Source organism: Chamaea fasciata, unplaced genomic scaffold (assembly GCF_029207755.1).
Source record: "Chamaea fasciata isolate MVZ Bird 193981 ecotype frontalis unplaced genomic scaffold, bChaFas1.0.hap1 SCAF_5, whole genome shotgun sequence".
NCBI classification, from domain to species: domain Eukaryota; kingdom Metazoa; phylum Chordata; class Aves; order Passeriformes; family Sylviidae; genus Chamaea; species Chamaea fasciata.
Genome location: NW_027094090.1, coordinates 68,960,940 through 69,249,297, shown reverse-complemented (window position 1 = coordinate 69,249,297; position 288,358 = coordinate 68,960,940). Strand labels below are relative to the sequence as shown.

The window sequence follows — 288,358 nt, the reverse complement described above, 5'->3', positions numbered from 1 at the left end:
AATTACACATTCTTGGTAGTTTCAGGGGAGCAGAATCAATATCTTTCTATCTTTTAAATAGGAAAAATCACTGTGCTGTTTTGAGGGCAAACCAGCAGGAGGAATTAACTCCACACAAATATGTCACGAGAGATTCCAAGTCAGAACTACATTTTAATAGGAAAAATCACAATAAAGGCAACAGTACAGAAACACTGGTTTAAACTGACAATGTCAGCACACACCTTGGCACTCCGTTGGTCAGGGTGGTGGCAGCAGTCCAGCTGGAGTGATAGACGTGGTCCTGTTGAAGGGGTGATCCTGTAGAAAGGTCTGGTCCTTCTCTGGAGGTCCAGTGGTGGTTGTTGGGAGCTCTTGTCCTCTGGGCACCCAGCGGTGGTATTGTGGTGTCCCAAGCCCCAGATTCTATTCAGGTAGGAAGGTTCAGTGCTTGGGAGACAGGGAAAGTGGTTTTTTTGTCCTCTCCTGCTGTGAGATACTGTTCTTCTCCAGCAGTGGTAGAATATTCCAGGTTATTTCAGAATAACCCTGCGGATCCCCACCTTGAGAGTATGGAAACTCTATCACTTACAATTTGAGGCAGCAGTGAAGATGTGTATATTTGGCACAACTTGCTGTTTAAAATTGTGAGAAGAAAAAAAATCTATTTTCTTCCATTTTCTCAACTTGTGCTTTTTGTATTCAGTGACAGACTCCTAGATCTTGTTGCTTATTTTCATTTGTTAGGATGGGCCTCTTAAACAAAAATGTTGATTTGCCCATGTCACATTCCAGTCCACAGACTCTTCCCAGTGATTAGGAAATAATAAACTTTCCTAGAGCATGATACATCATCTTTTTATCATCTATAATGCAATCTTCCTTGTATTAATCTGCATCTTCTTTTTCTGAGAATCTGAGGCAATTGTCTGATCATTCTGGAGTTTGCTGTTCCAGTTCCAAATTTAGCACTAATATTTTTTGGAAAAAGTGCAAATTAACAAGCAGTGATGCTTGCTTCATATGTATTTACATCTCAAATTTGGAGTCTTGGTTTTGCCCAAGGTTATGCTTTCTCTCACTGGCTCCTTGTCATGTAATAATTCTCTGTCATCTAATTAACTAGTAACCTAAGATCAGATAAGGCCATTCAATGTGTCTATTTAATTTGGCCCAGTCTGTGAAAATAATGTATGACAGAGAGAGATGACACTGACACTGACATGGCTATTTGATTTATTTGAATTACACTGAATGGATGTGTGGTTTTGCTAACATTTTGACCAAAAATATTTTTTGATAAAGATGGTTTTTGTTCAAGACACCCTGCAAACAAATCAAGTCTTTAACTCTCTGCAGTCTCAAATGATTACAGCAGATTTTAAGTTAGAAACAACAAGTAAAAATCAAACACATAATTTTTTTTTCTATGCCATGGTGCTCAATTGTATTATTATTTTAACTACTATAGGCCTAAAAGTTCTTCACTCATGTGCACAGCTTTTATTGACAAAGCCCCAGCAATTGCTCCTAAAATATTCTGATTTTCAGCTTGTTGCTTTTCATTCTGCCTTGCATCTGTGCCGACTGGACTTACAGTACAGATGCTGTAATTGGAACATGCTCCTCGCTGTCTTGAGTAGTTTTCAGAGCAGTATTTTCCAAGTGTTTGTGACACTTACCATATGGTTTCCAACTTCAGTGCTGGCCAAAGCCTGGCTGTCACCCACAGACATGAACAGCACAGCTTCGGAAACTCACGTTCTTTATTCCTTGTGTCTTGCATCAATTCCCTTCTGCAGAAACTGCACTGAACTACTCTTCATTAAAAGTGGAGAAATTGAAATCATGTGTTCTGTACATGTAAAACTGCTTCCCACTCACAAGACAATGAACTGCATCTTCCTTACCAGCACTGTTTGTCCTTTTACACCCATTGAATTTACAGTTCCTTTGATGAATGACTTAGGGTTGATATTGATAAATGAATGAAAAGCTGAAGATGCTAAGAGGGGTTAAGCAGCCCAACTATTATTACAAACAAGACAACTTAATTCTGTGAATACTGCCATCTTTCTGTTAGCCTGTGCTCCATTTGTGTGTTTACCTCTCACTGAAGTTTTCTGTCGTAGATTTTAATCACGAGTATTTTGGCATATGTGTACTTTTGGCCTGTAAAAGGAATTCTGTTTTGAATTTTGTCCTACAAGGTGGAGTTTTAAGTGTATTTAGGTGCTAATTCATATTGAGTGCAGAAAGAATTAAATGCCTTTATAAATATGGCAACTCAATATAAATAATAATTGGAAATTTATTTAATACATTTGGAATATCATGATCCAGACAGTATTTTTTTTGCTCTTTGACTTTGCACCGTAGGGAGCTTTCATGGATGGCCCTAGGAGACTTGATGCCCTTTAGATAGTAGAAAAAGTGTATTTGTTTGGATCCTGCTTTCAGGTAACTGTGAGCCAGTGTTGCATGAAGAGGATGCAGGGTAATGTGACTGACTGTGGAACATTGGCTATGGGTATCACTTTAAAAAGGTAACTGTAATGAATAAGGTTATTTTTAAATCAAATTCTTTCATTGGGAAGGAAAATATAATTCACAGTTAAATGCTGTGTTTTTCCTTGATGGTTTTTGCAAGGACTTTTATCTGGCTAGAAAGGATTCAAATAATAATATGAGTTTTCTTCTTAGACAACTTTAGTTTTGCAGGTTTTCCTAATGAATTAATTAGTCCTTTTTCTTCTATGAATGAAAGAAAAAGAATGAATCATTTGACTTTACATCTTTGGTAAAACCTGTGATTTTGGCTTACAGAATGGTATATTCCAGTGAAAGTAAAAGCCAAGAAATCCAGTTTACCACTGATGTAAATAGAATCATTAAGGTTAGAAAAGGTCTCCAAGATCATCAAATCCAAATCAAGGCAGCTTCACAGAATCATGGAGTTGTAGAATGTTCAAGGGTTGGAATGCACTTTAAAAATCATATAATCCCGACCTCCCCTACCATGTGCAGGAATACCTCCCACTAGACCAGGTTGCTCAAGGCTTTATCCAACCTGGCTTTGAACACTTCCAGGGATGGGGCAGCCACAACCTCCCTGAGAACTGCCTTTCTTTCTTTCTTTGCCATACTGTCCCACATTTGTAAAACAGTAACTGTTCGGGTTTGGAAATACTACTTTGTTCCTATTTATAATGTGCAGTGATCTGTTCCATGGACAATTCAGTTATAAACTCATAATGAAAATTAAAATGAGGACACCTAACTCAATATGACCGATGTAAGGGAGTCAAGAGACTTTTGCCTTATGAACCTCTGGGTGGTCTTTCAGAGGATCGGTGCAGTTGTGGACCATGTTGTTTCCTGCGTTTTGACCACAATAGCCCCCTGCAATGCTCTAGGCTGGGGACAGTGTGGCTGGACAGTGCCCAGGTAGAAAGGAACTTGGGCATACTGATGACAGCCAACTGAACATGAGCTAGCAGTGTGACCTGGTGGCCAAGAAGGCCAATGGCACCTGGCCTGTATTAGGAATGGTGTGGCCAGCAGGACCAGGGAGGTCATTCCTCACTCCGCACTGGTGAGGCCACACCTTGAGGGCTGTGTCCAGCTCTGGGCCCCTCAGTTTAGGAAGGACGTTGAGACACTTGAGCGCATCCAGAGGAGGCAACGAGGCTGGTGAGGGGCTTGGAACACAAACCCTGTGAGGAACGACTGAGGGAACTGGGGTTGTTCGGCCTGGAGAAAAGGAGACTCAGAGGTGACCTTATCACGCTCTACAACTTTCTGAAAGGTGGCTGTGCTCAGGTCGGGGTTGGTCTCTTTCTCCAGGCAGCACTGACGGAACGAGGGGACACAGTCTTAAGCTGCACCAAGGGAAATATAGGCTGGATATCAGGAAAAAGTTTTTTACAGAAAGAGTGATTAAGTACTGGAATAGTCTGCCTGGGGAGGTGGTGGAATCACCATCCCTGGATGTGTTTAGGAAATGACTGGGTGTGGCACTTGGTGCCATGGTTTAGTTCAGGTGTTAGGGCTGGGTTGGACTCTATGATCTTGAAGGTCTCTTCCAAACTAGTGATTCTGTGATTCGGTGTTATTTCAGGCCATAGTTCATGTAGATATACAGTGCATTTAAAGAGGTCTGTCACTGAGAACTTTTAAGAAAATTAATCAACACAGACCAAAAAGGAAGGTCCTTGCTTAGCTAAACAGTCACCTAAAATATTGACTAAGGAGGATAAGTCTAAAATGTCATATTTGCAATTTTCAGGAGTGGTCTGTACTAGGATCTACTCTCTTCAGTGTACTCATAAATAGCCTAGAAGCAGATGTGAACATTGAGATTAAAAATTTGGAAGATACTGAGTTATTCAGAATAGAGAGAAGAAGAGAAGATGGTAAAGAAGAGCTCATAGAACTAAATGACCAGGCAATAAAATGGCAGCTGAAATTCAGAGTAAATAAATGTGAAATCAAACACATGGCAAAACCAACTCTGGAGTCACATAAAACTGAACCAGCTGTTCCCACTCAAGAGTAGGATTCTGAGGTTATGATCTTTAGTTTCATAAAACATTGATTCATTGCTCAGTGACAGTCATAAAACCAAATCAACTGCTAGGCATTTTCAGGACTGAAAACAAAACAGAGAACACCATTATGCCACCATGTACCTTTATAGTTCTTTCATGGGGTTTTGGATATTGTGCAAGTCCTGATCCCTTGATATCAAAAAGGAATGTATTAAAACTTGAAAATATTCAGAGAAGGCAAAGAAGGTAACACAAGTATGGAGTTTCTCTAGAAAGGATGGATTAATAGGCCAGGCATTTTTAACTCAGAAAAGGGTGATTTAGAGGGCTGATAAGAAATCCACAGGATCCTGGCTTTCATGGGGTTAGTTGATGCAGATCAGCTGTTCACTGTTTCTTTTCCTAGGAAACTAAGGAGCATCAAATGAAGATGACTTCAGAACAAATACAACATGGCAGTTCTTTACGCAAAGAGTAGTAGCCCCATGGAACTGCTTACCAGGAGGCATTGCAGATGCGCATATTTATGTGGATTTTAGGGGGAAGTGGGCAAACACTTAGAAGAAGAATCCACTGAAGATTACTAAACAGAAAAAAATCCAGTAAGCTTAGGAAATCGCGTGATCTGCATTTAACTGCAAACTGAGGGACTTATGAAGGAAAAGTCTGGGGTTTTTTTGTTGCTCTTCACTGAGTATCCACTTACAACTACTGGTAGAAAAAAAGATACCAGTCTAAATGGCCCCCTCTCTTGAATTCCTGTTCCTAAGAAATGCAGATAAAGTGTTTCTTTTTTAAAAAACATTGAAGACTGAAATCACACGGTTGAAGACCGAAATCACCTTTCAGGGGCATGTGGTGTGCTGTATTATTAGACTATTTAGATATCCGAGCAAGAATTTAGAGCTGATATTTTCATAAAATATTAAGGGACTTAATGACTTCCAAAATTACCAAAAGGGAATAAATGGCTTCCAAATCTGACCAAATTGCAGTCTGGTTTAGACATTTCATTGTATTTGTTGTCCTTGAAAACTGGGGCATAAAAAACTATAAAGACAATATCAGAGAGTACTGATAAGTTTAAAAATTACATTGACTTTGGCGCTTTAATTAGGGATTTATATCTTCTGTTATTTTTAAAAGTTATTGATCTGCCGCACATATTTTCAATATAGCGTGAGTAGAAACCTCATGTTTCTGTTTTAAAAGCCTAGTATGAGAAAAAGGAGTTCAAAACCAGTTGCTGTATATTGTGATTTTCCAGGAAACAGGACTGTTCCATAAATGTACTATGTTGTTCATTCAAGCAGAATAGTGCTTTCTTTATTTCCTGACTCATTGAGGCTGCTATAACACTCCAAAATGGGAAAGCCTTTGGAAGGGTTATTTCTGAAGAACCAGTTGGGGCTTGGGGTTTTTTTGTTTCAGCTAAAACTCAAAAAAAAATTATGTGGTTCCTTAAGGCATATATTTCTTAAAACTACCCAGCTTAAGATCTAGAAGAATATTTCTGTACAAGATTATAATAATGCTTTCAAATACTTCATCTGAGAATTTATGTATGAATGGGCATTCCCAAAGCATATGTGTTAGATTAACATTCAGTCCACCACAGCCACAATGCACTTCCTTTAATGGATTCCAGGGATTTAAGAAAAGTGTATTTTACATTATTAACTTCAGCTTAGTTCTATTAACAGTAATTAATCCTCTTTTTTGTTCAGCTTCATGAGATTTATGCAAGTCTAGGATTTTGAAAGGAATATTATTATATTAGCATAAAGCTACTAATGAAGGGATAAATAGGGAAATCACTCTTCACTGTCTATTCAATGAAAAATCCCTGTATAACCAGATGTTAGCCTCCTGTCCATCATTAACATACCAGCCTGATTCACAATTAAATGAGGCTTATAGCTGGCACCCTAGGGTGCTGAATTCACCTAAAGACTTCTGCTAACTGACAGTGAAATTAATGTATTTTTATATACGTACAAGTATATGTTATATCTAGCAATACAGTACAGCATTTCTGACAAAATTAGGAATTTTCTTACTACACTAATTCTTTTGCTTATGTTATTTGTTGTTTGCAGTGTATATTGACCCCAAATAACAACAACAACAACAACAACAACAACAACAACAACAACAACAATGTTCTGTAAAGATAGCAAGGCACTTTAGTTCTTAACACCAGACTAACGTGTGATGAAATAATATCATGTATTTGACAGCCTATTTCTTGGTCTGACTACCTAGTAAGTAATAAAGTGCAAGAATTCAAAATTTTTAAGTTGGAATAAGAGTATTTTTGAAGCTTTGGAGTGAAGGAGGGAATATTCATTAAGAATTTTGCTCCCAATGTCAGTGCATCCAAGACTCAAGTCTAAATTATAAGCAGCAAAGATCATAATTTTGTTATTTAAATTTTTCCTCATCTTTTAGCTATAATAAACAATGGTAGTAGCCATTTTTGAGGATGGCATTTTGAATTTTTTTTGTATTCTAGTGTATTAGTTGAATCCTCAGACAGATTGCATCACTTCCTGTGTATTGGACATGCATTCGTTCATTCATTCACACAAGTTTTCTTGTTCAGTTAAGAGCACTGTACTTTGGAGCTGCACTTGTGTTTAAATTCCTGCTGCAGTGGAGATTTGTTTGCTGAAGTAACATATGCCACTTTTGACATAACCAAACCATTTCTGTCTTGCCAACAGATGATATGTGTTTGGATTCAGGCAAATTGCCAAAGAGGCTCCACTATATTACCTTCCTTGTACTGTTTAAAAGTTGCCTTGAATACATCAGAGAGGTTGGGAAAATCTGTTTGAAATTTAGATTCTAAAGGGGCTGTAAAGGGCTGGTTTAGGAGCAATGAAAATTTTAGTCTAGAGAAGAAATTGCATTCCCTTGTTTTCTTTACCCCACAGGAGTGATTGGAGACCTGTGCCTGTGTGGATATCTTTTAATATGAACTGAATGTAGTCTGAGAATTACATTTCTGATCAGCATAGCAGATTTATTTTCCCTGTTCCTCACTGGGAAGCCAAACTGGCTGTTTACAAGGAGACAGTATTGGTACAAACAAAAACATCTCTTTTGAGATGTTTTGGTCTGTTTCTTCTTTGCTTTCAGGAAGTTTGTACTTCCTGAAAAACTTCTTTCTTTGTACTTCAGGAAGTTTGGGAGAATAGTAAGAATGTGATGATGGTTTTCATTCTTATGGTAATCTCAGTGTTAATTTCCATAATGAATTTAACGTACTAACTCATAACTACTCATAACTACTAGTAATGCTTTGAGCACTCTGGATGCCTTAAAGCCAGACATAGCACTCCTCACTAAATATTGAAGAGGAGACATTCTGAGCTTGAGAGAGCACTTGGGACACTTCCTCTGAGACCCTGAAATATCCTCCAAGAAAGCTTGGTATAAACTTGGTGTCCTTACTTGCATGTTCTGTGTAATTGTTACAAGAAGATGGCAGTTTGCTTTTCTCCATTTCACATATATTGTTAAGCCTTCTGAGCTCTTCTGTTTGGAGACTTTATATGAATCCAACACAGAAACCAGGGATTAAATGAACAGAAAAATTACAGAATAGTTTTAAAACAACACGAAGATGACTCCATGTTAGAATTCAGGTTCAGCTTTGGATTCCACTAAGTGAAAAATTTACATTGATTTTCTTTTAAGTGAAAAACCTGATTTTTTGGTGGAAGTTAATTTTAAGTGCCATCTCCTCTTCTCCTGAGCTGATGCTTCCAAAGGGATGTAAGGGGTGTACCTTCCACAAAGACCAGTGGCTGCCTGGCTCCCACAATATATCACAGTATGCCAAAGATCTCTCTAACAGGAAAGGGAGTCAGAGTCTCTGGTGTTACCTGTCAGAGTAATTATAATGAGCTGTGGATCTAGGGACAAAAAGTGATCTTGAAAGCAAAAATGGGATCTCACTATTAAAAATCTTTCTTTTCAAAACCAGTGTATTTCAACTGCGTGATTCAAAACGTGGATCTTAATATTCACACAGCCATGAAATTAAGAGTGAAAAGAACTTACATGTTAATAAATGACATATAAAATAATAATTATATGGTTAGTTAGTATATGTATACATATTAACTGCCTGCTAGTTTTCATTTGATTTGAAGGGCAGAGTGTGTCTAAAGTAATCTCCACAGCAGAAAATGTTTCACATAACTTGGATTGGATTCTATTTCCTATGAGGTAAGGAGAATTTTGCACTAGATTTCAATGGACCCAAATTCTTATTTAGTCCTTTGAGACAATGCAAAGAAAATAAAAGAAAGCTCCTACTGTTTTTCTGTCTTACTCATAATTAGCACCAGGGCTAATGATTAATATGAAGCACAGGGAAATAAGGCTCACAAAATACTGTCATTGGGAGCATGCCAGAATTTGTATGTGCAATTACATTGTTTATTGTTTTGTAGGAAAAAAGCCTCATATATTTGAAGTAAACATTTCTAATGGAGCACAAGTGTTAATATCTTAGTTAAATAATTGGCCAGCAGTGAGTGCTATCTATTTGAACCAGTTGAAATGCATTGAGAATTGTTAGTTGACTTCAGTAGTCTCTGGACTAAGCTTTCATGTAAATGTGCAGAACTGTCTCCATTATTTGTAATTTGATAATTTTTATATTTTAAAGACTAGACTTCAAATTAAGTATTTGTATTTTAACACGGTGTTTTAACCCTGTGTGCAGGAAGTATTTCTGTCTATTCATTTAGTGCAACTGCGATGTAATTAGCTCAGTATTCCTACCCTTGATATTAATGGAAATGTTGCTGCTGATTCCAGCAGCAAATAGCAAAGCTACATCATAACTAACTAAAATTCCCTTTACTCCTCCTTCCCTCACCAAATACTGTATTTATTAGAGAAAATTAATTTTGAAATGTTCTTTAGCTAGTGCTGAAAGACATTTAACTCCTTAAATTTAATTTTTAAATGTCAGACCTTAAGAAACAAAAGACACTGATTAATGTACTTGTCTTTTCAATTTGTGCTTATGCTGAATCTGTGACTAGAAGGGAGATATTTACGTGGTACTTGGTATGTTTCAAACACTAAGAGCTTTTAGAAATGCCTATATTAATGTAATTTCCCTGCTTAAACGTGTCCTCTGTGCTTTGCATGGTACCTTTTAAAGCTTATTATCATACAATGAAATGAAACAGTCCAGTGAAACAGGCTGTTGTCAGATCCCACATGATGAATTGTAACTTCAGGCATCTCTGTGTAAATCTCTCTGCTAACCTGTTCCCAATTAGTGACATCTGGGACCAGATTTTCTTGTATTTGAAGCAGAGGCTATAAGAAGTTTTTACTCTGAGAAAAAAAAAAAAGCATAAAGGAGATGGGAAATGTAATAACAGAAAGAACTTTAAATCCAAGTCCTGTATATGGTTTTACAGGCAGTGTCAAATAATTTTAAGTATTACATCTCAGTGTAGTGCATTATAGCACGAAGAGTTTAAAGTCTGACTTTACAGTGATTGGTGTTATTCCAAGTCTATTTCAAACTTTAATAGGCGCTTTTTTTTTTGTCTTTTTAATAAAGAGATTAACTACAATATCTCTGAGGACACACTAATGATCTTCCTGCCTTACAAATAGAAATTCACAGGATACTGCACCTCCTTTTTTTTCCAAGAGTTGACAATCCTCTTCTGTTGCAAATTGTCACAATTTTGATGAAAAGAATGGAGCCATGAGGATTTAAATGAGCCATGAGATTGAGAATCTTGACATATAGATATTTGTGCTTCCATTGCATTTTTGGTTATGATATCACTTTTGTTTTTCTTCATGGCATGGATGAGTTTCTCAGCTCTGTATCTGTTCAGTCTTTCCCTGAAATTATGGTTGGAATGTAGGACTCTGAAGGCAAAACCATGTAACTTGCTGAAGTGTACAAAAGGTCCTTTAAACAAGAATTTTTCATTTTGAGGGACACTGAACATTAACCTCCTGAGCTTTTCAGCTGAAACTGGGGATATGTTGAAGTAAGAACCAGGCCAGCATAACAATGTATGCATAGATATATAAATAAACAGAAAAAGTAAATGAAACACATGCTCAAACTTGGCACTTTTGTGGTGTTTCACTAGTAATTATGGGTGCATTTCATAGGCATTAGGGTCAAAAGAGAAGGTACTTGTGTTTGTCTCAGAAAACACACACCCTGTTCTTGAGATAAATAAGAATGCCTAGACAATTTAATATCTAAATGAAATTTTACATGCTATAGTGACGGTTCCAGTTCCGCGTTGCAAAGTGCAAAGCATGTATTCCTTTGCTGAGTCCTCTGAAGTAGAGAGGAACACTGTGAAAATGCTTCCAAATAAAATGCAACTTGGGTGGTACATAAGAATGCCAAAGCCAAACTAAGTACAAACACATAAAAATGGGAGCCAGACAAACCCACATGGCCTGTGCATTTCCTTATATTCTAAATAAATTTTGAAAAAATGCACGTTTTGAAGAGTGTCCTATGGGACAGACAGAGATAGAGAGGAATCATTGTGTGTGCATTCTGGTTCTCAAGTGCTCATAATATAGAACTTCAAATTGCTGCAGGCTGATGTGTATGTTGCTTATCTGTGTCTGTTAATGTGTTGGTTTTGCAGGGCCTGGTTTTTAGTAGCAGGGGGGGCACAGAGGTGGCTTCTGTGAGAAGCTGCTGGAAACTTCCACCACATCCAGCAGAGCCAATCCCTGATGGCTCTGAAGATGGACAAGTTGCTGGCCAAGGCTGGGCCAGTTGGAGATGATGGTAATGCCTCTGTGGTAACAGATTTAAGAAGAAAATCAAAACAAAGATACTGGGGCAGTTTTAATTCCAGATAGAGAAGAGGAGGAGATGAGAACATGTGAGGGAAACAACACAGAGACACCAAAGTCAGTGCAGAAGGAGGGGTAGGAGCTGCTCCAGGAGCCAGAGCTGAGATTCCTCAGCAGCCCATGGTGAGACAGTGGCGAAGCACCTGAGCCCCTGCAGCCCCTGGGGATCTACAGGGATGCAGAGATCCACCCACAGCCCCTGGGGATCCACAGGGATGCAGAGATCCACCCACAGCCCCTGGGGAGGTGCCCAGGCTGGAGCAGGTGATGCCTGGAGGAGGCTGTGATCCAGTGGGAGAGCCTGTGGAGAGAGGGGGCCCTGCTTCCAGGCTGGAGCAGCCTGTCCTTGGAGGACTGCACCTCGTGGAACAGTGACCCAAAGCAATCATCAAAATGAGTGTAAAGTGGAAAAAAGGGTAAAACTCCCAAAGAATAGCAAGTATGAAACAATGAAACATCAACCTGAGGTGGAAGAAAAGTGCAAATTGTTGTTCTTTAGCCATGTCTTAAAGCTTCATAGGTGACTGTTCATAGACAGGAGAGAAGTTTTCTCTAGGACTTACCGGTTTAAAAAAAGGTGTTAAGAAATATTTTAACATTTCTCTCTCATCATATGTCTGGATGGAAGGGCGATGTGGGACATAACACTGTAGGAAGGCCTTAGAAAATGCTGTGAATATTCACAATAAGCTTGAAAATCAATATAATGCTGAAAGCATTATAAAGGGTGATAAAATCTTTCTAGTAAATACTTTCCCACCTTGGCATGCTGTTGGTAAAATAGTGAGGACTTTTTGAAGTCGCATGCACAATTAAGTCTCATTTCTATCCTGGTGGTGCTCTTAAGAACAAACTCGTCTTTCTAGCAGGAAAGATCTCTAGTTAATTTTTCATCTCAAAAGCTGTCAATCTGAAGAGAAGCTATTAGCAACTCTGACAGCTTAAAGCTCCAGCATTTTATCTGGTGTCCAAGGTAAATATTAATTATATTGTATGAGGAGGAGCCAGGGAATGTAGGAAGAGAGAACATATTAATTCCTTAGGCTTTTATTAATATTTCATTGACCATTACTACTGCTAGTTGCTGTTTATATGAAGGCAATATCTAGGGGTCTGGTTTTACAAAAGTCACTCCACAGTGCTAGATCCTCTAGGAGTGACCAGCTAATGTCCACATAAACAAATAAAGGAGTGATTCCACTGTGTAGAACCATGACTGGAAGAGATGACTTTCAGCTAAAACACAAAGAACAACAGTCATGGGGATGTGACCATGTGTTAATGTGTTTGTAATCTCCTGACAGTCCCTACTTCTGTGTCTTCACTCATGAAGAAATTGCAGTTTCCTTGAAATGGGATACACTTGCCTGAGATAGGAACACAATCTTTGTGTTCTCCATGAAAGTAAGTTCAGAAGGAAAACTGAGTGCTAAGACTGCTAGCTCTTAAAAAAGAGCAGTCATTGCCTCCTTCACAGAATAAGTAAACTCAGAATATAAGGGGGAAATTCTCTTTTTTTCTTCTTCTTTTGAAGATCTACATATGATTGACACATGAAAGCAAGGCTGACATTACTATTTGGGTCCTCTTCCTCGAGGCTGAGTTGCAGAGAAATCTGGCAGTGAAAACTCCAGCACGAATTTTTTTACTAGAAACAGAACAGCAAACTAGAAGAGAATTCACAGACAGTTCTAGTAAGGCTGGCTTTACTAAGAAAGGAAACAGCTCACTGTGACAGGCAGTGAAGTGAAAAGAACCTCAGATTCTGGGAGCTGTCAGAAAATACAGAAGGAGGAATAAACAGCATGTGTGTGAAAAAGATTCTTTTGACCCATGATGGAGTCTGGCAAATGCTGGCTTCAGAAATCATAGTGAAAGACTACAGTTTTCAACATACATTTTGGAAAATGGAAAACATGAGTGGACATTTAAAAAAAAACCAACACTTTATATAACCCTGTTCAATAAAGAATTTAAGGGCATATATAAATTAGGGTGTGTGAGTAATCCCAGTGAAGTTAATAAGCCTGTTAAATAATGATGAAGTGTTTGGCTGTATTGAAATCAGGCTACATACCATCCCATGGGAACAAGTCCTACAGCACTCCAAGAGAAATATTACCAGTTTCTTCAGTGGCAGTTCCTTGCAATGTTAAAGCTATTCTTAGCTTTGCTGCTTCAGAGCAAACAGCCCAATTTCTTCCAGTTATGATCAGAACAGCAGTACTTGAACTTGAAAGTTTCATTTACTGTGAAACTTTACAGAGTTCAAACGAAAAGCAGCTAGAAAGACTTTGCAAGGGGACACAGAGGGTTAGTCAATGACCATTAACATGGATCTGCATTCTGTGTGTTTAGCAGAGGACTCTAAATATGGACCATCCTCAGTATAACTTATAGAGAGAACTCGCCACAGTTTTGTTGCACTATCACGATGTTGCTGAATTTTCTGTTCCACATTAAATTCAGTTCTTTGTGGTTTTTCCCTATGCACAAAGTCATCTTTGTATTTGGATGGGAACAAGGAAATGGAATGGTTTGATGTAGTAAATGGTCTGGAACAGACATATATTTAAATCATAGAATGATCTGTGTTGGAAGAGAACTTCCATCAGCCCATCCCATTTCATCCCCTGTCATAGGCAGGGATACTTTCCGGTATCCCAGGTTGCTCCAAGCCCTGTCCAACTTGGTCTTGAACACTTTCACGGGTGGGGCAGCCACGGCTTCTCTGGGGACTGTGTGCCAGGGCCTCACCACCCTCACAGCGGAGAATTTCTGTCTAATATCCAATCCAAACCTACTCTTTGTCAGTTTGAAACCATTCTCCTTTGTCTTGTCACTCCAGGCCCTTGTAAATAGTCTCTCTCCATCTTTCTTCTAGGTTTCCTTCAGGTACTGGAAGGAGCAATTATGTCATCCCAGAGCCTTCTCTTTCCAGTCTGGACAATCCCAATTCACTTAGCCTTTCCTCTCAGGCTATAAATCATCCTCAATTCTGATAGTTTCAGAAGATACAAAACCATATATTTCAACAAATTTTATACAATTTAGTGCATTTATAATGAAATGTCAAACTTGGAGGCAGAATGTTTCATCAGAGTTCATTTAATAAGCATGAGTTTGTTTTTGGAAATGATAATAAATTTTTTAATTTCTGTAAAACTGTCAGTGAAACCACTGGAATATGGAAGTCAACATAGGTGCTTTCATTTATAAAATGAGAAGGTTTGCTTTACTCCAGGGTAAAAGTTTGGGGATAATTTATTATGCTAGTTTTGTCTTGAGGATTTGGCAAATTCTCAAGAATAACAGCTTTCGTAATTGTACAAAGTCAGTCCAACGTGTAAGCAGTCTGGATTGAGGTCTTAGCAGAGGCAGGCCAGCCTCTTCGCCAATCTGGATTTTCCTTGTAGGGAAGAGTTAACAGCAGTATTGGCCCCACTGAAGTCAGTGGGAATTTTGCCAACAGGGCCAAGCTTTCACTTGTCTTTAGCAGAGCTATTAAAAACAGTGTATTGCATAAACTGAGATGAATAAAGGCAGTTCTTTTTCTGGATTCATGTTAATGATTCTGCAAATGCTTTTCATACAACCTATCTGCTGCAGGAGAGTTAAGCCACCATTAATATAGCCCCCAAACCAACCTATTTGAAAGAATTCTGTTTTCTGACTTGCAATGCAACTTTTACTGACATGCACAAGTTAGATCTTCATAATGGCAGCATGTATGTTTGTAGAATATTTCAGAAGTAGAGTACAAATTATGGAATAACTATCCAGCAAATGTCTATATCTGCTATTTGTCTGGAAATGTGTCTGCCTGTACATTTCTAAGTTTGGTGAAAATATGAGAGCTATTCTGAACACTAGTGTTACTGTAAAACAGGCAATACAGGATGCTGCTTTGAAACAGGGGAAATAGAAGTTCAGTTAAAATTGGACCAAATAACTTCATACCACAATCTTGGGAGGCTAATGGCCTAAAAGTTGCTAGTTTCTAACAACTAATTCTTGGGCACCTTGTTTAATTTTATGTAGCTCAAAACATTTTACAAATCAAGTTATCCCTATAGACAACATGAGGCATCAAGAGGTCCGGTATTTGGCAAAAAGATACCTCAGAAGCCAGAGAGAATGAGCTAGAAACAGAATGTCTGTTAAAGTCTGCTCAAACTTGCTGTTTAGCACACCACATTTCTCCTGGATAATTAATTCCTAAATATTTAGGACTTTCAAGGTGTGGGGGGTCATTTTTGGGAGCAGCTTGGGTATTTTTTTACCCCCTTTTGGTGGAAGTTGCTGCTCTCTGTCTGTATGTCGTGTCGTATTTTCATACATTCACTTGGTGGCTGTTCTTCCCTCTTGCAGGAATATCTCATTGACCCAATCCGAAACTCTATGACTGTATGACAGAACAGTTGTGACATCAAAGTCAAGTGAAATAAGAGTGTAAGGAAAGGGCAGTCTGGAAAAGAAAAGGTTAGTTGTTTCAAGTTCTTTTAGCTGGAACCTAAACCCTGTTGCTTCCTCTGCTTCCAGAGCTCACCCAGGAGCTAAGAAAGGAATGACGGAGTAGTCCCTGACAGAAGGAAAAGCTCAGTGTTATCCAAAACTTAGAGCTCTCCAAAGACTCTGAGCCAGCCTCCTCATCCACATAGGCTCTGGCTAATGATGGAGTACATACAAATGAAACTGGCTGTCCTGAGAACCACAGAGCTCACGCAGCATGGAACATCAAGTTCATTCAATATTTGCATTTTGCAGCTGTGCATAGATCCTCTGACCCATTCACCCTTCCAGTTAAAACCCGGTGTGTACAAATTTCACACATACCAGGTATCAATCAGTTTCTGTGGAATTGTGCCAGAAAATATGGTAAGCTTATAATATTTTTATTCTAAACAGTTTGCTACACTACAATAACTTTTAAATTCATGTTTATTAAGGTACCCTCTGATGGCCACCGCTCAGAATTGTGTCAGCATTTTGTAAATGCAAGCCACACTCCCAGTAAACGGTATTATTTAATAATATTTAATAACGTATAACAGAATCAGGCCACCAAGAATGGTCTTGGGTTCCTGGGACAGAGACACTCAGCTCAAGGCTGTGAAGTCTAAAAGATGTGGCAATTGAGTAAATAAAGTTTGAGAACCTCTGATAAGGGAACTGAGACTGAAGAAACAGGCTGTCTGTGAAACTGGAGGAGAAGGAGGAAATGAGTATACATGAATTTGTTGCTGAGTTTTATCAGTGTTCATACTCTTTCCCCTGAATGCCTGCTTACATTATACTGTTTTAAATCACAGTTTCTACTGGTAAGATAAAGGTTTTCTGGCAGGCTGGGACTGTTTGCAGATGGGTAGGATGGGTTCTTGTTTATTAGAACTATGCAAAAAGACTTGTAAATAATGCAGAAAATTCGTAAAACAATGAAGAAACAGCACTGAATGGTGCAGGTCTTCAGTGACCATGAGGAAACATAGAAAACTACTCCTGGTGTGAAGCTAGTAGGTACAACTGACTCTGGGATTTTATTTATTTGAATAAACAAGATTGAAATGTCTTATATTCGCTTGTGTATTTTCTGGTGTGCAAAGATCATTGGGTCACATACTCGGACATTACTTTTGTTTGACAAGGGATGGAGTTCAGATTTACCAGGGTTATCAGGAGGGGAAATGGCCTTTACCAGAATTGCCATTTACTTTATTGATGGATTTCCCCCACTTTTTAACATGAGATTTTATTTGGACTGAAGCTAAAATAGTGACTGATCCCTGCTGTTGTTGGATTTGTGGAGGCTCCAAGCAGAGTTTAAAGCAAATACCATTGTCCCCTCCTACGTGTGTGTGCATGACTCACACTGTTCTCCAGCTTATCCAAAGTATCTCAGCCTTCCTAGGGCTCAGGTCATGGAAAACACCTTGCAGATCCACACATCAGGCTAGTTCAGTGTGCAGGGACATGAGAAACTTTAGAAGGGGAAATGAAATTCATGGGAAGTGAGAGAACTGACAGACTGGGAGGATGCATCTCTAGAAGGAGAAGCCCCATGAATGTCAGATTGAGTTATTCCTGACTTCTACAAATAATGCCACAAGGGAAATGACTTGGATCATCAGAGCATTCCTTTATGTCCAGATAAACTCCTCCCTTGTCTTAGAAGCAGTCCCCATGCATATTAACGGACAACCAGTGTGTGTTCTAGTGTCCAAGAGAGCTATATCTATCTCCAAAATGGGCAAAACCTCAACATGCTTAAAAGAAATGTTGTTGTAAAGGACTCAGGGTTATGAGTCCTAGCCTGGAATATTTAACTGATCCATGCAAAGAGGGAAAAGAGGTTTTGTCTTTGACAAGGAAAGCTCTTTAAGATAACCCAAACCTCTTCGGACAGTCTTTAGGCATTTGAAGCATAGAGCCCAGGCAGATTATACAAAGGCATATATATATATATATATATATATATATATATATATTTATATTTATATTTATATTTATATTTATGCATATATAATTTGACTTATTTATGTATTTCTATGTGATACAATTTATATAAAGAACAGTCTAAATTTAAGATTGTTATGAATGACATAATAATTTTTCTAAAAGTAATTCCAGCTCTGTCTTTAGTTACAAAATGCTATAACAAGCCTGGTGGTGGTGTCTGGGTGGGCCTTCTTTGAGGTGCAGTTTTGGACTCGTAGCACAATGGAGGAGGCTCACAGTCCTCCCATTTCCTTTTGTTTACCTAGACTGGGAGCCATTTGGTATGGATATTCTGTGGTTTGGGATTTGAGGATGGGGATGTGCCTGCATCCTGATTTATTCCAAATTAAACCCTGGCAAGGATATGGAAAGTGCATATGAAGTGTCCCCAAGTGATACTACCCTAAAGGGCTTTAGTGATCAGTGGTAATGCACAAAGTGACAACTTCAACATGAATACAAGCCCAGAGAGCTATTAAAAACTAACATACATTGATTTGGACTCAAAATAAGCAAGAAATTTTTATCTGTAATGGCAGTAGCCATTTTAAAAAATAACCAGTGGTTACTGTGCATCCATCTCTGAAAACTCTCTAAGTTTCTTTTTCTTTTCCTGCTCCAGGCAGCAAAGAAGCTGATTGTCAGTTGTACCATGCTCATACTAGTGTTTGGAACTAAGCTGAGTGGTCATTTGTACTGCAATAGCCATGGATTTACCTACTGTGGAGTTTGAGGTCTTGTATTTACAGTGGGAGACAGTAAGAACCACATGAATCCTCTTAATCCTTGTGTATCTGTACCAACCAGTGATGTATTCTTCCTATTAAGTAGGAAAGAGGCCTTTTCATGGATCTTTACTGCAGCACATAACCAGAGCCAATTTGTAGCTTTATTTTTTTTGCCATAGGGCCCAAGGAGTTTCCCTTTACAGTTAGAAATCTACAGTTAGGTTTAATTTCTAGGTGAGTCTAGTAACTTTTTTGCAACATGCTTCCTGAAAACAGGAAAGACAGTGCAATTTCATTTCCCTCTATTTTGCTCAGGTTCTGGGACAGATAGGTGGAGTGGTAAAAAAAAATCAGGCTTTGGGAACTGCAGTAACAGAGATGAGCCGGGAGGCACAACAGCTGGGACTTTGGGTCAGCTTTGTTCATTAGACAGAGGTTGATGCCCTTATAGAGGCTTAATCAGGCCATCTCAAGAATTCCTAAGTAACCAAGTGGGAGCTGTGAACCTGCTGCTATAGATGGCTGGATTTGATAAAGTAATTCTAAATTCTTTGTCAATCTACTTGCGTGTATCTACGCTCAACAGCACCCTTGGAAATGACTTGTGCAATGATTTGTTACGCTGTCATTACTCATTAATCTGATCTTCTGCAAATGATTTTTATTCTTCTGAAGGAGAAACAAAACCCTCATTAAAGAATTTGTTTGTTTTAGGGCTACACAAAAGATTACAGAGCCTTTACAAACAGATATACAAAAAAAATGTGGTTATGCAAAATGTTCCTTCTCATAAGCCCTTGCTTTCCATTGACTCCCAGGACCTCTGGATTGAGCCTGAAGTGCATGGCTCAGCTCATTACAAAGCTTGGGGTCAGTAATTGGAATCACATGTACTCGAGGCCTCTCAATCTGACTGTAGGTGAGAGTGCCAATTTATAGTAGAAATGTGTATTAAGCAAAAAAAAAACCCAACCAGAAAACCATCCCAAACCAATGAAAAACCTATTGTCAGGTCTGCAGATGACCATAGCCATGATGTTTTCTGGAAATACTTCTTAAACTTTTATTTTAATTTGCCTCATTTTTGGTATAGTTTGTGGTGGCAAACTAAACGGGAACAAGGAATTCTTACTCTGGAGTAAAAACGTCCACACATGGTGTTAATCAGGGTAACTCCATGTGTGGACAGGCTATTATGTATGACTTTACACTGTTTTAGGCACGCTGGGTGAAGTTCTTTCTACCCACCTTTAATCCATTAGGGGAGGTTTTAATGTAGAGTGAAATAAGGCAATACTGAACTGAACCCAGAGTTTCTATAGAGGGGATTCCTCTGGTTCAGTAAACTGGTATGAATTTTAGGCAAGGTGTAATCTCTGTTAGGTGTCTCTCCCAGCTGTCTGATACATGAAAAATGGTAGCTTAGAGGTTGGAATGAAACACTGGCAAGGTCTCACTGTGACTGATGTAAAAACCTTTTAAACTGATTTAGGGCATTTAAAGAAGAGAGAGAACTAGACATGCTTATGAAGAAAATCCCCTGATTAAATTCCCCCTCCCCCTGTAAAATCAGCCATCCATCCTTTTTCACCTTTTCCAGCTGCCCCTTCCCAATAAAATAGCAAGGAGAAAACCAACCAGAAAAACCCAAAACCCCAAAAAAACTCCACCATAAAAAACCCACAACTCCCCCCTCCCCTGTAGCAGTTAAAAGAAGATGATGTGGGTATTTTGAGTGTGGATGGAGGTCAGTTCTTGGATAACTCTTTCTGCAGTGTATGTGGGAGGCAGCACCAGAAGGGTGTTGGAACCAGGTTCAAAAGGATCAAAGGAAATGGCCCTTCACACAGTCACTGGTAAATCCATGAAACCGGTTGCCAAAGGGTATTTTGGATGATAAACTTTTACAAGAACTCATGGGGAGAGTTCTTGTATTCTCATTTCATGGGGTAGAAATTCACTGAGGGCTACTAAGTACACATAGACCACATTTCATGGAGGAAATGCTCCAAACTCAAAGGAGCTGAAGGCTGGGAGAGTGGTTGGGAAAATTATCTCGTGTGTTTTTCTTATTCATGCTCTTCCATTACTTTACAATTATGGCTGAAGACAGGCCATTGAGATAGTTGGACTCTTGGCCTTACGGCTGTATTTATGTTCTTGTGTTAGAAAAGTACAAATAACTTGGTGCGGAAGAAAACACACATTCAACTCTTACTGCCTTGAAGACTTTTTTCCCTTAGGACATTTTGAGGAGAGATACTCAAAAGTTGCATTATTGAGTAGTTGCAAGAGGAACAGCCCAATCAGAGTCCACGTGGCACAACCTCCAAGTAAACACACAATGACTTCCAACTCTTTGTTTGTGTAAAATCGAGGTCAAAGTATACAGGGGTGTTGAACTCTCTGTGTGTTTCCATCCCCATTTGCCTGCAAATATGATCCCTCTCATTATCTTAAAGATCTCAGCAACAGCATTGCCAATGGGTCCTTTGACCACTATCAGTGTTTGTGTTCCTGTTTAAATAAGATAAGGAGGTTAAAAAAAAAAAAAGAAAAAAAAGAAAAAAAAAAGAAAAAAGAAAGAAAAAAGAAGGGAGGGGAGACAGAGGAGACAGAGCAGAGCTGCCTCATTTGAATTGAAATTCTCATCCTGACTTCTTAAGAGGAGGGGGAGGGAAGAAGGGATTTTTATTTTCCCCACTGAATTTCATTGAAAGATTCTAGAATCTGTCTCCTTTTCAAAATCTTATTTTATTGACAAAAGCCGTATTGGGGTAAAATCAACGGAAAGACCTAGAAGGGAGGTTGAATATCTCCCCTTTAGAGGTTAAACCTCTTCTAGGTGATTTCTTTTGTTTTGTTTTGCTTTGCCTTGCCTTTGTTTGTGGCTCCCTTGGAACCGAGAGAAGTCGCTGCACTTCTCCTTCGCAGAATCAGTCACGCCGGCCCGAGGTTCATGCTGAGGATCTGCAGTTTTCCGAGCTCAAGGGAGTCACTTTCAGAGCGTGTGGGGGCGGCGGGGTATCAGAAGCAACAGGGTTCGTGCCTCCGAGCTGCGGCGACGGCTCTGTTCTGCCGAGCACTTGCAGGCTGTATAATTAAGCGGGCAGGCACTGAATTAAATCTTTGTAAAGCCCACCGAGCGGGGGGTTCCTGCAAGCTCTTTTCCAACCGGTCTCAGGCGGCTGGGATAGCAGCAGCAGCAGCGAGCGAAAAGGGGGAGCCCACCGGACGCCGCAGGAGAGCCGAGACCCGCTCGGAGCGAGCGCTCCCCGCCGATGGACAACCTCGGCGGGGCCCGGCCGCTGCGGCTGCTCCTGCTCCTGGCGCTGCTGCCTCCGCTCCGGGGACAAGGTAAGTGCGGGAGCGGCTCCCAGCGCCCCGAGCCCCGGGCTCTGCCCCGGCGGGACCCGCTGCCGGGTGCGGGCTCCTGCGGACGGGGCTGCGGGGTTCCCCACGGCGTCCCCCGCGCTGCCGGGGGATGGGGCCGCCGGGCCCCCTTTGGGGGCCCCTTTCTTCCCCGTGTCCCTGCACGTTCCGGGCAGGCTTTAAAGCGCCGCTGCCACGTCCAAGTGAGCAGAAAGGCGTGGTGTGCACCGGCCCCGCCGCTGCCCCCGCCGGTCCCGCTACCCCCGGGCAGGTTCGGGACGAGGCTGTGCCGGGACGGGCTGTGCCGCGGGGAAAGGGTCAGTGCGTTCGCCCGACGGACACCCCTCCCGACCCGGGATCCAGCGCAGCTCGGTGGATATCGCAGGGATCGCGACATGCCGGGGCGGACACCGCACGGTGCCCCTCGTCCCCAGCGAGAGGCGCCCGGCGGTGGCACCGCGAAGTGATGGGTACGAAACCGGCGGGCAGCAGAGCTGTCAGCTCTGGTCTGCCGGAGACACAACTACACCCGAAAAGCCATGGGAAATTGCACCAGCAGTTGCTTGGAATCTCAGAGGAGCGGGAGGAATAGCGAAGCAAAGGATGCGTGCTTTTTGGAGACGAAATGTGGAGCATTTATGAATGATGCTGTGTGATGTGGTTGCTTTTGAAAGCAGGGATCTGGATCCGGGCCATGACTCCTTTTCTGTATTGCACACTTTTCCTGATCTCTTAGTACTGTCTGAAGGGAGGATGTGAACTTGATTTAATTCATTTGTAGCAATCTCACGCAAATCTTAATCTGTAGGAGATGACAAAGAAAGTATTTGTCCTGTGGTGACAATGAGTTTATCACAGCTAACAGGTAAGTGACTTTTCCATTAGAGTAACCCCAAGGGGTCCATTGAGGTTTTATTACACTCTGGGCAAGCACTTGGAAACACATGGTCTCTGGCCCAGGCAGACAAAAGCCAGTGAAGTAAATAATTTGTTACTATCACAGTGTCTTGAGTCTTGGATTTTCATATAGTAGAGCACTTGTCACAAGTATCTGTCAAAATACTTGCTTTTGATAAAGAGATTGTAGCATTCCTTTTAAAGAGGGACAGAATAAGATGGTCAGAAGAGTAGCATTCACCTCCAGAATCAATATATCTCCTACTTCACCTTAGACAACAGAGTGCATCAGCAAAATCTGGCTTTGATGTATCACAGTGAACAGACATAGTAATTTTAAGCATTCAACATTATTGTAGAACATGAAAAATTTCACTTTGTAACCTCTGTACGTTTAGCCTTAGTCACTAAATAACTTTTTAGAAAACCGGGAAATCATTAGATCTGTAAGTTCAGTTTTTTGAAGTCTTTTTAACACAAAAATTGGCAATAAAATGTATATCAGGTTTTTATTCCCAAATTAGAATCCATACTTTGACTGAGAATTTCTATTTCTTAAAACTTAACAGTACACTGGATAAAATTAGATTTAAATGTCTGACAGCAGGTGAGTATCATTGTTGAGGAGATCAGCATTTAACGAGTTGACTTCACTTGGGTGAAATAATTGCTGAATAATGAATAATAATCTGTGTTTTGGAGATGGATGAAGTATTTATATGGTGAGGTCATGTTGTTGAAGTCTTTGGGGCAGAGCCTGTGCTCCCCTGCAGGTCTGGAATAAGGGGCCTTGTTCTAAATTTGTTACCCTCGGTTTTCTTAATTGCTTTTCCTTACTAATGAACCATCGAATCATCAGTAGCTCTTAAAGTCTTCATTCTGTAGAAACTGAAGGGGCTACCTTCAGGGGAACTGCCCAGTGCACATGAATTTAGGTATGTACATCATTCTTTGCAAGAGTAAGGACCTTAAAACCTTAAAACATTTCATGATGCAACTTTTTTTGACTGTAAATATGGCATTATTTAACATGTGTCTACTACCATAAACTGAAGAAGATGAATTACATCACCATGGCCAGTCGGTGTATTAATAGTTCATCCTGTAGCTCTCTCTTTGGCACATCTTGGTACTACAGGCACAGTTTTAACTCACTAAACATCTGGAAACATGTCTATTCAGAGGAAGCTTACTGTTGTAATAAAAAAAAATGTTCCACTGACTGTGTGGAATGAATTTTATTTTAAGATTATGATTTTTACATGTGCTTTTATAACAGTACATTTATAAGAAGTGGATGGGTGGAGGTAGGACACATGAAAGGCTAATTCTGTGCTTTCTTGCGTGCTGTCATAGAGAAAATCTGCCCAAAAAATCACATACTACCAGTTCTAAAACATGAGTACTACCTCTAAATTAGCTTTTTGTTGCATTTTGTTTTAAGAGGCCGTTTTCAGAAATGGCATTTTATTGCAATCAGGAGAAGAGCAAGATGTTAAAGCTCTTTGTTTTTCATCTGTGTAATTGAAAGCAGACGTGTCAGTGAAATCCAAGAGAAACCCCCATAAACCAGCTTATCAAGTTACTGCAGTGTATTTATATTGTTCTGTTAGGTTTCAGGCATTATCTGAGAGTAGGTCAGTGCATTTTCAAAAGTTATTTATTTGTCATCCTACTTTAGCCCATTCTGCAAGTTTCATATCAACTTTACATGTGTTTTCAATGAATAGTTGTGTTAAGACCAACTTGTTCTACAGTACTTCTATTACTATTTTCTGAAATGAAAGATGGGTTTTAGCCCTCTGGGACTTGACTGAAATAGTTAACTGGGACCATGAAAGTTATGGATACTTCTAAAGAAGTAGGTGGTAAAATGAATTCAGTAAGCAGAGAATCTGGGTTTACTTGATGTAGTAAAATATCTGTAGAGAATAAAAGATGAAACAGAAAAGGTCAAGAAAGAGAGAGCTGAAATCCAAATAAAACAACTTCAGGGCACAGGCAAGAATTTTAATGGTAACATAGAGTGGGTTAGTAGGAAAGTGATAAATGAACAAAAGCTTTTGTGAAAATGTAGCAGAAAGTGATGGTTGACAGTTACAGGAAACAACGAAAATGAGTAAAGTTAAGAAATAACAAAGTAAGCAGGTAATTTTAGCCAAAATAGGCAGAAACTTTTGTAAGCATTCTGGAAATGTTAGGCAGTTGTGTTTTTGTGTAGGATCAATGGAAGGAGATAGGCCAGGGGTGAGATTATAGTAGATAAGTCATCGCAGTTAAATTGGGAGGTTGGATATCATTGCTCCAAGATAAGATGTAGAAGTGGAAGCAGAAGCTTGAGAAGATTGCAGGGTAAGAAAGAAAAGGAAAATTGTCTGCAAAGAAATCTGTAAAAGAGTTATCAGGAGCTAGAGAGAAAATGTAGGAAGAAACCACAAGCAAAAAGCCTAAAAAGGAGAGAAAATCAGTACAGATCAGTGAAGAATTCTAGAAAAATGGCTAGAATTACTGGCCACAGTATTTTGTGAATAAAAATTGGCTTAGAAATGCTAGAAATAGTATCAAGTAAGTGGAGAAGGAGTAGAGAAGGACCTACTAAGATGATATACTGGTCGATTTGCAGTGACAGAGTGTACAGTGAGGGGAAAATTGTGACAGTCATCTGCATGTTTATCAGACTTGGCAAAGCTACTTGTCCTCTGGTAAGAAACAGGACAGTCTAGAACAAGTTGTGTTGAAAGTCTTCTCTGATCAACAGGATGCAGCATGTCTTAAGCATCTCCCATGCTTGTACTTTCCTCAATATACCAACAAATCTTTGGCTAAGGCAGCTCATGAAGTTTCTTCTGTTCATGTTTTAAAGCAAGCAACATTTCTGCTTTCCCCCAGCACTAAGGAGTACTTGATCTCTGATTTGTACCTATTATAACCCACTTCAGACTTTAGGTTTTGAGAAATTGCCTTTTGGATTTGGAGTATGTGCTGCTGTTTCTTAAGAAGAAAATAATTTTCAAGATTCTCATGGATTTTCATTCATACTTTCTGCAGTTAATCAAATTACTGTTACGTCTTCCATTCAAAGAAAGCTGATGTATTTTCAGATACTGAATATGCAGGTATAGGAAGTACGTTGTTTTCTGGCTTATGGTAGCACCACAAATGAGTGATGCTGCACAAGGATGCAGTATGTTCCCTGATAAATGGTTCATTTTTGAGTCTAGTCAAAATCTGGATTGAGACTTGAATCTTAGTAATAAAGAAAGCCATATCAGAAAAGATCTTTTTTATCAGTGCTGAAGTGTACAGATGTAGAAATACTTTGTATGATGTATTCCAGCTTTTTAGGGTGTTTCCAAGGATTTATGAAGCTTTGGAAGGATAAAATGTGCAAATGCCACTTGCAGTACATCCTTTGGAAATACTGCCACCTTCCACCTTTGCTCTTGTCACTGACTAAATTTCAGGTACTGAGTACTTTTACTATAAATGCTTGGTCAGAGAATCTGGACGAGCTAGATATTGATTTGTGGCTCAGTACAGATAATTTCAAAATGAGGAAAGTCTCATGTAAGAGTTTTAGTAATGTTTTCTCTAAAATGAAACCTTACCTAAAGCATTGCTATATAATTATGTGCAAAAAAAAAAAAAATCTGTATTTTCTTCGTACTCTATAAAGTCTGTGGTTCCTTCCCTACTTGAACCTTGACCCATTGTGTTATAAATTTTATCCCATCTGCTTAGTGTTTCCTGACTATTCTTTAAATATGGAAATACTAGAATATCAGAATCTTTCATCGTTGTCCATTGGTTTTTTATATTCAGCAATAAACCTGCTGCCTACTGAGTAGATACATTTTTCTTCAGCTGTACATAAAAGTATAATTATTATTGTTAATTCTCTAGTTAGATTAAAATACAGAAATCCCACTGTGAAAATATTTTTCCTGTAATCATTTTACAGGAATAGCAATAGCAATAGAAATCATTTTAAGACAATAGAAATGCTTGAGCATGTATGTTTGATATTCTGAGACGTGCTGCTCTGTCACATCCTTACATCCTTCTTATTTAAGCAGCTTTATTTTGGATATTTACATGTACTTATACTCAATCCGAAGCTCTTTATAGTCTACCTAAAGACCATCATTTACTGCAGTATATTTTGAGTCATGGCCTTTATACAAATGAACAGGACAAGCAATAGGTTAATTTTAATGCCCTAAATGAAACTTTCTAATCACACAGCTTTTCATTATTTGGAATGAGAAATCAAGAGAAGATTAAGATTTGCTCTTAAATGAGAAGGTCTTATGTGGCACTTTTCCTACCAACATCCTGTGAAGTTATTTCATTATTTGCATGATTTTCTCACGGGGAGAGGAGTGGAGGGCAAAGTTTAGCATGTGTTGGTCTGGCAGAGCAGTTGCAATTCTTCCAGTTGTGAGTCTTTTTTTGTGTGTCCTTCCATGTCATCTTGGTGAGTCTGAATTCTTCAGTCCACCTGTGTCCATCAGAGCTGTGAAGGCACCATCTTTCTTTATGTTCTTGCGGGTATGTAAAGTCAGGGACAGAAACTACATGTGCTCAGCTCTTTACACAATGCTGATTCAGTGGCCTCCAGATTTCTCTCAACACTTTTGTACCTTCTAGAAATTTTTAGAATCTTTATTCTCCTAGTCTTAATGCCTTTGATCTTCAGCCTCCTCGTGGAAGCCCAAAAAATAACCTATCAGGAAAAATGAAAAATTTGATGTTAAGAAAAGGCATCCTCAGGGAGCAGCAGTCTTCAGGTACACAGAAGGTTGGGTGTATTAGAGGTAGTAACAAAAGAATGAATTGAAATGTGCTTTTGGAGTGAACAGTGAAGTAATATATTATCAAAAAATTTATTTTGTTGCAGAATGTTTGAGATCTTGTATGAGCACAAGAGCACATTGCCCAGACAAGTTTGGGAATCAGCCTCACTTGATCTTGATTTTGAACAACTACATAGAACTGTGCCCACAACTGACTGAATTTTATCAGGTCACCCTGAAAGTAATGAGTAAGACAAGATAACATCCTGAGGCCTTCTACATCATTATCTTTTCTGACATTTTGAGATACAGATATAGATAGAAATATCTAAGATGTCTTATTCCTGCAATAGATGGAGTTGTTTTTTCTAATTTTTAGTAGCCAGTTGCCTACTTTCAGAAAGATTTTTTTTAGACCTGAGACATAATAAAACCCCTGCAGTAAAGCATGTGCTTTCCCCACTAAGGACATAATGGCTGTTGCAGCATAGCCTTACCTCCATGAGGCCTGTTCCTCCTCAACAGCTATTGCCATGGAAGGTTTTAAGAACTTGTTTTATAAACTGCACACAGATATGTCATAAAATGAGGTTTGGCTGTATCTGAAAAATCCCCCTAGCTGTGTGATGGCCATTGCTGCTGCTACCAGAGTCACATTCCCTATAAATGAGTGTTCTCCAGACCTAAAAAATTTCCAGTAAAATGTTGGCCGTTTTCAAACCAACCACAAAACACACTAACATACCAGGCATTTCCTTTAGGGTGCTGCTGCTTTAGTTACTGTGCTAACTGGGTTTCTTCAGTGATTTCAGCTGTCCTGAAATAATCACCCTCAGCTGAGAATCCATCTGAAAGTAAAGGTTCAAACCCTTCCAGCATGTTTAGAGAGAGGTTATATTTTTTCACTACATATGAATTGTGAGTGATGGTCTATCAGCCCATAAAGCTCCAGTATGACCCCTCACACTTGAGGGAGAGAAGCCCAAAGTCACAGATCCTCTTTGAGGGACTAGAGCAGGACAGGAAAGGGATAGCTGGTGGGGAAAATAACCTTGCATCCTACAACATATACATTGGAGAGGTCCTCCTGGCCCCTGCTCCTGTGGGTGGTAGGAGAGAGCGTGTCCTGGCTCCAAGTTTTATGCTTTTATTATGAAGTTCAGGCTGTTGTAGTCTTTAAGGGAACCTGTAAGAACAACTGAGTGGGATGACTAAGAAAATCCTACTGTCCAAAGATGACTGGTGCCACTGTTCAGCTGTGTCTGTTCACTGTACCCCATCAGCACATTGGTGTATTTGATGAACAGTCTTGAGGTGAACCAGCACTTCTCTGCAGAAAAAGCTCCTGTTCACTTTGCTTCTTCCTTTTCCTACCAAATGGAAGAGGGCCATCTTCATTCCTACTCCATTCTGAAGAGATTCATCACATACATTGTTTCAGATAAAGAATGGTAATGGTCTCCTGCATTGCTCTTTTACTTCCACTTCAAACTATTTGTTTCAGGGAATCATGGGGCCAGATTTTCTGTTGTACATCTTTCCCTTTCATGGTTTCAGGTCTCCTTCACCCTTTCCCCTACTCTGTGTGCCCAGTCCCTAGGTTTACACACAATATGAAGACGCAGCAAAACTGTATTTGTCATGCTAGTCTGTTACCTGTTGGACCTTTGAAGTCGGCTAGCTTCCCTCTTGTCTAAACATGTCTCCAGGTCTATTCAATACCTTAAGTGGCCAGTCAGGGTGTGTTTGCATTGCCAGAGAATGCATTTCCACAGTTTGTTGTAGGAAGGGCAAAAAAATCAAGAGTACAAATCGCAGCTGCCAGCACTTAACTGCTGTCCCTGCTACAAAATCAGCTCACTTTGTCCACCTCCTAACAGCCAGGTGTCATTGCTCAGGAGGAATACATTTGGTGTGGTAGATCAGACCAAACACACTTTGTTTGCCCTGAAAGTTGAACAAAGGGGAGCCTTGATTAAAGGGGTAAGCAGTTGCTGTAGTTTTGTGAGAATGCGGATGTAAAGGGAGATTGGAAGACAAAGAATGTGACTCTGAGTATTATGGCTGGCCAGTCTGTCATTCTGAGGATCAAATTCTGTAAGTATATTTGGAGTTTTTTTCCAGCTGGCAGTTAGATGGATAAGCCTCACTAGTGAGGGAGTTTTCTGGACAGGACAAGAGAGGTTTTATCAGAAAGGTACACAGTGACTGTTAAAAGTGGTTTTCTTACTGGAAGCCTAAACCAGTGTGTGCCTGTTGTAATCACGAGTTCCAAAAATTCAGCATGACATACTGTTACTGAAACATGTTGGATTAGTTCTGAGCTCTCACAGAGTCTGTTGCCTGTACCCTCAAATGCTGGGAAGTGATGGTCGTGTTTTGTTTTCTCACATTCCACAGTGCTGAGCCTCTTACAGAGTAAATTGAGTGAAGGGCAAGATCTGCACCACGTTTTGCAAACATAATCAATTCATGTGCTTAAAGGATTATAAACATCTTAATGAGAAGTGTGATTTTACCCCTTGACCTGGACTCACTTCCAAATCCATACCCAGCTACAGCTGGTGTGTGAACCTAGGCTCAGGTGTCCCTTTGGTTTGATTTCACCGTCAGGTTGGTAACTGTTACATTGATCGGTGCCCAGTAATGAACAGCTTCCCAATCCTGGACTGTATATAGACCTTTCCATTAGAGACATCTGTGCAGAACAGCTGCTATTGTAGACTGTTACCTCAAAAATCTCCCTTTTTGATCTAGCTGGAATGCTACTGCTATGAAATTTACCCAGTTCTTTTTACTTCTGCTCATCATTTGCACAACAAACAATTCAGGGGGTTCTCATTCAAGGAATCATACTTTTGGGTAATGTTCTTCAGCTTATCTTTCTTTTGCAGAAAATATTCACTGCAGCAGCTGAATAAACAATTATTACATCATAGAAGTCTAAGGTTATGCAGATATTACCCTCATTTCTTGCTTTGAACTCCCACAAGTTATGGCAATCCTGTTAAAATTAGCAAAATACCTCTTTTTTAAAACAACTTTTGCTTGTGCGCATCTTGTCTGTACAAACATAATTCAGACCTAGCACATGAATGCATCATGTGCACATAATGTTTGAATATTTTTGACCTTAATCACGCCCTGATAGATTTTCTTCATGACATCTTTTGTAAAACTAGAGGGCTTAGTTCCAGCTGTGTTTCTGCTGTCTCCTTCCCAAGACTCCTGAAATCTCTCTCCAAATCCAACACACACCAGGTATCCGTTAGGACAGGCATCCTAGCTGTTACTGTACTAATAGAGCTCAAGTTCTTTTGGATGTCCCGCTGCACATGCTTTTTTACAGGAAAAAAGTAGTGATAAAGCTGCATTGGATTTTATCCAAAATAAACCTGGGATTTTCTGAATGAATCACTTAGCATGCAAAATTACTGGATCTGATGAAAAGGAAGTTAACATGCTCCCCTATCAAGGGAGCTCTGGTTTACCCTCTTATTTTTCCTTCTTGTGATACCAGAAAGCTGAACCAGCATCCCTCAATTTTACAAAATGGATCTGACACTGTATTCTCGCATGGTACAACTTTCCTGTAGGGTTTCTCCCGCCAAATAAAAGAGCACTTTTAATCTGAACACAGGTGATATCATCCGCATTTCCCATAAGGGCTTGTCTTTAGGATGCCTGAGGTTTCTCTGGCTGATTTGCATGAAGAATTGTGCAATTGGCAAAATTGCTGAAGGAGCACCAGGTTCAGTGGAGCAGTACTGTTATTCCTACTTGATCATCGTTGGCACTGCAGCTCTGAGGTGTGCCAGGAGCTCACCAGCTGAAGTAAAAGACATGTGGCTACAGTCGTGAAAAAACTCACATTCTTTTCAGTGAGCTTCCTTGAGGTGTCATCATCAGAGTAGTTTCCACCTTCTGCTTCCCACTCCCTGATTCTTTGCCCTCCCTGCAGTACCAACTCATAGTTAAGAGAGGCTGCAGAGAGGCCACAGCCCCTCCATGCTGCTGGTCCCCTGAAGAGGGTGTAAGAAGGCACGAATGGCCTCAGTATGAACTTTTTGCTCAGAGATTTCCAACTGGGAGCCACATGAATGTCCACGTGCGTACAGTTGAATCAGCAACAGAGCTGCAGCTGGGAGGTGGTAAGCCTGTCCTGTTTCTAAATACTCATTAACAACTCTTAATGCCCAAATAGAATCACTTCTAGTGCAATCAGAAGTAGACACCCAAAATGCGAGACGCACACTTTGAGATTTTGAGAGAGAGTAGGGATTTGCCTGTGAATTACCATTTTGAAACCAAACTGCAAAGACAAGAGAAAATGTTTTTCGCTGTTTAATTGTTACGTTTTAGAAGAATGGCCTTGAGGGTGGAGTGCTTTTTTTACTGCTTGTTTTTCACTTCCCTCTATTCTCAGGAGATGTTTGGCAGGATCTTTAGAGGATATGAATTGTGATGTCACCAAAACAATGGGCCTGGACCACAGTTCTCCTTCAACAAACTCTCCATGATCCTTCTTTGTCTGGATGCACTACTTCAGACAAGCTTGCTTAGCTTGGCCTGCTTTGAATTCCTGGGTTATTTGGTTGGAGTAGAGGTGCATTGCCAGGGCTTGGAGGGAAGAGCTGGTGTCCAGAGCCAGGGATTGTCCTTCTGGGGAGTAACTTGGCTAAAGGCTCATTTGTACAAAGCTCTGCAAAAACCTACAGCCAGCTCTGCATTTCAGTTAAATGTGTATCATTTTTCAACACATTTAAGATTGATTGCAGACAGCAGCATTAAGAAAAAGGTTATTTGTAATCCTTTGTATGAAATTTGATGCATATGATGTTTGTCAGCCGGAGGGCCCCAGACAGGGTCCCTATACCCAAAGAAGAGCTTAGACACAAATGCGTGGATTTCAGGCAGAGAGTTATTTACTTGACTGGTTTAATCTGAAGTATTATAAATTGTACTTAGCTTTCAGTCACTGGCGTAAATTCTGGACACACTGAGGGATTCAAGAGAAATATTGCCTTGACTTAGTAATGACAGAATTTTGACTGCTATTTTGGGTAAGACTAGAAGAATGACCTGGGTCATAGAGTACAGAGTATTATAAACTACCATTTAAATGTAATTCCGTTTTTAAGTATAATGATTTTCTTACAAAAACATGTTTGGTTTACTTGATGCCATAGTTTTGATTGTTGTTTACTGTAATAATACTGTGATACTTGTTGAAAGGAACCATGTCCTTTCACAGGTTTTACTTATCTATGCCTAAAATGGCCTGTTTCTCCCAGTTTCTCCTCATTTAGCAGGGCTTTGATTCCCCTGATCATCCTCCTAATCTTTCTTTACATGTTTCATTTTGATGGAATCTTTCCTAAGCAGGGAAAGACAGAATTCTGTGCAATACTACAGAGCTTTGCACTGTAGAATTGATAACTGCATTAAGAGTACCTACCTCAAAATGACTGATGCATCCTACAATCTCATTCAACTCTTTAATTTTTGCTTTGAATTATAATCACTAGTTGGGAATATAGGTTGTTCCCTGCAAAAAAAAACAAACCCTGAATTACTGGAGGGAACTACCTTCTCTGTGTGCTTTCAGCTGCTTTTGCTTTCCCCACATGTGAATACCTGCCAGCTGAGCAGATACAAACTCTATCTGATGTGTGTCAAAGTAAGAGTGATCAAGAACAGTTTAAATATTGCAGCTAATCTTAATAGCTGCAACAAGTTAGGAGATGGGTATGTAGACAATCGGAAGGTGGCTGTAATTGCCCTGCATCAGGAGCACCTGAGAATGCTGGCTTTGTAACTGGTGTAGCCAGAGGAGACAGAAGCTTGTCCTTACAAAACTCTGCAGAAAGTAATTTGTGAAGATGTAGTCCTGAATATAATGTGGCTGCCTCTTGAAACGTGTTCATTTCAGATGTGCTTGGACCAAAACTAAGGATGAGACAATCATGTGTGCTCCCTATTCTGCCACCAGCTTGATGTGTAATTTGGGCTAGTCATTTCATCCTTCTGTACTTCATATTCTCCATAAAAAACAAGTACACGAGATTTGCCTTCCTCTCTGCAACAAGCAGATGGAAGGATCTTACTTATTTTTCATTAAGTAATCCGTCACAGGATCATTTAGTTTGGAAGGGACTTGTTGAAATCCTCCAGAGTTTAGGCACTCTCTCAGCATGGGAGTGTTTTCTTGTGTTCAGATGGAACTTCATGTGGCATAATTTGTGTCAAGTGTCTCTTGTCCTGTCAGTGAACACTGTGGAGAGGAGTCTGGCTCCCTCTTAATCCCTTCCTCTCACGTATTTATGAAAACCCATCAGATCCCCCCCCTAAACCTTCTGTTCTCTGGACTGAAGAGTCCCAGCTCTTCTTGCCTCTCCTCATATGAAAGGTACTCCACTACACAGATCGTCTTGGAGGCCCTGCGCTGGACTCAGTACAGCAAGTCCATGTCTTTCTTGAGCTGGGGAGCCCAGGACTGGACACAGAACTTCAGATGTGGTTTCATCAGCCCTCTGCAGAGAGCAAGGATCACATCCCTCCGTGTGCTGCCAATGTTCTGTCTAATGCAGACTCGGATGGTGAGGGCCTGTGTTGCTGGGAAAGTGCATTGCTGGCTTTCAGTTAGCTTGGAGTCAACCAGGACACCAAGGTCCTTCTTTGCAGAGCTGTTCTACAGCTGGCAGGTCCTCGGCGTGCACTGCTGCATAGACCTTATTCCTCCCTAGAAGCAGGCCTTTACCTTTCCCTTTGCAGAGCTTCCTGAGGTTCATGTGGACCCATTTCTCCTGCCTGTTGAGGCTCCTCTGGATGGCAGCATGACCCTCTGGTCCACCCTGCCAGATTTGTGTGATCTGTGAGCTAGTGGAGGGTGGACTGCTTCCCCATGGCCACCTCACTCTCTGCTTACCTGACGTGTCCATTGTCAGCTTGTCTGTGATGATGTTATAGGAGATGGTGTTGAAAGCCTTACAGATGTCATGAGAAACATCAACTCCCTCATGTGCTAAACTAGCCACCTCCTTGTCAAAGGCTGTGAGATTGTTAACTAATCATATGCTTAATTATCATGCTTAATGCATGATATGCTCTTCATAAATCCAGGCTGACTTCTGCCAGTCACATTGTTGTCCTTCATGTGTTTGGACATTGTTTCCAGAAGGATTTACTCCATCACCTTCCCAGAGGATGAGAAGAGTGTGCCAGATGGGCAAAAAAGCCACTGGCATCCTGACCTGTACCCAAACCAGTTTGACCAATAGGGTCAAGGCAGTGATTTTCCCCCTGTACTTGGCACTGGGGTGGGGGGCACACCTCGAGTCCTTGTCCAGTTCTGGGCCCCTCACTACAAAAAAGACTTCGAGGGGTTGGAGCATGTCTAGAGAATGGAATGGGGCTAGGGAAGGTTCTGGAGCATCAGGAACACCTGAGGGAGCTGGAGGGGCTCAGCCTGCAGAAAAGGAGTCTCTGGGGCAACCTTCTCACTTTCTACAGCTTCCTGACAGGAGGGTGCAGCCAGGTGGGGGTGGGGCTCTGCTCCCAGGGAACAAGGGACAGGACAAGGCCAAATGGCTTCAAGTTGTTCCTGGGGTTGTCCAGGTTGGACATCAGGAAGAATATTTCACTGAAAAGTTGATCAGGCATTTGCAGGGATGTCCCTAGGAGGCGGTGGAGTCCCCATCCTGGAAGGTGTCCAAGGAACACCAGGATGTGGCACTCTGATCTGGGTGACAAGGTGGGGATCAGGCACAGGCTGGACCTGATGGTCTCAGAGTTCTTTTCCAACCTGAATGATTCCATGATTCTATAAGAGGTTGATCAGCTTGTAGCTGCCCAGATCTTGTCTCTTGTCCTTCTTAAAGTCCGGGAGAAACTTGTTCTCTTTCATCCTTCAGGAACTCCTCTCATTCACCATGAGCTCCAAGATCATCATATGTAGCCTGGCAATGTCATCACCCACGTCCCTCAGCACTTGTGGGTGAAACTTGTCAGGGCCATCAGTAAAAAAACTTAGGAAACAGAGAGAAATCATTAGAAAGCTGTCCTTCTGGATAACCAGATAGGGTTTTTATGAAGTTTGTGTATTTGTTACACAAGGAGCTGTTCAGACTACAAGATAATTAATAGAAAAGTGTGACTCAAGTTTTATTCCAAGTTCTGATACACCTGCTGTGCAGTGAACTTTTGCACTTGGAATATGAAGCAAAGCTGTAGTGTTTTTCAGTTCATTGACAGTATTCAGTTTTATTAAATTAGAAGCTTGCAGAAATATACTCTACACAAATAATGGTCTTCACTGTGGTTTTCCCCTCAGTTTCAGTGTTGGTATAAGTTGGTAACAGGATTAATTTTTCTTTCATTTGTTAAGTGATCAAAATACCATATACCTTTTTGTTCCTCTCTACATTACTTTTGCATTTACAGACATAGTTCTGAGTAAAAAATTGAAAACAGATTAACTGGATAATAACCTCAGGAAAAAAAAAGTAGTTCTGCAAATTTGCTTGTAATGAGATTCATCTGTTTTTCATATCAGGTATTTGATTTATCTTGTATTCTTCAGGATTTTAAAGGGTTGCTCGTTGCTACTGCTGCTTTTGATTATAAAGGAGTGCAATACCAAAGATCCTTTTATTTGGCAGGACGATCTGAACTGGTTTCTGCCAGTGTATCCGTCCCTAGGCTGCGTCTTTGTGTGGAAGGTTAGGAGAAAATGCAGTTTGCTTCACCAGGGAAGGAAAACCTCCAGCACTGAGCTTTATTGGAAGGTGCTGACAGGTGCTTTGTTTGGCCATGGCTGCTTTTTTTATGGGTGCCCTCTTCTGTGTATAAGTCAGGGAGGGGAAAAACTGACTTGCTTGTGTTTGGTTGGGTTTTTTTTTAACTGGCAGATGCAATACCATTTATTAAGGTTGTATTAAATATATTGTGTTTTCCTCTCTTTCCTCATTTCTGCAGATCTGTCAGTGGAAGAATGCTGTGACAAGGGTGTTGAATGGGCAAATGAAAACAGAATATGTGCTTCTCTGCCGTTAATATCCGAGTCTAGAGAATGCAGGTACATAGTTTCAGATTATATATTAAAACACAGTTTATACTCTAATGTGAAACCATAGGAATGGCAGGCATTAAAGCTAACTTACAAGATGAAGCACCCAACTCTCATATCCCAGCTTTTCAACTCCATACGTGGCCTTGGGGAGTACCTCCTGAGTTCTAATTTTTCATCCATCAAGTCCTTTTAATTTTTGCTGTCAGTCTAATGTGGATTCATCCAGCCCTAACCCATGTGGCATGTACTGCCTCTTACTCAGAGGTTTTCCCACTGTGCTCTGCTCACAGGGACTTGGGCTCTGCCTGCAGTCTGGACATCTCAGTGTGGCTGCACTAATGTCACCAAGCTGGGCTGTGATTGTGGCCACATTCTTGGGCAAACGTTTGTAAAGAAACACAGCAGATCCTTCACCTGACTAATCTATGGTTTGAATAAGTACATATGTGTGTGTGTACGTGAGGCAGCCTTCTGTGGTGCTACACAGGTAATTGTTCTGCAGCCCTTAGCTGACTTTAGCTTTAAGTTCCCCCACAGGGCAGTTCAAGGAGATTCCTAGTTAGTCCAGCTTAGGAAAGGAGCCTACAAGAAAGATGGAGAGAGGCTATTTACAAGGGCTTCACACGGACAGAAAGTGGGTTTAGATTAGATATTAGGAAGAAATTTTTCCCTGTGAGGGTGGGGAGGCCCTTGCACAGGGTGCCCAGAGAAGCTGTGGCTGCCCCATCCCTGGAAGTGTCCAAGGCCAGGTTGGATGGGGCTTGGAGCACCCTGGGATAATGGAAGGTGTCCCTGCCCCTGGCAGGATGGGTGGATGAGATGAACTTTAAGGTCCCCTCCAACTCAAACCCTTCTGTTTTTCTACGATTCTATGAAATGTATCTGACTGTAGAAAATAGAACCCTTCAGTTAATATACAGATTTCTTAATCCTACTGAGAACTGATAGGGTATTTCTGTTTGGCAATCTACTAAGTGAAATAATGAAGGCAAATGTTTAATTAAGATTTTGATTCTACTGCACCTCTTATATATTATTTTGGCATTTGTATTTTTTGTCAATGACAGTTTGCATTATTTTTGCTGTTACATGCACTTGTTACCTTTCGTTAGTGGAGCTAACAACTGGTAGTTTGAGAGGCAGCTTCACACAGAAATTTGTGTTTAAAACACTGCTTCCCTCTACTCAAGTGGATTGCAAAGTGATTTAACCTTGGTAATTTTAGAAGTGTTGAGTTGATCTTTATTACAGAAAGAATGTGTCTTCCAGGGAAGAATCTGTGTTTTCTGCCTTTTGCATTTATACTGGCATTGAAAGCAGTCTCTTATGCAGAAGAATTGACAGATAGGAAATAAATGCCAATTTAGGAAATACTTGAAGAGTCATAAGAATTACAGACAAAACAGAGGCAGGAAAAACAGGAAACCAAGTTTATTGAACAATCTGGGAGTGAGTATCTTGATGATTTAATCATAATTTGATTAATATGAGTTGAGATTCTGCTGTAAATAATTTATTCTTCAAAAAATTTTCATTTTAGAGATTCACTAGGACTTCATAGGAACTGGAGAAAAAAAGCTCAGTAATACTTTATCTAGCTTTTGTGCATAACTGAGATGTAGTTCAGAGAATTATTCTAGTGAAATAAGAGGCACGTATTCTGTGAGAGGTATGAGCATGTCTTGACAACACCCTAAGCTGATAAACTCAGTTTGGTTGCATTTATTCATGATTGCATGCTCTCCCTGAAGCTTGGTTTCATTCTAAAAATGACTAAGTAAAATTGGCACCTTTTTTTAACATCCAAAATTCTTTTACTCCAGTTATGATTGCAAACTGGCATATCTGTGAGAGGTACAGAAAAATCACGTTAGGATGCCATTTCAGGCACAAAGGTCAGGGCCAAATTCTGCTCCTAATTGCTGGTGTAACTGGAGCCAGAATGAGCACTGAGGGAACATGATTATTTTTGCAGGCACGTGAGGGTAGTGACACTGATGTTCTACATTTACTCCTGCTGCACAAAGACAGGAACAGACCTGGGTTTATTGCCCTTGCTGAGGTCTAGGCAGGTGAGAATAGAGGACTGAGAAACAGGATGCCTTTTTGGTCACAGATCTTCAAAAAACCTTGGTTCCTACTTAGACTCCTGCATGAAGTGGGAGCTGCTGGGGGCCACATATCAGCATTCCTGTGGTTGTTTAAGCCCCAGCTGGGATCTCCTGACCAGCTAGTGCAGGCAGTGTTGACCATCTGACTTGAGTGAGAAAAGTGGAGGGGAGAAAGCTGTATCACCTGATGCCAGGGGGAGTTGTTTGCCCTGCATATTTCAGCTTTAGTTTGCAAGTTTAGCAGTTGAACATAAGGGGAAAACACATTCTGAAGCGAGCAGGTTTTTTAAAGTTCCTGAAATAAAAGGGATTTTTTGCAGTTACTGTGCAAAGACTGTGTAACACAGAAGAGAATGGATGTGAGTCCTTTCCCCAGTATGCTTTACAAGAATTTCCATGCTGGTTTTGGATCATCTGTTTAGAATAGTAACAACTTAGTGGTGCCTCAGATTCAGACTCCCTCAGAAGAAGAGAGACTCTACTGCAGGAGACTCTACTGCTAGAGTCTCTTGTTTGTGTGAGGAGCCAACTGCCTTATTGAGTTAGAACTGCATCCCCTTGGCTGTTTCCCAACCATTTAAAATACATCCACAGCAATCATAGAATCATGGAATGGTTTGGGTTAGAAAGGGCCTTAGAAATCATCCAGATGCCATGGGCAGGGACACCTTCCACTATCCCAGGTTGCTCCAAGCCCCTTCCAACCTGGCCTTGGGCACTTCCAGGGATGGGGCAGCCACAGCTTCTCTGGGCACCCTGTGCCAGGGCCTCCCCACCCTCACAGGGAAAACGTCTTCCACAGTAAAGACAGAATTGTTTTCCAGCCTTGTCATTCTCATATCTCCCATGCATCCCAGAAACAAGGTGACAGTTCTGGGTTCCAGTGTATTTGTAGTATTCCTCTCCCAAAGTCCTTTGTGGTTCCTAAGGGACTAGTCAGCTGTGTCAGTCACACTTACTGGGTGTGGTGTGGTTCAAACTACAGACACACTTACTTTTTTGTCCTACACATGGTGAGCCAGACCCTGTGTGAAGCTCACAAGTTCCAGAGACCCCTCTGGCTGCTCTTACTCCACTGCATTTAAGCTGAAACAAGGCTCTGGGCCCAATGTCTGCCATCTCTTACTGTGGTTTCTTGCCCCAGACATGATTTTTATCTCATTGCGTTATCTCTCTGGACAATGTCAGTGTTTATCTCTGTATCTTCGTGACTCAGTAAATACAAGTGTAGAATTTTAATGAGTAATATCTCTGGCTGTCATCACTGCAAGTCTTCTCCCATTCATTCCTTTTCTTGTGGTGCGGTTAAACTCACGGCAGCTGGAAAGAGCTGCCATTTAATTTTGGAACTCAACCTGTCCAATAAGTTTTATTCCTTTTTAATTGAAGAGTTTCCCCTGCACAGAGCTCTTAGCAGGTGAGCTTAATTCTCATGCCAGAAACAGTCTATCTCCACATGGTACTTGCATGCCTTTGACAATGTGTAGCCTTTCTGGAATTACATCAGGAATAACATTATTTACTAGTGTTGCAAGAATGCAGGCTGAAGAATCCAAGGCTGGAAGACCTAGCTTGTTTTTGCAAAATCATTATTTTTAATTCAGATATTTTATCTGAGACCTTCCACTGTACATATGAATAGCACTGACATAGCTTGAAGGAAGCAGAATGAGAGAGATAGAGAGTGACAAAAGCAGACCAAAAGGACATTGTTTTCAGAAAAAAAAAAGTTAAATTTTATTGCTTTTATGAAAACAAGTGAAATAAAAAATAGGTGATTATGAAATTTTTTCTGGTTTAGGAGTGCACAATCTAGACAGGATAATAATGAATGTGAAAATATTGTGCATGTAAGTGTGTGTAGATTTTCATTTGGAAATTAACCAAAAATCAGCCACATTGGTTAAATTTTAGTAGAAAGTAAAAGCGAGAATATAAAACATGATTTCTTAACTTGATTTAATAATCAAATTATCTAGTAGTGAAGTAACTTTTAGACCAACATCTGAAACAACAAATAAGGATTTTTTAAATGTCTTGGTGATTTTTGTTCACTAGTGAGCCATGCATAATACTCATCCTTCAGAAATGCATGATTTTATCTGAAATTTCTTGAATGAATATCAGTCATGAGGCCTCATGCTCTTAAAGGTTCAATATCTAGTGTTACACAATATCTGCCGTATTGTGAATACCTGCATACTTTCAGAAAAATTTGTGCAACTTGGCTGTAGGATTTGGGCAATGAAGTGTGATTTTATTGCTGTTCTCAGAATGAACAAATGGTATTTTAATCTAGTATCCAATTAATGTTTAATTCCTTATTACAGTTGGGTTGGACCACATGACTTATGAATACAGCTGTGGGAAACATTTGAAGAAACTTTCTTGTTTTGGTTGAAATTGCATGTTTTCCAGAGATTTCAAAAGTTGGCTTGTGTTTGAAAAAACAAAGCCACACCAGGAATCAAACAGATCTACTGAAAGACTGCTGTTGTTTGTTTATCTGTTTACTTGTCTGTGGCTAACATATCTAGCTCCTCAAGAGACTCTGGAGGGGTAAAGAGGCTGGAAAGTCTCAGCTCCCACACTCTTGGGCTTGGAGTTCAGTTTTTAGAGGCTTCCAAAGCCCTGAAAGTCAGACCACCCCAGAGCTGGGCAGGGAATGGAAATTCTTCTTCAGAGGGAATTTCAGCAACAAAAAATCTACACATTCTTCCAAACTGGAACTAAATCAGAGATCAAAAACTTCAAATATACTGCCAAATAAAGTTACTGTCCTGGGCTTAACTTCTTGCTATGATTTTAGAGTCTATTTTTGAATAATTTGTTCATGAAAATATCCTGGTTTTTGTTCCTATGCATTGAAATATCATGGCTGTTTTTTGTCCAAGTGAGAACACTACGGTCAGACCATTACTAATCACGGAACTGTAGAATTCTAGAGTGATTTGGATTGGAAGTGACCCATGTACAATCTCATAAATAGAAATTGGAATCTTCAGGAATGTATCTTGACAATTTGGTCTCACCCACATGCACAGAGATGCATAATTTGAGGCCAGTATCCACATGCCCCCTGTCTTTAGTTGCCTGGCCTTAGACCTGAGGGAGTCCCTCATACTGCTTGGGAGCTGAAAGGTCATCCTATGGTCCTGGAGTGCAGGAAAGCTGCTCCAGACGGGATGCATGGTAAGTCATTTATCTCAGGTGATGGTGGGAGAAGCCTGTAGCTCAGTAGTTCCACTAACCCACTCCTCTTCCTGGTGTTATCAAAATTTCCAGCAGTGGAATAGAGGATTTTTAGGACTACAGGGTATTTTTTCTGTTTCCCAGTGTCTGTAACAGAAGGTAGTGGTGGAAGAGCTTAACCCACAAAACTACCAAGCAAAGCAGACTTACACATAAAAGTAGAGTGGAGGGAGGAGAGAGGTCTTCACTGGGCTTTGTATTCATGTGACAATAGCAACCAGACTGGAGGAGTTTGAAGCCTCCTCATGGAGATTCTTTTTTTCCCTGCAGGAATAAGTTTCCAGCTTTTTCACTGATGCTGAGATAAAATAGAATGCTTTAATGAGCAGTGTAACAAAACTAAGTTTCTGGCACAATTTTATCCTGTCTCGTCTCCACATTCTCCCTGCCCTGTAATACTCTTCTTTCCCTTGTCTTTCTTTTCCCCTTGCTTGCAACACACTCTGCTGTTTCTCACTGTGACTTCCCTTGGTATCTTCATTTCTCTCCATTATCTTCAGGTGTCCCACAGAACAATGCTCTGATCTTCCTTCCTCATGCCATACCTGCTGATTTGGGGCAGCAGGTGCAAGGGTAGACTGGGATTGCAGGCTCCCACAAGATCCAGGGCCTGACTTCTCCCTTCCATCAGATTCCCCAGCCCCAGCTTTCACAAAACATACCAAAATGCAGCCCTGAAGGCCTTGAGCCCTGAGACAGGTGTGGTTGAAGTTACCCACTGGTTTAAAAAAGTTATTAGGACAGACTGCAAGGTAGATCAGCAATGAAACTGTATTAGACGTGTCACACAGACAGTCTGCCTCCTCCCAGAGAATTTATGTTGCAACAGTGTTCCCACAGAACAGAACTGTCCCTTTCCACATAACTAATATGAGTACTAATTGTCAAACCTTGCATCCTCTGTTCTTGACCCATATGTGACATTTTTCTCCCCTTCCTTCCATGCTGCTGGCAGCATGACCCAGGTGCAGTGCTGCCGCAGCCAGCTGGAGAAGCAGTCCTGCTCCGATGGGGTTGAATTTGCCAACGTGCGCGAGGAGTGTGACTCACACGTTCCCAAAAATTCCACCTGTGAAGCCGAATACTTCAAGGTGAGACACCAGAGGTACTCCTGCTCATCTCTAAGAAGTGGAATTGAGGTTATTTAGGGTTGACCCTGATGGTCATTAGACTTGGTTTGCTGCACATGAAGAGGTTTTTCCCGCCTGCACCTCATGTCTGTGTTAAGGTCGTTCACTTTGTCCTTCTCCTTGAGGAATGGAGCCGTGTTCAGCAAAGCAGACTGTCACATTGCATTTTAGCTGAGGCACAGGGGAGAATGCAAAAGGGTGGAAAATCTTGAGTGAGTAATTGGCCAGGAAACTACTTTTGCGTGAAAAGAGGACATCAGTGCTGTAGTGACAGATGGGTGAGAAACTCAGACACATTTCAGACTTCAGTTTTCACTAAAGCATCGGGGCCTAAGGTCAGACTCACTGGTTTTCAATGATGGTGGTCTGAAGGGGTAGGACTGAAGTTAATCCTCTCAGGGTACTTATAATTCCAGCTTGGGTAAGTGTTCTAAGTTAACCTGACTTTGATTTACAACTGGATGGAGGGATCTGTAAGCCTGTGATATCAGCATTTGATAGCAGAATAAAAATGCCTGTTGTTGGCATCTGCAATTAATTTGTGCCCTGCCTTCCATCTTTATTACTGTCTTTGTCTCTCACTGCCTGGAAGGAAGCATAGTCATACCTTTCTTCAGAGTATTTTTGGGAGAAAGTTCCACCAGTAACATCATGACCTTGATCATGAACCAGTCATGAACAGATTTTAGCCTGTTATGGATTTCTTTCCATGTTGATGAGAACAGATAAGAGTGATTTTAGTTCTTCCCACTGCTTCAAGATGCTGAACTGTTCATTCAGTTAAAATTAAAAAATCTACTCTACAGAGGATGGCAGACAGTATCTGATTGACAAGTTCCGTATTCTAGAAAATGCTGGCTTGATCTGCTCCTGCCAGTGGGATGCCACTGGTTCCAGGGCTGGGAAGCAATCCATGTTCTCTCTGGGAGTAGAAGAAAGTAAACACATGGTACTGAGGCCGATATTGTTGAGTTCTCCTGAGTCTGTCTGCACGTGTGTTATTACCTTGTCCCACAGCTGACTGTGTCTCCCAGTGGGCCCATTCATCCCTTGCTGATGATGTCCAGGGAATGCCCTGGTCTTGGCACAGGAACTCCTGTGTGGAGCCTTTACTGCTGGGAAGCATGTCCCCCTCAGTCTGAACGTGGCACAAAATAATATTTCACCCTCTGTGTCAATATTTTGAAGGGCTCTGAGCAGATGGACAAGGACTGATGGTGAGGACTCAGCAGATCCAAGCGCTTGTTACCAAAGACAGGATTTTAGCAGCAGTACTATTTCAACCACATGCCATGGGACAACTCTAAAGCAGAATGCAACTGTTCAAGGAAGCCCACTTACCCACCAATTGCCTCATGTTTCCCTGTGTAGGCTTGTCAGCATGAGGAAGAAGACTTAATGGTGTTTTTGTAAAGAGCCAGACTTCTTGAAAGATGGCAGATACAGTGCAGGAGGCTCGTACTGGCCTCAGAGCACACTTCAGCCTTGTCTGATGGAGTTTTAGTTGCCATTAGAGCTTGCTGCTATTTAAACATTACAGGTGATTTTGGGGTAATGCCCTGAGCCCACATTCTGTCCCTGTTTAATTTACTGGTATAAACGTAGTCTGAGTTAATTAATCTTTGTGAGTCACAGTCTGCCCTTCCACTCCCTAACAGGAACATCCTACACTTAACAACTTTACTGAGGTAGGAGAATCTTTGAAGGTGATCTCTGATCTGTGGTGGACATACGTGACTTATGATCTAATATCAGTGAATAGTTCATCATTTCTTTCATTGACTACATTTTGAATTTGATCACCTTGAGACATGAAATGTCTGGAAGTTGTGCCTGGCTGTGGTAAACAAACTTGCATCTCATTTTGCTTAAGTTGGTCCATTTTCTTTTCTTGCTTAGGTCATGTCTTTTGGATCTTCTTTGTCTCCTTCAAGGAAGCAGGAAGAATGATTCAGTAATTCAAATAGTAGGATTAATTGCAGGCCTTTGCAGCAAATGAGGCAGCTAATCTTTCCTTTGAATCCAAAACTTGGGATCGGAAAGAAGATAAAAAGACCATATTTTGAAAACATTTGCCTTAGCTTTTACACAGAAAGGCAACAGGCATAGGAAATGATGAGCAGAATTTTGTCCTCTGGTTGTTTGGAAGCGTAGTTTTTCTAGCCTTGAGAAAAAAAAAAAAAAAGATGCAAAATAAATAATTAATCTTTAAAATCTTCATCAAAAGAAAGTAATCAATTTCCAGACATGATGCTGGTACATGAGATGTAGAAATTATTTTCTGGAAGTCTGTACCACAAAAGCCCTGCAGAAAGGAATGCAGCTTCTAGAAATTTGACCACCTTCAAGGTACTTGGACATTTTCCCCAAAATTTGTCAGGTACTTTTCAAAGGTTGAGATATGTCCTTATCTCAAAAGTTTTTTCATGAATATTTTGTTGTGTGTAATTGGTGAGCACAAAAGTTTTATTGCTTTGGACTGTTGAAAATACTTTTAATTTTTGTTTTGCTCTTTAAAAGTTCTGGAAAATTCCTCTGTGTTATTAGCGGGTTTTTGATTAGCATCTAATGAATTTCAGCAAGGGAGAGACCTCTTGTGGACAGATACCAAAAGCAGTTTTACTACAGGATTCACACCAAAACTGACGACTTAAATCCAAACATAAATAATAAGAAATATTACTTCACTATTGCATACACCTTCGCACATACACAGTGTTTCTGAGAACTTGACCCAGGTTCTCTGCTTGGCCAGATACAGAACTCATTGAACTCCACAGCAGGTTAAGAAATTCAAGCCCAAGCATACCAGGAGCTCTTAAAAAGTTTGGAGAAAATTTTCTACTGGTGCCAAGGTGGGATAAATACTGACATCATTGTCAAAGCTCATGTTGTTTTGATTTTGTTAATATTTTAATTTTCTTTTTTACAGACATGTTGTTACTGTTGTTTGCTGGGAAAGGCTGCCCAAATTCAAGGACAGAGTTGTGAACCTAACCCGAAGATAGGATATCAGTGTGGAATTGTCTTCAGAACTTGCTGTGGGAAAGGTGAAGAAGGCATTGATCTGTCCATCAGTGATTATGCTCCAAAAAAAGAACCAGGTATTTTATTGCATACTTAAAAGAGCGAGACACAAAATGATACAGGGTCCAAGGAGTGTTTTCCCTTTAAATTATTTCTGTTGGAATTCCTCAAATTTGACATCTCATCTGAGTAATTTAATGATGCATGTTTTGGAGCTCATTTTTTGGCTAGCGTTAGCTGAAAGGTTGTTGTTGAAAATAAGAGGTGGAAAGAGGTCACTTAGTTTCTGGTGTCAGAACTTAAATGTACGAGAGCTTATTTTGGCAGCTAATGATATTATCTTGGAAACTGAATATAAGCTATTAATTTTAATGGCATTTTGCCCACTGATAAATGCTTAATTAAAATGAAAATCAACAAACAATTCTTTGAATTGTGTTGAAAAGCTAGAGGGCCTTTGCCAGCTCAGCAGAATGCAAATATGTGAGAGACAAATTCTGGCAAACCAGGGGTGTTTGAAATGCCTGGACTGTCTGGGACAACTGAAGATCTCCAGGAAGTGTGGAACCTGTTTCTTTTGATACTACCAAAAAGGAGAAGTTCGTAGATGGCAGCAGCTCCTGATACCCTTCTCCATACCTAGTCCACAGAGCTGAAGAGGATGAATCTGTACAGTCTGACCCTTACAGAACTTCATTTATTTGCTTTTTTTTTTCCCTTTTTCACTTAGCAGACAGACCTGAAACTGCAGACAAGTCATGCTGTGTGGTGTTGCCCCCTTCGTGGGCTGCCAAGCACTGCAATCACCTGGCTGGCAGATCACAGGCATCAGATTTTGGGGGACGTCATCCTAATCAATCATTTAAACACAAGCCCCATCACAAAACCTTGCTCTGGTCTGCTTGAGCCAGCATCTTATCAGACTTGTTCCAGGTCTTTCAAGCCTGGCTTGTCTCAGTGTCCCCCTTATCAGGTAACAGCTGGAAATGCCCTTTTGGGCGGTTTCTCTGTGTGTGCTGATGTCTCAGGAGGGGAATTGTCCCTGTCCATTAGCGCTGGCTGAGGTGTCCGGACTAGTAGATCCCTCATACTCAGACATCTCTGCTAATAACAGAAATTTGCATACCCAGGATACCTGTATGGCATGAGAAATAAATCATCTATGAGCACTGCAAGCATGGCATAGAGTATTTCCCTGCTTGCCTTTGTGGGCAAGTGACATACGCAACAATCATTAGTAGGGTTATTGTGGCACACGTAAGAGCCACAGTGCATTGCAAAGTTGGGGCTGTGTCCATGACGGGGCAATGTTCTCATCATTCAGCTAAGAAACAAGCTTTTACATCAAATAACCCTATTGACAAAACAAAATGCCTGTAGAAAGGCAAAGCAAACAACACAAATAGACACTCTGGTTCATTGTGGAGGGGAGATGAGGCTCCATTTTGCAAGGCAGATTTTTGGACTAGAACCTTGTGTTTGTTGTGCCATAGCAGTGCTTGAAGGGCATTTTGCTGCAGGGGTAAGGCAAGCTGGCTCTCCAAGTCACAGAAAGTGTTGTCCACAGGTTGGACTAGATGGTCTTGGAAGTCTTTTCCAACCTAATTGATTTTGTGATCTCTGGTGCTATGTCCCCAGAGGCCTGTACAAAATCCAGCCAGACTTGGGCAAACTGATTTAATCAGCTCTGCACAATTGAAATGTGGCCCTATGGCTTGAGGATCCAGTGAACAACCCAGACTCATGCCATTGCACAAACATTGCTTTCACATCCTCTATGCATCCCTCGCTTGTAAGTGACTGCTGGTGGAATGGGCTCATGGACAAGTCACTGAAACAAGCATAAGTTTCCTAGTCAATAAGCAGAGTATTTGGGGATTGTGTTTTGGGATATGTATCTTGGGATACATACATGTGGCAGGAATATCGCAGATCAAAACTCTCCAATGTATGTAAGAATATTTGAAAGAATGCTGTAAGCATGTGCCCAAAAACTTAGGTGTGGAGTTCTTTTTGAAATGAAGTCTGAGTAAATAACTGAGGTTAATCTGATTTTCATTAAATCTCTGAGCACCCCAAGCTACTGTAAAGTCAGTGGAAGCCAAGCATGCCTCGACAACATGCCTTATGAAAATGAGGTTAAGCTCTGGTTGAAAGTCTGACATTAAGAACCTGCATTTGAAAATCTCAGTCCATATGTAATCTATGACCACAGTGTGACTTTCATATTGAATCAGTCAGACGGAAAATGCTCCAAGGCCATGAGCATTTGAATGTCAAATTTAAGTAAGAAGTACCTGTAAAGTAGGTAAATAAAGCTTTTTAATTTTGTTCTGGTTTGTCCAAAACCCTGGTGTGGGTTCCATCCTAAGCACACAGTGTTTTACCTTGAGAAGAAAAGTGCTTTCTCCTCTAATGCCTATCTCTCCTCTTTTTAGTTGAAATTTCAAAGGAGGAACTAGACCAAGAAGATCCTTATCTGCATGATGGCTGCAGAGGTGAGTCAGGTGACTGGTCCTGCTAGCCAGCTCTTTTCGTGATTGCTTACAATAAAGTGAAGGCAAATTAGATCTAGAGATTAGCCGAAGCCTTTTGCCTAGGATAGTTATGAGTAAAAAAAAAAACAAACATGAGGAAGAGCCTTTCCAAGGAGTAATGGGCCATTATGTGATGCCTAAATAGTTCCTAAATACAGGGGAGGCATTGTCTCTCACAGTGGATTCTATCTTATCCAACTGAAGTTGACACAATACATTTAACTTCTACTTAAATTCTAGTGGGTAATCCCTCAGAAGTGTCACCCTTGAGCCTGTGGAGTACCTTGGATTCTTCCGAACATGGTGATCCTATATTAAATATGTGCATCTTTTATTCTTCTCTTGGTGTTTGAATATCAGGGTGTCTGAATATAAAATTAAACTTGTTTCTGTTTGAGGTGCATCACATGAAAAAAAAGGAGGACGAAAGTGGCTATTGTCCTGATTAGTCATGCTGCTCTGCCTCCTTGGAAACGTGCATTTGAAATATTGCTCTGCTAAGTACTCTGATTTACTGCTTGTCACATGTGATTTACATGTCTATAAACCTAAACCCAGCAGTGATTCATTATTTTCTGCCAGCATTTCAGAACTCAGAAATGTATTTAGGATAAAATCAATTTAATAGGCTTATATTCCAGTTGAAAAATTATTTACTGCACTCCATGTTCTACAGCTGTTACACTCTGGAGAGAACGGGAATATCTACCAGGTCATTAGTGAACCAGAGTCAACAGTGCCTCTCCTCCTTGACTCCAGTTGCTAATTGCAAGAGATGACATAGAAATACATGTTACATATTTTCCTAGCATTATTTCTTCATGTAATCAGTTGTGGTATTTCTTAGTTAATCAGCTGCCTGCAGGAGATGGATCGGTATTGCTAATTGCCAGCTGGTGGTTCTGTCTACAGTATATTTTCTGATAAACTTGGCAGGCCAGAAGTAATTGTAATTTTCTGAACTTTAACAAGGGAAACTTAAACTTCCTCGGCAATGGAACTTCCAGTGATTTGTTTTGGAGCACCTTTATGCTATGTGGGGATATTAATTCTGTTCTTCTAACACTTTCACTACAGGTTTTACTGTGTCAGGATGGAGTTTACAGTATTAGCAGAGATTCAGAGAGCAGAGGCTGTTGATCTCAACCACAAAACTATGGTTCCACCTAATTTTCAGTGATGCATTAATGGCCCTGTCCTCATTAGAAATTGTTGTACTTGAAAATTATTTATAACATATTATAGCTGTAATTGCTCACATGGATTGTGCCTATTTCACACCTTTTGTTTAATATTTATCCAGCCATTCTAAGAAACAGGACATGGGTTCTGTTAGTACTAAGAATATCTGCAGCCTTACAACAAATATTTGTTGTTGGAAGTATATAACCTTTTCTCTGTTTTTCGTATATGAAACATTTAAAATATTAATTTCTATTTTACAAGGTCAGAAAAAGTTTCGACCCAAATTTTGGGTTAATTATCTGTAGTATTCTCTTTCTGTTTGTCAGAATAACCCTTGTATTAATTTTTAAAGCTTTCAGTGCTTAGCCCTTTCTTTCTTTTGTATATTTGAATATCCAACTTGTGAAATTTCTTTTCTTAATAAATCAAGTATCCTGTAAATTAATGGTTTGTTTCAGTTCCTGTAAAGAGCCTCTTAATCACATGAGACCTTTTAACATATCCATTAGGTGGAGGTCCCTGCTCTCAGCAGTGCAGAGACACAGGATCCAGTTACGTCTGCTCCTGCTTTGTTGGCTATCAGCTTCAACCAGATGGTATCACCTGTGAAGGTAAAAGAAATAATGCCATTGTATTGATTATAAACATTCTTGTTTTAAAAGGGCAAGGATAGATACAAAGGTACCCAGAAAGAAGACACCAGAATATGCTTATGTCAGCTGGGGAAAGAGGTGAAGTCATAAAAATTTGATTTGAATGGAGTGTTGAAATGAGAATTGTGGGAAGATGAAGTTAAGGAGGGTCAGTGGAAAAGGTGGAGAATTTAGAATGGAGAGGAGGCAGGGTTCGAATTTGTTGCTATGAATAAAACCAGAATAGAATGCCTAGTCTCCCTTGTAAAAATGAATTGTCATTGATAAGGCAGACAAAATAAATAGAGTAGGATTCTTCAGCTTGTTACGGACACAACTAACAGAGAGGATTAATATTCTGGATCCCATGAGTGGCATGGGAATTGTCAAGGAAGGATTGTTAGTTTCTCCCAGAAGAAAAACTGAGACATCGTCTACTGCTAGACTCAATCAGATGATGTTGACTCTTTGCTCTCACTCAGTTAACCTTCCTCTCCTTAAGTACAGTGAATCAGCAAGTCCTGGTACCAACAGGGCCCAAATGTCTTTGCTGGCCCTGGCAACAGCTGTAGTGGGATGTGAGTGTGAGGCCAAACCCACACCTTTGTATTCTGATGCTCATAGAAATGCCTGGTTGGAGGTGTGCCCATAGTTAGCCTTCGACCTCATCTCTTCATCATGCTTCTCACTTGTTTCTTTATTTCTTATTTTCTCTTATCTCTTTTTAAATAATCTCGTGTATTGTAGATATTAACGAGTGTATCACTGGGACACACAACTGCGGGATTGGCCAAACCTGTGTCAATACACTGGGATCCTTCCGCTGCCAGCGGGACACGAGCTGCGGAACAGGCTACGAGCTGACAGATGACAGTCGTTGCAAAGGTATGTCCTGTGCAGGGAAGCTAGAATCTTCCAGGCTTCAGTTCAGAACTAAGCACATCATCATGCCATGCTCTTTGGCTTTTGTGATGGGTAAAAGAATTATAAAAGAAAGGCCTCATAAAATCAGGCGTGCTCTGCTAATTTGCCAGTTAGCCTGACACTTCTTCTAAGTAATTTGCAAGTTCCCATGTGAAAACAATCTTGGTATGAGGACTGGTTAGCATAGCAACTTATTCCTGGGTTGAAAAAACAAATGCACCTGCAGTAACAAGGGATTTGTCCCATGCGAATCAGTAAAGAAAATATGTAAACAGTACTAGACTAGAGAAGACAAGTAAAGACTAGATGGACAAGTAAAATACCTTATACTAACCAATAGAGTAATTGGTAAGAAAGCTATTAACCAATTAAAGTTGCACACAAGGCCTTTAAAAACTGAATAAAATGAGTAGTGAAAATAAAGTCGGCTTTTTCTGCATGAAGATAATGGAGTCTCAGCAAACATGTTACAATATTGGTAAATACACGTGTAACTGCGACCCACACACTTCAAGGACAGCAGTTTTTCCACCTGTCACCTTGCAAATAACCAGATCATAAACCTGGGGGCTGCTGCGAAGACTTCCAGGAGATACAACTATATTTCACACTGGCAGTTTGTGTTGCATGTTAGGAGCTGCTCTGGGGACTAAAACAGGTGATTACAAAACCCAGTTCAGTGTTAACCCAACCTAAACTTCAAATGGTCTCCACACTCATGTTTTTAAGTCCCACAAAACTCTAAGGCTACTGTTGAATCAACTGCATGTATGAGAAAGCTGAGGCATCCTATTGCTGGAGAGTTTCTGTATTTTGATAGCTTTAGGAGATTTCATCCCATTGCCAGCTGGAAAACAGTAAATTTTAGTTGCATTATGTGGATGGGTCTACATTCATGAGCGAAGCCTCATTTTCCATTGTCTCCTTTATCTGCTTTACGTGAACAACAATTTATTCACAAATACTTATTGTCTATTCTGAACTGGAGTAGAATATTAAAGTAAGCAGAAGTCATATTTATGTGCATTTTAAAGCATGAAAATGCAGGGATTTTGCAAGCCTTAATATGGATGAAAATCAGGGCCAATTAATTCACTTATGAAAGAAATGAACAATATCTGCATTGGATCTAAAGTTAAAATTAAAATTGCACATGGGTAATTAAATCTTCCTGACTTCAAAGCTAAGCACACTGCTGAATTGAGGCTGAGCAGTGCTGAATGTGATGCTTTAGGTGCTCTATAATAGTTTTGAATCATTTAGTTGTGAGAACTAAACTCGTAAAGCGTAATATGCACAGACACACCCCTATATACAATATTAATAACGAAATTGCAGAAAACTCTTAACCCACCTGGTTTTACTGAGATCTTTTTTGAGCTAGTAAGTCAGATTGATCCTGGATCACAGAATTCCAGGAAGGTATGCTGAGGATTAATCTATGTGATGATTTTAACTATGTCTTATGTTTTAAATGTCATGAAAAAACCTGTCGGATTCCTGCTAACAATTTTTTTTTGTGATGTACCAGATATTGACGAATGTGAGACTGGTACTCATAACTGCCCCCCCGATTTTATCTGTCAGAATACTCCAGGATCTTTCCGTTGCCGACCCAAGCTACAGTGCATGAGTGGGTTTATACAAGATGCACTAGGCAACTGTATTGGTAAGGCATATTCTTGTCTTGGGGAACACTCAGGTGTTGCCTGGGAGAAAAGCTGTAGGTTTGCTGGGTGGGTTCTGAGCTGCTCAAGCTATTCTTCATCTCTGTGTGCATTGCTCTTTCCTTGATGCCACAGGTAAGAGTGACAGACAAAATCCATTTAAATATTAGGTGGCTGTTTTTAATGAGATTGCGTTACCCGAGGTGGTTAGCTGCTTAAGTCTTTGGGTCTTTTGTCTGAAACAAAATTTGCAAAAAAGCTGCGATGCATTTTATCTAACTTTATCCAAAAGGTTTTAGCCAAAGCTCTGTGTAGAAAGCTGACATCCTCTGCAACACCCTTTGATATTAGTCTGCTGGGTTTTACAGGTATGTAGGTCTATCCAGACCTGTCCCATGTTACAGCCCATCAAGAATCTTATTGTGTATGAGAAAGATGGGACAGTTACAGCTATATACTATATGGAACTATATACCATAGAGAGGAGTTTTACTTTAAAAACTGATGACAGTCACACCAATGCCTGGTTTCTAAGACTCCCCCAAACCAGAATTAAAACCTTCATATTAAAATTACTGGCTTACAGTGGACTCTATATGGATTTGTCTAATGTAACCTACAAATCTATCAGTTATTCCCTTGAGTATTATTTTCAAGTCTCAACTCACCTTTAATTCCCCCATTGGCATAGCAAGTCTTGGACTTGTGGAACTGGCCGAGCAGCAGCAGCTGCCAAGTTGCACTCAATTATCAGCCCCTTGTTCTCCTGTAGCGTTGAAATCTGACACTGGAAACAGACTGAAAACAAAAGTGCAGCCTTTAAAATGAGGGGGACCCAGTGCCTGTGCACAGCAAGCCCTTTGAAGGCCCACTCCTGCCACACGTAGTGCCAGGTTTTGATTAACTTGCCATCATGGACATCAGTAGAGCCACAACGATTTGCAGCAGCAATAGTTATGACCTGTAAAATGCATTTGCTCAAAATATTTAGGCAGTTTCACAGCCTAGCTTTACTCACTGGGAATCAAATCCTGCTCTGTGTGAAGTTGAGGGGATTTTGTTGTTGGATTTGTGACTCTGATCATCATGTAGAAGCTAAGAGCTCAACCAGAACTCAGTGAGGCAGAACTGGTTAAGCTGGTGAACTGAACTTGATTAGCTCTTTGTGTGTTTAGGAGAGACTTTTTAAAGGCTTTGAAACAAATATAAGTTCTACACCAAATTTTCACTGTTTCTCAGTGGTATCTATGACTTTTATACCTCCCCAGTCTTCACTCTGGAAGAATTGTATCAGTGAAATTGAATGTCATGAATAGTTGTCTTCTCCCACAGGCAGAACTTTTCTCTGAAGGGTTACATAATGAGAGCATCTTACCTTAAACCTCTTGAGACCGGAAAGAGTTACACTGACTTGTGCTCTTGTAGATATCAATGAGTGCTTGAGTACCAACATGCCATGCCCAGCTGGACAGATCTGCATTAACACTGATGGCTCCTTTACCTGCCAGAGAATCTCACCCAGCTGTGGCCGAGGTTACCATCTCAATGAAGATGGAACAAGATGCGTAGGTGAGTGACAGTTGGGAAGAAAAAGCAGTTCTAAGAAAATCAGTCGCATATATAATTTATGTTTGCCAGTTTCTTGCACTTTGCCCGGGTTTTAATCATTCCCACGGTCAATTCTTGATCCTGTTCTTTCCCTCATGGCAGTCCCAGCAAGTGAAGAATGACAAGTATCCACCCTCTGTCCTTCATAAAACTCATGAAACCCTGTATTTTGAGAAGAGGAGTAATGGTTATCAGCCCCCATAAATAGCATTGGCTGTGACTGTGTCAATGGAACAATGCTGTGTGGTCCCAAAACTCCTTAGTACAGAGTGATAACCCAAGGTCAGCCTAATGCCCCACAGAGCCATTCGAGTAACGCTGAAGGACATAGATGCCTTTGGCTGGCTTTTAACTGAGGTGGTTTTTGCAAAGAGAGACATTTTTGTATGTCTTTTCAACTTCTGTGAGTGGTTTATCAAAGCACTAGTGATAACTCTGGATCTCAGACATCTTAGACTAGATGAAGATCTGATCCACAAATATTGAGTATGAATAATAAAACAATTTTGCACCTGAGTTCCTCCAAAGATTTTCTGATTACTCCATTCCTTTCCTCCCAAGTCTATCAACATTAGGGACACCTTAGAGCTAACCTGCTTTGGTACAAATAGTTTGAATTTGTGACTGTGATCTTGTGAAAGCCGAGAGCATGATAACATCTTGTTTTCTGTTTCAAAACACTTTATAACCACCAGGAGACAAAAAAAAAAAAAAAAAAAAAAAAAAAAAAAAAAAAAAAAGTTAACATGTTGCTTTTCCCTCAACGGTTCACTCAACTAAAATCACTGTTGGTTTTAGATGTGGATGAGTGCTCATCCTCTAACCAGCCCTGTGGAGAAGGACATATTTGTATCAATGCCCCGGGCAATTACCGCTGTGAGTGCAAAGCTGGCTATACCTTTGATGTCATCAGCAGGACATGTATTGGTAAGTTGCACCATCAGCCTAAATACGTGCAGCCATGGCACTTACAACATGATCCTGTGCAAAGAATGTTACTGCTCTCTGCATACCCTCTGTCTTCAGCATGTAAAATTGACTGCTGTATTATTTGGCTGACTCTAAAACCATATTAAAGAACAGCTGATACTTCAAATGAAGCTGTATTAGTATTGTCAACATGGTGTCTGCTATCCTGTTAAAAGGTAAGTTTGCGAGAGTGTGTGTAATTGCTTTCCATGATATTTTTATAAGCACCTACAGCAAAAGATTCCTTTAGAAGATCAAAGCAACTTTCTTCTGTATAGATCTAATCCAATTATACTCTGGGGTGCTTCTAAATGAGCATTTTGAGGACTTCTTCTCTCTTCAGTATGAAATCTAAATCTGGAAAATAACAATCAAACTTTCATAACTGCATTCTTGTCCAGACTGTGACTGCAGTGAGCCAGCCAGTGCACAGACCCCTCTGTGTGTTTGTCATTGCAGATATCAATGAGTGCAGACGCTACCCAGGCCGCCTCTGTGCTCACAAGTGTGAGAATACTCCTGGTTCCTACTACTGCACTTGTACCATGGGCTTCAAACTTTCAGCTGATGGTAGATCCTGTGAAGGTACGGCTGCCAGCGCTTTGGTTTTGGACTTTGAGAAACAGCTCATTGCTCTTTCAGCTGTTTTTTATTTGAGCTTGCAAGACTGCACTGGAATGGCATGAGAAATCATCACAGTGCATGCAGTCTCTTGACTACAAGAATGCTGCTGTTCTAAGTCAAGGCCACTATAGCCCACAGCTTGAATATATCACCCTTAGACTGGATCATTTGACAGGACAAGATGACACAGCCTCAAGCTGCACCAGGGAAGGTTCAGTCTGGACATCAGGAAGAATTTCTTCACTGAAAGGGTGGTCAGGCATTGGAAGGGACTTCCCAGGGATGTGGTGGAGTCTCCCTCCTGAAGGTGTCCAAGCAATGCCTGGACGTGGCACTCAGTGCTCTGGTCTGGGTGAGGAGGTGGGGCTTGGTCACAGGCTGGACTCAGTGGTCTTGGAGGTATTTTCCATCCTTAATGGTTCTGTGATTCTGTGATGCAGAGGTGTAGGGAAGGGTCTGCATTTGCTGCACTTTGATGGGTGGTCCAACTCAGTCAGGTTCAAAACCTTCAAAATCAGCCTTGCTGATAATCCAGACACAGAAACGTAAATGTTGGCCTAAAGATTCCCTCCCAGTCTCACACCTTGAAGTACAGGAGGAAATTATAGCACAGTGCAAATTCACCTACACTGCCAGACCCTGTTAAGAGCAACACACTCAGAGCTCCCTATTTCCAGGTTACTCAGTGACGTGTGCCATCCTTTTTAATTACAAAAAAAAAAATTACCTTCCAAAACTTGGTCTAATTCCCGTATTAGGAGTGATGAATATTGCAAGAAATTTGGGGTTCAGGGGTATAACTGTGCCTTTCAGATTTGAATGAGTGTGAGAGCAACCCCTGTAGTCAAGAGTGTGCCAATGTGTACGGCTCCTACCAGTGCTACTGCCGCCGTGGATTCCAGCTCAGTGACATCGATGGCATTTCCTGTGAAGGTGAGCTTGTGGCACTGCAGGGAGAGAGAGGGTGGGTGGGCATTTCTTATTGTTGCCATGACAAACATGAGCAATTCCATGTAATTTTTGCATTTTGACGTTTGAGTCTCTTAGGGATTTTCTTGTGAAACTGTATTTACTGAAGGTCTCCCACCCATGTCCTTTTCTAGAAGCATCTCTTTGCATGTGTGGTGACATTTTTGCTGTTTACACTGAACTGTTGCTTGGCACACTTTTTTAACTTGAAAGAAATTTGTCTTTTTCCTGAGGAACTACCAGAATTTCCAGTCTTCAGCTAGTGGAGATATAAGCATATTTATATGTTATATATTTAATATATGGTATTACCAGATAGTATTGTATATATCCTCTTTTTGTGGCTGGTTCTGAGCAAATGTATTCTCAAATACAAGGAGGATGTGGGTGCGACCTCATGGACCAGATCCTGAACTTGGACTTAGGTCTCCAAGACTTACTAAACAGTGAGGCCTTGGGCAGAACATCTAATTTTGATATCCTTTTTGTAAAAACAAGGATAAAACTATTGCCCTCCCTCCCTTTTATAAAGCACTACAATAGATGTCACTGTAAAGTGCTTGCTTTCGTCCATTACTTTGTCTCTTGGGCTCTCATATAGCTTTTCATTTTCTCCAGAGTTCCATTTATTCCTGAAAATCTTTGCTATTTAAATGTTGTTGGCTAGAGCCACACCTTTCTGATGATCTTCCTTATTGCCCAGAAATTAGAATCATCACATTGTGTTTGCAGCTCACAGCAGGAGCACTGTACGTGTGCACTGGGTTGAATGCCATGAACACATAGAAAATCAGTGGTGTTCTTTTTCTTGCAGATATTGATGAATGTGCTTTGCCCACTGGAGGACACATCTGTTCCTTTCGATGCATTAATATTCCTGGGAGCTTTCAATGCACTTGTCCCTCCACAGGGTACAGGCTGGCGCCCAATGCACGCAACTGCCAAGGTGGGTTCAATAACTGCAGGGAGACCCCACTGGATTGTGGAATTCTGACAAGTTCTAGCAGTTTTGGGATTTTAAAAATGCCTTTCCTACTGCATTATAGGTAACGCAGTACACATCAGCTAGATGTCTGAAAAAATCAGTCTTTTATAATAAATATACAGGAAATTTCAGTTACAAAGTAATGCAGTAGGGACTACTCTTTTGTTTTTTAAACATTATCAAATAATTATAAAAAATTCTCACAGGGAAGATTCCAATGGTGAAATGCTATGAGTTAGTTTAGCCATTAAAAGGAAATATCCTGCTGTAAACAAATGTCAGCAAATGTTTATGTCTTGTCCACTTAGTGGCACTGCTGCTCTTCCTTTTCTTCCTCTTGCTGGTTGGTTGGGTTAGTGTTCTTTTTTGTTCTTCTGCCCTCCCCTTGCAATCCTGTAGTAATGTTTAACTGCACTCCGTGTTCTGGAGTATCCAACAGGATACTGCCATTGTTTGGCACCTGCAAGGAGAGGAAAAGCCATGTGTGTGACCCACTGCCCTGTTTCCATTTGGCAGATATCGATGAGTGTGTTGCAGAGAGCCACAACTGCTCTTTCAATGAGACCTGCTTTAACATCCAGGGCGGCTTTCGCTGCCTGTCCTTGGAGTGTCCTGAGAATTACCGCAAGTCAGGAGACACGTAAGTACCTCCTTTGGCAAGGTCAGACGGATTTCTGGTGCCATGCTCTCCTGAAGGTCATGCCACTGCTGACTGAGCACAGAGCAGTTTCTAGCAAGCGTGTATTGTGTTGGCAGGCCTGCCCTGTGTTTTGCACACACAGGTCTGGTTTCTTTCTCATGCTCCTCTTTCTAAGAAAAAGATACTCCCTTAAAAAATGCCATGTGTCAGTGGTTTGCACCATAATGATCCCAGAGCCATGAGCAGATACTCTCTGTCTGGCTCCCTTGCAGGCAGCCTGATAGGAGGGCTGCATTTGGCTTTGAAATCCTCGGCTTTTATTTCAGAATCACACATAGTCTTTCTTTACTCTCACACTTCAGCTAAAGGCTTCTTTTTAGCTCCCTCTCTGAACTCTCACTTGTACTGTTGCAAAGCATTGCAAGAATGTCTTATTTTTGGTACCATTTAATTGAATCATAGACTATTAAGGGGTTAGAAGGGACCTTAAAAATCATCTAGTCCTAACCCTCTCTGCCATGTGCAGGGACATGTCCCACTAGACCAGTTTGCTCAAGGCTATATCTAACCTGGCCTTGAGCACTGCCAGGGTTGGGGCATCCACGTCACTGGCCAACCTGTTCCAGTGTCTCACCACCCTCACAATAAAAAAATTCTTTTTAATATCTTACATAAATCTCCCCTCTTTCAATCTGGATCCAGTTTTCACTTGTATTAGAAAACCTGGGAATCCTAGCAAGGGTGGTGTGTTAGCTGCAGTGTCTATAATTCTGTCTCTAACCTAGCTCAGAGATAGTCTCTGCATTCTGGTGTAGAAAATAGGGACAGCTCTGGGAGGAGGGGCAGCTGGCAGCTCTTTTGTACCCACCAAATACTGCCAGCAGAGAGGAGAAGCTGTTGCAAGCTCTCAGTTGCATAGCTGGAGTTTATGGCTGGTGAAGGTGATGCTTTGCCTACTTCCCTTTGGCTTTCTAAGCACCCTGTACTCCAGCAATTCTTCCAAAGGCTGTTTCATGGTCCCCCTGTGTGCCTTGTACTCAGGTAAGTGTGTGCTCCACCAGCCAGGGAGGAAAGCTGACAAATCACAATTGTTATCAGCCCACTATCGCTTTTCCCACTCAGTGTTGGTATGGCCACCATCTGTTAGACAGACCTGAGTACTCTGTGCCTCCAGTGTGGAATGAAGCCAACACTGATCTTCATCTCAGGGATTTTGTGGGGATTAGTTAGTTTGCATTTAAGCCTTAGTCTTTGAAATGTCATATAAGTGGCACAGCAGATGTATTTGATCAGAATGTTGGAGAGGAAGTTGGTGTAAACCCAGCTATTTATAAAATATGCCTGTGTTCTGGGAAAGGTAATAGGAATTAAATTTTAAATTGTATTTGTCACATCAGTGACCAAGTAGTGCCTCAGAATGCAGATGTTCTCTTTATTTGCAAGACCGTGGGTTCATTGGTATCACAACTTTTAAAAAAGTACAATGTGCAATGGGCCACTAGGCAGAATTAGCAGATCTCTTCTCTTACAGACATTCCTGTGTTGCAGAGTTCAATTTATAAAATACATTTCGTACACACATTCCATTTCATTTTCTCTCTTCTCTGTATTTGACTTCACTGGGTCTTTGAGCTATATGGGATCTTTTGGGAAAGCAGTACAATGTCTGAATTGTTTTTCTGTGTCGAGGTTGTTGGGCTCTGTAATGGCTTTCTCTGCCTAACCCAGACCTACTCATAGGGCGAGATCCTCCTGATGTGCTCAGGCTATAATTAGGCTGAGTCAGACAGAAATCCTGCAGCTGCTCCGTGAAATTCTAGTTGTTTTAATTCCTTGAGTTATTATCTTGTTGGATTTATTAGGTTTCCCTCCTCTCAACAGCTACAGATAGTTACTAAATGTATTGTTGAAAACATGTTTGCATAAAGCAAAGAGAGTGTGAGTTCATTGTTATCACTGACCAAGTGCAGTGGGTTCTGCAGATGCTCTCATACTTAGCCAGGGCACAAATATTGTATCAACGTGCTGGAATCAGGACTTATGGGTGGGATTACCTGGTGCTCACAGGGGAGCAGTTTCATAAGACAGATTTTTAGCACCTTTTTTACATCCAAACTACTTCACATCTTCTTGACTGAATCAGTTTTGCATACATACCCCAGCAGGGCTGACAGCCAGCATATCTTTGTTACGTTCTGCATGATAATGACACTAAATTGCTTTTTCACCCAGGCTCTAAAATCAAAGTAGTTGGCTTCTTATCACATCTAGTACAGATATCATTTTTTCTCTCCTTTTTATTTAAAGCACATTCCAGTTTCACCAACTTGGCACACCATAAGAAAGGCAACGTATTTTTCCATTCTCATCAAGCTGGCACCTCAGGAAATTTTTTTTATCCAGTTCCCCACTATCTTCTGTGGAACAGTGATAATTTAATAGACCTCAGTCCTGTAAATCCAAGTTTCTTTATTCTTATTTTTCCTTAAAATCCTTCTTTAAAGGCAACAGCACTCAGTGATCCAGAAGCTTCTTTACCCAATACCTGTAAAGCAGGGGTTTTTGCATGGTGGCTGTTGCAATGGTCATTGCTGTCAGGTGAAGTAATTGCAGTATCGTCCCAGGCTATGGGCTGAAACCTCAGGATGCTGTTTAGGTACTCTGAGCTCCACGAGGAAACAGTCTGTGTTATCTTCCCCAAAGACACCAACATGCCTGGCCTGTTCTAAATGGTGATGATTTTATTGAAGGCCTTATCTCTTCTGCTTAAATTCTGCTTTTTGTTTTTCATTGATCAGTCTATAGGCTTGGTATTTTTCCCAGAATAGATAAGATCTGCTGCTGCTCCTCATAATGGAACTTAACCTGCTGCACTGCCTTGCCAAACCGTTTTTATTTTCAAATTGCATAACAATTAACTTCTCTTTATATGGCATTGAAGTCTAACACTTGTAATATTTAAGCCAAGAAAAATAGTAGAAAAGATAAAGAAGCATTTATGGCAACATGTCAGACGTGTGCTGCATTGAGCCAAATGGGGAACTATTTGTATTTTCTAGACATGTCTGCATATTATAAAGGTTGCCTGGTGCTTATCATTATTAGGATGTGTTTTTAACTCCTTAAAATTTTGCCAAAACGTAACCAATGGCTGAAATTTTTACATGCCAGGTGTCTGAGTCAAGCTCAAGTTTTGGCAAATTTCAGCCAGAGCAGTTCACCCATTTTCAAGAACAAGTGTAGAGAGGAACTGGTTTGTGTGTTTTAAAGACATTTTGGTGATTTAAAAAATAAAAAAAAATTAACAGTTTGCTGTTTTGGTATGGAGCAGAAATCCGAAATTTGCTAGGAAATTGCTTTTGTGCTTTTTGTCATCCTTACCAAAATCCTCTGAAACTTTTGAAATTATGAACTTTGTAAAATTGCACTCAGCCTTTTTTTTCCCCATCAATCTTAGGAAATTAAGAGCTTGATGGGTAAACTTAATCCACTCCTCTATGCCAAAATAGGCTCAGATGTACCTGGAATCTTTCTGAGAGTTCTTTATTTAACTTTTGCTTCTAGTCCTTGAATGATAAGGATTTCATAGCCTAAGTAGCAATGTGTTTGGCTACCTGCCTCACTGCAATTTAATTCTTCCTATCAGCAGAGAGGTCTTCATCTTCCAGCAACAAAGAGTTCACTCCTGATTTAGTGGTCCTGAGCTTCTTATTGCGCTTCAAAGCAGTCTGAGACATGCAGGTCTAACTCCACAGACTGTCTGAGCCTGCTCTCATGTAAAGCCACAGGAGAGGAGCCCAGTCTGTCTGTCCTGGGCCAGGTACTGCCTGCCTGGACAGCCCCAACTCCATGGATAAGCAAGCTGTTTCTAGCATGGGTGAGAGAGGAGCCAACTTGGTAAGGAAAAAAAAAGCATACTTTGAGATAAGGAGGCTGAATGTAGAGAGGGAAGGACCTGAAGGTATGTCAAGGTGAGGAGAGTGAGTCTGGGGGATGCTTCAGGGGTAGCAGGTAAAACAGGGTAAAACGAGAGAGAAAAGAGACAACCACAGGGGTCAGGACTTCATGGTCAAGGGTGATTGATTCCAGGGAACTCGTGACAGGACAAGAGGACATCAGGAAGAATTTCTGCACTGAAATGGTTGTCAGGCATTGGAAGAGGCTGCCCAGGGATGTGGTGGAGTCCCCATTCCTGGAGGTGTCCAAGGAATGCCTGGACATGGCACTCAGTGCTCTGGTCTGGGTGACGAGGTGGGCTTAGTCACGGCTAGACCCAATGGTCTTGGAGGTATTTTCCATCCTTAATGATCCTATGGTTCTGTTCCAAATTTGGATGAGGCCCATCAGAGGAAGGAATAATTTGGGTTGGCCAGAAAAGATCCTGAGGGGAAGGACTGTGCTTCGGGTCTAGGGCTGTGAGGTGGAAACTGAGAGAACTAAGTGTCAGCCAGGAGAAAATGGAGCAAGAAGAGGAGGATTGCCACTGGTTTAGTAGACAATCCTGATGCCAAATATTTGAGCAAGCAGCAAGGGCCATAGGCTAGGAAAGGGGATAGGAAAAAGAAATTAAATTAGGAAAGACAGATGAAGGAGACAAGGATAGAATGTAAAGGCTCAGTGCTGAGGACAAAGACAATATAGTTCTGTCTCCTCTACTGCTTGGAATGTCCTAGAGACTTTCCATCTTCAGACAGGAGGAGCATACAGAGTGCTTGTCCATCCTCACTACTGCTCTGCTGTATCCTGTTTTCCCTCCTGAAGCAGGGCTCCAGATTCTCCCCTGGTTAAGAATTGTCTGTGAAGACCAACCATCAGTTGGTTTCATTCCCTTAAAGTTCTGGTCTGTTTAAGACAAAAACCACCTTCCCTGCACAGTTGATCATTAGCATCAGTGTCCATGATGTGGAGGCAGCTCACTTGGACCTCATGGTGTGGTGCAACCTGCTGAAAAGAGGTGCACACACAAAAGATGATAACATGAGCAAGAGCCTTTGCAGCTGAATATATTCTAGGAGGCCTGGAAGACTGCTACAGCTCTGGAAGTCTACAGCATAGAATGTATAATGAGGGTGTAGTTCACTAATAAAACTTGGTTAGTTGTTCAGCACGTTGAGTTGGTTTCCCTGTAGGAAGTAAATCATAAAGCCATACATCTTGCTAATGAAAAGTTCATTTTCCTTCAGCATATGAGGAATTGTTGCATACCACTCAACTCCTTTGAGCACAGTGAAGTGAAAACCTGACTCAGAAATTAACATGAGGGAAGGCGCAAAATATTCTTCTCCTTGTTTTTCTGCTACAAAATGTTGTATTGATTATTTACAAATGGAATCCCTCTAGTTCTGGTAGTTTTCTTTTATCAGTGTTTGGTACATGAAATTGAAACTGGGGGCAATTCTTTGAAACCAATATTTCAGCCACATAAATAGGCATAGAACAGAGTAGAAATAGAACAGAGTAGAAAGTGAGCTAAAACTACTGGGTTCAAATTCAGGAGTAAGCATTTAGCAGCAGCATACACTTACTTTCGTAGCCCATGCACCTGATTTCAGAGTTTTGCAAAGACATACACAACTGGCCCTGGGCTCTGGGCTGGTTTTCTCTGGTAGTCTCCTCAGCACACCCCTCTCCTGCTGGGCCCCTGGGCTCTGCCCCATGGCTCACAGCGTGGTGGCAGGACACAGGAGTTCTGCAGGCAGCTCACCTGTCCCAAGGAGCCACAGAGCTGGGCAGCACCCAGGGCTTCTCCCTCCTTCAGCAGCTTGTGTTCCCCCACCATGTGATTTCCTGCTGCCCACTGAAGGTCTAGAGAGTGCACTGGGGTTGAAATGCTCTTTGCTTCTTGCCTTTGGGGTGTGTGACCCCAGAACGAACTCTGGTTCTTGAAAGCAGCAATATTTGCTATCTCTCCTTTGTGGTTATTTGATGGAACAATTACTGCACATTAACTGAACCTACAGTGCAATGTGCAGTGTATACCACGAAAACATGAGGTAAAAGATGATGAATTTTGAATAATTTTAGCTCCTAGCTGCAGGCACATCTATCTTCACAAATAACTTTCTGAATCAACAGAACGTCCTTTCTCAAGTCTTCTAAAGCTGGAAGCTTTGGGTTTCTGTTCTCTTAAAAGATTCTGGCCATAATTTAAAAATGCATTTTACTTTTATAAAATAATAAGGGAGAGCATCTTTATGAGCCTGTAAGTGCTCATAAGCCTGTACATGCTTCTAAGAAGTTGTGCTTGAAGAAAACACTTCCAACTAAGGAATTAACTGTCTCAACTTGCTCCGTGATTTCAGCAAAACCAAGTAGCCTCATGATTTCAACAACATCAATAATATTCATTAATAACTCCTTAGTGGAGTTATTAATGACGTTTCAGAAAAGAATGCAGAGCTCTCCATACCTGAAAATACTTCAAGAGTATCCACACCTAATTAGCTGGCCATCCTGTGAGGACTTGTGCGTGATCTTTAAACACATAAAATTAAGAATGCATTCAAATCTTCAAAGAATTGCTTCAAAGAACCACTTATGTTTGCAAGTAGTATTAAAAGAAAACATGCAACATATTAATTGAAGAACTGAGGGTACTTTTAATTAGTCTTCTTGAAAGTGCTGGTTTTGCATATAATGAGAAGTTCCTGGAATTCAGATCACTGTGTCTTGGCAACAAAGTGGGGCTTGCTTATGAACCACAGTTCTCTTGGTAGCAGATACTGCTGATGGGAGCTCAAACTCATGTCAAAATAAAGTAATGAGATGAACACTCAGATTTACTTGAGATAGTAAGAAACAAACCATGCTTTTATGCTGGACCATTTCTTGGTAAAGAAAGAAATTGTTTAGGTTCCAAAACTTCCTGTGGACCAAATACTGCTTGGAGTGGAGAGACTCTTGCACGTAATTTAATGGATTTTTAGTTTTGCACGAGGCAAGTTTGCAGCTAAATGCTCAACCTGATCATGATGATATTTTGCAAAGTCATCATCCAGCTGAGATCATTGTTGTCTACCTTTGCCTCCACACACCTGCTTTAAAGGATGTTTGGACACCTATGTGGTGATTCGGGCATATCTTTAATCTGAAATGCATACAAACTAATCCAGTATGCAATCCTTTACACACTTCTCAAACCCACCAGATACCATGGCATGTCGGATCTTCATTAGTGTGCTAGTAAACTGTAACACTCTTAAATGGCAGTGACTTGGATGCCCATAGCTGTCTACCATATTTTCTGGACAAAGTTCACTCCTCTCTGAAACAGAATACATGAAGATTGTGACTGCTAATTGTACAGGTTTGTTGTTCCCTGCCAGCTTGTATGGGTGATCTCATGCTAGTGCTCTGGATTTTTCACTGTGACACAGTGCAAAGGGAATGAAAGAACAGAGGGCAAAATCCTCTCTCACCAGGGTTGTTCCCATGACTTAGGGCTATGTAAGTGGGGACTGAATGTGTAGGACACATGCTGGAGACATCAGGCCATTGGATCTTGTTTTCAGGGCTTGCCTAGATGGGTGTTAGACTGACTGTGGCTCTGATAGTGCAGAGGAATAGTGTGCCACATCAGCAGGAAATGGTTCATCTTCAGCGACCAACTCTTTGGACATTCAGAAGTATTCTGAGTTTTCAGAATACTGAAAGACAGCTCCCTAACCACTTAGAATCTCTTCCTTTATTGAACATATGTTGAACCAGCAAAAGAATAAAACATGGAGGGGAAAAAAGTGCCAGCGTTCTCCCTAGGAGATCTTGGCTGACGTAGATGAAAATAAACTCTCACCCCCGCTGAGGTGCCAGACTTGATCCATCTGTGCATGCAGAGCAACACTTCTGACAATGGCAACGCTTCTCCCAAAGCTCCAACTGCAGGCAAGTTCATCCTTACTGAATTCATATCCCTTTGCAATATGAGTGAGGTGCCAGGCTGAAGAATGGATACAGGATGCAAGTCAGCCTGTCTTTTCCCACCCCCACTGCCCTTGCTCTCCCTCCCACTCGCTAAATGTGCGCTAATCTTCCTCTTGTCTTGTGTTCTCACTTTTCTTGCAGTCGCTGTGAGCGCTTGCCTTGTAATGAAAATAAGGAGTGCCAGAGCCTGCCTCTGAGAATAACCTACTATCACCTCTCTTTTCCTACCAACATCCAAGTACCCACCGACATTTTCCGCATGGGCCCTTCCAATGCTGTCCCTGGGGATAAAATTCAGCTGTCCATCATCAGCGGGAACCAGGAGGGGTTTTTCACCACAAAAAAAGTGAACAACCACAGTGGCCTTGTGGTCATGCAGCGTCAAATCACAGAGCCCAGAGACCTTCTTCTGACAATTCAAATGCGACTTTCCCGCCACGGAACTGTCAACACATTTATTGCCAAACTTTTTATCTTTGTTTCTGCACAGCTTTGATCCCTAACTTACAGTCATCATTGGCTGCTCTTTCTCTTCCAAGAGTAGCTTTTCCCCCCCCGATTTTAATAAAGTTTTAGTTCATCTGTTGCATGCTGCACTTGCATTTTATTTGCCATCATCACTACAGTTTTCCACTTTACCCTAAAATTTAACATCTTAATTCGTGGAGATTCTTCTGTGTACTCTGCATCATAGTACAAAGCAGAAGTTGATGTCTAAGAGTTCGTTACCTGAACATACTGAAGACTGAAAGCTTTTAATTTACTTCACATAGCAGGGGAGTCATCTGATCATACACAGTTCCATTTGTTTAGGTCTAAATTTTCCAAAGGAAATAGGCACATATTTTGTACTGTCTCAACTGAGACATATCTAGAAAATTTCCTCAGTTATGCAGCAAATAGTGTGCCTTTTCTGAAAAATCTGTTAAAAGGGCATCACTTGGACCCTGAGGACCCCTGAGGTGCCCCAGCACATGGGTCAGTATAAAAGTGTGCAGCCAGATTCTCAGGCTGTCCTATTTATTTTTGCTCTCCTGTATCCCGTGGGCTAATGCTGATTTCCACCAGGTACAGATCCTAGTTCTACCTTCTACGGATGGCACAAATCTAATCTCCTCTAAAGAACATTTATTTGAGAGATATCTCATCTTTCTTCCTGTGGAATTTTTGCTGAATGGAAAAACTAATGACAGCGGAACAGCAATCAACTTCGTAACAACATTCAGCTAATAGCAGAGAGCTCCTTTCTGTTTCACGAGCTATATCCTGAAACATTCCCATTTACAGGAACATTTGAAAAAGGTATTTGATTTGTCTCATAGCTTTCAGACTTTTGTCTCTAGCTTTCATATTAAAGCTGATAAATTTTGACCAGTAAAGACTTTATCCACAACTGCCATCACACTAAACCATAAGTGCCCTGAAAACTCAGTCAGAATTCCAACATCTAAATCTTTCTTCCTTTACTCTGACTTTCTCTGTTTACTTCTAGGCCATCAAGAACAATGTAGACAATACAACTGGAATTTCTTTGGAATTCTTTTGTTTTCTGAGCTGGAAGAGGATTTATTTATTACACATAGTCCTTGTGTTGATAAATATTAAAAGCTCAGTCCCAGTGATTTTATCCAAAAATTAATGTTCTACACTACCGTGGGCTCAGTTATCTCCGCTGCTCATTACACAGGAGAACAGCCATTCTACAGAAGAACAGGGAATAATCCATGTGAATGCACCCATAGAAAAAATACCTCACCATGCAAGTGCTGCCAGCACAGTCAGGGTACAAGGGTAGAAACTGGGAACCTCCTAAACCGAGATCATGCGCCTTAATCACCTGAGCACAAGGAATTACTCCATTAGCTGGGAGCTGCAAGCTCTCAGGCTCATCATCAGCCTGGATCAGTGCATGATCACAGCACTCTGCCAGAGTATTTCATGTTCCCCGAGGCAAAGTTCATCCCAGCTGGCTGACAGGAGCTTCAGTCTCATGAGGAATGCCAGTGTTTAATAAGCCTGTTGGCACTTCGTTATAAAGCTGCCAGAAGTTGCCAGTGGGGGGAGAGTCCCAGGTTTAAACACTGAGAGCAAAGCCCGTGCTGCTTGAGCTAATGGGGTTTATTACTACCACAGAAGATGCTTATCTGTAAATACCCTCTGGCTACCAGTTCCTTATGAGGCCATAATGAAGTAGGATAAATATTCAAAAATAAACTTCAGTTTTGCAAACATTAATTTTTTTTTTTTTTTTTGGCAGGAAAAGAGGGGAGTTTGAGAACTTGGCCCTCAGCGTTGTAAAATGCTGCCACATTAATTGTATTTAGCAAGGAATTCAAGAGCACAAAGCTCACGTTCCCCTGTGATGCTTGAATGCGTCAGTGTCACTGGGACTTTCAGGAGCACGTATGTAATTACATAGTGCTATTTATATTTTCCAAATGAAAATGAAATCACAGCTCCTGGTCCAACGAACTTACTGACTGAATCTAACAGACAGTACAAAAAAGAATCATACCAGGACCCTAGAAGAATGAAAAAAATTATATTCGGGAAATAATCAGAGCAGCAGAGCTGTTTCTTAACTTTCTTCTCTTTAAACTAAAATGCCCAGGGGGAAGACAATCTCCAAAGCTGTAATTTGTGCTAAAGGCAGAAAACTTGAAGGAAAGTACAAATGAAAAAGTTCTCAGCAATGAGGAAGAAACTTTTGTCAGTCACAGTGCCCACTGTAGGAGAACATGAGCAAAAAGGAAAACATCAGCTCATCAGAAGATGAAATGCAAAGACGACGTGTAAGGATAAAATTATAAAGTATTATGAGAACACAGCATATCATTTATAGCAAATATCAGAATTTGAAATAGATGTTAGTTATCAAAGAAGTTACTTCAGTTTGGAGATGTCCAAAAGATGAAGCAACGAGAGAACAAAGTGTTATCAACTGCACTTTGGATATGCTGGCATGAGGCAATTAGCAGGGATAGCAAAAGAAAGGAGATCAGAGAGCGAGTATAATGAAAGAACAAATTCCAGTTCAGCAGTGTGGAGAGAGCATGCAAATAAAAACAAAGTTAATGGGATTTGTAAAGGGGAGAGATAAAAGGTGCAAAGAAATAGAGTTGGCACAGACATTTATGTGTCACACGTGTGGTTATGAGCTGGATGGATCTAGAAACTCGGTTTAGATGAGAACTAACACAAATCATTTGTGATCATTGAGATCTTCTGATCTGTACCAAAGTCAGGTCAGAAGTTTTATTCCACAGGTGAGAATCCCAAGTGTAAGTGTTACTTAGGACTTCATCTTACACAAAATTATGGCTTTATTGGCTAAGTATTTCATCAATATTTGTATTTTCCTTTTGTTCCAGCTGAAGTTGAGAGTAAAGCTCTCTTTAATTCCCAGAAAAAACCAAAAGGAGACCACTACTGAATGCCTGAGGCACTCCCACCACAATGCTTTTTGCATACAAATTCTACTGTCTAAATACAGCTGTGTAATTTAGGATGTTACATGTGTTCGAACACTCCTTCATCAGTAATAGTGTCCCAAAATAAGTTATGCAAGCTACTGTTTTTAAGTGAGGTGCCTAGCACATGACAAGATTTCGTACACAGATAACGGTGGGAAGTAAAAGGTCTCTTCTGGCCTGTATCTCCTGGCCAGTCTCAAAGCAACAAGTGCAGGGTGTGAATACCAAGCTCAGCTGGTGTTTATTAACTCAGCTCTGTTGCCTCCCCGTGGACTGTGCCAGTTCATGTCTGTTGAAGAATGAGTTCCTTGATGTTGGTTCGTGTTTTCCCCTTATTTAACTTCATACAGTATCAGCATGTTTGGCCTAATTTTCTTGGGTGGGCAGAGGTGGGAACATGTAATAAGAAGTTACTGAAATATTGATTATAAATAGAGCCATAAAGTTCCTTTGAACATATGAGGAAAGGTGGCTTGTAGGTGTGGACTGGGAAAACGCATTTTGAAAAGAGCAAGAATCATTTGGTTTAGAGGTATCTAGCAAACTAAGTCTTCTTTTTTTTTTTTTTTTTTTTTTTTTCTGTTTCCCTTTAACTCAGTAAATTTTTCTCACTTTTAATCTTTTAATTCTCCCCCTCCTCTGACACTGCAGTATTTTCTTTTTCCACTTAGAAATATGTAGAAATGGGCAGGTCAAAGTTGAGATCGTTTGTGGGGCTTAGTCACATTTTAAGTCCCAGCACAGCCCTTTCATCTCTCATGAACACAGAGTGGGCATTGTGTGAAGTTCTTGAACTGTAAGTGACTTTAAATTCACTCTAGTGGGCAAGGGTGAGAAGTCATTTAACTTTTAATAGACTTTCAAGGCCGAATGAGCAGCTGGTTGAGATGGAATATGAAATGACCCTTACCATTTCCCCAAACTCAGAACTCAACCTTTGAGGTTTTAAATAGTGTGGTTAAGTTTTGTCCTCCCTTAGTTTCCATTCCTCTCTGTTTTCTCAGTTCTTTCAGATGGAAAGGGAGGGTATGAAAAAAAGACTTAAAAGAGGTTCTTCTGGCCCTTGCTACACCAAAACCCGTGAAAGTTGGCCCTTTACATATTTATGCCAGGTTTCTAAAATAGAAACAATTCTGTCTGCTTCATATGACTGAATAAAAAAGGCTTGTGCAAGAAAAAGTGGCTCCACTGAAATGGCTGAGACCAGGCCAGCTGAGGGTGTGGGTGTCATTGTTTCGTCCTGTTTGTCCTTGGAACGGGACATTACATGGCATCTTGGGCACTACAGTTCTTGTTTTCACATGCCTGGCTTGAAGAAATGTGTTTGAGGGGGTTTTGACTGCAACTCTGAGCCAAACCAAGTTCTTCAGGGGTCCCGAAGTTCTCATGATCTGCGTTTGTCTAAGTTTTTGAGGTGAAGAATCAACACTTACATCAACTACAGTTTCTAGCTCCCTAGATTGCAAAACACCAAGTATTTAATATTCAGTCTATATCTGAATCTCTTTTTGGTTTCTCTTAGTGTCAGACTAGAAAAGACAGATACCATCCGTTGCATTAAGTCTTGTCGACCAAATGATGTCAGCTGTCTGCTGGATCCAGTCCACACAATTTCCCACACTGTCATTTCACTGCCCACGTTCAGAGAATTTACAAGACCTGAAGGTAAGTGGTTTGTTCCTTTTTCCATTTAATAGACTACAGCATATAAAACCTCCACCAGAAATCCTTGCCTAAAGCCAGACTCGCTACCAGTGCAGTAAATGTTTGCATAGCTCCAAATTATAGTTTACTATTCATTTAATTAAAACCTTCGATATCCAGGAGTTTTAATTTTAGGGAGGAAAGAAAGTCATCCTGAGCTCTAACTCATACTGCCTCCCAGTCTAAGGAAATATTGACTCTGAATTCCCATGTACCACATTTACTCACACGATAGCCATACACCCTGTGACATTTTTTCTTCCCTTGTTTGCAGGTTTTGCTGTAGGAACCAGGTACTAAATATATTTCTCTCATCTGTCTATGACCAGTTGTTTGCTACTGACAGGTGACTTGTTCCAAGAATAAAAAGCTTATATGCAGACATTAATCACAAAATAAATATAATAAATATATGATTACTGGCTGATTTTTGACCTATGAAAAAAGTGTTGTTTGTTATAGATTAAAGGGAAGGAAATTCCAAGAACTGAGCAGAAAGTTTTTAAGACAAGAATTTCAAAAAGCACCTAACTGAGTGGCCATCCTCTTAAGTTCCTGTGAGTTCTTAAGTCCTGAAGTTTCAGACTCACTTTCCACTCACTTTCTTAGCTCACATAAAAAATAAAAACTTACAGATAAAGAGCCAGGTTTTACTCCTTGCCATTTGTTTGGATTTTCTGGCAATGCATCCATCAGTGGGATGACTGCCTGCAGCCCTGCTGCTCTCAGCATCTTACTGAGTGGCACAGAGAAAAGGGTATGGAGGTAAGAAAGGCTATTTTGGAGGGGTTTCTAAGGGCCCTAAATCCCCATTTCTGATGTACCCAAAATCTCAGCCTTGCTGTTTCAGAAAATTGTCCTAAATTAAAGCCAAAGCTGATTCTTCCTCTCTGCACCAGGCAGGAGTGGGGAAAAAACCATCCCAGTCCTTGCCCGGACAGGAACAATTTAACCACCGATGTAGAGCTCGTGTAGGTTCTGTCAGGCCTTGGCTGGCCTTGCTTCACAGGGAATGCAGGAATGCCCCATGGCCACTTTTGCTCCCATACACACCCCTTCAGCTTCACCAGGTGTACTGGCAGCAGAGCTAAGGATTTGGCCCAGGATGCTTCCCAAACCTCATTAGTCCATCCCCATGTTTTAATACAAAGAGATGAGACCTAGTGATCTGAGATTGCTACTGAAGCTCAGAAGACGTAAGCTGTAATTCAGTGCATGGCCTCAGGTGAATTCTTACAGCTCCAAGTCTAGTTTCATCATCTGTAGAGTGAGGATAAGAATGAGAGTAATAATACCTCCATCCCTCACAAGGGACTTGAAAATTGTCTCACTTTTATTTTGAAACATAAACACCTCCTCCAGTGCTCCTAAAGGACTCTTTAATTTGTAACTGCCATGGGGAATTAGAGTGGAGAAGTTTATCTGTTTGGTCCCTTCCTCAGCCCAGCCTGTAGATCCTTGGTGTTGTCCTCTTTGGGTACATGCTGGAAAACTGATTGACTTCTTAAGAGAAATCTTTCTGGATTTTAAAAGTAAGAGCGTTTTGGCTTCAAGGGTCCTTGGATGGTGGAAATAGGAGGAGAAAACAAATCTATCCAAATCCTTGCTTCCCTTAGATCTTCTGCCTTTCGTGTTTAAAGGACAAACCGGGAGTGATAAGGGAGGGGAATGTCTTCCGCCAACTTTGAGGACAAGTCATTTTGGATCAAATTCTGTTTGATTCTTCAGTGATGTTTTCAAATACTTGTCAGTGCATTCTGTGATGCTCTTTACTTGCAGAGATTATTTTTCTTCGTGCCATCACACCTACATATCCGGCCAACCAGGCAGATATCATATTTGACATTACAGAAGGAAATTTAAGAGATTCATTTGATATCATCAAGCGTTACATGGATGGTATGACAGTGGGTGAGTAGTGTTTTCTGCCTACTTTCTTCTTTCAACTGTACTGTAGGACAAGGTCAAATAAATTAATTCAAGTAATTAATTCCTCCCTTGATTTTCCAGACAGTGTTGAGTTCAAATTCGTCAGTCCAATATGTGTAATTTGAACTAATGTCACAGTCAATTTTTTATTGAAAATACCAGAGGCCTATTCTTTAATTTGAGAAGTATTGCAACATTTTTTCAGAACTGGGTCTAACTAAAAATGCAAATGGCTTAGTTTTAAAATGATGAGGGACCTAATGTAAACAGGAGCAAATGGCAAATGACTTTAAGGTGGAGGGCAGGAGCAGGTCCCAGCTGATGTGTTGCTCAGCCCAATGGGAGTTGCTCAGGCAGTGGCATTCCCATGACAGGTATTAAAAAGTAGTATCTGATTGCTCTTTATTAATGTTTATTTATGAAAATGAAGGACTACTCTTCCCAGTGAACACTTGTGCTTTGGTATGTGAACGTGCAGATTCTGCTCAGGTTCATACATGTGCTTCAGCAGGACTTGTCCCGAGGAAAAGAAAAACCACTGCAGCTTTCATATGGAGGGTTGTAAAAAGCCCTATTTCACATGGTCTGAAGGTGGCACTGGTGCATTTCTGAAGCAGGATAGCACAACGTCAGCTCTACAAAGGTTTTATGAACTGTAGATAAAAATCCTAAGTCACTAGGTTTCTATTTCTTTCTTGATCAAACAGAAGTATACATGTGAATGCTGAGAAAAAGGGAGAGCCTGTTAAAACAGGATGATAAGATTACAGATTTCAGTTATCGGGGCATTTCTTTAGCAGTGTATAAATGTTATCAGATCCCACAGGAGTTACAGTAGTTTGCTTTTCGTGCCGTGTGCTTCTTTCTGTCTGAAATAAGAAAGAAGGATGTGTTTGGAAATTCGACTGGCCAAGGCATTTGCCTGAGGGAATGGTTTCTATTTTGAAGAATGGGACTGTGTGTCAGTGGTATTTTACTTGGTAAACTGGATTATTTGCCTCACATTGTAAAGAGAGAAAGGATATTCTCACACACTGAGTTGAGAAGATATGATACCTGCCCAAGTATATTCCCAGCTCTGTGAAAGAATTGGGCAACTCTTTCTTCACCTCAGTTCCCCCTGTGCAACACGGAGATGATAAAACATGCCTATTACTGTCTTAATTAATTCTTGTGTGTAAGACTCTTAATTAATTCCTCTATGTAAATGTACTTTGAGATTAATGGGTGGAAGCTGCAAAGAAAACGGCCTGCAGCAGAATTGGAAAAGGAAAATCAAAAAAAAAAAAAAACCCAGCTGATATTACCTGGAGGGGCAGTAGTTCAGGACAGCACATTGTCTGTGTGATATTAGAATTGCAAATAATTCTGCCAGCAGCGGTTCTGCTGCTTTCATCGTAATATAATTTTTATTATTATTAATAATCAGAGTGTTAGGTGTTTCCTTAAAACATGCTGGGAAGTTTTCAAGACAGATCAGATGGGATCCTAGTCCATGAGAATTCACAAAGTCCCTCTTGTAAAGAAAGGGTTTGTAGAAGGGAGGAAAACCCCAAAGGGCACAGACAGTATCAGAAAGCTTTAGTGGTTTTCCCACTAAGTTACAAGGACATCAGAACTGTGTGGAACACAGCAGCTCTAGCAGAGCAAATGCCCAACTAGGCCAGTAACAGAAGAGTTTTCAGGATCTGTCTGCAATTACAATGTTCCAACTTGTTGCAAAAAGCAATTTATGTGCTTCCGGGAGAGCACACCTGGACCATCATGCTGGATGACCACACTTGCCACTGGGATCCATGAAACATATTTTATGATTATTATTATTTATACATACTTTTTAATGTCTTTTTGCTGCCCATATAGGAAAGAATAAATTTGATTTGATAATAAACCATAAATGCATTGGTCAAAGAAACAAGAAGCATGCTTCATTCTGTTGTGCTATTTCAGGAGAAATGACCAGAATATCAAAGTTATTTTGTCTGCTTATGAAAATTAGATCACCAAATTTTTTTTTGTTTTTTTTCTTTTTACAAGATTAATGTTCTCTACAAGAGAAAAGATTGAGCATTTCTACAGTGAGCTTTTGTTGGTTGGAGTCTTTTTTTTCTGTTAAAGAAAAAACACAGACTAGTTCAGAGCTTGATGAAATGCATAAGAGTATATGGAAAAAAGCAGGAAAATAATTACTAGAATTACTGAAAGACCTCAGTGTAATAAACCTAGACTCAGTATCAGACTAGAGGAAGCCAATGAAGGGATTCAGAGAAGCGAGGCAGCACTGGGGAAAGAGAGGAAGAAAGGACAGACCAATGAAGATGCAGTTGCAGAAAGACCCTCATGAGTAATACAGTTTTAGCTGGGCTGTCACTAACAAGGACAGAGATGATGCCCTAAGAAGGACCTGCATGTAACCTGTGCTTGTGTACATGCAAAAGAACATGCTCCCAAAAGTGCAACTGGGGGAAAAAAAAAATGTGAAAAGGTACAGATCTTTTGGGAAAGGTTTAAAGAGTGGGAGGAGATGTTAGAGATGAAGTTACAGAGGAAAAGTAGGGGTTTCAACACTGAGAATTTTGGGCTGAAAGGATTCAGGTTACCAGTTTCAGCCATTATCCCTCTAAGCTGACACTGAGACTTCAGAGAGATGTTAGAGAAGCTGAGTTATGTGTGAGATGGGATGGGGAATGGCTGATCAGGCTGGTTTGTGCTTTGTTGATGGAGAGATTGCAGCTGAGGTCATTGGAGGAGGCGAGTGTGAAGGAGCAGGTTGCGAGGAAGATAAAAGGAGAAAACAGAAGCAGAGGAAAGCACTCCCCCAGGGAATGTTACGAAAAGAAAGAACACAGTCTCCCAAAAGATACGTAGAAGAAGCAGGCCCAAAGGTAGGAGAAGCAAGAGGCAAGGACAGTATTGCAAAATCAAGGAAAGAAAACATATCAAACGGGAATCAGTGATCAGCACTATCAGACATGGAGAAGCCAAGAGAACTAAGAACAAACTCCAAAAGTAGCTCTGCTGACCTACAGAAAGTATCTTCCAGTGGAAGAGGAGGAATGAAAGCCAGATTCCTGGAGAGACGGTGTGTAGACTTCATGCAATCTGATAAAAAGGAATTGTATAAAAAGTTACTTCCAATACTTTTACCCTGTTATATTAAAAAGAGATGCAAATCCCCAGTCTTTCCTGGTTCAGGAAGTGCTGAAGACTCCTCGTTTCCTGGCGTGGTTACAGGCCAAAGTGGCAATGAGTATAAATGATATTGTTAACAACCTAACATCACTTACTAGCCTGGGTGGGAGAAAAACAGAAGTGCAAACCTATCCAGGTTTGGTGGCTTTTTAAAGCTTTTATAGACTTTTCACTGCATTCCTCCTTTAACCAGCTGTCAGTGAAAAATGAAGAATGCATTTTCAACCTGTGCAAAAATGTCCTATCAGTGCCTAAGGTATTATCAGTTGCTATAAAACACTTTCCCCTTCAGCTATGCATTCATTTTTTAAAACAGTAATCCCACCTTGTAGTCTGGTAAACTTCAGGAAGGTCTTAAAATTTCACAATACAGCCAAAAGTAGTTTTGATAGGCTGAAATCTTCCATATTGCATTTGGTAATAACCTCAGCCTATATTCTTGCCTATAAAGCAGAATGGTGCTATTCTTCTGGAAAACATCCAGAGCCAATATAGCTATAAAAAGTCACTATAGAGTTTCCATGGGGGGTTGTGCTGGTGCTTGAATGCACTTGTATCTGCACTGATATGTACTGCTGCTCTCTGTTGTTATTTGCAAGGCTTACATTGCTGTCTCTGTCCCAAATTTCCAGCCTTTTTCACGGGGGTGACAGCTCATGATGTTACCTTCGAACCATTAAAGTGTGTCAGCTACTGATAGCACTATGCTGGATTTATCGCTAGTCGAATTTCTGCTGTGGTATCATTGCTTAGTGTGTCCCAGAGTTTGAGGAAAGACTTGTCAAAAACTTTCAAGAAGGTAAACAAAACCAGGTACCACGAGCAAGCGTGTTTGTGAGACCCCACATTAGTTGGGGCAGGAGGAGGAGACTGGAGGTTTGTTTGAATTTTGTGACCCCTGTCTTTAGCACAGGGGTAGTAGTTCTGTATCTCATGAGTAGTTTGGCCATTTGCAGTGTGGCGAAGTCTTTTTACAAGAGATGTAATGTTTGTATGGTCTGACATTAAATTCAGTCACTGGTCTGCAAAAGACTTGGTTCTGAACTTTGTCCCACCTTCCACTGCCAGGCAAGTACCTTCACATTCCCCCTGCTTCTCTCTCCTCTGTTTCTCCAGACTCTATCTTTGGGCCACAGGCTGGCTGTGCATGTGTTTTGGTGTTCAGCAAAATGAGTTTCCCAGACTGATGTGGGCTTCCTGGCACAGCTGGTGCTGAAAGGAACATTTCACCTACGGCTGGGTTTCTGTGAGGCAGAGCCGGGGCATTTTACAGGGGCAAGAAGAGAGAACACTTGTTATCTCCCCATGTGGATACTCTTTCTAGAAAGTAAGCAGCAATAGGAACGTTTTGTTGTGATTATCGTGTTGTTGGCCTGAAACAACAGTGGTGTCTGGCCATACAAAACTGGTGCTGCCCAGTCATTACCAGCAAACTCATGGAGCAGGACATAATTCAGTTTTTCAACAGGCTTTTGCAGCTGTACATTAAAAAAGGCACTGTCTCTTTCAGCATCTTTGTTCTGGTTTCATCCCTAGGCTTTCTTCTCTCACAAGATGACCTCCTCAGAAAAGAATATTTTGGGAAGTTTTTCTCTGTGCCAGGTTGCCCTGTCGAAATTAGCAGCTGTCCATTTGAGATGAGGGTGCCCAGAAACCATTTGGTAAATGGGATCCTAGATTTACTGCCTAAACCTGCCCTTTCAGCGTGCTGCTGAGTGCACTGCTCAGGAGTCAAATAGCTCAACACCCTCCCTCCCCTCCAGGAAAGAAACGAGGATGGAGAGCTCTTCTGGGGCCAAAGGAGCACCTTGAGCAGGAGGCAAATTTTAATTTCATATCTGAGAAATGCTGAAGGTGTTTTTTCTGGTGAGAATGAGTCTTGATCTCAAGTGGAACAACCTTCCTAATGCCAAATTTCACTCTAGCACATTGCAAGTGTCTGGTTAATCCAACTCTTCTCCTTGATCAGTGTTCACCTCACCTTTCAGGTGGTACAGGTTATTACAAAACCATTCATACAGACCACCATTGGTTACAGTTTCCATAAGGCTCAGCAGACAGATAAATTATACTGTGGCTCTGATGAAGTTTTGTGAACTGTGGTGTGAAGTATAAAACCTGACAACTTGGGAAAGAAATGGACTGAGTTAGGGACAGCAAAGTGAACCAAAGTCCTTGGTTCAGACTGCATAGCATGCATTTTCTGGTATTGATGTTAAACAGCGGGCTGAGATACTGCATAAATGAGCAAATAAAGCCAGATTTGAAATCCAGTGCACCGAGAAGCATACTACAGCAATTCCTCTGAGAGGTGTCTGTGTGAATCCAGCTTTCTGAGGTGCTCTGTCCCAGTTCAATGTAGTCAAAGACCTGCTTTTATGATGATCTCCAAGTGTGAAATATATGTGCAATTGATCAGTGACTGGACGTGATACTCGGTGCTCTGGTTTAGTTGAGACAGTGGTGTTTGGTCAAAGGTAAGACTTAAAGGTCTTGAAAATCTTTTCCAGTCTTAATCATTCTGTGATTCAGGGGCTCCTGCTGCTGTATCCAAGTTTGTGTGTTGATAGCAACCATCTTATTCCCGCAGCAGCGCCTGCACCCCCTATAAAAATGGAAAAGGAAGAAAAGACCCAAGGCGTACCATAAATCTTTCCCAGTATGATACACAGATGCCTGGCTCACTTAAAAAACCCCCTACCTTAACTTTTGTTTTTAAAGGGGCCAAATGTGATGAAGTGAACCCTTATTTCAGCCTTTGAGAACTGGTCAGGAATTGACACACATTAAAGTTCAGGAAGCCCCCTTGTCAGAACTCTGCAAACAGGAACAGCAGAGCTGTTGCCCCCAGGTGATGACTGAGCACTCTATAGGGCCTTCTGTGTCAAAGCCTCAGGATTAGGTACTTTTCCTTCCGTGGTAAATCAAATCACAGAGGTATGTAATGCTGTGTGCCATAACAGTGGCTCTTTGCAAGAAATGCTTTTATCACAAGGGTCACAATAATCAATTGCCCAGGCGTTGTGGACCCGTTGTGTGGCTGAATCTGTGGAATAATGCAATTGTGAGACAGGCAGGGTAAACATAGCCACTCTCACGTGAAGCCCCCTGTAAATAACATATTGGGAATAAAGTAGCAGGAGGCTGATAAACGTGATTTGGCACATTTTGGACATTCATCGCTCAAGTTTTTCCACCTGTTTTTGTAATATGTAAGGCTCTTCTAATACACAGAGCATCTCATATTCTTAAAGGTGGAACAGGAAAGATTAAAAAAATATATGATGGAAACTATTTTTTAATGAGGCTACTTCAAGTACAGTTATTGCATTTTAGGCATGAGTGATTTCACAGCATTGTCAACATTGAAACCCATTGGAGGTTTGGCTGGAAGGCAAACCAGACATCTAAAAGCACTTCAAGTTTGCCAACCCAAGATAAGAACACATCTCTCTGAAGTTATTTAGTATCCTTAATAAAGATCACGGTATTTGTAAACTAGCCAAACCTCAGTAAAATCAAAGATTGTTTTTAATTCTTTCATAATACCAAGGCTCCACATGATCCAATACGACAGATAATAGCTTTGAGAAGATTCACCATTTGTTTCTGGCCAAAAAATGTCTTAATGAGACGACACCTCTTTATGGCCTCTTTATTTTATGCATTTCAGCAATCAAAGCTTTCTAGAGAAGCCTAAGTGTTAATGAAATTATACTTCATGGAGTCGTTGAATTTATATTAAATTGAATCCTAAATTTCTGACCTGTTGAATAATGCAGAAATGTCCTTTTTTCCATCCTGAAATGTAATTCCTGTACTGTAATTTCATTTTTTTTCTTTGGAGTAGAAGCAAAAGGGAAAAGAGAAGATTCAGTTTTAGCTAAACTTTAACACTTGTACCCTGGGTGGAAACTTCAAAGGATGTGAGTACCTGGAGAGTTTTAGACAATTGCTTAAGCAGACTTTTAAGGACTTTATAAGCCTTTACATGGCTTATAAATTATTCCAGTGGCCACAGATCTTCTATGCATGGGAGAGATGTGAGCCAGAGATGGTGGTTGTGGTCCCAGGCATGGCCCACCTGGTTACACTCTTTTCCTGAGGGGTGTCTCCACATGCCCCTGGTCCTCTTAGACACTTCTCAGAGAAGCATCCAGTACTGCCTTGAGCTGCACTGTTGGATAATGGTTGTTGAACTGCTCCAGGGACACACACACACACACAAATACATATTATTTTTATATCCCAGGGTAATGTGCCACTGCAGTCAGCCCTGCACCAGCGGGGCTGGGTCATTAGGAGCCCTGTTCATGCCACTAGTGCAGTACTCACTGTGACAGTACCCAAATCACTGCTGCCTTTCTATTCCCAACGGGAGGAACGAGGGGGTTGTGTTCAGTGTTGTGGAGCTTTGTTGGTGCTCCACAGGGAAATCCCCTTCTCCTGTCCACCTCTGGGCACACACTCCACCCTGCGGTCAGATGAGTGCTTGTGTGGCAAGCTGTGGTTTTGGTTCTTTCAGGTGTTCAGCCAAGGAAAGGGGTGGAGGATATAACAGCACCGCTATTTTTGATCAGCTTAAACCAACAGTGAAATTACCCTGAGTGCCATATAGCTTATAAAAGTGAATTTTATGTGGCCAAACTGACTTCTGAAGTATTTTATAAGCACTTGGTTGCTCAACAGTTGGAAAACAGGCTCTTTACCTAAATAAAGATCTGGGACATTCATGTTTGAAAAGTATGTTTTTGAAAATCTTGTCCCCAGATACTTCAGCAAAGACATGTATAGCCAGCCACATTCCTGTGAAGCAGTTCTCCATCAGCGTGGAAACCTCGTTAACATCCAACTCTAACTTGATTCTCCAAAACTTTTCTTTTGTGAAGTATTCACCATCAAACCTGAATGAAGGTCTAATTCCCAATGTTATGAGGGCAATATACTTCAAAGCAAGAGGAAATCTATTTTGGTACTTGTATTTTGATTAATGAGTTTTCTGAATCCTTTCACTGTAGTTATGTTTGTCAGGTGTGGCACCTTAAGGATTAATGATATCTTCAGAGCTATTTTTCTGTATATTATTTGATGCCTGAAGTGATGATTACCAAGAAATATTTCATTTTACATAGAGCAGCCACTTATTAATAAAACAGATTATATCAGAAACTGGAGCACCACGTAGCAGGAGCCACACTGTTATTGTGACAAATAATTGAGAGAAATACAGATAGCTTTCACACACACACACATAAACACTCCCCAAAAAAAAACAAAAAAAAGAAAATGAAAAAGACTATTCAGCTTTTGAGAGATGGAGGAATCTCAAGTATACCGTAACTTTCTGAAGTCAGCAGACAGATATCTGGTGGTCTGGGAAATGCCTGCAGTTTGACAGCTAGATTGTTCCTTTAGGCACAGTCATGAACTGGAGAAGAGGGGAGGAAAATAATGCCTGTGAGGCTGCCTGTGGTGGCAGGAATAGGGCAGGAGAACTGGTGACAAAAGACATGGAGAAAGCTGAAGCATTCAATGCCTTCTTTGCCTCATTCTTTACTGATAAGGCTGGCCTTCAGGAGTCCTGGGGCTCTCAGAGCAAGAGGAAGAGCTGGAGCAGGAAATACTCTCCCACAGTGGAAGAGGTTCAGGTTTGAACATTTGAGCAAACTGGGCACAACCAAGTCCATGGGTGCTGGTGGGGCACTGAGGGACAAGTGCTGAGGGAACTGGCCAATGTCGAGGCACTCTCAACTCTCTTTAAAAGATTGTGGTGATCAAAAGTTCCCATGGAAAAAGGCAAACATCACTGAAATCTTCAGGAAGGTCAGAAGGGATCTAGGGAAGTACAGGCTGGTCAGCCTCAGCTGAGTCCCTGGGAAGGTGATGGAGCAAATCCACCTGGAAACCATTTCCAAACATCACAAGGACAAAGAGGTCGCTGGAAGCAGTCAGCAAGGATTTATGAAAGGGAAATCATGCCTGACCTGCCTGACATCCTTCTACAAAAAGATGGCTGGATTAATGAGAAGAGAGGATGTTATTTATCTTGACTTTAGTAAGGCTTTCAACACCATCTCCCTTAGAACCCCCACAGGCAACTCAAGGAAATCTAGGCTGGAAAAGTGGACAGTGAGATAGATTGGAAAAAGGCTGAACTCCAGGCTTGTAGGGCTGGGATCAGCAGCACAGCTCACTGCCAGTCACCAGTGGTGCATCCAAGGGGTCGATTTTGGGGCCACTTTCTCCATCAAGGGCCTGGCCAATGGGCCAGAGGGCACCTGGACAGGGGTGATGAACCAGAGTTGTGCTGCGAGACTCAGGGACCTTGACATGCTGGAGCAACAGGCTGACAGGAGCCTTGGGAGGCCCAGCACAGGCAGCTCTCACTCTTCCAGGTGCAGTGTGACATTCCCTGACGTGCAACGTTTGAGCAGGGCATTTTCAACTGTAGGACACATCAGGCAATTAGGAGTTGATTCACTTCCCTGGCCTAGTATAGGTCAGTACGTACTTGAGTAACTGTGTTGGCAGAGCAATTTATGCACTGCAAATCATTACTCTGGCCTTTAATCATCACATAACCTTTTGTGTAATAAACAGAAGCCTTTAGGAAAAGAATTTAATTAAACTTTGATGCAAAGCTTTTTACAGGACAAAAAAAATTAGCTAAAATCGCCTAAAATACATCTTTTCTGTTTGTGACCAGGATGTGAATGATTTTCCAACCCACTGATGAACTTTGTATATTTGTAATGAATACTGAATAAGAAATTACAAATCTTACAATGACTTTTTTTGAGTTAAGGCCTGAAAAACCAAAAATTGGCAATGTAGTTTTAGCTTCACACTGTAGATATGTATTTGTGTGTTGTAGACTGAGAGAGCTTGGTGTTCAAGCCTAACCTGCAACTCCTATGATTTGATCCAAAGAAGCATTAATTCATGTCTGGGTTTATTTTCCTCTTGCTCATTTCTGGAATGATACTATCAATTTACCTTTTATAATAATCTCTGCCATGATCATTTCCCTAGTCCTAAATTTTCTTATTGCCTGAACATCTCTTCTGAAACTATGACAACACTCCTAAGTAACACTGATGGAGTAGAGATGTTTACTCTTAATTCTGTAAATCTTGGCCTGCAGTATAAAGCAAAAAGCTTTCAGGAGAAAAGAAAACTTGAAGTTATAGTCCAGGATCTCACATTAACATGAAGAGATTGGTCTTGTATTGCTTAAGTGAAACTCATAAACAAGCTTTTCCCCCTCAAAAAGTTGTTCACCACACATTACTACTACCAGTGTGCCAGAGTTTTGGGCTCCTTGTCTTTAACAGCAACACAGTGGCTGTAGGTTTCAGAAGCAACAACCTCCTTTGTGATCCCCAAAGATCCATTACTTAGAAAGGAGTAGTTACTGTTGTGCTGTGGTAGTTAGGACTGTTCATTTCTGACAAGGCTGTAAAAAGGACTAGAATGTTTTTGTGGGGAAACAGAGACCCAGGAACAGCCAAATGTAAGAGTTCAGAACACAGGCTGAGATTATTTGGAATTTAATATAAAGGCAAATAAATTACTTGAGTTTCAGCTGAGTTTTGGTTCCAGCTCCACAGCTCTCATCACATTTTCTTATACTTGAATTTTTCCCAATTGATCAGTTCATGTTCCAAGCATCCATTTAAAGCACAAGGAAAATAGCTGGAGGAAAGATTATATGGTGGGATTTTTTGTGTCACTGAAATCTCTCTCATCTAGGTGTCACAAGCAGCTCATCCCAAAAGTTCCATCTGAAAAGAGACAGCACTCCCCCACCATGTGATAGCACATTCTCTTGACAATCCTTCCTGTGCTTCTTTTCAAAGGGGGAAATTTTCAATGGCTCCACAATGGTTTGAAAGTGAGAGTGGGGAAATTTAGGCTGGATATCCAGAAGAAATTCTTTCCTGTGAGGCTGGTGAGGCCCTGGCACAGGTTGCTCAGAGAAGCTGTGGCTGCCCCATCCCTGGAAGTGTCCCAGGCCAGGCTGGACGGGGCTTGGAGCGACCTGGGATAGTGGGAGGTGTCCCTGCCATGGCAGGTGATGGAACTGGATGGGCTTTAAGATCCCTTCCAACCCAACCCACTCTATGGTTCTGTGATTCTATTTCATGATGGACTTAAACATTCACTTACAAACAGGCCTGTCATAACTAAAGGGTTAGGAAATTTAGGGGGGAAACCAGACATGCTTGATCTCACATGGGATTTTATTTATCTAATGAGGACTAACATTCATATATTGCTGCCAATATTAGTTTCTGATTCATGGAAGTTAATTTTAATAGTGAATGGCCACTGCAAACCCCAAAATAGCAGCATGTGCTTGTTTTGAAGGAAAAGCAAGCTATGAGCTATGGTCAGACTTCAGAGCATCACAGAATCATTAAAGCTGGAAAAGACCTTTAAGCTCATCAAGTCCAACAATCAACTCAGCTTCACCACCACATTCATCATGAAACCATGGCATTTGTTTGACTGCCTCTGGTATTTCAAATATATATCCCATTCTTATTATTTTGCATAATTTTTACCGTGTTTATTTTAAAATAGATCTTAGAATTAGTAAAAATATGTGTCTTGTTCTATTTAGGATCTCACTAACAGATTAATGATTCAGAAAAGTGGATTTTCTTCTTTTCATCACTTCATGCTTTCTCAGTACCTCCTTCCCATACATCCCACATTTATTCAGTCAATGGTCAGTTTTCAGCTGACCACAGGTCATACAACTAAACAATGATTTTTAAAAAAATAGCAAATTATCCTAAATCGATTGTTTGTTCCCAGAAAAAGTTTCTAAATTAGTACTTGCCTGTAATGTCAAGGGTGAAGTGTTGCACTAGTGAAAATGGGGTAATCCCGCTGGATTCACCCAACAGTAACCAACCACACATCTCTCTGGTAACTCGCCTCCTGAGAAGAGTCACAGAAAGGACATTTTGTGCTTGCTGTGAGCACAAAGGGAAAGAAAAAGTTGTCTTTCTGCTGTCCTTTGGTATGTGGTGACAGGAAAAAACAATATAGCTCTAAGCCCATGAGGGAGGCAATGGGATGGAGGCAAGAGGAATGAGAGCTCTGGTGCTTGTTTCTTAACACAAAGCTTGGAATGTGGTTGAGGGAATTGATCCCAATTTTGATAACTGTGTTTCTTGTGTTTCCCTGAGCATAGCCCACAGGTTATCTGGAAGAAAAACTTTTGATTTGGCAGTAGCTGGGATTGCTTATATGTACACAAACACATATGCCTGCATATGCAGGCAAGGCAAGAGGAGTTTACTGCAGCACATCCCCTCTTCCAGCAGTCACCAGATACAGCCCCACTGTCAACCTCTGATTCCTTGCCTGTTTCTCTGCTTGACTTTTTTGGGGATCCTTAAAAATTTAGGATCTCTGAAGCTCTCTTTTTGAGGAACGGGTGCAATTTATGTCTGTTCTGTGCTCCTAATGATGATATAGATTTAAATATTTGACTAGACTCAAGAATCAATCCCTGTGGAAAATCCTATGAGCTTCACCTCTGAACCATAAAACCTAACACACTCCAACCTCTCTACCAACCCAAACCAGTCATTTCTCATGGCACTATGAAAATAAGCTGCTTGGTTCTGCTTTGCTTTTTGCACACTATGGTGAGCCCTCTTAGAGGAACTTTCTCTAGAGGAAATGCAAATGCAGTGTGAGGAACACCACGACCCAGATCCCCTCAGAGTGTAATTGCAGCAGATTTTGTGGCTAGCAGTGAAAAAAGAGGAAGAAATACTCCTGTTTGTTTAAACAGGAGTATTTTAAGGAGCTTAGCATAGAAGTCAGAATTCGGAGTCTGGAGGCAAGGTGTGAGTGCATGACAAGGCAGGGATGGGTTAATGTGGTAACAAAACAGCAGCTCTTCTCCTCAGCTGAAAATGGAGCTTCTTAGCAAATCAGCTGCCTAATGCAGAAGTACAAGCAGCAACCAAACACAGAGGTGAATTGCCTGAGGGTCCCACATATTTCAAAGCAGAGAAATGTAATGATCTCTTCAAGAGGTATGGACAAGCCAAGGAATACCTGTGGCATCTAGAGAACGTGTCTTATGAGGAGCAGCTGAGGGAGCTGGGGGAGCTGAGCCTGGAGAAAAGGAGGTTTAGGGGGAAGCTTTTCACTCTCTACAACTCCCTGATGGAAGGGTGCAGCCAGGTGAGGGTCAGGCTGTGCTCCCAGGGAACAAGGGACAGGACAAAGGCAAACAGCCTCAAGTAGTGCCAGAGGAGGTTTAGATTGGATGTCAGGGAAAATTCCTTCACTGGAAGGATTGTCAAGGATTTGAACAGGCTGCTCAAGGAAGTGGTTGAGGCACCAACCCTGGAGGGATTTAACCAATGTGTGGATGTGGCACTTGGGGACATCAGTTAGTGATGGCCTTGGGAGTGCTGAATTAATGGTTGGACTCGATCTTAGAGGCCTTTTCCAATCTAAACAATTCTATGATTCTCTCTGATTAAAATACTAGAAAGGCTGCTGAAAGGCTTTGGAATACTAACAATATTATCCTTGCTGTCTTATTTATCCCATCTCTGATAAGCAAAGCTTCGGTGAATCAGTGACAGTTACTCAGATCATCATCTTCTTCTTCTTCTTCTTCTTCTTCTTCTTCTTCTTCTTCTTCTTCTTCTTCTTCTTCTTCTTCTTCTTCTTCCTCTTCCTCTTCCTCCTCTTCTTCCTCTTCTTCCTCTTCTTCTGTGCTAACCTAGCTAAAGTCTAATATTGTTGGAAAAGGATCGGGGCGAACTTGCTTAAATGAACTCACCTTCTCTGCCAACTGTAGAGCCTGTAGCTTTGGTCCCTGAGAGGACCAAGTGGTGGCATGTGAGGGGTCTCTGTTTTCAAGTGATTTCCTGAGCATCCCCACTGGTGCTCCTGCAGACAGTGACTCACAGAACAGTGGGCAGTGCTGCAGTGCCCCAGGACCGAGTTCCAGTCTGCAGTTAACCCCACGGCAAATCTGAGTGGCTCCATCCAGCTATTTTGGATTTAGATGGGTAAAAAAGACATCAAAAAGAAGCTGCTTAATTTTTTACATTTCCTGGCTTCTCAGTGCATTTAAAAATCGTAACCTTCCTGCTACTATAAGGTATGTTTTTGTACTTAGTGTTCAGCTATAGATGCTGACAGCTGCCAGACCACAAATCTGTAGCCATTAGTTTGCCAAAAGGGATAGTGAAACAGCATGTTTATGCAAATCTTGCAGTGTCTCACAAATCCATGTAACTAAAAAACACCCAGAATTATTACATGTGGCTTCTCCAAATGTGTCCTGGGCTAAATGCTTTTGAGATATTGACTGATTCGTTGAGCCATATATGTGAACGGCATGGGCCAGGCCTAGATCTCAAGATTTTTCTTTAGTCTTTTGTATGAATGAGCTCAAGGCACTGCTGGCCTTGTTTGGGTGTGGCAGAGCTGTGTGCCTCCCTCGTAGGTGATGTGAAAGGTTCGAGACAGGAGAGAATCACACACAGGAAGCATCTTGCATGGTTTCCATCTGCATTTGTCCTTGAGTTTGGTGGAGAAAAATACTCAGGTTTTCCATTTTAGCACTTGCCACAAAACAAAAATGCAAAGCTCTCAAGGAGTGAATCTGCCAAGAGCAGCAAACCTCTCATATGTTTTTTTTTGTCCAGAAGAACATTCCAAGGGTTTCTCCTAACTCTTTTTTTTTTTCTTTTCATTTTACCCATTCAGAAGGACTGCATCCTTACACATATGCTGTAGCACTAAGCCACCTGCCTGTATCATCCTGTATCATCCTCATTCATTTAATGGGAGAGAAGGGAAATGGTTCCTGCAGTGCTGATCATTTCAGCGCCATCTAGGACATGGGCACAACTAACTGTACAAATAACTATTGTCAGAGTGTTGTTTCTTTCTACATTCCCTCAATTTATTTCTTCAATATAGCTGTCAGCACGTGTGGCATTCACTTCTCAAGCCATTTCATAGGCTGGATTTTAAAACTGCAGCAGGAGAACTGCGTGAAAAGGCACTGCCACATGGACTGCCCATTGCAGTGTGTGCCCTTTGCACCTTTTTTCCTGCCTGTTAGCAGGGTGCATCTCAACAGCAATGAGAATGTTACTAAAGGCTCCGAATGCTGCATCAGTGATGTGTGAGTGTTTGCCACACTGTGGCAAAGCAGAGCAGAGAAAACACCATTTGCAATCGCACCTCTAGAGCAGGGTAAACTACCGGAGTAGCACAGAAAGTGTAGAATGCTATAATAGGATTGCTAAATGTCAACAGCAGCCTTTGCTCTCTAGGGCTTGGTGATGACTGCAGGAGCTGCTCACAGGGTTGGTTAAAGATTGCCAGCACTGAGTGATTTCAATGCTGTGCATTTCCATGTCCTCAGTTAGAGCAGTGCCTGCAATAATGTGATGTGTTGTTAGCAAAATGCTTTGAATGTACCCTAAAGGGAGGGCAATTTTAGCAAGGCTTTTCTGTTTCAATACAGCATCTGCCAAGCCCAGTCATTTTTATAACCTTCAGGAGAGTAGCCAAGAAAGCTAAAGAAAATAAAATATGAGTATATATGCATATAAATTGTAGGGGGCAGGATGCCTAAAAAGTGTATTCATCAAATATGGCAGGCAAAGTGACTGTGGTGAGAAACTTGCAGTTTCACTTCATGCTGAAGATACTAGTTAGTGTTTGAACAGGACAGAGCTGTAATGTCATCACTGCCTTAGGAAAAGGTGCTGACAGCCAGCATAAGCAAACATTTATGTCTCCTATCAGATCTCAGGCCAGTGTGTTCATAGGGAACGGCTGCAGGAGCTGGGCTGGGGCTCCATGATGGTGCTGGTGTGCTGCCTGCTTGTGAAACAGCCCCAGCATGCAGCAGGAGGACATCTCAAATCATCCCTCCTTAAACTGTGCATTTCCTACTGAATCAAACACCCTGTCAGAGCAGTCTGTTGTCAGAAGGAGGTGTCTGTGGAGGGGGGTCCCCTACCAGACTCCCTGTGCCTGCTGGCTGACCTTGGCATCACGTGATTTTGACATTTGGGGACGTCCTTTTCAGATGAGAGCAGTTTGGTAGCTGCCTACTCTGTAACACCAAGGCCTAGAAAAAAAACAAGAAGTGAGAATATGTTTAGGACCTGATCTGGAGCCTTTGGAGTCAATGGCAAAGCTTGTGTTGACTTTGTTTTGTAGGTCTGAAGCTGTATCACTGTTCTGTGTAGCCACATTTCATCAAGGCACAGATAATTCCTCGTGACCTGGATGAGCTTCTTCCTTACTGCTTCCTTCCTTATCAAACCCCAGTGCTGGCAAAGGAACGGCCACCATCACATGGGCATCACCTAGGAGCAAATGCAGAGATAGTCCCCTTTCCTCATTAAACTTTACTCCCATTGTGTCCAGGGGGGTTGTCCATCCATGATTCAGCACACTCATGATTTACAGATTGGTGTCCTCTGGTGTTCACAGGGGAAGGGTTGAAATCACTGATGCAATACAGGTAGTTTCTACAGTTCCAAATGAAATGGGATCTTCAACACGACACCAGGAATTGCATGGCATTCCCAGGTGTGCTCACGTACTCATCTGAGCAACGTGTGTTCTGGGTTACCCAGGGAAATCTCCTTCTGCCCTATGTAAAAGCAGTGTCACAGCAGGCTTATTGAATTCATGTCTCCAAATAAAAGGTTAAAAAAAAATACTGATTTCAGAATATTTCTTTTTCAGAATACATCTTTTTTTATTACAGAACAGAACAGAAAAGAAATAACTCCATGTTTCAGTTTGTAATGTTTGTTAAGATACGAGGAAATAAAGAAGGTCAGATGGCAAATACTCTGAAGTATGCCATGGTTTCTGATTCCCAGGAAAATTATACGATACAGCTTTTGTAAGCAAATTCACGTTTAGCAGGGTTTTGCCATTTGCAACATTTGAGTGCTCATTACAGATCCTCAAGCCATTTTGACTCAAAAGTTGTATTTTATCCTTCTTTCGCAAGCTTTCTCACGAGCTATTTACAGACGCAACAGATAAAATACCTTTCCCTATACCGAACACCGAGGGTGGTGTAGCTGCCCCGGATTTAGCTGGGTTCTCCTGCTAACCTATTTGTGTCCCAACAGGTGTCGTTCGCCAGGTGAGGCCCATAATTGGACCTTTCCACGCCATCCTCAAGCTGGAGATGAACTACGTCATGGGCGGGGTGGTGTCGCACCGCAACATCGTCAACGTCCACATCTTCGTGTCCGAGTACTGGTTCTGAGGGACACCCACAAGCAAGTGCTCCAGCCTCAAACATTACCATAAAAGCTATTATGTCATGTACTTGTTTTTTTTTTAAACCCAATAGTGTTCTTTTTTTGTTTGTTTGTTTTGTTTTGTTTTGTTTTTAAATATTTGGTTTATAGTTTAAGACAAATAACGAGCTATTATGTTGATTAGACATAGGGCGGAGCAAATTAAGTGAGCCTGATGTAGTTGTTTGCATAAATATGTAGTGTGTAAAACTGCTCAGCTGCCTGGTGGAATTCAAAACTTTTCTGAATGTTTGGACAGATCTCAACTATTGCTCCTTGGCCAGATAACCTGAATGACAGACTGGAAAAAAACAGATGTCAGAGTTCATTGGGATGAGTATATGGTGGCTTTGGATGGAAGAAGTTGAATAAGGATTAATAATTTCACCTCACATTAACTGCCTTGAAGAGCATTGTCAGAGAGTGATAAACAGTTAGGTTTGGGCCCCCTGAATAGGCCCCCAGAATTGCTAATTATTCCTGAAAAGTTCAGCCTGGATATTTAAGAAGTGACATTCAGCTGCAGCTACCAGAGGAAGTGAAAAAGGAATTAGAAATACTTAGAGACTAACAAGCTATTGCACATATTAAAAAATACTTTTTTTTGGTAGTTATTGTTTGATTGTAAGATTGTTTGATTCTAATTAAAGAAGTACCTCTCATTGAAATTAACCTGTTACACAAACACAGCATATTGCTTAAATTCCAAAATCATCAGTACTCAGCAATACATGGGAAACTCAGACCTTGACTCCTGTCTGTTATAAGTCTCCATGCCTTTTTAAAATTGGTAATAAAATTAGCATGTTAAACTGTACATTTCCTATGCACCAAACCAAGGCATATGTAATAATATAATGAAAATCTCACAAATAAATGAATGTTTAATGTATTTTCTGGGCATCAAAACACTGTATCTTTTTTCTATTACAGAACAGAAAAGAAATGACTCCATGTTTCAGTTTGTTATGTTTGTTAAGATATGAGGAAATAAAGAAGGTCAGATGGGAAATACTCTGAAGTATGCCATGGTTTCTGATTCCCAGGAAAGTTATATGATACAGCTTTTGTAAGCAAATTCATCATACGCATATTCCCCACTCAGACCAGACCTCCTGGGCAATTATTGGCACTAAGCATGGAACTGGCTGTGAGAAGTTGTGGATGCCCCATCCCTGGAAGTGTCCAAGGCCAGGTTGGATGGGGCTTGGAGCACCCTGGGATAGTGGAAGGCGTCCCTGCCCATGGCAGGGGCATGGACCTGGATGAACTTGAAGGTTAGTGAGACCCTGCTACCTTTAACTTTTAAATGAATGCTTGTGCTCTGGGTCTGTTTGGGAGGGTGTTGTTGATGCAGAAAATAGCAGGTGCCAGCTGTGGCAGAAAACAGGAGCATGGGCTCTGAGGGACTTTTCTGTGAGCACTAGCCTCCTGCAACCCTCTTGCAGAGTTTCAGCAGTTTGCATTTAGTATTCCAGAAATGGCTTTTGCAGGGATGCTGACACATGACTTTTCTACATTCTGTGGTGGTATTCAGCCACATTGTGTAGGAATATAGTATTTATGTTTGTTTTATTCCCATGCTGGGCAGGAATGGAGACCCTCACGCCATGCCCACATTGCCTTTTTCTTACCCTTCTGAGCTTGACAACTCATCCCCCAAGTCTCGCTCTTGATACCAGTGAGATCATTAATGCAGCAGGACAAGGAACCCTGGGGTGCTCTCATCACCTTGGATGGGCTTTCCCAGCTGGAGGGGCTTTCCCAGAGGTTAAACAAAGCATCAGTTCCCTTTGCCATTGGCTGTGTCACATACAGAGCCAGTGGTGGTTGGCCATGGTTCGTGTGGTTCATTTAACCTTTTTTTTTCGCTTGTGAACTGTGGTGATACCACTCGTAAGAACAGCAGGGAAAATATTAACACAGTGGAAAATCTGCCCTCTTATCTACTTTTCGCACAGTGATCTCAAAATAAGCAAATTATGCTAAGGACAGCAGAGTAGCTTCCTCTGGAGGGCTTCAAAATTATTCTCAGGTGATTCCAAGCAGCCACGTGAGCTGTTGGAATTTGGTAGAACCAAAATAAATAAGTGTGCTCCTTAAAATATTTTTTAATTTAAATCTGCAAATAACGGTATTCTGCAATTTCTTTCTACTGCGGGCAGATCTATTGAATTGATATTGTGTCTTCTCATCCGTTTTCTATAGGAAGGTTTGAGTTTGGGTCCACTGGCTGCCTCTTCCCTTTAGATTTTTAGTTCATTCAACATCCAGAGTCAAGGAGCATTTGGAATGCTCTCAGGAACATGAGGTGTCCTGTGCAGGGCCAGGGGCTGGACTTCAATGATCTCTCTGGGTCCCTTCCAGCTCAGGATATTCTATGATTCTGTGGTAACTAATTAAACACGTTTCTTTTGATTTGTAGAAAAGGCATCATCACTGAAAGAAACAGCAAAAGAAAATCCTTCTGTTCCCTAAACTGGCATTTTTGCTGGCTCTTCAAAAGGTATCAGCTCAGGTCTCCCAGGGATGCTCATTCCAAGGGCTTGCAGTCAAACACAGCAGTTGATTGTTCCCTCTTGGCCAAGGCTGGAGTGAGCACGGTTTTGATGAAACAGCCAGAGCCTCTCCAGGCTGGCCAGCACCTGCCCAGCCATGGGTTAAGGAATGCTGTTTTCCCTAGGGAAAGGGACAGGGACCAGAATGTGATTTATACTGTAGGGTCCCGAGTTTGGCTGAGGTTTCCAGCCTCCCCACAGGCAGACCATGCCCCAACTGCCTCAGCTGCTGTCCTCCCAGCCAGGGCTCCCTGCTGACGATGGGGAAGGATGCCTTTTCCTCCAGCTCCCCTCTGGTCTCCCCAGAGCAGGGCTCTGTGCTCTGACACAGCAAGGAATGCCAGAGCCCTTCCCACATCACTTCTGCTCTCTGAGTGCCTTTGTTCCTGCTGCCTGTGGTGAGAGCAGGAGGTGTGAGGCTGCCTGGAAATTGCTGCTCCAAGACAGACATAAAGTACAACCACCAAGTCTCCAAAACATTGGCCTGATGAAAGATCTTTTATTCCTGCTGTGGCTAAGAATGTGCTATCTGTTCTGTAATGAGTTCCTTCTTTTATTTTTTTGCTTTCACCTTATCCTATTTCATTGGGTTTTTTCCCCTCTTCCTTTTCTTTATTGAATTCTCCTCTCCCTCTCCATATTTTCATTCTCTGCATCCATCTTTTTTTTCTATCAATGAGTGCTTACTTGTAACTGAGCAATTGAAGTTAAACATGATCACCAGAGCCAGGAGAGAGATCTTGAAGAGCTGCAGAGAGAAAACCCATCCTGGGGTGACTGCAGACAGACAAAGATAGGATAGGGGCCTTGTACCCCTTGGGCTTGGAGCTCTGGAATTTATTTTGTCTCCCTGCCTAGGGAAAGGGCAGGGAAACTACTGGGAAAACCAGCTACAAATGCAATAAACTACAGAGCTCCAAAAAGGCATGTGTATATAATATGTGTAAATACCAAGAATATATAAAAGAAAAAAAGGTAAAAAACCAATAGGCAAAGGAAAGCAGCTGTGGTGTGTCACTCCACAGGTGATGAGTATCTTGGCCTGGCCATGCTCACAGAGTAACACTTGCAGGCTGATCCCCAAGGTGAAGGTGATGCTTTTTGTTTTGTCATTAGCTGATGGTTCTCACATGAGCAAGATCTGGTGCAGGTCATAAAGTGATGGGGGGGGGGGGGGAGAGCTGATAAAAGATTTTGGGTTCCTCCACTCAGGCAAAGCCAAAGCCAACTTTATCTGAGTGCAGCCCACGAGTGACCTTGGACCTGATGAGAACAGCCACCCTTGATTCTGGATGTGAGGTAAGTTAAATTACACGTTGCTGAATTGTCCTAATGCTGCCAACATTTGGAGCAGAAATTGTAATAGCGATAAAAAAACACTACTGTAATGGATACCATCATAACTCTGTAACTACAGTTTAGGTTTAGAAAATTACAAATATGTGTTCAGCTCAGGCTAGCCAGAAAGTACTAAATGGTGCTTGAACTGTGGCCAGCTGTCTAGAAGTAGAAATTAGAAAAAAAAATTGGGGTTTTTCTCTTCCAAAGTGGAAAAATTGTGTAGGTTTGTACCTATTGGGCTGGTGACCGTTTGTCCAGCTCTACCAGGAAGCACCAGATTTTATGTGGTATTGAGAGGATGAAGTAGTTTGTAAAACAGCTGCCAAAAACTTGAAGATAAATGGACTGTTTTGCCTTCAACCTATGATGCACTTTACATCTTACAGATTAAGGATCTCATTTGCAGCCACTAAATCTCATTTTTTTTTTTTTATCAGACCTCATCACTTAACAAGTCATGGTAAACTTTGCTCTCTTTAGCAACAGTGAGTTTTATTTTGTCTTGAGTTACGTGCATTGATTGATTTTAGTGATGTTTCTTCAACTCATACAAGCAACTTGGCTTTTTCCAGCTCCTTGTAGAAAAATCCCCAATGCAGAAAAATCTACATTGTAGAAAATCTCTGGCTTCTGAGCTCTCTAAATGTTTATGATTACAATTCTATTTTACCTCTCCCCTGAGTAAGATTTACACCTGACCCCTTATTCCACTTCCCTCTCCTTAAGCTTCTCAGATGGGGAAGAGCTGGGAACATGGAAAGAATATTTCAGCTGCAGATGCCTGTGTCAGTCAAAGAAAAATGAGATGTTCTGCCCCATCAGCTACTGTGCTGTGGAGCTGCTGCTTCTGTGTCAGACAGAGACCAGAGAAGGTGGCCATGGGGGTGAGATAAGCAGAAAGAGGCAGGAAAGTATCTGTGTTAGCCAACTGGGAAGGGAATATAAATGCAGTCTGAGAACATGTGGGCTTCCCCGAGCTCCTCCCAGGCAAAGGTTACACTGAAATCACCCGTGGCTGAGGCTTGTCTTTGGTTATGACCGGCCAAGCCCAGTTATCTGATAGGTGTGGCTGCCTATAAGATTGCTCCTATTGAAGGGCACTGAGAAAATGAGCTGCTTTTTTCCCCCCCTCCTAAACCCACAAGATTTCCCAGATCTGCAGATGCACTGCTTACTGGGACGGGGTTAGAAAGGTGCTAAACCAGAGTTCCATGGACATGGGCTGACCTGGGCGGGGGCACAAGGACTCTGACCAGGCAGGATCTGGAAACCCCCTCTTCAGCAGTGGTGTTGTTTTTGATGTTTGGAATAGAGGCTGCCTCTGCTGGAGCCTTTCTGTTGGGAGAGAAGTGGGAGAACAGCTGTTCCATGAGGTCAGCAGAGCCTCTCTGGTGTCTCTGCAGCAAAGCTCAGCCCCCGGCTCCCTGGACTCCCATCTCCTCTGAAACATGAAGGCAGGGCTTTGGCAAGAGGTGATGCCTTAAGTTTCAGCTTTTGTGATTTTCAGATTCTGTGCTGCCTGGGGGTGCAGTTCTGAGCCTCATATTAAATGCCAGTAAGCTCTTCACAGAGCAGGGAGACAAAACAAATCCTTTTCCTGCTGGAGACCAAGGACAACTTTTAGGCCCGAGAGCACAAACAAGGGTGGGCTGAAGGGAGGAACAAGAAGGATGGGACCTCACAACCTGAAGCTTGAACTGGACAATTAAACTCCAATATGTAAATGGACCAAAACTGATAAAAATGCAAGACCCCGTGACCAGTCAGCCATTTTTTGACCATTTTGGGTTCGCCTTGTGTGTAGCCCTGGTCAGACCCTGCCCAAGGTGTATCTTAAAGGCCTTTCAAGAAATATCTCCTTTATTCTCTAGCTCTGTCCAGTCTCTGTTTCAGGTCAGCCTTCCTAAGGCATCAGAGAGACTGGGACCCACCTGGTCCATCCTCTTTTCCATGGTGGTTGTGTATGACCTGGTGGCACTGGGCTGTGTGCTGTTTGGAGCCAGGGATGTCCAGCAGCCTGAGTGCAGCCATGGGAACCCAGAGAGGGGAGGAATGGCCTGGAAGGGCTCCTTGTCCCTCTGCTCTCACACACACGGGCTCCACACTGGGCTCAGTGTACCCAGCCTGCCCTCCCACCTGCTCGGCTGCTGAGGCAGGGCTGGGTGGTTTCTCTGATGTATGGGAAAGGAAAATCTTAGAATGGTTTGGGTTGAAAGGGACGTTAAATATCATCTTTTTCCAAGGGACATCTTCCACTCGACCAGGTTTTTTAAGTCCAGGGGAGCAGGGGGTCCAAAATGATCTAAAGCAGAATCATCCAATTACTCTCTGCAACTGCACTGAGGTCAGGACACTTTGACTTTCGTTTCATCTTCTGGCAATTACATTAAAAGCCTGAATTGGTGTCCATTGAAGTTAATGAAGAGTTTCTGATTTATCAGGCACACAGCATTTCAAAGAGACTTTGGGCAAGTGTTTTACTTCTTCATGTTTTACCCATTCCTTCTGTGTATGGAGGTTATGTAGATGGTTATCTGAAAACCCCACATTCTGACATTTTGTAAATAAAAGCCAGTTGTACTGAACCCTTGGGTAGCAGACACTTCGAGAGAATGTGGAAATGTTATTAACTGGTTTGTCCTTTATCTTTAGCTGTATAGAAATGTTAAGAGAGGTTTTGGAAGTGTTTTAAATTCATAACTCAGAAACTTGACTTGGGCCCACTGCAGGGAGGCAATAGTTACTGGAGAAGCTCACGGGGTGGCTTCCATTGGCCCTTTGTGTGGAATATCCTGAGCTGGGAAGATCCCAAAGGGTTGGTTTGATCCTACAGAGCCATTCCAAGGACTCAGTACCCTGAAGTGCTCCCACCTACAGCTCTTGGTCCCTAGGTCCTTCTTTCCTTGAACTGTCACAAGCCTTTAAAATGACAAATAACTCTTGGGGTGGGAGAAGTAGTTTTCTCCCTACGAGTGGGAGAGCAAAAATGTCATAACAAAAAAAAAGAAAAGGTAAAGCATAGCTATAACCAAATTAGCCATGACTAATTTACAGTGCTGTGTTGGGGGCTATCGGATGCATGTAAGTTCAACAAATCACTTTCAAACCACAGAGGCCTCACTCAAGGCTGTAAGTCTCACATATGTGAGATTAAAGGAAATCCAAGAATGTAATTACTTGCCGTACATGAAAGAGTTTACATCAGTTTTTTTCAAAGGAGTTTGTAAAAGCAGCCTGTTTATCTGCAGCTATGTTCTGCTTATTTCATCTCCTTTGCCATTCTAATGGTACACGTGGTTTCTGCCCTCTACAGTTGTTTGGCACCTGCCAGGCTCTTTGGTGTTTCTTTGGAATATCATTACAGCACTGGGTTGCTGTAAACTGCTCTGTTTTGTAGCTGGTAATTGGTCATGAAATTGAACTCATGCATGGATAAGGAACATTTGGGTAAGGGCAGCCTTGGGTCTGCCTCAGAAATGCACTGCACTGAAATAACTGAGCAGCATCTGTCTCTGAAGTTACACTGCATGTGTGTCTTGTCCACAAAAGTTTTTTTTTTATTCTCTGAGTTGTAGTTCATGGTCTGAATCTGCTTTTTTGAAGTCCATGGAGCTTTGCCATTAGTTTTGACCAGCGAATTTCATTAGTGACTGAACATCTTTTGCTAGCTCTCTCCCCACCCTGTTTTCTTTTTGATTCTTCTACAATGCTTGATGCATTCGATCCTCTGTAACATCAACTGTATTTTTTATTTACCAAAAATGAAACTCTTGAGAGGGGGGAACCCAAGAAATATTTAACAGGCTCTATGGATCCAAAGCTGTTTTCCACATGGCCAGATTCCTGAAGACCTGCAGATGCTGAGTGGTATTGTTATAAGAGTCAAGACAGATTAGCTATCTGTAGTATTTAGGTATGTCAATGCTTTTTATTATCTAGCCCTTAATCTCCTCAAAATTTGACTGTATAACAAATAAGAAAGTATGTGCTAAGGTATTTACAGAAAGGCATTTTTTTAAAGCCATTCTTCTGTGACTTCATCATCTAAAAAATATATATACTGAACCTGCTAGAAAGTGACATTGTGTTTTCCCACTCTCCATCCTTAAATTTAAACCAGAGATTATATGTGTAAAACTTGCAGCAAATGGAGAAAATGATATTAACCCTTCAGCTGGGACCCAGGAATAGAAATGCCAATGTTTTATAGGAGTCCAAGGCAATATGATTCAAATAAATACAACCAACCTACACAGCAGCGTAAACAACCACTTGTTAAACAGTGGAGGAAAGTCACTGATGAATGAGCTGCATCTTCTCTACCTTGAGCTTGCAGTCAATAAATCTCACTTGAAAAGTGATCCTGCCACTTATCCTGTCAGCACCAAGCTGTATTATTCCTAGCCTCACAGGATTTGTCCTGCTGACCTGTTATTAGCCAAGAGATATCAGCATCCATGGCTGGGTTTTATCTGAAGCCAGTGGGTGGAATTGTCCCTGGTCACTGTGGAGTTCATTGATGGAAACAGAAAAACTTTTCTGTGAGAAAGAAAGATGAGAGGGATAGGCCTATCTGATGGCTGGTGTCTTGTCTGACTGCAGCTGGTGGCAAGTCAGGTGTGCATCCTGATATGACTCCAAAAGTGGCCCCAGATGCTTGGCTGCAGTAGGTTATGGCTGTATGTGTAATTGTTACGTGGCTCAAAAAGCAGCACCAGTGGGCTGAGCTTTGTTGTCACACTGCCCTTGATGCCCCCCATGCCCTTGAGCAAGGTGTGTAGGCTCTGTCTACACTAACAAGCAGCAGAGCATCAAAGGATCACATCTGGAGACTGAAAAAGTTGAGGATGAGGAGCTGATGTTCACCTCCCGCAAACCCACAAGCTCTCCAGGCCTGAGGGGTTTTCCCCAAAAAAGGTCTGGTCTGATCAACAGTGCTGAGCATTCCACGTGGCTGAAGAAAAATCCAGCTGTTAGTCTGTGACCTCTTTGCAGTACAACCCAAGGAAGAGTAGCAGAAGACAGCCAGGGAGGTGAGCTTCAGGAGTGCAGTAATGGTGCAAACTGAAATGCCCACGCAGGTCACCCTGTTACTCCTGATGCCTCAGAAGGGATTGAGAGGTTCATTCATGCGTGACCTGCTCAGCACAGTGCAAACACAGTTATACTCTTTGTCCAATTCAATTCAGGACTTCTTATCGAGTAGTGGCCTGAATCTGGGTGGCACCCCAGGAAACACAGTTTCACCCCTTCTCCATAGACTGGGAAGATCTGGTGCTTTTTTCTTCTGGGGTCTGTCTGTCCCAAGCTGTAAAACTTGCTGAGGGTGATGACTAGGGTGTCCCATCTATGGAAGTGAAGGAGGTAGCACTATGTATTGCATCCTAGGGATTAAGAAGTTATAACAAAACTTTAAAACAATCGTGTCACCGTGTGAGCCTCCTAGATCATAAAGCCTGGGTAATTTTTTTAAAAAACTTGTCCCATCCATTTAGAGGAGTTCATTTCTGCAGAAAATGGAGATAGAAATGATTGGAGATGATTCAGGATGGAGATGATTAAAACCATTTTCTAAATTACCTGAAAGAACACTGTTTTGTTTCATTTTTTAGTTTGTTTTTATCAGAGGTATGTAAAGATGGAAATGGCTGCACAGATAAAAAGCACCCTGGGCTGCAAAAGAGGAAAAACGTGGTAACTGATAGCAAAAGGCAAACTCCAAGCTTGTCTTCTCTGCTTTACAGGATGAGCTGTGTGCAGCTTCTGCTCAATATGCCCTGCTACATGAGACTCATTTCAGCACTGGGATTTTGGCAAAAGTTTAAGTGTTTGGTCAGAATTTTTCTATATCTCAAGTCGGTTTTTGTTTCTTAGCCTTAACAAGGCTTATGTTCTCAAACTGAAAGTTATGGCAAATCAGAATGAGTGCTGACCTGAGCTGATGAATGGCACAAAAGGGGGATGGGTAAACATGCCTCATTCCATGGAGGAGCAGATAATGTGCTGCCTGTAGCTAAGGAAAAGTCTAAATTTGCACTGTTTCTATATTAAAGCATGCATGGATTTATTTATTTTTTGGGTTGGTTTTTTTTTGGGGGGGGTTGTTTTTGGGGTTGGTTTGTTTGTTTTTTTTTTTTTTTTCTTTTTTTTTTTTTTTTTTTTTTTTTTTTTCCCCTGACATGCTGAGTAAGTGCTCCCTAGTTCCCAGGTGGAATGGCCTTTCTGCCATGCAGGCAACTTCTTCCATCTGCAAGAAAATCCATGGGAATACAAGAACTGACAGTCTTGAAAACAAGAAGCCTGAAAATGCTTGGACAAAAGGGGATACCTTAGGCTTCAGCAGCTTCTTTTTGAGCAGGTAGACTTCAGCTGCACATGTTTTAGGTGAAACCATCAGATCTCACCAAGGCTCTTTGGTGTTGAACCATTTTAATTTTTCATTATCAAGTGCTTAATTCTATGTGAAACAGAATGCCCTGAAGTGTCGACCTGACCTTCAGAATTCCCACCTCCTGCCTTGGGTCATGAGGGATTCATGGTCAGGCATCTCTGCAGCCTCTCAGCTCCCTGGGGAACCCAGTTTGTCAGGTGTGCCAGGCCCTTTGCTTCTCAAGCACTAGGCTAGACCAATCAATTAAATGTCAACTCTAGAGTAAACCAAATATTCTGAAGGGGGCCTGGTCCTAGTTGTCATGCAAACTTTGAACAAAAAAGGTGATAAAAAGATGAGAAATCTTAGAATGGAAGATGGAGTTTGAAGGAAAAGTGTCTGCAGTCAATGGCATTCTAATGCTGGTGAAATTAACTGTTTGTGTTCCAAGAAAGAGCATTTATTTATACAAAATCTCCCAAATCCAAGGTGACTCTGTTCCACAGGTGGCCATGTAATTGTGGCGTTCAGGCTGCTCTGCTGCAAGAGTCTGCCTTCAGCAATATTGCCTGAGAGATTAAAGATATCCTACCCAGCTGAGCAGCATAGAGCTGTGACTGTGCTGACTTTGAGATTATATTTTGAAATGAGAGTAATGAATTTGGAGGAGAGCTGGAGGAGCTGTGTGACTTTACTTGTTTCTAGCTGTGTAACTGGATTAAAATGGCACTGCACAGTAGTGGACCTGTATTTGCCATCCCGATTTTTCTTCCTTAAAGAGCTTCCCATGCCTCCATCTGCCTTTTTTTTGTTTGTTTTGTTTTTACTTGTGGTAAGAGTTAGGATGCCAATTTGGATGGGTGAGATGTGTGTTTCAGCAATGTTATGATTATATTTTGTTTAGCTTTTTTAATGTTGATATATGAAACGTAAATTTTTACAAATTCAACAAAACAAATTGACTTTAAAGCCATAATACATGTTCCTTTAGCAGCAGATCTGTAAGAAAAGCAGGATGGCGTGTTTGTTGTTAAAAGATGCTGGTAAAGGGATGCACACAAAAAGCTGCTTGCAAAACATGGAAGGAAGCATGATCTGGTCTGGGAGAAATAAGTGCTATCCACTGGGAATTCATCCATCAACAACATTAACGATCCAACAATCAACATCAGCATTCGCATAGCTCCACACACAACTCCCTTCCGGGATGTGCCCATTTTCTGTGAAAATGGAGCTGTGCAGTATGGTAGAACACGGCCAGATGCTCGAAGGAGCTAGCACAAACCAGAGGAATCAATCTGGAGCAGAGCCCTGGGACTGTGGGGGGAATGATGCTGCCGTCCCACTGAGTCTGATTTTTACACTGCAGTGTATTTCCATTTTTGCAGTATTTTGCCTTGCCAGCATCTCAGAGCTGACAAATTACGAGCAGAAACAAGAGCCAGACTATCCACCCCAATTGCAGAGATAATGTTCTTGCATTTAAGGAATCTCATCCCAGGCAGGTAATGGAAACCAGGTCAAGCAGGCCAGCAGTTCTGCTCTATTGCAGCAGCTTCCCTTGGTTTCACCCTTGTTCTTGTGCTGCTCTCCCAGTCCAAGGAGACATCGGGTCTCTACTTTGTGTGTGCCCTGCTTTCCAAGGACAGCCCTTCCCCGGGCTCAGTTTATTTCAGCATTTTCTGGGTATCCGCTCACACTGTGTGCACTGTGACAGAGCACTGGTCTGTCCCACAGGTGTTTGTTGCTGTCCTTGAACTCCTGAGCTGCCCCTGACAGTGGGATGTGGATGTGAAGGAAGTGGGGCTTGACTGCAGATGTGAGGCAGCTTTAGGAATCTTGGTCCTGTTAAATTCCTCTAATGAAAATTTGTCTTGTATTGAAAGTCTAGCTAACGCTAGGGTTTTTTGCTAAACCAAGAGAGGAGAGAATCCTGAAGGCAAAACAATTCAAGGAACAAAGTTTCCTCTTTTCCTCTGAAGAGTTTAACCCACAGGCCAGTAGATTTAGTTGACAGAGGGATTGGAAAATCTGATACACGCAGACAGATGCAGACATGCATAAGACACATAAAGTAGTTACCTGTAGGCATGAGGATTAGCACACAGACATACTGAGATCTGTCCTTGCAAAGGTGGGAATACCAGTACAAACACTGGAGTGATGGTTTCTATACATCACATCATGATTTATTCTTGAACCCTGTTAATGTGTGGCCCAAACTTTGCTTCTGTGCTCATCCACAGAATAGATAATCTGTCCCTCTGATGGCACAGGGCTGCTTGGACAGGCTCAGGTACCTGAAGCTGGCTGAGATCTTGTCAAGGCTCTTTCACAGCCTGACTGGGCTCTGACTGCCCCTCTGGAAAGGTGTGTATCTTCCACAGCTCCTACACCATCTCTGCCAGGCTGGTGTGGGTGTCATGGTCAGCCCAAATCACCTCCTGCACATCTGTGCTCAGGTGACTGGATTGCTCCCTTCAGCAACCTTGCTGGAGCCTGCATTTAGAGAGAATTTTGACCATAGTGGTTTTTTGCCGTTGGGAGGACCAACACACTGTGGAAGGAAGAAAAAAATTAGAATAGATTACATAGGGATTGCCTGACTAAAATGCTACCAGCTGTGTGTTGGAGCAGGGAGGGAAGGGAGAAAAATGCCCACTTTGTTAGCTGAGAAAACCCAATTTGTAAAGTTCAAATCTGAATTCAGACCGGAGTCTAGGGTTATTTTGATCAAAGGGGTGAGTACAGCTTGCTGAGGGACAAAAACAGTAGCCAGGCCGGGCTGGCAGCGAGGGAGCCAAAGCTTTCAGCCACCAGTTTCTCATATCTTGGGAGTATTGAGCCTGGATATGGCTGTCTGGGAGGGTGTAAGTGCACAAAGCATTGTATTTGGGGGCACTGAAGCTCTGGTAGGTAGATAAGGCACTAGGAGGAGATTAGATTGCAGTGTGTTGATGGAACATGGTTTGGGGGAACAGCAGGAGAAACAGAAAGAGAAAGACAATCTAATGTGCAGAAGATAAGGTTTGGACAGTATTGTCAATTATTTGAATTTCTGGATTTCCCAGAGAGTTCTCCTTGTCTCACCATTGGTGAACTTCCTTGCTGCTCCCTGCTAGCAAGGAGCTGTGTCCTTGCAGGAGGCGCAAGGAATTTGCATGTGATGGTTGCTGCAGCAGAGAAGGGCCGGTTCAATGGCCACACGTGATTTAAGGTACTGAACCATAGCAAAGCCAGGGTTTATGATGTTGTAAAGGAAGCATCTGCATTGCTCGGGGTCGTTTAAAAACTGTCTTTACTGAATCACTGAGTCAACAACATGAACTTAACAGTAGAAACCACTCTTTCTCACTCTTTTTTCTTCTTTTTACCTCTCTGCATGTTGTGCTTTTGTTCTGAAAAAAATAAAAATAAGTGGTCCTAACAAGCCACTTGAAGAAATGAAAATGCTGAAACGATGGCATGGCTCAGCAGCAGAGAGCAATTTGGCACTTAGGGTTGCAGAGGCTACAGAGAGCTCCAAGCGCTGCATTCCCAATGAGGATAACGCTACTGATTTCTTTCATAATTTCACCTGCCTCTCACTGATAGATGCCTGCTTATTTTGATCCCTGGAAAACAGTTCTGCACAATAACATAGGTGCATTGAATGCTCCAAAGGTCAGGCAGCTTGAGCATGGGAAAATATTTGTGAATGAGGCCCCCCAAAAAAACTACTGAAAGAGGTGATTTCTGGCTCAAAGATTAGTCTTCATTTAGAGACTGAGAATTTATTGCTGCCCAAACCAGCATTATCAGCTTTCTGTCAGCAACAATCATCAGGATTTCCTTTCCCAATCAACATGAGCTGTGACCTCATCGCTGCAAAGGTGAAACCCTGACAGGGATTAAAGGCTAATAGAAAGAAATGAGGTAGCAGGGCTGAACAAAGAGGAGCTTGTTACACAGCAATGGCCAACTCAGGCAGAATGTTACAGCTGAAACACGAGCCACTGAACCAAAGGCGAAAAAGAGTATTTTTAAGAGCCTGAGTAATGCTGGGTCTCCCCATCTTTCAGTGGAGAAGGAAGGCAGACTGCCATCCTTGCCATCAGAAATTTTTGAAGTGGGATTAGCATAGCCTTGTGGTTTGTCAAGTGTTTAATTGCAATTCTGCAGGGACGCAGCCTCAAAGACACTGGAAACCAATTTAACAATCATGCCTATCATTATACACACCAAATTGCTCCTGTGCATCTGTAATGTTCAGCAGTCTGAAACAGAGAGGCTGAGTCTAGGGCAAGGTTTAGAACGTGAAAAGTGATGAAAGGCAAATACATGCCTGATATTCATCAAAGCAACTTAATCCATGGTGGAAGAGTGAAAAGAGGTAAAAAGGGGTTTATGTGGTTGATCTGTGAGTTGCTAGCTTTTTCACTCATCCCCTGGCCTCCTGGAACCAACAAGTGAGACCATTTTTTTGGGGAAGGGATTCTTTTCTCTTAAAGGTCACTCTTGGCTGCCTCAATATCTTTTCATCCTAAAACCCACCACAGACTTGGTTCAAGTCCCAGTGGAAGCCATATGTGTCATAACTTTCAGTGGGCTCTAGATCAGTCCCTTTGTCAGTCATCAACATATCCTTGCTTTTTCCAGCAGAGGTAGACTCGTACTGTAGTCCAGGTCCAAGTCTTTTGGAAGTTTATGGCACCCGGGGTGCTTTCTGCATGTTTCAGATATCTTCAGCCCACCAACACAGGATAGCATCTCCTCGTGCTGAGTGCTGGCCTCTCTCCAAAAGGGACAGGATAATTTGACCTCTCACTGGAGCATAGGAATCACCTCACAGTGCCCAGGGTACTTGACACCTCATGGCATGAAGTCTCTGGGCTGCGGTCTGTTCTGAGGCTGCAAGGTGGAGGATTAGAGACCAAATCCATCTCAAACATGCAAGAATACTATTGAATTCGATGGGGACCAGACACTGTCATATTTGACATGGCGCACTTTGAGCACCTCTCAATCCAGCACAAAGAATCTGAGTGAATCTTAAGCAGAAAGGATGAAAGGAAACATTCTTGTTGTAAGTTCATGCATAAATCAGGTTCCTTGCTGATACTAAGCAGGCTTCAGAAACTATTCAGAATAAAAATATCTCCAGCCTAACACATTATAGAGCTTTCTGTGAGGAATCACCACATCTTTAAAACTTCCAAGGTGCTTCATTCTTTATATTTTAGAGATTAACATCAGCCACAAATACAAGAAGGCTAAGTCCTTTTCTTGTAAAGAAATCACCATCTCAAGCAGTCCGGTTGATCCCCAGCTCCCAAAAGGTGGAGCTGCGGGAACAGCCTTCAGCTGCTTCTGAAATGTTTGTAAGCTTTCTCCAAATCCTGAGGCTGAGCCATGCGAATAATCCCCAGCCCAGCTTTAGGAAGCATTAGGATGCAATGTTCATAGCTGCAGAGGGTAGCCTGGCTGAAATTCAACTAATGATGAAAACCTCTGCAGCAGCTTTTGAAGGCTGGGCAAAGTCAGTGTCCTTTTTGGGATGATTTGGGTGGAGTTTGACACGGCTAAGACTTTTCACTCAAAAGCAGTAAGATATTTAATTGCATGAAAACCTTAGAAATATTAGATTTAGTGATGCTATGGCTTGAGTTCCTTTCATTTAGAACTCTCAGCCTAAAGAAACATGAAGCCCATTGGGGTAGGGGAATAATGAGTCCTGTAGCAAAACCCAGAGCTACTATCCAGCATTGAAAGGCCTGAAAGTGACAGGTTTCAGGTTTGTCAGACAGTTTTCAGAGAGGAAAATACATACATAACTCTGAACTGAGGGGGGAAATTTAAGTAGGGACAATGCAATCAGCAGGCCAGGAAACTCAGCTAGGATCCTTATTCTTTACGAAAACTGCATGGATTGATGCTTGGCCAACTAATTTCCATGAATAATTTATTCATTTATATAATCTCTTTTGTTTTCAATTTAATTTTTAGTGACTGACCACCTCTGAAGTTAATTTTTCTTTTTCATTCTTCCATCAAGTCTTCAGTGGTGGTCAAACAGAATCCATTTCAGTTGCTGCCTTTCTTGCAAAGTTCTTGTTTCGATCAATTTAATTTTGCTCATGCTATTTCTGCATGGAGCACTGACCCTCCAGGCACAACAAAACTAAAAAGAATGCAAGGCTTCAGTCTGTTTCAAGGTTGGGCTCGAACATTTTTACCAACACCTGAGAATGGAGGAGTTTTTGCAGATTTTTGCAGCATGGGAATATTTTAAAGATGAAATCAAAAATCTCATGTCTCTCATTCCCATGTCTTTGTCAGGAATGAACACTTGAGATTCCACACTGGCAGGTGGCCTGAGGCACCTGTATCTCCCTCAGCTCACCAGGCACGCTGGCAGTCCTACCAAACCTCTTATTCTACTGAATTAAGATATGTTCCTTTGAGATCTTTTCCTGGCATGTTTGAATACCTTTTTATTTGTATTATAATCAACTTGAAAGCACGCCAAGGGAAATATCTGAGCCCTCCACAACAAGACCTACTAAGGGCAGAGATCAGAATTACTCAGCTACAACCATCAGAGCCCTCCTCATTTCCTGCCTTTCTCTGCAAACACACTCTAATCTGGAGTGAGCTAGAACTAATTTTTTCCCCCCTGCACATATTGAAGACAGACTTGGTGTTTGTATTGGCACAGGGCCTGACATGGCATTTGTGAGGATGAACCACAAGCATGTGTACTTCAGCTAGGCAGAGTCAGGGAAATATGTGCTAGAATCAGGAAAAACCTTCTTCCCCTCTCCCTCTGCTTCCAAACCAGTAAGACAAGGGGGAAAACACCCTTCAGGCTTCTCCTTTGCAAACTGTGCCCACAACTTCTCTCACCTCTCTTGACATGCACACATGAGGCCCCTTCACAGGGCTGGGCACCATCGTGGCCACAAGAGAAAAATCTGAGGTGGCTTTTGCGTGCGTGCAAGGGGAGGAAGACAGAAGTGGCCGTACATGGACGGCGCTTTGGCTTTCTTTTCCTACAATTTGTGAGGAAATGCAGCTAAACTTTAATGGAAGAGAAGATAATACACCCCTAATATGGGCAGTAATTGAGCATATTCCCAACTGGAACACAGAGGAGAGATCTCTCCAAGGAGTCAGTTGTAACTCTGTACCTGAATTCCGTCTCTGCTGTGCTCCTGCAGTAGCCCTGCTCCTGGCTCCAGCCAGCAGTAACTTACACACTGCAATGAGCAAAACTCCACTGCATCATACCAAGGTGTGTTCTGTAGTAAGGTTAATGTGAAATGCACAAAAGAGGGAACGAGTTGTGGGAGCTTTTCACTCGATGGTTGTCAGTCCAGACCTCACTCAAAGCTGGTACCAGCCAGACTCCCCTAAAGAGACTCTCCTGTTCTTGGGTGTCTTTTTGCAGGGAATCGTGGCTTTCTCACCACTACTCCAACACCCAGTACAAACAATTCCCTGCTTGGCAAGTTCCCAGAGACAGACTGGTCCTGTTCCAACAGAGCCAAGAATTGATCCCTTTTCAACAGGTACCCTCTATCTTTGTCTAGGGACATCAGTGCTGGAAACTGAGTGCCAGTTGAGCAGGGTATTCCTGTCCCTTTGTATGGGAAAAGCTCCTGGGATACTGCCCTGGTGGTATTTGTGCTGTGCTCATTCTGGGGGAAAACCCAGACATTATTTTCCAGCAAATGCAGACTGGTGTAAGAGGAGATTTTTTGGGTACATGGGCATCATGTCTGTAGAGTGTAAGGGCTTTTCAAGGACCACTATGGAGCAAACTGTGTCGGGCTCAGTCCCTGTGCACTGGCAGAGATGCTCAGTACTGCAGCAGCTGGACTGAGAGGTGGGAATACTGTGCACAGAGGTCTGGGAGATGCTTGTCCTTGTTTGAGGTCAATGGCAGCCTCTTGATGCCCTAGTAGCTTTTGTTTTCAGAGTCATCTATTTTCCACCTGTGCTTAGCAGGATGTTGTTCATCTCCTGGAGGTAACTTCTACAAAGTATCTTGACTTGCAGTGTGACTGGAAAAAATGCTGTCATTTCAGCTCATTAGATCCTTTGAGCGATTAATTGTATTATTTCTGCTGCTAAATCAGCAAATTTGGTCTAGTTTTTTGTTTCTGTTTTTTTTTTTTTTTACAATGTTTCTTGAGACTGTAATGCTGGCATTTAGTATTTGCAGTATTCTGTACCTACATTGTGATTATAAAAGCAGTTGTGTGCTTCTATTCCTACCCAGTTAAGGATACACTCTATTTACTGCTGTTTTATCCAAATGCAGCAAATTTTTTAACAAACTTTTCTTTCCTCCTTCAAATTAAAATGCTCATAAACATTTTTTATCCTCCCTTCAAAACTGGGAATGTTTCAGAGAATAATCTATCCAAGAAGGAAAAAAAAATGTTACTGTTTCTGTAAAAAAATTTTGAAAAACACTTTATTTGATCTAAATTCAAGACTGTGCAAAGGTGGCATCATCCAAAATTTGGAAAGCTTTCCAAAGAACTGAGTCAGAGTTATTAACTCTGACAAACTGTATATAATGTGAGGGGGGGGGGGTGATTAAAATGGATAAAACCTCCTTAAGGTTGGGAAGAGCTAACTGAGACAGTCACCTCAGCATCTCCTCCAAGTAAATTATTAAGAATGCAAAGGTAGAAAAAATCAGGAAACTGCAGTTAATATGTTTCCCTGATAGATTCCTCAGTTATTTATACATCCTCTTTTTGTTTAATCATTAAATCAGTCAATCTTTTCTGCTTCACATGTATCTAACTTCTGTTGCTGTGTAGGGGTCTCAGACAACTTTTCTCTCAGAAACCCTGCAGGGATTAACAAGATGTTTATTATAAATCAAAGGGGAAAAAAATCAAGAAAAGAGATTTTGTTTTTCTATAAGCAGACTGGCTTTACTTCCTTTGGAATTTTTTTTCCTCTTTGCTCTCAATAAGAAAAAAATAATCTCCCTACCTGGCTTACTGTGAAGTCCTTTTTGCACATTTCCTAAATGTGAAAGACAAGTAGGATGGTGGTTTTAAGAGAGATTATTGGACAGAGTGCCTGAAGAGGTTGAAATACAACTTTAAACAGAAGATATTTTTAAGAATTTGGGCTTGAGGGGGAAAAAAAAGTTGCTGTCAGCTCAACTCTTTGTTTGCCAGAGGTCAATGAATGATGAGGAAGAGATTACACAGCAAGCAAATAATGTTGAATAACGAGTTTGAAACTCTTCTGAAACTTTAAGCTTGTGTTTACTCCTCTTGTTCCTTCTGCATTGGTCTGAATAAATTTTCTCAATCAAAAAACAAAAATCAACATCTGGAACAAATGAGGCTCAACAAATGTTCTTGCTGTTTCTGGCCTTAGCAGAGTTGAGTGTGTGGTTGTGGCTATGCTGTACCTGCTCGGAGGATGTACTCTGTAGGGTTTGGTCCATCCACCTCTTCTTGGGAATGGTTTCCCTCAGATTTAATTCTCTAGAGCTATCCATGACTGGCATCTTTCTGCCCTGTGCTCAGATAGGTGTGGACAGCCCTGTGCTGCCCTGTCCCAGGAGGGGACAGAAAGGATGCAGATGTCACTTTCTTCATGAGCTGCTTGCGGTTTCCTTGGGGTCTAGTTTGGGTACGTTCTACTTCTGAGCTGCCACAGAGCTACAGGTGCTGTGGCATCTGCCCAGCACAAACTGCAAAGTTTATCTTCCTTTCCAGCTCTGACTTGTCTTCCCAAAATCACCTGACCCAATGCTCTGTGGGAAGGTGGCAATGCCAGTTATCGCATCCTGCCCTCTCACACTCCCTTGTTCCTGCAGGCCCCCATCTCCTGCCTTGTGTTGAACCACCCCATGGTGGATCAGCATCGGGAACTCATAAAAATAATAGCAAGAATATGATGATGATGCAAAAAATGGAGCAGTTAAATCCAGTCACCAACCCGCAGGGATGTGTGGCCACAGGAACACTCACAGCAGCACAGCATGAGCTGTGGGGCACCCGCAGCTAAGAGCAGGCAGGAGCAAGGAGGGCAGAGAGTCCTGGAGTCAACTTCCAGCTTTCCTGCTGGATCAGCCCTCTCAATCAGCTTGTTCTTCTACTGGGACACTGACTGATAGACCTCAAACAATGGAGCAAGGATGGGAAGTGGCCCCTGGGGCAAAGCAGGGCTGCTGCTTTCCTAGAGCTGTCAGCTCCAACATCAGTTGATAGCCGTACCCGGCTCAGCTCCCTGAGCAATCACCACTGAAGGAGGGAAGCCAGACCACTTCAGGGCAGACTATTTAAGTCACCTTTGGCTTCAGAAAGTACAGTCTCCTACAGGATACTCCCTGTTGTTCCCCCCAGCCTTGTCTATCTGCCAGGGAATACCACACGGGTAGAAGTAGGGCCCTGAGGTGCGTTGGCAACCTCTTCTTGATGTTTGCCATTGCACTGATGGTTGAAATAAACCCCAGTTAATGACACCCCAGTAAAATACCAGTGTGCCAGAACAGAGCTACATTGCTCTTATTTAAAGGAAGATATGAGAGGACAGTCTATTGAGAATGATAGTATTCCCTGAAATAAGGAGAGGAATTCCTTAGAAAGGCTCTTTCCAGCATATTAACATGTATCGATACTGGAGTAAAGCAACCCAACTTGTTTAAGACTGGGATCTTTGATAAACTGTGAATGCAGGCTGAATGTGCTGTTGTGTTTCAATCTCAGCTGTCATTAATGGGATGGGAGAGGGGAGGAAGAAAAGAAAAAAATAACCTATTCTTGACAAAACCAGTTACTATTTCTTCCTTTACAAACAAAGGGGGGAAAAGGCGGGAAAGAGCTCTCATGAGAATCTGTATGAATTTCCTTAATAGAGTGTACTTTAGGTGGAGAATAAGTTAAATTCTGTGAGATGTTGGGGTTACCAGAGTAACAACGTTTTGAGTACAAAACCAAATAGATGTATGAGCCCAAAGTAAATCATTAATGTGCATCAGTATATTTGAGATGGGTTGGAGTGACTTATATATTGTAGTCCTTCTTTATTTAATATTTCAAAAGTGTTCTTTGATTTAAAAGCAAACACTTAATAGGCCTCTTTTCAGACAATTATGTCCCCTTTTCTACAAAGCACTCTGAAAAGAGACTCGTCATTGATGCCATCTAATAGAACAAACACACCAATTTGATGGAGTCAAACAGAACAAAGGGGCCTTGGTACATCAAGAAACTTAAACATGGGCGTTATTTTAAGGTTGGTAATCATCCCAAGACTGCTCTGTTTCTTGCAAACTTGAATTCAGCACCCTGCTGAATTCAAGCTTAGGTGGTCAATCTGCAATATACTTTTTGACTACAAGGAACATTTCTTGGTAACTATTTCTGAACTAAGTCTTTCTATAATAGACAAAAAGAGTGGCTATAGATAGGTTGGGGATGGATGTAACTGCTTTCCAAGCAATTATCTTCTCATTCATACCTATTTGCCTTGTTTAATACAATTATTTCAGTCCAGGAGACCTGTTAATAGCAGCATGATAAATAACAGCAAAAGTAAGTTAAATGGTCAATTGAAGAGATCTCTCACAGGATCCTAAATTAGCTCTGGCAAGTACTGAACCTCTACTTGTTAACTGTTGCTAGTAACTGAATGATTGCATTTTCCCCCCAACATCTGACCATTCTTCCCAATATTTCGTCCCATCCTCATTGCTATTCTGGGGACATACTCAAAGTTTGGGCTTCATAATTTAGTAGAAATAAAACACGGTCATTTAACAATGAGTTACTGTTGCTAGGGAACAAATGGAGTTACTTTGCTTATTGAAATTTGGGGAAAGCAACAGAGAATAACATCCTAGAAAAGAACAAACATACTGCATGCCTGACTTCCATTCCACGTTATGGAATGGAACTGACTTGCAGCTAGAAAATCATTGTGACCACTTTCATTAGTCCAGTAAAGAAATTCAGTTCTTCTCTGCCTGCCTTCCCTGGGAAGCTCCAGCCAGATGACAGTGCCACACCACATCACTGCTGACAGTTCCTTGAGCAGATTCCTTCCATGGGCAATTAGCCTTCACAAAGCATGAACGGACTAGTTTTCTATCAGGAGACTGAATTTTAGCTGACAAATTAGACAGGTTCCCCGAGGCCAGAGTTATATGGCTTTGCCAGTCTCACTAAAAATGTGATTTATAACAGATTCCTCAGCAGAGGCACTCCTTGCTTCAGGAATGAAGGTGCACACTGTACTCAGACTCTTCATCTAACACTATGATCTTACAAATCTTTTGTGCAGGAAAAACTTTTACCTGCTTTTGACTTATCAAGTGACTCCTCATCTGACCATGAATGGATAGCGCTGGGAAACTCCAGTGCATATTTAGAAGTCAGGCATGCATTTACAGGCGTAAATAACATTTCAGGAGGTAAGAGTATATTAATTTGGGAAGTTATGTCAGATGTAGCTGGATGGGGTTTCCAGCTGCGAAAACAATGCAACAGATTTTGTCTGAGATGTGTCTCTGGCTTTTGATGACATAAAACACGTGGCAGCAGACCTTGCATTAGACATAGAAATGAGACAAGACACACGCTCTTGTTCAACAGTGTGAAAAGGTTTATTCTTCTTCATAACTCAGCCAACAGACTCTAACTCCAGCAGACTCCCACTGCAGGCTTCCCTTGCAGGCTCTGACTGACCTCACAGCAGCAATTCTCTCCCATTTAGTCAGTCCTCCCCTGACCAGCTAACTCACTTTTTTATCATACTCATCCTTACTGGATATAGCTGTGATCTACAAAGGGCAAGGCTGTTTTTTGTAATTAGCACAGTTGTGACTGACCAGGGGCGAGGCTGCCTCTAGTCCATTCTCCTACAAAAACAGAAGCAGAGGAGCAGAGGTTGTGGTGCACAGGGCTGCACTAATTAATTGCACATGAAGAATATCCCCCTGCATGTTCCCAGCACCAGTGACTCCTGATGCCAGGTGGTTGTGATACAGCCTGGGGGCAGGATGAGCCATCAGTGCGGGGCAAGCACGGGTGAGAGACAAAAATAAGGTCTAAAAATTAGCAGACGCAAATACCATGCTGTGCTTTATTCCCTTTGGTTCTGCTTTTAAGCCAGACCATTCTGAAAGGGAGACAAAAAAAAATGTTTTCCCAAAGCTAATGGAAGACTCAGAGTTTTGTGCAGTTGCAGAGTCACAAAAATGATGGGCAAGGAGAAAAGGGAAGAGAGAAGTCAGATCCCAGACCCAATTGCTGCCAACTGAGGCTCCACCTCTGACTCCTCACAAGGTTTTCTCCTTGCTTCCCCCTCTGGTGAAACCAGTATTTGTGTTCTGTGAATATTGCTCAGATCAAAAAGCAGGCTCACCCATCCCTGACAGTGTCTTGAACATGTCTGTGTTTGCATGGAATTAGTAGTTAATATTTTAATTATTAATTTATATCACTTAATAACTGCATGTTGTGTTGCTGAGGTATGAGGCACACTCAGATTGGTAAAGTACGGGAGGGGAGGCTGACAAAGCCCACGTAGCCTAGATCTAGCAAGTGGATAACGTGTGGCACACAGATGCAGACACAGGGGGCTGATTTTATTTGGATGAGTTTTGGACTTGAGGAGAACACTGCACAGGTGAACAGATGGACAAATGCCTCCTTCAATATCTGCTTTTATCTCCATGTGAGCTGGGAAATCTATAGCTCTGAAGTATTATTACTCTCAGTCATTAAAGAGTGTGGGATTTTTGAATTTAGAAGCCTGTCATACACATACAGATAATGACTTCTGCAGAGGCCAAATCTTATAATCATCAGATGCAGAAGGAAATTATCAAATTTAACTTATATTTGTGTCTGCTTAAGAAAGATGTTAGTTTAAAAAAAATTAATAACCTATCACTTTAGTCTACTGACATGACCTCGTGGAAAAAGAGATATAAAACAGGAATGGATCAAAGCTTCTCTTCAGGTACACAATCAGACAAATGCTTTTGGACAGCCTTTACAGACTGGTTTAAAAGAAACTTAATTTTCTTTTTTTTTTCAGAAGTATCAAAGCCTTTCTTATAGCTGCAAAAACTGACAAAGATCCAAAGGAAAAAATTGTGGAAATCTGTAGTTTAACCCTCTATTTCTCAGTTCTGTCAGTCTAGCAACTCTCCCTATATAACTGGATATATTTTCTCCTCAGAGACAAATCGATAATGTATGTAGCAACTTCTAGTTACCAGTAGAATCTTCTCACATATTATTTCTTAGGATGACATTAGACTGGCTTTTATAAATTCTGTAAAAGCAAACTTTGTTGGCATTTCTCTCACCTTACAAAGCTTATCTGCTGACAAGTGTTGTACACATGGAAAACCTTCTGAAGGCCTAGGATATTGTGATTTAGAACCATAAATTATCCTGAATTGGGATGGAAATGTATCCTGTGGTTTTGGTGTACAGTAAAGATGAGCAGACGAACTCATATTTCACAGATGGAATTAACAAATTAAATGGACTCTACACCAGCAGTGAATAATATAAATTCTGCAGTCAGATGGTTTCAGGCTGAGCTCTGCTGCCCACTGTTTTACTTCCACTAGATGTCAGGCTTTTGACAGAGCTGGGGGGGTTTAATCTCCATTTCTTACTATGAAGCATGGTCGGGATCACGGCTATAATTCTCTAATTCCAAGCAGGAGATACTCTGAGTCACTATATGGGTTCTTTTTTTTCTTGTTCTTCATTCTTTTAGAGCTTGTTTTTTCCCTGCAGCAAATTTCTCAGCGTCGACAAGGTACACCAGTGCTGGTAAATGGGAGCACTGCCAAGTAATGTGGGATTCCCTGTGGGCATTTCCCTTTGCTCTTCCATTCATTGGCTTGACACATCTGTTCAGGAAGTCTATATAATGGGTGAGTTCCTCAAAAATATTCAAGCACGTGCCTCTTTACTCTCTGAGAGCAACCAGGTGGTGGGGAGCTTTTCCGTTATTTCTGCTCCTTAGTAGGGATATTTATTTCTGTTTTCTGGGAATGCGATACAATTTCAGAGTATTTCCATCTCTCCAACAGCATTTTTTTGAGACATCTGAAGGAGCTAGGCTGGCCTCCAAGCTGAGCAGATGAATTATATTTCCCAAGCCATGGAAGGCAGATAGCACTTCCAGGACTGTACAGAGGATTTTGTAAGACTTTGCTCACAGAGGCTAACCAGTGGCTGCCACAGCCCCCAAAAGGTGAGTTCCCCATGTGGAGCTCTGCAAATACAGAGCAGGCCCAGCAGGTTTAATGTGCATCTGGAGAGTGACTCTACACTGTGCAAAAGCAATGAGCCTGCTTGAACTCCTTATCCTGTGCCACAGAGTGACTCTGCAGAAGCACAAAAGCCTGATGAGCTCAGCATAGAGCACAGAGGTGATTTATGTGCACTGGGTTAACAGGAGCTTTTTGGATGCTCAGTTGTCTGGGCTGCTGAAGTCCAGAAAAGCTGTTGCTGCAATGAAAACCAGGAAAAGCCAAGATTTTCACATGAGAGATGGGATCTGATTGTATTTGTATGGGAAATCTACATCATTTGGCACAACTGTCAAATCTAGCTCCCACTCCACTGCTTGTGGGAGCACTCTCACACTGCTTTCTAGGACTTAAAGTAACACTGGATAGTAGAAAAGGTCACAAGAGCAGACTAGTAACCGCATGCTCTCAATCCTCAAGAATCCCTCTTTACCAACAAACTTTAAACAAGATCCTCAGAACTTATTTCAGATACGTTGTCTCTATGCAGCACTTCTACAAGCTCCTTGTTTGCTGCCACATTCCCCACATCCATCATTTTTCCTTCAGCCTCATGGCTGGTGCCAAGAGCAGCCTGCCTTGTGGAGAGAGATGTCCTTCCCTGCTTTGTGTAGGCCCTTGTGCATCCCTGCCCTTTCCTACAGAAATTAAACTTCGGTAATCAAATTTTTTTTTTCCTGCAGCAATGTTAAACTATATCTTACTCTTGGTCATAGAATCATGGAATGGTTTGGGTTGGAAGGGACCTTAAAGGGCATCTCATTCCACTCCCCTGTCTTGGACAGCAGGAGCACGTTCCTCTAGAACAGGTTGCTCCAAGCCCTGTCCAATCTGACCTTGAACATTTCCAGGGATGGGGCATCGCTGACACTCAAGAAGAGGAAAAATCAGTGACTTTTTAAAGGTTTAGTTTTATCCCAATTTATGTCAACTCTGTAACAGGGACATTTTCTATCCATGAGAAGCAATTTCTAAACAGAAGGAGGCCTCTCCTTGGAACCTCATAGCACGGGAAAAACTGCAGGAGGATGCAAGGACGCACAATTCTCAACATCAAATGTAACTGCTCTTTTATGGCCTTCAGACACATGTGTAACACCTCACAAGCCAAATAAACTGTTAGTTGGCTTCAGATTGCAACAGTTATTCTTGGGTTTGAGACAGTCTGCAGTATCCATTTCACATGGATTGTTTTACCTTCGGTGTTTAAAAAGATGATGCTACCTCCTCTCAGACCTGCTCTTCCTCGTCTTAATACAGGTGTTCAGAATTCCTTGGCAAGGCAAGGAATGCCTGAAATTTGTCCAGTGTAAGCAGGAAACTGAGGGCATGATGGCAGGGTGTGCTCCACAGATTTAGCAACAGAGGCTAATGAAAAGCATTTTTCCAAGCGCATCGATCAATTTCACTAGGTTCTATTAAATAACGGAACAAAAATAAAAGCTTTTGGTCTACAGCTTCAAAGCTGTGTGGGCTTAGTCATACTTAATATAACACAGGCCCAAAATAAGAGTCAGAAAACTAGTATTTACGCCGGAAATATATAAAATGTTTATGCTGCAGGATTTGATTCTTTACTGCAAAGTAAATTTTTCCAGAGCCGACATTTCATCTTCTGATGGAAGCTGCCCCCAATAAAACAGGGGCACAGTTAGAATGCATATTATGATTAGAACAAGTGGCCCTCTCACAACATTTCAGATAGGGAGGATTCAACATCTTTGACCTGTTTTGCCTTCTGCAGAGCCAGAATTTGCCGGACTGAGGCAATTGTCTTCCAGAGTCTTAGCCAAGACAGGTCCTTCTCTGTTTCCAGCTTCAAACACTGTTGCCTCAAGAGTGTAGTCTACCTCTTAATTTGATGGAGAAATCTTAAAAATAAGTTCTGCATGATTTTATTTTCAGATGTGGTTGGTTCTAGGTGGATTGTTTCACTTCTTGCAGCTCCCTAAAGCTGTGCTAGGAAAAATAAATGTTATTCAGACTGTAAACTCTCTGGGGGAAAAGCTGCATCTTTAAGGGATCTGCCGGTTGTTCTGAGAATTAGGAAGACCAGAGGAGCTTGAGATACAGCATCTGTGAGTAATCTGGGAAAAAAATACTCAATTTTATAATCTATGTAAGAACTGGCTGGATGGTTGAACTCTGAGTGTGAGGGTGGTGAGGCCCTGACACAGTTTTTCCAGAGAAGCTGTGGCTGCCCCTGGATCCCTGGAAATGCCCAAGGGCAGATTGGATGGGGATTGAAGCACCCTGGGATAGTGGAAGGTGTCCCTGCCCATGGCAGGGGGTGGCGCTGGATGGGCTTTAAAATCCCTTCCAACCCAAAGCAGTCTGTGATTTGATGATGATTGTCTGATATATAGCGTCCGGCCACAATTAGTCTTTACATCCACCGGAAGCTAATTTCCCACACGCATAGAGACTAACTTTTTATACGTGTTTAGAAAGCGCTGAACGATATTTTCAGTAAATGATTTTTTTAAAATGTAACATTTAATTTAAAAATATTTGAAAACCTTGAAGCAAAGTAGTATTTACTTCACAGCATCACAGAAGGGCTTGGACTGGGAGGGACCTTAACAATCGCCTAGTTTCACACCCCTGCCAAAGGCTGGGAGATGTTAATTAGGATATTAAGCACGAAACAATTATCCCCACAATTTATGTGTTTTCATATTCATTTAATATCTGTTTTCTTTAGAGACGGCTACCTCCAAGAGCACAGGGGGAGAGGCGTGAGGCGCGCAGCAGCAGCTGCGTGACGGGAGCCGGCGGCGCCGTGAGCTTCCAACGGGGAAAAGGAACGGGGGGGGGGGGGAGAAGGGAAAAACAAGGGAGAAAAGCAAGGGACCGGTAAGGAAAAAGACACTGAAAGCCACCGCGCATTTCAACCGCGGCAGCAGCCATTTTACCGCCGGCCCCGCCCGGGGGGGGCGGCACCGCCGCCATTTCCGTGCGGCGATGGCGGCGGAGGCGCTGCCCGCGGCCCGCCTGGAGAGCGTGCGGGCGCTGTCGGCTCTGTTCCGGGAGGCGCAGCCCAGGTAGCGGGGGGAGCAGGGAGCGGCGGTGCCGGCCGATGCTGGGCAGGGCTCGCCTCGGCTCGCAGCGCGGTCCTGCCCCTCGTGGAGTCGGCTGCGGGCCGGAAAAGGGGCTCTCGGTGTCCGGAGGGGCGTGGATGAAGTGCCTTTTGGGGAGTTGTGCGTCCCCCGCCGCCTTCCGGGGCCGGGCGTGTGGGGGCGTGATCTGTCCCTTCCCCTGGCCCGCCCCGGGTGCTCCGTGAGGAGCTGCAGCTTGCTGTCTTTGCGCTTGTAGCACGGAGGAAGGGTGTTTGTCGTTCAGTAGTGGGTGGCAGGAAATAGGGATGCAGAACGGCTTGGGGCAGGGGCACCTTCCACTATCCCAGGGTGCTCCAAGCCCCATCCAGCCTGGCCTTGGGCACCTCCAGGGATGGGGCAGCCACAGCTTCTCTGGGCAACCTGTGCTAGGACTTCGCTGCTGTCACAGAGGAAAATTTCTTCCTGACATGCAATCCCAACCTACTCTGTCAGGCTGCAGCCATTCCCCCGTGTTCTGTCGCTTCAGGCCCGTGTAAATAATCTCCATCTTCCTTGTAGGCTCCCTTCAGGTACTGGAAGGCATCACTTTGGTCAGCCCAAAGCTGCTCTTCCCCAGGCTGAGCACTCCCAAGTCTTTCTTAATAGCCTTTCCTAATAGCAATGCTCTCGCTCAGCACCCCCAAGTCCTTCTCCCAGGGCTGTTCCATCTGCTCATCCCCAGCCTGGATTGATCCCCAGGGATCATCCCGACCCGGGGGCAGCACCAGCACTTGGTGGTGTTGAACCTCATGGGATTCCCGTGGGCCACTTCTGGGGCTTTTGGTGCCTTTCTGGGCAGACACATTAGGTGGGATGGAGCTGTGGGAGTAGCTGCTCGCTTAGGCTTTGGGATTTGATTTCTGCCTGGAATGATCTGGATTGAGCAGTCTGGATTTTCTTTCATGGTGTTTATAGACGGATTTGGAGTTCTGTCTCTCCTCAATGATGTAAAAAAAAAATCAACATCTCCTTCCACATTTACAGTGGGGACCGACGCTTCCTTGTGTACCCCACACTTGCTCCATTAGGACGCACAAGGTTTTCATCTGCGTATTTTACTGGAAATGTCTGCACTCTTAGTTTTTTGGGTTTTTTTACTTTCAATCTGATTTTAAAAGAAAAATTATCACAGCAGCTCAGTATGCTTCTGATCCAATGTCTGACTAAAAAGTTCTGTTCTGCTGCATATCCTTGCCAGGAGAGTGGAGCTTTTCCAGCACAAGGCTAACTGTAAGGTGTCCTTTTACCCGTGGAGGCACAAAAATGTGCACAAAAATCCTTCTGGCTCCTCTGATTTCTCTTTTACCAATTTAAATAAGTGAATGTTGTACAGTAGTGTGTCTTGCGCTGACCGCTGGGCTTTGTGTTTTGCAATTGGGTCAGGAAACGACTGGTTTCCTGGGATAATCCAACAAAAGGCATAGGCCAATATGAAGGAAACTACAGTTTCCCATTTGGGGATAATGTCAGAATTTAAGAACTGGGAACAGCTAGTGGTTCTGCTCAATGTAGAAAGCCCTCCCTGACTGGGGGCTACCTTACCAGACTGTAGCTCTTCTGACATTTAGAAAAACTTGTCTCTGGTGCATTTCCCACGGGGACTGTGGTACGTCGGCCACTGAGCCCTCTCTTGGCACATCATGAAGTGGCAGGAGCTGCTCTGCTTCTTGTAAGCTGAAGGTTCAAGTTCCATGAATATATTTTCTTCGGTCTTGAAACCAAAACCAAATTCCAGACTTTCTTTCTGGTTATGTAAGCTCCACTGTTTTCTTTGTGACTGAGGGCCAGCTCTGCGTTTTGGTCCTTGTTTTTTGTGCCGCTTTTGGTATTTTCCCTTCAGCATTGCACCACTGTAAAATGTAGCTTCTTCCCCGTGATTCTCAGTGATGCAGTGGTGGGTTTTTTAATGTTTCAGTGTAGGTGGAGAATGTGTAAATATATTGGTCTTGATCAGCTGTGAGGTTGCAGAATAGAATACATACTTCCTGGAGATCTGAAACCTAATGTTGTGGTAATTTAGTGTATGTTGTTGTATTTCTTACAGCACTCTCCCTTCTTTGTAAATCTCCTCCACGCCCTAACAGACCTCAACATTGGAGGCACTGTACTGTCACTAAGATGCAGCCTAGCATAAAAGTGTCACTGCTAGAACAACAAATCTGATAAGGCACTTAGAAAATGTGAACTGTGAGTAAAGACTGAGAGTGTTTTGTTTAGTCTAGGAAAGAAAACATGGCAGGAGCAGAGGTGGGAAAGAATGTCTCCAGGCTTGTCTAAAGGTGTCCTTAGGGAGAAAGTGGATTGGCAGCATTTGGTTAACGTTGAACTTGATGATCTTAAGGATCTTTTCCAACCCTGGTGATTCTATGGTTTGATTTACGGATGTGATCTCTTAGGAAAGAGAGTAGAATTTCTAATTTTGCAAATGTGTAGGCATTTGAGTGAGCAGCAGAGTGCAGGCAGTACTATATCGCCCAGTAGTGTTTGATTAAGAGGTTTTTTAATTCTCCTTTAGGAAGAGTTTTCTGCATGAACATTTTATTTAATGCCACTTTACATTTCCTCTTATCTCACTTTCTTCTGTTTGATCCTGAGTACATGAGAAGTCTGTTTAAGGTTCAAGGAGGCTGCATCTGGATTTCCTTTTCCTGACCCCAGTCGGAAGTACTGGATGAGCAAATTTATTGCATTTTCCTGTAGCAATGCCATAAACACTCTCTGGTGTGGCTTCTCTCCACCAGCCCGTGGTATCAGAACTGAGTTAGCAACATTTGTCACGTGCTGCCCTCATCTCTTTTGTGGACATAAAATCAAGGCAGAGTGTAGACAAATAGCTGTAGCTTGGAAATGTTTATCTCTGTGTGACAGATCATCTGTAAATGTGTGTGTCAGTTCTGGGAGGCCGGTGAGTCCTCATGGAGCAACAGCATCAGCTGCCATCCAGGTGTATAAACCTGCCAGCTATATGTATTAGGGAGAGGTTTTTTTTTTCCCCCTTTCCATTAAAATTCCAAAGAGCTGTTGAAAAGTCACAAGGAGTACTAGGGCAACACAACTCTCCTACAGCCCCTTTTCTGAAAAGGCTGATGGAAGGATTGTGTGATGTATTTTGTTCTTTCTACTATTTAACTACTCATAGTCTACTATTGAAAGATTATGAGTGATTAAATACTCTGAATAGTTCAAGATTGCTGCAGAAACATCTTTGGGTTTACAAGAAGCGTCAGTGTCATAGGCTTTTTGGTAGGGAGTGCATTTTTATTTCTTTCTTCACCACAAATTCATGTATTTCAGAGAAACAGCAGAAGAAAGCGTGTTTCGGGATGTCCTGGAAATCCTGATGAGCACCTCCAGTGCCATTGAGCACAGCTGTAAGGATTCCTGTGGATTGGCAGATGTGGACACCTGCCTGCTGCTCACAGCAGAATGCTTCAGATGTCTGAGGAATGCCTGTGTGGAGTGTGCCAAGAACCAACATGCCATGAGGTACAGTTATGATCCCTTTTAGCCCGTGACAGAGTACCACCTTCTGATGTTTGTGTGGTGGTTTTATAAAAGAGGTTCTTATTTTTACACTGCTGTGTTAGTTGATTTATTAACTGGCATTTCCTGCTCGATGCAATCGCTTGAATTCAAATACACAAGAAACAAAAATAGCTGACCTGTTTGTAGGTCAGTCTGGGGCCCTGCTCAGTAACAGAACAAAGTGTTTGGGTCCACAGTAGGAGTTGATTACACAAATGATATAAACCTGTTGGAAGCCTGATTGTAGAACTATCCTTTTTTTCCTCTTTCTTTATTTTTTTTTAATAACATAATGAATAAGTAAATGATCTTAATAATCAGTTACAGGATTAGTATGTTTTTTTAGGTTCATTTAGATCTGTCTGGCTTTCCTAGCAAAACACACCGTATAGAACTGTGCGTATTAATCCTGATATATACAGGCAAGCTTAAAGGATATTAAGTCAATCTGGCTCCTTAAGTTATTTAGCCTCTCTATTCTTTGCCAGTGTCTATTGCAACATTGAAGGGATGCTTGTGATACAACCAGCTGTAATTAGTGAAAACGTGATAGTCTGGTTGATGTTTTTAAAAAACCCAACAAAATAGCAACAAACACCCTCCTTGCCCAGATGTCTCATGAGAACCCCAGACCAACCAACCACCAAAAAAAACCCCTGAACTTGTCGCAAATTGGTTATATCAAAGAATTATTGGGAACTACAGTCTTAAAAATTGGCTTCTTGGGACCTGTGAAATTTGATTTATTGAGCTAAATGTAATTTTGGCTTGGCACCAAGTCTTAGTATCTGTGCTGGGGCAGAATTCTGTTAATGCCACAGAAATTGCAAAAAATTCTGAGTCTACCTATGATTCCTCCTCACTGGAGAAAGGATAAATGATCACTTGGCTTTATCTGCTTCTTTATGAGAGTTGTGTATGTTTCCCTTTGAACTTGCCCTGCTGTTTTTTAGTGGCTGTCACTAGCTGCTTTGTTGGCATTGAAAATCCTCAATGAAACCATTGTTTCAACCTTCAAGTTTATTATGAAGCAAGATACATGACTCTTGTTCTGGGTGCTTGATCTCCAGACAAAGCAAAGTTTTTACACAAATAAAGCTGTTTAAATTATAGAAATAACTTGCTAATGTTTAATGTCTGATAGGAAGAATCGCATGAAGGGAGAAAAGAGTACTTAGCTCTGAAGGTTCTGTGCCCAAAATTGGCAAAATGCAGGATGATGCAATAAACCCCTTTGATTTGCTTCTGATGGTAGTAATGTGGCTACTACAAATATGTAGTAACATAGGAGAAACTGTTTTTGTTTCAGAGGTCCTTAAGATGCTAAAGATTAACTTGGGGGAAAAGCCTTTTCAATTTTTTGAGTGTATTTCATATAAAATGAATTACTATTTTTTTCCCAATTTAATAATAGGAACTTGGGTCTCATCTCTACATCTGTCCATTTGATAAAGTTGCTTCATGGAGTACAAATCAAAGAAGAATTGTTACTGACTGGTAAGGTTGGGGATTTTGTTAAATGTATAGCCTGCACTCTATTTTTTTAATATGGGTGGTATGATGTCACTTTTCTGATGTATTTATTATATAAATAAACTTCATTCTTTCTTGAATTGTAGTTAAGAATTGATTCTTTCTTAGACTACTTGAAAAAGATCTCAGCCTCAAGTCTAGTTCAGCTGTATTTTCACTGAACTGTTCCATATAGATTGCTAAAGGAAATACATGTGGAAACTCTTTAATATGAAGTAGGATATTTGGTTTTAAAAAAGGAAAAGTTCCTGTAGTACCTCCATTCAAAATACATTCTGCTGTTTTACTGTCTTTTTGTTTGCTGATCCTTAAAATTATTTATCTGATTCCAGAAACCAAATTTTGGCTGTGACTTTTTAAAAATTATTTTTAATTTTCATTTGGGTTACCATGGTCACTGGGCAGTCAGGATGGCATCTGCCAAGAACTGAGTACTGATTTGAGTAGTGTTCACATTTCCTTAACAGATGAAGTTTTTCCTTTCAGTGCAGTGAAGAGAAAATGTCATTATATTACCCTTTCTCCCTAGTGGTAGTTATTGCTACTCATTTCACTGGATATTGAGGGTTTTCAGTAATTCTCCTCACAATCTGTGTTTCCCAGTGGAGCTTTATACATTGGACTCCAGTTGTGACAGTGGTTGCAGACAGTAAAGCATGTTTGTTTCCTTGTGTCTGTCATTTCTTTCCACTCCTGTTCCTCAGGTGAGGATATTTACTGGATTTCTGCTGTTGCTTTTCTGTCATTCTGTGAAAGCAGGTGGGACAGCTGTCCTGCAGTAACTTACCCTCAAACACCTTTATGAAGCTATGAGGTAGCAGTGAAGTCCAGGAGACTGGGTTTCCTTTTGCTGCCAAGTTTGGCTCAAAATGAAGCCCTGTGGGCACCTGAGGGTGTTGTGCTTAAGCCAGGGTCACTCCTGGACCTGTTGCTGGAATCCTGCTGCCAGGGAAGGGTTGGTGATGCCAGCACAGCCCTTCAGTGTGGGAGGAGCCCAAGTGTTACCTCTGTGGGTGGCAAAAAGGGCTTGCTCAGTGGCCCTAAAGAGGAGGAACTGATGGCACACAGGGGTGGCTTTTAAGCCATGTTAAAGGAAGGACTGGGAAAGGTCATGGAGGACAAGAATGTCCTGCCCCACAGTTGTGAAATGCTTTGTGGACCAGCAAGATAAAAGAAAAAGTGATGGGAGTCAAAATGTTGCTCCTGTCCAGCCTGTCACTGTCCCTGCGGGGGCCTTGGGCAGCAGTGGGCTCAAAAAGCTATAGTAGGGAAGTGGGCTTGCCACCTTCAGCCTGTTCAAAGCATCAGGAATTGTGGTGGATCAAGAATGCCACCTGCCAGAGGAGCTGCCCGGCACCTGCAGGAGAGGCAGCAGGCTGTGCTCGTTGGATACAGGCATGGCCTGAGGTCTTCCCTTTGGTTTTATGACTGCTGGGCTGTCACATGTGTGTGCTGTTCTCTGCTCATGGGTTTGAAGAAGGAGAGCAAAAAGCAAAGGGGGTAAACCCCAGTAATTTGATTATCTACTTCAGGCTCTTTTTCCTAGCCAGAGGTTAGGTGTAAAATCTGTTTATCAACATTGGATAGGAGGGTGGCACTGACAGGGCAGTTCTTAACAGGATTTCTGTAGAAGTTGTTTTGTGACTGTTACTGTACATAGCCATTCAGTAAATACATCTGAGTTTATAACATAACTAAGATTTGCTGTATTGACTTGGGGTAGGTGGTTCATTGAAGCTGTGAGTGGCGCTGGTCTCCTTGGGGAACCTCTGTGATGAGCATGGCTTATGTATTCCACGTATGTTAAGACAACAAAAAGAAAACTGTAGACAAGCAAATGTTGCTAATTCCTTGCTTAATGATCTGATGAACTTCGTTGTAAGTGGGAATGAATGTAGTGCCTAGAGCACTGATTCCTTCTGCAGGGTTTACCTCAAAAGCTAACAGTTAAATGTGACTCTGGATTATCAGTTGTACCGAAGCGAATTGTTAAATTGGACTTGGATGGCACTGTTGAAACAAAAGAGACCCGTGAAATCAGTAAATGGTACTGTGTTTATTAACTGTAATTCTGTTTCACGATTCTCCTCGTGTTTCATGTAGGAAATCAGCTCACAGGGCTAGAGTAGTGTGTGTGTCTTGTTCTTGCAAATAATAAGTTGTTAAGTGGTGTATTTCAGGCTGTTCATTTGGGTGTGTATCGTTTGCTCCCTCAATTGGCTGCCTGGATTGGATGATCCCGCTTGGTGCCTGTGTATATTCTTAAGGTTTTTAAAATACCTTAATATTGCTTCCATAGCAACGAAGTACAGGGAGGAGGAGGAGGTCAGGCTGCACTGCAGGGTGAACAGCACTAAATAATGTTTCAAATCGTGTTCCTGTGAAAAATTCCCAGAACAAATCATTGTAGGTAGGCTCAATAAACTTGAAGTTCCAGCGTTATCATATTTACAAGGATGAGATTGAAAATTCTTTTCTGCAGACTGAAGAAGTCATTTAACCTGATCTATATCTATGGCAGGTTTGCACTCTAATCCTTTGGTAGCTGTTAAGGCTAGCAAGTGAGTGGTGTGGTAATTTTTGTAAGAAAGTTCAGGGTAGTACAATTTCAAATGGATAAAACCAGAAATGAAATAAAAGTATGTATTCTTTGGCCACTGCTGTGCCCCATGTGATGGTTAAGGGAGAGGACATGATCAAAGAAATGAAAAAGGAGGTGTTGTGCTAAGTGGTATGACTAAAAACTGTTGCTAATATTTATTCAAATATATCCAGACTCCTTTGCATTGTGGTTTCTAGGAGTGATATTTTAAAAATAGTTGCCCAGGGGTTATATACATGGTTAATTGGGCTCCTCAATTCAGTATATGTACTGAAACAACTCTACTGTGTGTTTTCACCATAACATCTTACTTTTTATTTTTTTCAATGCTTTAAAAAACGAAACAAATTCCTGGATGTTTGTAATACTTGTCCCAGCCAGCTGTGGAAGAAATTATTGTTCTGAGTACATGTTATACCACTAAAGGCAATGGGCCAGAATCCTTGAAAGTGAGTTAGAATGTCTGTCCTGAAATAGCTCTTTGAAACTTGAGGTAGGTTGAAAAATAGTTAACTCATACATACAGCATTCAGAGATTGTCCAATCCCATGTACAAGCCAGCTGTCCCTGTAATAAGAGTCTCCTTTCCTTTTAATACTTTCATTAAAAAACACAAACATTTTTAGTTCTTTCTTTTATGGTATTGCTACAGTTAGCTGTTTGTCCTCACTCTTCTTCCTTGCTTACTTCCCGTGTTACTTTCAGTTGAACTCCATAGCCTAGTTTTATTTCCTGTAATTGCTTACACAGTACATCTGTGATAATCTAAGACATTCTTAAGACTAATCTTTCTTACAACTAATCTGCCATGAGCAATGTGTATTTTGTACTACTTGGAGGAGGAAACCTACTCTGAGGATTTGCATGAAGAAGCCAACAACTGGATGACTGCTGCTGGGGGTTCACAGGATCACAGAGTCGCTGAGGTTGGCAAAGGCCTCCAAGGCCACTGTCCAGGCTGTCACCGATCCCCACCTTGTCACCCAGCTATGTCCAGCCATTCATTGGACACCTCCAGAGATGGGGACTCCACCACCTCCCTGGGCAGTCCTTGCCAATGCCTGACCACCCTTTTGGTAAAGAAATTCCTCCTGATACCCAACCTGACTCTCCCCTGGCACAGCTTGAGGCCATTTCCTCTCATCCTGTCCCTTGTTCCCTGGGAGCAGAGCCCAACCCTCCCTGGCTTCTCCCTCCTGTCAGGGAGTTGTGGAGAGTGGGACAGTCCCTCCTGAGCCTCCTTTTCTCTAGGCTGAGCCCCTCGAGCTCCCTCAGGTGTTCCTGGTGCTCCAGACCCTTCCCCAGCTCTGTTCCCTTCTCTGGGTATGCTCCAGCCCCACAGTGTCCTCCCCTGAAGTGACAGGCTCAAAACTCCCCCGAGGACTCAAGGTGTGGCCTCAGCAGTGCCAGCACAGGGAACAATCCCTGCCCTGGTCCTGCTGCGCTAGGTCCTTTCCTGCTGGGCACTTTCCAGGGCAGATGTGCAATTATGCTAAACAAGGGGTTAGCAGCTTGTAGCCCTTTTTCTGGGCAGCAGCAAGAATTACCTGTGACAGATAATCCACACCTTCTTGTAAATGTGCTCCCTGTTCTTACTGCTCCAGCACTCCTCCCTCTTCCCTTCTGCAAGGGATAGAACTTCTCAGTCAAAGAGAAAAATTTGTGTGCTGTGCTGCTTGGACAGTATCTAAAGACTGGACTTTGCTCCAGTATTCTTGAAGCTGTACATGCTAAAAGTCTAGGAGGCAGATGATTGTGGAAGGAGGTAGTTAATGCTTTAGATTACAGAGCTTGGGTGTTCCTGGTGGGAAAACAGACAAGGTGATAAATGCTGCCCCCTTTGGCCAGCTCAGAATTAATTTGGATGGGGATTGAAGATTTGTGAAGTACAACATGAGCTGTACTGCTCATGCAGAAACACTACATGCAAAAAGGTCTTTTATGTTTCTTAACTGATTTGAGACCACAGTCTTCCAACAGAAAGATAATAAGATACTCAGTTTTTTAAGTCTGAAGGAAAGAAAGGAATTCCCTGCAGGATATAGTTTTAATGAAATTTCCAAAGTACCTTCTCCACATCCCTTTTGTTTTAGTTATTTTTTTAATTAGATGAGTCGCATCATAGCAACCGTTTCTTTTTCTGCTGTGGGTACAAGGACCAAGAACACTTGCCAGAGGAGCTGCTCATGAAGCTGCCAGATGAACTTTAACTGAACTTAAAGCAGACCCAGATCTCTTAGGAGCTCGGAAGTAGTTCAGTATGTTTGGGATTGCAGCAGACATAGGAAATATCCTTGTCAGAAGCCCAAGTGGAAAATCTCCTTCACTTCACAGCATGTGTCTTGGTTTGGTTGTGGGGTTAAGTTTGTTATTTTTTTATTTTTTCTTTTTCCTATGGCAAATCTTAAACTTTCCAGTGGAACCCAGCAGACCCTTGGAAAGGTCCACTGAGGTTTGTCGAGATGATGCATCTTTAGATTCCAGAATGTGAGAGCTGGATTTAGGATCCCTCTCCAAAATCAGGAAAAAACCCAAAGGATAGCTTTGTGTCTTCTTGATAAGTTTCAAGTAAGGACATGCCTGTTCTGCAGCAAGCTCATGTTCTGTAGGCAGTGTCCCATCTGAGCCTTTCGTTGATTCCCACCCCAGCTTGGACAGAAGGAGCTTTAATGTTTTTGTTTGTAAACAGATCTTCTCAAACCTTTCACCACTTCAAAATACTGCTGAAGCTGAAGAATGCCCTTTGAATTCCAATATAATTGCTTAAAAATGATTTATCTGCCAAAATACATTTCTGTCCTCTCAGGTGAAAAGGCATTGAATGCCTCCTAGCTGCCCTGCGTGAGACAACTTGTTTTGCAGGTTCTCTGAATGAGGTGATTGTCCTCTCTGAGCAGGGCTGGGGTCTCAGCTGCAGTGCTTGCCTGAGAGGTGCTCCAGGCATCCCACCAGTATTCCTCGTGTCCAGGTTGCTGGTGACCAACTGGCACAGGTGGTGGTGTTGCTGTGCTGGTGGCAGGCCTCCAGAGTCTTTAGGGGTTTTAACCACCCAGAGAAAGCCACATAAAAATGTGTTAACCTGAGAATCACAGAACCATAGATTGATTGGGGTTGAAAAAGACCTCCAAGACCACCATGTCCAGGCTGTGACTGATCCCCACCTTGTCACCGAGACCAGAGCACTGAGTGCTACATCCAGCCTTGGACACCTCCAGGGATGGGGACTCCACCACCTCCTTGGGATGTCCCTGCCAATGCCTGACGACACTTTTTGTGAGGAAGTTCCTCCTGATTTCCAACCTGACTCTCCCCTGGCACAGCTTGAGGCCATTTCCTCTCATCCTGTCCCTTGTTCCCTGGCAGCACAGCCCAACTCTCCCCTGTCTGCCCCCTCCTGTCAGGGAGTTGTGGAGAGTGAGACGGTCTCCCCCTGAGCCTCCTTTTCTCCAGGCTGAGCCCCTCCAGCTCCCTGAGCTGCTCCTCATCAGCCTTGTCCTCCAGACCCTTCCTCAGCTCCATTCCCTTCCCTGGACATGCTCCCAGTCCTTCAGTGTATTTTATTTTTTTTTTTTTCAGGTAAAGGCCCAAAACTGGACACGGGATTGCAGGTGCCTCAGCAGTGTGCCAGCACAGGGAGCAGTCACTGCCCTGCTCCTGCTGCCACACAATTGCTGGTACAGAATGTTTTTGGTACAGAATGTTAGGAGCCTGTGTTCATGTTACAGACACTGCTGGGGATCTCGGCCAAAACCTGTGTCCAGGTGTGCTGCCTGTTAGAGCCAGGCTTGGAGTGTTCTCATAATTCTACAGAGTCCAGAAACCTTGGTTAAATTGTAGTGGATTGTAGCTTGAATCCGTGAACAGGAATTTGACCTTGCTTCCAGTTTTCTGCAAAGTGTTCAGGTGTAGTTAAACAGCTACAGATACTCTCTTCAGGACAGAACTTACAGCATTCCTTCAAAAGCAGGGATGAAAGATGACTCTATGTAAATTTTTTAATACTGTGCTTTTTATAGTAACTTGAGCATTTTCTGGTAGGATGTTCAGCAACATGAATATCATATGTCTAACACCTGTTCCTGCTTCCTTTTGTGAGGGAGGATGTGTGGGAAAATATGTGATATCTTATTTTAAACATTTTTCAAGTACTACAAATGCCATGTTCTTACAAGGGAGCTGTAAAAAGTGTTCCTTTTTTTGAATTTTTTTTTTGTTCAGTTAGTTTGAAAAACTGAGCATTAGAGGCTTATGTACTGGCATCACAGTCTAACTAATTTTTCACCTATTCTTGAAATCGTTTGAAATGCCTGGTCATTCAGCAAAGTATTTTAAATCAGCAGGAAAAAGAAACAGAGTGGTTAGTTAGGGAACCTAAATGTTCTTTAATGAATGCCAATATTGACCAAAGGAGTCACTCTCATCTTTTGTGCTTCCCTTTTTTTCCCTTGTCCAGTACTTTTCATTCTTCTGTTTTATTCTTTAAAAAAACTGCATTTTGCTTTCGCTTCTTTTTGCAGTTCTTTAATCATGTTGCACTGAATGGTTTAATTTCCAAATTCCTGCTAATGTTTTCTATATAAAAAATATTTTAAAACATGCTTGGAAAGTGTGATGGAAACACAGGTAGTAACTTTTTGCTAGACAGACATCATAGCAGAGCTCACCCACTGTATTTGGGAAACCGTTGCCAAGTTTTATTGTCTATAGAGGTCTGTAACTGTCTGAACCAGTGTCTTCATACAGGCTTGTTGATAGGGATTTGGAGAAGGTGTAATTTCTAAATTGTGTCCTGGAGACTCTCATAGACAATGACTACGAAATTTAAACCTGCTGGATTAAGGAAGGATAGTTAATCCTTACTCTCTTCCCATGTCAGTGCCCCACATATTTATCTCTGAAGGAGAAGGCGTACTGTTTGAGATCTTGGGGGTGTTTGTGACCAAATACAGTAAATTATTGTGCTGCAGATTTTTTTGTACAAGTCATGTTACTTGCTGATTTACGTGGAATGAGTGAGTGGTTATAAAGCTTGAATCATTTTACCTGTCGTACAGTCATCATGAACTCTTGATAGGTGATGTTTCCCAGTTTAGGTTCACATTAGCTTTTATTTTGAGGAAGAGACAGAAAGGAGTTCCTGAGTGGACCCCCCAGTCCATAGGATTAATTCCCAAAAAGCAGCATGAAGGAACATGCCTCAGTTGCATGGAGGAGAAGAGAATTTAAAAATCTGCACTCCCATTTATTTTTGTATTTGAGGTTTCCCTTTGCTTACAGCATAATTAAAAGTACGTGTGTATTACAGCTTGAATAAATCAGCTGCTAACTTAAACAGACTTGTTTTAGACATAGGAATAAAGGACAGCCCTGACCTTAAGAGTTGCCAGTTTCAATGTGTGATCTTTGCTTTGTCTGTTAGGATTTTTTGTATGGGGACTGGTGCCAATACTTTGCTGCTGCTGTTAAAATAAAAACTATAATTACATTGTCAAAATAATATTTATAGTATTTTCGGGGAATAATTGTGGGAGTGTGACGAATATATTATACTCATCAAACTTTTATGTAAACATAAGCATGAGTTTTTTATTTGAGTTATTGGTGTTGTTTTTGGCCTTTGTGTTTTTCCAATCTGTAAAAATAATATTGGGATTTTCTTGGTCTCTAGCATTTGCAGTGTGCCCTAACAATCAGTTGATACGCTATCTGGTAGGAGTAAACTGCTAGTTGCACTTGTATTGGGATTTTGGTTTCATGTTTCCATAGCTTAAGAAAATTCTCTGTTTTTTTGAGTTTTGCTATCCCCTAATTACTATAGCTCAGAGCATTTTACTACTTTACCAAACAGGAAAGTTTTAAGTAATTGGTTTGTTCCTTTGTACCATTTGGGTTGGTTTTTTAAAAATTATTGTTGTTCTTCCTTTGTGTTTAGCTCTTTATTTTTTTTTAAATTTTTTTTTTTAATGAGTCTGAATTCCTCTTAAAAGTGAGTGTGAACATCTCCCAGAAACATATATGGTAAGGAGCAGTTATGAGGTTTTCTAGCAATAGGCAGTTGTCCCTTGGCTGGTTAAAGGTACAGGCAGAACTTGCTGCTGGGCAGTGGGAAGTTACCAAATGCACAGATGCTTCAGTCCTGCCCTATACTGCAGATTTAACTGTACAGCTCTTCTGTCTGCTGTGTTTTGGTCAATATTGCCAGACATTTTTAATTAATTGTATTCAGAGCACCTAAAGCAAGGATTCGGGCTGTGCAACTTCATGGTTCCAAATTACGTCAACCTGAGGCAACCTCCTGTGGGAAGGACGTTCTCTTGGTTCTCTTAGTTTGGTCCAAAATTCATTGAAGGCTGTGGAAGGACTCTGATTTGGGTGGGTCTTGGCTCAGGTCGTTGTTCCAAGGCTTTGTGCTTTGGCCTTTTTGCAGAAACTCCAAAATGGAGAACCAGCCTTTACACCACTTCCAAGTGTCTGCAAAAGAAAAAGAGCCAAGTCTGGACCAAGAGCACTCAAACTAATGAGTCCTGAGTTAGCTCCCTGTGCCCTGCAGCTCTGGGGTATTTGTGTACAGCAGGAACTGGGATTTTGAGTAAATGCCAGTGTTACCAGTGTTTTCAACCTGACGTGTCTGTGTAGTGTTGCCTGTGACTTCTGGTATTAATATGGGAACTTGATGCATGCCTTAATTTCTTTTTTCCTTTTCTAACATTTGGAGTGGAGTGGGGTTTGAGAGAGTTTAGATCCACTCGAGAAGGGCTTTTTAGGGTCCATTGTAGGACTAGGGACTCTGCTTAAATGCAGCACTTTCTTATCTTAATGTTGAAAAGAAAAAAAGGAAGAGGGAGTGGGACTTCCAACTTCCAGCAGGGCTTGGATCTTCACTATTACAGGCAACTGCAGTTGTAGACTCTTGTGTCCAAATACAGTAAGCTCTATTTTGCTGTGTTCATCCCTTACTAGTCCCATGGAAGACTCTCCTCTCATTGTAAAAGGTTTTCCTAACTCTGGTCTAAACGTCCTACTGTTTGAATGCAGTGATTCATGGTAGTGGGTTTTTTTTTTCCCACTGTTGGCTTGATTGTGTCCTTGAGTCTTGCTGCTTCTGCAGTAGGAGTCTGATTTAGAATCACAGAATGGCCTGGGTTGGAAGGGGCATTAAAGATCGTTTTGTCCACACCCCCTGTCATGATTCCACTATGTCAGGGTGCTCCAAGCCCCATCCAACCTGGCCTTGGACACTTCCACAGATGGGCAGCCACAGCCTCTCTGGGCAGCCTGTGCCCAGGGTCTTACCACCTTCACAGGGAAGAACTTCTCTCTAATATCCCCTCTAACCCTGCCTTCTGGCAGTTTGAAGCCATTCCCTCTTGTCCTGTCAGACCAGGCCCTTGTAAACAGTCTCTCTCTGTTTAAGCTGTACTGAGCTGAATTGTTTTATTGATTGCGTATATGTGAGTGTAAAAGTGGTTTTTTGCAGCAACTTGAGGAGGCACAATTTGAACTGCAGACCAGATCCTGCCTAATGAGATTTGCCTGTCAGGTACTGATGAGATGCATGGCATTGGAAGCAGACTTTGAAATAGTGGTTAAGAAGCTGGTGCTTGCCACCAGCTTGATACTTGTGCTGATGGTCAAAACTGTCCTTCTCATGGAAAGATGTTTGGATTGCTGTACTGGGAGGCAGAGTGACTGTCTCAGTGGAGGCAGTGGCTGTGTCAGTGTAAATAATTTTGCTCCTTCTAGGAGAGAGAGTAACCTGAGGAAATATTCCTAAGTCAGAGCAATTAGTAGGTCAGTGGGCTGCCCTGGTCTCGTTGCTGGTACAGCTTTTAGGCAGTGTGTAGAGCTGGTTTGTTTTTTCCCTGCTCCTGCAATTTGGAGGCTTTCTAGTATAGCCTGCCAAGATGTTGCTGATTTATGCCACATGCATAGTGGTTTTATAATGTGGACTGATACCCACTTGGAGCACAAAGGAAATAGGGGTTTGCTGATGTCTATTTAATTAGAATGGTTTCTGGTTACTTTGGTTGAGGCTTGAAATGAACGGTAATGCCTATATTTCTGTGGATCTCTAAATACAGTGTTCTGTAAGTCCTTTCCTTCCTTCCTTGCTCTTTAGTGTCCCCTACCCTACCCCAGCAAATAATGTCAGCAAGATTCGTAATGAGGCAGGTTTCTGTTCTACACAAATATATGTGAATCAAACCTTGCAGAAACGTCCCTAGATTTAAGATGGTCGCCGTGTTTTTTTGCAGCAGGGACATTAGGATCTCAAGATGAAGGTGGGAAGAATGGAGCAAAGAAACCTTTTAATTGCAGAGAGCTGCTTAAAGACAAAGCATCATGAATTTAATACAGGGAGAAGCAGCTTAACTTTTCTCACATGTGCTGAGAGGAAATATCCCTTCTAAAGAGTCTCCCACAGAGGCCCCAAGGAGGGCTGTAGTTTTTCCTCCAGGGAAAGTGAAGATGGAAGGGGGATGGAAAGAAGGTAGAGGAAGATCTGGGCAGAGGGAACAGTGGGAGGCATCTGTTGCCTGTTGGCATAAAAATCCAGGCGTTTATAATTACGTAGGGGTTACACGTGTTGTTCTGTCAACCATTTGATTATCATTGCCATGGCACAATTTCCATACTCTCCACTTACAGGAGTTTTGTTCAGGTGGAGAAGAGGGAATTATCTAACCATGGCTTTCCAGAGATTTTCTACAAGATTTTATTTCCCATTTTGCAGCTCCCTTTTTTGCTAGCATCTTTGGGCTTGGAGAGAAACATGTCTCTTGCTTTTTGTTGAGGATTTTAGGGAATATTGCCAAGTTGCATGATGTGTAGGGACATCAAGTGAGTTTGTGAGGGACGTTGAGTTCTTTCCCTTTATTCCATCCTCTGGGCATATACCACATGTAGGACAAAAGGAACCAGAGCATGGCAATGAGAAGAGGTAAGCTGCCCTTACAGGTATTAAGCTAAATGATAATAGCCCAAAATAGGTTGATGCTAAACTGTTGCTGTACATTAATGTGGATATGCAAGTAAAAGCACTTAAGTGTATGTTTGCTTGTAATTCTATGTTCCAAAAGGACTGTGGTCCATTTATTAGCCAGATACACCATATAAATGGTACAAGTAAGTGGGGGGAAGTCTGATATTCTTTCCACAGACTTGCAGAAAAAGATCATTCAGCTTTTTGAGGGCAAATACAAGCACTTCAGTGGAAATTTTTGGTTAAATGAAGCAACATACACAGTGTGCTATCAAAAGTAATTGGAGAAAATTATTCATAACCTTGGTTAGTACTTTACATGTTAATATTTTTTTCTTTTTTTTTTTCCAGACCTGTACAAGGTATCATGCAGGAGGAGTGTGTCTCACAGTCAGACACCACTAATAGTGCGTAGTGGGTGGCCAGTCCTTCTTATTTTTCTTGGTTTCCTGGCATGTTTTAAGCCCAGTTTGAGACTCCCCAGTACTTCAAACTTGCTGATTTCACTGCCGCAGAACCTTTAAAGAGACATTGCATTAGATTTAGGCTCAGCTTTTGGGCTGATTCAAGAACAAGATTTTACATTCTAATGTGTGCAGGAAACTAATGAAGGCTGTTCCCGGGTTTGTAACCACTTAAGTGTTTTACTTCACACAGGACAGTAATCTCAGGCGTGTGTTTTTGCTACTTGTGGGGATGTAACAGGAGTCCCATTTCATATGCCTTTAGATTTTAATAGATAATTTATTAAAGAAATGAGCACATTTATGTTTACTTTCTAAAACTGAAATGATGCAATTAAAATAACAGGAGATAAAGAAAATGCTTCTATACTGTATTTAATAAGCCTTGTTAGAGCTGTATGAATCAGAGTTGGTTTGAACCTGATCTTAAGAGTTCTGTCAAACTGACTCTTTTCTTAGTCAATGCACAAGTAAGTTTTTTTTTTTTAATCTCCCATTATGAGACCTCACTGGAACTTAATTTGCATCAGAGGCTAATTTGATGTGTGGTCTGTTGGTTTCTTTTAGCTCCCTTCTAATTTATTTGTAACTCCTCATTTTTAATAGTGTGGCAAGAATTTTACTTGCCTTTAAGTCAAATTCTCCTTTTAAGTCAGAACAAAGTGCTGATATTTTGCCTAGACATTTATCTTCCAAGAACACAAGGTTTGTCCAATCAATGCACATAGTGTTCTGTTAAAATTAGAATTGGCATTTCTGAAAAGAAAGAGGAAAAAAAAATAAAAGTGCGACTTTGTTTTGAAGGTGGAGGAGATGGAGGGGAGGGAGAGCAGAAATTTACTAAACAGAACGTTTTTGGTATTCCACAGAAGGTAAAAAGGGGTTACTAGTCTGCACTACAGCAAGTGCAGTAACACCAAGGTGGAAATATAAAAGGTAGCTAGACAATAATTTTATTTACAGCAATAAAATACTAAGTAGTATTTTAATAACGTTAAATGACAGAGCCCATATATGTATTGTACATTCAATTTCAGTAGTCTAGACAGACTGTTTTCCAAGGAAAATACATTTTCATCAGTATTTGTGGTATGATTCATGGTGGTAAAGAGGCAAATAACTCTTTATGACTGGAAGTTGCTTTAACTTGCAGCCACAAGGAAACAAGTCAATGACCGGATGATAGTGGTGGAAACAGACATTTTATAGTAATAGAGGTCTACACCTTATGCTGAGTTGGAGGTTTTATTTTTCCAGGACAGGCAGTCTATCACAAAGTGTTCTGCCGTTGTTTACAAACAGCCAGAGCTGCTCTGTGTGACAGCTCGCAGCCCAGAGTTTAGATTTGCAGAGCTCACAGGCGACGCTAAAAGTGTGCAGGCTCTTGGGAGCCTGGGATGGTGTCCCAGGCCTTACTAGGCTTTGTGTCTGCCCCAGTGCAGAGGGGGCACTCCAGCTCTGTTTTTCCTGCATATTACTGGTTAGAGCATGACGAGAGATGCAAGTTTGTAAGCCTTATGTTTGCAGTGACAAGCAATGTTTTACAGTGTTGTATGTGCTTTGGTTGGCTCTGTTTTATATCTCTTACTTGTTTTGGAACTCCAGTAAAGGCAGAGGTTTGTGCTTAAAACTATCACTGTTTTCTGTCCCAAATAAAGAGAATGGAGGTCTCTTAGGACTGTTTTAAGCCTCTCCAGCTGTCAGGGTTTTTTGAAATGATTGCTGAGCACATTTGTGGGCACCTGTTCTAACCATGTGGGACAGAAGGAAACAAGGTATTGAACTTTAAAATCCTAATGCTTAAAGCCTTTGTTCTCAGAACTTCAGGGATTTTAATTTTCATCTAATATATAATCTCATTCTGCAAATATGTGAAATGATGTCTTTGTGTGGACTGGAGCATGGCTTACAAGGAAAGGCTGAGGGAGCTGGGGCTGTCCAGCTGAGAGGGTCCCCCATCCCTGTGTTTCCCTGTGAGCAGGGAGGGCTCAGAGCAGGGCCCAGGCTCTGCTCCGTGGGGCCCAGCAATGGCACCAGAGGAACGGGCAGGAACTGAGACCCAGGAGGTTCCACCTGGACGTGAGGCAGAACTTCTTCCCTGGGCAGTGACCAGGCACTGAACAGATTGTCCAGAGAGGGTGTGGAATCTCCTCGCTGGGGATATTCCAGAACCAACTGGGCACAATCCTGTGCTCTGGGATGGCCCTGCTGGGGGAGGGAGGTGGGACCAGATGAGCCACTGTGGTCCTTTAGACCATATAATGTAATTGTTAAATGACATAATGTCAATATAGTAATTAAATGAAAAGCATGCACTAGAGCCTGTCTCAGTTGTTCTGTGATGATAAAGGACTGAAAGGAAGAGAGGGAGCTGTGATCTTGAAGGCACTGAACTGCTGGAGTGCATTTAAACCATCCTCCTACAGGGCCGTCAAGTATCAGCTGCCTCACCTTTGTCATGGTTGGCCTGGAGTGACTAAATGTTCAGTTTACACGTAGACAAACATTTAGGTACCAGAATTCATTAGGTAAAGAGTCGGTGTTTCTGCTTGTACCCTTTGCCCTGTTGTGTGAAGAGGTTATTTTTGTAGAACCTAGAAAAGTCTCCTTAAGCTGTTGCAGACTGGCTGTGAAAGCAGCATGTAATCTGTGTATTTGCTGGAGAACACCAGCTTTTATAGGAGCTATTGAAATCTGGGTGAGGGGAAATCTCTTCAGCTCCAGCGTTCATTTGTGTATCAGAATTTACATCTTAGTATATGCAATTTCACGGCAGTTGACCATCGGGTTAAAAATACTCCTCTTGACCACACAAGGGTAACCTTTTTTTCAAGTAAAATTTAGCCATGCTGATAGCTACAGAATTGTTTAAGACAGTTGTTTTTAGCTCTGTGAAAATCTGTACGTTTTTGGGGATAAGTGAAATTGTCTTGTCTTTTTCTTTTCCTCTCTTTTTTGTTTTCCTTTTCCTCTCTCTCCTTTTGGAAAGCACATGGCTTATTGATTGGATGGAAGAATGGGAGTCTGTCTTCATCAGCATCTACGTTTCCTTGCCTTTGCTGTAAGGACATGGAGAGTCCAAGGAAGGAAATTGCCTCAAATTGTACCAGGAGAAGTTCACATTAGATACCAGGGAAAATTTCTTCATGGGAATGTTGGGCAGGCATTGGAATGGGCTCCCCAGGGAGGCAGTGGAGTTACCATCCTAAGAAGTACTGACAAAAGGTGTGGATGTGGTACTTGAGAACGTGCTTCGGTGGTAAACATGATGGTGATGGGTTGAGGTTGGACTTTACAGTCTTACCGGTCTGTGACGGCTGGACAGGGTGCGTGACCTTGGGTGCTCATTTCTGTTTGTAGAATCACATCTTCCAAATTGCTGACATTCATTGTGTGAGATTACTTGTGTGGCAAAATGTTGCATGATCAAGGCATCCTCTTTCTCTGCTTAGCTGGGAATAGATGTGATAGGTTTTGTCTCGTGGAATACTCACTTGCCCATATATTGATTTGTGTCCTCTAATTAAAAGAAAAATCTTAACTCTTACTGGTTAAGAGCAAGTACTTAGCGATGAAAATGTTTTTTTCCGTGGGTGCATCCACAGCATTGTCACCTTTTCCTGTATCTTCCTTCCTTGTTCAGGACGTCACTGCTGGATAAGGGCAGTGGTGGTTGGTTTCACAAATACTGAGAGTCCACTGTGTGATTAATGGAGAATTCATAGCTATTTGTTACTGTACTGTAAATGTGTTCATGGCATTTCCTCTGTGTTATAGTAAGAATTGTAACTTTACAAGATCTTTTTTCGTTCGTCTGTAGAACATTTTGAACAGACTAATCACTAATAACCAAGATGTAATTGAGAACTGAAAAAGGTCAAGCAAATTTCAGGGAAAGATTGGAATATAGTCAACCAACCTTATGTTTCTTTGGGAGACCTTTCTTATTGCTGTATAGGTAAGGAATTCACTTAGGGAAATGATACCCTGTTCCTAGGATTTACTGCCTAGTTATTTTTTTTCTAGCAAGGAGGTACTTCCATAAAATACCTGCATGCCCATGCTTGCTGTCCTTCAGAAACTCCATAGTCAGCAGGGTGGGAACCAGATGGGTGGGAGAAATCGAAGCACAATGATGAGCAGAAAATAATAAACCAGTGCGGATGTGCAGGGGGGAGAGAACAGAGATCTTAGGAACTAGAGGAGAATATAATTCAAGATGCATTATGGAGAATACATACATATTTCAGGCTTAAAATATTTATATATATTTATATATATTTATGTATATTTATATACATTTATATATATGTATGTAGCAAAAAAATTTACTTTTTTCTAAGCCCAAGTGACCACTTTTTAGACTTGCTTTCTTGTTCTCAAGAGGACATATGCCCAGACCTGTCTAGGCAGTCTGGCTGCCAGCTGGCACAGCAGCTCAGCACCTTTGTCAGAGACCTAATTTTAGATTTGCAGAACCTGGCAACACTAGCTGCCTCCATATGTATTAATTAGGCTGTTGTTTCTACTATCTGTTAAACTGAATATAAACATTTAATTTCAAGTTTCTTTGCCAGCTTATTAATAAGGGCCAGGCTATTGAGAGCTGTTGATAACGACAAAAAAAAGTTTTGATTTCATGAAGTCTTTGGGTTCATGCTATTGTTTTTTATGAATTTACATCTTTTGGTGGCTGTTCTCAGATATTAATTTGCATTGTGAAATATTGTTTTCTCATATTTTAAATCTCTATTGCGAGGAGGCTAAAATAAATCCTTTGGAGTAAGAGCACAAAGGTAATTATAAATTATAAATTAATATAAATAAATTAATATAAATTATAAATTGATATAATAAAATTATAAAAGATAAATTAAAGCCATATAAAATTTAGTGTCAAAAAGGGAGGCAGAGATATTTGGAGAGCTGGCTTTCATTTTTCTAGGATAGAAATTTTTGTATAGAAGGTATTGAGCACATCATAATAGTCTATAATGATTTGTCCAGCTAACCAGAATATAATGTGAGGAGCAGCAAGGACCTTTCAATTAGTTCTTGTAATCACTAGTATCCAGTGTGTAATACTCAGACAAGTCTTGGGTGTAATTCTAAAATACTTCATGAAATCATTTGCATTAGAAGAGAAAATGCAGATATTTATGTACAGTAGCAGTGAAATACTGCACCTAAAGCTTCCTGGAGATGGATTCTGAAGTGTGTATCTGGAATATTGAGGTATGTCATTTTTGTGAAATTTATTGGTGTTGCTTTGAATTCTTGTTAATATATTTTCTGGATTTCTTTCAGCTCTTCGTTGTAGTCTCCAGTTTCTTGGAAACGTTGCAGCAGGAAATGGAGATTCCCAGAATAGCATTTGGAAGTGTGCTTTCCCAGATCTCTTCTTGTAAGCATGGATGCGGGTTTTTCTCCTAGTGTCATTTCTGTGGTTGTATTCAAATCTTTTGTACATGGTAGTTGTGCCTTTGCACCATGAAACTCTGAAAAATAACTCTGGTGAGAACGGGCTGGTTGAGACCATATCCTGTAGATGTTTTTTGTTAGTCAACCGCAGGAGTCAGAACCTTTAAAAACCTGCTTATTCTGAACTAACAGTAAATTGATTTAATTTAACAAAAACTGGAAGAAAACTATTTTGAATTACGAGCTTCAAACAAAAAGCTTTATTTCAGACATGTTTTCAAGTTGTTACACTCATTTCCAAGAACACAGGATTTTCTTTTCTCATGCTGCTGCTGTGCAGATCTGTCAGTATTGGTGGATCAGATGTAATCTATGAAAGTTCCTTAATCTTCATCTCTTTTAATCCTTCCGTCCCCCTCCTAACCTCACCAGAATATCTTCCTGGGGATTTGATGACATATGTGTAAGGAAATATTACATAAACTATTTTGTGCAGACACATGACAACATTGTTGATGTGTTCAGCCGGATTTTTTGTAGCAAGCTGGTAACAAAGGCACTTTGGTTCAATTTGATAATCATTCTCTGTGGGTTTTTGGAGCCCACGGGTGTAGGAAGACCTTATGGTAAGAAAAGCAGTTCCAATTTAGCATTATTTTTATAAACTTCCTGTCAAGTTTGACCTTCGGCTGTGAGTTGGATGTTTCTCCTTGCAGCTGACTTTTATCCTTCTTAGGCAATGGCAAACTCGTGGTCCTCTAAAGGACAGCAAAGGACAACTCAAGTGAGCTCACTGCCACTGGCCTGTTTTTCCAGGGTCCATTTTAACTTGCCCTTAACTCCTTATTTTCTCTTGAAGGACATGCCTGACGTACAGTGATGAGAAAATTGTCACCTATTGCTGCATGGTCCTGTTCACCTGCCTGAATTCAGAGCGAGTGAGAGAACTGCTGGATCCCGGGAACTTGACTGTGGCTCTTCATGTCCTGAGAGCCTACAAAGAACAGTTGGATTCTGAGTGGTCGTATGTTATTGTTGAATTTTCTTTTTCCTCACCTCTTAAATTAGGTGTTTTGCTGGTGTAAATCACTGTGTTAAAATGTCTAAACTTGTGACACTGCAAAGTAGTAAATGAAGATCTAATAAGAAATTAGTAGTTTATAATAGAGATAATGTTCGTGGTAGTTTCAATGACTCTTTTGATTGTTGCTAAAATAAGACTTCTTTTTTTTTTTTTGTTGAGGACATAGGAATTTTCAAATCATAGTCTTTCTTTTTTTTTATGAAACGGGGTTCTGGAATGCAAACTAATTCATTCTTGTGAGCTGGTTTGTGGAGATTTTTTAAAGTTGGCACAGAATAGTCTCACAGACAGGTCATGCTAGGAAAACTTGTATGTCTCATGCTTATGAGTGCTACATAAAGCCTGGGGATTTTGCTTTTTTCTTTTTTTAACATAGCCATTTTCTATTGCAACATGCAGTCATTTTTATACCAAAACAGGGAAGACTTTTTTTTTGTGGATCTTCATTTTGTGCTTCAAGAGCACCTAATCAGTGGTTTTATCCCTCTGAACTTTTATATTTTTTACTAAGGGCCATTCTTGTAAATATTGTTGTCAGTTGTGCCTTTGAAAAGTATGTTTTTGTCGCATTCTTTTTAAGGTCGTGTTTAAATTCAAAATTTAATTAGGAAGAACTGTTGGTGTTTTAGAAGCGGCATGGAAAGTCTCAGCACAGACTTTAGATGAGGTACATCTACATCCCAGTAGGATTGCTGGAAGGAATTTACATGGCTGTGGCATTTGCAGAGAGCCAGTGTCCTGTTGGAAAGGTTTGGGTCTCTTGTGCCACAGCTGGCAAAAGTGCACAGCAACCAGTTTATGGTATTATATGTCTGGACTGAAACACAGATTATTCTTGGTGGTTATGCTCACTGCTTACTCTCAAGTGACTGAAATTAAGATCTTTTTACTTAAAATTAAAAGTACCACTTAATTCCTGCCTACCCTCAGAGATCTCAGTTCAGCAAGTTCTGATTCTAAGGAGTGATGGAAAGCCAAGTCATTCACTTCCTAAGCAGTTTCTGAAACAGAGAAGAGCTGTTCTGCAGATCAGCATAATGGAATTTCTAGACCAAGCACTGATGCAGTTTTAAAATATGTTTGTACGTTGACAACATAACAAAAAAGTTGCCTTAGAACTTGAAAGAAAGAGAGGTAACAGTTCTGTGATGCACATCTAAGCGTCTTTCTTGAGTGATACACATTCTGTTAAGTATTTTTCTGGCATGCTGTGAGCTAAGAAATAGCTAATAAAGGAGGAAGTCACTTTTATAGGGAATGCCCAGGTCAAATCTTGTGTTCAGTTCTTCTGTGAGCATTTCTCTGGATCAGATGGTCTGAAGGCTCATTTCATTAAGCTTGTGGTTACTTGTCAGCCTCAGAAATGCTTCTCTCTCTGAAATCTGTGACGCTGAAGAATGTAATACACACATTTAATAAATATTCTAATGATTTAAGAACTGGTGCATCCTTCTCTTTCTCTTTTAGAAGCTTGATCTTCTCAACAGCTCCAGAATTATTTACATACTGCTCTCTTTGCCATTTTTAATGTTAGGTGCTGAATGGCATATTTAAATAACAACTAACATGTATTAGACAATATATTTTTATATTGCCACTAAGCTTCTGTTCAATACAGCTCCTGAACTTGTGTCAGGCTGGCAGTCCTGTAATCTTGAATTCTGGGAGCTCATCTGAGATTGCTGCTGCAGGTCTGACTCTCAAGAGCAATAATCTGGGGAAGCAGATTGTATATCCCCAGCTGAGTTTCTTCAAAATACCTGTCTGACTGGCGGGTACTTTTTTTGTAGCTGGGCTTGTGGAGAGTGCCCAGAGCTTGCTGCTTTGGAAAGTTACAAGGTGTATGATGTTACAGAATGTACTTCAAAGAGTAAGTCTAACTAACTCTGCAGAAACAAGTTTGCTTCTTTTCTTGGATCTGATTTCTGGCATTCCCTAATTAACTGATCCTATCTCCTGGATGGTTCTTTGCTGTGCAGCTGTCTTCTAGAAAACATCCTGCTCTTCACAAAGTGAGCTACTGCCTGAGCTTTTAGCTGAGGAATTAACGCCACCCAGCTGTGGTGGGAAACGTGCTGCTCCAGCCTGGTGCATCAGGGACCATTCCTCTCCCAGCTTTAACCCTGAAATTTTGCTCTTTAACGCAGGCTTCCCCTTTCAGGGACTGGTTTCTTCTAGTTTGCTCTGCTCAAGATCACAGTTGTGGATTAGCATTCCCTTTAAAATGCTTCCTTGCACATAGGAAGTCTTTAAACCTCTCAGTTCAGTTCAGTTGTTTCCACGTTCTTGTGATCTTTTATTTCCTTTTCTTTTAGTATTACTACTTTCTTTTTGATCTGTTCCTAAACTCTTACTGCTTTTTTCTGCATCTTTTGGGTCTGCCTCTTCCATCCCTCTCTTCTATCCTGAATTTCTGTTCAAAGAGATGAGCATGGTTTTCAAGCCCTTGTTTGACAGTAATTTGTTTTCTGTGTATCTTCCATCTTTCCAAAGTATCTCTGAGGATACACAAATTTAATTCTGAAGTTTCAATGAACTGAGTTCAACATAAAGATGGTTTGGGTTGAAAGGGGCCTTAAAGCTCATCCAGTTCCAACTCCCTGCTGATAAGGACAGTAGAACAGGATTTTACTCACTTGATAAGGATAGCAGAACACAACATTTTGCTCATATCAAATAAAGGGAACCATGTGGCCTTGGCGAAGCAGACAAAACAGCATTCATGCAAAATGCAAGCAGGATGCCAGCTCTGCTCTGCAAGGCTGACAGAATGGTAGTTATGCAAAACAATGATATTGCACTTACTCAAAAGCAGGCGTCAAGGAGCAGCCACCTGAGAGGGACACTGGATGTTGAAGGAGAGACTCCCAAAGAACCATATAAGGACTTCCAATAAGGGATGTGTCTGTGTCAAATTAAGTCAAGGTTACTCATGAACATGTAATCAGTGTGTGATAAAAATTCTGTTCACCTGATGCTTGAGGCACTCAGTTGAAAGAAGGATCCCCCTGGGTGCCTAGTGCTCCCATCAAGAATTCCTGCTTTAAACTGTGTTGTAAGGTTTCTGTTGGGCCGATTTCGATATCAATGCCATGGGCAGGGACACCTTTCACTATCCCAGGTTGCTCCAAACTCTGTCCAGCCTGGCCTTGAACACTTCCAGGGATGGGGCAGCCACAGCTTCCCTGGGCAGCCTGTGCCAGGGCCTCAGCACCCTCACAGGAGGAATTTCTTCCCTATATCTAGTCTAAACCTACTTTCTGTCAGTTTATATCCATTCCTGCTTGTCTTACCACTACAGTTCCTGATGAAAACTCCTTCTCCAGCTTCCCAGTGTAACCCTTTCAGATACTGGAAAGTTCTGTGAGGTCTCCACATAACCTTCTCTAGTCCAGGCTGAACAGCCCCAACTCTCATTCTCTCTCCATAAGGGAAGTGCTTCAGTGCCTTTATCAACTTTGTGGCCTCCTCTGGACTTGCTCCAACAGTTTAAATGTGTTAATGTTTAAATATCTTAAACACATAAGCAAACCTGCTCCATAAGCTGATTCTTGTTCTGGTGCTCCTTGCTTTCAACAGCCACTTCCTACCAAAAGTTGCTGCCAGGAAATCAGACATATCCATCCTTTAGGAAACAAAGCTGAAATATAACTGAGTATAACTGTTCAATAACTGAAATGTATTTTCTACTCTGTTTCTGTGTGAATGCTACTAAGGCCTGAAGAGCTCTCTGTTAAAAACTCCCGTGCAGTTCCAAAGAAATGCTCTATCTTATTTTTTTCAGTAATAGCTTTTCCTAAACACATGCAGAGGAGCCTTTGGCTCTGGAAGATTGTGTAGCCTTTCAAAAGTTGTTTCTATGTGTTTCCACATACATCCACTCCCTCTTGGGTTTGTGTTAATCAGGAGCGAAGTATTTCACACAGTGTAGAAGGTACAGTATTTAGAAGATAAACCAACGCAGAATATCACGTGAGATCTATTTTAGAATGTGAACCTGGAAAAATATGTGTTTTTTTAAAAATAATTAGGAAAAAGTAGTACAAAAATCACATTGTAATTTATCCTAACCAAGATCACTGTGTGTTCTGAAAGCTGTTTATTTTAGAAATACCTTGGTGTCTCCATTAGAGATGAGAGTATAGCTTGTGTAATCAGTTTTTCCAAGTGTGTGCATGGGGAAATTCAGCTAATATGGACAGGGAAAGCAGGTTGTATTTTTGATTCCTGAAAAGCAAAGGACAAAAATCCTTCATTTTAAAATAAGAGACATAATGTGCCTTTTGTCTTTTAGAAAAACGATATTAGGAGTGTGGTCAGCTGTTTGGCGTTGAAGTAAGTTTTGCTGAACATCCACTTTCTCTTTTTGAAACCACAGCTAAATGATTACTGTAAAGATTAGGATGTGGGGCTACCCCTCCCCAATTTTTTGCCTTTGTGTTTTTTGTCCTGGCTTATGGAAAGATGTGTGGACAGAAACTGGTACCCCTGTGGCAAGGAGCCTTGCATATGGGCACAGATTTAAAGGCAAGGATAGAACTCTTCAGTCCTGCTCTTTTTGCTTAATTAGTGTGTGTCTGTGGTGAAGAAACTTTTTTTTTTTTCATTGGGCTGGCAACTCAATTTCTTCTGTCAGACAGTTTAGGATGTCCTCCACCCCCTTCTTCTGCTCTCCAGAAAGTAATTGTTTTTTTAATTCCAGGAAAGTTGGAGTTATGTTGCAGGTTCCAAGTTCAGCTGTGGTTTTAAATAGTACTGACACTTGGAAAAGTTTCCTTAATTTTGGAAGTCTGAGTAACTTCTACTTTCTATTTGCAGTAGCAGTGAATTGGCACAGATTTGCTCAATCTTGCAAAGCTCAGCCTCATACATTTAATTATCTCGTCACCTCTTTCTTCTTGTGTATATTGTGGAGAGAGGGGAGCAGGAAGTGCTATTAACCATTGCTAATCATCTTGCATTTTTTCTCTTGGTAGCTCTTCAGAAAAAAAATTACTTCAATTTTACCTACAAGTTAGATTTAATCTCTCTTTGGTGCCTTTCAGATGTAGCTTTCAAATTGAGTGGGAGTGTCTTCTGACTCAGAGAAATACTTCGCTTAATTTGAATTTAGTCTTCTAGACCTCAGAGTTTACTTGGTGGGGGTTAGGGAGGATGCTTTCACTGTGGGAATGCCTTTGGAAGATGGAAGGATGTTCGCTGTTGTGCTTGGTTCAGCACAGGAGAGGAGTACTGTGATGTTTGATATTAGGAATATGAAAATGTGTTCCTTTCTTCTCCTTCTGTGTGAGAAGTGCTGGTGTGGGAATGGGGTGAATTACCTCTTTTCTAGTGATTTTATGACAGCACATGTTCTATTTGTTATTAAGTAGCTTTATATTTGTAATTGTTTATTTAAATGGTTTTGGTAGGGTTCTTCTGTTGTTATGCAAGGATGAAATATACTTCTCCTTCTAAAATATGCTTTGATTCCAAACAATTCCTTATGAGGCATATTGCTTTTTAGCATCTAAAAAGGCTGGTGTTAAGAGTTTGAAAGTTGGCTGAAAGTAGCTGAATTTTCTTCTTTACTTTTCTTCAAAATGTGGATAATATATTCCACTTGTTTGTTAAATTGCAGTAAAGAGCTATTTAGTGCTTACTAAATATTTTGGATTGAGTGGCATTATTTTAGGGTGAAGAAAAATACTTTTGGTTTAGAGATTGAAAAAGAAGGTTGCTGATCAAGTAGAGAATTGGCATGTCTTGTTCTTTGTACTTGGAAAACATATGTGGGGTTATCTTCCTATTTTTCTGAGACTGAGGAAGCTGTTCCCTAAATTTGCAAATGGGATAAAATCAACTTAATATGGAGCATGACATTTGATGATAAAGTTGATTGCTTACACCCAGCTTTGATTGGAGCAAGCTTAATGACCATCTGGAATATACTGAGTGCAAATGTAGCTCATACCACTTTGTCTTGGCTGCTTCTGAGCTTCAGTTTGGTACAATGCAGCCCTTGTGCTGTTACGAAGTCTTTGAACATCTCCTCCTGTATTTATCTACTATGGAAGCGCTTGATTTTTTTAGGATTTTAGCCAAACAATTTTTAGAGTCAAGAAAATTGGCGTATTTAACACTGTTCATTTGTTACTGTGTTACAATTGCGTAACAGCTTTAATTTTCACCATTTCCTTCACTAAATTACAGTGGTCTTCAGTTTATTCCAGTGGTTCTAGTGTTGGCCCCCAAAGAGAGTTTAAGTCTCCTACCAAAGCCTTTTGTGTGTATTTGAAATGCCATGTTCAGTCAGTAACCCAAAACGGAATATCTCTTTATATTTCAGAATTGTGGATGATCTTACTTTTCCTCTTCTTTTCCTGTGCCACAAATGAAAAACAGGAGAGTTGAGAGGACTAAAGATAGTATACTGAGTGTGCTGCATCCTGGCTTAGCTACCTCCAAAATTTCTGGGCATGGTGTAGGAGTTGGAAGTGCTTTCCTTCACTATTAATTCTTCTGTTTTCTCTTGGTGATGATGCTTATTCTCTGTTCCTCATGATACAGTAGTGGAAAAAGTAGGTAAGGTAAGAGGGACACTTAAATACAGAAGCAGATACTTTATAGAATCACAGACTAGTTTGGGCTGGAATGAACCTTAAAGCCCATCTCGTCCACCCTCTGTCATGGCCAAGAGCACATTCCACAATCCGAATTCCAAAATCTCAGGTTGCTCCAAGCCCTGTCCAGCCTGGCCTTGGACACTTCCAGGGATGGGGCAGCCACAGCTTTTCGTTTCCTGAGATGTTGCATCTCACATCATGAAACCAGAAATTTTAAAATACTCCAAGCTCCTCAAGCAGTAGAGGTCTAAGTCCATAGAATGTGCAAAATGTGTGTGAGGAAATACAGGAGCACAGACCCAAGGAACAGCTGAACTATGAGCCTTCCACTTTGCAGAAATGATCAGGAGCATGAACCTAGCAGCAGCAGATCTTTTTCTGTGATAATTATCGATCACTTTTTAATTACAAGACAAATAATCAAGAAGGTTTCCTCAACATAGTCTTAAACATGAAAATTAAGCTTTAAATTAGGTAGCCCCAGTTGCAAAATAGAAGAATTGGGCTTCAGGCTGTCACTTCAGATGCCCTTTTTACTCGACTGCATTGTCAGCTGAAATTTTTACATTCTTAGGCCAAGTTCTGTGTTCTGCACAGCGCTGATCTGTGCTTTTCTTCTTCCACCGCTCCACACAAAAGTTTGTGGTTCTACTTAAATCCATGGAAAATGAAGTTGGTTGTGATGATTCTGAAGGTTTAACTGTGGATGGCTGTGAGTTGTTAGTTGAGGAGCTGTGGAAGAATTGCCCTTGACTGCCCTGCTGGTGGCTCTGCTTGGGTGTTAGAGCTGAGTCTGTGCAGCTCAGCTGGATGCACTCGTGTTGCCGACTTTGGGCCAGTCTTTGTGCTTTTTGAAATTTGTATTGAGAAACTCTTCAATCAGTGCTACACTCCTCAGCATGCCAGTTTTAACTTGGTGATTCCTTACACCTCTGCATGTTTTTTTCATGGATGAATGTGCAAATATCAGTAAAAAGAAGTCCAGTAGAAAATAGTTTTTCTTCCTCCCGCTCTTAAAAATGTCGAGTTTTCAGTAACTGAACCAGATGCTGGTTAACTCCACAGTTGTGTTTAGAAATATAACTACTATTAATCTTTTGGACCTCTTACTCTCCTATTTGCCCAATTGGCATTTGAGTATTTGTCCAAAAAATACTTTGTTGCAGCTGGAAGGCTTCGTTGTGATCTTCTTATTAGCTGTGTAATAGATTACAGCTATGCAAAATAAGGGCTGTCAGCAAAGGGAAGACTAGGGAGGAGGTGGAGGGAGTATTGAAATTACTTGGTTTTAATATTATTTTAGCTGTTCTTTCTCTGTAGCTTCATCAGCTCAGAGGATACTCTGAGACTTGACTTGTAATTATTGTAACCTAGACATGCTACTTTGAAAATGCATCCTCTAGTTTGTGTGTACCTATGCAGCATAAATATCACCACTGGTGCTCCTGGGGATGTGACTTGAAGAGCTAAATACTTTTACCTACTTTGTGTTTTCTCCCATAGTGCTGGGAGTATGAGTCTGGGTTGAAATTAAATGACTGTTATCTGCTATGGACTGCTGTGGATGGTGCTTGGGAAAGCAAACGGTGAAAATACTGGCATTGCCACCAGGCCAGGGCTGATTTTCCTGGGAGAAAGTATAAAGATGAAAGAACAAGCCATTGTCAGTTTTGGATAGATTTTTTTTAAGAGACTCTTTTTTGAGGAAGGTTGGTATCATAGATCCCTTGCAACATTTTGGTGAAGAGAAAGAGGGAACCAGTGACTGGTTTGTCAACTCTTGGTCATTTGTTGGTCTTCTTGTGTTCCAGACAGAAACCCCAAATATGGTGTGAGAGAGGGAAGGAGGTGAAAGGAAGAACAAAGCTTGATAATTTATTACAGAATATACTTCACTGGATTTTGACTGGCAAGATCCTTGTGTTAAAGTTGGGAGTGTCTTGTGCAGGGCCAGGAGTTGAACTCGATGGTCTTTGTGGGTCCCTTCTAGAATGTGAGACTCTGTGATTCTGTATCTACCTGCCATGTAAAGCAAGGACTTAGAATTAGTTCTCAGCTTAGGTCTCTGTTACGCAAGGAGGATATGTTTTTGAAGTTGCAAAAAGTACTTTGCTGAATTGCATCTGACAGAGAAGTTCTCATTTGCTTTGATACTTTGTCAGATTGTCTTTTAAAAAGAACAATCAGTATAATATTTGGGCACTTACAGACAGTGTTGGGCTTACAGTGTTGTGATGAATAGAATAATAATTTTCAAGCTTGATCTTTGGCTTTTTGCTTAGATGCGTAAACCATTGGATGAGTGTTCCATTGTTTGACTTGTGGTGTATTTAACTGGCCTAAGACCCCAGCCAGCTTTCCTTCACATATGTGAGTAAAAGTGTGCTTAACTGATGAGGACTGCAGGACAACCTGCAATTATTTTGTGCCCGTTTGTATCTATTAATGAGTAGGACCAAAAGCACAACACACGTTCATCTACAAGTAAAACTAACCAGCACCATTTGGAGTAAATGTGGATACTGCTTTTACTTCTACAGCACCAGTAAGACTTCCTTTTTCTTTTCCTCTAGGTTCCTGATTGTTACAGAACATTTGCTGAAATGTCCAGAGCTGGTAAAAGCCCTCTATGCCAAACTGAGCAATCAAGAAAGGTAACCCCAAAACCAGTGCGGCTTTTAGTATTTAGCATTCCATATAGAGTATCCTGTTCACATGATTGAAAAACTGTGTGGTTTCATAGTTGGCACAAAATCTCTAAATACATGTTTCTATGTCAGTAATGGTTTTAAATTGGTTGGTTAACATTACAGCTTAGCCACAACTGGCAGTGATTTATGTAGGGTTGCAGAATCCAGGTTGGCGCCATTACTCGGTAAAGAAATACTTCACACACAAAAAAGGACAGGATTTCATGCCTGGGTCTTGATTTCATAAGAGCACCACACCCTGCAGAGTTGTACAGCTCGATTAGAAATGTCTTCAGCTCTTCATACTTCTGTTGTTATGTCAAGAAATTAAGAGGAAGCCTTAAAGAAAGATGGAAGTGTGTCTCATACTGGTTAGCAGAACCTACAAAACATAGATGAGCAGATACCTGTGATGACTTAATCTTTAGTATTTCCACGGTTGAAAAGCTTCAACAAACCTGCACCTTGAAGAAGCATTGATAGTTTTTCTTCAGGTGTTTGAGTAAATGTGTGCTGAATTGATGGGAAATGGCCACTGCCCTACTGGAAAAATGCTCATTGCTTTAATAGAGAATTGAGGAAGATTAAAGGTATTTTGTTAAGGCAGTCCAAATTTGGGAAACACTGCTAGAATTCTACATCTCCTCCAACTGTTTGAAGATTTTATGGTTTCATCTATGTGTTTAATGCACCTACCTTGTTCCACATCCACCCAGGGAAGCTGCAAGTTCCTCTCTAGTTTTTGCAGGTGAAAGACAAAGCACTAAATAAAACAGTGATTTTCCTTTTTTTTGCTTTGTGTTATTTTCGGTGTTACCACAGATGAGGGTTCAGGCATTGATTGGAGATTGTAAGAAAACTGAAGGGATATCAGACAAAGAGAAAATATGCAATCAGTTTGAACTGTAATAAAATATTATTATATAGGGAAGGTAATGGTAAGGAGGAAATACTGTTTTCCTCCCTAATTGAGGATGACCAAGTGGGAACAAATCTGAGCTGTGTGCTTAAATGTACCAGGAGGTAGGTGTTGTGTAACTGTTTTAAGTGAATGAGCTAGATTGAATTTTTTTGGGGAATATCATGAATGGCAGTGGGCATGTTTTCATAATGCCTTTGAGGATAGCCAGGGCTGGGTTAGGGTGTTCAGCTGTACTTAAAGCAGTAGGTGTAACCAGTTTCTAGAAAGGTCACAGCATACTACAGATGGTCGTGGGATATCTCACCTCAAAAGCTTTTGGTGTAGACATGACATAGGTGATCACAGGTGGGATCACTAGTTAGAGCATATCTGCTGAATTTATTATCAATCCCAAGTGTTCTGCCAGTCAGTTCCATCAAGTTTTTCAAAAACATAATCACAGTACAGTGTGTTATGAATTGGACACTGCCTAATTTACTGACAAACATATGGAAGTGCTGTAGAAATAATCTTTTTGCATCCAAGCTATAGAAGAATTCCCTGCCTTGGCTTCGTTGTAGGTAGTGTTAGCATATTTAAGATTGCATTCTTTTGAGATACATGAAGAGACAAATCCAGTTCAGATAAAAGCATTTTGGCTGCCATGACCTGGAGAAAAACGTAGCCATGAACCCCAAAGCATAGGGAATTCATTGTTTCAAAACCAGACAAGGAGTCTTCACCTGAAGCTGGAGCTGGTGAATATATGATAGCCCTCGGTTACAGTATCCTCTGTCATGCAGGTTAAGTACAGGTGGTTTAAATGCATTTGCTGAAATGAAATTAGCTGTGCTGAGGAAGTTTGCACAGATGCCCATTGGTGGTGACTCCCTAAGCTGGCAGTTGCCTGGGATGCCCAGAGTGTCCGTGGCTATGTAACTGCAGGTTTTTGCACAATTCACAGTATTTGCACTATTCAGAGTATTTCCTTCTGGACAACTCTCTCTTTAATTTCCTAGCAAGTTTAATGTGTTGCATGTCTGAGTGTGCAAATGGCCTGAAATAAATCCTGTGTTAATATGATCAGGTTTTTAATGTTATTCTGGCCTGGAGAAGTGCATTGTGGTGTGACAATGCCTGCCGGTTCTCTGGAAGGGATTGTTGTAGAAGGATATGGCCATTGAGCTAAAAGAGTGTAGGTTCTTGAATTCTTTGCCAGATTTGAGATTTTCCTGCATTTGTGTGCGGGTGTTTGACAGAAGTATTTAGAAAAAGCCTGGTTTGCATTCACCCAAGTTAGCCTTGAGCATGGACACTGTAAGTTCATGCCTTGCTTGTCTTAATTACATTATAAAATCTTTAAAAGTGAGCACATCTGTTGTTGTCCCTTCTAAGAAGGGGTTTTGCTTTAATTAACACCATGAAAATGTGCCGCTGAATAGCTTCAGGTGTTTTTAAGATGCTCAAGTATTTGCATCTCTAGGTTTGATTTTAGTGTTGTCAGGTGAAGTGTCCTGAGTGAGGGATGCAGCCACTGATGGAATTGCCTGCCAGGAGATGGGCGCTCAAGTCCTGTAAGCAGCACCACTTCTTGCTCATGGCTCAGTTATAGGGCTGCCACTGTGCTTGGGATGGTTTTGTTCCTGGCAATGCTCACAGACACAGAGTAGCTGAAGGTAGCACTGAACTACAGTTGCTCACAAATTTATCAGTTTTCACTGAATGTGATGCTTGCATTTGAAGATGAAAGAAGTAAAAGTTTTGAGGAAAGGCCTTATTTGTATCAAGGAACGATTGCTGTCAGGGAAGTGCTTCAGGAAGAAGAAGCTTAAGCCACAGAGTAAGAATGTCCCAAGTGTCTGGCCCTTGCTAAGAGTTTATAAACAAAGCACATTTGATGCAAACATTGTTTGATGCCAAGAAAACCAATAAAATTTTGCACTGCTAGTTTTAGGCTTAGTGAGGCAGCATTTTATTGTGTAGTAATGACCTTCCAGATTTAAATTGCATTTGAATTCTGTGGTTTATTTGCAGGCTATAGGAGACAGAAATTTGTTTTACTGATGACTGCAAATACTTTATAGTGGCTGTTCTAAGTTTATGCCAATTTAGTCAGCTTCAGGAAGAGCTGGTTTAAATTCGGCTAGGGGGAAAAAAAACCTGCAAGAGATTCACCAAGGGTTTTCCTCAGTGCTGCCTAAAGAAAAATGACATGGCATGATTATTTCCAAACAGAAGTATAATTGTAAAATCTAATACACAGAATTAGATTTGAGATATTGAACTGAGTGTTAGTACTAGTAGTTGTCATATTTGTTGTATTTAGCTGCAGGCAAACAAGTAGGAAGAAACGCTGTCATTTGAATGGCTCAACAGTTGTGAGATCATTTAAAAGAAATGGGCAAATTGAATTGTCTGGAAGAACTAACTTGGAAATATTAGCGTGAGTCTTGAAAGAAAACTGAGAGACGCAATAGAAAAAAAGAGTGTAAGGAAACTTGCACCAGAACAAAGCACATTGCTCTCAGGAAACTATTGGCTAAATGGCAAGACTTGCTTGAAATTCAGGGAAAGGTGGGCATGTCCTGAATGACCATGTCTGGAAGAAAACTCGGGAAAACAGTTTGACTTGAATGCCTGAAGAGACCAGAAAACTTCAAAAGAAATTACATTCAGGAAGTATTTTAACAAAGGGCTGCAGTTGTTGAAAAGGACATCCATTCATATTGCAAGGGAAAGAGTAGTGCAAAAAAAATTCCCTATTGGCAACCATTTAGTCTATTTAATGGGGTTTATGGAAGTGTGGTGACTCTTCAGCTTGTTTACCAAGGGATTGCTTGTCAGTTTTAAACGTTTATAATTTGGATTAGTGGTTCAAGAAGTGCCAACTAGAATCCTGTCAAGCAGAAGATAGATTTTGTTTTGGGTTTGCATGTCCTGGTTTTGGTAGCAGGGGGATTAGAGGTGGCTTCTGTGAGAAGCTGCTGGATGCTGGAAGCTCCCTCCATGTCTGGCAGAGCCAATCCCTGGCAGCTCCAAAGATGGACATGCCACTGGTCAAGGCTGGGACAATTAGAAATGGTGGTGAAGCCTCTGTGGTAACATGTTTCAGAAGAAAGGAAAAAAGTTTTTGCACAGTTGTAATTGCAGCCAGAGAAGAGCAGGGTGAGAATATGTGAGGGCAACAACTGTGCAGACACGAAGGTCAGTGAGGAAGGAGGGGCAGGAGGTGCTCCAGGCACTGGAGCTGGGATTCCCCTGCAGCCCCTGGTGCAGACCATGGTGAGGCAGCTGTGCCCCTGCAGCCCGTGGAGATCCACGGGGATGCAGGGATCCACCTGCAGCCCATGGAGGAGACCCATGGCAGAGCAGGGGATGCCTGAGAGGAGGCTGTGACCCCGAGGGAGGCCTGTGGAAGAGGAGCCCGCCCTGGAGCAGCCTGTCCCTGAAGGACTGTGCCCATGGTGGGGTGACCCAGGCTGCAGCAGTTTGATGGGGACTGTAACCCGTGGGATGGACTCACAGAGCAGCACTTTGCAGGGATCTGTGGCCTGTGAGACGGACTCACGTTGGAGAAGCTCATGGAGAACTGTCTCCCGTGGGAGGGACCCCACGGTCCTTTCCCTGAGCAGTGGGAGAAACAGTGGGTGAGGAACTGACCATAACCCCCACTCCCTGTCTCCCTTCACCGCTGGGAAGGAGGGGGGTGGGAGGAAGGTGTTTTTAAGGTTTTATGTAATTTCTCATGATTCTGCTCTGACTTTGTTAGTAATAAAATTAAGTTATATCTCTAATTTTGAGCCTGTTTTGCCCCTGACAGTATTTGATGAGTGATCTCTCATGGCCCTTACCTAAACCCATGAACCCTTTGTGAAGTTTTCTCTCCCCTGTCCAGCTAATGGGGGGAGGGGATGGGAAGGAAGTGAGGGAGCAGCTTTGGTAGGTGCCTGGCATCTGGCCAGGCTCTACCCACTGCAGTACTGGAATAATTCCTTTGTTCATCAAGTCTGTGACCAGCCTGTGTTCTTAGCTGAGCATGTGCTTGAAAGACTCTAGTGAGTCTTTCACCACTTTCAAAGTGGTGAAAACTGACACGTCAAGTCTAGCCCTGTGTCGGGGGCGAATGACAGATCTGTGGGTTTGGGGTTTGTATGGGATGCCAAATGGGAAAGCCTTTGGTCCCTGTGGGGTGTTGGGGAGCTGAACCTTGGTGGTTTGGAGATGGGCAGGGTGCACCCAGCTGTAACCTGCAGAACAAAACAGAACCCCTGAGAGAGGCTGCTCCATCTTCCTGTCTGGGATTTGCACTCTACCGAATGTGCCGGCAGCACTTCTGTGCTGCCATGTTGAAAAAGCTTTTTGTCCTCCTTCAGATAATAGTTTAATGCAGCTGTATTAATGACACTGAGAATTGAGTTTAGCAAGAACTAAGTAGCTGTTTTGTGATTAATAGACATGGGGTTTTGGAGGTTAATAAAGCAGTGACCGAGCTTTTTCCACAGAAAAAGACGTTTCTCTTCCTCTTCTGACAACCTGCTTGGTAAATTTAAAAGAAAAAGCATTTGAACTATTCCATATGTTTAAATGTCAGTCCTTCCATCTGAATTTCAAATATTTCACTGAAAGAAAGGCCTGAGCTGGCTTTTGAATTAATTCAATAAGCAGTGTTCTTTCAGTCTGAGGGAATGACAGTGAGACTTCACCAGTCCCTGTGCGCTGGACTGGAGCAGGGACCTGCAGGAGGGCCTCTGCCATGTCCAAGTCCTGCTTCCACAAAGTGCTTCCAGTTTGCCCTGACAATATGAAAGGACATTGGAAATAAAATTACATTAAAGCTGTTAAAAAACCCAACCCAAGTAGATTTTATAGAGCAGCTTCATTATGTATCTACTTACTTGCCAGCTTAATACATTGAATATCTCTGACTGGGTACATGAGTGATGAACTTGGATTTGCTTAGTCCATCTAGTAACAATTATTAAATGACTGTGAAGAACAGTGTGTGCATATCAGTTTTCATTTTCCCTGTTTGGGCTCAGAATTGTTTTGGGGTTGTGGGGGAGAGTTAGTGAAGGACTGTGGGCAAGGCAGGGGCTGTGAAAACATGTATTTTTCAAACGGAAGCTGTCAAATAGTCTATGCTTATTTTGCTATGCTTAACAGCTTTTAAGAGCTGGTTTGCAGGAAAATTTAGATATAGGCAATATGCAATCTCAGTAATATTTTGTTAGAACATAAGAACCTATAAATTGAAATAGACTTGAGAAAAATGTTGACAGTCTGGCCGGATTGTATTAATTGTATGATGAATTAAGTTAATTCTGTACAGAAGAAAACCCAGGAGACAGAAACTGATTGCCAGTATTCATGAGGCTTGTTAATTTTTAAAATCCCTCTCTGTTACTAGCATGATAATTGTTTTTTATCATTAACTACTGTTTGTTCTACTCATAATTCTGTGTGGCTCAGTGAATCTGTCTAACAAACTGTTTTCTGCCTCCAGAGTTACTTTGTTAGAGCTGATGATGGTGAAAGTAAGTGACAAGAACTCAGTTAGCAGTGAAGAAATGAATGTGTTTGTGAGACATGCTGACTTCCTTGCAGTCTGTTTCCAAGAGCAGTGTGGAGCTGTGCTCAAATTAACTGCTGCAGCAGACGCAGAGGATGAGGTATGGCTGATAACCATTTTTATGTACTAGAATTTGATAAATCCTCGTTGCCACTGTTGCTCAAGGGGGGCATACATGACAGTACCTTTTCCAGTTTATGTTGGGAAAGCTGTGGCAGAGCACGCAGTAGACTCTGTAGGACAGCAGCCAACTTTTGCTTTTAATTTGAGGATGGCAAAGGATATAGTACTTTGAAATAAGTCCACCCCATTGTTAACTATTTCAAAATCTAAAAAATGTTCAAGTTGTCACATATTTGGATGTTTCATTATCTTACTGAGGATCACTTCTATAATTTATTTGAGTTGTTAATTGTAATTCATTCAAATTTAGAAGGGTGTGTAGTGACAGGACAAGGGGACGTGGCTGCACACTGACAGAGGTTTGTAAAGACAGATCAGATGTTAGGAAGAAATTCTTCCCTGTGAGGGTGGTCAGGCCCTGGCACAGGTTGCCCAGAGAAGCTGTGGCTGCCCCACCCCTGGAAGTGTCCAAGTCTAGACTGGACAGGGCTTGGAGAAATTTGGGATAGTGGAAGGTGTCCCTGCCCATGGCAGGGGGTGGGACAGGATGGGCTTTAAGGTCCCTTCCAGCTCAGACCATGACCTGAGATGAGCTCAGCTGGTCACAGCATGGTGCTGATAACACCAAAGTTGTGGGTTTGATCCCTGTCTGGCCATTCACCTAAGAGCTGGACTTCATTATCCTTTTGGCTGGCTTTCAGCTCAGAATTTTTTGTGATTCTATGATGATCCTATGATTCAAATGTGAACCAAAATGAAAATATTTGTTCTGTTCATAGCTGGGAAGCAGTAATGTACATGAGGTCAGAATTATTTTATTGTAATACAAAACTAATGTGCAATAGTTTTGCTTCAAGAAACTCTAGAGAAGAAGCATCATAAATTATTTATTATCAAAGTAAAAAAATATTTATCGTAAATGCTTTTATATGATAATGTTTAAAAGTCTTGTACTTTCTTGGAGTTTTTTGTTTAAATAGGCACAAAAATTTTAAAGGTAGGTTGAGATGTGTTGTGGAAAAAATACCATAAATCACTTTATGGGGAGGTGGTAGTTGGATGTGTTAAAAAAACAAAGCACAAACCAACAAGCGACAATCTCCTCTTATCTGCCCAAGAAAGACAGCCTCCCCCGCTGCCCCAACTGTACAGTCTAAGTCATGTCAGATAACTTAATTGACTTCTTCTGGAAAAGGTACTAACTTGGCAGTGAGAGTACATACATTGAGACAATTCCATCTGCCTTCCTTTTTTGTTTTTCTATCCTTTGTGGTTACTTTCCAAACCACTTTTGTGGTTTCAGTTCGTGGAAAAAAATCTATTTGTTTGCACCCAGCAGAAGGAGGTCTCTGTCCAACCAGAAGGTGCTGGGACAGCAGTATTGTGAATATTCCTGCATAACTTGCCCTGCTTGACACTGACTTATCTTCTCTCACATAAACAAGTGTATGATAAGTTGAGTATCACTGTTAGGTGGGAAAATGGGGCTCACTGAATGAACAGAAAATAAAAGTCCTAATAGGTGAATAAATGGAGGGCAGTATGCGTATATATATTGGATACAAATGGAGGGATATCTGTGTATACATTTGTTCACAACATATGCTTGCTGTGGGGAAAAGAGAAGTGCCAGTCTAACTTCGTAGAACTTTCTCTTTTCTTACAAGAAATTACAAAAAGTTGCACCCATTTCTCCTCATTTGTGTAAGTATTTTTAGGTTTTGTGTAGCAGTTGTATTTAACTGCAAAAAATGTAGTTGTGCATGTAGAGTCTGTCATTAAAAATGCTTCAGGCAACATCTGTGATACTCAACTTGGCTTTGCCTGGCCTTTTCTGTGGCCCACAGGCCAAGTGCCTTGCTCAGGCTGTGTCTGTAGTAATAAACTGCCTGAGACTCTAGAACTCTGAGGCCGCATTTGGAAACTTTTGCGAGCAGTCCTTGGACTGGCCTGACTCCCAGAATGTTGTCTGGGTGTCCCATGCACTGTTTAATTTGTTATATGTAGACACTGCTTTGTTTTCTTAAGGAACATCAGGTCTTGTAGCTTGCATCTTAAGCCCATGAGAAGCTAATCATATGCTTTTACAGTGCTTAAACCAATGTTTAAAATAGCTTTTCCATTCGAGGCCTGACTTGAGCATCAGTTTGCTTGCACTAACTTTCAACCATACTTGCAAAATAAAACCCTTCCCTGGACTTAGTTCATCTCTTTATAAGGAACATCTTTTCTGCATCTCGCACTAAATATGTTTATTTAAAAAGTCTTCCTTATTTACTTTTCAGATTACATCCATATCAAGATGTGTGTTAGAGTTCAAAGTATTTTGAACATCAAAAGGAAGTATTTTCCTTTACTGCCTTTCTTTTGTACAGGTGGAGGGCCAGAAAACCCCAATTTGGAAAGTCGGCAACTAACAACTTTTTTGAATTTAGCAAGTTTCAAAAATACATGAAAACTTGTGAATAACCTGTTCCTCTTAAAAATTGCAAAAAGCTGGTTACTGTCTCTGAAATACAGTTGTGGTATTATTACTTTGTAACAGTACAATGGCTAATGTATTTAGAGTATGCCTTTGTGCTGATGAAAGCGGTTTATTGAATAATTTAGGACAAGACTTGCACTTTCCTGCACCTGTATGGGTCAAGAAATGAAAATACAGCTTTAGTACCTACACCCTATAACACTTTGGGGTTTTCAAGGAGCAACAAATGAATATAATCGTACTACTTAATTACTGAACACTATTATTGATGATTTGAATAACATTGTGTTATACTATACTGTTGCTAAGTAAACCTTTTTTTTTCCTGCACCAGAAAAGGCAGGAATAGTTACTGTGACCAATGTCTGAGCCTTTTCACGGCTACTTGCAGTTTAGGTAACACACCTGGAGTGGGATCATCTTGCAGTCACAGCCAGGCTCTTGAGCAATATGTGTTGTTCCAAATTCTGTCATTTGCTCTTAAGGTATTTTCTGTAAGTTTCTGGACTGTCGTTATAAGGAGGACCAACATATTTGATGAGGAAAAAATAGTTCTCTGGCTGAATAAATAATATGCAAATGAAATTGTGTCTCGTACGTAACCGAAACGCTGCATCTCTGATGGCAATCCTGTTTACCCAAGAATAATGTAAATTCTCACAGCCAAAGTTTGTTTGACCACAGAACTTTACAGAATTCCTGTGGATAACAAATTGGTGTCTTGCAGGCGGTGTTTGTGTCTTTAAAGTGGAACGCTCCAACTGAATAAACTCAAAGAAAACATTTATACAGAAATAATTTCTCAGCTAGTAATTTTCTGTATTTCTGCTTTTGGAAGCAACTCTGTTTTTGTTAAAATTTTATCCCTTATGGCTCTGTTTTGGTTTCCCCATGATTTTTCAGGCAGATATAACACTAACTGTAGAAAAGAAATTATTGCAATCTAATACGTTATTGTTATTTTAGAAAGTCGCCCTAATTTTATATAAATTTATTCTTGGAAGACCTGCACAGAACCTGAGGAGCTGAGAGTTCCTGTCCCCTGTTTACATTTCTGGGTTTATGTTTTTATGATAGGCTTCGCGAGCCATTTTCAGAAATGCAGTTTTTGTTCCAGGAAGCACTGGTGACAATTCGTCTCCTCGATGTTCTTTGTGAAATGACCTCAAACAACGGCCAGCTGGAACATCTGCAGGCATTCCCTGGTTTGCTTGAAACAGCTGTAGGTGAGTGAACAGCCACGAGGCTTAACTGTTGGTGCTCTGTGAATGAAAACATGTTTTTCACAACCTGGTGGTGATTATAATTCTGACCTTTCAATAAGATAAATAAATAGGAGATGGAGTTAATCTGCGTTTTCAAATATTTGATTTGTTCCTGGAAAATTTTCTGCTTCTCCACTTTCTCTGTTGGTCTGTGTTGCCCAACAGAGCCTTGATTCAAGTATCAGGAATGCTCTTTCCTTAAGGAAAGTGGTGCAAGGGACAGTTGCTTCCTATGTTCTTCTACTGGCTGAATGCGTGGAGGAGTTTCTTCAAGAAGTAGAAAAAGGACTTCTACTCCATGCCTGTTCCCTTCTGTTTCCCAAATTTCTGAAATTTAAATGCAGTTTGAATGTTATTAACCAAATCCAGTGACTTTGAAAGGTCAGTTTTAAAGAAGCTAAGAAACAGCAAGGGGAGGGCTGTACACAGAGAAAATTATGCCAAAATTTTCCAGAGATGCTCAAGGGACGAAGGAGGAAACATACCATGACCTGTGCTTTCTTTACATTTTAGCACTTTGAGCTATGCTACCATTTTGTGAGAAATTTGTAAAACTTTTTGTATTTTTAAGACAAATAGGAAAAATTAAAAACTAAAAAGGCTGAAACAGGTGTTAGCAGTGACTCTTTTGAGATCTTTGGAGGGTCTTTATTGTAAAAAAAAGGCCAAACAAGCAAATAAAACCCAAATAAAGAAAATAGCTCCAGCAACAACAAAAGAGAAACTTAAAAAGTAGCCAAACTTCTATTTTTGGCGATGGGTTCTTAGATTTATACCTTACAGTAAGATTACTGACAACAGGATTTATTTTGTGCGTGAGTGTGTGTTGAGGAAACTTAAAGTTGATCAGAGGGATGGAGCAGCTCTGCTGTGAGAAGAGGCTGAGACAGTCGGGATTGTTGAGCCTGGAGAAGAGAAGCTTCAGGAGGACATAATTGTGTCCTTCCAGTACCTGAAGGGAGCCTACAGGAGAGATGAAGGGATGCTGTTGACAAAGGCCTGTTGTGACAGAACAAGGGGAACGGCTTCAAACTGCTAGAGAGTAGGGTTAGATTGTGAGGGTGGTGAGGCACAGGTTGGCTGAGAAGCTGTGACTGCCCCATCCCTGGAAGTGTCCAAGGCCAGGCTGGATGGGGCTTGGAGCAACCTGGGATAGTGGAAGGTGTCCCTGCCCATGGCAGATGAGATAAGGTGGTCTTTCAAGTCCTTTCTAACCCAAACTGTTCTGTAATTCTGTGTACTTGAAATTTCTCATCATGCTACAGTGCCAGGAACAGGCCAAAGAAGAGAGGAGAAAGTGATCCTGTAGTTAATATGTATTACTGTGACAAATTCAAACTACAGGAAGTTTTCTAAAAATCTTGGGTTTAGCAATATATTTACGGTGCCAGAATTCTCAACAGCCTACAAATTCTGACTCTTTGGGTGGAGATCGATAGCAGCCAGCCTTCAGCCTTCCTGTGTGAACTGTGGAAAGGTGTAAAAAGTACACAAAAATGCCTTCTGACGTTGGGCTGGTCTTTTATGGTTAGTTATATTAGCCCAAATCACACAATGAGGTAAACTTTCAACGTTCTTTGACATGATGTTGAACATCAGAAATTTATTGCTTAGCGTTGAACTCAACAATTAATAATAAATCTCTGTGCCAAGTGAGGCTAATTTTCTCATGGTAATGTATTAAAATGTTTTCTCTAGATACCCTGAGATTAACTCACCTTGCTGGGAAACAGGCTGTCAATATTTTCACTGCCACACACGCTGTGACAGGGCAGGAAGAAATTTCACATCCAGCCGTGGGTTTCAAATCTCATCTCATTCGTTTGATTGGAAATCTGTGTTACAGGAATAAGGAAAACCAGGACAAGGTGAGCTTACACATTTTTCTGGCAGAGCTCTGATGTGTAAACAGATGCCTGACTATAAGGTAGCTGAAATATATTGTTGGTCTAGAAATTGATTTGTAAACTGTAGAATTGGTTGTGTAAAGGAGGCTTTTTTTAGTGTTTCTGAATTGCTATCACAATTATGCTGATTTTTTAATAACATTGTAGTGTTTGCCTACCTACCTTTTGCTTCAGTGCTGTAGAATGCGAGCCAGTGCCTAATTCTTTTGTGGTTTTCAATTTGCTCTGTCTTTGAAAAGTCTCAAACTAAATTTCAACTTCACTTTGAAGGGAAATAGATGTGATTTGTTGCCTAAACTTAATTTTAAAGCTTTGGATTAGTCTAATGCTTTTTCTCCCTTTTTAATGTCACTTTTAAAACGCAGGCCTGCCTTGATCAAATCACTTGAAACCCTTTATCTGATAATTCCCATATAGAAAAGCAGTTCTATTTCCACAGTGGGCAAAAAGAGGAAACAGCAGCAAGCTTTAAATATTAAACCTTTTTTTCTTTTGTGTGATAAAAGATATGTCTTTCCTCCAGGATTTGTTAGACTATCTAAGTTCCAGCAAGAAAAAACACTTCCGAAATTTTTCACAAAGGGGGAAAAAACGAAATATGTAGTTGCCTTTGGTACTGGCACCTTCTTACCTAGGTAGAGTCACTGTAATGAGATGAACAATTTATGAGGGATAATTTTTTTCATATGCCTGTATTTATTTGAGGTGGCAGAAGTGCTTTCTCTAATGCTATAATCCTGTTTTTTATCAATGCCAAGATGAAAAAAGGAAATCTTCTGGGAGAAAAGGGAAAAGAAAAAAGCTTCTACTGTTAAAATTAATCTTAATAAAAATAGCAAGTAAAACATCTGGATACTATTTAGTGTGTTTAAATTAACTTAGATTTATATATATATATGTCTCTAAGCCAAATTGTTTTATATGAGACTAGCTTCCTAATTTGAAGACTTGTCTGCCTGAAAATATGAACAAGACTTGACTTGTTTGGAATTCAGTTTTCAATTCCTTTTTTTCACGGGGGCAAGGTGTGCAACAAATCTACTTAGTGAGCAAAAGGTGCCAACATCCGTAGATCAAACTGTGACCACCCAACTCCTCAGCTTCATCTTCTTACTGTAGTGATTATAAAACAGAAAAGCTCTATAAAATAATTATATCTTTTTTCTATAAAATAGAAAAAATATTAAAGACCCATGCTCTGGTTTTTGCAGTATGGCATAGTAGTTTGGGTTGCAAGGGACCTCAAAGACCATATTGTTTCACCCCCTGCCAGGGGCAGGAAGACCTTCTACTGTCCCAGGTTCCTCCAAACCCTGTCCAGCCTGTCTTTGGAGACTTCCAGGGATGGGGCAGCCACAGCTTCTCTGGGCATCCTGTGCCAGGGTCTCACCCCCTCACAGGGGAGAATTTCTTCATAATAGCTAATCTGAACTTACCCTCTCTCAACTTGCAGCCATTCTCCCTTGACCTTTCACTACACTGAGTAATTCAGCAAATGTGTTTTTTTCACCTAAAGTTTTTAGAAAAACTCCATGAGCTTATCCGTTCTTCTTCTTCAGGATTAATGTATTTTAAAAAATAATTACATTCTGGCATAGGAGGTTTTGAAATTACGTGCAGTGAAGATCATCCCACATTTAACTGCATTTGAGAGGTGGCTGGGGGAGAACTCAATCTCTCGAATTTCTCAAGTAGAAACTTGCATCACTGTGATTATTATATTTCCCTAATGTTAAACAGAAGCCTTAAATGGAGGAGAGATTCTTGGTTTATGGTGGAAGTGAAGAGGGAGCCTTTTGGAGCTGTATGCTCTTGAAGTGGAGCTCCTGCACACTTACCAACAATTCTGCATGGTTCCGCTGGTTAAGTGGGGCTGCTCTCATGCAGCTCTCTATGTTTTAATGCTTTGCTAGGTAAGGACAAAACATTCAGGCTGTTGCAGGACTGTTTTTGGTAAGTTTTGTCTGCGTATAGCACTGTGAAAGTCAGCAGGAAAGCTGAAAACGGACCTTCTGACAGAAGTCCTTTTAGAAGCGGGATTTTACTGTGGAGATAGGGGCTCTACCTAACTAATACAGAAATACACCAAGTAGCAAAGTGTCTGTGGCTCAAGAGTGTCTTTCAGAGTATCTGTTGGGTCACGTAAGGGAGCTGTCTGGAGTCCTGGTCCCATGTTGTTATTATGTTAGTCTTCAGCTCTGTTGCAATCTTGAATCCTTAATGAAGTGCTGAGATTTCCATCAGAGCGCAGAGACTGGTAAACAAAAGAGAATCAGGCTTTCTTTTAAGGGGCAGGACAACATGAGTAATAAAGGGTTGGTGTGAGGTTTTTGCCTTGAGGGCAGAGATGAATGAGTAGTGTGCAGTATTGTTTGTAAAGCAATGGATTATTTTTGTAACAACATGACTCATTCGTCCTTAGAGAATAATACAAAACTTTATTCTGTTGTGCTGCCCCTTCAGCAGCAACAAGTTAATGTTCCCTCTTGCCCTGCTCCTATTCCCTCCCTACCCCTCCAATTGTGACACCTGATACAGTTGATCCATTGTGTCTTGTCAGATTTGGCCAGTTTCGCTTGAAACCTTGATCATACAAAGCACAAAAAGTTAAAAAGAAAAACAGGCTAGCTCTGTATACATGTCCAAAGAGTGAGTACCAACTTGTAGCCTTCCTGGCTTCCTTTTGACTCTGGATGTTGGTGGGGGTTTTTTTGAACCTTCTTTGGTGTTGAACCTTATCATCATAGTGGTACAGCACAGGACTCCAGCCTTTTTTTCAAAGGAAAGCTCGGTACACCAATGTCAAACATCTGTTCCCAGACCTCTTTCAGCACTTACCTAAATGTTGCAACTGCATCTGTAGCATTTCTATTTAGTGTGCCTGTTGAAGGTGTAAAACACTCATTTTCCAAGACAAAAATCTAAAAATAAGATAATTGACCTTTATATAGAAGAGTTCTCAAGAGATTTCTGCAACTCCTTTCCTGGTCCAGCGGGCTGCATAGTAGTTTTCATACCTGAGGTGACTACTTCAAACGTGAATTAAGCTTGGTATTCACCAAAGGGTTTTGTGCTGTTGCTCTTTCCTTCCTTCAGCTTGATTTCAAATGATTCTGTAAGGCGTGGGTTATTAAAAATCTTGTCTCTTGAGAAATATTTAGGGATATTCAGTGATTTTTTTGTTGTTACCTGTATTGTACTCATTTAAGTGAAGAGCACCGCATCAACTAAAAGCATTTCCTGCTAGTTTACTAGGTGGTGAAGAACTGAATTTGTTTGGAGTACACCATGTTAGAAAAACTTAGTAAAATAACACCTTCTGATGTAGTTAAGATAGATCAGAAGATCTAATGTACCCTGTATTGCAGGAAGGGGTCTATCTGTGGTTCCTCGAGTTTGCCAGTGGTATAAATTGCTGGAAGCAGGAACCCCATTTGTGGAGGAGCACCCACCTTTCAGAATGCTCTTTCTCTGGCTCAGATCTGAGCTGTTAATCCAAATTCTTCTCACTTTTACTGCTATCAGATACAAGTGATATATTTTCCAGTACTACAGCAAGAAGTTTTCTATGTTGTTTTTCATTGTTCTGACCTCAACATAAACTGAATTTCTCCATCTTCTCTGAACTGCCATCCTGCGTACAGTCTCTTTAGGGTGTTTTGTTTATTGGGTTTTGGGGTTTTTTTAAAGCTGCATCAGACTTCACAATGGGCTGATGTTACAATGCAGCGAGTGTTGAATGTGATCCTTTTTGGATATACAAGTTTCTTCTCTTTCCGCTTAAAAGAGGTTGTGCTTGCTATTTTAATTACCCTGAGAGGCACAGGAATCATTAATCTTTTAGTCTGTTTCCTGAGAAGTGACTACATTTTGATTACTGTGAGATATTAAAGTTTCTCAGCTTATATTTTTATGACAATCCTTAAGTTTATAGGAACCAGCAGAAAAAGAAAAAGGTGACTTTTCTTAAGTGTTGAGATTCGGCCATCACTGCTTATAATGTAGCTCAGTTCACATTTTGGAATGAAATAGTTTTATGGAGGAAATAATGAAGCATGTCATGTGAAAGACTACATTTTATGGTGAATTTACTGCAGTAACTTGGTTTTATTGGCACACTGTGCTGCATTCAGGGTGAGGAGAGCACCGAGGACATGTGGTGAGTAAGGGGGTGGTGGAAGAGCCCTTCCCAGTGATCAGCAAGCTGGATGTTAGCACAGGCCACTGAATCCTGATACTGAAACTTTCCCACCCAAATCAGAGAAGCTCTGAGCTAGACAGAAGCTCACAGTGTGCAACCAGTTTCAGTTTCACCACAGTGAGGTTCAGTTATTGACTCCCTCCCCTGTGCCAGCCGTAATCCAGGTTCAGTAGAGGTGTGATGCTATGCAGGCTTCAGCCCAGTTTTGCCTTGTCAAAAAGCAGCTGTCAACCTTCAGTTCTCCTGCCCCTGTGCCTCTGAACCAGTCTGAATTCTCTTACCAGCCCTGAAAATTGGAATCACAGAATAGAATCTCCTGAGGTAGAAGGGACCCACACGTATCATCAGGTCCAACTCTTGGCCCTGCACAGGACACCCAGCAACCCCACCCTGTGCCTGAGAGTGTTGTTCAAATGCTCCTGGAGCTCTTGCAGCTATGGGACTGTGACTGCTGTCCTGGGGAGCCTTTTCAGTGTACATCCACCCTCTGGGGGAAAAATATTTTCCTAGTATCCAACCTGAACCTCCTCTGACACAGCTTTAGCCAATAATTAATTGTTTTCTAAAACTCCTATTGAAGGATGTGAGGCCATATCAGAGCACCTAGTCTTCAGACAGAGACCAAGCATTTGATTTTATTAGTTGTTATTTTTTTTCCCCCACATTTCTCCTTTTTTCCTTCATGTCTTTCAGAGGAGTCGGAAAGTGTAGTGACAGTCTTCTGCAGATTTGAATTTCTGCCATTGGGTGATGCTGTTTGTTCTAAATTGTAGCCCTGCAGGATTCTGCTCCTTGCTCTTCAGCATGGCAATGCTTGAGCCAGGTTTAGTCATGCCGGTGCCCAAAGGAACCAAAGCACTGGTCTCATTTTTAAAGAGGCGGGGGATGAGATTGCTCAAGTCCATGTAAGCAAAGGTTCTGCCCATTTAGCTCTTATTTGCAGAACTCCATTCAGTTCTCTTTTCTGCTTGAAATGTGGGCTCTTCAAAGAGCCTCAATTCTATAAGAGGGTTGTAATAATATAAAAACAAGTGGTGACCACTTCTGTGTGCTTTTATCAACTAATATGATCTGCCTGCTATCCTCAGCCAGTGATTGGAAGAAACCTGCTTAGCTTTTTATGTAAGCAGTGGTAAAACAGGTGATGAGAGAAGAACTTGCAGTTTTTAAGATTTTAGAAGAATATCTTCAGTTCTTGCAAGTTTAAGGACTTCATAAATATTCAGGATCTTCTGCCTGTGTTGTGAGAGAGAACAGGCTTAATATTCCTTTTACAGTCTATTGATATCTTAAGTGTGCTAATTCACATTAACTGTGCTGTTTGAAAGCCTTCTATTCTTTAACCGAAAACCTCCAGTATTTAGATCAAGAAGTGACAAAGAATTGCCTCATTCATGAGTATTTGAATGTTTAAAACTGTGAGTCTCCAAGTTTGCCTTATAATTGCAGTCAATCAGATATGTTCAGATTGTTATGGCAGAAGTGGTTTGCTGGAAGTATTTCAAAGGGACGTTGACCAAAGATCTCATGAAGAAACTGGAAAAACTATTGGGTTTAAGTTTCTTGAATGGAGCATAACCTATATTTAGATACTGTAGCAGTGGGAGCAAGATCAAAGTATGTCAAGTGATCTCTGTGCTGAAAGTCAGAGCACCAAGAAGATACTGAATTAGTCCTCTGCTGTTTGTGAAATGCAGAATGAGCTAGATTTGCAAAAGCCAAGATGATGGCTTGATTGTATGTATTAAGATTTAGTTAATTAAAGACTGCTAACAAGATTCCTTCCATCTTGCCCCGAAGCATTTCCAATGGCTAACACCAAAGGACTGATTGCTTCCATCACATATGCTGACACTAAACTCTTCTCTAACGAAAGAGAAACCTTTGCCACCAGTGTGGTTTTCCTTCTTGCTCCTAAGGGTGTCACTCAGTGGGGCAAGAGGCAGCATTTACTGATTTTCACTGTATATTCAGGTTCCCGTAGGCTTAGCCTGAGGGAGACTAAGGGAGCAGACAAGAGGTTGGCTCACCTGTTTATCCACCTTCCACGACTGGTAGAGACTCCCATGGACTCTGCTTGGAAAAAGAAAGTGGTAATACCGAAGTATGCCCAAAAAATCCCTGTCTACAAGACTGACTCCCTGAGTTTCAGATGCATCCTCACAGTTTGGAATTCCAAAATGCCTTTTGTCACTACTGATTGAGGATTGAATGAGAACAAATGTCTGTGTGTATATTGAGTCTGACTGAGGTAATTTCTCAGCCCTTCCAGTGCTGTGCCTTGCATTGGTAGCTGGAAAGGTGTAGATAACAGTGATAACAGTGTTCTGGCTACTGCTGAGCAGCGCTGTCCCTCTGACATTCCTTCCCCCTGCAAAGAGGATGGGAGTGGGCAAGGTCCTGGGAGGGGACACAGCCAGGTCAACTGACCCAAATTAGCCAAAGGGATATTCCATGCCATATGATGTCAGCTCAGGTATATAAAGCTAAGGGAGTGAAGAGGAAGGGAGGGCATTTGTGATTCCTCAGTGTTTGCCTCCTGGAGGAATCCTTACATTGTGCTGAAGCCCTGCTTTACAGGGAAGTGTCTGAACATCACTGCTAATGAGAAGTAGAGGTTGACTTTTTTTTCTTTAGCTTGTGTGCATGCAGAACCTTACTTCTTTATATTACAGTGCAATAAAATTGCCTTATCTCACCCTGCTGTTTTTCTCCATCTTATTCTCACCTGTATCCCATTGGGAAAGGGAATGATAGAGCACCTTAGTGGATACCTGGCTCCAAGCAAAGTCAGCCTGCTACTGTGTGCTAGTTTCAGATGGGTGAAGTAGGTGTAGGAACTCTTGGCAGTTGTGATACACAGATAATGAATGGTTTTGACCGAAGTAATTCTTTGCAAGATAAAGCAGGATTAAAGTTCAGTATAATAATTATTGAGGAGTCATTCTGGCTGGTTATCAGAAATGTCCTGTGAGGTGGAAAAGCAGTAATGTGAGGAGGGACAGAAGAAAGCTCTGTCTGATTTTATTTGTCTTTGCCTTTCTGTCAAAATTGTGTTCTTGTCTTATTGTTCTCATTTATGAAATGGAGTATTTCCCTTAACTGAAGAATGAGGAAATTGATAATTAATAGAAGTTAGATATTTTGAGGTTTACTTGCTTTATAATTTTATATATGTGTGTGTGTGTATATATAGGCATGTGTGTATGGTTTATATATATAGATATGCGCATCTGTGTAGATATATAATATAAAAATATATACATGAATACAAATTTATAATATATACTAGAAAGAGAAGTGTGGCTAGCAGGTTAAGAGTGTTGGTTCTTCCCTTCTACTCTGCCCTGATGAGACCCCTCCCTGCCTGAAGGGAGCTGACAAGAATGGAGAGAGGCTGTTTACCAGGGCGTGGAGTGATGGGACAAGGGGCAATGGCTTCACACTGACAGGGGACAAGGTTTGATGGGTTATTTGGAAGAAATTCTTCCCTGTGAGGGTGGTGAGATCCTGGCACAGGTTGCCCAGAGAAGCTGTGGCTGCCCCGTCCCTGGAAGTGTTCCAGACAAGGTTAGGTTGGATGGGGCTTGGAACAACCTGGGATAGTGGAAGATGTCAGGGGGTGTTTAAAAGTTACTAAACCAGTCTCTGATTCAATGTATACATACATACATACATACATATATATATATATATATATATACACATACACACACACAAAAACTCCTCGGTTACCTCAATATTCTACTCCAGGAAGGCTTCTCTGGATAAAATTGAAAAGATTGGTATTACTTTTGGTTAAAATAATTGTATTATGCTTCTTTGATTTATTTCCCTTTGATAGTCGTCCCACAAGCAGAGTTTAAATTGTATTAAATATATTGTGAAAGAGATTCTCAAATATGAGCGTGATTACTCTATTGGTTAAGAATCATAACCCTTTTCCAGTTCCTGGGAGAAAAGTTGCACTGTTGAATTTTTAAAAAAATCCCATAAATATTCTCCATGTACCTTGGTGGATCATTTTTTCATTAGTGGCAAGATGACATCTTTTGGCGTCTCTTAATGAACTTTGTTTAAAAATGAATTGTGCACAGTCTTACTGATGCAAAAAGGAAGAAAGGAAGACAACACTGATACTGGAAAATCTGACAAAATCACATGAATGCACATGGTATGAGTTTACAAAAGGGGAAGAGTCTTCCTTTGCAAGCCAGCAGTATTTTGAAAAGTAGAAGGATGCACAAGTCTTGAATGGTGTGTGTATCCCAGGATGTGATTACATCATGATACAAACCAAGTTTAACCAAGGTTGGTATATTCTGATTTTAATTTCATTATGAGCTGTGCTTGTGTAACTTAAAAAATATAATTTTGTTGCTTTAAACAAAAAATTTGGATAACTTACTCCCTCTAAAGTAAAAATAACCAGCGTGCTTCATTTCAGTCTAATGATTTTTGAGATTATATGTGCAATATTTCAGTTTGCTTTAATATTTTTACATTATTACAGTCTGACTGATATTTGGAGTGAAATATTGAATCTGGCCAGGTTGGACAGGGGTTTGAGCAATATGGTCTAGTAGAAGGTGTCCCTGCCATGGTGGGGAGTGGATTGAGATGAGCTTTTAAGTCCCTTCCAACCCAAACCATTCCATGATTTTGTGATGAGGATTAGCTTCATTTTGTAAAGATAGAATTTTTTGTGTTCTTCATCAACTAGAATAAGTATTGAATGTAAGTATCTCTCCTCTCTGTTTTTTTTGCGTGTTTTAGCCTTGCAGTCAGCTTTGGTTTGACATTAATCTTACCTATGACAAAATAAGAAGGATTTAGATTTTAGTCTAGCAATTACTGTTCTAAAGCACAATTATGGAACTTAGAGGATTCATATTGAAGCTGGAAACGCATGTTGAATTTTAATAAGGGGAAATTATAACATTTTCCTTCAAAACAATTTTTTTACTGTCTTAGAAAAGGAGGGCTGCTACCCATGGAGCTGTTCAGAGCTTGAAATTTTCCATAGGGGAATTTCCACCTTTTCTAAAAATCTCTTCTTCTATGAGTCCAGCAAATGTATGATTGTGCATTTGGCTTTGGAAATATTGAAGGGCTTCATCTGGCAATATTGAATACCTTTATTTCAGCTCCAGGCAGAAGAAGTAGAGGCAGTTTGAGAGGACACTAACCTACTGCCAGTTCTCCTGGAACCTACAATCCAAATGGAGTATTTGGTGGTTGGGAGTGTCACCTCCTACTTTCAGCTCTTGAATTATTCACAAGCACCTTACCATTCAATGCACTTTTTAAAAAGTGCTTTTAGAATGTGTAGCTGCTGAGGGGAGAAAAAAAAAACAAACAAAAAAGGAGCTTAGTTCCTCTACAATAGATCAACCTGCTGGCAGCTGATTGAGGTTCTGATTCAAGGCTGTTTCTCCTCTCACCTTCTGACCCACCATTACTGTCAGCCTGTTCCTGCAGGCAGTTCTATAAAAGTGTTGACCTGCTCCTTTGAAAATCAACCTCAAATGAAAGTGTTTGTTATTAAACTCCTATAGAAATTTTCTTTCTTTTTAAAAATTATGTAAAAGTAATGTAAATAAGTAAAAAAATAGTGACTTACAGGATTCAGAGTTTTTTTAAAAAGTTGCTAGTTTTTATGATTGCATTAATTGTACAAATTTCATCTATGGAAACGTACCCTCAAGCTCTGTTCCTATGAGATTTTTTTTTTCTTGTTAATGGGCTTGCTAGGAAGAGTTGGCTGTGCTTGGGTAGGTTACCTTTAAATAATTTTTAATAACATAGTGTAAATATACTTAATGTCAAGTAATGAAATAGTCTTGAATCAAGAACTCTTTCTGTTTTTCAGTTAAAGTGTGCAGTCTTGACTTTATAGGCTGTCATGAAATCAATGATCTGTTGCAAGAAAAGAAATAACAATATAAATAAAGCAAAACAGAAAATTCGAAATTGTATTAACAATTGGCTTAGTGCTTGAGTGTATATATATATTTATCCATGCCTTTTTTTGTGCAATAATATTTTCAGGTGAATTAACCCTATGAAAAGATACATTTATTATGGAGTTTCTAAAACCATTTGAACAACACCTTTGCAAATTTGAAAACCTAGAATTTTGTTTGTCACATATATAGGAGTTCAGCTAGAAATGGGCAATCTTACTTTCACGGTACCTGTGGTGTTCTTACCAAACTACAAGACACTGAGAGACACAAATACTCAGAAAACCCTCTGGTAGTTGTAATTTAGAGGTAAATTGAGAAACTGCCATGCAGTCTCCTTGTGTACAGCTTCATGTATCATCTCGCTCAGTAGCCTGAGGCATTAGCAAGCTTTCAGCATGAAATTTAGTGCTAGAGCATGCATTCCTGAGTTATTGTATATCATGCATACTGTATATATGGCTTTTATAGGCATATAAATCACAACATCAGGAGTCTTGTTTTCTAAATGTAAAGTTGATCTTAATCTCAACAGGGTGGCTAAATTTATCTTAATAAGAGAATCTGATCCTATGCAAAGGTTATGCTTGGTGAATCATTAAAAGAAAACGTGTATTCTTAGGATTTCACGTAAATGCAGAGAATAATTGCTCAGCTTTCTGTAAGTCTGGATTGTCAGCAAAGAAACGGTGTCAGTGGCACATGAGGGCTGGGCCAGGCCCTGGTGGGTACAGCGAGTGTGTGAGGGACAATTTCCAGCCTTGAGGGCAAGTTGCAGAGTTTGGCATGGCTCACATGCACATCCCAGCATTTTCCTCTTGCTCCCCTCAATCTTCCCCCATGGAAATGGAATCACAGAACTGCCTTGCCTTTCCTTGGGAAGAGCCCATGGCCTGCACAGTGTACTCAGCAGTTCATGAGTGTTGCCCAGAGGAGTGGAGGTTGTCAGGAGCCAGCAACCCCATGGACCATCTGAAAAATGCAGCAAGGAGCAGCACCCACAAGGCAGTGCCAAATCCCAGCATCCCAGACCTGTGTCTGCTCGTGCGCTCAGGAGCTCTGCTGAAATGAGCTCTATTGGCCCCAGTTTATTGCAGCCTTCAGACTTCACTAGTGTATTGTTTACTTCAGATGAGGTTGATTAATCTTGTCCTTCCTTCCACCCTACATCTCCTGTAATGGTCGTTGTGTTTATTTTGATCACACTGGGAGGGATTAGACCTTGGGTCCCATTGGCTTGGGCAGTGGAGATCTGCACCTCAAAATGTTCTATGTGGGTAAACCTTTGGCGGATCATTGCTAGTTTATTTTCTCACCTCTTGAATCGCCACATGTGGTTTTGAAGCTGCAATGTGCCCTGCTCCTGTACTAACCTCATGGCATTCTCTGGTTCCTAACTTAAGCAGAAGTTTGTTTTCCTTGAAAATAGTTTTCAAAATGCTAACAGCTCCCAGCCCGCGTGAGGGGTTTGTTAAGTTGTACATTTATCTGCTTGTCTGGGGGTTAGGCATTCAGAATCAGCAGTGGCATTTTAGAATGCAGCTGGGCATTCTGTAAGTCCTTTGAGGAGCTGCTGAGGGAGCTAGGGGGCTCAGCCTGGAGAAAAGAAGGCTCAGGGGGGACCTTCTGGGCTGGGTGACAACGTGGGGATCAGTCACATGTTGGATTTGGTGATCTTGGAGGTCTTTTTCGATGTTAGTGATTCTGTGGATCTGAGCTGTGTTATGGTGCAAATGGACCATGTTTTTTGATAACTGATGTCTTCAGTGGTCATGGGGGTGCAGTATAAGGTGCAAGGATTTATTCTACTTTTATTTATTGCTGTGGTTGTAGATAACTGCTGAAAGGGGACAAATACTAAACTGTTACACTGCTGTAACCTCGAGTACCATTCAGCTTGTTTTCTGAATTCTTTTCTGGTTTGGCAGCTTGGGACTTTCCAAAGCTATAATGGGAAAGATACAAAAGGTTTATGCTGCCAGAATCACACTTTGTAAAAATTGTCAGTGGAAAAACTCTCTGTCAGTCACTTTTAACTGGAGTTACATCAGCAAAAGGGGTTGCAAATGTCAAAAATTATGAGCCATCATAAAAAGATCATAATTCAGATTTCTTTTGCAGTTAAAAACGAAACGCTGCTGCTGACAAAATCCTGGAATCATTGAGGAATTAATCCTGTATGTATAAAAGGTGTGAAAAAGACCCCAAACCAAACAAAACCCCTTTTTGCTCTGCAGTGTGAGAAACATGAAATGTTTCAATAAAATGCATGCACAGGGATTTCACCCACTTCTTTTGTTAAGGTGAATAGAGTCATGGATTCCCAGAATGGTTTGGGTTGAAAAGGACCTTAAAACTTCTCTCATCCCACCTCCTGCCATGGGCAGGGGCACCTTCCACTAGACCAGAGTTCTCCAAGCCCTGTCCAACCTGGCCTTGTTAAAGAGTAACACTTGAATTCAACCATACCAGTTTACAAACCTTAATATCTTCTCTTTATAAAACAGAGAAGACTTCTTTGTTGTGCTTATATGCAGTGATATTTTCTGGATTTTATGTTTGCGTACAGTGCTGCTAGCCTATCTGTAACAAACTGGCAATCCAGAACACTTTTGTTCGTACATCTCTACTTCTCATTAAAGAAAGAGATTATAGAACACCCAACTGATGAGAAATGGAGTAAAATTTGATTTTTAAAGAATAAATTAAATATGGAAAATGACATTTGTGGAAATAATCACCTTTTTTTTTTCCCCAGGGTACCATCAAGTGAGAACAGATGTATCATATTAATGAATGTTAACTTGAATAAAGCTTCTCATTGCATTTAAACATTTTTCCTGTTGAAAAGTGTTTCTCTCATACCACAGCTCCCCTTGTTTTAATACTATCAAATCTTTTAAATACATCACTGAAAGTCTTCTGTTTTCTTTGTTTTGTTTCAGCATATGAGAGATCATTTGGGCTGTCTGGGATACTCTTTTTTCAAGGCAGTATCTTCTTCAGGAAAAGTTCTTAATCATGAGAGGGTTTTATTTGTAAAATGTGTGACTGTTGCTCAGTAAAATTGTTGAAGTAATTTTTGACATATTTCAATTATGCGGAAATAAATTCCATCTGAATTAAAAGAATAATCCTGACTTGGAAAGTAGCCACAAGGGTCATCAAGCTCAACTTCTGGATCTGGCTTGTATTCAATTAAAACTGAACCACAGATTTACTCTGTTCATTTTATAATCGCTTAATTCGGAGTAACTTCTTGTTTTTGACAGTCTTTACAATCTGTTTTACCTTGCAGTAGATGCTTTCTACAAAAGCACAATACCAAAAAAGGGGCATAGGAAATCCCAGCACCTTCAGCAGGTCTGTTATTGCTCCCTATGAAGTTAATGTGGTCGGTTGGAGGCACTCTTCTAGGTAATATGAGCAGGAACTCATAGCTGAGTGTGCAGAGCTTGAGAGAGAGAAATGAAAGGATCTTGCTGTTACCATTCCTGAATGGTAAGAGGAAATGAAAATGAACAGCCTCTTTTTGGTAATGTGCTTTTGTAGAAAGCATCTACTGCAAAGTAAAACAAATTGTAAACACTGTCAAAAACAAGAAATTACTGCGAATTAAGCGATTATAAAATGAACAGAGTAAATTTGTGGTTCAGTTTCAGTTGTTTACAAGCCAGATCCAGAAGTTGAGCTTGATGACCCAGTGAAGTTGTTGGGATTTATTCATTCATTGAAAAAATAAAAATTGTACTGAAGTTGCATGTAAAATGACACAGAGGAAGAATTGAAAGGGCTTTACAGGCTGTATTTACACCAGGATTGATGTTTTGTATGGGCTTATAAAATAAAAAGATAGCTAATGAATTACTTTTGAAAACTTATTTAAAGTGTAGTTGCTTTGCTTCTGTATATGAGAGGACGTAGCCATCAGTTCTGTTTGGGATTAAGAATACTTTGTGATTTGAAGGTATCATAAAATACTGGGAAAAAGACATGAGTCAGTCTCAGCAGAATAGTGTATATCTACAGCTTCTTCCAGCTCGAGAATTGATTTGCACTTGCATTGGCCACCTTTGAAACCATCCCCAGTAGGCTCTCCAGTAAAGTGAGACATCTGTTAGTCCCGACAGAAAACAGTTTTTGTAATTGTGAGATTTGGGGTGGACAGGCGTTTTTGGGTATTTTTTTTTCCTTTAAAAAGGACCATATTTTCATTATTTACATGTTTCTCGGTAAACATCACATTTCATATAAAATAAAGTGTGAGGTTGGCATTGCTCTCAGTGTGACATATTATTTACTACAGTATTCTGTGGTGGGGTTGTATGGCTGGCTCAGGTTTTAGGGCTTCCTTGTCGGGTCTGATTTAAAACACAAGCAACAAACACCATTAAACTGTCTGTTCACTGTAGTAGTCAGCTGGGTCCTCAGTCTCCCATTTACCATTTCTGCAGCATTCTAAAAAGGCATTTTACAGTCCTTTTCAGAAACACTTTGTTTTACTGTGCTTTAACCTAGTGAAAAATCTAATTATCATCAAGGATAGTTTTGTACTTAACGTGTAACAGAGTGTACATCCTTAACACATGTACTAGGAAATTAATGGTTTGTTCTTTGACCCGTCATTAAAATCTTGGAAGCTCTGCATAAAGGGAATGTGGAAGCAGAGATTTGTGAATGCCTTTAATAGATGTCTCTGTGTGATTTTCAATCTTCTAACCCACCAATATTCTCCTTCTCTTCTTTTGTCACCCGCCCACCTTGGCTGTGAAGTTTGGGGTGATATACTCAATAACTTGTTCTTTACAGCGCCTTAAAAAAATTTAGCGGTACTAAAGTCACTTCACAATTGCAATAGGGAGCTCTGAGGAATTACAGGAAACTGCCAACACTTTGCTTTTAGTCTTGAGTCTGTCAGTGCACTCTGAAGAGATTCAGTGTGCTGAATTCAGCTGCAGAATTTAACCATGAAACATAGAAATCACTGGCGTAAATCATTGCGTCTTTTGAAATCATCCTACATTTTTTCACACACAGTATTTTCATCATGTGAGCGTTTGCTGCAGATGGAATTGTATGTCTGACTTTGATTTTTTAAAATTTTTTTTAAAAATCCTTTTTTCGAAGTGAAACTAAGTGAGAATGTTAAGTAATGCTGGACACAACAAAAGTCATCGTTTGAGCTTGGAAGATCTGATTGGTATTTATTTTTGCTTCCTGTGCTCAGAAATTTCCAAGTAAGAGTTGTAATCCTGGATGTTGGGAGTGGAGTCAATTTCAGCATATAGTTGTGATGTGGGACAGTGATGAGAAACGTGGCCTCTGTGAGGGTGGTGCATTCATCAAAACAAGTTATGATTTTGGATTGTTTTTCCTCTTTGCAGCCAGCAGTTTTCAAGGATTTCAGTTGGACTGTGTGTCAGGGAACAGTTGAAATGTTGTGAGAAGGAAGCGGCAAGGCAGGTGTGCCAGCTGTTGGGGAGAAATGAAGTACCAAAGCTGGCCTGAGTAACAGAGCAAAGTAACAGTCACGAGGCTGTGGTGCCCATTTTTGTCTGGAGGAGTGTGTGATCACTAGTGTAGAACACTAATGAGGAAATCTCCAACAGGAGCATTCAGTGGTTATCTATTTTTATGTCAATGTCAATGATTGTCAAAATCAGGATATTTTATGGATTGTCTGGAATTCTGTACCAGAAGAAAAGGTACTCTGAGGTAATATAAAATGTGAAACTGGAGAGAACAAAACTTGAAACAAACAAACAAAAAACCAACAAAAATATCCCCCCCAAAATAACAAGCCTGTACGCACAACCCACAAAACAAAGTCTCTCATTTTAATTGAGATATTCATAAAATGCTTTCTAAAGCTTGAGATGGAAGACAGAATTACTGTAGCCACCTGAACAGTGGCAGTTTGCCAGAATGACTTGGAACTTCCTATTGCAATGGTGATTAAAAAGGCTGAAAGGAATCATTGATTTGTTGTTCAACCTTTATCTCCGTATTTTTTCAGAACTTCGAAGTGTGAAGTCTTCAGTTTTCACTTTGCTTTAGAACTAAATACAGTTTTGAGGTTCTGACAGTCTTGTAGAAGTTGTCTCTAGTCACATAACTAATTCTTACCCTTAATTTCCTTTAAGGTTCTTTTTGTTCTGATGAAAGAAAACGAGAATTAAGAATCACTTTTTTTGGCAGTGATTGGAAATCAGCAAACTCAGATAGTCTGATTACTGGGTTTTGTGGACTGAGAATAGGAGAGTGTGTGACTAGAGGTACATAAATATATACTGTGGTGTTGATGCAAATTTGTACAAATTCAGCTGATTTGAAGGGCTGTGTTGAATACTGGATGATGTTTAGCACCATTGTTCTCCTCTGCTGCTGCCAGGATAGGCAGAGGCTGCACTAGCGAGTATTGTGTATTTCAAGCAAAATGAGTCTGTGTTGGACCTTGCTTTATGCACCTCAAGTCGCAGATCTAAACCATAGCAGAGTGAACAGCCTGCTTCTCATGGCAGCATCCATTTGTGGTGGCTACTGGTTCGGGAACTGAACGTTAGAGAATGAGAAAAGCCGCATTGTTTAAAAAGCAAATGCTCCAGTTCTCTTGTGGGAACCTCTTCTGGATTTTCGAGTGTTTGTATTATCATCTCAATGGCTGGAAACTCCCATGTTTTTCTCTTGGAAAGACTAGCTGAAAAAATGATTCAGCAGCTGAATTAGCTTGTTACCCTCTCCTCATGGTTGGACATTCTGCATCTGCTTATTTTGGCTCAGGCCCGATGATGTGCTTGGAACCTTCATCTCCCCTTCATCTTCCATAAGGCCAAAACCCTCTTTTTCTAAGCTAGTTCTCTGAGGAGAGGTTTAGGACATCACAAAGGTACCCCACATTTAGATTCTAAGATTTTTTTTTTTTTTGTTATAATTTCTTTTACCTCCAAGAAAGAGGCAAGGATCTCCACTTTTGGGAGAGTTGAAATAAACCTCATGTCTCTCTGGGAAACAACGCTGAAAGAGAGCGATTGTCTTTGAAATGAACGTAGCAGGAACAAGAGGTTTTGTTGCCCTGATTTCTGAATTTCAGACATTAAAATGTTAAATACATGCTTACCTAGGTGGTATAGAGGTGAAACAGTGTTGTGGGGATGTTGCCTTGGTTGAAGTGAACAGGAGCAAAGTCGTTGACACTAGTGCAAGGGGCTCTCAAACCAGCTGAGCAAGGCTGCTGTGATGTCCTGGAGAAGGGAGCCTCTGTCCACAAGTATTTCAGTAGATCTGCAGAATGTGGTGAACTCCTATAGTAGACTTGATGGCCACAAGCCACAGCTGCCTGTATTCTAAACCAAAGTGCCTGTAGTCTGCCATAGGCCTTGGAATCCAGTAGCACTGAAGGCCTGAAGTGTTCTTTTGTCTTTTGAAGTAGAATATCCTGTGTATACCTCCCGTCACTTTTGCTGCTTGGAAAAACAAACGAAAAAGCCCAAAACCAAGACTCAGAAATGAAAAAAATGAAGTAACATTTTTCAGTATCATCGTAGGTGCAGAGGAGCCTGTTTGGGAACCTAACAGCTGCTGTGTTCCTATTATTATTAAGCTGTTAACCCACATTGAGTGCTGGATTCTGCCCAGATGTCTAATCCCTAGTTAGCTACTTGTTGAGGAGGTTTTGGAGGAAAATTGACTTTAGTCAGCCTGTTTGGTGTCAGGGTATGAAGGACATATTTCTCACTACATAAGTCGTTATGTAGTCTCATGTGGTACATTCAGAAAGAGTAAAGGTTAACAATATCTTTAATGCTGGCCAAAGAATGGCAACAAATTCCCAGTGTACATTTCATTCCTTTTCTTTGGCATAATTTTGTATTCTAGTGTGATTTTCTGTCTAAGGAAATTGTGCAGACTTAGAGACAGAAGGGATTGAGAAGGTTGGAACCATTCACCTGTCCAGAGCAGGACCAGGTAGGGTGTTCATGGCTAAAGTTTGTCAGGTCATTTGCGGAGACTTGGAGTCTGCTCCATGAGTCTGAGACTTGTGTGTCAGTGTATTGCAGTGCTTCATTGACCACTACTGGTAAAAATATTTAATGGATGTGTAATGTGAATGGTCTGTTCTTTAGGCTCACTGCTTCTTGTACTCCTGGTTGTGGATAATAAAACATACTATTTTCGTAATTAAAGGTGGTTGTGTTCACCAACAAGCTTCTGCTGTAGGTTAACCATGTTCCTTATGCTCTTCTTTAAAAACAATTTCAGCAATTGTGGTGTTTAGGCCTCACTTGGATTCCTTTTTATTTTCTTCACAGCCGGTTCAGATATTTCTTCAGTATATTGAATAGTACAAAATTATTACTTTTTACTCTAGAAAACATGAAGTTGTTTCCTTTTGTACAGTTGGGGAATCCTTTTTATTTGCTCTAAGGCATTAATTCAGAGTTATATGAGTTTATAAGAAGAAATTCATATGAATGGTCTGGCATCCAAAATACAAATTATTTTAAGATTTTTCTGTCATGTGAAGTCAGTGAATATGCAGGATTATTCCACTAATGGTTAAGAATCATATTTTTCTAGAACTGCTTCCAAATTTTACATCCTTTAGTAAATGTCTGACAACTGTTTCCAACTTTATAACCAAGAAAATGTCATATTAGAGCAGAAAGAATATGAGCTTCAATTAAATGTGAGGAAAAGAATTGACTTGTGTTTCTTTCCATGGTCTTAGCCTTTTCATTTTTGCTTGAGTGAGATGAAAATGTCTGAGACTCACACAGCCGTTCAGAAATCTCCTGTCTAAAGTTGAATTCAGAATAGGTTACTCAAGAATTTTCTAGAAAAGTCTTGAAGTCCTCCAAGATGGAAAGTCCACAGTGGCTGCTCCATATCCTCATAGTAAGGATTTTTTCTCCTTGTATCCAGCCAGAACCTTCTCAGTTGCACTTTTATATCCATATTTTCTCTATTTAAGCTACTTTGAGCCTGAGTCAGGAGGTCAGCTCTGTCTGAGTGACCGGTTTGTAGGGGTGTGGGAAGGCTGCCAGCAGGTTCTCCTGAAGCCTCCTCCTCTCCAGGCTCAAACCCCCAGTTCGCTCAGCCTCTCTGCAAGGCATAGCTTCAGCCCCTCAAGTAGGTTGTCTCATGGGTGTTAGGGAGTGGAATTGCTTCCCTGGATCTGTTGGCTCCACTCCCATGGATGGGGCTTAGGATGCCGTTGAAGCATTTGTGATGGATGTTAATATCTTGATGATTCAGCTCTTGAGAAGTACGTTGTAATTTAATCATCTCAGTAATCTAGGGCACTAAGAGAAGTGATAAAATACAGTCATCAAGTGGGTTCTGCTACCTTTAGACATTTGTTAGGATTCCTGTGGTGATGCCAGCCCAAGCTGTGTTAATCTTCCCTTTCTCTCTGACTTCACCTCCTCCAGGTTTTAATTACATTAGCCAGTCTAGTTTGTCAGAGAAATATAGGAGTCAGATTTCCTGTTACGCTCCTACTTTTAGCCATGTGAGAATCAGCAAATAGGGTAGATGAGAAACCCAAGGATGTGTTCCAGAGAGGGGAAGTCAGGTTGTGGCTGCTGAAGCCCTGATGCACTGCAGACCAGAGCTGGCATTAGGCAGCCGACCAGCACAGCCCTACCTAAGCACCAGGCTCTGCTACTTGAGTGGGTTTGGGCACTTACAGCTGTGTGACCAAACTGAAAGCATTACAAAGAGTGAAGGGAAGGAGCCAAGTTCATAAAAACGTGAAGTTTGCCAGTTTGATTGCTCCCAGAAACTTTTTAAGTTCCGTACTGGGAGTTAAAATTTCATACTGTGGAGCTAAACATGATTGAAGACAGACTTTTTGTCTGGTAGGAAACTGGTGATCTGTAATGAATGTTGTCTCTAGAGGTTTTCCTTGTAAATGGTTCCTGCTTGTTCCTGTTTTTTGACTCATTTCTAGAATATGTTTCCCACCCCCAACCGGTTTTTAACCTAGAAATTTGTCTTTCTGTTTTTCAGTGTGATTATAAATAACGTGTAAAAAGAAGAGTAAGCGTCAGCATTACTCAGACTGTTACCAGTCCGCTTCTGTTTGAGAGAGCACACTCTTTTTGCTCACCTATGGTTTGGCAAAACACAGCTTCTAAGAAACAGAAGTTTTTCTGTGACTGAAGGAAGCACCTTTGTCATTCTGCATTGACTGAAGGCTGAAAATTGGTCCCATTCTGATGGAAGAGTAGTTTATGTTCAGTTGTTGTTACAGAAAGACATGAATGTTCTTTTCTTTATGATAGTACTCTTAGTTGATTAGGTGATGTTTCTAATGCCAAAGATGTTAATGATTCTTTGAAGAGATTGTTTTTGCTGGACTGCTTTTTATTTTTTCCATTTTTGTCTGTATAGTTGCTGGACCTGGAGATTGTAGTTGTGTTTTACTAGGTGCAGGTAGATTTAGCAACAAGCACTGTCATGCTCAGTGAATTTGCATTCTTACCCCTGAGCTTGGCTCCACTGCTGCTAGAGGGAAAGGTTCCATAAGTAGTCTCAATTAAATTATACTCTTTCTGGGCTCTGCTGTAAATGATTGTGTTAATGGTAATTATTTCTGTGTACTTTCTTTGTAAGAAAGTCCTGGGAGATTGTCAGGAGCAGTTCTGTTTAGGCACAAATCCTTCACTATGCTGCTGACATTGTTTATATATTGGTCAATAAATGTGACTTCTGTAAGATAACATAAAGATGTCAATTTTATCCCTATTTTTTTCATTGGTTATCAAGAGGAAAAAGCATAGCTTTTTCCTTGGGACTGACGTGTTCCACATCATCTGAATTAAAGACTGTATCATTCCTTGGCCATGGAAGCAGCAGGCTAATAGAGCCTTGGGCTAGTTCTTCCCATAAACTTTTATATTTGTGTAGCACCTTTGCTTACGAGAGCTTCTTCTTGGAGCCTGGTTTAAATAATTAAGATGGATTATTAAATTCCAGATATAGAGAAAGAGAAAAAAACCTAGCAGTCACTGTCACTGGGACAGGCATTTTCTCTTCAGTGTAATGCATTTAAATTTCTCTTACTGGCATGATACACATCATTATGTTTCAGAAGCAAGTGCAGTAAATAAATGGCAGCAATATAAAGCTGTCTTGTGAAAGTAGGCTTTTTAACTGGCAGGGATGGAAAGCTGCCTCGAATGCTGGATATTCTATGTTTCTGCTATTTTAGAATACTATTTCAGAAACTGATATCATAACATATGATGTCATAATGAGCATAACATAATGAGCAAGATACTCATTACTGACTTGACTGAAGCACTAGAGATTATTAGCACAGAGCTGGATTGTTGAAATTCTAAACTTGTCTTAAGTAACCTTGCAGCTTCATTTTCTGTTTCAGTGTAGTTCAGAATACAGTATTGTTCCAAACTACACTGCTCATAATAATAAAATAACCTTGTGGCTTCATTACAGTCCAGTGCAGTTCCCAGTTATTGTCAACTATGCTGTCAGTAATGTAAATGGAGAATAGATTCAGTGATCTTTTGTAACACAGGCCAACGTGAGCAGCTCCGTTCACCAGACACCACAAAGGTCCTATTCTTTAGTTTCTGTCTATAATTTCTTCCAAAATCTGGACAGATTACAGCCAGTTTCACACCAGCCACAAATGTTCTCTTCACAGGGTACTTTCACACCATATTTGAAGTAAGATCTGGGTTTTGTGCAATATTGACTCCTTCCCCAAGCCCTGCAGAAGATCCCTGCAAAAGCTCCTCTCCCTTGATCGACGCGGGGCATTTCAAAACAAAAACTCTGGCACTAATAATTAGTTGGAAAAGTTCCCAGAACACTTTCTGTTGGGCAGTGTAGTTCCAGTGGATCTGTGTAAGATGTTGAGATGTAGGATGATTTCTCAGTGTTTGCCAGATGTGCTGGTTTGGGAGGTTATGAGGAGATGAAAGCTACAGGATTTGAGAGACTCTCAGCAGTGCAGGTGGGACACTGGGTGGGACAGTGGTTCTCCCTCTGACTGCCTGTGGCACTTCTGTTGCCCAGGTGGCTCTGCTATGTGCAGAGCTGTTGCTGTACTGGCTCACATTACAGAACACGGATTGTAGGTTGCCATAAAATGCTTTTCAGTGGACCACTGGAGGTTCAGGAGCAGCTGGCATGGACTGGGACTTTTCTTATAGTGCTTGCTCAGGATTTGACCTCTCCATCTCATGAGTCTATAGATTTGTCTTGGGTAGGTGCATTGTAAGGTTTTTCTTCTTGCTCCATTTCCCTGTGTAGTTAAGTCACAGGTGACATTCTAAAGCTGGCATCGGTGGTGACAAAAGCTGTGCCTAACTCATGCAAATTGTATGTACAGTTGAATTGTACAATGTTAAAGAAACTCCAGGGGGGACGGTGTAAGGCAGTGGTAGTTAGCAACTTGTTTTTTCATGAAGGAACCTCTAAGGCTGTGGTTTGCTGCTGCTGTTTCTCCATAACTTTGATGGAATCTTACGTACTTGCAGTAACTTTTTGAAGCATTAGTGGATCCTAATTAAAATTGTACTTTCCCAAAATGCTTACTCTGTTAACCAGACATCTCCTTTGTATCAAACTGGAGCACATTATTGCATGGTTTGTTTCTGTTGACAACACTTGATCCCGATTAATTTCTACTGTTCAGCATTTCACTGGTGGGAAATAAGAGGTAGCATTGTAGGCACATCAGAGTTTGGCTACAGCCTGTACATCAAAGAACCAGCATTTTCCAAGCATGTGCAAGTGCTGTGTTGCTTAAAGGTCACTGCTTGTTCAAGCTTTGAAGTATGATACTATACATGGTGCATGGCCTTTGGAGAAAACACAAACATTTCGTGGAAAGAATGGGTATTTTTAAACTTGTATTATTAACTGTACTTCATGTAGGTAAAGTTAAGCATATTAGCACAGATGTGCAGGGTGGGTTTTATGACCTAGCAGTGCTCTTTGCTTCTTACACATGTAAGCATTGCCTGTCTGTGTGTCTGTCACTGCTGCTTTCTCATGTAGCTTGAGACTCTGCAATAACGTTATCTGAAAAGAAACTTGTAAGAGGCACGTGCTCATCTTTGTCTCTGAATTCACTTTTATTGCTCCATAGGCTGTTTGAGATTTCACATCTAAATCTACTCAGCTTGCCTCTCTTATCACAAAACTTGTGTTTCAGAAAGCTGATGGTCCTGCTGTGTAAGCTTTGGATTTATTGTTTTCCTTGGCACATAAAATGCATCTTGTTTGCGACAAAAAAGATGGAAGAGAGAACGCCATCATCAAGCCACAGCCTAAACTGGCATTACGTTAAATTCCTTTAACTGGCAGTTCTTGGTTTGAAATTAAATTTTAAGAAATTAAAGGACTTAAGATATGGACAAATGTAGCTTGGCTATCAGAATGGTTGAGGTGGGAAGGGACGTGTGAAGCTACAAATATGCATGTGTGATGTTACAGTGTACCTTAGGAATCTACATCAGTTTCTTACGGAACATACTTTCCATAAGAATTATCTTATTAATTATCTTAATGCTCCATGTTTACTGTTAAGATCAGCTTGGTAAAGTGTATGTGTATGAGTCTATTAGGATTATGTGTTGTTACTTCATACACACAAATGTGGCAGTGCAATTTGTGAACTCCCATGTGTATGCACAAGGAACTAAAGACACCAGATCTCATCTTTGCTCATTTGCTAGTAACATAAGGAGCACTTTCTCAAAGGAAAAAACATCCATGGCTCTTACTTGATATAAAGAATTTGTGCTGGGGACGTACAAGTAACACTTTGCTACTGAAGGTACAGAAGATGTGGTCTCATGCAAACTTGTGTGTGTAGGTGTTTTTTTCAGCTTCTTCTTTTTCCTGTATTTTGCTCCACAGTTTTTGATGATTCTTTCTTCTAGAAGCAGGCAGGAGCGGTAAGTGAGCACAGCTAATCTGACTCAGTGTGAGAAACAGAAAGTACCTCAGTCAAACACTTGCTAAATGAAGGGAGAATGTGAAATTACTGTCCGCTTGTGTTATTGTTTTGTGATACTCATGCTGAAAACACCTGGTTTACTCTGCAATTCACGTTAGCACGTTCAATATTTTTGATGCAGCAAACATCCCTCTTACGTTTTTACTGTTTCTTGCATGAAATATTGTTAGTATTGTTGAGACATCTATTAAATTAAACTTCTGTTTTTATTTAGGTGTATGACTTGGATGGCATTTCCTTGATTCTGGACAATTGCAGCATTGATGACAACAATCCTTGTATCCTTTACAAAATAATTCCCTTTATTGAATATGACTCATGAGAGAAGGTGTGGGGGTTTCATGGATTTATGCCAGCACTGCTTTCACGAGGTATCTAAATGTAGCTGGCTTCTAGGTTTTATTTAAATGGTTCATAAGTGAGCAAGGGCACAAATAGGCTTTCATGAACTGGATTCTAAGTAAGTTAACTGTGGTTATATTCTATTTCCTAAAATAATAAATATTACTGATTTGCAAGTGCCTATTGAAAGAGCTGTGAATTCAGACAGAAATCTGAATTCAGACTCTGGGCATTGTATTAGATTTTAGAGCTTTTGCTTCCACTGAAATCTGTTCAGGAAACTGAAGTAAGTACCTCATTGGTTCTCTACGTTTGTTAAATCAGATTGGGGAGCTTATTCTAAACACAGAGACAAGGCTAGCAATCTGTTATGAAAATGTGTGTAGTTGAGAAAATCAATTATGCAAGTTACTGAAATGTTGGGGAGATTTTAATATAAATGGCATTGTGTATCATAGTAGAGATTTTCTTTCCTGGAATTTAAGAGCAGAAACTTTTAAAAATAGATTGCTATTAGAGGGAAATAATCTTATATTGAAGTTAAGCAGTTGTTAAGCAGAGTTATCCATCTCTTCAAGTAATACAAGTGTGTTCAGTGATTGAGCTGGGATTTTCTCTCATCTGATCATTAGCTCTTTGTAAGTTTCTGATAATTCCATCTGGAAATCAAGTTTCTTTCCTGTAGAGCCATGTCAGCTTTTTTATGCTGAACACATGAAATTGGTTTTCAAATTATTATATAATAAAAAGCACACTGCTTTTAGCAAGTATAACAAACAAACAGAGTAGTGAAAACGTTTCATATTCTCTCAGTTGTGTCCTGCAGAACATCATGTACATATAAATACATCCTAAAATGATGAAATAATGTAGATGATAGCACAATGTTAACAAGCTGGGTGGAGGAAAAAGGGCTGGCCAGTGTCCTCTGAGTTACTTAGTTTGGTGCTTTATATACACAAGTTTTACATCTTCAGTGTTCCTGTAGTTTGAGACCTGACAGTGTGCCTCTTGACAGTGCACTGAGTGGCAGAATTGTATTTCCATGATCCAGATCCGGTAATGGGCACTGCTGGATGTGGTGGGATGGGCAGGGAAATTTACCTTTCCCTAAGTGGAATAGCAGCCCTGAGAAAACCTAGTAAGGAGTTTTTGTCCCAAGTGACTCTTCTTTGCTGGAAAGCACAGCTGTGCAACCACTTCTAGGATTAATCCCTCATTTTAGCTGCAGTAGAAGAGGATAAAGTTTGAGACTCTCAGAGGGCAGACTTGTAATTTATGACCTCGACTGAAAGGAAAATAAAATACCATGAGAGTCTTTACTGTGCTTTGAGCAAAGTGGAACTTCTTGCACCTTTTGATACAGCCTGACATTTTATGGCTATGCCATAAACGTCTTACTAGAGGATAAAACTCGGTTTACTTGGTTTTTAAAAACATTATAACACCTCTTAATGTGAGATTTCACCAGTGATCCATATCATGCAGTATTGGGGGATGTGGAAAAGCGAGTAGCACGTGGACTCAGGAAGGACTTGCCTGCTGTGACAAAGTTTGCTGCATCAGCTTCTGGAGTGCAGCTCCTGGCTATGGTTCTGTTTATTGTTTTGACCTCTTGCTATTCCAGGTGCTCTTGTGCTACATGGATTTAATTCTCCTCTGCTTCTCTCCTGCCTCTAACATTCCTCATCTGCCGCGTTCCCAGCAGGTCATACACAAAGAAGCAGAGGAGTAGTTTGCAGTTTAGATCTGTCTCTACTTTCATCTGCTTTGCAGCATGTTCTGCTGCTTCTGGACACCACAAACCATGTCCTCAGTAGCATGTAGGGGCCTCAATCCATTGCATAATGTTTCTCTGAAGAGATCTGACTGTTTCTTTGTGCTCCCTGTGCGCTCCAGTCCTGCCTGGCACAAATCCCAGAATCACTGAGTGGGTAAGGCTGGAAGGGACCACAGTGGCTCATCTGCAGTTTTCCAAGGTGGGGTGGAAAGCTGCAAGAAAAATTTCAGCATAGCTCTTCAAACATGGCTCCTTCAGGAAGTCATGCCCAGAAAGTTCATTTTACATCCTTATTCCTACTGCCTGTGTTTGTGGTTTCAGGCTGTGTTACTTGGATTTCTCCTTGGATAAAGCTGTCCAGAAAAAGTTTCACCCAGAATTCTTTCATATAATAACTTCTTAGATGTCTTAGTAAGTCTTGGTAGATGCACATTTTTAGTTGAGTCTGTTTTGGAGTCACCCAAGCTCTACAGTTAAGATGTTATCATGTTTTCTCCATTTTGCTAGAAAAGCTCTGCCTCCAAATTACACATGCAAGATTTCTCATCAAAGAAATGTAACTTTTATGGTAAAAGCAATAGGGTATTTTTCTAGATAGAAAAAAAATAATTTCCCTAAAGTGTGTAATTTATCAGGAGAGGCTGGTCTGCCACATTAGATGTCAAAGGAGCTCTTTATTACCTTTGAGAGGGAAAAATTCTTTGATAAATCTTTTTATTTGTAGCATATGGAAGTATACTGAAAGAGGAAATGGGTCTTCTCTTATCCTAAATTAGATTCCTTTGTAAACCTGTCATTACCTTAAAATTGCATCCTTTGAGATCCTGAGCAGTTCTGTAATGTGCATAGGAGTACCAGGGAGTCTGTAGCTTATGAAGTTCAACTGACATGTTTGCATTGCTTTAATTAATTGTTTAAATTCATCTTTCATCCCCAGTTTGGGAGAGCTGTTATCTTGTCTAATTATATCTCAGACTTTTAACTTCTACACTTATACTAGCAAACAGGTTTTTTTTTCCCTTCAGGATATTTCATGAGTGAAGACAAACAAACCAGCACTCCCGTGGTTACAGGCAGGAAGATTATTATGGGCAGTTAAAAGCAGATTTACTGTACCTCTGTAATTATTTGAATTGGTATTTTAATTTTTTCGGCTACTACAACTTTGCATGTAAATTGAACAGATGCCAGATTTTCTGTGGCTCTTAGACTTTCAGCACAGGACGAAAGGTAAATAGAGTGAGACTGGGGAGATGCAGTTCATTAAAGAGTTAAGCTTGAAAGAATGTATAATACTACTTTTTCTATACCTGGTAAATCTTCCATGGATTGGCTGTGTCCTAATCATAACTGTCCTTCTGTTTCAAGGGAAAACACGGTGTTTCAAAATGCAAGCAGAGTTATTTGCTTTTAGATTAAGGAGAGAATCCTGTATGAGCTGATCTTTTAGTTTTGAAAATTCAGTTGCTTGTTCTGCTTCTGTAAAGTGGGAACACTGTGCTTTACCTTTGTAAGCTGTGCTTAAAAACAAATAAATTCAACCTGCTAAAGTGGAGTGGGTTGGAGATGCCTATCTGGGTAATGCCAGTAAAAAATTTACTCCAAATCCTGCTTTTCAGGTTACTTGTGTTGAAAAGGTGTTCTAAATTCAAATATCTTCTATTTTGCTCTCTGAGTCATCATCTTCCTCATCTCTGACTGGCTCTATCATCAGACAAGAGCCCTTCCTTTTGTTCTTGCCTTTTACCTCATCCTAAGCTCTTCCTGCTCCTTCCAGCTTCATTTCTGCCCTTTCACAGATTCCATTTCCTTAAGGTAAACATGAGGAGGGAGGTCAGCCCATTCTGATCAAAATACTTTTGACCCTAATCACTCAAAAAAAGGTGCTTATAAGAGGGTTTTAATAAACTGACCTGTTTAGTATTGAAGACTTTTCAGCTTACCTTAACTAAGCTGTTTGGTTTTTCACTGCTTCCTAACAGTCGTGCTTGTGAGTAACACACACAGATGTGCCTTTTTTTGGCTTTTCAGTGCCTATCCATAGAAATATTTATTACTGTTTTGGGAAAAAAAAATATTATCCAGAGTACTGCAATATAATAGCTGTTAGTGGTAAGACTTGAAATTCAGAAGTGAGCTGCAGTTTTGAAGATGAAATATTCTTGGTTTTTCAGGCTGCTTGCCAGTATTACCCTTTTGAGATTCTTTTAGTAAGTGTCTCAATAAATTGATTTTGTGGATGTCTGGATTTAATCAGAATGACCTTATCTATTTTATATAAACTGTTAATTAACACAGTTTTCTATTAGCCAAGAAATCCGTCGTGCATGAAGAAAATATATCCTGCTGTGAGGATATATGTTTTTATATATATATATGTATATATACATACATATATATGTTATATATGTGAGTATATAAAATATATATATATGTATATATACATACATATATATGTTATATATGTGAGTATATAAACACCTGGCAAGCTGTGTTGTAGGAGTAAGAATTTTCAGCATTTGTGAAAGGAAAAGCTGTGGTTGATATGAATATCCATACACAGATCCCTTAGTTTGAATAAGGGATGAAAATGTAGAAAGAGTAAGTTAATTTTCAGATACTCCTTCCAAAGCTGCTTCTATTATATTCAGTCATCTGAGAGGTAGATTGAAAATACTTTTGACTTCATGGCAGCAGCAAGTATAATTGTGGTTCATGAAACTGGCTAAAGCTGGAGGAAATCAAGCTGCTATGGTCTACAACAATGGCAGTTTGTTTTTGCAGGATGCCAGCAAGGACTTTTGGGGGAGCTGACAGACATTTTTATCTAAGTTACAGACTGCAGCCATAACCAGGCCACATGCTGTAAAACAGCCTTGCTGCTGAGTGGGAGCCAGTGGAAAGCAAAAATAGGAGAGTGAGTTGGTTTTTTAGAGTGAGCTGAGTGTTTTCATGCACGTGTGGCTATCCCATGTGTGTTGCCAAGAAAACACGGCACAATGTCACTTCAGCAACGGTTGCCTGTTTTTTGGAAATCTCATTTCAGGCACTGACAGTGCCTTAAGCAGTTTGATGTGACCTATTTGATCCTGTATTTTCATAAGCATATGCAATATCACATTATTATATGATCACTGTAAAGGACCCACAGTACTGCCCCATCCCTGGATGTATTCAAGGCCAGGAGCAACCTGGGATAGTGGAAGGTGTCCCTGCCCATGGAATTAGATGATTTTGGAACTAGAGTTGGACCTAATTTGGTACTCAATGAGCCTTAAGGTCCTTTCCAACCCAAACGAGTCTGTGATTCTATTCTATGATTCCACCACAGATGGAACTTGGAAACCAAGAAGTGGCTGTATTGCCATGCTCCAGTTCAGACTGATTGAGTTCCTATGTGCTGAGAATTGTTTTTAAAGAGAGTGGAGAGAGTGGTGGATTCCTGCTCTGTGACATATGTACAAACCTGAGCTCTGTCTGAATGCAATTGTAAGGTGCAGAGGACTGGTCAGGCGAGAAGCTGGAACAGGTGCAAGTGTGGTTATTCATTGAGCAAGAACAGTCTGAGAGGGGCTTATTTCTTTGAGTTTATTCAGTAGACAGAGTCCTGCCCTTTTCTGCAAGCTGCTGTGAATTCTTCGTAGCTCTATTTTGTTAGTGGCCAAGGGATACCAGGGGCCCATATGGGTTTAGAAGGGAATCCCTCAATGTTGTATCAGGGTGAGGCTTTAGCAGGCTAGTTTCTGAAGTGATTCCAAGAGGCCTCAGCCAAACAGCTATTTCCGGACACCACTTCTGGTTGTAATTGGGAAGGTCACCTGCCTACCAGTGCCTACTACTGTCACTATCTATCAAGGGTGTTTTTTTACACTCTCGAAAGAAGCATTGCCAAACTATCCAGTCTTTTCTTCCATCAGCGTTGATTGACTGAAGAGATCTCGATTCCACTCCAAGCAGATTTTTCAGTATGTGGCCTAAAGTGTCCTTTAGGGGATTATTATAAAGCTCCAGAGAGGGAGGAGCTGAGTGCTGCTCTCTGCTGGAAAGGGCACAGGAGGCACTCCTGTAACCTAATCCTGTTTTAAGTCTCACTTAACATTGGCTGCACATCCGAAGAGTTGGGATAACACTCATGTCGTAACTCTTTACCTTTTCTGGATTCTGCAAACTCTTCGGGGCAAAACTCAGTTAAAGGTGGAGAACCAAGGGAAAAACATACCGCACTGAGCGTATTCAGTAGATCTAAGTTCTGACACAAAGATTGCAATTCTCAAGTATTTATTGCCAGAAAATGTTTATTTTAGAATGAAAACAAAAATACGAAGTTTTCTTGTGAGATGTTCTACGTTTCTAATTCTGTCTTCCACAGTGTTCCCCAGGAAAAATTTCTCCTGTCAAATGCAACATTCTTCTCATATGAAAAATACTTGAGACCACAGAAAGAATGCAATGTGCAGTACAGAAAAGAATACTCAGAGAAATTGAAGCACTTAACCTTTTTTTCACTTCCAGAAATGACCACAGATCACAATTTTGTGTTTTATCATTTAACAAAGTGGCAATTTCTAATGGTATATTTCAGGTTGCTGATTGTATAATTCCTAAAATTCTTTTTTAATAGCGCCTGCAGGATAATGAAAATACTTAAAATAGTTTGAAAATATTGAACCTCAGAGTTTGGAGGCGGGTAGGGGATGGTGGTGGTGTTAGTAATTTTCTTGAGAGTTTATACAACACTAACACGGATTTGCAGAGATGTGAATATGAATCTATTCTTCAGTATCTCATTTCTACTCAGCTATCACCATTAAGAAACATGTGATGTACAGGGTCCTTCTTAAAGCTGGAAGAAATCTAACAGAGTTATCCAGAATGCAGGAAGGCTCTTTCAAATGTTACATTCTAATATTTCAAATTCCTTGTGAGGGGTAATCTCTGTAGGCACCAACTCATGCATGTAAAAGGGAGGAATTAAAGTTAATAACTCTATTTCTAAACCAAATATTGTCATGTTTGTCCTCCTCTCTAATCCTCTTGGTGGATTTAAATCCATGACAGGCTTGAATTCTTGAAAGAAAGCAGATCTTTAGTTATCAGGAGCACCCAAAAAAAAAAAAAAAAAGAAAAAAAAGAATATATATAATATTTCGCTGCTTTTATAGCTCAAACAGTTTCCTTGATTTTTCCGTAGACTTACTTTTGAAAAATTCCCCTCTGGGCTGAGACGGAGCACTAGAAATTTGAGAGCCAAAGATTTTTTGGTTTTTTTTAAGTAAAGCTAGGAGTGGTTCAGAAATATTGTTGAGAATGGAATGCCTTCTACAACCACCTTATCATATTTCAGTCTGTCTTCTTGACATTTTTTCTTGTGCGTGCCTCCAAAGAATATTTGGATGTCATCTGGCCAATGCTTTGAATAATATCTTTATTCTGCCATTTTTCCTGCCCCATTTTTGATCAGTGTAATTAGAACAGTTTTATCTTCAGCTGGCAAATGTGTTCTCCTGTGCAGCTCCTTCCTGAACTTTATTTGCTCTCACTTCTCAGATCTTTGGTTAAACTTTGTTCTTTTGATTTGCAAATGGTTTCTAAAACCAAACCTTTCCTTCCTCACTCTGGATGTATTTGCAGTCCTTTCCACTCGCCTTGTGGATTTGTTCCTTTCTCTTGGAGTGTGGAGATTTCCTCAAGGAGATGCAGCCATTCCCTGAAATTGTAGACAGAATTGTGGCTAATGGCTGTTTTGCTAAACAAATAGTTGGTTGCAATTTAGTTGCATCTTTCAAAACACCCATTTGTTTAATGGTTGTTATTTTTGGATGCACACTGGGCATCATTTGGTGTCTGTGACCATGGAACTGGAGTTCCATTTACCTTCAGTGTTTTGATTATTTGTCATAAAATGACATTTGAAATGACCATAAGCAGCAGGGAGCAAGGTATGCCACATAAGTTACTCAGAGACCCTGAATCAATAAAATACACATGTACTGTGCTGAAAGATAAGGTGGCATAAAACCCTTTATGTTGGATCTCTGTAAATGAATGAATCTCTAGCATTTCTAAACAGAGAAAGAGCTTCAGTCCAAATTGTGTCAGCTCAGCTCATCATCTGTCTTAGAGTGGTGAATTATAGTTAGCTTGACCACATCTCAGGCTTGAATTAGATTGAGTTTTGAAGTGTAGTGGCAAATTTCTGGAGGTTTTATTTGATTCCTGTAATTGCCATTTTAAACCATTTTAGAAAAGGTGTTTATCTCTATATGTATACATATATATATACATGTGAAGATATTTCTGTGTAAAGGTGGAGCCTTTTTCTTTCCATGTCCCAGGAAATTTTAAAGGTCTACAGCCAGCCTGGTGATCAGTTGGTGAACACAGTTACCATCCCCCTGTGCTTCATTGCTTCACATCTCAATGTTTGTGGTAGGTTTTAATAGTAATTTGATACATGAGTTTCAACTTAATGGAATGTTGCACTTTTTTTCTGTACTTGAGAAGAAAAGGTAGGGCATTTTTAACAGTAAGGTAACAGCAGTTGAAGCTTTTTAACATACCAGCCTGCTAACTCTGGTACCTCTGACAGATAGCTAATGGATTTAGTAATGAACTCTTAACATGGAATTATTGTAAAAGAAGGGACTGAAATACTCTAACTGTGAAGTACTAGCTTGAGATCGATCAAGAGTGTGATTCTTTCTGTTTTAAAACCAGATGATTTGTAGTTGCTCATAAATTATGGGTTTCTATTAAAAATGTAAGTCATAATTTAAAAAAAATTGGCAGCCTAAGCAGCAAAAAATGAATGTGTCATATTCTTGGTTTTAAGCTAGTATTACAAGTTTGAGTATAGGGAAGAAGGAAAACAAGCTGGAGTTTATGGCTTAATTTTTTGTGAAAGTTCTGTAAGTTTTGGCGTAAGAGACATTGTAATAAAAATAGCCTGACAGAGCTAAACATGTCCTATGGCTTTTGTAGCTCTGAAGTGCTAGACCCAAAGATGTCCTGGCATTGGGTTTTAAATCCCACAGAACATGAAAGGCTGCACATAGAATATGGATTAAATGTTCAGTTGGCAGGCATTAAAGGCTAATAGCAATCTGGATGCATAATACTGCTCAGAACTGTTAACCCAGAAATACCAGGGATCTAGAGAGAAAAATTCCCATGACTCTCAGTGAGAAGTGTCCCAATAAATTTCAAATTTCTGTAGTAGTAAACCCCATTTGGTGAACATAGGGTGCCATTTAGCTGGACATCACTGATGTGAGGATGTAGTGAAAAATGGGGAAGCCTCGGAACTCAAATGAGCCTCGTGATCTGCCCTGGCTGTCAGTATTGGACAGTACTGAAAGGGTGTGAAAATGTGAAAGGCTGGAGAGCTTGGACTCTACTTCTGGGAGCGCAGTAGATATTACATATACATAGATATTTGTAAGTATGTGTTAGATATACAGCAACTGGATATTGTGAGCTGTTGTTTTTCTCTTTCTGAACTACTCACAGCCAAAGGGCAGGAAGCTGTGCTGTACCTGTAATCAGCCAGATGGAAAATCTTGGCAGATTTTATTACTTAGTTCTGGTGCCTGTCCTTCAAAAAGGATGCTGAAAAACATAAGTTGAGGGAAAAGACACAAAAATTATGCAAACCTTGGAATATATCCGTTAGTTTCTTTTTTTAGTTCATGCAAAAAAAATACTTTACCAAATGCACATTATGATCTGGGAATTTTTTTTTTTTTTAATCTATGCTGAAAAGCCATGCTTGGAAACAATTCTAAACAAATCTAAGCCTGAAATAAAATCCCAGGTTGTAATGAGTGAGATGTTTACCTGCTAGAACAGTTTATTTAGGGACACAGTGAAATCTTTCAGTTCAACACTGAAAGTTTTTCAGAGAAAAGTCATGAAAGCATCCTGTGCATGAAACAGAATTGACTGGCTTGATTTCAAGAGGAGGTCATCTGTGATAATGCAGAAATGTTGGGCAAAAGACGTTTAATAGCCCATTCTGGTCCTTCAAGGAATATTTGTTGGCCATGGGTTCTTAAATGGATGACTTGTCACTGAAAGTCATATTTGAGGTTTAACGTGCCTGTGTGCTGGTTATACAGAAGGTTTAAGTCCCATTTTAAAGATGCCCGTGTCCCACAAGGCACACTTGAGAAATGGATCGATCATTGCAGATCTTGGGTAGACTGCTCAGAGGGTGAGATAAATGCAAGTAGCCAGAAGGATGGTGTTTGTCTGCAGGAGGAACACTGCTGGTGTGGGAGGATAGTGAGGGCTTCAGAAGTGGAAAAAGTATTTAACGTACAGTTATTTTGTGCTGTAGATGTTTCCTGTTGTCTGTAGGCTGTGAGTTACAGAGAATATTGCCCTAATATTGAAGCTCTTTTGGTGCCTTTAAACCAAATGGTTTTGCCCATTTGTCTGTTCTGAGATGATGTAGTTTAAAATCTCTGTCAAATGTTCTGCAGGGTGGAATTCGAGCAGCAAACCCCAGTTCAGGTTTTTGGGGATAAGCTTTCTGTCTTTACCGGAATATTTTGTGGAAGCAGTTTCCTTTGGAGAGGACTGCAGGTGAGGAGGGGAAGGGCTGGCTGCAAGCTCCTGGTGCCACACGTGCTGTCCAGTGAACCTTTGCTGCCACGCTGTGGTGGAGATGGAGCCTTGTTTGGTACTGGATGGTCCAACCCTCTGACTGATCCCTTGGACCAGGTGAGAGTTACCCACAGCAGAAACATCTGCTTTCACTTGCCCAGTGTTACAAATCTTATCCCTGAAAAGTGTGATCAGGAATAAATAGCTCTGCCAGCACCAAGTGGTGCCTCTGTGTTTTGGAGGCTTCTAGACTAGATGGGTTGTGCTGTGTCCGCTCTGCAAGAGCAAAGTCAAGCAGAGGGGGGAGGAGGGGACATTCCCAGCTTATATACTTCTCATTTCTAGCTTTTAAACCCAGAATGTGGTGGCTGCAATCATAGGTGATAAGCTGTGAACAAAGGTTAAGTCCACAGCTGTGGACTAAATGAAAATACAGGCAACTGAAATATTCTAGACTTTTTTTTTTTTTTTCCTACTTTCTAGGGAAAATATTTTAAGTTTGTGTAGGGTGAATTCCTGATTTTTATCCTGGGATGAAAACATCCCAGCTGTTTTCTGGTGCTGGTAATTCAATGCCAAGTATAGACAAGTCTAAGGCATTAATTCTAAAAGTATAAATTAGCTTCTTGAAAATAAGTAAATAAGATACAACATTTAATTCGTTACATTTTCTGTTATTATTTTTTTTGGTAATGTCTTAATCACAGGTAGAAGTCACATAAAAATAAAGAGGAGTTGTAAGGAATTGCTCTGATCGTTTACAGCTTTTAGAACTTCATTAAACTACTAAAGACCTCAGACAGAAAGAAACTTACGGAGCTTTCTAAGCAGTTTGGCTGATGGTGAGGGGCCAGAGTCCTGACTGTTTGCTGCCTGTGGTCCGTCACAGCCCCAAGCTATGACACAGAGCTGTGGTAGCTGTCTGGAGACCTCTTTTAGTGGTGGGAGGAATTATCTTCGAGGTGCTGTGAAACAGAAGTGCTTGAAAGAACTGAAAGACTGGAAAGAAAAATAGTTCATGCTTTTTCAGTGCAGTCCAGTCAGGTCTACAAGTGGAAGTGGTTCTAATTGATGCTTCAGTATTTCATTCCAGTCTGCAGATGTTCTAGTAATAATTGAGTTACTTGTTGAAGGCCAGAAAGAAAAATAATTATTTTACAGTACAAAAATTTTATTTTCATATACCTCTGTTTTTCAGTCCTACTGACCTGATCCAGAACACCTCTTAGAAAAATTGGGTGGCTTTAAGAAATGGATTACAAAAACAGCCCATTTGACAAGGGTTCCAGCCTGTGAGAGCTGGCTTTCTTAATGAGGTTTTGTATCTCTTCCTGTATTTGATTAGAATGTAGTGACTTTTTAAATAATAAAAAATAACAAATAAATAAATAAATAAAATAATTAAATAATTAAAAATTATTTAAATGAGGTAATGAGATTGGGCAAAGAATCCCCTCTTTTTCACACAAGACCTAATTACTTGTAAGGAAGAAAGTTCCTAAGTAATAATTTAGTTATGGGAAAACTGACTGTAGTGCAGGAAACAGTCTAATTTAAAAAAAAAAGAAAAAAGTCTCTACACTAAGTAATAAATCAAACTCACCACTAAAAATGTTATATTTGGAGATCCTTCAGTATTAATAACTATGAAGAGGACTTAGGAAAACAGATGTATGTATTTCATTCTGCTTGTCATCCCTTCAGTGTCCTGTATTAGTTAATGATAATAATTAACTTCTAAAACTTGCCTTTTTCAAGCAACATACAACGTATTTCCAAGATTACTTGTGCAGTGCCTTTTATGTACCTCATCAGCTTCCAACCTCATTAATAATTTTTTCTGTTCTCCATCATTCACGGAATCCAGATTGCTTTATAAAACAATTCATTGGGGTCCTGGTGGCTACAGTGGGCTTGTCAATAATGTTTAATGGACTAAGAATGAGAAGGTGGAACGCTGTCCCTGAGAAATGGGTCCGTATGTCCTCCTCTCCAGCAGTATTGGTTAGCGGCTCCTGGCAGGACATCGTTGTATTTTCACACCCCATTAAGCTTACAAACCAGTCACTGTGCTCTTGCATTGACTCCAGCAACCTCTTGTAGCAGAATCCAAGTGAAAAGAACTGGGAGAATTGTGAAAAGTTCCCTTCGCAGTCAGTGGCAGAACTTGCACAGGATTTAGTGGCGTGGATTTTCATGGCTTCTAGATAGTAACATTTGTCATCCTTAAGGGACAGCTTTCTCCACCTTTCTTCCTTTCTCTTTGTGTTCCACTCTCCCTGACAATCAAAGTTATGACTCAGAGGACAATTTTAAATTTTAAATTGTGAAATGAAGATGTTACTTAAGTATAGAAGACAGGGCAAGTTGATTCAGTTTTGTTATTTGCATATGTCAAAATAGCATAAGAATCCCAAAGCACTCAGTACTGAAGAGTTTTGGAAAAGTGTTGCTATAAACGCACAGAAATGTTTGTTTTCAGTCCCTTAGCCCAGATAGTCTAGCAATGACTCTTCTGCAAAATAAAATTAATTGTTTTCTTCCCTTTGTATGCCCTCTTCCCTGTGACAGAGTATCATAATCTTCACTTGCCTATAATATTAATTTGAGAGTGTAATGTGCCCAGTTGGAAAAGTCCAGAAGAGTCTGTGCAATCAGATCTGCTGTGTTGCTTCTCTTTGGTGCAGTTCCACAACAAACGGGCTCACGCTCGTATTTGTAGTAACTATGGCAACTTTAGAAGCTCTCTTTCTAAAGCTGAGCATACAATAAAGTGCCTAAAGTGTAGGTAGGATTAGAGACTCTCGAATATGTTTAATTTTCTCTCTGTGTGTCTGTCTTTGGAGAGGAGCAAGAGGGTAATGTGAGTATTAGCTGGGGACTGGCTTTAATCTCTGCAGACACTCAAGTCTGCCAGGGTCTGCTCCCAGCTGTCCAAAGGCCTCATCCTTCCCCAGCATGTGAACAAGGGGATCATGAATATTCATGGATGCGGTCACAATGGAAAACCTACACACAGAAAGGGGTTTCTGAAGGAGTGAAAATGTTATTGAAACCATTTTGCAGCTTCAGCTACAGTAGTCAGTAATGATAAATGCCACAATGGTGATAGAGTTCATAAGATAATGGGGATGTCTTAGATATTATGTAAGCATGAATGGATCTGGTAATAGGAAAAGAGCATTTGCCGTGGGGTTTAGCAGCGGGTTTGTGTTGAAGGACATAAAGACTGTAGTAGCAGGATCATTCCCAAGGCTGATACACACAAAGGTTTTGAGAGTACATCTTTGGTCTGTGTGGCACTTTTTGTGATTGAGAACTGTCAGTCTCTGAAAATTGCTGTTAATATTACAGAAAATATGCTTTTATGCAAGTGCCGTGTTTTATGCAGAAGCTGTATTTTAGGAGCGCAACCAGAGAAGTCTGCTTCTCATCCCAGGAGCTGAGCCAGGGAGGGTGGTAGGATGGTTTTTACTGTCCACTGGGAGAACTTCATGTTACTTTCTGGCACTCATGACATGCTCTAAATCAGACCTGGAAAAGACCTGCTGGGTGTCAGCCTTGGTTTATCTGCATTCATCAGCTTGCATGCTTTGCTGGCCTGAAATCTATTCTCACCATTGGTGCTAATGACTGAGAGTCTGTGCGTATATGATTTTATTACCTTGGCATCTTATTGTTTTGTATACTCAAATGTGATCTTCACTGCAAATACCAAGTTTATGTAAGTTAAATGTAGCTTGGCATTTGTCTTTTTACCTAATTCTAGTAGTGGTGCACTGACAGAAGAGAATATATTGATATTCTCTGTTGTTTTCACCTGTTAAGGCTTTGATGTGATGCATAATTTGCTTTGGTCTTAGCTTCTCTCCTCTGTCATTACCTCACACTGGGATTTTTTTGAATGAAGACAGTGTGCAGCATGCTTCCTGAAAAAGTTTAAAGAGGTCTATCGGGAAATAAAAAAGGCTTGATAGCAGTTAATGCTTTATTATTTTTGATTTTCCATTCTGGACTTCTTGAATTTTAAAATAAATGCAAACTGCTATTAAAAGGCTGTTTTACTGACACATGCCAAGGCAGGGCTGTTATCTTCTGTTTGTGTCCAAGCTACTCTTCATCCCAACCCTTCTCTCTCTGTTGAGGTTGTGTAAGATTGTTTAAGTCCAGTTCCTCTCTTCTGTTGTTTTGTCTGAAGTTTCCCCTCTGTCTGAGTTTTCCCCTCCTGTCACCCCCTGGTAAATGCCCACAAGAACATTTATCTCTGTGCTTAGATGCTCCCCAACCCAAAAGACGTCAAGGAGATGAGTAAATTATGCATATTCTTCTACTGGATGTGAAGCTACATGTAGTAAATAATTGGTGCCCTGCAGGCAAACCACTCATGATTCAGAAAGGCTTGGCTCCTGTATGGGTAACTTGGGAAAGATTATATCATAACTTTTCAGCTGCAGAATTGGGACCAACATCTCTGACACTTCATAAAATGAACACTGTAGTTCGCTTGGAAGATGCCTGGCTGATAATCCTGGGAATTTAAATCCTTTGTGTACATCCCTGACATGTGCCTCAATCCTGGCCTCGAGGGACCACCTTGGGAGGTGAATGAGTTGCAGCTTGTGCCCATTTAAACATCAGCGTGAGCTCTCTGCCAGTGATCGTAGTGTCTGGTCTCCTGGCAAGTGTGTAAAAGCACCCAGGCATAAAGGACTGAGTTTAGGTAATATTAGAAGTCAAAGAAGTTTAAGTGTCTCTGACATTATTTGTGCTATTTTTAGATATTAACGTGGATAAGTTGTCTTTTTCTACATCTCTTCAACTTTCGCAGTGAAAACGATAGTCATCTTTCCTGCACATGATGTACAGCTTATTTTGTTTGCCAGTGCTTGGAAGTGTAGTGTTGAAGTGTTCAGATCATAAACAACTGACTTATTTTTTATTTAAACTCACTAGGGAGATCATTGGAACATTTCAGTTGACTGTAATTTTGGTAAGTCTTTTTTAATTCCTGCAGTTCATTTGGTTGGGGTTTTTTGTTTGCTTGGGTTGTTTTTTTTTTTTGACTGAATATAAACCCTGATAAATTTGCCTGAAGTTTAAAGGCATACCTCTTTTAAAATTACATTGCCTCACGTGCAAGTATTTGCAGGTTCATTGTCAGCGCTTGGTACACATCTTGCTTTTTCAAACCCTTGATTTCTACTAGTTTTCTGAGTTTAAGGGACTGGGAGATGCTGGGGGAAGTGAATGCAGTAATAAATCAAAATAAACAATGTTTCAATCTTTAAATGAGTCCTTAACTCTGCCCCACAGTCGTGAGCCAGTGGGCTGTTTATGCCATCCGGAACCTGACTGAGCACAACGAGCGGAACCAGACGCTGATTGCTCAGATGGAGCAGCAGGGTCTGGCAGACAGCTCTGCCCTCGAGAGGATGGGCCTGGAGATACAGCAACGAGATGACAAGTTAATTCTGCGGTCAGCCAGGAAAAAGCCCTCCTGACCAAAAATTATTAGCAGTAATTAAATCCTTAAAAGGGTATTTCTCTTATAAAATACATTGCCTTGTTCAGTTTTAGCGCCAGTCTGTTGAAAATGTTGTGTTTGTTCTCAGAAAAACTACCAGATGATACTTCTGCCTCCCTCTGCTGTAAACAAAAGGTCACCTGTGTGTTTCTGTACCTGGGTAAATCAGCTTGTGTAAAAAGGTCCTTCTTGTCAGTTGGTTGGAATTTCATTACTTCTTTTTTCGTCAGTAGAAGAATGTCATACTTGCAGTATCGACTTGATATAATTTCCTTTGCTGAACCTAGAGATAATTATCATTAAAAAACTCTACAAAGAATGAGCTCCTTTGCAGGCTGCATGTAAAACATCTGTGCTGAGTCAGGGCTAAACAAGCAAAGTTACTAATTTTCAGTCATGGGATCTAAGTGTCTCTATATAAACATTGAGGGAATGTTGGATGTACTTAAATATTTAGTGAATTAAACACAATGTGCCTTTTGTCTATTTAAATTATTAGTAAACTGTCTTTTCTACCTTGATACCTATCAGTCTTCATGACAAGTATATTAAAACCAAAGCTGAAGCTGTTGTGGCAACAGATGCCGCATTCCTTTGCACTGGGGCATGTCTCTGTTTTGGAGACTTGGGTGTTTGTTTGAATTTTATTTGTTCCTTTGGAGGGTAAGTCAGCCCACTTTCCTTTTATTTTGCACTTCTCATGGGTTTTCTGAACTTTGGCAGACTGCTGAAGAGGTAGTTTCTCACTGTGATTAATTCTAGCAGTTTCTTTTCACCCCTCTGCCTTTCCAAAACATTGACAAAACTCATTTCCAGTTAATTAATTCAAGAGAGGCAGAAGAATAGAAGGCCCTGCCTCTTCATTTTGGGTACCCTCCTATATTGTTGTTGGACCCTGCCACTGTGGAATGTGGCATGAATGAGATGGGGGAGAAGGGGGGTGAAGCTGGGGGGCAGGGGGAGGAGGGCACAGTTAACTCTCTGTGTGCCATAGCTTTGCCTTGGAAGCCAAAAAATGTAAACCTTCCTGCACAGGCAACACAGGAATTACAGCTTAATATTGCTGGTACTTGTCTGCAGTTACTATCGTTGGATTATCTTCAGCCATGTCTAACTCAGAGGTCTCAGAAAAATCAACATGTTCATGTTCTTGTTGACGTTTAATCCCGTTCTTAAACAGAAGGGCAAGTTCATGTCCTTAAACTCCACATTGCGTGTAACCGACCTTCATCTGTGTGCATGAGCTTTTAAAAACTCCTTCAATTGAATTTTTGATTTAAAAATGGATAAAAGTACACATTGCTTTGAACTCTAAGAAACACATAGTACTGCTTAAAAGTGACGGTGAGTAGAGCTGGACTGCTAAGGTCGTTTCAAGCTAACAGAAAGATGTTGATGTCCGCCATGCCAACCTGGTGGGACTGTGGAATTGACCCAGTGGGATTTTAGACACCTGTCGGTTCTGAAGGCAAGGATACAAAACTCCTGTCTGCAGCCGTTTATTAAGTAAATGATGTCTGAAAAGGGATAATGGCAATAGGATCAAAGGCTCTAACTCTTACTTATTTTAGTGACTTTTTACTTGAAAAATAAATAGGGGAGAAAAATGTTCTTTGCTTTAGTAAAAGGTAAATATGAATATAAGCAAATTAATTTGTTTGCTTTTAAAAAAAACTTGACAGGAATATTTTGTTGGGTATTAAAAATTGTGTTGAAGTGCTGTGGTATACAGGTAGGTACCTTTTCCTGGCTGAATGGAAATGTGATTGTGGTTCTTGAGCACATGGTTTCTCAATTATTTCCTTAATTATTGTGTTTAGGCCAGAATTCATGTAGCATTTTCATTACTGTCACATAAGATTTACAGCTGGGTTTGTAGGGGGTTTTGATCTTTATCTTCATAACACAATGGAAGATTCGTACTTCTAGCACCTAAATGGGAAAAAAAAAAAAAAAGAATTCTACAAAAAAAAAAAAGAAATAAAAGGGGTTATTTGGAAGACTGCATCTTTCAACTTTAAAAGGAAAGAATTGAACTTGTGCCAACAAAGGAGCATCAAATATGACACTATCTGAAATAAAGTGAAATTGTTCTTAATTTGGCAATTGGGAAAACTCTAACACTTTTCTTTTAGTGCCGCTACTTAGGAAACTCATGTTAGATAATTTAACAAAGTGAGGAAAAAAAATTATCCTGAATAGAAAATGGACTTGCTGTGCTTTCTGTGTAAGGAAAAAAATGCGAAGAATTTCCTTTTATTTAGGGTGATAAAGAGTTAAAATCCTGTTCACAAAGCAAATCCAGAGAGAACTTTGGTTGTGGAAAAAGCAGTGGGAGTCCATTTTTCTTTTTAAGCAATGGGGAATAGGCAGGGAGGGGTTCTTTTTTAAACTTGGTGGTTGTATACCCACCAATGGGATACACATGAACCCATAAATACAAGCCAAATAATAACAACAACAACAACAAAATGAAGAGTTTTGTGTGTTTCAGTACATAATGGAGTAATAGTTGTGTTTTCTAAAAGGGAAACGTACGGCTTTCATAGTGGAGAACATGCTGATTACTGTATTGTGAGTGGCTGGCTTTTGATTTTCCAGGATGGATTAATTCTCGGAAGACAACAGCTTCCCTGTCCTCCCCCAGTGGAGTCCTGGTCTCCAATAGACTCGTTTTATATGCTTGGGGATTAATACAGCACAGCAATCAGTCATAAAAAGCAAGCTTTAGTGAGTTTGTAAAGGGGCAGAACAGGCAAATCAAGTCTTGTGACCATCTTATTGCTTTCGAGTGCTTTCGAACAATAGTGATCAGATTTTTTTTTTTTAAGGTCCATTTGTTATTAAAAGAGAATAGGGAGTTGGTTTTTCATCATAAGGGGAGAGGTTCTGGAAGAGCTTTCTCGCAAATTGTGAGAAATAACCTGAAATGTTTGCAGAGCTCTGAATATGCTTCTAATAATTCAAGTTACTTTTGCCTAGAGTGCTTGTAAAATATGTTTTTAAATACAACCCCGTCCCAAAAAAAGAAGTCAGAGGCAGTTTTTGCCATTGTCACAACTTTTATTTAACAGTCAGTTTGTATTTTGAGGTTGGTGCGAGTGTTTGTGTAGTGAGAATCAAAAAAAGTCCACTTGATTTGCAAATGAGAAAGTACTAAAAATGTGAGGCTCTACCCAAGATTACCCTCCGGTTTTTTACCAAGGCTGAGCTGTCTTTGGGTTGTATTGACTTCGAAGTCCCTGTCTTCTTAGTGTAGACTTTTTTGTATTAAATGGGGGGAATTTAGGAAGCAATGCAGGAGAACGCATTTTAGGAAGAAATTCTTCCCTGTGAGGGTGGTGAGGTGCCGGCACAGGGTGCCCAGAGAAGCTGTGGCTGCCCCATCCCTGGAAGTGTCCAAGGCCAGGCTGGATGGGGCTTGGAGCACCCTGGGATAGTGGGAAGTGTCCCTGCCCATGGCAGAGGGGACTTGGAACTGGATGATCCTTAAGATCCCTTACAGCGCAAACCGTTCTGTGATTCTGATTCCTTGGACTTCCCACTTCCTTCCTGAAATCCCTGTGTCCCCCTTCGGCGGTGTGCACCGCCGGCTCCCTGCGGTGCTGTCCAGGGTCCTGACGAGCTGCCCCCTGCTTCCCGTGTCGAGAGCCGCTTCCAGGCTCTTGCAGCTTGGCCAAGGCATTACCATCCCACTGCGGGGGTTTCATGCTGCTTTAGGCTTAATGGGTTTCTCTGAAGGAACTTTCTCCTCTAGTAGAGTCTGATAACATCCTGCAATTTATGAGGATAAGAAACTGGCATTGATTTTTGAGAAGGTCTTTAGTATCCCTAAAACAACTTTTTTTTTTTTTTTTTTTTTTTTTTTTTTTTTTTTTAAGCTTTAGCTATTCCCGTTATAAACGAGGGTAGTGAATTTTGCGCTGGCATAATCCAGTCTGAACTTGGCTACATTGTAAGCTCTGGAACACTTTAGTTTATGCACTGGAATTAGAGACATGGGGGCTGAGCTACTAAATTTACTGAACTGTTGTTTCAGTCATGGATTCAGTGTCTGTACAGGACATTTCCCACGGCAGTTGCCCCTCACTAGGATGGTGCTGGCAAAAGAAGGCAAGAACTGAGAGACCCTCAGCGTTTCTCTCAGACCTGCCTGGTGGTATCCATCTAACACGGATTTAGGAACTGCCTAGACTGGAGAAGGCAGGAGCAAATAAAAGTGGATCCTGGGGTGAGAGAGGGAGGAGCTCAGGTCCCAGGGAGAACTCTTGGGAGATGGAAAACACGTTTTCAGTCAAATGGGAGAGTGTTGTTAGTTTGCATCTTCCCTCCTGCTGTGTGCACACTAGCAGCAATTTGCTGTCCAAAAAGTATCTTTCTAGGAAGAGCCTCTCCTTTCTAGACTAAGATAAAAGAGTTGTCTTCTTTCACCCCAAATTTCTTTTTGGAGAGGATTGGCACTGTATTGCTTTTAATTGCCTTCCAGAATTATGAAATAATTAAGGTTGGAAAAGAGCTCCAAGATTATCAAGTCCATGTTGGAATCAAGGTTACTTTGCGATTTTGCTCAGCATTTTCTGCAGCCTTACAGCTTACCCTAAATATTGCATATAATTCTGAGAATACCTAAATAGTTAAAATATTTAAATAATAAAGAGAAAATATACAAACAAATCAGAGAATTCTAGTTTTGCGTGGATTTTCCAGGGGAAGGAAAGCACAGCTGGAGGTAAAGACCAAGGGAAACCCAGAGCATTTAGAATTAACCTCCTGGGTTTTGCTGCATGGCATCTCATCTCAGTTCTAAAGTGGAGCTGATGCCACACGGATGAAAATGTGGAGATGTCGCAGAAGTTCCTGAGCAAGACACCCTGTAAGTTGCACTCGGTTTTGTTTAAATTTAAGATGGCTTCCATAACGTGTTTATGCTAAACTTTGAAGCTTCCTTTCATTTTTTAGTACAAGTAAATATTACTGTAGAAACATAATTGCACAAAAGGGTTTTGTGTTTGATTTTTTTTTCCATTTTGTCATTCAGGAAGTGTTTCAACCTGTTTGTCCACTTGCAGAATTGTTACACAATGCCTTTAGTTCTCTAATAATTTAAGAGTTCTGAAAATCTCCATGCTTTAGCATATATTCATAGTCAATATTTGTTATAAGACAAACAGTCCAGTCGGTAATGTGGTTGTTCTTAAAACATTTTCTTCTTCTGGAGTGTTGAAAATTTGATTGAAGTAAGCACAAAAGCTGTGTTGCCTAAGGGAAAAAGTCTCAGTAAAGCTCTGAAGTGGTAATGCATTAGTAGTCATTGAGAGGTACCTCACCGTGGTAGTGTTAACTCTGAAACATAAGCAGAACAAATGGTGGTGATGATCACTCTTCTACTGCAGACCTTGTTTTCAGAAATACATGTTTATGTAGTATCCATTGCACAGTAATAAGGAAAAAAAAATAAGATAAAATAAATAATCCATACCAAGTCTTCAATCTGTGTGGAGAGAGCATTTTCAGCTGTTGTCTTGGGCAGTTTTGGTTTTGAAATTCTGTTTACTGGAAGTTATTATAATCATAAAATGGTTTGGATTGGAAAAGATCTCTTAAGACCATTGAGTCCATCCATTCCCCCAGCACTGCCAAGGCCACCACTAATCCATGTCTGCTAGTGCCACATCTAGATGGGTGCTGAGCCCCTCCAGGGATGGTGTAGCGAACAAGTCAAAAGTAAGGAATGTTTCTCCATTACCTCTCTGTATTAAGTTTGGAAAGTTAGTTTTGAACTGCCTCTTACAAAAAATTCAGAAACTGCTTCATTTTAGAGAATGAGACGCGGTGTTTGAAGGCCATTAAAACAGCTTGTAATAAACTGTTGATACATCAGGCGAACGAGCAATGAAGTTTTGATATATGGGAAAAGCAAGCAATAAAGATTTTGATACATCAGGGGACCTTTGCTTGGATACCAGTGAGCAGCCAGTGAACTTTAAGGGAGCAAAGATGGAGTTCTCCACAGATATGCTGTTGCTCTAAGGTAGGTATGAGGTTGCCACTCTATAAGCAAGTTCCCAACCTGCCACAGGTTGCAAAATCTACACAGTGTTGGAGTCTTTGTCTGTGCTGTTCTTTGCTGTCTTGGCTGCTCCTGTGAGGCTGCTTGTGCCCCACCCTGCTGGTCCTGCTGCTGTGGCTCTGCTCTGCTGCTGACTCGCTGGAAGCTCTTGGAGGGACTTCACTGGGGATGATTTTCCCCACTGCACTCTGTGAGCCATCACTGGACTCACAGAGGTGGTAATCCCGTTCCTGTGCTTCTCGTAATTGTTCCTGGCATTTTCCTGTTTTGCTATTTTATCTCTTTCTTCTTCATGAAAAAAAAAGAAAGAAGATAAGCTGAATGATCACTTTGGGTTCCAACGTTTAAGCTCGTTTGGGTTTTAATCTTGTTTTCTACTATACTGAGAACCTACTTCCTTTCTGCAGTTTTAGACTGGGGCAAGACTCACCTCTTGTCACCTTAAGCGGATCAGAACACGTGGGGATTCCACCTCTGGAAGCCAGGGCTGGATAGCCCTTTCCAGGAGGAATTTTCCTAAATAGCCACCCTAAACCTCCCTGGTGCAGCTTGAGGTCATTTCCCCATGTCCTGTCTCTGAGAACAGACCAATCCCAATCTGGCCGCACCCTCCCTGGCAGGGAGTTGTTGAGACCTCTCCTTCAGGGAGAAGCATCAGTTTGCTGCTTCAGATTACCTCTGTCTTAATTGTGGAGGAAGTAATCTACATTTGCTACAGAACTATTCAGCTGTTGAAGTTAATTGTAAGGATTAAAGTGAAGGAAGGGAAGAGCATGCTGGAAGAATATATAAGATAGGCTGAGTAAAAACGATAATCCCTAGAAAAAGAGATCCAAACAGTTACAGAATCACAGAATGGTTTGGGTTGGAAGGGACCTTAAAGTTCATCTCATTCCACCCTCATGCCATGGGCAGGGACACTGTCCACTAGACCAGATTGCTCCAAGCCCTGCCCAGCTTGGCATTGGACGTTTCCAGGCATGGGGCAGCCACAGCTTCTTTGGGCACCCTGTGCCAGGACCTCCCCACCCTCACAGGGAAGGATTTCCTCCTAATATCTAATCTAAGCCTACCCTCTTTCAGTTTGAAGCCATTCCCCCTTGTCCTGTCACACCATGTTCTTGTAAATAGTTTCTCTCCATGCAAGTCCAAGCTGATTTTAAGTGTCTTTAAGATAAAAAGTTGAAGCAAACCTTGCAGATCAAGGCACTGTGTGGCAGGGGAGAAGTAGGTCTTTACTTCAGCAGTGATTTTAAAAGAGGAAAAAAAGCGAAGTCTGAAATTTTTGATAAACCATTTACAAATTTTTTTTGTTTTCCCAGACATGGAATGTAGAGTGGCTGGTATTTTCCTTACCCCCTTTAGCCTGCACCATGCATTTCTTTTCTTATACACATCACAGGCTGTGCCTATTTTGATTAGAAATGAGGCTGATTTACATAAACAAGGTGGGGGGGAAGTGTTGCATGTGCAATAAATAGGAATACAGTGATAAGGAAATAATGAATGAAAATTCCCAGGTATTTTCTTAGGGTAAAAAGCATCCTTAGAGACTAATACCTATGAGGAGCCTCACCCTTAATGTTAAATCTTCTAAACTGTGCCAACAGCCTTGAACACATAATTTCTCCCCCTCACCAAGGGTAAAGCAAGTCCATAACACTGCAACAAATCATCAAGGGGTTTTCCTAATAGTGTCATTAAAATTGCAGCACGTGCCTCGTCACTGTAGATGTTTGTGTGTCATCTAACTGTTGGCTTCACTCTCTTCTTGCCTCGTAAACTCTTCCTGTGTGGAATTGTTTATTACTACATTTAGGCAGACCTTGGCACCACCCATCAACTGTTCTCTAGGCTGACATTAAATTTTGTCTTAGAAGCAGGTTTTTTTAGCCACATATTTTATAAAGCGGTGCAGTTCCAGTCTTTGCCCCAAGCCCATGTTTGATGATACCAAGATGTGTCTGGAAGAGTTTTCTCCTCAGTTCTGTGTATTTCTCATTGCCAGGGCTTTTTTCTAAATTGCAGCCATCTGTTGTGAGTCTGCACTCCATGGGTTAAAGTTTATTTTTATATTAAGACAAGCTTTCATTATGTTTTCCCTCTTTTTCCATTTCTCCCATCCCCCCAATGCGGAACTTTAGGCTTTCTAGTTAAGCTTTTATGGTGGCCACAAACAGGTGCGTGCTTTACAGAGGGTCTCATTCTGCAGCTCCCACTGGCATCCCTGGCCTCCTGAACTCCCTTTTGCTACCTCCTTCCCCCTCAATAATTTTTTATGAATGATAGCTTTTCAGCACCCTGGGAACAGCTTGTTGGGAAAAACACTCTTTGTGGGGTGCAGTCAAATCCTACACATTTCTCCAAGGGTTTTTCTATGAAAGGACTGGTTCTGTGTTGCAGGTATGACGTACGTGTGGACTCCCCCTCCCTGCTGGCTCCACCACCTCCTGCTTCTGTGATTCACTGTGATAAATTTGCTTTTTAATAATGCTGGTAGACTCTCGCCACAGGTGCTTCTCAATTAAAATCCACTTTGTTTAAAAACTGAAGGCTTGTTTAACCGAGCCCCTGGGGAGAGTTGTCAGATCCCAGGATAGGTGACACAAATGGATTGGTGACCCTCTGGGGCTGCATTGAAAATACCATATCCTGGGGTACCAGAGGGCAGCGTCACTCTGAAAACAAATCCGCACGTTTGAGAAGCCCTGGGTGGAATCCCTGGGACTTGTTGTTTTCAGTGTGGGGCCTTTTTAATCCATCTTTTAGCATTTTGTTTTGTTTCTGCCACCCTTCTCACACCCCCTACCCCCCCTCCCCCAAGTACTTTCACCTTCTTTCTAGTACTGATTTAGCGATTTAGAAAATACAAAGGTAAAAGGAACATTTTTTTTTCCCCAAGAACAGTCTCTCTTTTGTATCCTAAAGATATTTGCACGAAATTAATTGGAATGGCAAAGCAGAGTGTGGAAAAAAAAAATTTGGAAAAAAAAAGGAAAAGCAGCTTGAAAGTGAATGAATTTTTTTCGTTTTGTCTTTTATTTTTTAAAGAGAAAGGAAAATGTACTTTTGAGTGATCTGATCTTTTTCCTGCCTTCTTAGACGTGTATTTTTAGCATTTTGAACACATGTAATGTTCTCAGATACTGCTTACCAGAGCACTTTGAAATAACTATAGAGGGTGGATGGGATGACTCAGGGGACTGGTAATTGAATGCGGAGCCTTTTCACCTCCAAGTCCCCAGTTTGAATCGAACCCAAGTTGAGAGCGACCTCGTGGTTTCCCTCAGATGGGTGTTTAGTGGCCTGTCTGAAGTGAGTTGGTGGTCTCAGTCCAGCTCTTGGCAAACAGCTGCCACATCACAGCAACCACGGCCGCAGTTAGTGCCAATTATCAGCCGGGCTGGCAGTGCCGGCAGTGAGGGGAAGGATGGAATTAGCCTGTGCTGCTCCTGCTGTCAGAGGTGGTCCCTGCTGCTCTTGGAGCCCTGCAGCAGCAGCAGCAGCAGCAGCTGGGTTTGGTGCTGCTGGCTTGTGGGACGTGTGTTCCTGCACTCTGGGGAGATGGCAGCTTGTCCTGTCCCCAAGGGCTGAGAAGGGTCCCCATGTGGGTTTGGTTTTGTTTTGTCCTCGGCAGGTTATCAAGTCCTTCGGTTCAAGGGCAGCTCCATGCATGGGGATTAGACTTCACCACACACCCTTTGTCAGTCGGATTTTTCTCCTGACGTATCTGCTAAGCGTGCCAAAAATGAGATTCTTCACATTTGTGAGTCCAGAGAAGGGAATGGAACTGGGGAAAGGGTCTGGAGTACCAGGAACAGCTGAGGGAACTGGGGTGCCTCAGCCTGGAAAAAAGAAGTCTTAGGGGGAGCTTCTGGCTCTCCACTACTCCCTGACAGGAGGGGGCAGCCAGGGGGGTTGGGATCTGCTCCCAGGAAAGCAGGGACAGGACAAAAGGGAATGGCCCCAACCTGTGCCAGGGGAGGTTCAGGTTGGACAGCAGGAGGTATTTCTTCACTGAAACAGTGGTCAGGCATTGGCAAGGATGGCCCAGGGTGGTGGTGGAGTCCCCATCCTGGGAGGTGTTCAAGGAACAACTGGATGTGGCACTCAGTGCTCTGGGCTGGGTGACAAAGTGGGGATCACTCACAGCCTGGACTCAAAAGACCTTGGAGGTCTTTTCCAACCTAAATGGTTCTGTGAGTCCGTGATTTCAGTCCATTTCTCTGATAACAGTAGTCACACTTTTGGTAAATGTCAGCTCCCAAAGTTTCCATACCTCCCCATTATTTTGCAGTCCTCTTTCTGAAGTGGTTTTACATCTTATCTCTGAAGAAGATTGTTATTTTTCTGAAGCTAAACTAAAGTGTAGTAATTTTGAAAGTGTGAGGCCAAAGTAGACAATTCTTACCCTTTAAAATCTCTTATAGCTGAAAAAAAAATGTCTTGCATAAATATCTTGTATTTGGGGGGTTTTAGAGTATAACCCTCACAGAGATTCTGAGTGGTGTTTTAATGAATTTCAAAGCCCACAGAGGATCCCTCTGCTGACAGTGAGATTTTGGGTTGATGCACAAATCTTATCTGTGGCAATCTCTCTGCAAAATCATGACAAATTTCATGTGTAAAAGAAAAGTTGAAGCAAATATAATTTACAACATTTTAAGCTGTAAGACAGTTCTTTCCAAAAATGGGGAGTTCATTTTTCGCACTCTAAATTTCATTCAAGGGAACAATAGTAAGACAATTCTAATCAAAATACAGTGGGTTTTCCCCCAAGTACTAAACTGAGTCCCTTAGAAACCCATCTTTGATTTTTTTTGCCCCTAACTCTTAATGTTAACTGTGGTTTCTGTAAAAATAAACATTTCCTCAAGGTATTAGATAGAATGCTGAAACTGAATGTAACAAGAGTGACCTTATGAGGATTTTTTACCTCTGATTTGAGACAAATGACTGAACTGAATAGCACAAATAGAAACAATGAAGGTTTTTAAGGTTTTGATAAAAATTCCTGGTATTGGTAAAACAGTAAGGATGATTTTGTATAATAGGACATCTAAGTAGTGCCTGTTGGGGAGGGCAGGGTTGCAACTTTTGAAATCTGTAGTTTATGTTGGGGCAACATCCTCCTGCACATATCCATTCCTTATTTCTGGTCACTCACTGATAGATGATTTGGCCAGGTTTCACTGGGAGGGAGTGGTTTTGGTCTGTCTTTTCAGAATATGGTTTCTTTTTATCCAGCAGGAGGATATAAGGAAGCAGGTGGGAGAAAGGCTTTCTGGTTGGGAACAGCACTGCTGGAGATGAGGGGAAGCCTGGCTCAGGGCTTCCACTTGTCTTTTGGACAAGCTCAGGAAATGAACTCCTGGAAGGGTCTACAAGGATAATCCCATGCTTGGTGTCTTGAACAGTCCAGAAAAGAGGCAAATATATTTGCTGTTTTCAAGTTGAGATCAGTGGGTAAAGCCAAGAAGATGTAAGTGATTTGCCTCAGTTGTGAAAAAGACGTGTCCCTCACCGGGAGCTGACAGTGGCAGAGTGTTCCCTCTTCAAAGCTCAGGCAGGAGGGAGGACTGTGCCTAACACTGCCCTGAAAACTTGTCTTGGAGCACGTGTTCATAGTCGAAGTGCCTTAAGTCTGTAGGAGATGAAGTCTTCCAGATAATGATGGTTTTATGGAGGAGGCGCCACTTGCTTCTCACAAAGGAAGGGCGTGGAAAAAACTGAAGTGGAAACAGTTGGCAAGGTCAGCCTGTCTGGTTGTCTCAAGAATGTCAGGAAGGAGGCCTCCAAACAAACCAAAGCCCTGGGAGTGCAGCTATCACCGTTTCTTCCTGCTCAAATCGAATTCTTGTTCAAGGCATTTCCAAATAAGGGTGAAGAACTGAGCGCTGCAACCGCAAGATGACAGTGCAAGGCTGTTAAAACCAAGACTCCTTTTTCTTTCCACTTAAAATAATCCATGTCCAGCCATGAATCAAAGTGTAACCTGCCGTGCTCCAAAATAGGCTGACAGAAACATATACAAATCCTCCTGGAAAAATAAATGACGAGAAAAGCTTTAGCTGGAAATCCCAGAGTAAGAATGATTAGCAAGTTGCACCGTTGACTTAACGTGATTTTAATCATGGGCTGGTTGTTCATCTCAAGGCTAAAAATGCCACAATGTGTCTCTTGTGCGAGCACAAGGCACATAGAAATCACATGGCAAAAGTAGCATTTGCATAATGGTAACAGTAGAAACAAACAAACAAAAAAGAGAACAAGGGGCAGAATTTCCTGGCTAGTATGAATTAGCCTGAAATCGATGGAGCTTTACTAATCCATACTTTTGAAACCCTCCCTTTCAGCTTCCCAGTGTTACAGCAGCAATGAGCCATGGAATAGTTGTTGAGATGCCTCACTGAAGTAAAAATCAAACCACTGTGCTACTGAGGGAAAGAAGGAAAGAACAATTTTAGAATGTAAGATTAGGGCAGTGCTGTCAGGGCGGGACCAGCCCGGAGTTTGCCAGTACTTGAGCCCACTTACACTTTGTATAAACTTCTAAATATTCGGGAAACCTTTCAGTGATGTTTTGATTTCAAAAGCTATCTGGCGGCCTAAGTGTCCATACCCAACAATTAAACCAATAAATTCAGAGGCCAGTCTTTAAAGTTCAGAGCTTCAAATGCTCCCACTGGTGCATTATTCATGGGCTTGGTTTTTCTCTTTGATATCTCTCTATGGTGTGATCTATATAGCAGAAAAGAACCCACATCTGTCTGTTTACACCACCCTGGAAATTCCTGTGGGCAACCAAAAAAGTCGACCACAAATAACTGCTGGGCTACCAACAAACATAGTATCTGGAGTGCCTCCACCCACCTGCCATCAGGCAGACTTCTAAGTCTCATATGAAATGGGAAAAGTCATATCAGGGTGGGAGGGAGAAGTAGAGGGAGGGCTGGGGGAAAAAACTAGATTGAAAGACTAACCTGAAATTAGCAGAACTAGGACTTTCTTTTTTTTTTCACATAGAGTAGGTCACGTATGGGCCCTGAGTTGAGCAGCATTGCATGGCACAGGGGATGTCCTTCATTCAGATCCTTTGACTCATTGTGGGGTTGGGGTCTGAACCTATTTGTGCTAAAAGGGGACAGGTTCTTCTGAGCTGTGTCTCGAGGAGAGGTGAACAGAAAACATCATGTAAACCATTCGGAAAATTCAAGAAACGTTCTCCAACAGGATGCTGGGAAAGGCTGTAAATTCCTGTTTTGCCTGAGTCACTGGGGACTCTGGTCATTCTCACTTTAGCTGCAGGTTCTCTTTACATTGTTGTGGGTCTAATTGGAGAGAGCTACAATTTCCATTGGCTTGAAAAGATTCCGAAATCTTCCTTACCAAGGCCTTTGCTCACTCAGATATTTTCATGTACCTGAACTAAAACATTTGGGTAGTGTTCTCAAAATCAATGGTAGTAGTTACATGCTTAAAAGTAGGCATCCACGTAGTTGGATCTCATCCCGTGACCCTTTAATACTTGAGAAGTATGGAAAAGACTCTGATTTATTAAGCTGATCCTACCTGATGCTACATGATTTGCAGTGTTCAGAGAGCTTTAATTGTTATTTACCTCGCACTAATATTCAATCACTTGGATGTTTCACTTAATTTATGACTAAAATAATAAAGCCATGGTGGAGATGGTACGAGGATTTCATTGTTCATAAGTAGCTTTTCAGTCAGGTGTTAAATATATTTCTGAGGCTTTAATTCTTGGTGAGGTAATTTCTCCCCAATGCAGATCATCTCATGTGCTGGAGTGTACCACACTGGTGTTGACCCACCTGCTTAGAAGTTTGTTAGTCTTACAGCTTTTATTTCCTGAATCTGGGGAACAGTTTTTCCCCTTCCAGTTGTGTTCAGTTTTCTGAGAAAGGGGCGCCTTTTTGACTCGTCCCAACTTTCTCCCTTATTCTGTTTATCCTTCCTGCAGAAGATGGCCACGACTCCTCCATTTCGTGCAGATTAGAGGTAGTGCTAGGGTCCCTGGCAAGTTCCCAATACAGGTCTCAGATGACTTAAATGCTTCCCATGGGTACATTGACACATTATTGAGCAATTACATTCTCTTGTGGCAGTCATCTGTGGAGTAAGTAAACTGCCTGTGTGAGCCCCACGGTGATATCATGCGCCATAAATGCATGCTTGGCCTCCATTGTGTCAACAACCCCTCACCTTCTCAAAGGCAGAAACGCGAGTACAATTCTCAAACTACACTGACTAGTAAACAGGTTGGTTTTATTACTTCTTTCTACCTTGAAAGGCAATATTAAATTTCATTTATAAGGCTACCATAAAAGAAAGCATATGGGTAAGCATAAAGTGATTATTTGTTTATTCACTGTGAATTTATTAATTTGGGATTTGGGGAGCAAAAAAGGAGGCCAGCAGAAGAGAGTGACTTACATTTAGATCTTATTTTTTTCTTCTGGCTAGGGGAAGGTTGGTCATGAAGATCATTTTCTCATCAATAACTGTGGCAAGACTATGACATACATTATTGATCATTCCCACATCTGCCTCCACAAGCAGAGTATTTATGCAACAAGATGTCAAGTAACGCTCTCCTGAAAATTAGGAGATTTTTGATTACACAGCGTAGTGTAAAGTTAATGGTGTAATGAGTCTTTATTTTCCTTCCCTTTAAAAAACTTGTGTCTAAATGTTTTGTAAAACTTTGAAAACTCCCAAGGACAGAGTATAACTAAAAAGGTGACATAACTGCTTTTGTAGTCATTAACAGCACACACTAGCTGTCATTAATGAGATAGCCTGTGCTTTGGTGCTTTCTTCAGCCTTTGTGTGTCGTTCAGTGATGTGTGGTTGAGGCTGATCACTCCCAGCCCAGCACACACAGCTGGGGCATGTCCAGCTCTCACCCACTAACACCCCCAAGTCCTTCACCAAGGGCTACTCTGAATGACAAGTGTCCTCAGACAAATTTTGTGGCCACCAGGTGTGTTGAGACCTCTGAAAGAGAGAAGTCCATCACTCCTGCCTGAATCACCCTGAAGGTGGATGTGGCAGCCCAGGGTGTCCTACACATGAGGCCAGTCGGGTTTTTTCCTGTGGATCTTTGTTGTGGCTGGGGACAGAGCACAGATCCCAGTGTGCTTTTCAGGGTTGTACAGTATTATTCAGTCTGGTTGAATGACTACCCTCTGCTTTGTCATCAGAGAATATTTATGACCGTCGAAGGAAGGCTGAGTTCCTGGAGACGGGATAACGCATGGCTTTCTGCTGCCAGACAGAGAGTTCCTTTCCGTGGTCACACCAATGTTTTTTCATACTCCCACGGACACCACAACTTTTTTGGATAAGGAAGAAGATGATGGAACACAGATGAGGGAAAGAAATGGCCTCAGAGAACTTGGATACGTGGGGGTATTTTTACCCTTTGGGGTTTTTTCTTCCTGAATTTCAATGAGTGACTTATTGGAAACTTCTTTGGGTTTGAAGTGTTTTTTTTCTTGTTCCACACACACGAAACTGTTTTGGGTTGTTTTGTTTGTCTTTGTTTATAATGCAGCTGAGATAGGGTGACTTGATATTTTTAAAATAGAAAGCTGATGCCTTCTGAGGGAATAAGGGGAAGAGAGGAGGACTTTACTAGCTGAAAACACGGGTCATACAAGGGCAACTTTTTACTGTGAAGGTCGTGCTGGATATGGGGGGAAGGATTTGGTGAAAGCTGGTATGGAGGCAAGAATAATGCTGCTTCTCCTTTAGTGTCAAATCCACTGCTGGTTCTCCAAATGCCAGATCCCAAGGGTCCCTGCAGCACAACCACAAATCTCTTTTTATTTATTAATTGGTTTTCCCCCCTCTTTCTTTTAAAGTGAATTCTAAATTAAACTTTTCCAACCCATAGTGTTAGAAACTACCAGGCATGGAATGCCAGGCAGGTGCCTTCAATTTCACCCACTGACATCCTGCCATCCCCTATCACTCCATGAATATAAACCTAAAATAACAAAAAAAACCCCTTGTCTTATTGGTGAGCTAGATGAATGGGATTACAGATCCAGTTTTTGAGTTGCTAAGAACCCTCACAGAAAACGCTCAGCATCTTGTCCCTTGTTTTGATCATTACCAAAGCCTACAAGGCACTGGGAGTTTAGGAGCATCTTCTGGAGCCTGTTACCTGCTGGAGGCTGCCCAGCACACCCTGAGGAGACAGCAGGTTTTCAGAGAAAGAAATTGTCAGCGAGGTGTCCAGTGTGTTGTGGAACAGGAGTATAATGTGTCAATGACAGAGTGTCTTCCAGGGATTTCCAATCAAATGAACAGCACGAGTCTCCACAAGAGGCCTCTCCACTTGATGCCTGTTGAGAAAAGCGCAGTGCTATTTTCCATGTTGTGCAATTAAATTAATGAATATTATAAGGTATTCGACTTTTTTAAAACCATCACCCTTGGGATAACTTACTGTTTGAAAGGAATATTTCCTCGTCATTTCTATGTGTATATTAAAGATATTATGCATATGCTAATACTGGCTAGCTATCACTTTAGGCTAAGTCTCTTTGATGGTAATCCTCTTTCCCTTCTCTGCTGTCACTGCCATTCCAAAGCTTCCAGAGTTTGCTATGGGAACTATTCCAACTGGAGACAGGGATTAGAAATTAATGCAATAAATTCTGTTGTTCTGGGATTTCTGAATGACATGTTTGCACTGTTGCTGGTAGGTTTAAACACAAATTTGGATATGCTTTGTTGGCTCCTGCAAGTGGACTGAGATAGAGAGAGGAGGTGGCTTTGGTTTTAAATATCCATAACCTCTTAATTTTGATTTTGTTGTACTGAAATAGTTAAGGTTTCATATGTTTTGAGAAGTTTAGCAAAGGTACGCTTTGTGCAGATGCACTTCAAACACCAGCAGATGAGCTTCAGGAAATAATTTTGGACAGGGCACTGTTACAGTCATCCATTCTACCACTTCCTCTCACACTGATATAAACAGATGCATGTTTTTATGTTCTTTCCCTTGGGAAAGGGAGAACTCTGAGCTCAAGTGATCAATATGTGGCTTTTCCGTGGTTACTTGGGAAACTTCATCCCTGAAATCCTTTTTAATCACAAGTTATCTCGCATCCTTTGACAGGATCCAGCTTTTTGTTTTTCATCCACTGTAAGTTATAGAATCTGGCTAAAAGGAACAAATCTGGATGAGCTGTTTTATGCAACAATAAAAAACAGGTATGTGTGTTTGTGAAAACTGAGGGGTTTTAAAAAGGGAAATAATTGCTGTTTTTAAAATAAAGTGGTTAATTTTAGATTTTAGATATGCTGTAGACTTCCGTATTAATTTACTGCTCCTTGCAAACATTTTTCATGTTTTATTTTTTTCCTTCAGCATTTTTAGCAGATTTATGGAGACTGGATTTTATGGCTTCTGGTGTAGCACGATTTCTCTTCACTTAAGAAGGCCCTGAGTGAGGCAGTCCTGTGTGAACAGGAGGTGCAGTGGCTGTTTTGTGGTGATCAGTGCCAAGACACGCTGGTGTGCAATTCCTGGATTGTATTTTTGATTGTATTGCAGCTCTGGACGAATCACATCTGGGAGGTTTTGGAGGGCACGCGTCTGGTGTTTATTTCCCACTGACAATCAGTAACGTGAGTGGTTAACAGCCAGTTGTATTTTTCTGAATCCCTCCCATACGGTCTTTCAGTTTCCATGCTCTCAGTTATCCAGATAAAAGGTGAAGGCTTTGGGTTTATCTTCTCTGGAACTGAAGCTCTGCAAAAATGCACTTGCAAAGGTCCCTCCAGGAGCAGCAGCAACTTGCTCTTACAGCTGGAGCTGCTGGGCACCAGGTGAGCATGGGCCTCCTAGATATGAAAGGGGTTCCTGAGCCACAGCCTCCTTCTAGACACCAGTGGATGGGTGAGACTGTGCATACCATGCTGCCAAATTTACAGGTTTGGCAAATAAATTGTGAGGCAGATTGTTCAGAGGGCCGGGGGGAGGTGGGAGGTCTATGGGGTTGTGTTCGTAGGACGGGAGAGAGATGGGATGTCAGTGCTGTGTGTCTGGCAGCTGTGCTGGGAGGTGCTCCTGGACCTTCTCCCAGCTTTGGGGGGTGTTTAGGACTTTTAAAGCCAAACATGGGGTTCGTTGGAGATGAGAGCTGGTGTTTCCTAATGGTATTGAGAGCAATTTTAACAAAGCCGGATGAGGGCAAACACTATTACAGGTACAAAATAATAGCGCTAATCAAAAGGCACAATAGCCCTGTGGTGCACACAATGGAGAGGAATGGAGAGTTCTTGGATCAGTTTTTGACTTTGCCACAGACCTCCTGTGTTACTTTCAGGCAGTCACTTAATCTCTGCAGCCACCATCTGTGAAGCAGCCAGGCTTGGAACAGTTTGTGTCTCTGGAAGCATGTATCTAATTCAGCTGTTATTATCAAAGTTAAATATTAAAGAACTGTTGTGTTATCACAGGATAAAACCATGCCACACCAATTTCACTGTGAACTTTGTTCTTTTGCTATTACATTGTTTTTCAGGGAAAACAATGTTTTCACTGCATAAAAGTAAGGCAGGAATTCATCATGCGTGTTGTGCGAGCTGGACTTGTAGGTTTGGTGTCCGACACTAAAATAAGAGATGCTTGTTAAATGCCACTAGGAAAACTTCAGGGCTGATTGTTCAATAAAATGAACCACAAGTCTGGGCACTGAAAATAAACAAATAATATAAGACATTGTAGAGATCAGCCTTCCAAAGCTCTTTGGAAAGTTTGTAACAGGCACATAACTTGTGTCACTGCTGCTCTGAATTTGTTGTTCAAACTTCCATTAATGTTCTGTGTCAGACAAGGAAATAACTTAGATAAGATCAATTTTCAAACATGTTTCTTCAGGAAGGAACTAAAGGGCAATCCTGAGAAATATCTACTGGAATGGAAAAATTCTGGTCTTTGGGAAAATAAAAGAACTGCTATGTGAGAGGAAAAGTGTCAATACATTTGGAGGACAGGTGAGTTTGTTTGCCCAACTATGCAGCCTTCAATTCTGTCTTTAAAAGTGCATGGTCAGTTTATGAGGAGGTGCTTTCAGTTTTAGGAAGCACTGGTAAATGTCAAAACTCTTTACATTTTTCACATAATGGAACATGGAGGTTTCCTGTGACAATTGGCAATTTGTCCATGTAGGGGAGAGGATGAATGGAGATTTTGAGAAGTTCAGTTTGGGCTTAATTGTGTTTTTTCAGTGTTCATTGATACTCTGTGAGGTGATAATTACCTAGTTGAAGTCTGGTGTAGTGTAACTCCCCAGTAGACATCTACTGCACTCCCACATACCCAAACTGGCAGGGATTTGGGCAACGTGGGGCCATCCACGTGCTGTTCAAAACCAGCAGTTCCCCCAGTCCCACCCTGCCGTGTCTTTGTTCTAGCTGATGGGAAGTTTTGCAGCATAAAGGGCAGCTTCTGAGGGATAGAACCCTGAGAGCAGCATCTTTTCTCAGCACTGATGTGTCATCCCTGAAACATTTCTACTGTCCTGTTAACCACCTTGTCTCAGCTATCTCATTTTGCCCTCTAGAATTTTTCTGGGATGAAATATTCATTAGGAAAAGGAATCACCTTTTTTTTTTTTTTTTTTTTTTTTTTTTTTTTTTTTTTTTTTTTCCCCACTGAGTATTTAAAATGATCCACAGACTGGTTCAAATCGGTTTTGAACAACTCCAGAACAATGTTTTGAGCAACTTTTGCTCCAATGTCTATAAAGTAGGCCACATTCCAGAAGCTCCCTAAAGCAGGTCTGGAGCCTCCAAATCAGGGAAATATTCAGCTGGAAAACCTTTCACCTTTAGTGGAGAAAAGAAAAAATCACCCATATTCTTTGGATGGCCTTTTGTAATGCAGTGACCGTTACAAATCTCAAAACCAGAGAGCTCCTCCAGCTTCTAAATCTCTGCCTGGTTGTGCTCTTGGTTGGTTTGGTACAGCTGTTGCAAAGCAGAGCCTTGCTCTGAGGAACCTCCCTGTCCCTGCCTTGTCTGCTGGCACTGATGGGGCTGAATTAGTTGTATTCTTTACTGCAGTAGCATCTTCAACAACATCTGCTGTGTTCCTTCTGCTGGCAGAGGTTGTATTTTGTGTTACTGGGCTTAAATCAGCGGATCTGGCTATGGTTTGTATTGTTCTGTGTAAACTTGAGCCTTTGGAGTCTAAAATGCTTGGGATGTCTTTCCTTTCTTTCTGTGAAACTGTCAAGAAGGAAATACTGTTAAAAAGGAGGCATGATTTAAATGTAAGGCTTCAGCTGAGGTCTGCTGCACTGCAGGTTTTCATGTGGAGTTGCGCAGCCTTAGACTTTCAGCCGTACAGAGCCCTGCAGCAAGTTAGACAAGGGGCACTGAGGCTTCTCCTGCAGGAATCCCATTCCAGGAGAAGCTTGATTTGTGCAGAAACCTCCCAAAGGAGTAGCAAAGTCACTGCTTGTAAGGGCTGCTAGACTTTATATATGATGGTAGTGTAATAGGCTTTGGAAATGTGTATTATATTGGATCATGTGTGATCTAGTAGGTCCTTTCTACCTGTTTTCCCTTATACATGTGCTGAACCTTAAACACCACATGAAACTTAATCCACACTATCAGGCAGAAGGCTTCATTTTAAATTACTCATTTGAAGATCAAACAAATTTTGTGCTTGATAGTGTCTCTGGCAGTGAAAGGTCACAGAATAATTAATTAAAAAGCTAAAGCAAAGCACTAATAATATGTGATATCTCACCAAACCCACAGTCCTCTCCCCTGCAGCTGTTGGATTTGTAAAAAAATTAAAAAGCCATAGAATAATGGATTAAGGATGCTTTCCAGCCTGAAAGCTTTAGGTAATACACTACCAAAAATAGGATTCTTAATAGGAATATCGTGAGGAGCATCATAATTTAGAAACCTAGCCATAAAGCATTGGATTAATCTATTTTTGTTGTTATCGTTGCAGGCTGGCAGTACTTCTCTCCAGATGTACCATTTGGCACATTAAGCAATTCTTTTCTTAGAAGGGGAACCTATGGTTTTGCCATGTAATGCAAAACACCAATGGAATCACTACATAAGCAAAATGCCAGTAATGGTACAGTGGTCCAGCCACAAACATTGGTATGTTAATTTTGTTTTATTTTTCCTGGTGTGTCATCTGTAGTACTGTATTTTGTATCAGGACTATGGCTGGACTGTTTAGTATCAGATTTTAAAGTGTGTTTTCAGCAAGAGATTTAAGCTAGGAAACTAATGGTTGGGGCTTTTTTTTTCTACTTAATATGGATGTAACTGTAATTTTAGCTTGATTTTTGAGACCAGGCCAAATTTTCCCCTCAATTATGTCTCCTCTATCATTCAGCTGTATGCATCCACTTTTGATAGCGGTACCCGAATATACAGGAAAGCAAGTCATTTACACTAAAGCTGTGGCTTATGTACGCCATTGCTTCCTCAGACTAACTAAGACTAGGCCTTAAAATTTTTTTCAGTTAATTTGTAAGAAGATTAATTAAATTACAGCACGTGCAGCTTCTTTGTGGAAAGCAGTGCCTGGCCTTTCCATGTGTGCTGCCTTAGTTCTCTAGTGGATCATCCTCAGTCCTTGTGCAGGCAGCAGCAGTCCCCTCTCAGCTGTGTCTCCTCTGGAGGCTGCACAGCCCCAGCTCCCTCAGCCTTTCCAGCAGGAAAAGATTTGATTCAAAAAAAGATTTGGTTCCAGACCACTCATCATCTCCCTTACTCTCCACTGGACCTGCTCCAGGAGCTCCAGGTCTTTCCTGTCCTGAGGAGCCCTGAACTCTCCTGGGTGTGCATGAGGTAATGAGTTCCCCAGCTGCTCCTTGTAAGGACCAGAGACCTGGTCATTGGGAATGATGATCATTTCTCCAGACGACCATTTAGAGACTCTGGATGGTGAGAAAGGATGATTCACCTTGCACAAATGGTAACAACGTTGTTGTCATTTCCTTGTCTTGCAGGTGAAGGATAGAAAAGGAGAAAGGACGTTCCTCACGTCCCTCTGCCGCTGTCCACTGACTCTTCATGTGTTTTACAGAGTTTCTTCCCATCAACAGGCTTACCCTTTCCCCTGTCTGAAGCTTCCTATGGGATGAGCAACAGAACAGCTGCCTTCCTCCTAGCCTTGTGTCCAAGGGAGGAAAAGGGGACTGGCCAGGCAAATCCCATGTGTTTCCTTGGCAGGGCTGGTCTTTGTACCAGGGAGAGCCTGTCAGCTTGGGGAGAGAGCTGTGACACACTGCCCTGCCTGACCCCTGGGTAGGGTTCTCTGGGATTTTTCTGTTTCTAACAACAAATATCCTGTAATTCAAGCCTTGTGTAAGTGGGGTCATACCCTGCTCAGTAGAGTTTCAGTAGATAGCAGGTTTCTTTCTAGTTAATATGGCAGGTGTTTAGTTTTTTCCTGCCATTCACCAGAATTCTCACCTTTATTCCTCCCATGTCAAATAAGTCACTTCTGGCTTTTGCCTGTCCATGCGGTCAAAAAATGACACTTTCTAATACTGAGAATACTCACCTTGCCTAAAAGCAATGGAAAAGCAACAGAGGAAAAAAAAAAAGAGTGATTTCTCTCCAAGTTTCTAATTAAATAAGGTTGTATGGCCTTTCCACTCTGATAAACTCTGTAATAATGACCAGGTGAGGCAGGGAAGTTATTTTTCTTTGGGTATTTTCTGTCCTGTGAATGCTGAGAAAGAATACAAGGAAGGCAGTTGTGAGAACACTTTCCCTCTCCTGTTGGTACAGCTCCTAAAATCTGGCCAGGTTTTAAACCCCTGTGAAGAGCAAAATTTCATTATTTCTCCTCTAGAGGAGTTCTGCAAGGAAGCTAATCCTTGGTCCTGCTTAGCCACAGGAGGGAAAATACAGTGTTAATGCTGCACCCTGTTTCATTTTTTCTTATTTCTGTGGGTTTTGGTTTTTTTTATTTCTCTTTGAAGCAAACAACCCAGAGCAAAACATGGTTGTGAAGGTTTGCAGCTACCCTTGGAGCTGAACTGGAGGGAGCCACTGCAGTAGTGCTGTGAGCTCGGCCACGTGGGCCCAGCATTGAGGGGAAAAGGGATGCACCTTCAAGGTAAACTACATTTTTAAAAGTTACTGGCTAAATGTTTCAATGTGTATTTAGTCTTTTCCCACTCCTATTTGTGTTGCAGGAAGTGGTCCTCTGCTACCTGTGGGGGGTTTGAGGTAGAACTATGAGATTACCAGGGGACTGCTTCTTCTTTAAGGCAAATCTGTTGAAGTTTGAATTGGTGTGTGAATGTCAGTCACAGCAGTGGCACTGCTTTACTCACCAGTGTGTTATGATTAGGAGTCCATGAAAGAAATGTGGATTAGGCAATCAACCTGTGTAAGACTTCTCCCTGTGGCACACCAGCTGCTCTTCACGTTTGCTGTATTTTCATAACAACTGAACCTAACATATTCTCCATTCCAAAGTTCATTCCATTTCTTAGTACTTTTCAGTCAGAGGTGGCTTTTCACACCTGGCTGTCATCCAAACTGCATGTTGAAGGCATTTTTGAGGAAACTTGAAGTTTAAGAGTGTTAATAAAGTGCTGCCTGCTAAAATAAAGTCAGATTGGTTCAATGTGAAAGAGTAGGTAAATAGTAAATACTGAAATGTCAAAACAAATATAGATAATTTAAAAGTATCAGCCTGTGCTCAAGGTAAGTCGGTGACACTTCATGACCTATTTTACTATTTTTCACTTAAAAATTGTGCACTTCCATATGCTGAGTATGTCAAGCTTCCCTTCTACTGCTGCTGTTCATATATTAGAGGATTCTTCTATAGTTGTACAAAATCATACTGTGTTCTTTTCCTTCAAAATCTTCCTTGAACCTGCACCTCAAGAATGCCTACAAATACAGTTTTGTCTACAGCTCGTTGCAGGTACTTTTACAAAGCTGCTCTTCGTCCCTGTGTGCCTTTTGTCTTTCCACCGCCTGCCTGAATCTATCTTCTCTCTTGACCTCTTTATTTGGGAGTTCTCATACAAGAGCCTCATACAGCACCTCGATAATGCTCACAATAGTGCTCCCTCTCAAAACATCCAACAGCACATGGTTTTTCCTGAGAAGAATGAGTGCTTTCCTTAAGAGAGGACATAGGTTGGTGTTCTATGAAATTGATTAGTCTTTTAGCTCAGTTATTGACTACTGATGAGCTCTGGCATCAAACCAGTGCTCCATTTACATGAGTTTTCCCCTAGAAAGGGGTATCAAGCTCATTGGTAGGACACACCTGAAGACTCTCCCCTTCGCCTCACTCCTGTCCATGTCTTTGTCCAAAAACCCCGAGGCTGTTGCACCATGTCCAAAATGTGGTTGTTTCGGGCTTGTTCTCCTGAGTTCTGTGGTATTATGGTTGGCCATGTAGTGGAGATTGAGGGGAGAATCATTCTGGTGCTGATTCCTGACCCACTGAGATGCAGCGGGTACATTTTCATTTGATTTACATGATCCACTGACTCGTGTTATGCTGATATGTTGTTGCTTTCCAGGAAACAGGAAGAAGGAGAAGAGAAAGACTGGCAGAAGTGGTTGGACTCAAGGGTCATAAGGGGTTTTTTTCCAACCTAAATGGTTCTCTTTAGTGAAGTCTTGAAAAGCTTCTCATGTATTAGCAAAAAAACTGGGTTCCAATACCACCAAGACAACCTTTACTGGTTTTTTCAGGGTGTCTTGAAGCACATGTAAAGTTCAGCTTCATGTCAGTTTTAATACGCTTTCATACTACTAGACTCCACTTTAAGTCAAAAGCTACTCTTGGGTGAAGTTGGATTTGATGTAAAGAATGGCATTATGTCATCACATAGGAAAGTGCTGCTTAACCACCAAAATATATTTAAAATACTTCTCTGAGTAGATTTGTTGCTAATTATACTATATAAATTTAAGAGTGGAAACTTGGTCTCTCCATCATCATGGCTTGCATGTCTAGTATTTTGCGCTGAGCTTTGGAGTGCAGCTGAAGTACAGCTCTCACTGGAAATCTGTTTTTGATCTAACCCCCCATTTGCTAGTTAAACATTCCAAATGAAATATACTGAGCAAGAAGAAGAGGACTACTTTGTTTGGGGTATTCTATAGGCAGAAGATTGCCTGAGGACTTCCTTATTGGCTGTACTTTATCTTGCTGTGTATCCAGTAACAGATTGAGTTGGAGTGTAGGTACCTCAAGCTCTGTTTAATTTTCTTTTTCTTTTTCTTTTTTTTTTTTTTTTTTCATCTCCAACTACATGGATTAGAGCTATAAAGATGTTGGTCTAAGCCCACAAGAGTTTTGGAGACCGGAAATACTTGATTTCAGTAGTTGAATTTAAAGTTATCTGAAGGTAAATATCTCTTATCTAGAAGGTGTGTAAATTGTGTATTCATCTGATTTCCTTTCCTTACTGGTTATCAATTTCCTTTGGTGAGTGGTTCATTTGGCTTCCTAAGCAGAACTAGACAAACTCCTAAATCACTCCATGCTTTCAGTGAGCTGTGTCACCTTTCTTTTTTATTTTCTTTAATCATTCTTTTCATGCTTCCGGAACAATTGAGCTGAAGTATTGTGAAAGATTTCCTATCATCTTCTGCGTGCCTGTCTCAAACTTCATACCTTAAAATTCGGTGTGTTTGATATTCAGCTGCCATCTCTCTAATATTGCATGCACAGGGAGTTGGGATTTCTGACTTGACTGCAAACGTTACCTTTCCAATGATACTTTGTCTTGGATTAAAAGGTGCAAACACCGGAATTGTGAATACTGGAGTTACGTGCCCATACCAGTCTGGGCACCTGTGACCTGCTGCTGGAAGTTCTTATTCAGGTTTCCCAAAGATAATACCTTGCTGGAATTCTCTGATAAATGGCTATTGTGTGTGGCTAGACAGTTTTTGTAGAGTCCAAAGCTGACTTAAGTTCCAGTGATAGTCCCAGTTTTCAAAAAGGATGTGTGTGGTGGATACTGTAGTTGTATGGGCTATTTTGCAAGTACCATATGTGGGTATTTGTCCTAATACCAAGTAATTACAGCAATAAATGCCATTAATTTATTAGTTAATTCAATGCTTTCTACTCTGAGGAGCCATTCTGAAAAAATTTCACCTTTCCTCCATACCATTATCACTCCATAACACGCCATTATCAGCAAATACCTGATAATATATCCCTACTTACTGCTTACTGTTGTGAAAGAAATTGATATTTATACTTTTATTGCTGCAAGCATTGCCAGAGTGTGAGGCTCTCTCAGTTTTCAAATATGTCTTGGCGTTTTTAACTATTTTGCTACTGTGGATGCAAATCCTGCCTTTAACAGCATTGCTCTGCCTTATGGGAAACAGGGAGTTGAAAGCAGAGTTTGACTCCTGGAATTTCTGTTCCCAGAAGTGCCGTGTAGGGAAAATGAAAACCAGCTAGACTCCTGTCAGTGTCCAGGTGAACTTTTCTCAGCTCAGTAACACATAAGTACTGTCTTGCCCAACAGATTGGTATGAGGAAAGATTGATGCACTAATGTCTCTGGGTTGACTGTATGCTTTATGATCACACAATTAAAAATGTTTTTTAAAAAAAGGGGGTTTTTTAATTTTTTTTTTTTAAAGTCCCAGAAGGACTACCTGGTTCTTCTTACAATCCCTACCTGGTCTCTGCATGTGCAAACCTGATGGTTCTACATTTATCCGAGCAAGTCTTGTGTGGAGACACTTGTTTTCATCACAGCTCTTGATGTCCTTCCAGAGCTATTAAATTAAGAAGCTGGCATGCCCTCCTTTGAATACCCAAGTGAGAGATGGAGGAAGGAGGTGGAAGTTTGGTACCATCCACATGCATCTCAAATCATTTAAAAGCAAATTTGGAGGGATTATAGCAGCAAAGAATGTAGGTGCACTCTTGAAGTCACATGAAAATACCACTGCTTCATAGATCTCTCTTAAAACCCTGACCATGCTGATGTATTCATTTACTTGCTGAGAAGCTTTGAAAAACCTCAATTTCCATGTCAGCTAAATGCAAAAATGGGGTCTGTCCTCTGGTTCTGTGGCCTTCAGTATTTTTTTTTTTTCTACATGATGTTAGGGATGGTCTCCACTGCTGCATGACCTTCCTGAGTAGGAATATTGATACACTTCCAGTTAGGCTGAGGTAGTGATTCACTTTTTGGTGGCATTTGTGCAGTCTCCCCTGCCAAAGTTGTGCAGCTGCTTTGTATTTCATCTCGGGAGTAGCATTTCCTTGAAACCAGTCTTTAGGAATCCAGTGTATAACTTGGAGAGGGGGAGGGCATCCTCAATTTCATTAAAATTATATGCGGGATTTCTGTGGAGGAAAAGGCTTGGAGAAAGGGAAGAAGCCAGCGTGCTATTAATGAAAACATTCGATTCCTTGCAGAACACCACTTTCCTTTGCAAGGCAAACCCCAAAAAGAGGAAGAAGTCATTCTTGGGTTTCTGATTTCTGTGGTCCTTTGAGCTGATTTGCAGCAGTGAGAAAAGGTGCCAATATCTTTGTATGGTTTGGCAGAGAAAAGATTACCTTGTAACTCATCTTGTCTGGCTATGGCCTGGCACTGGATCATGACCAGGTTGATGGCAGCCTGACAGTTTTAAAAGAATATGTTGGCATTTTATGAAAAGGGAAGTTATTACACTTGAAAGGAAGTAAAAACAAAACCAGAAAACCTAGGCTTGTCAGTTTTATGGCAGAGAGGCTGTAAAAATTCTGGCATGTTACTTCAGCCAATCCCTGCAACAAATTAGTGAACTAAATTGATTACAAAATCAAAGATGGATTTACATAAGCATTTGTGTTTCAGTTACCCTGCTCTTAGACTGTGTCAGACACTCAAAAGAGTCAACCCCATGCCCCTTACAGTTAAAATTAGTTTACAGCCTAAATTTAGATGTGTAGCAGCAAGAAGGGAGCATGGAAAGAAAAGAAGAGCATGGGAAGGGATGGGACCTCCTGGGTCACTGGCTCCAGTCCCTCCCAGTCTCAGGAAACCACATTGTCTTACCCTCTTTCAGACTGTGTTATGGCCTTCTGACATGCTGTTAAGATGGTACAAAAGATGGGGAGTTAAATTTACAGATTTGTCCCAGTTCAGTATAGTTTTTGTCTGTCTCTATTAACTGCAGGGTTGGACCCACGCTGAGGCTTATCACAAGCTGGTGGGCTCTGTTTTACAGCCAGGGAGCTGGGGACTGAGGAGACAAAGGCAGCAGCATTAGTGAGCAAAGTATGAAGAAAAAGGAGAAGACTCAGGGTAGCTCTTCCGGCAACCAGGAGAAGCGTGAATTTGGAAAATAACGTCTCCAAACGTTATCATTTCTCTTTCTGTTCCCAAGCTGCTGTCAGAGGAGTGAAGCAGATCACTTGTCCCTGGGAAAGCCTAATCTGCAGTGCAGCCTAGGGTAAGCCAGGGAGGTTTGGGTGCTGTGGACAGGCTGAACTGATGCCTGAGGAGCCATGTGCTGTGCCAGCTGGGTGGCATTCCGTTCCCCTGCTAGCTCAAGTATTCCTATGCTGTGTACTACAGGTCCCTGGAAACTCTCTCTCATGCCATCCTTCAAAACCCTTCATCAAGTATCTTCGTCTTCATGCTCGTGGGGCAGTTCAGTGTATAAGTGAGGGCTACCAAGAAGGCTTGCTTGGCGAGTGCCATGGCCTCAAAAGCAGTTTTGAATTATTTTGCTTTGTCAGTCAGAACTGTAAACTGCAACTGTATGACTTTAGCTCCAGAGAGGGCTGCGTGGAGTTCCTAGCATTATAGCATGTTTTTAGTCAGGCAGCATAGCCAAAGAAAACGATGAAACCAGACTTCTTCTTGTGGTCAGAAAGAAACAATTTGTTTTGATTGAAGGCTCGGTGCTGTGGAGAGGCCTAGAGTTCTGAGCAGCTGCACAGGAATTACAATGATTCGGGGCTGGTGATTGCCAACACAACTTACCTCTGTGACAACTGAACCTACGGCGCAACGAGGGGCTGGAGAGCTGAGAGCAAGGCTTGGAGCTGAGAGACACAGAGAGGGTTGTCACTGAGCTGGAGAGCTGAGAGACACAGAGAGGGTTGTCACTGAGCTGGAGAGCTGAGAGCAAGGCTTGGAGCTGAGAGATGCAGAAAGGGTTGTCACTTGTGGCAAGAGGGAGGTCCTGGTTGAAGTGATCTGCCTTTCTTACTGCCCATCAAGATTTTTATGTACTGAATGCAATTGCCTGAGTAGATGCAAATAATCTGGGAGTAATTTTCTACAGCAGTTCTGGCTCCTGTCTTGGGAAGGAGCATCCCGATGGCAGGAGCTTAGAGACAGTAACACGTGCTGTTACACCTGCCTGAGGGCAGAGAATCTATCATTTCTGGCTCCATCCCTGCAGTGCCTGTATCTTCTGGGCAGTGCAGCCTTGTGTTCTGAGGCTGGCAGCTTTTTCCTCTTCAGGTCAGTGCAATTCTTGCCTCATCACAGTTGTTCAACCCAAGTAGGTCCAATGTCTCCTGTTCAGATAAAACTGAACAAATTTGAAATTTGAAAACATTTTCTTTAGATGCTGAAAACAAAGTCAGTTGGGTTTGGGATTGAACTCAATATAGGAAGCATGTTTTTGGTATGCTCAGATTCCATGAAGGATTTTAGACCTAAAGACTTCTCCTAATACATAACTCCCAAAGAGGTTTCTCCATGAGATAAGAATAAAAACCTCCCTTTTCTGAGGTTTCCAAAAGGTTTCAGTCTTGTGCAAGTATAGTGGGAAAACCTAAATGTTACTTAATTATTATTACTTATGCTTACTTACTTATTACTTATATTACTTACTTACTGGTTTTACTTATATTACTTATTTATTGTTTTTTTACTGAAAAATGTTTTGTCTAGACAGTGTGTTTGAGAAGGATGTGCTCAGATTTAGAGTCCAAGTTTCACCTTGAGGACATTAGATGCTAATGTTCAGAATTCACCTTTTATTGTGGATTTGTTGGGGAAGGGTCCCTAATTCCTGTTTTACAGATGGGAAATTCAAAACACTTCTTAACCACTCAGGGGTATTGTTAAGATAAATATTTGAGCAAAAAAAAAAAAATAGCATGGTAATGTAGAGTCACAGCTGATGTACGGTGAGCACCCCGATGTCAATTGTCAAAATGTCTAGTTGCCATATGAAAGCAAAAGTGAGTAGAAGGATCAGCTGCCATTTCAAAATGAGATTTGCATGAATCTGTGTTGAAAGTGCATCTTGGCAATTTGTGCAAAAGGAATTTCTGCAGAGCTTGTTGTTAAGGAAATCTTGTGAGAAAATGTGCTAATTTTTGCTTTGAAGCCCTCGAGAAGAACTAAACCACGAACAAATGAAGTTTAGGGTCTGAGTTCACTTTCAGAGCTCTACTATCTACCAGCTATGTCTGTAAGTCAGTGAGGCAGCTGTCTGTCTGTCCCTGTAAATCTGTGTGACAAAATATGGCCAAGACCGGCAAGAGCTGTGGGCGAGGATGGGAATTGCCTGGCAGGGCCACCTTGCTGCTCCAGAACACCACCAAGCTGTTCAAATAAAGACGAGCCGGGACATTGTCACAGCTGGCCGAGATGAGCATGGGAAAGAAAAATATGGTGACAGGAGATGCAGAAGTGGCTCGGTGTGCTGGCATTCCTTTCTTTTCAGGGCAAAGACATGTGAAAGGGCTTGTCACTGACAGAAAGACCCTCTCACATTCTATTGTGGTGAAACTTTCGTCCTCCAAATAATACCACGAGTTGTATGTTTCAGGATGTAGTTTGTGTACACATATTCTCACACCATGGGAATTCGGCATTGTCTCCTCATCCCACAGCCTTGGCAACTCAGAAATCTGCTGGTTTATTTGGGCAAAGGGTTGGGGGTTTGCTTTTTTTCTTTTGATTTTTAATGCCTGTGTCCAGTAAATTGCTTTTCCTTCTAGTGTTAAATTATATGCAGGCTGAGATCCTTCTATTGTGCTTGATTAACTGAAACTCATTGATAAATCTTTAAAAGGAGAAGGTTTTCTAATTTGCATAGAGTGACTGCACTAGGGGATTAGGAATCTCATCTTGCACCTCTAAGCATCTAAGCTCAAACTTGCAGGTTAGTGTAAGCGAAGCTAATTCCCAGGAAAAAATGAAACAGAGGAAGAAAGTAATAGTATTTCTAAGGAAAAAAAAATTGCAATGTTCAATGGGGGAGTTTATCCATCTGTATTCATCATGAAACCCTGTGTTGATTAGGGGCTTTGTGAAAAGTTGATTTTCCAGTTCAGCAAAACTTATAGAGAAAACATTTGCTTCAGGTCAACTGCAGCTAGTTGCCCTCCCTCTCACTCATTAGAATGAAAAGCAAGCGTTCTCACTTCATTCAGCCTTGAGTGACCTTTTTGATCTAAAGCACAGCTTCTCCCAGAGCTTGGCCCTGGTCACTGGACTCAGGAGCGTTCTTAATTTCTGTGGTTACGATGGCTCCAAAACAAGGAACACAATCCAGGGTCCCAGCCCCTGCTGGATGTCTAACCCATGGAATGTCATGGCTTGCAGAATAAGTTTTCATCAGTCCCTTGAGAGGAGCAGTTTCACTTTGTATGAGGTGGGCCACAGACCAGAGGATCTGTTGATCTGTAGCTGACAGAAAGGGAAAGAGTCCCTGTGCTGGCACTGCTGAGACACTGCAAATCCCCTGGGCAGTTCTGGGCCCCCCACAGCAAGAAAGACCTTGAGGGGCTGGAGCATGTCCAGAGAAGGGAACGGAGCTGGGAAAGGGTCTGGAGTACCAGCAGTGACTGAGGGAGCTGGGGTGGCTCATCCTGAAGAAAAGGAGGCTCAAGGGGAACCTTCTCACTCGCTGCAATTCCCTCCCAGGAGGGTGCAGCCAGATTGGGATTGGTCTGTTCTCCCAAATAACAGGAGACAGGACAAGGGGAAATGGCCTCAAGCTGTGCCAGGGGAGGTTCAGTTGGCCATTAAGGAAATCTTTTTCGTAGAAAGGATTTTCAAGCGTTGGAAAAGGCCGGCCAGAGAATGGTCAAGTCGTTATCCCTGGACATATTTAAAAGTCATGGATATGGCACTTGGGGTCATGGTTTAGTGGTGGCCTTGGCAGTGTTAGGTTAACAATCGGTCTTGATGTTTTTAGAGGTCTTCTCCAGCCTAAATGATTTTGTGATTTATAGAAGAGAACATTGCCAAGTAGAACTGAGATGCTACATTTGCTTCTGAATTGGTAGGAAGCATCAGTAGACTGGATTGACTGTTGGTGGAATAACTTTTCCAGATGGCCATAAATTGACGGTTTAATCACAGCGTTAAGGTGGGTTTATTTTTTCAGTAATAACTTTGGTTAATTTTATTATGTGTTTCACTTTTCAGTCCAGCGATCTTCAATGCCTGAAGAGTGGCTTCAAAAATAGAAGGGAGAATGGGCACTGTATAAAGGAGTGTGTCAAGCCTTAGGAATAGTGTCCTGCAGCGTCAGATCTTACAGAGCAGGCCAACCAACATTTTTACAGTCTTTTTTAAAAAACCTGCCTTCTGCAAGCTTGGAAAAGAGATCTCTGCTCATCTTCATGGTGAAGCAGTGGTGCTGAGGTGGTCTTGTCATATGCAGATCCTTTGCTCTAGATGCTTTGGGGTTTGATATTGTGCCTGAGAAGGTATGAGATCATACCCTGATCTCATACCATCTGTTTAACAGATGGGTGTGTATGGCAAGGCTCACAGTTAAAATCCTGGCTCCACTTAGGTCAGTGGTATCAAGATTTTACCCACGATTGGAGGGGGAGGAGGAAAAAAGTGTCCAAAGATAGGTCTCCTAAATCACTGCTGGGAAAGCCTGTAGGCTTTAGAGCCTTGTTTATTTACCCTTCTGTCGTTGGGCTGATAGTTATTTGTGCTTGGCCCTTGGAGTATTTGATCTTTATGTCTATGTCTGTGTTTGTTGGTGCAGACTATTAATACATGTAACTGTTGAAAGGTATGGAAGAAGTGCAGATCTTATTTCTAATGAAACTGTGAAAATTATAAACTTAGCTGGTATTGATCAGAATGCTCTTTGTCCACACTGTTCTGTAATAACTTTAGCACAAGTATCAATCTTGTTTATTGGTAAGTGTAGGTGTTCTGTTTGCTGCACCAGACTAGATGATTAGGTTGTTTTTTTGTTAGCTGAATTGCCTCTTTTTTTTTTCCCTCTCTCTCTCTCCTCTTTAAACACCCAAAAACACATAGATCATCCCTGGGTTTCTTTAACCCACAGAATACAATTGTTCTACCCTCACTGAAATGTTCAAAGTTTGTGGACTGGGACATGGCTGGGTGGGGCACTATTCAGTTTCCAGCCTGAAATCCGGCAATGACTCCTAAAATACAGTCCTTGACAGATTGAACCCAGCTGTTGCACAGGTGCACTGAGGCTGTGCAGCAAGGAAGTTTGCCCACTTATAAACTTCTGCCTGTGTGCGTCATTAAACCGAGATATTTCTGGATCTCAACTATATACTTTTTGTTTTTTTGATTAGGCAAGACAAGTGGTCTTCATTAAAGCCACAGACAGCAGAATGGTTTCATCTAAATTCTCCCCTGTAATTGCAGAAAGAAAAACACAAGTCTCATAATGCTCCCATTCTTCCCCATCCCGCTCATTCAGCCGTTCTTATCACTGGGAGTAAAGCCTACAAAATCTTAATTGTTTGTCTAATCTGACACTTCAGCATCCAGTCTGCACTGACATAGTATGTGTGGAGTTAGATTTTATAGATTTTTCTCACTGACCCTGAGAAAGTTATGATATCCCGTCAGGAATATGGTAAGTGGTGTAGAGAGTCAGTCCTGTGTGGAGCAGCTGAGGGAGCTGGGGAGGCTCAGCCTGGAGAAAAGGAGTCTCAAGGGCACATTGTTGCTCTCCACAGCTCCCTGACAGGAGGGGACAGCCAGGGCTGTCAGGCTCTTTTCTCAGGGTTCAAGGGACAGGACAAAAGGAAACAGCTTCAAGCTGTGCCAGAGAAGGTTCAGGTTGGACATCAGGAGGAATTTCTTCACTGAAAGGTGGGCAGGCATTGGCAGGGACTGCCCAGGGTGGTGGTGGAGTCCCCATCCTGGGAGGTGTCCAAGGAGCAACTGGATTTGGCACTCAGTGCTCTGGGTTGGGTGACCAGGTGGGGATCAGCCACAGCCTGGACTCGGTGACCTTGGAGGTCTTTTCCAACCTGAATGGATCTGTGCTGCTATGGAATGGCCCAGGGAGTCAATTTTGTAGAAAAGTTGCTTTAAAGAGGTAGGGTGGTGTATTTACCTGAGCAAATTGAGGTGCAGATGCAGACGTCTCTTGCCTTTACAGAATTCTGTTGTGAAACTAATGTGCAATAAACAATTGCCCTGCAGGCAGGAAATTGTGACTACTGTGTATAACTCACCCATGCTGGCTACTGGGGGAGCCCCAGGTAGTGACAGTCCCATCTGTTCTTACTGATTCCAGCTGCAGGTGTGACTGATAGGCAGGGAGAAAACAAAACAAATTAATTCCCACTTTTTTTTTTGTTTTGTTTTGTTTGTTTGTTTGTTTTATTAAGACAATTCTAATGTGTGCAGCCAGTAATGATGGGGCTAATTGGAATCTTTGCCATAACCCTTCCTGGCTCAAAGACAAAGCTTGTCACTTGCAGTAACCCTTCCCCAGCCATGGTCTGGAGGCAAACCTTAGCACTTCCATAGTGACTAAGAAAGGAGGGAGGTTACAATTTTATGCAGCTGTTTCCATACCACTATGTGCTGCCTTTCTGATTGTTGACTTGCTCCTGAACAGGACAGAAGATAAAAAAGAACATGTCTCTGCACAGGGATCCCCTTGAAATTTTGTGTTTTACTTTAAATATCTCTCTCTTGGTGCTTCTCCCAGCCAGAGTTTCAGTCTGCACTCCTGTTTTTTATAGCTACTGACATATGCATTGTCATTGTATTTCTCTGATGGTTTGTTTTTTTTTTTTTTTTATCTCAGTCCCAATGCCTCCTGTATCAGTGAGGTCTGCAATTTAATTATGTGTTTTGGAAGAAAGCGCTTCCTCTGTTATTTGACCTTATTATCTGATCATTGCATTAGGTTTTAATTTGTACTGTATTTGGAAGCAGGCTGTTCTTGTAAGTTTGTCTTTAATGGGCTTTAATTAAACAGAAGTTTACTGTGCTGATTCAATTACTACATGCGACAGATTGTTGCAGGTCCTGAATGCTCAAGAACACTTTACAGTTGCTGAAATGTATCTACTTCGAAGCTGAAAATGGCAGCAGAGCAAGGCATTGGAAATAGCATTTCAACCCAAAAGTGCACGTAAGTCTTCATCAAGCTGCTGTTGTCTGAAGTGGAATTTGGTGCAGAAATCCAGTCTGGTAATTTATATTCTTGCAGGAAAAAGTCACCATGAGGAGCTGAAGTCTTCAGAAGAATTGAGGCTTCTATTACTTTTCATTCAAAATTAAATGCTTTAAATGGTGTTTTGAAGCAGGATCTCACTACTGGGGTCAATCCTCTCCTTGAAGGCTTGAGGCCTGATTGGGTTCAGGCTCCTAAATTGTGCACACAGCTGATGGAGCAGTTAATGGGATTGTGGCTTCAAATGCATCAAGCTGATCCCTGATGATCCTGAGGTGGACATTAGCAAACATGGAACTTGAACTGTGTGGAACCTTCACTTTTGCTGTGAAGAGGCTTTCAAGAGCCTTTTGTTTTAAGGACATTTCATTTGTTTACCAAGGTCTGCTTTCTTGTGTTTCCACTTTAAAATAGACTAATGCATGTTTCCCTAACTCTTGTTACGTTTATGTTAATTTTTATTTCACTGCTTCCATAAATCCATCAGTCTTGTTGCTGAGAATACAAACTCCTTTACCTCTCCTCAGCTGATATGTAGTTCAGTATCTATTGTCTCATTCATAAGGGACTGAAGAATTGGATTTTGACCCAGTCCCACAGCTGGCATTCTGCTATGGGCTGTGGATGTCAATAATGTGAAGTTAAAAAGTAGGTGAAAGCTATTGTAAGAACATGCTAGGGTTACTGTATTACACAGTAGATTTCACTGTATGAGAAAGCTGTTATCGAGGTGGAATGTATTTTGAGCTTGAATTCTTCAGAAAATAACCTATAGATAAAGCTGTGATAGCATCAGAAAAATAGATATTTTAAATTCATATTTGCAAATGAATGATGAAAATCAGTGCCATAGTTCTCAGGGGGTTGTTTCCATGTTTTCAGTAAATTTTATTGAAAGATAACGTGGGTCACTCTAGGTTCCCTCTTCGTGCCTGATGTTCTGCTGAGATGCCTGTGACTTTTCACACGACTCCAGTCTCACTTAGGGCACACCACAAACTCAGAAAAGCAATTTTTTTACTTACTTACGTTGTCCTCTAAATCACAGAATCACAGACTGGTTAGACCTTAAAGACTTTAGAGATCATATAGTTCCAACCCCATGCCATGGGGGTGGTACAAGCTTCTAGTGCAACTGTGGTAGGAAAAAAAAAAAAAAAAGGGAAAAAAAAAAAGCCCAATTGTTCTGGTTTTGTTTAATAAAAGCTGCAAAGTCCAACAGAGGTGATTGAATTCCCACCTTTCTGCCAGTACTTGAAGTGATATCCATGCTCACAGCGATAAACTGCTCATTTCTGTTTGGTTTTTTCGCAGGTACTCCTATGGAGGGAAAAAAAAAAAAAAAACTTTTCATCTCTAGTCCAAAAGCACTTGTGAACTTTTTTTGAAAGTTGATGGGAAATCCTCCCCATCCTTTGGGTCACAGGACATTGAGCTCTTTCACTTGGCACCTGCAGCTTTCTGAGAAGCCTGTGTTTTGCATCTGCCTATAAACAAGACTGCTTCTACTTCTTTTTGTGTCTATATATTTGCAGAGCAGCTGAGGAGGACACTTGTTTTTGTCTGTGTGTGTGGCAGAAGGAGAAAAGGGCAACTGGAGTAAAAGGTGAGGAAGGCATTATTTGCATTTTTTTTTTCTATTTTACTTTAGGCTTATTTTTTTAGCACGGCAAATGTAAACTCCATACTCTGGTCTGCAACTCACCATTTTCTATGATTTCCTTTATTTTTTGTACTTCCCTTGAGATCACAGTATCAAACTTTTTAATATACCTTCATACAGAATTTTTTTGTACAACTAATCATTTCTCTAACAGCTTTTTTTCTGTGGGGGTGATGGTAAAGCATATTCCAAACCATTTAATTTAAAGTGCAGGGGCTGAGATTGCTTTCCTTGTCACCATTGCTCAGTGTGAGGTTCTCATCAGATTTTTTTTGAACAATAGGTGAAGTTATTGTTTCAAAATGAGTTTGACAAACCCATTGAGTTTGGACAAACAATAAATATGTCCCAGTTGAAGCCAGCAGCTAATTTATAGTGCTTGTCCCTGGACTTCTTTGTGTCAGGTGCTGTTCCCAATTCCCCATGCAGCTGTGGCATTACCCTTCTGTCCTGTCTTGTAATGACCTCTGGTATTCCAGTCCAGGCTTTCTCTTAAGCAGAGCTTTCCAGTTGTGCAGGATTGTATGGTGGTTTTTCACTGTTGACAGAAGTCCACTAGGATGCAAACCACCAAACTCATTCTCACTGTGACCTAAACCAGGATTTAAACTGAAGTCTCTGGAGGTGAAAAACCAGACTACTAACAAGTGATGGGAGAGCCTCACATAGCTCGGTTCAGATAAAAATCTAAATGTTTAGCTTTTCTGAAACCATTCTGGTCCAGAAACCAGCATTTCAGTCCCATGAGAGTAGTTTGCCTTTTCTGATTTATTGCATAATCAGATTGGGACTCCATTTCTGAAACACCAACAAAACCAGCCTTTTTTTTTTTTTCATAGTGATTTTGACTAAAACCAGTGAGAAAAGACACGCATGAAAACATTAAAACAAAGAAGAAACCATTTAAAAGGCCTCATGTTTTGCAATCTCAAACCCTGGGTTTGTTTTCCAGAAAACAATCTGGAAATGAATAGAAATGTTTCTTACTTGAAATTTTGTTTTCCATAGTAGTAAGTTACAGTGAGAGAAGAAAACTCTGGTCTTTATGCCAGTGGGGTCTAGAAGAAGGACTGGGTTTAAACAGAAATTAGAAAAAGAAACTAATAATAAGAATCTGAATCACTGGGACCAGACTGCCTATGAAATGGGTGTCAATTCTATCACTGAACATGAGAGCGGCTAGATAAAGGTTTTGGAGAACTGAAAAATTTAGGGCTGGTACTTAGAAAGGAGTGTGCATTATAAATTGCATTCAGATGGCTTTCAGGTTTATGATTCTGTAATTACTTGTCTGACACAACAAAATTCTCAACTATTAATCTTCATGTGAAGATGTCATACTGAAAAAAAAACCCCAACTATCTCTTAAAGATCACTCATAATTTACTTTATTTGTCATATCTTAGCAAAGACTTCTCTGTTAAAATCACGGCAGCCTTTGCTTGCTGGGGCTTAGTTTTGGTCTTCCAGAAAACCTTTGCACAAAGCACTTGGCAGATGCTAATTAACTGGTAACTACATCCTGAAATTGCTGCTCTGATTTTTGACCCCAAAAGAGTGGTTTCTTTTGCATACTGAAATGAATAGGGTGTTTCCACTTCCCTTGTTCTTGATCCTTGAAAGTTTAAATATGTGTGGGAGAGACATGCAGAGGGAGGACTGATGATGTGAGAAGTACTAGATACGACTACTGGAAACAGTGGTTCCAGTAGATGAGACCCACTCAGATATTAAAAATGTGAGTCAGCTCTCACTCATGTGCTAACAGAGAAGTCAAATTTTCTCTAACCAACTGTTTTTAAATTTTCTGCATAAACACAATGATGCATCAGGATATGTCTAAAAATAGTTCCTCCTCCCGTGGCGGATATATCCACAAACCCTGCACAAAACCACTTGTGCTTCTCAAACACAACTGCTGGGCTGTGAAGCTGTGGGTGAGTGAATGGGCTTGCTTAGAATGAGTTTCAATCAAACTTTAGTTAAAGATAAGAAAAAAAATAATTTATAGAATGCCTGTTCTGAAGGGAAGCAATGAGCTGGATGTGCTGCCGTGGTTGCTCCGTTTAACACGGGCTTGTCAAGTCTCACCCTGCTCATTGGTGTGATGTGCTTCTCTGAGTTTCTTCTATTTTTGCTAGTTTCTGGAAATGCTGTATCCTTCTTAGCACAGCTGTTTGCCATCCCAAGAGCTATTAAAAGTGCCTCTCATCTGAGCTGGTTGGTTTCAGACAAAAAAATTAATTCAGCCGAACTGACATATGGCAAAAAAAGGTCACTAGAGCTGTTAGTTTTGCTGTGGTCAGCTCGAGTGGGAGCTGGCTGAAAGGGCAAGATAATATTTGAATGTGATGCAGGAAAAGTGGTGTTACACTGGAAAGCAGAAAGCAAGTTCATTTTTTCATTCCTGCTTTTGCTTTTTGGAAATCAGCTCAGAAACCTGTATTGATCTGCTAGGGCTCTATTATACCGCCCTACTGCTGTGTGTCTTGGTGAGAGAAGAGACTTTCTGACTGTACTGTCTCTCTGTTTCAGTGTTAGCTGGGAGTGGTTGAAGTGCACACAGGTGGTGATGCGCTATTGGGGACTGTGTGGCCAGGAGTTTTAGGGTTGGCTGTGGAGCTGGAAACACACATGGGGGAAACAAGGGTGGAGAGGATGTGAGAGGGCAGTGTTGAGGTTTGTCATTGTGTGGAAACCCTGCTTTCTGTGAATCACTGGAGTCAGTGACAGGCTTTGTGCTGTCCTCTATTGGAGTTCCTTCTGAGGACTGTCAGGATGTCAAATCACAGAATGGTTTGGCTTGGAAGAGACCTTAAAGCTCATCCCATCCCACCCCCTGCCATGGGCAGGGACATCTTTCACTGTCTCAGATTGCTCCAAGCCCCATCCTACCTGACTTTGGACACTTCCAGGGATGGGGCAACCACAGCTTCTCCAGGAAACCTGTGCCAGGGACTCAGCAACCTCACAGGGAAGATTTTCTTCCTAAAAGCCAATCAAAGCCTACTCTCTGTCAGTGTGAGGCCATTCCCCTTGCCCTGTCATTCCAGGCCCTTGTCAACAGTTTCTCTTCATCTTTGTTCCAGGTTCCCTTCAGGTACTGGAAGGCCACAGTGATGTCACCCCTCAGCTTCTCTTCTCTAGGCTGCAAAAACCGAATTCCCTCAGCCTTTCCTCGCAGCAGAGCTGCTCCATCCCTCTGGTAATCTCGGTGCCTCCTCTGAACTCTCTCCAACAGCTCCACGTCCTTCCTGTGCTGAGACCCCAGGGCTGGAGGCAGCTCTGCAGGTGGGGTCTCACCTGAGGGTCCCAACTGCCCCCGAGTACCATAAACCACTCAGTAAATGATAGAGGTTGTTTTAAGCCTGACACAAGGAGCTCAGCTGCCATAGTTTCACTGAAAATTATGTTTCAGAAGAGCTGGGTGTTTTTTACACCTGCTCAAAACCTGCCTTGTGAGCTCCCCAGCACTGGGAATTGGTCCTGCAGCTGGTCTCTCACACAGACCTGGGTGAAAGCCCAGTATTTCTGAGCTTTTATCAATTCAGATGTCAAAGTTCCATCTTAGATTCCACTTGAGCCATGGAAAACTGTGTTCTTAAGAGCGTTAGTTCAGTACCCTGCAGCAATGAGTTATTGTGGTCTAAATGAAGTAATAATGGGCATCAATTTTGGATTATCAAAAGTCTTCTGAAATGACATAATCCTGCTCCCATTTAAGCCACTATTGGGATTGAGGTGGGCTAGAGTTAAATGCAAAAAAAAAAAAGTGTTTTCAGAAATCCCATCCCAAATACAGAAGAAGAGTTAGGGGTGTCAGTGTGGTGCATTCTCAAAAAGAAATAAAAAACAAAGAAGCCCATTTGAAGTATGACTTCAACAAATCCTGTCATTTTATGCAGAGGTGTTTCACAGATATGGACAGTTCCTAAAAAGGTTACTTGACCATTAAAACTTGAAAGATTACCAGTAATCTTTCCCAAGTTAAAAATAGAAAAAATCTGCCTGACTTTTTCAAAGCAGCTCCAAATTTTAAATACAAAATAGTAAGTGTTGCATGGGTTGTATTTTGCCTTAATCCTCAAGTACATAATCCTGAAATAAATGTTGAGCTACGTCCCCTGTGGCCAGAAATATTCCTTTAAACTCTAGGGACTGAGCCAGCTATAGTTTCATTTTATGCCAACTAGCCAGATGTATTTTAAAGAAATAAAATTCTATTCTAAGAAAAATAAATTAAAACTCTTTACCATAAAGTCTAAAAAATAAAGCTAAAAACCAGCATAGACTTTATTTCCACAACAGCACAGAATAAATATGAAAAAAGTCAGTGTCACATGGGATCAGAACTGATGTTTGTGCATTGCAGGGCTTTGCCTGAGCAAGGACCGGGGCAATTGCCTGGACACACACAGGAAAGAAATTGCTGCAGGGGGTTTCTATTTGGTAGTGGCATCTCCTTACTTATATATGGCACTGAAACCTTTTTGACAAAAAACCCCCTAAATTTTTGCAACTCCCATTGCTTGGCTGAGTTTCAAGAAGCTTTGCTTTGACTGAGAATTTCTAAATAATGAAAGAGAAGCACAGGGTCTGACTCTGAGTGCAGGGAGGCTCCCCTGGCCTGGCACGTGGGTATTAGAATAACGCACAACTGACTCCTAGCAGTGATTTCCAAACAGAGGCTTAGAATTGTTCTGAAGTTACACCCTCAAATGCATGCTGGTGCCTTGGTTTTCTCTCATTCTCCTCCACCGTTCTTCCCTTGCATTCCTTTTTCAGCACTCCTCTGTTGCGAATATTATTCCTCCATTCACGACCCCTGCTGCCTTTTTTTTCCCCCTACTTGCTGCCATTTAGTATTAAACCGGCAGAAAGTTACTGCAGGAGTGACTTTCCATAAAGCAGCTAGTAGACTTAAAATCAAGGAGCAGTTTCAAAGATGGGTTTGTTGTGTTCCTGTGAATATATCATAACTATAATGAGGGTTTGGAATACTTCAACATACGCCATAGGGGTAACCTCATCGTTACCCACCCACAGTGACTCTGATCTTGAGTGATCTCATTCCATATCCTCAGCATAGTTCTGGCATGTTCCCTCTGTGTGGAGGGGGCAATAGAGAATGACCTTCCTTTGAAATCCTAGATGTATTTACATGAGACCATGCCAAATGCATTAACGAGTGGTGGAGTGGAAACCCTGAGTGAGTAAACACGGTCAGTCCAAACACATGTAAATATAACTAAAATTTTGTAGTTTATCATGCTTCGATTTGCACCACAAACTATAGGAGGAAACGCCAGGCCAGTGAGAATCTGCTGTATTCATTTATTTTTAATTGGTATTTTCTCACGTTGTGGCATGTCACGCTCTCAGGGAACTTTTAAATCTCCTCTTTGCAGAGTGGATTTGGTTCAGGTGACAACCCTGTTTCGTTGTGACTGGTGTGGCACTCCCTCACACACAGCAGCAGCTCCTGGTGGTGGTGATTTGTGATGTTGCACTCTCCTGTATCCCTCCTTATCTGCTGCACCCCTGCTCAGAGAAAAAGAGAGGGCTGCTGCTACTGAGCTTGAAGTAGATATCTGGCCAAGTGCTTCCCTGGTTTTGGGCGGGCGTTCCTCCTTGGAGCAGCGTGCCCAGGCTTTGAGAGGCACGTTATGATGAGTGAACAGCTATATGAGGAACTTTCAAACTTTAAATCCTACCCAAGGAACCTCCAGTAATAAGGGCTTCAGCTTCTACCCACAAGTGGTCCTGCGGGAAAACTGTTCTTTGGCTTTTTATTTCCTGAAAGGAAGGATTGTATGGCAGTGCTGGGGCTTCGGGGTCTGTGTAATCAAGGCTCGGCATGATGAATTTGATGTACTGGCATCTGTTCTGTGTGCTTTGTAAGGCTTCCAATAAAATATGAATTAAAAAGAAATATGCTTCATATGCCTGTATAGGACATGTGGCAGTTAAAGCTTTAGATATGGCATTTTTGTTGAGTTAAGAAGGATGTGTTAGGACACACATCAGTTGCACAGTTCTTAAGAAAACAGAAAGGCAGGGAAAGTTTAGGAAGCCAGTCAATGTAGATCTGACCTTCAGCGGGGGGATTTTCTGGGGTGTCAGGGTTTGCTTCCAGCTTAATGCACCTTTGAAAACCGAAGCTCCAGACTGCATCATGTTACTGCATGTAATCCTTCAAAGAGGGCAAGGTGTGAAAACAAGCTAATAAATGTGTAAGGGCTAAAGGAAGAATTTTACAGATCAGAGTCAAGGTTGCCAGCCTTTTCCCCACCACAAAACCCCAACATCCCTCTCCAGGAACTCAACCCAGAATATTAGTTTTGGATGACTGCCTCTGCGAGTCAGTACGGTGCAGATGAGGACCCTCCCCCATTATCAACTTCCAGCCCTTCTAGGAGTGCAGAAAAGGCAAAAAATAAAAGATGAAGCTGCAGTTTGGGTGATTTTGGTCTGCGATGGATTATTCAGCACTGTCAATGTGCCCTGTCTTTCCATTGTGGTAATTAGAAACACGATTAGGTAAATCAGTCGCTTGTGCTCTGCCCCAAAGCAAAACCAGTCACTTTTTCTTCCTTGAGCTTTTTCTTCAGCTCCTTCCCCTGGCTCCTCCTCAGGGCTCGCCCGCCAGAGCTGCAGCCCAGCCCTGATGTGGGACAGACCAGGGAAGGAGCCCTGGGAGTTTTGCCAGGAGCCTCCCCATGCTGCTCAAGGGTAACATCTCAGCCCAGCCCTCACCCCTGGTCCCACAGCTGTGGGCACTGTTGTGATCCCTCTCTGGGAACAGAGAAAATTTTGGCAACCCCTCTGAGAAGCCCTTTGAAATTTTGGGGTTTCATGCGTAAAGCAAAAGCTTGTTAGAGCTTTCTGCATGTGAACTCCTCCAGATGCCGTTTGTAGGTTTCTGAAGGAGCTACAGACAGAACTGGAAAAGAGAGTGCTCTTCCCCTGGAGGTGATCCAAGGGAATATTTGTGGAAGAGACTTCACAAGCAATGGGTAGCTTATGAATCCCCTGCCTCAAATTTATGAGATGAATTGAACAGAAGATGAAATGCTTTGTAACATGATTTGGTTTCAGTCATTCAAGCTGATCATGAGATACCCACTGTTCAGACTGGCTGCTTGCAAGGGCAAGATATCCCCCTTGAAAGTTTTTAAGTTCAGTGCACTGGACTGACAGAAAACAGTTTATCATCATCCTGTGCCATCCCCTTGGAGAGCTTTCTCTGGTCCCAGGACCATGTGGACTCTGCCACATGGTGCCTGTGTTTCTGCTTTTCCTGAATACCCCCAAGACTGTGAAACGTCGGTGTTTGTCCTGCTTTTCTCCTGGCCCAGACATGTCTTTTCCTGCATCTCACCCGGGACATAACTCACCACAGCAGCACTAACCCACGTTCCACAATTGGAAACAGTCTCCTGGGGACAAAGACCAAAGGCTGCTCCTACTTTTCAGTCTTCTTCAGCATATGGGTGGGCTGGAGCCAGAGCCCTTTGAGGGAAAACCTCCAAGGGGGGAAAATGTTGGAGAAGCACTTGAGGCACCTGCTGGGCAGAAGTGCCCTGGAGGACAAGAAGGCCGGTGGAACCCTGGGGTGGATCAGGAAGAGCAGTGCCAGCAGCTCAGGGAGTGATCCTGCCCCTCTGCTCAGCCCTGTGGGGCACATCTGGAGAGCCGTGTCCAGGTCTGGGATCATCAGCACAGGAGGGACACGGAGCTCCTGGAGCGGGGCCAGTGGAGGCGATGGAGATGAGGAAGGGCCTGGAGCATCTCCCTGGCGAGGAAAGACACAGGGAGCTGGGGCTGTCCAGCTGAGAGGGTCCCCCATCCCTGTGTGTCCCTGTGAGCAGGGAGGGCTCAGAGCAGGGCCCAGGCTCTGCTCCGTGGGGCCCAGCAATGGCACCAGAGGAACGGGCAGGAACTGAGACCCAGGAGGTTCCACCTGGACATGAGGCAGAACTTCTTCCCTGGGCAGTGACCAGGCACTGAGCAGATTGTCCAGAGAGGGTGTGGAGTCTCCTCGCTGGGGATATTCCAGAACCAACTGGGCACAATCCTGTGCTCTGGGATGGCCCTGCTGGGGGAGGGAGGTGGGACCAGATGAGATCCCTTCCAACATGACCCAGTCTGATTCTGTGTAAAAATACTAAAAATTTCATTTCTCTTTCAGAGTAAACAAAGAAAGCGCAGCTAATTTCTCATCGTGCAGGTCTAATTCATGGCAATGCAATTTCTCCCAGCTCTAAGAGCTTTTTATGATGGAAACAGACAAGTGAAAAGCTGTGTGGGTTGAACATGAACTCCATATGAATGAGATTGGGAGAAAAATAGAAAATATTTCAGGTTGTTTTATATGGAGGCAGAAACCACCTACCTGCAGTGTGCTGGGGTAATGTGTTCAGAGTACATGGTCAGAGGCATCTGGATGCCGTCACAGTGCACACACATTTGCTACCTGTTCCTTTCTCTGGGACAGCTCTCCTCCCTGCAGCCTTCTTGCTAGAGGATTTGGGAGTAGTCACTCCAGGCCTTGCTGGGCACAGCTCAGTATTGCATACATATGACCCCATGAAACCAAAACATACTCTCAAAGAGCTCTTGTACTCCAGACCTTCCACTTCAGGAAGGATATTCAATTTCAAAGTATATTTACATATTTACTATAGCACTTCCAAAAGCAGGGGGTTTTTTTTAAAGGTTATAGCAACATCTGTTTGCCTTTGATGAAGACAATTGCTTTTGCTTATGTTCCCTATGCTGCTGAACTTCTGAATCTTACAGAAATCTTCAGCATTTTAAAGGTTTGATCACTTTTGGAGTAAGTGGTTGGAAACTAGGTGGTTGCAGAGCGTTCATGGATGAAACTAATAGTACAGCAGTGCACATAAGGCTCTGTGCTTCTTAAGTGTTGTATTTGCTAAACTTAAAGAAAAAAAGCGAAGTCTGACTATATCTGTGGCTCATACCATGTTGTGTGTGATATGTGGCAACACAAAAGTGAGTTTTCTGGTTGCTCCATAGCAATGAAGTGGGCAAAAAGTGGGGAAGAAATTCAGCGGTTAAGTAGCTTTGTGAATCCTTTGTGGAATCTTCAGTGTTCAGGACTCATGAGTCTAAGAATAATAAGATGATTAGATTAAAAATGTGAAATGCAAAATATGAAACTGGAAGGGTTGAACCTTGGCCATAAACATTGCTAATTTTTGTAGCTGTCTGGTTTGGCAATACCTTTTTCTCCAAAGAGTAGAGGTCTGAATTCCTAGTGGCTGTAAAATGTATCAATATCAAATACTGTGAGATGTGTCATAGCAACTCCATAGAAACAGGTTAATGCAAATTAATTGTGACTGTCAGCTATGCAGTTGGTGTTCCCCTGAATAGAGGAAAGTGCTTCATAATAATTTATTGGAGTATGCTAAAATGAGAGACAGTATTTCTATGTGATTAAAGAGTTACAGTAATAAAACCCTCACGAAATATGAGCTGGTTTGAAACCTGTTAATGGAAAGTGAATGCAACACTCTTACCTTCTTCTCAGCTGCTGTTTGTTCTGTTGATAGTTAAGCATGAACTTTGGGAGAGCTCCTGTTATCCTTGCTCCCACACTTTTCTGTTTTGTATTTGCCCTGGAAACTCTGCCTTTCAACTGGAAGTAGATATGGCACGAGAATGGGATATTCTTTTGAGAATTACAGAAGAATAGAGTAGAAAAGCTGGACAAGTTGGGTCCAGCAGTCAAAGGAGAAAAATAGCTCGGGGTAACTCTTTTGGGGTTTCACCAGCATTCATAAAACGGCACTTTTTTCCAGGTTGGCTTGAGTTTTCCAAGTTGAGGAGTCTATCAGGTGAAGAGAGACAGGATTGCAGGGTCCATGAGTTTGAGAATGTGATTGGTCTGACAGCAAATGCACAACTCTAAGATTTCTTGTGCTTTGATATAGAGGAGCAGGAAGGGACTAGAGGAATATGAATCCTAGTCCCAGTTCTGACTCTTAACTGCAGGTGGATCTGCTCTTCACTTTGAATGAGAATACCTTGGTATAAAAGTATAATCTAGACTCATGATTCCTCAAGCTGTCCCAGCTTTAAAAAACATGTGGTTACCAGACCTCATGACTTCTCCTAGTTTGTTTCTTCAGGGAAGTGTAAAAAGACCTAAATATTTTGTTTATTTGTTTGACAAATTCTTTCAGTGAACATGGAAGAATGTAGAAATTACAAAAATACAGAGAATTAAGCTAAGTCCTCTCAAATATTAACCCATAAGTGAAATGGCAAGTGTGGTATGTGCTGGAGTGAAAGCATAGCAAGAAGTGGGGAGAAGAACCATGATTGTAGGTTTATTCCTAAAATACTTGTATTTTCAAGAGGCAGTCTAGAGCCAAGGGTTACGTTTACTCTAAGATATATGTTGGAGGATAACACCTACCACACAAAGAGCATCTTCCTGGGTTGGATGGCATAGCTGGGGAGTTGGAACATTAGTTATCAGTACAAAACACACCTGTTCCCAGACAGCAGCTCACTCAGAGCTAGTAACACACTTGTCTGAGGAGGAGGAGGATTTTCTCCTCTTACTTTTTCAAGGCATCTCTTTTTGATCCTTCCTGTACCCTTGGAGGGAGTATAGGTGATCCTAAGAGCTGTAATAGTCTGAAACTAAGATTTGCAGGACTTCTTTTTCTTTATAATCACCTCTCTCCTCTTAAAGAAATGAAGAGGAGAAGCAATTTCTGGTTATATCCAAGTGAAGATCATTTGGTACAGTGAAAGTTCTTCATCCCACAGCTCCAATTATCTTAAATAAACAAAACCTTGTGGGTTTGTCCCATAAAAAGGATTTCTCTGATTTTCTGTGTGCTAAACCATCTCATTTGAATTATACCAGGGATTAGCCTGGGAAATGTAACGCAAATGACTGATTTTTTTTTTTTAATAGATCAAAACGCCTTTTCAGTTTATGAAAGCCTTTTTCCCATAATTGATATTATTCCTTCTATTTCTTCTAAGTCCTTAGAGGATTATGAATGTCAGTATTAGAATAAAAGAAAGATTGCTTTAGATAATTTTATGTGCAGGGCTCTGTTCCAAAGGAACCAAACTCACATGGGGATCTTTGAGAACACGATTAAAGGGACATGATGAAAATAAGGTGGGGGTGAAGAAGACCAAAGTGGGGGGGTAAGAAGAAAAATCTACAAGTCAGACTCAGCACAGGTTTTCAGTTCAGCTGACAGACAGTACAGCTTCACTCTTGGTCGTTACAATCCATCTGGAACATCCTGATGCTGTAGCACAATGTTGATTCAAGATTGTTTTCACTTAACACTGGCGATTCTTTTCCTGACTTCTGTGAAGGTTTCCAGCAATTGAAGTGACATGATCTTGTCCTAGATTCACACAGGACATGGCTGCAGGGGACCAAAGGCATGGAGACCGTGTCCCTCTGGCTGCAATGTGTAACACCACGGTTGTTTTCGGACTCAGGAGCAGAAGATGCAGCTCTGAAGGACAATTCTTAGTGTATAAAGTCATATTATTTCAGTTCCTATGGGAGAAGGTGTTATCCCATATCACAGAGATGGTAGCAAACCTCTCACCTACAGCTTGGACAGAAGAGAGCTGTGGCTCTTTTAAAAGCAAAGAGTTTTCTTCTTTTCCATGATGTAAATGTTAATTAATGCTTTTGAGATTAAATGCAATATGGTTTGAAATCACACCTCCCATCAAAAAACTACAGTGAATATGCTTGTAGAAGATCTTTTGCCATTAATTTTAGTAGACGTATGGGAAATGTCCTAAACTCGTACCAGTCAGCCTACAAGTTTTTGTTGGCAGGCAGAGATCAAGATTAACATTTCCACCAGATTTTTTTTTTGTGCATTGGCTCTGGCTACCTTAGATTAACAAGGAGAAAGGTAGGGATGTGAAGGAAATCTAATCAGCCTAATGCAGCTTCCTAACGCCTTAAAGCCTCTATCATAGATGATGGCAAATTTACCCCTAAAGCGTAAACTTTTGGGGATGTTTACAAAGTTTCCACTTTTCATGGGGAAAGTTGTCAGGTTGTTATGTCTACTCCACCCAACCCAGTTGGGGTCTGAATGACAACAGTAGCAGAAAAAAAGCACAAGTTTTGAGGTTGTTGACATTAATTTAGGCTTTGGCTGCAGGAGTGCCTTGCACACCCACCAGTGTTACAGAGCCTGATGCAGAGGAGCCCAGTTTGTTTCGTGGGAATGTTGCTGTCCTGTTGTCATCTCCGCTCCCTGGAGGCCTCAGGATGGTCGAGGTGCAGCCAGTGCCAGGTGATGTCACTGAACCATCCAGTCCCTGTGCAGTGCAGTCCCTTGGGGGAGGAGTGGACCAGGCACACAGTGGTTGCTGGACTCCAGAGGAATGCTCCTTTTCCTGCTTTGTGCTGCCCAGTAGGACCATTGGGAGGGCAAGCCTCTGTCTGGGGTCCAGTTGGAAACTGAGAGTGTTGGAGCATCTCAGCTGCCCTCCTTGTCAAGGTTCTGCTGGCTGCTCAGTAACCCTGAAGGTGCAGTTTTGGGCAGCAGGAAGTGGTGCTGTGCAGGAGTAGTTTTGAGGAAGGATAGGTCAGAAAGGAAGACACCGGTTAAGAAGTGAAATAGGTGGTCTCCAAACTTGTCTTCGTTACGAATTTATTCTGTAATCACAGAAGTGCTTATCAAGGTAGAGTAGTCAAGTTGGCCCAGGAAATTGACTCTTAAATTAACATAGTCCAGTAGGAGCATTTCCACAGCAAAGCTTTTGCCTGCTGCTACTCTATGAGTACTGGGGCATGTTTTATTTTCTCTTGCGCTGAAGTGCTTTTCCCTAAATATCCACAGAGCAAATTGTGCCTCGATAATGTTCAGATGATTCAGCCACTTCAAGTGTTGATACCATTAAATCTGCAGAATGCCATTGGGTTTAGAAGCTGGAGAACTGTCAATCCAGAAAAGCAATGAGCTTTACCCCACAGCCAGGTTAACAATCCAGGCTAGCCCTAAAAGTTAGCGTTTCACAGAGTTAATGGTAAATATATGAAATATTTTAAAATAGATCTTATGGTGGTGGGGTATGCATATAATAGATGAATGAAAGTTTGGTATCCCACTCTAAAGCAGTATGCTGCAGTCCAGGAATACTTGGAAACTGGATAAAGTTATGGAACTGTGATGTGGCACTCACCTACTTCTGGTATCACTTAGAGGTCTTGTAACTGTATTTATTAGACCCAGCTTTGGGCCATGTGGACACCTCCTCACGTCTTGATCCTGTGCCATCTGGTTTTACCCAGCTCCTCGCTTCCCAATGAGCAAATTGTGTGCCTGGTGGAGATTTAAAGTGCTCATGGCAACTTGAGCAATTGCTGCCAAATGATGTGGATTCATAATCCAGTGGATAGGCATTCCTGTCAAGATCTTTGAGCCCACAAATGAAAACCTGTAATTCTAATTTGCTATTTAGGAACATGAAAACAAGTTCTATGTTTTCCATAAAGCTGGGCCTGCACCTGATAGCTTCTGTCAGAAGACGCCCTATACTCCAAATCTTTGAAAACCAAAACCAGTTAACAAACTGCTTCAATAAGAGTTTAGGAAAGGAGAATTAGGCACCACTTTGGGAATTTCATCTCTGAACAGAAGGAGTTTGGCATAAAACCACGCTGACAATGACTCAGTGCAGTCTTTCCCAAAAGAAGTGAAAGATGGCATGGAAGCTGGCCAATGTGAGATCAAAGCAGCCATAGCATGGCTGCAGAGAAGTCAGCTGCTGATGAAAAGCAGAGATAAAAATCTTTGCATATTTTTGTCTGAAATCCTCTGAGCTTGCATTTATGTGGGTGAGTATCACTGATTTTATAATGAGTCACTAGAGCAGTTGAAGGAAATGATTAAATGAAGAGTAATTGTGTGTTGCAACAAAAGTCTGAAGGAAGTGGTGTGTCCCCAGTCTCCTGATGTCTTCAGACAAAGCTCCTTCTGGAAGGTGAGCACTGGCAAGACCTAAGTTACCAGCTCAGGTGGGGAGTAGTTCAGGGGTATTGGGCTGAGCATCTCTGCTGTCTGGCTGTGGGGCTGAGAGGTTGCCAAGTACCCACTCAATTGCTTATTTGGCTCTGAGGGGAGAACTTTGTCTCACTGGCCTTGTCCAAATAGCACTTTCACAAGTTTTCTGATCACAGAACAAGCTTAGATGGACTGTTACAACCACAAACTGGATGTTTTCCAAAGCTATATTGAGTTAAAATTCTACAGGACTCGCCCAGGTGGTGGATACCCTCTAAGACTTCCAACTTTACCCTAAATGAATGGGCTCTGTTGTTTCAGAGGGTTGTTTTTCTGCTCATCTGCTTTGCTGTATCACAGCGTAAGTGACTTCCCCTGCAAATGTCAAAAGCCTGACAAAATTCAGAGTATATCACAGTCTGCACTTACCTCATCCCACTGGCAAAATTTGTTCCCATTTTATTCAATCACTTTAGTTCCTTTATTTCAAAGTAGTTTTGCAGCAGTTAGACTGCTCTGTGCTTCAGCATGTGCATTTCTTCAGTAAGGAGAAATCCTGAATAATTTGCAGTTGTTTCATGATTGTACGTTTACATGCAAGGAAAACTGGATAAATCTACAGGGTTCTGAGGGAGAGGTTGTCTTCTTTTATGTGCAGCTTTCAATAAATTAGAAATACAATTCACTTGAGGGCTTCTTCATCTCTTCCTGTTGAATACTGAGATTCATTTTGGCAACTGGTAAAACTTTGATTCAATGCCACCATGTAGATTTCCAGTTGGACAAAATGATGCCATTGCCTTGTATGTTATTATAAAACGACCACATCAAACCATGCAAGTGTCCTGTAATGTCATGATTACAGTGTTAGGCTCATACCAGTTGAAAAATGTGACTAATTGAATATCAGAATATTCCTTCAATTACATGTTTGGTTATCCACATAGATATAGCCAATCTGTTAAAACACTCTGTCAATTTGTATTATGGCAAGCTTGGAAGGTTCCTGAGAAGGGAAGAGGAGGCTGGAAGTGCAGGTTTTAGTATGTGTTGTGGTATCACCTAATCCTGCCATCTCATCAGAGCCTGCTCGTGGGGAAAGCCATGGGAAAGAACATCCCGAAGAACACCCAGACTGGTGCTGGCGGTCATCAGGGGCAGGCCTGCTTTTCCAACCCAAAACCATTCTTTGCTGTGGTATGAAGAGACATCCTGTGGCAAGAGGAGCCTGTTTTGGATGATTGGAGAAACAACGGAGCTGGTCATGGCACAACTTCTGTGAGTGTCTTTTTGTGAGAACTTGTAAAATCATAGAATAATTTAGGTTGGAAAAGACCTCTAAAATAATCAAGCCCAGGTGTGAACACATCATTGCCAACTCCACCAGTAGACAATGCCTGTAAGTGTCCCATCTACACATTTACAGGGACAACGATTCCACCACTTCCCTGTTCCAGTGCTTGATAATCCTTTCAGTGGTGCAATTTTTCCTGATATCCAACACAAATATTCCTTGGCACTACTATTTCCTCTTGTCCTGTTCCTGGCTACCAACCCCTCACCTTGCTACAACCTCCTTCCAGCCTGTCTCTGCAGAGTACCCAAGACTTCCACCCAGTTTGATGTCATCTGCAAGGTGACTGAGGGTCATTGATGAAGGTGTTAAAAAGCTGTCCCCAGTTCTAAGCCTTGGGAACACCGCTGGTGCCAGGCCCCAGCTGGATGTAGCTCCGTTCCCCACCACTCTCTGGGCCCAGATGTCCAGCCCGTCTTTCACCCAGTGAACAGTGAGTGCCCCTGTCCAAGCCATGAGGAAAATGCTGTGGGAAACAGTGTCAAAGGCTTTCCTAAAGTCCAGGCAGACACATCCACCAAGGAGTCACTCTGTCCTAGGAGATCAGGTGGGTCAAGCAGGACCTGCCTGTCACAAACCCTTGCTGGCTGGGCTGATGCCCTGGTTGTTGCAGGATGGCGCTCAGGAGGATCTGCTCCAGGGCCTTCCCTGGCACTGAGGTCAGCCTGACAGGCCTGTAGCTCCCTGCATCCTCCTTCCATCCCTTCTTACAGGAGTGTCACACTGCCCAACTTCCCTTCACCCGGGACCTTCCTGGTGAGCCAGCATTGCTGGGGAGCGATGGAAAGTGGCTCCATGAGCACTGCCACCAGCTTGGGTGGATCCCATCTGGCCCCATGGACTTGAAATTCTCTTTGAAAGAACGTGATTTCTACTGCAAAATTACAGCCTCTGTGATTATATTCTGGTTGCCTCCAGTAACCTTGCTATTTCAATTGAATGCACAAATAAATAAAAAAATAAATAATGTGTGTTTAAAAATGCTAACTGGACAGAATGGCAGGAGGCACAGGGGTGTGGCCACTGGGTTTGAAAAAAAGCACACTTTACTTTTTGATGCTTTTGCCTGAAATAGCCTCCTATTTTCAGGTCAACTTATGGCCAAGAAAAACACAAGTCAAACCAAAGCCCACAGGAAGCTGTAACAACTCTAAGAAAGGCCAGCTAATGAAGGTTGTAGAAAAATCACTGTGAATGATATCATTGACCACGGGCAGTGGGAAAGTTTGAGGACTTGTAGCTGATCATGAGCAGGGATTGGGGAAATGAAATGTTAAAATATTCTGGATTTTCTGTTTATTTGTCTTCTGTTTTCTAAGAATCCTGGGAAAAACAACTTTGTTATGATTACCACCCGTTGCTTTCTGACTTTTAAGGTCCCTCGAATGCAATTTATGCCTCTGAGTTGCTATAGATACAGATATAGATATCTGTTCCTGGCCTTGCTAAAGTTGCTGGGAATTTTGCCATTCAGTAGGGGACAGATTTCACCACAGATTTTCAGTTGCCACAGTCTTAGCTTCTGACAAAGACAGAGTCAAAATGCTGCCACTTCAAAGAGCAACACTTTGCAAAGGAAAGGAGTCCCCACGTAACTGTTTGTAGAATTGCCCCTGTGACTTTGTTGGCATAGCGTGTGCTGGCACAGTCTGAAGAAAGTGCACGGGATAAGAATTTGGGTGGTTCATTGGAAACAGCTTTTCTCAGGTTTGATGTGGTCCTCTCGCTAGAAAGCGAAAGTGAGGAAGCACAGAAGCAAATTGAGAGTGCTGCCGGTGGATATCGAGCTGGACTTATTAGATAACAATCATCTTCTGATGCCACAAAAGGGCTTTGTGTTCAAGCATCTTGATGTGACTGGCCCTAATCTTTTGTTAATGCGTCTGAATGCCCTGGTTTGTGGGCTGGGGTTGTATTGCTCTCCTCCCGTGTCTTTCAGAGACTTGATTGCATTCGTGTGGTGGACTACACTTTCGCACAAAGCTTGTATGCCAGATCACCTTTCCTGCTGTTTCTGAGCACAGACTGTGCTTCTGTAGTATCTGTTGCAATGATTTTAATGGAAATGCGATACTGGGAGAGCGGGAAAGATATTGTGTGTATGGTTTCCACTGCTCGAAAGTCAAGGAGCAAATGCCACATGATGAGGCAATTCTCAGCAGATCCCAGCCTGGGGAATGTGGAATGCAGCTGCACTACCCCGATGCTTTCCCTGCAGGAGAGGTGGGAGTTGGTTTCTGAGCTGTTCCTGTGCTTTGGTGCGAGAGCACCCTGTGAGCTCATGGCACAGGAGTCTGTTTAGTGCTTTGCTGCTGCTGGGCTTCAGTGCTGTAGCTCACAGAAGCCCCAGCCTGCCCCCACACACAGTTGCAGATATTCCTACGAAAACTGTGCTGCAAGATGACCAAAGCTAAAATTGGAGCAGAAGCAAAGTGAACCAGGGCCAGGAGTGAGTGAACCCAGGACAAGTCCAGAGCTCTGTGTCCCAGTTTAATGCCTTTTCCACCAAACTCGGTGGGCTGGGGCACCTTTCCAAGCTTCAGCATCTGGCTAACACTGGGATTAACTGGCTGAATTTCAGCCCAAACAAACTGAAGGTGACACAGGCAGGTGTTGGTGTGGTTCATCTTGGTGAAGGAACTGTGTTAAATACCACAGTTTCCACAGTTTTCTTGCCATCATTGTTCCCTAGAGTCCAAAATACTTCACAATGTTAAATTGTCTGTATTAAAACAGTCTCTCCAATGCAACTGGAGACCACCCAGAACTGATCTTAGATACAACAGCATTCTCTCAAAGGAGATAGGCTGAAATTATTTGGAGTTCACTGCCCATGGGGCATATTCTGGGCTGGATTTATGCACACAGGCAGTGCTCAGGGGACTTGTCTCGGAGCACTCTGTTTCTGGCGTGCTTTGTTTCCAATTGTGTAATGGAACCATTTAAAAAATAAATAGCAGTTTAAAAATAAGTGAGTGATCTTCCTAGCTAATGTTTATCTAGGATAACTGGCATCCATGTCCATGCTAAAAAACCTTTGCTGGCTTTATGAATCTGTTTATTTAAGTATCTGTATTTGAAATGAGGCTTATAATATTTCCATGTTGAGTAGCACAGAACTTCTTTTATCAAGAAAGCTTCTTCCCTTTATAATTCTATGCTGGAAAGAGAAAGTTGTGCTTTATAACAAAGCTTACTGACATAAAAAAGCAAATGAGACCTGTCAGATTCTCAGTAGCACCAGTTGCTCCAGTTTAGTTTTGCTCTGCCTTAGTCTTTTGTCATAGAGTCCAGACATGGTATTAAATCAAATCAAGGGTCTGAACTGGAATTGTTATTTTGTTCAGTTGTACCTGAAAAAAAGTATGGGAGGCTGTCACCAGAGGACTTTAAAGAGAGTTTTCTGTGCGATTTTTAAATGAGAAACAAATGAGTTATCTCACATTGATTGTGTATTTGCAGTTTTTATGGTCGACAGCAATGTGGAATATTAGAGGAGGGTTAATCACAAATTAAGAAGATAAGAAGGTGTGAGACACTCTTAGCACCTGACTGTTTTGTGCGTCGCCGTATGGATTGTCCTTCAGTTTTACGTTAGTCGTTTGATGAATTTGCCATATTGTCCCAAATGTCCACTTCCTCAATGGAACTGCCTCCATCTAGGTCCCCTTTTGGGCTGTCAGTGTTAAATGTCCCCCTGCTGAAATGTACCTGGTGCTCGTTTCAGCTGTGTTAGCTGGTGTCCATGGTGCTAATCGGAAATACAACAACACAAGTGATGTAATTTAATTATCTAAAGCCATTTTGAAAAAGCTTGGATCTTTCTTAACCAGCCCTAGTGTAAGTTACATTGGAGTGAGCTTACTGAGGGGATTTGAAAGACAGTCGCGGGGATCAGACACCGAGAGTTCATACCCGTACCAAAGGAACAGAAGAATTACAATGCTCTGTGGAGCTTTGATTAACTGTCTCCAGAGTAAATACAACCTCTGGAAACAAAAGCTTTCTCTCACACCAGGCCCCAGAATTGGCAACTTTAGCACATTCTCTTTGTTCACCTCCAGGATGGCTGGCAGGTTCAGCCAAAGGAGAGGGACTGTAAATTACAACAAAAAGGGAATTAGAAGATGTTATTTTAATCAGACTACTGAATGACTTCACTGCCGAGCTAGTGCACTGTGTGCACAGTAATCAGACTTCTGTGGGCCCGGGCAGCAGCTTTCTCTGTGGGGTTGTGCAGGAGGAGGCTCAGAAAGAAATCTTTCAGCACACCCTTACGGTTGAGCGATCAGGCAAGTCCTGTATCCCTTCCCTTGTACTTCTATTGTATCTGCTTCAGACCACTCTTTGCATAAGCAATAAGGCTGGATTGTTTTAGCTGGCGTATCAGGCACCAATTTTGCAAAACATGATCTACTTATGTAGACCTGAGTGCCCACAAAGAGCCCAACACCATTCCAAAAGTGATTCAGGGGATCCTTGCTAGGAGCTGCTGTTGAATGATTAACTTTCACCCAAGCCTCCTTGCGTTATTTTAAACTCTACCCATGCTCTTATAGAGAAATGCAAAATATTAGGAAGTTCCTTCTGCTTTTACATTGTCAGAACTATATTACTGTGTTTAGTTTCCAGGCCTGCCATAGCTCTCCCATGCAGGCAAGCCGAATTTCCTTGCAGTATTTCAAGAGAGATATTTACTGCCAGTGCTAGCCAAAGAAAGGATTTTTGAATGCCCCCTTATCTTGAATTATTTTCCCTTTTCTTTGTGCGCTGCTTCACACTCACTTTCCCCAGGCTCCAAGGAGCTCTCAGGGAGAGCGACCTGCTTTTCCCACAGCGAAGTTCTGGAGTTGTCCCCCAGAGTCTGTTCCCGAGGGTTGGCATGCTTGAAGCAAAACCAGACTGCAGGATTGGGTATTTCAAGGGAAGATACCTGCCATTATTTAGAGGAAAAGTATGTATCCCATTGAACGTTGCCATCACATCGTTGGCAGCTGCATGAGCAAGAGGGGGCAGGACTAACAGACTGCGCCATACCGAAAAAACATAGTTGAATTTAAATTTGCAGTTGTGAATCTGTTTAACAGGGTCGTTTACAGAAGAGCATTAGTCACCTGAGTGTTTCTCTGGAGCTTAGTGGGGTGGATGACATGACTATTTGAACCTCTCCTATGGGAAGGAGCAGCTGGTGGTGCGAATTTGGGATACTCCTTACTGCAAGGCTGTGTTTTTGGGGAAAATGCGTGCACAGCCCTGATTTCCAGGTGAAGATGCACACCGCTGTCACCAGAGGAGGTCCATATTGCCTCATTCAATTTTCTAAAACTTCTCAGGGCAATCTCCATGCTTGTACCTCTGTCGCCCACTTCCTTTTCCTAAAACCACTGGCACACGTCCTTGCCCTTGAACCTCCCCAAGGTCTTTTGCCTGGTCTTTTGGGGCTGTCTAGAGAAAACTCCTGATAGTTTCAATGGGCTGTGCTTAACCCACTCACTGATGTACTCTGCACCATTGCTTACATCATGCTAGAATTAAAAAAAACCAAAACACTATAAGAAAAATAAAATACTGTTTAAAAGGAAACCCAAACCAGAATTCAAGATTGTTCCTTAAATTTGTGACTTCCTCTTCCTTGTATGAGAGAAATTAGGGACCTGGGTTTGTTCCTTACCCCTTAGCCCTGTTGCAAGTAGAGTGAGACTTCTGCTTCTAAACTACTTCAGCCTTTTGGAGTGCTGTTCGGTGTCTTTGCCATGTGTTTGTCCTCCCATCTCCTCCTTGTTGATGCTGCCAGCTCCCTGGAGCGCTGCTGCTTCTTGCTGCTGTTCCTGTGCATGTGCCTTTGGACTAATGTGGTGGGATCCTGGTCACAGCTCGTGGTGACAGCACCTCAGGACAAATAAATGCAGGATCAAACTGGAGCTCCCTGTGGAGGAATCTAAAATCTGGGCTGGAATGACCTGACCAGGGGATGTTGATATTAAATGTTCTTTTCTGTTAATCGGTTACGTGCGGTGGCCTGAGTAAATGGGTGTACACAGGGCTGGGTGCAGCAGTTTAACATTCAGGAGGTTGTGTCTGCAGGCCAGGGTCACAAACAATGAGGGTGGAGGGACCAGGAGCCTTTAGCAAGCCCACAAATTGCGGAGGAGTCCAACTCACATGGACAGGGCAGCAGCTGCTTCTCAGGGCTTGCAGATCCCACACATCCAGGTGCAAGTGATGCCCTGATCCAGCCAGGCAAAGCAACACTGCTGCAGCCGCCCCCAGTGCAAGGAAGGGGCAGCAGAGCCCTTTAGCTGCCCTTGATAGATCTGCCCAGCTGTAATGTAAAGGAAGGTGCAGAAGGTATGGGCAAGACTGCAGCCTAGCTCAGATTTTTTTATTATTATTCTCATTTTTGGTTGAGGAAACAGAAAATGCTGCTATGTAAAATATGACAAAACATTATTTATTTAAAAAAAATCAAACAATAGAAATTGATGGGGAGTTTATTCCTCCAGCATTTTCACGTACAAGTTAAGATATTTGAACCAATGTTTTAAAGAGAGGAATTTAAAGCAAGAAATCCCAAGTTTACCTGACTTAAAGCAGAAAACCCAATATATGAGTTTACCTAAATGAAGGACGAGTATGCATCAGTTCCATCAGAGGTTGCTGTGAGGTGCACAAGAGATAGATACTATTGGATAGTGGGAGTTGTTACTCAATGGGCTGTGTCTTTGCAAGTGGGAGTTTGGGGTCACAGCGTTATGGCTCTAAATCCGGTATCACATTGCTCAGTGGAAAATGTTACAATCCCTGTAAGTATTCTGTGCCACAAGCCTCAAACTTTCACCACTTGACTGTTACACCACCTGTGTGTAATTAGCAGCTTGACATCAGATGGTAACTAGAAAGCTACGTTAAAATGGAAAACCTAGGCAACCTGATTTCCTATTTTCATTTTATGCAGACAAGAACAGGCACCACAAATGTATAGTGCCTTCTGTGCACATCTTCTCTCAAACATTTCACAGGGGCTTTACTCTTTTAACCAAGGATATATCTGGCTGAATGCACACAAAATACGTTGTTATTCATCCAAGTATTTTCAAATTAGAAGCTATCTGTGGTGTATTTTACAGAAACTGTTTCAGTGTTAGCACAGCACAGCCACATGAAACCCACCTGGCCAAGCGTGAGGTTTCTGGTTTCAGAGACAGCTTCACTGAACCTGGCTCTCGTTGCAGAGTTAATTGGAAATATTTGTCCAGGGAGCTTGGCCTGGCAGATCTCGTGTGTTGTTTGATTTCCTCATTCTTGGTGTTTAATCTGTCATATCAGAACGTGTGGTTAGGTTGGGTGCAGTTGGTTGGCACTGTCTAGAGGAGGGGATGGAGCTGGCAGGCGAAGCCAGCAGCCAGGGCAGCTCCTGTTCCCGTGGATCCCCAGCAGCTGGCAAGCGTGGTGAGGAGGAGAGGGACAAGGTTGTGGCCAGGGATTTTGGAGGAGGAGGAGGAGGAGGAGGAGGGCTGATGGACGGCTGCCTGCTGATAGCAGGCACAGGTTGGATCTTGGGCATTCAGTACAATGCCCTCCTTAGGGGAGAAGTGATAGGAGTAGGGTATCTCTGTGCAGGATTGCTGGCTAAGTACCCCAGTGTAATTGCCAAGAAATCCTAATTGTGTTTGATCTTTTATCCAAAATTAATCTAAGTCGTCTGGACTCTTAAACGTAAAAGCATTTGTTTCATTGCTGCTCTAAGAACAGATAAATCTCTTCCTCCTTGCTCTTTTTAAACTTTTGAGCAATACCTTGGCTTTTTTTTAAGGCCTTTTTGCCAAGTTGTTTTTTTTTTTTTTCCTTAAACACCAGTGACAAGAGTATGAAAGGAATTAGAAAATTATTATGGTATTAAGACTCATGCACAAAAGACACGTTGATTCCTTGTCCTCCAAAGAGGGCAGTGTCTGCAATCAAACCTGGTGTCCATGAGTACAGGAGGGGTTCGTGTGCCATGATGTACGTGGTAGGTAGGAAAGTAATGCATGGAACAATCTTTGATTAAAAAACCAAACACCTCCCTCCCCCAGACAGTCTAAAACAGAATCGTCAAAAACATCTTTCAGTTTTTAAAACTGAAGAAAATGCATTCTTCACCCGTGTTTGCAAAAAATAATGTTGTCTGTCAGTGGTAAATAGCAAAGTGGGAACACTTCTGATTTTACTGATTTTGTAATGTGTTATTTCTATCTCTTTCTCATCAGCAAAGAGATGCTTTGCTGCATGGACAGATATTTCCATAATTCCATATTAAGTTCCCATATAGAGTAGCGTTAGATGGGATACAAAAATGATTTATTTGATACTTCTTTGGGAGTTGTCCTCCCCACTTGATTTTCAGCAAATGGAAATGTCACTGTCCATATCCTCTTCCTTCTAACCACAGATACGCCAACAGTTTTCATAACAATGCTGTGTACATGAGAAGGAAACCGTGTTTTTCGAGGAAATTTACATCCAGCTCTCTGGATTCCTGTTTGTTACAAAATCTGACCAAGTAATAATTGTGTTAAAACTCTACTGACTGGACTTTGGGCTCTTTGGAACTCCCAGCTAGCTGAGGGAAGGTCTTAACCCATGAACTCTAAGCTTGGTGCTTGGAAACCATAAAGGCAATATCATTGGGAATTTTGCATCAGTGAGGGCTTCAGGATGTGGCCGTGTGCATTGCTCTGTACCTTACCCCGGTTCCTGTTTTCTTCTCCCTTTGAAAGCCCTGTTTGAAGTTGCTTCTTACTCTCCTCAGCTGCTGATTTGAAAATGCAGCAGACCTCCTAAGTATGAGTCATGCCAGCCCTCAGTCATCACCATTGTCCAGAAATTCTCTATTTCCCTTCTCATCTATTCCTTACCCCTTAACCGAGGGCAGCGATGATTCATCGTGTGAAAGGACTTCATTTGCGTTTGACATGAGTCAACAACTAATTCAAGATCAAGAAACAGCATCAAACAGGCCTTGCAAAAAAAGGGAAGGAATTCTTCTTATTTAATGGGGCTGAATCAAACGTACGGGTATAGATATTGTTCCTGAAAAATCAAAAGATAAATTCTGCTGGCTTGAAAATCTCCTCATACAGATTCTGCAAATGTTTGAAGAAATCAATGTGTGTTAAAATATACTATGTTCCAAGCAAATCAAAATCTTGTTTCTCTTTTAGACATCTTTGCAAGAAAACCTTTCTGCTTTTTTTTTTTGGTTGGTTGGTTGCCTGGTCGGGTTTTTTTACAGAAATCTTTGTGCTAGGCACTTTACAGGCAAGCAGAACAAGATGAAAAAAATCTCCCTTGAGAAGTCTTTTCAGGAATGCACTTAAAGTGTACAAATCTCTTTATTTCAGTTGTAAGCAGTTATGTGCTTACCTGCTATTGATGTCTTTAGGCATTATTCGCCTCTTCAATGTTAAGTACATTTCAAAATTATTTTCCTCCATTGAGATCTAAATACACAAAAGAGGGGGGATATCTAGGGAAGGATCAAGAAAAAAATATCTGTAATAAATCTTGCAAGTCTAGAAAGTTACTTCAGGCATCTTGAACTGCTAATATTGATCAACTCTGGGTGAGTAATACAGCTGAGCTGGAGCAGACTTTGCAGGATGGCTGCACCCCGTAGTCTTGGGGCAATTTCCTGTGAAACAAATTATTATATACACTACAAATATTGCCTGCCTCTCACCCTCTCTTCTGCAGAACTCAATTTGCCCAGATAACCTGTTTCTTTAAACTGCCGTGAAAAAGATGATCGTGGAAATGGAAGTGGAAACTTTTAGTAACGTACTGAAGGAATTAGAAGGTTTCCTTTCCCTCTGCCTTTTGACATTCAGCTTCTGTTGCTTCCCTTTTCCCATCTACCATCATTATGGTTGTTTACCCGAACTCTAAGTTCTGTGAGGCTCATCTTGTGTCTTTAGCTGGTGGCCAAAAAAATCACTTGGCATTTTCAAAGTAAGCTAACAACTGCTTAGAGGAGGAGTTTGGGAGAAAAGGAGATGGCTCCCAGAGCAAAGTCAGGCTGCTTATAATGGTAGGTGTAAACTAAAATAAGGTCTTGGACCTCACTGAGGACTTTAATTTCTCCATGAAGGGGTGGACAGAATTCATCTGATGATGCAGCAAATTCTTCAGAGCTGTCCACTGGGCTCTGAGCCGGCGCTCCTTTGGTTGTAGCTCTCCACAATGTTTTGTTCAATTCTCAGACTGATGTTGGCTAATCCCCTCTCCATTTCTAGTCTGCTCTGATTCAGATCTTGGAGCCTCAGGATGTCTGTTTTCCCTCTTTCTTTTGTGCAGCTTTAAGGTGAGCATGGTTTGTGTGGACTTTCTTAGTAACCTCAGAGAAATGAATGAACTTGTTTTACAGGACACGAGAGATTTTTGTAACCGCGTTTGCTGTCAAATACCTTCAGTGTGCTATTGTGTGCATAGAAAGTCTTCTAGTCATGTGATATACTGTCACAGTATGTCTCCTGTATCCGTTTGTTTCAATATGTGTATACAAATTTAAAAGAATGCATTCATGCCATCTTTGGTTCTCCAAGGCAAGTAACTTCTATGCAAACAGAGATTTTGTACGTGAGGTCACAAGTTCCATGGCCGAACACCCTAATGGTCATATTCCTGGAAATTAGGAATAACCACATCATCACAGAATTGGTAAGACTGGAAAAGAACAAGATCATTGAATCTTTCCTGTGGCAGATCCCCACCTTGTCACCCAGAGCAGAGCACGGAGTGCCACCTCCAGGAATTCCCTGGACACCTCCGGGGCTGGGGACTCCACCACCCCCATGGACAGCCCCTTCCAATGATTAATATCCCTTTCAGTGAAGAAAATCTTCCTTGTGTTCTACCTAAACTTCCTCTGGCACATCTTGAGTCTCCATCTGCTTGTCCTGCCAACCAAAACATGAGTAGTTATTCGTCTATGTGCGTACACCTATTTACATCATGTGTGGTCTACAGGTCTTACATTGTTTAAAAGTACAGATTCTCCCCCACCCTTCTAGTTTCTGAGTATTCCTATTTTGACATTTGCTACTGTATTGTTAGGGCTTTGCTCTCCCCTGAATCTGCACTAATTTTGAATCAAATATTATATGGTTTTGAGCCAGTCTTCTCCACTCCTGCTGTCCACAGATCTTACATGTACTCTCTTTTGTATTTCCTACATTGCAATTTTACACACCAATGATCTAGAACCTCTGTGCAAAGTGCTGTCTGCCACATAAATTTCTGCTTCAAAGTTGTTAAAAGGAGTAGGTTTACACTCAGAAGCCAGCCAGCCTTATTCACTAGCATTGCCTTTTGCAAAGTCTCATTTTTGCATTGCTGTCTCTTGCAGTGACCGATCGTATCCCGTCTGAGACCAAGAAAACTTTCTTGAACCTATTGACATGAACAACATCAGACTCTGGTGTTTGCACTACCTCTCTTTTGCTGAAAACTCAGACAGAGTGTCTGCTGACACGAGGTCTTTTCCAGGTTTAAATTCTGGCTGTAAATCATCCATCTGCAATTGAAATTACTTTTGCTGTTTGTGAAACTCCTCCACCACTGGCATCAGTGGTTGACAGCCTGCTTTGGGAAACGAGGAGCTGGAGGACTGTGCATGCATAAGCACTGGAAGCTTTTAATTTCCCTGTCCATATTTGCAGTAAATCCCCCTCTGTTAGGTTTCCTGCAGCATTACCTGCAGTCTCTGATGATTTCCATAGTTGCAAAAATGTTGCAAGACCTCACATAGCGGGTTCAGGTGATGATTCTGTATAGCAATTACCGCCAGAAAATCAAAGGAAGGGTGTCTTCTTCATAAGCTGTTTCTTGGCTAATTATTGTGATTAATGTGTTTCGTACACGTTTTTTTGCGGATTAAGGTATGGCATTCAAATTGGATAGAATTGTTTTCCAGCCGAATTTATCATTCACGTGTACTTTCCTTCCCTGCAAGTAAAGAAATATTGATAGCCATCTCTAACCCCCACCAAGGCCTAGAAGGGGCCCCATGATCAGTCCTGGTTTTTCCTATAGAAGTTAATTATTACTCCTACATTTACGCTGCTGTTGGTTATGTTCCAAGCTTCAAGCACCGACTCCCTGCCCGTGATACCTTCTATTGTTTGTGCTCACAGCAAAGTACCGCTGCTAAACTTCAGCATGCTCCCAGGTCTGGATATCCTCTCTGGAAATCATATGGGCGCAGAGCATGGCCTAGTATTTACAGTGTTTAGAGGGTCTAAGTTAAAATTTCATGGACTATCATTTTCTTTCTGAAGAAATTTTCCACCACCCCATTGAACTAATTGGGGTGAGGTGAGAGGAAGAGGGGGAAAATGCATTTGTTAAGAAACACTCTTCCTGGTAGATATGTGGAGATCTGTACAGGCATTGGCTTGGCCCCTTTGGAGGTAGGTAGAACATAAAATCACAGAATGGTTTGTGTTGGAAAGGACATTAAAGCTCTTCTCATCCCACCCCCTGACATTGACAGGGACACCTCCCAGGTCCCTCCAAGCCCCGTCCAACCTGGCCTTGGGCACTTCCAGGGATGAGGCAGCCACAGCCCCTCTGGACAACCTGTGCCAGGGCCTCCCCACCCTCACAGGGAAGAATTTCCTCCTAATATCCAATCTAAATCTTCTCTCTGTCAGTGTGCAGCCATTCCCCTTGTTCTGTCACTCCATGCTCTTGGAAAAAGTCCCTCTCCCTCTGTCCTTTAAGCTCAAGGTGTGGGTAAAAGGTTGCTGCTTCCTCTTCTGGAGCTGGTAGACAAAAGACCCATTCTAAAAGTGCATCAGTACTCTCTTTTGGATTCAAAGTAATAAGTCTAATTTCTTCCTTAAGTTTTCATCTAAGTATGCTTCTAAGTATGTGTTGGCACACGTATAACAGGGAATTTGAGTTCTGTTAACTTTATTTTGTGTTCTGTTGATAGCTGTTCTATGCCATTAAAAACATCTGAGAATATATTTTTGAGCTTTTAATGACTTCTGTCTTCCTACTGTATTCACTTTCTTAACAACCTAATATCTGGCACTTTCACCCCTTGAGTAAGTATTCCTTTTCCTGAAAATGTTTTATAAGAAAACAATTATAGATGTTATTTCTTCTAGATTTTGTTATACTTTCACATGAAGTTCACATCCACATGGTGTGGTTTGATTTTACCCTAGTGTCATCAAAGAAAGATTTTATCAATGCTTTCCCTCTAACTAGGTTTTCCTTTCAAAATTATTTTGGTAACTTCAGCTGGCTAGTATTCTGTACACACTCTCTGGGTGTGAGAATGACTTATGCACCCAAGTCTGACCTATAAAAACTTGTAGCTATGTATGAAAAGAGTTCCACAACATTTTCTTCTCTTTTATTTCTCACAGTATTGGCATGCACAATGTCCTGCTCTTTGTCTTGGTATTTGACTAAGGCTATGGCTAAAGTTTTGGTTCTGTGATCCACAGAGCTAAATCGAAACATGATTGCAGCTTTAATCAGTCACAGTCAAAAAACGTTCTGCTAGATATGTCAGAGGTCTTTCCATCTTTTTGTCTCTCCCAGGAAATTTCTATCCCCAGAGCTTGATTTTTCCCAAAACTGCAGCATTGTGATTTCTGTAATTTAGAATGGCAGCTGGCTTGCTCTTCTCAATAAGTCTAGTGTTTCTGACCTAGTTCTGTGTCATAACAGCCACTTTTGCCTTCTCCCCACTCACTGTCTTCACAAAGAGGAAAATGCTGCTTGAACTTCCTTCAGCTGTGTAACAGATGTAGTGGAGCTGTGCTGTGATTGACGTGAGCCTTGCACTTCTTTGTCTTCTTTATCTCCTTTATCATCCCTTTCTCTTCTTCTCAGGTTCTGGAGGTTGCCTCCAAATTTATGGGACAAGATAATGCTCAGTCACCACCCCAGTGAGAATCTTGAATTGCTACTTATAAGCCATAGATAGTCTTTTCTGGAATAAGCTAACTGTGAAAAGATGGAATTAGTGAGAAACCAAGGCAGAGAAGGCTTGCCACAAAGTCAGTGAACATCTAAGGACAGGATGAAATTAAACGCTCCGTGCCTTTTAGATGGCCAGTTCTCTCGTAGCCTGTGTCCTCTTTTGCCCTAAGCCACAAAAAACATTGCCATCATGCTTGCAGGAGCAACAACATGGGCTTCTTTTTAATCATGTTCCAGTTGCTCTTGTGCTTGATCTGGAAAGGAAAATACCTGAGGCCAATACTTGGCAAACTCCTTTTGTGTAGCAGCTAAGATGAAATAAGTGTACTGCTGAGTAAATAATCAGAGCAAATTCGTATCCAAAACCATTTCTGAAAATATGTACTAATTTTTTAAATTTTTTTTTTTTCGAACTAACTTTCCTTTCACAGTTTTTCAAAGAAACTGTTAAATGTCCAGATTTTTCTGTGAACTGTCTTCCTCTCTGAAAAATCTACAATCACTGAAGGCAGCAGTGCTTGAGATGACATTCTGCTCTTTGTCGGGCACCACTGCTTTAACAGGATTATTTACAGTGCATTCATTACATTTTTAATGTTTTTTGGGGCAGACCTTCTGAAAATTATTTTATTCCAGTATTCAAGCTTTTTGGAATTCATATTTTCTCAATACACTTCGTTGAAGGACAAGAATTAATCACAAAAAGAATTAAGCAAAACTCAATTTGGCATTTCTAACAAGTTATTTACTGTTCATCTCAACAACTTCTGCAGTAGAGAAAAGGGGAGGCTTCAGGTAAAAGCCAAGAGCCGGTAAACTCATCTTTTACTTGTGTAGGATAATGCAAATGCCATCCAGTTTCAGAGGAATGACACAAAATGGGTTTTGTATAGGTTGTTAGAGTCAAACTGATTTTAAGACAAATAAATACAAAGGAGAGCAGGTTGAAGAAGATCAGTAAAATTCAGAGCAGGGTTCAGGTTTTACGATATATATCTTTTCTGATGCCTATGGAGTTATGCTTATGCATATGCTCACAATCTCGAGTGTTTGCCTTTCCACTTTAAAGAAGTTTACAGTAAAGTTTTGGGTTGTTAAAATACTCATAAAGTTAAACTAATACCTTGAAAAATAAAATACCGGGTAAAATAGCACTTTGCAATGTTCACAGCTGATTTTCCTGTGTTTTGGAGCAATATAACTCTAAGCCAGTATGCCACAGTACATGAAGTTCCTGTGAAAGTCAGTCAGGATATATTCTGGAGGATTGTTATGGAGCATGCAACCACGAAACATGGATCAGAAACATAAAAATGGACATAAAAAAGAAATCTGCAACTAGTTTGGGCTGTGAAAGATGTCCACAATGAATACAGAAACTGCATGAGATTTGTTTAGTTGGAGGATTTGTTTGTAAATTCAGAATAAAAACTGCATTTGTCCGAAGTTTAATTCAAGTCCGCCAACTTGCCTACTGATTCCGAATTCTTCTTTCGGATAAATCTGGGCTGATTTACAAACCGGTATCCAAATCTCACTAAACTTGTGGTTTCGAACAGTTTAAACTGGCCACGCTATAAAATCGGGGTAGCACCCAGTGGTTTTGGCTGAGTTTTGAGTGGCTCTTTTGAGCTCAGTAGAGCCCCAAGCTCAAGACGGAAAACCTGGAGGTGCCAAACCTGTCCCCTCCCTGCCATGAGCCTTTTGGCAGGACTGCAGGAGTGTGCAGGGGAGCTGGGTCTGCTTCTGCATAGAAGGACTTCAAGGGGAGGAATCTGTCCTTCCTCCCCCAGCAGAGGTGCTCTGGTGCTCCGTCACAGAATGAACGGTGAGTGTGTGTCCGTAAAAGGCTGAAAAGCTGGTCTGGGCAGCGAGCACTCAGACAGAAGAGTAACTGCTGCAAGTTCAAGACTTTTACCCAGTTGTGAGTCGAGAGTGTTTCTACTCGTGTTATTATGGCTACTATTATTTACCTCTTTCTTCGGCTCATGCCAGGTTTTATCAGTAATATGTGTTTTGAGAGACAAGCAGCTCTTTTTGGAATGGGGCTTGTGTTTCTGTGACCACTTGTTCTGCATCTGTCTTGAGTGATTCAGGAGCAAATTCATCCACTTGTCTCCTCTGAAGTATAACCCGCTGTGCTTCTATTATGTGCATGATTTCACATATTAAATTTATTTCTGGTGCTGCATTTATTTTAAAACTTTATTCAGTCGTGTGCCTCTCTGTGCATTTAAAAGGAGCCACAGATATTTATGAGGCAATTTTAACACTTAACAATTACTTTTGTGGGGCTTGGTACTCTAATAGCTGTAGTTGTATCAGCCTTGGCTGATATTTCCTAATTATTCATATCCTGACGTGTTATCAGCCATCACAGAGCATTACCAGCATCATTTTAAGCTCTCTTCACCTTCTTCAGTCTGGGTTTTATTTGAAAAGCAGACATGCCGTCCCCAGTGAGAATTAAAGTAGAAGCATTAGCTTGCAAAATATATGCCAATGACCTAATGATTCTGACATTTCCACAATACAAGCTTTACAAGAAGGCATGCAGACAGCAAAGTCTGTTTTTCTATCTCATATTTTTTTAATGGCTAGATGTTTGGAGGAAACAAAATGGATTTATTCTGCTCAATCCAGGGTATAATATCAGGACTTATCCGGTTCCGGGCCCCAGGGCTTCAGACAACTAACAAAACACATCTTACTTCTGCTCTGCTAGTTCTCTGTTATGCTTTTCACATGCAGGAAGAAAGAGTAAAAGCATAACCCAATTGAATAAAGCAGCATGGCCTGCTATTCTTTGCTTATGAAGCATCACATGATAGACACCAAATTAAGAAGAACCCCCCACCTGTGGTTAAGTATGTATGCAACTGTCAAGCCATTTTATCTAATATGGAGGGAATTTTACCATTCCCTTCACTGCCAGAGTGCAAGAATATGTTTAAAATGCTAATGCCTTACCGAAGCACGCTTCATTGTTTTTGAATAATCCAGTGATTTTACATCATTTATACAAAATCAAAGCTGATCCCTGATCTATTTTGAAATGCTGCTACTTTTCAAATTCTTTGCTCTGATATATGGAAAGAAGGCTAATCTGAGGTGGTTTTCCTTATAGTGTTTAAGTTGCAATTTGTTTTTTTGGCTCTTCAGTCGCTGTTTATGTAAGGATGTATTGGGATAGGGCTGTCTGCCACGATATGGTAAAAAAAACAAAACCATCTTTCCTAATAAAAATAAGATGCTATTTAAACAAGAGGCTAAAGGAAATCTATCCTCTCTGTTGACCTTTCAGACTGTGGTAAGCACAGAACATACAGTGCCAATTTTATGACACAGTCACGTCAAATAGATTGTATGTGACATATTTGAGCTGTGATTTCAAGGAAGGTTTAGATGTAAGAGTCAGGAGGGAAAACCCATTCAAATGTGTTCTTGTTACTTTTTGTGCAGTGACTTCATGGACCAACCACCCAATGACTAAGACATGCCATATGCAAGAACATTCCGGTAACCACAGATTTTTCTGGTTCATTTGCTTGAAGAACTCTGAATTTTTCCCTGTCATTGGCTGGGAAATCACAAGCAAATCTGATGGTGGTGTCCAAGACTCAGAGGTGCCCAGCATTTGTTCGGATGCTGGGCTGGTCATTTCCTCTTTTGTGCTTTTTTCCTTTCTCTCTTTTACAGCCTTTCTCTGTAAACCAGGCGATGAGCTGGTTATAGGAATTTCTCATGGCTGCAGAGAGTGGGGTCCTTGCAGCAAGAGGGCTTAAATGTCAAGCTAAATGTCACCTCAAAGAGGTGGCCTTTGGGCATTAAGACTATATAAACCTGGATTGCTTCCTTGTGATGCAGAGTCCAGAGAAAAAGCAATGAAGGGATCACTTCAAATTCAGCAGTAGGAGGTATACTGCAGTGGTCATTGCCAAGTTCTGTGACAGGAATATTCCAAACACCTGTCTGTGGAACAAGGACATGCAAGTTTCAGAAGTGGCCTCTCACTGGGTGCAAAAACCCAGTCCTTGCTGAGCATAAGAATCATTAGTTGGTTTCAGGGATTTAGCCTGGAATTAACAAGACTCCTGTTCTTCCAGCATTTCTTCCCTGCAGTTGCTGCTTCTCCCTGTGCATGTAAAAGCACTGATAGGACCATCATTAATATATAGCACCTCTTTTCTTCTTAACTTTGTCTTCTCTTTACTGCAGAGGTGAAAGCTGTGGAAGCCTTCTGCCTTTGAAGAAGTACTTAAGATGAAATGGTTCTGAAGTGCATTTAAGGGTGTTTACTTTAGGCACTTTATTTTTTTCTTTATTTTTATTCCTATTGGAGCTGCCTAATGTTATTCATTAAACTAACAATTTCTCCCCTGCCTGTTCTTAAGTGTGACTTGTGACCTTGCAATCTGTGTATTTTGTCATCACAGTGTGTTACCATGGAACTGATTTTGATGTCATGAATAAGGGCATTGTGAGTTTCCACGTTCCCAAGCATATTTGAGACACAGGTTTGGAAACAGAAATGACTTCACCAGTTAAATATTGTTAGATCCTATAGTATATCAAAGGTAAGAACACTTGTGCCCTATATTCCTTTACATAGAAGAATCTAAGGTTAGGAATTTCAAAGCAGGCATATACAAGAATGACACTACAAATAGCATTTCACAAGATTAAATATTTTGTGAGAGTATTGAACTCTAACCCCTTTCTGTTACTGTAGACAAAAATCTTTCATATTGTTCATGGAGGCTCCTCAGACTGTCTAATAGGGGTTCTGTGTAAAGAGGAAGAAATGCAGTGTGCTGAACAGCTCCGTGATGCTGCTGGGACTTAACTCCTTCAAGACAATAGTGGCCGAGGGGAATTTTCCACCCAAGATCACTCACAGGCAGACGGAGGGCAATGTACAATTGCTGCTTTTGAAGCTGAGAGGAGTAGTAAGGATTTTTCAGAAAAGAGCCTTACACAATGCACAAAGGGAAAATACACTTTTGTTGTGCAGCAGAATGCATGTATTGCATGCTTTAAATTGAAAAAAAGCAAGTTCCCTCAGTGATCTACCTACCCACATGAGGTTAAAAGAGTTCAATGGAATCTCTTGTCAAGCTGTTCCCTGGGGTGTTTAATTCATCACATTTAAAGACTTGATAGCATTCTATTATAATGGAGAAGTTTGAAAAGCCTCAAGTGGGGTTAAAATCCTCTGTTGCAAAAAAAAAGAAAAAAAAAAATCTAGTTTAGCAGGAACCACGTATAGGGTTCTGTTTACGTGATCTGCTGGGTTTTCTTTCCAGATGAGACTTACCCATCCATTGCATTTTGCAATCTATCTCAGTAGCATTTTGCTCCTGGCACCAGGGAAATATGTCCTCATTAAGTAAAATTTATGCTAATACCATTCTGATTAGCAGCAGTCATTGATATTCACTCTCATTAGCTAAATTGGTTCACTGGAAGACATCCCGTCGAGGGGTTTTTTTTTTCTCTTTTAAATGGAATATAAAATGTATGGATTCACAGAGAAGACAGATGATGATAATTATACCCTGTGTTTACCCCAGCCATTTTTTTTTTTTTTAATCCTAAAGCCTCCTGAAGTACTTTGCAGCATTTAGATCTGCAAGGAGGGAGAAGACCTTTTTCCCCTCTTAGGGAAAAATCTCTGTCAGAAATATAGAAGCCATTCTGGTTTTTGCTGCTATTAGCACAAATTACACAAAGGAATCTTCCATTCTGAATGTAGGTGCACTTTTTGATGAGACAAAGTGCAGGACACTTCATGGGAAATCTCACTGGGGAGTAAGCTGAATTCATGGAGTAATGGGACTTTCCACATGCAATCTTTTTGGAGTAACCTTGTGATTCTGACTTACCACCTCTAGGAGCCGTGCCTGCAGCGATATTGCAAAAATTAGCCTCAGTGTGAAGCTTTCATCAAAAGTACTGAGATCCTGTCTACCCATCTTTATAAATCTTGGTTGAAGGGAATGATAATTTCAGCTGAGAATTTTTTGCATTTTTCTGTGTTAAAACATGCATGATCAGTTCCAGCCACGGTTTGATGCCGTCTGATAGGATGCTGTGATGAATTACCAACTGTTTTCCCTTAACTCTCTTAAAGGGCTCTAGCTGGGCAGAAAAGACCAAGTTGGAAGCTGTTATTGCCGAGGTGTGATAATCTTGCCATTAACACTGTTAGGTCCAAGAACAGGTTTCTTCGTATCATAGCCCCCATTTCAAGTGCAAGAAGGAAAGCAGTGCTTTTAATGCCTTATATTCTCACTCATATAAACAAAAATCCCAGCTGATGTCTCTCTTTATATGCAGACCCATCTGTCCTTTACAAACTCTACCCCTATAGTTGTCTGATAAAGTTCTGTTTACCTTTAAATATTGACACAGCGCATACTCCATTCTCTTTTAAAGAGGAAAAACATTTCTCTGGCCCGTTCAACCCTTGGCCTTACTAGAAGGATTATAAACAAGGATGTCTCTTCTTGCTAATTTTTTACCTTTCGGATCTGCAATCAATACTGCTGCTGCATCGAGGCTGCTGAGCAGCAAACAGAGAGCAGCAACCGCTGACCATTGGCAATGGTGAGGTGGGAAACACTGGCCTACAGTGACCTTTGGCTGGGCTTGAAATTCCTCAGTTTGCCTCTGAATTCCCGTCACTGAATAGTTCACATCACTCCTGTGCAATAATCGCAGTGTTTTCACATGAGCACTTCTGTTTCGCCTCCCTCTTCTTATATTGATCTGATCTTTTCTTCTTTAATCCAAACTAGTTCCACATCCAAAAGATGCTTTGGAGGGGGGATCTGTGACCACAAGCAGCAATGTGAAACCACCCAGATGCAGATAAATTGCCATTCTCTCTTGGCTGCACAGAGAAATTGGGTCCTAATGGTACAGCAATTACTTTGTTTCCATGGTAACGTGTCCGAGCGCTATAAATAATGTTTGATGTTTATAAACAATTCAGCTTACAGTGAGTTATACACACTATTTGTATGCTAATATATGGGATGCACTTCTAGTTGTTTCACAGCAATAGGAGAGCAAGCAGAAAGCTGAAAGTTTTGTGAGCGCTGCACTGAACCATGTGATTATTATTTTTTCCCATGTCTATTTCCAAAGGAAAAACTGCATGAGCTGAATCTATTTCCTTTCATAATGCATACATTCAAGAATGGAAAAAAATAAAAATCCTGGAAAGAAAAACTTACAGAATTAGCAGATTGTTTTTGCTACCCATCATCATTACTGTACTGGGGGTTTTGTCCCAGAAGGTAAAAAAAAAAAATTAGGCTACAATTTAGCAGAATGCTTCTGTGCATGCTTGTTTATAAGCTTGTAAAGTGATAAAATATCTTAGTTTGATGTTTTAGAACATCAGTGTTTGATGTTGTTCTTTTTTCCATCTTTTATTACGTAACGACAAAATATTTTCTCTGTTTTAGATTTGGCCACGAATTTTCACGATTTCTTTTTTCTTTTTTTTCTTTTTTTTTTTTTTTTTCCACAAAACCAACAAAGACCTGCTGCTATTTGTTCAAATAACGTAATAAATCCGCTGCGATAGCAGTTTGTTTGCTAGTCACAGATCGGGGGGGAAAAATGGGGCTACTACAGGTATTTAACGGGGTTGCAAGAGTGGTTGCAGAGAAGGCAAATTTTAAGAAAGAGGCATATGAGTGTCCACGGGCAGCTGGAAACACAAGGCACAGCTGTGAAAGGATGGAGCTCTGTCATTATCAGCACGTTGGGAGGCAGGAAGGGAATCCCTCCTCCCTCCTCCTGCATGGCTGGGGAAGCAGAGCTCCCTGGCCAAGGGCCAGCACGGCCGGAGCTCCGCACCTACCTGGGCCAGCTCTAATTGCTGCCTGCACCCTCTGCGAGCAGCGCTTGTGCTTGTTTGGCTTGGGAGCTGTGGTAGGCTTTAGCAGCCAGGCTGGAAGGGGGAAGCAAACAGGAGCCAACAGATTTGTGTTAACAGACCGTGAGTGTAGGCTCAACACCTGTGGGCAGACACGTAGACAGCGGTGGTGCACCACTGAAAGAGCGGGAGAGTGCCCTTTACCCATTGTTAAGGAGTGGATGAAATGCATTGCTTTAAATCTGTTCCTTGGCAGTCGTCCCCGTTGAACTGCCGTGCTGGTTAGCTGTGGACACCCCCGTATTTACATTAAAATAACTGAGAAAACTTTGCCTTTATTCGTGCCCTGAGCGTGCAAACTCCATCTCCTCCGTGCGAGATGCAGGCAGAGCATCAAGGTGCGCTGCAGGCTGAGGTTACACCTCTCTGGTTCCTGGTTCCGTGGCTCTTTGCTGGTGGCAGGGCAGCTCCCAGGGGCAGCAATCCCAGCCCATTCCCCTGAGCAGATGGGGTCCCCTGTGCCTTTGATTTCCTGACACAAGCCATGGCCAAAGTGACACGAATGGGATACTTGCTTTGTCACCTGGGCAAGAGTTGTTTGTTTGCCTCATCCACACTCAGAGTGACTCCTCAGCCTGTGCTGAAGCTGTGTAGCAGCAGGCAGCATGTTTATTTTGCACTCTTTGGTTGCTGGTCTGGAGAAAAAAAAAAAGACACTTGTCTTTTGGGAAAGCTCCAAGAAAACAAATATGAGCCAAATAATAAGGCTGAATAATGTGGGATTCAGTAAAGGGCTGTTAGTGTTGTGGCAGGGCTGCAGTGCCACCTGGGAGCCTCTCCTTGGGCACTGGCTGCACCCTGTCCCTCCCTGTCTTAAATAACTTCTCCATCACTGGCCTCCAAGTGTTCTCCTGAACTGGAGCCACGAGAAGCAGTGACAACCACACCAAGTTTCCCAGCAGTTTGCCTGTAGCTCTCAAAGCCTTGCCTTCTGCCCTCTTCTCCCCCAGAGGATGCAGAAGTTGTCATTAACCAGGAAGTGCTGAGAAGCCAAACATCTTCCATTTGGAGATGCTGAAAATGACTGAAAATAGTTCCAGCCACGGGTTACCTGTGGCACAGCTGTTGGTGTGAGTATTCCTGAGTTCCACAAATAGCTGTGGTGAGGTTATAAAACCCTGTTAAGTCTGTGCCTTGCTGCACCCAGCGTGTGCTCCTTCTTCTCCAGGTTTGGTTTGATGTCTCCAACACGCCCTCTGCTACACCTGACCCCAGGACTGAGTTCTGCCAGGGTTTGCTGAAGGAAGGAAAATCACTGGGCATATTTCACAAATGACATCTCAGGTCAGGCCAGTAAACTCCTATTTAATCAGCTGAACTCATTTTAAAACTGTGGCAGAATACGATAACCTGGTTTTATTTTAATGGTAAGCTTCAGCTGTTTAAATTTTGTTTTCTGTGTTTTAGGGTTTTTTTTTTCTCTATATCCTAATAGCTTTTAAAAAAACTCTTAACACTTTTTGGCTTCATATATTTCTCTAAGACGAAGATGGTGGAATACTCCAGTTTTGTTTGATTTGCATGTCAGAACTTAGAAGAATAACAATAACAGAATATATCTGAGAAAGCTTAGAGAGAGGAAAATTACAGGACTATCTTCTTTTGGAACTTGGAGTATGATGACATCACGCATACAACACACACACACACTCTCAAAAGAATCCTGAAAATTGTTCTCTTTCCAAGGAAGCACAAAAGTTCATAGTTCCCTTGATTTAAGATAGGGTCTGGTTTTGGCCAGCCAACTAAATTCAGTTCGATATTTGTGAAATTTTTCTGCATCTTGTTATTCCTTTTTTTTTTTTTTCCCAAGCTTTTAGATTAAATACATTGAAATATATAATTAAAATAATGCAAAAATTAGGATGTTGAGGAAGCCTGGCCTAAAAAATGTCCTCACTCCCTAGCCTTCTGTTTTTATACTGAATTTGAGAGATGCATCACAACTCTGTTTTGGTCTTGATTAACATGTCAACAAATAATTTTTTTTTTTTTTTGCAAAGTTTTGAGAGGCACACCAGACTTAGAAAACTTCCTTGTCTAGCTCATAGCATCCTCTAGTCTGGCTTTGCTCGGTGTAGAAGTCAGAGCTGAATTTGGTGCAAACCATCACCTTGGACAGGTTTCAGGCCAGGCCTGATTTGATTTATTGCTCCTTAAGCTGATGTGTCTTACCTTGCAGCCATCCACAGTGGAAGGGGAAGCTCAGCTCCCTCCTCTTTCAGCTGGAGACGACGGGAGCAGGCAAACACTTCACTGCTTTGAAGTGCCAGCAGAAAGGCTTTCAGGATCGTGGCCAACACCCTCTGCAAGTGCCTTTTGGATCTGTCTCAGCTTGAGTAGAGACATTTGCACAGGTATCAGGTTGTGAGGGAGTGTAGCCAGCTAAAACGCTGAAGTGGAAAAAGAAGCTCAAGTGAACCCACCTAAGGAAAAGAGGCAGCTCTTGAATGCAAAAGGCTTTTAAAGAGAAATCTGAGGATACCGTTTTTAGAGGAAAGCAAATGCAGCTCCTTGGGAAAGCATTCATTTAGCTGGGTTTTGAAAAATTTTATTTCTGTTTATTCTCCTTGCTGTGAGTAGTTAGGGATGGGGAGAGAGTTTCAGGAATTACCTCAAACAAAAATTGACAGTGCTGGTACTTTCACTAAATGTGTTTTATGTATACATGACTTCCTTATGCAGAATCAAAAACTACAAAAATGGTTCAAATACTAATAGAGGGCGTTCAATTCACTACATCTTGACTTTCAGCTCACTAAATCTTGACTTTCACTTCAGGAAAACGTCCCCAAAGGGGTATATGACCTCTCCTTATCTGCTTGTAAAATTGCAGAGAATCAAAAAGAATTCTGGCTCTCACTTTAAAAAGTAATGTGATTTGAAAAATATACACTGATTAAAAATTTACATTTTCCGCATATACCTATTCATTTTAATATTAAGTTTGCAAACACAGCCAAAGCATAAAGTAGCATCACCAGGGATTGTTAATGGCTCATTGCTTCCTCTTCCAGGTCTTTGGGACTGAAAGTTGATATTTACAGGTACCTCTAAAATGGGGATAACTCTGGATAGGTAAATGGGAGAATTACAAACCCAGGAGTTTCTGGTTTATGATCCTGAAAACTAGAGAAGCTGAATTTGAATAAGGTGCTTGGGAACAAAGAAATTTGGTGTTCTGGTGTCTTTGTCTTTTTGCTACATGTTTTTCCTTTTCTAAAATTAACTCTAATTACTAACTCTATTGAGTAGCTCAGGGATTATTTCTATTCCATGGAAACATTTCAGCAGAGACTATATGAACTGTTGCAAAGGGTTTGGAGGTGTAGAGTGCTAGGGGTGTAATTAGTCAAAATTAGCGTGGCTGAAAAAAGTCCAGGATATTCAACTTCTGTAAAAAGACCTTCAGCTTGAATAAAAGAACAGAGGCTTATACCTGGAACATTAATGCTTAGGAGTGGCTCTGTTTGACTAAGAAAATGCCATTAGAACCAAGTATTTATGACTAAACACACTTGAATAGAAAACATGCAGAGAAAACTCTTGGTAGTTCATTTGTCAAAAGCTGGCTGAACTGTAGCCCTGTAATAATTATGTACTGGGTATCACAGCCAGAGAAGCTGGTAACCGCAAACTGACTTCCTCATTCCTTCTCCTTCCTCCAGGAGTGGTTGGGATTAGGTAGTCAGCTGAAATTTCCAAAGCACGTATTTTCTTACCCATCTCCAGGTACTTCTTGCTTGGATTCTCCCTAACCCCTTCTTCTTTTATTTCTTTCACGAAAAGTGAAGTTTATTGATGCACTGGCCCAGTAAATCTTTCCTAAGTCCTTCTGCACGTGCGCACATGCACAGAGAGTAAAGCAACTGAGGCACTAAAAGAAAGACAGACAACTGGGCACTGTTGAACGCAATCCAACAACTCTCTGGTTCCTTATCCTGAACAACAGATATCCTATATCACCTAATGTTAACAAACAAAAGACTTTTTCCCACGCCATTATATATTTACATTGCCCTACTCTTCAAGCCTGGCATGTTGGCTCCCTAAGACTATTTGATCCCAGATGCAGCTCAGTGCCAGAATTGCTGGAACAAAATGCAGTGGGTGGACAAACCTGTCCTGCTGCATTGCTCCTGGCCTTTTCAAAACAGAAAGCATTTATCTGACTCATTACTGTAAATGTACTAACAGAGCATACCAGTGATGGTTTTCTGACTGAAAGTGCCTGCATCTGCTCAAAAGGTTAACACGGGTGCAGATCAAGTGCATATCATGACACATTTGTTGATATCAGCCAGGGGCAAATATTAAGTAGCTTATCTTTTAAAGAGAGAGATAAGGAGGAAGGGTTGTGAGGTGCTTGCCAATAAACGTATATTCATCACAACTGTCGCTCCTGTGCGCTGCAGGAACCACAGCAGGTGGGGCTGGTAATAGCACTGAAAACCAGGACATCTGAATTCTGCCCTTACTCTTGGCCTGTGCTGGGGCCTTTGGCAAGGTATTTAGAACTAAATTGGGCTGCCTTCTGTCCCTGACTAGGTGGAGGGAGAGAAGTTTCACACATATCCCCTTTTAGCAACTGCAAAATCATAGAATCATGGAACAGTTTTGGTTAGAAAAGGCTCATAAATATCATCTAGGTCCAATTCCCCTTCTGCTTTACATTGAGACCTACTAATAAAAAAAAAATACCTACAAATAAAAGAAGGAGTTCTTATCAGAAGTTATTGGGTGCTGTTGACACAAATATGTGGAAGAAAATGTAGAAAATTTGTGTTTCTGTGTTTCAGTAGGAGGCAACAAAATCCACTGCCCTCGAAGGGGGAAAATTGAGAAAGTAGCTTATAGAAATTGTTCTGAATATCTGCAGTGAGCTTTTTTCAGATATGCACAAACATATGTATTTTTATGTATATACATGTATCTGTATGTGTGCATGGAAATACATGGATAACGTGCACACATTTGGGGCTTTTTATTTGGGATATAAGATGCATTTTGAGGACTACCTTTTCTCCTTCTCCCAGGATATGCTAATTCCTTCAAGTATCATAGAATCAGAGAATATCCTGAGCTAGAGGGAGCACACAAGGATCATCCAGTCCAACCCCTGGCCCTGCTCACACACCCCAACAGTCCCACCCTGTGCATCCCTGAGAGCGCTGTCCAAACTCTCCCGGAGCTCCGGCAGCCTCGGGGCTGTGACCATTCCCTGGGGAGCCTGGGCAGTGCCCCACCACCCTCTGGGGGAAGAATCTTGCCCTGACATCCAGCCTAAACCTCCTATTAGGTGTATATTTGTGTGCCCTAAAAGAATGTAATACCTACCTCAGCAAAGTGCTGAGATGATGTTTAGCACTATGGCAAATTCTGTGTTGTGTCTAGCATTACTGAAAATACATGATTGTTAAATTTCACTGCCCTTTGAACAAGCCTAACCTGGAAGCTGAAGTCAGCAGGGTGCAGTCCTTGCAGGTAATTGGGATGCAGTTGCTGTGACAGCCTTTCAGTGCAGCCTGGATCCACTCTGCTGAAAGAACCAGGAGATGATTGCCATGAACATCCATTGGGATTGTCCACAGCCAGAATCATGACCCTGTTAAATGCTCACCCTTTGAATAAGGGCTCTCTGGGCAGCTTGTATGTTTAGAGGAATTCAAAATCATAAATAAGATGCTTTGTAGGAAACTACTTCGATCAAATCACTGGACTGTAGTCTGGCTTTTACAATTCTCTTTGAAATAATTTCTGCGGGGAAATAGTCCGTGCATTAAATCAGGAGTTGGAGATTGGTTGGCAGAGAGGAGAGGGTGGTGCTAAAAAGCAAGAGCAAATGAAATTTCACAGATGTAGTAGAGTATCTATTCCACAACATATAAAATAATAAAGCTTGCACTTAAAAAAAAAATACTAAGGAAAACAGAATTGGTGCCCAAGAGCAACTAAGGCAAAAGGTAGAGGGGAAATGGAAATTCATTCCCGTGACACAATTTTCCATGTTTAATTTCAGCAGATAAATTATCCAACATTGTCTTCCTAGAGTTTTTCTCCAGATGAGAGGGAGAGGGTCTGTCAGAGCTGAAGTAAGGGCCCCCCTCCTGGAGTGAGATTGCTCTGCCTATTGTAGAGGGACTCCAGAAAGGCTGTCACTTCCCTTAGCCCATCTTTTAGTCTTTTAAGTTGAGTGGTGTGAATAGCCTTCAAAATGCCTTTGGGTTTCCCTTTACCCAAAGATTGAGGGAATGCTCCTTTTCATTCTCAGCCACAGGAATTAAACAATAAGATCAAAATCTTGTAATCTCCTTGGGAATTCCTTTTAGTTGTATGGGATCTAAAATGCAGGGTTTTCCCTAAATTGCTGGGCAAATGAAGGCAGAAGCTAATCATACAGCTGGCTTTCGATGCAAACATTTCCAGTGTCTGCTGTGGTTGCCAGTTGTTTGGGACCGCCTGTGAAACAAATACCTTAGTCGTTTTTATTTCCTATGCAAGTTTAAGTCTCATTAAGCTGGTTTTTTATTGATCTGAGGATCTGTTTGCATCAAGAATAGGAGGACCTGGAAACAAAGCCAACTTTAATATTTCAATGTTTTGGTCTTTCATAGCAGTAACTTCTGAAAAGGATGATCAAAATAGACTCACACTGGGGTCTCCAAGCAGCTAAAAATTAGTACATTGCTTTTAGTTAAAAGAGCACAACTAAAGATTTTGAGTTTACAGTAGTAGTATTCCCTCTCTTTGTGTTCTATGGAACACATTGCAAACAGTTACCATGTATTATGTGAACTGCCACTCTTCACCGAACAAATCTTTCAGACCAAACATATCTGTTCTGCAGGAATGTGCAGGAGGGGGGAAAGCCCTAAATCTTCATTCTAAAAATTAGATGCAAATTTTACATTTGCAAATGTATGTTCCCTGCCAGAAAATGATCCCCTACCACTTCCTAATAGCAGTTAAAACATGAAAAAAGAAATACTTGCCAGCCTTTGGAAAAGCTTGTTGAAGTCTGAATGTGTAGACATGCAGACAGGGACTTTGGATTTGAGGGGAAATGAGTTTGTGGGTGAAGTTCAGCCTACAATGCGGTTTGTTTAGCACACAGGAGGTTTCTTACAATATCAGTAACACAAACTGAAATTGCTTACAACTTCCCCTGGCTTTCCAACTTTGATTTTTTTTTTTTCCTTAGGCATAGTTTTTGTTGTGTATATCCCACATCTTGTTGTGGCCATCGCTCAGAGAGAAGAATGTCGGGTCTTAACTGTACCATTTACTGTATCGCCTTCGCTGTGGGAACTGTCATTGCAACAAAAGCTCTGAAGGGCTGGAAAGGAAACGTGCAGTCATTCTGTCCAGTTATGAAAATTGCTATGAATGCAAATTAGCTTTATGGAAAGCAGTTTGTGCTGAATGCCAATTTTGCCTTCAACAGTGAAAGCCACACTGAGTTATTTGCACGGGAAAGCTGCTATAAGGGAAGGTCTTGATTTGTTACCTTCAGTATCGCTTTGGAGTTTTAATCTTCTGCTAAGAAAGAAACCCATGGAAATATGTTTAAAACTTTAGGTGACCTGCTTAAAACACGCTTGAGATTTGTTAGAAGATTTGCAAAGCTTTTGGTGAGTTTCATCTAGTTTCCAGATGTCATCGTAGAAACAAATGTACTATTACCATGTGCTATAAAAACTTCCTGCAGCCCTATTAACAAGTTTCCCATGATGTAATTAGAAAGAAGGTGCAGTGTTTTCTTTGGCATCTGTGGGTAAAATACTGTGCATACTTATGCTGCTGTAAACCCAGGCCAACTTATTTCATTTTAATGAAGTTATTTTGGACTCAGTTCATGTAGAATTTCACTATAGCACTATCTCTATCTGGATATCTTCCCTGAGGGGTAAATACAGCAAAAATCATACAGTTTCTTTAGATTTCGTATAGGAAGACACTATTCTCAATATCAAAGAGGTTGTAAGTATCTTAGCCAAGGTAAATGCTGTAAAATCCTTCAGGTTCAGATTCAGGTAGGGTTT

General features: G+C 41.4%; 2 protein-coding genes across 11 annotated transcripts; both read left to right on the top strand.

Annotated features, from left to right (window-relative positions):
* Positions 1 to 21,579: 21,579 nt before the first annotated feature.
* Positions 21,580 to 92,604, top strand: FBLN1 (fibulin 1). Of its 4 annotated transcripts, none has more exons than XM_066184333.1 (17): positions 21,585 to 21,991; positions 36,676 to 36,775; positions 43,088 to 43,223; positions 46,195 to 46,366; positions 48,728 to 48,787; positions 50,521 to 50,622; positions 51,391 to 51,528; positions 53,099 to 53,236; positions 54,660 to 54,803; positions 55,641 to 55,769; positions 56,271 to 56,396; positions 57,249 to 57,368; positions 58,219 to 58,350; positions 58,906 to 59,029; positions 71,945 to 72,087; positions 73,906 to 74,037; positions 91,410 to 92,604. In XM_066184333.1, the coding sequence occupies exons 1-17, from the start codon at positions 21,916 to 21,918 to the stop codon at positions 91,547 to 91,549; spliced, it is 2,112 nt and encodes a 703-aa protein (XP_066040430.1). In that variant the 5' UTR covers positions 21,585 to 21,915; the 3' UTR covers positions 91,550 to 92,604. The 4 variants fall into 4 exon arrangements, with proteins under 4 accessions (XP_066040433.1, XP_066040430.1, XP_066040432.1 ...); XM_066184335.1 differs by lacking the exon at positions 21,585 to 21,991 and adding an exon at positions 22,787 to 22,871; XM_066184334.1 differs by lacking the exon at positions 21,585 to 21,991 and adding an exon at positions 29,681 to 29,796.
* A 2,736-nt stretch (positions 92,605 to 95,340) lies between these two features.
* On the top strand, positions 95,341 to 206,540 carry ATXN10 (ataxin 10). 7 transcript variants are annotated; one of them, XM_066184330.1, is made up of 14 exons: positions 95,341 to 95,440; positions 114,156 to 114,285; positions 116,633 to 116,772; positions 116,932 to 117,095; positions 123,546 to 123,737; positions 125,191 to 125,273; positions 142,666 to 142,762; positions 143,639 to 143,803; positions 153,042 to 153,122; positions 159,563 to 159,728; positions 163,354 to 163,462; positions 165,200 to 165,369; positions 189,789 to 189,852; positions 205,617 to 206,539. In XM_066184330.1, the coding sequence occupies exons 5-14, from the start codon at positions 123,592 to 123,594 to the stop codon at positions 205,802 to 205,804; spliced, it is 1,269 nt and encodes a 422-aa protein (XP_066040427.1). In that variant the 5' UTR covers positions 95,341 to 95,440; positions 114,156 to 114,285; positions 116,633 to 116,772; positions 116,932 to 117,095; positions 123,546 to 123,591; the 3' UTR covers positions 205,805 to 206,539. The 7 variants fall into 7 exon arrangements, with proteins under 7 accessions (XP_066040427.1, XP_066040424.1, XP_066040429.1 ...); XM_066184327.1 differs by lacking the exon at positions 114,156 to 114,285; XM_066184332.1 differs by lacking the exon at positions 114,156 to 114,285 and having other exon boundaries at positions 116,613 to 116,654.
* The last annotated feature ends 81,818 nt before the right edge of the window (positions 206,541 to 288,358 follow it).

Coding starts and splice junctions, on each gene's coding strand:
- FBLN1 (XM_066184333.1), top strand. CDS start 21,916: ATGGACAACCTCGGCGGGGCCCGGCCGCTGCGGCTGCTCCTGCTCCTG. Junction 43,224..46,194: donor GTGAAGCCGAATACTTCAAG/GTGAGACACCAG, acceptor TCTTTTTTACAG/ACATGTTGTTACTGTTGTTT. Junction 50,623..51,390: donor AGATGGTATCACCTGTGAAG/GTAAAAGAAATA, acceptor CGTGTATTGTAG/ATATTAACGAGTGTATCACT.
- ATXN10 (XM_066184325.1), top strand. CDS start 120,118: ATGGCGGCGGAGGCGCTGCCCGCGGCCCGCCTGGAGAGCGTGCGGGCG. Junction 143,804..153,041: donor CAGTTGGATTCTGAGTGGTC/GTATGTTATTGT, acceptor CTTTTCCTCTAG/GTTCCTGATTGTTACAGAAC. Junction 165,370..189,788: donor ATAAGGAAAACCAGGACAAG/GTGAGCTTACAC, acceptor GTTTTTATTTAG/GTGTATGACTTGGATGGCAT.